Genomic DNA, 288,358 nt, shown 5'->3' with positions numbered 1-288,358 from the left:
CTGATTAAGGGGTTTTATATATCTGCTTTCACAAAATACTGATTGAGGGGTGCGATAAACCTGCTTCCACCAAATATTTATTCAGGTGTTCTATATACCTGTTTCCACAAAATACTGATTGAGGGGTGCGATATACCTGCTTCTACAAAATACTGATTAAGGGGTTCTATATACCTGCTTCCATAAAATACTGATTGAGGGGTGCGATATACCTGCTTATACAAAATACTAATTAAGGGGTTCTATATACCTGCGTTCACAAAATACTGATTGAGGGGTGCGATTTACCTGCTTCTACAAAATTCTAATTAAGGGGTTCTATATACCTGCTTCCACAAAATACTGATTGAGGGGTGCGATATACCTGCTTCTACAAAATTCTGATTAAGGGGTTCTATATACCTGCTTCCACAAAATACTGATTGAGGGGTGCGATATACCTGCTTATACAAAATACTAATTAAGGGGTTCTATATACCTGCTTCCACAAAATACTGATTGAGGGGTGCGATAAACCGGCTTCCACCAAATACTGATTGAGGCCTGCGATATATCTGCTTCCACAAATACTGCTCTTCTGTAGGAACTTTGGCACAGGGTCATTTTGAAAATGACAGGCAGTGGATGAGGCAGGCCATTCCTGCAGGGGTGGTAGGGGTCAAGCAGGTGCAGCAGGCCAGCGCCTAAGTGGGAAGTTGGAGAAGGTGCGTGTGATTACGTTAAAGGACGCACCAGAGTTGGTTGAGTGGCTCACTCAGCCTTCTGCTTCTGCGCCCTCCTCATCCTCTGTATCTGCGCCCTCCTTACACTCTGCTGTGTGCACCCCAAAAGACACCACCACCACCATAGCCCCTCCACTCGGTCAGAGGAATTATTTTACCATCAATTCCCAGACCTTACTGATGTGCAGCCATTCTTGGCATCGGATGAGTAAGAGGAGGTAGCAACGGCCGCCACCCAGCGGTCTGACGACAGTACCCATATCAGCCCAAGGAGGGTGGTCCCCGCTGTTGCTGCCTACTCCAAGATCTCCAATGTCAGTGGTGGTGAAGGTGACGATGAAGACATGCGATGGATGTCACGTGGGTGCCCACAAGAGAGGAAGAGGAGGGGAGTTCAGAGGGAGAGACGGAGCAGCAGATAGGGAGGAGAAGGAGGAGAAGCAGTCAGAATTCGCAGTGCACAGGAGGCAAAAAGCAGACTGCAAATATATCTGGAGCGAGCCATCCAGCATGCATGGTCACATCTTGCGCTCCCAGAACGTCGGCACATGGCTCCGCACTGTGGGCTTTTTTTAACATGTCAGCTGCTGACAATAGTGTTACCATCTGCAGCCTGTGCTGTTAACGCATAAGTCGCGGTAAGCTACACACTCACCTAGGGACAACCGCCTTAAGAAGGCACCTGGCCTCCCTTCACCGAGCCCAGTGGGAGCAATGTCATCAGAATCCACAAAGCCACACTCCTGGCTCTCCACATCTTGCCTCTTCTCCTTCACCTCTCTCCTCCCATTTGTCCTCTACTCCACCTTCCACCGTCTCGACGTCGCGTTCATCTGGCAGAAGGCAGGCTTCCGTGGCCCAAATGTTCGAGCATAAAAAGTTGATGACGCCGGATAACCCTCTTGCCCAACGGCTGACCGCTAGCTGGTCGGAATTGCTAGCCTGCCAACTACTGCCATACAAAACTGGTGGACTCGTATTTCTACCAGAAGGGCATCCCAGAGCTATATGGTCACTATCAGCGGCAATTGAATATATCTCTGGCACACAGTGTCGGTGCCAAGATACATCTGACCACAGACACGTGGTCTAGCAAACATGGGCAGGGAAGGTACATAACTTTTACTGCCCACTGGGTGAACCTTCTGACTGCCATCAAGCATGTAACCCGTGGCACCCGTGTGGATTTTTGTTACCGCCACGAATTGCATGCAGGCCTACCTCTTCTTCTCCTCCTACTCCATCCTCCGTCTCCTCCCCGGCTGACTTCTCCTTTTCCACTGCTACTGCCTTTTCCGCTGCACCCCCCAAACTCCCCAGAACCTATTCGACGTGCCAGGTGAGACGTTGCCATGCTGTGCTGTGGCTGTTGTGCCTGGAAGCCAAGAGCCACACCGGTCCTGCACTGCTTTCAGCTCTGCGGTCACAGGCCAATCAGTGGCTAACCCCGCTCAATTTGAGAGTTGGTAAGGTGATGTGCGACAACGGTGACAATCTGCTGAGCGCACTGGAACAGGGCAAAATAACACATGTGCCGTGCATGGCACACGTCCTAAACTTAGTCATGCAGCGATTCATTGCCAAATACCCCAGGGTCCATGATGTCTTGTGGCAGGCTAGGAAAATCTCTGGCCATTTTAGAAGATCTTCCACAGCCATGGCTCGCCTTGTTGATGTTCAGCAGCGACACCACCAGCCCGTCAGACGTCTGATTTGTGACAGCCCGAAGTGCTGGAACTCTATCTTGTATATGCTTGATAGGCTGCTCCAGCAGCAACTTGCCGTTAACGACTACCTGTACGAACTCTGCAGGACAAGTTTTTGGGAGCTTGGTTTCTTTTCACCTCGCCAGTGGCTGCTCATGCACGACGCATGCAGGGCACCATCAGTGACATCGTACCATACACTTTCTTTTTGAAGCGTGCATTGCATCGTGTCATTGATCAAGCCATCGAGGAGCAGGAGCTGGAAGATGAGGAAGTCACAATGCTACATGAATTCCCAGGGGGAGCTACTCCATCTGAGACAAGTCAGCAGGAGTCTGAAGAGGAGTCAGAGGAGGATGGTGGCTGGGGGGAGGAGGAGGAGGAGCAAGGTGGCAGGTAAGTGTGTTATTAGTTTTGCTTACCTGCCATCTCCTTATGCTGTATGTGTTCCCCTCTCCTTGCAGCCTGGCCTCAGATAGAGACTCCTGTTCCTCCATTACTGGGATGAACAGGTCGTCTCTTCCCTGCTTCTTGGTGAGGGATTACTATGACAACTTAGGCTCTCTAGGTACGGTGAGGAGTCAGGGAGAGGATTAGGGATGCTGTAGGAGGTGACCTGCTCCCTTATTACTCCTTTTGACCGGGCTGATCCCTTTTACCCTTTGACACCGCACGGTCGGGGGTTTCCCTCACTCCCCGCCGTGACAACTACCTCACATTTCTAAAAATGAATGAGGCATGGATATCAGAGCAAATTCAACACCTGTGACAACCACGTGTAAATGAATTTCCTCATGCCAGCCCACACATATCTGCCACCACCCAGAACAAAGAATGGTTCTTGCTTATGTATATACAGCGGCATAAAAGGCCTTTTCTGTCAGGTGAATGCCTAATTTTTGGGGCCTCTACTCTAGTGGCCTACAGTAAAATTGTTATCCAGTCACCGCCTAATGTACCTCCAGCCACATCATCACAAGTTCTTTTCTGTCAGGTAAATGCCTAATTTTTGAGGCCTGCACTGACCTACAGTAAAATTGTTATCCACTGACCATCTAATATACCTCCAGCTATATAATCACTTGATCTTTTCTGTCCGGTGAATGCCTAATTTTTGGGGCCTGTACTCCACTGGCCTGCAGTAAAATTGTTATTCACTGACCGCCTAATGTACCTCCAGCCATATAATCACTTGTTCTTTTCTGTCCGGTGACTGCCTAATGTTTGGGGTCTCTACTCCACTGGCCTGCAGTAATATTGTTATCCACTGACCACCTAATATACCTCCAGCCACATAATCACTTTTGTTTTTCTGTCAGGTGAATGCCTTATTTTGGGGGCCTGTACTCCCATGGCCTAAAATAATTCTTTTCTGGGCTCCAGCAGGACACATTTTTGAGAGTTTTCCTTTAAGATGCATAAAAATGGCCCCTGATTAAAATACATATTTTTTGTGGAAATTTTTGCCATTGATCCCCCTCTGGTATGTCACTGTCCATGTTGTGGGACTATTTGTGCACTTCTAGTAAGTATTTGGTGGCTGCAAATATGACCTGAAAGTTTGTCAGGTTCGCCTGCCATTAAAGTGAATGGGGCCCGCCGCGAACACGCTGTTCGCAAAACGTCCCGGCCGATGTTCGTCCATCACTAATTCCCACTGCTGCAGCGCAGATACCAGGTGGCCTGGACAGAAGCTCGTACAAATGCGTGCCTATGTTATGCCATCATATTATGCCACCGCTGCTGGGTTGTAGGGTGGTCGTCAGCCAAAAAAGGAGGCAATATGGACAATCACAATACATACATAGTAAGTGACTTGTAATAACTTTGTGTCTATGATAAATGCCATCTTTTGAAGTGAGACAACCTTCCGATGCACTCTGTATGTTTCCACTCCATTTTTAAGTGATTTTAAGTGAGGATCTATTGTATTATTGCATGTGTGGAGCCTCGTTATTGGTTTGTGTGCATCAATGGCATAAAAGAAGATTTTCTTCCCAATATAAATTAAAGACTAATATATATGTATCTCTATTTATTGTATCTCTATACACAGTGGAATTGAAGATCTGTATCAGAAACAAAGCTTCCCTTCACTTTCCTCTCTCAGGCCTCTATCGGAATTATTTTATGTGTTCATTACAATTAGATCTGTTAAGACACCAGACTGTTTATGATTACTGGATAGAAAATGACATAATTCTATTGACAGATGAGCATCCCACAGGAAAATGCCTACAGTCACTTTTAGTGTTGAGTGAATCAAAGTTAAGGAAGTGGACTTCGTTACGAATTTCAGGAAAAATTAGATTCGCCGCGAATCCCAATTTCCTTGTGCTTCGTAGTTACAAATCTATTTTCCCTTTAATGGCGGTAAAAATAAAAACAAATCATACTTACCCTCATCCATTTGAGCGCCAAGAGGCCCCCGCGGTTATCTTGCTTGAAGACCCCTAGCGAAATCTTGTGCATTATGATGTTTGACGTCAACGCGCCGTCTGACGTGATAATGTCATCACTCGCCACATGAGATTTCACACTGGATCTTCAAGCAAGATGGCCGTAGAGGTAAGTACAATTTATTTTTTAGCACTCAACTAAATATTGATCTCAGATGCCGTGATCAGCGATGAAGGGGTTCAATGAAAGGGGAGTGGCACAAACACTGTTCCCTGTCATTGCATCTGCTACCTACAAAAATATGCAATTTGTGATAAAGTAATTCGTCACAAAGCAAATTTTCTTGTAAAATTTGGCAAAGCAGCCAAATCTAATTTTTACGAATTTCGCCCATCTCTAGTCGCTATATTCACATCTCCATAATGGATTCCATCATTTTTTATGGAAAAAATGTTCTGCACAAAGCACTGTTTTACCAAACGATGGACTCTCGGAGAACACCCCAAAAATTAAATAGAACCAGCATCCATATCAAAGAACTCCTTTTATGGAAGCCAAAAAATACAGAAAAATCGACAATGTTCCAACACTAATAAAGGGTTGGGCCTTTGTCTAGCTTGTTTCATTCTGCTGTCATTAAGGCCTCTTGCACACGAACGTATTTTCATTCTGTTCCCGTTCCGGGTTTTTTTGCCATTTATTTCAATGGGTCCGCAAAAAGACCAGAAGGTACTCTGTGTGTATTCCGTTTCCATATTTCCGTATATCCGTTCCACTACGAGATAAAACATAGAACTTGTCCTATTATTGTCCGCATTATGGACAAGGATAGTACTGTTCTATTAGGGGTCAGTTATTCCATTCGGCAAAATACAGAATGCTCATGGATGTCATCTGTATTTTTTGCGGTCATATGCAAGAGGCTTAACTTTTATTGTTAAAAAATGGGATTCATCTGGATTCATCTAGATCCTATTCTTTTAAAGGAAAGGAAAATGGAGCCTTGGGTTACAGATTACCTTCTTCCAGGGGGCAGACACTGTTGGAAAAAAACATTTCTTTTTCACAGCAGGAAACAGAACCAAGAACAGCCCAGTCCGGAAAACCCTTTAGTAATGAATATTTCATCTGTTTCAGTCGAGGATGATGAAAGTAACATCTTAATAAAGGTCAGCCCCTTTGCCCTGCAAACTGCTGTGATACCTTCATTCTTGACATTGATTTGCAAATATATTTTACAGGAATCTTATAATACTTATTGTCATGTAACACAGCTAATGCCTTTAATCTCTTCCCCCACTGTGTATACCACTAATCCATTTATTTTAAAATTGTACTCAACCTAATAACAGCTGTAACACTGTGTTCTATGACCTCATGCACATAAAATTCCATGGCCTTTACCAAAAAAAATCAATTTTATTTTTTGTCTTTAGAAGGTATTCTAAATTTTGTGAAATAAATTAACAATTTACTAAAAGTCACCCAAATAATTGCATATTTTATATATAAATGTGCATTATTTTAGAATTAGTTAGATAAAAGAAATTATACAATGTAATGTTCTCATTCATAAGATCAGTGATGTTTAGTGGGCTAAAGCATTTCAAATCCACTATGATGAGAAAACTGTAACGAACCCCAAAAAAATACATAGAATTTTTATTTTTTTTAAGTACTAGGTTGCTAAAGAGTAACTGTCGTTTCAGGTGGCTTCTCAGAATCAGCACTTGTGTGTATGTGAGGAATAGTACCTCTGCCTCAACGGATCTTACCAGTGAACTGAAAGTGATTGATCAGTGCAGGAGGCAGTGACTTTTTTTATTATAAGATATATTACAAGTTTCTTATGTACATATGCGCTATTGGTTTACGAGGTGAGATTGAAACAGCAATTACTCTTTAATGCATTAATTTCCATAAAAGTAAAATACATTTTAAATTTTAGTCCTCAAAATTTGGAAATTATCACAATGTTTATGTGGCACAATATAGGTCTGCTTTATAAAAAAATTAATGAAGTTAGGCCATTGCTGAAGTCAGTGGTGCTTCAGTCTGCATTGATGTAATTTGCAGCAAATTTATCAAATGCCACACATTGATAAATTAGCAGTGTTTTTAAAAATAATGTCTAGAGCTGTTTGTCTAGTTGTATGCCTCCCCCTACTTGAGTGAGACTGCAACACTTTTTTTTACTTTGGACTAAGCCATTGTGTGCATCGTTGCTCCTCCTGCTAGCCCCTCCCTCTCCTTTTTGATTGACAAGGTCAGGTGAAATGACTATGTAGGAGCCTGGCCCTGTCAATCAAGAAGGAGAGGGAGGGGCTTAAAGGTACTTTTTCTCCAGAATTATGCAACAGATGAAAGGTATCATTACATCCTGAGCTAGCCCAATGCAGGGGCGGGCTGGGCCGGGGGGCAGGCAGGCAATTGCCCCCCAGGCCGCCTAAAAAAATGGCCGCCCATCTTTAACAAAAATTATTTATATTTTTAATTCTTCAGGGCCGCACCGCCGATCACCACAGGCGGCGCGGCCCTGGATATAATTGCGGCGGAGGGGTGGTGCTGTGTGCAAGGGGAGGGACTCAGGGAGAGGCGTGTCCCTCCCCTGTTTTTCTGATAGGCCGCAGGCACTAATGCCTGCAGCCTATCAGAGGCCGGCTCAGGCAGCTCGATGACGTCATTATCATCGCGCTGCCTGAGTCGGGCGGCACACAGCAGGGACACAGTCTGGAAGAGGCCTGCATAGCTGCTGATGGAGGTAAGTATTAGTGTTTTTTTTTTTTTCTTTGCGGGGGGAGCTGCCACTATGTGGGGGGGATCTGGCACTATAGGGGGATCTGGCACTATATGGGGGGCTTGCACTATAGGGGGGGCTGGCACTATTGGGGGGATCTGGCACTATTGGGGGGATCTGGAACTATTGGGGGATCTGACACTATTGGGGGGATCTGGCACTATTGGGGGGGATCTGGCACTATGGGGGGCTTGCACTATAGGGGGGCTGGCACTATAGGGGGGCTGGCACTATGGGGGGCTGGCACTATAAGGGGGCTGACACTATGAGGGGGATCTGGCACTATTGGGGGGGATCTGGCACTATTGGGGGGATCTGGCACTATGGGGGGCTGGCACTATAGGGGGGCTGGCACTATGGGGAGCTAGCACTATAGGGGGGCTGGTACTATAGGGGGGCTGGCTCTATGGGGGAGCTGGCACTATTGGGGGGAGCTGGCACTATTGGGGGGATCTCGCACTATGGGGGGCTTGCACTATAGGGGGGCTGGCACTATGGAGGAGCTAGCACTATGGGGGGGCAGGGCACTATGGGGGGAGCTGGCACTATGGGGGGGGGAGCTGGCACTATGGGGGGGCCTTACACTATGAGGGGAGCTGGCACTATTGGAGGAGCTGGCACTATGGGGGCATTTCTTACTGGCATATTATGGGGGGGCACCATGGGGGAGAGGAGCACTATGGGGGTATCTTGGGGCTCTAAAGTGGCTTTTTTTTTTATTATTGGCACATTCTGGGGGGCACTATAAGGGAGAGCAGCACTATGGGGCATCTGGTGTTACTATAGGGGCATTATTTGGGGGCACTCTGGGGAAGTGGGGGCTCTAAAGGGGCCTTTTGTATTGGAACATTATGGGGGGCACTATGGCATTTGGTGGCACTAAGGGGGCATTTTTTACTGGCACATTATGGGAGGCACTATAGGTTGAGAGCGGCACTATGGGGCATTATTTTGGGGCGCTATGGGGGAGTGGATCACTATTGGGGCATATGGTGGCACTAAGAAGGGGCATTTTTTTAATGGCACATTATGGGGGACACTATGGGGAAGGGGGAGAGGAACACTATGAGGGCATTTACTGGGGCACTATATAGGGGTATTTTATACTGGCATACATTATGGAGACATTAGCTCAACTGCGGGCACTAAGCGGGGATATTTCATGTACTGTCATATTATTGGGAGAATTAGTAGTACTAGGGGGTATTATGGGGAGCTTTACTACTACTGGGGGGCTATGAGGAACATGATTACTAGGGCACTAAAGGGGCATTATTACTACTAAGTGTGCTCTAGCAGATAATTATTTCTATTGGTGGGATTTTGGGGAGCACTGTTACTTTGGGGGGCACCCTGGCATAGTATTAGCTTAGCACAATTATTTTTGGGGGACATTATCTTTATACTATTAGTGTCTGGGCGCAGTTATTTTTTAGAGCACTGTGTGCCAATAATTGTTTAAGGGGGCACTATCTGTGTAGTAGTAGTATTCCCAGGGGTACTGTTTCTGCAGTATAGTATTGGGGGCACAGCGGGCACAGTATTGGGGGCACTATCTGTGTGGTATTAGTATTTCCAGGGGGACTGTTTCTGCAGTATAGTATTGGGGGTGGCAGGAAAGGGTGTTCAGAAGATGATGGAAATGTGGGAAACTAATGTCTGTTTGTCAATCTCTGCAGAGACGGGAGATGGCAGAAAAATCATCATGGCGGTCTGGTCTGAATGGAGAAGATAAAGAAAGAGAACGTCTACAACAAAGGTGACATCACTGGATGTAAGAGGTATGAGGTGCTATGTAGGAGAGGAGATGATCCGGCTCCTTCCCCTGCCATTTGCAGAAGGAGGATTCAGAGCTGGGTGAGGACGGCCAAAGGGGGCAGCAGGCCACGGGCGGGTGGCAGATGGTGGGGGGAACCACAGGCCTTGAGCAGGATCTGGGGAGGGAGGAGAGCGGAGGAGCTTCCTGGCTGTAGCCTGCTGTTTATTGTATAATGTGAAGCAGGCAGTGCAGCCAGGACAGGTCTCCCCTCTCCGTATGATTTGTAGAGACAGGCCTCAACTATAGAATGTCAGTGGTACAGTGTTTGTTGGGAGTGGCCTATTATATGTAGGAGGGGCTTTAACCCCTTAAGGACACATGACATACCGGTACGGCATGTTTCCCGAGTCCTTAAGGACACATGACGTACCGGTACGTCATGGCTTTAAATAGCGATGCCGGCGCCGCGGGGGTTAATCGGAACGGGATGCCGGCTGAAATCATATAAAATAAAAACGGTGCCAAAAGACCCATTTTTGGGCAAAATTTCCATTTGAATCCTTTTTTTCCAGTAATAAAGCAAGGGTTAACAGCCAAAAAAAACTCAATATTTATGGCCCTGATTCTGTAGTTTGCAGAAACACCCCATATGTGGTCGTAAATGGCTATATAGCCGCACGGCAGGGCATAGAACGAAGGGAACTCCATATGGTTTCTGGAAGGCAGATTTTGATGGACAGTTTTTTTTTTGGACACCATGTCCCATTAGAAGCCCCCCCTGATGTAGCCTAGACTAGAAACTCCAAAAAAGTGACCCCATCTAAGAAACTACACCCCTCAAGGTATTCAAAAGTTACTTTATAAACTTTGTTAACCCTTTAGGTGTTCCACAAAACTAAATAGCAAATGTAGAAAAATTTTAGAATTTTATTTTTTTGTTACCTTGCCTCAAAAAAGTGTAATATAGAGCAACCAAAAATCATATTTACCCCTAAAATAGTACCAAAACAACAACCACCTTATCCCATAGTTTCCTAGATGGGGTCACTTTTATGGAGTTTCTACTCTAGGGGTGCATCAGGGGGCTTGAAAGGGTACATGGTGTAAATAAACCAGTCCAGCAAAATCTGCCTTCCAAAAACCGTATGGCGTTCCCCTTCTTCTATGTCCTGCCGTTTAGCCAAATAGTAGTTTACGACCACATTTGGGGTGTTTCTGCAAACTACAGAATCAGGGCAACCCATTTTGAGTTTTGTTTTTCAGTAATAAAGTAAGGGTTAAAATGGAAAATTTTCCAAAAAATAGAAATTTCTAAATTGTTTCTCCATCTGCCATTAACTCTTGTGGAACACCTAAAGGGTTAACAAAGTTTGTAAACCCAGTTTTGAATACCTTGAGGGGTGTACTTTCTTAGATGGAGTCACTTTTTTGACATTTTTATTCTAGGGGTACAACAGGGGGCTTCAAATGGGACATGGTATAAACAAAACCAGTCCTGCCAAATCTGCCTTCCAAAACCCATATGGTGTTCCCCTCCTTCTATATCCTCCCGTTCGGCCAAACAGTAGTTTACAACCACATATGGGGTGTTTTTGCAAACTACAGAATCAGGGCAACCCATTTTGAGTTTTGTTTGGCAGTTAACCCTTGTTTTACTCCTGGAAAAAATTGATTATATTGGAAAATTTTCCAAAAAATAGAAATTTCTAAATTGTTTCTCCATCTGCCAATAACTCTTGTGGAACACCTAAAGGGTTAACAAAGTTTGTAAACCCAGTTTTGAATACCTTGAGGGGTGTACTTTCTTAGATGGAGTCACTTTTTTGAAATTTCTATTCTAGGGGTGCAACAGGGGGCTTCAAATGGGACATGGTATAAACAAAACCAGTCCTGCAAAATCTGCCTTCCAAAACCCATATGGCGTTCCCCTCTTTCTACGTGCTCCCGTTTGGCCAAACAGTAGTTTACGACCACATATGGGGTGTTTCTGCAAACTACAGAATCAGGGCAACCCATTTTGAGTTTTGTTTGGCAGTTAACCCTTGTTTTTTTCCTGGGAAAAATTGATTATATTGGAAAATTTTCCAAAAAATCTAAATTCTAAAAATGTATGTCCATTTGCCATGAAGTGTTGTGGAAGACCTAAAGGGTTAACAAAGTTTGTAAAAACAGTTTTGAATACCTTGAGGGGTGTAGTTTCTAGAATGGGGTCATTTTTGGGTGGTTTCTATTATGTAAGCCTCACAAAGTGACTTCAAACCTGAACTGGTCCATAAAAAGTGTGATTTTGAAGATTTCTGAAAATTTCAAAATTTGCTTCTAAACTTCTAAGCCTTGTAACATCCCCAAAATGATAAAATATCATTCCCAAAATGCTACAAACATGAAGTAGACATATGGGGAATGTAAAGTCATCACAATTTTTGGGGGTATTACTATGTATTACAGAAGTAGAGAAACTGAAACTTTGAAATTTGCAAATTTTTCAAAATTTTTGGTAAATATGGTATTTTTTTATGCAAAAAAATTAACTTTTTTGACCCAATTTTAGCAGTGTCATGAAGTACAATATGTGACGAAAAAACAATCTCAGAACGGCCTGGGTAAGTCAAAGCGTTTTAAAGTTATCAGCACTTAAAGTGACAGTGGTCAGATTTGCAAAAAATGGCCTGGTCCTTAAGGTGAAATAGGGCTGTGTCCTCAAGGGGTTAATAATGGGCGGGGCTAAAATGGGCCATTTGACTGGATTTGCCCCCCAGGACTAAGGCTGCCAGCCCTCCCCTGGCCCAATGCCTGGTTTAACAGTAAATTTCCTGGTGACAGGCTCTGAAATTAGTGTTAATACAGTCAGTTTTATCATAGTTTTTTTTAACCAACATTAATGCCTTCTCATTCATCCCACATAAAATATCAGGCCAATGCCACACTCTTCATGCCAGATGCCCATTAGTGTACATGCTGCAGTAGGTGACACTGCATAATATTTTTTTTTGCAGGTATGGTATTAAAGGGTGATGACCAGCAGCGTACATGTGCGGCGTGCTGATCGGTCAGTACAGAAGCTGCGCTCGATCAGCAACAGGGCCCGCTGGAAACACTGATGATGGCAGATAAACCCCTTAGAGGCTGCAGTCAATGCTGACCTCCACATCTACAGGGTTTGCAGAGGGATGGAACTCTCTCTCCGACCCCATAGGCTCCCTGCGCTGCAATGGTGGGTTTTCGATTACACAGGCCTCAGAGCCAGCTACAGAAGTTTATGGGGCCCAGTGTAATAAAGACAGATTCAAAGCATTAAATACACTATTGGGGTCATTTATCAAACTGGTGTAAAGAAAAACTGCCTTAGTTGCCAATAGCAACCAATTAGATTCAACCTTTAATTTTTGACATCTCCTTTGGAAATTGAAAGGTGGCATATCATTAGTTGCTATGGGCAACTAAGCCAGTTCTACTTTACACCAGTTTAATAAATGACCTCATATGTGTTGTAATGCATTGTAAAAGGGATCAGACTCCTAAAAGTTGAAGTCCTATATTGGGAAAAAAAAGAAAAGAAAAAGTGTTATATATAATATAATAGTTTCAAGTGTAAAATAAAAACATCCCTTTTCCCTCATCAAGTAATTTAAAAAATAGACATATTAGGTATTACCATGTTCATAATGACCAGTGCTATAAAAATATCGCATGATGTAGCCCATCAGGTAAATGCCAGAAAAAAAAAAAAATCAGTGCCAGAACAGACATTTTTTTGGTAATCCCGCCTCACAAAAAGCATTATATCAAACAATCAAAAAGTCGTATGTACCCCAAAATAGTACCAATGAAAACGTCACCTCATTCCAGAAAAAAAGGGACCCCCACAGAAAAAAATTTGGCGCTCAGAAAATGGCGACACAAAAACGATCTTTTTATTTTTAAAAATGCTTTATTGTGCAAAACTAAACAAAAAAAATAGATGTATTTGGTATCGCCACGTCCGTAACAACCTGCTCTATAATAATATGACATTATCTACTATGTCACGTGAAAGCTGTACAAAAATTATGCCAGGACAGCCATTTTTTGGTTAACTCTCCCCCAAAAAATATAAAATGATCAAAAAGTCTTGTATGTAGTTCAAAATGATACCAATGAAAACATAAACTAACCCTGCAAAAAACAAGCATCTTTTCCAGTATGGTGTACACTGCAAGAACAAAACCCATAAAACAACAGCAGTCCCAAAAAAAACTAAATAAAAAGTGATCAAAAAATTGTATGTATCCCAAAAAAGAACCAATGATAATGGCAAGTCATCCCACAATAAATATATAACCTCCAGAAAAATGTACATCATATGTGGGGGCACTAGATGGCAGAGATCTGTGGGGGATGAAGGGTCACATAACTTCTTAGGAGCTCTGTGTAAGGTAAAGTTGAGTAGTAGGTGGGCGGGGGTCTGTGTGGACAGGGGCAACAGGGGGACATAAGATGTGTAGAACCTTCCTAACTTTCCTCCCACAGTAACTCACCCCACTGCCGCTGTAAGGAGTAGGAGGACCAGCGAGGGGACTTAACTTTATACTTCTGGCACGGTAGTTTAGGCACAGGTCAGAAGGTGCAGCGTGTTCATTATCTCCTGCTGCTGCCTCGGCTCCTCTGGCAGAAGTCTCTGCCCTCTTCACACACATGGACTGTCACACTGCAGAGAGTAGGCTGTATTCTCATTTGGGGGCCGTAAAGTTTACTTTTGAGAAAGGAACAAGCCGTGAAAGGTATTGTGCTGTCCCTTCCACCAAAGTAAAATTATATGGGTGCCAGTGCTGCATTCCAGCTCCTGATAACAGGTGGTGGCAGCTGTTAGCGGGCCATTACTTTCTTGTAATCAGGCTTCTGACAGCATAGTAACTGCTCTGATGGTGGCCCTAGCTGCGCTGACACTTTTTGCTGTATGATGAGCGTATGGGCTGGTGGTGTGAGAAGTGTGTGACAACCCAAGCCACCTGTGCTCTCTCACTATTATAGTGCAGCAGGGCTGGCAGTTTGCAATGTGGCAACGGGCACACACCACTTAGGCTACATTCACACGTCAGTATTTTTCTATATCCCGAATTTCGGTCAGTTTTTTGCGGATCCGTTGTTCCTGAAAATGTTTCCGTATGTCATCCGTTTTTTGCGGATCCGCAAAAAACGGAAACATGTATAAATTTCACAAAGCATATAAAGTTGTTTGGATTTCTTTGAAAAAAAAGTGAAAAAAAAAAGTGAATAAGTGATTTCTGTGGGCAGGATTTAATTTCCAGGAACGGATTCCGCATAAAACGGATGACATACGTAATGACATACGAATGTCATCCGTTTTTTGCGGAACCATTGACTTTGTATTGTACCAGGATCCGATTTTTGCGGAAAAGAATAGGACAAGTTTTATATTTAATCGGACATGCGGAACGGAACAACGGAAACGGACAGCACACATTGTGTTGTCCGATTTTTTCCAGGACCCATTGAAAATGAATGGGTCCAGAACTGGTCCTGATCTGTTCCGCAAAAAACGGAACAGATCAGGAAAGAAACAACGGACGTGTGAATGGACCCTTACTGGTCTTCTCATTACCATACAGGACAAAGTGTAAGGCAGCACAGCCAGCCCGAAGCCCTTTGATGTGTATAGGCAGTGGGCTGCCAAAGACAACTAATGTGTGAATAGTGAGGTTGTGTTCTGCCAGCCCACTGCATAGTAAAAGGCAAGCGGCCTACTGGGGATTTTCTTGGTGGGGTGAATAGCTAATTGGCCCCTGTATCAAACTGCTCACTCTACCACTTAATACCTTCATGAGTCGCTATGCATTAATATTTGCAAACCACCTGTTCGGTCAAAATGCTCATTACACCGCTTAATAAATAACTTGAGGGATGTAGTTTCCAAGATGGGGGTTAATTCCCTGGGTTCCATTTATTATTTCACCCTTGAGCCTCTACAGTTGTCAGCACAAGATGAGTAAAGCACAACAATGGGTTTCAAATTTGCATGGTCTGCTTTTACTGGAGTCCTGTTGTATGTCCAGTCAAAAGATAAGGCCCACATGTAGGGTGTTTCCAAAACCAGGAAGCACAGCATAATAATAAGAGGGCTTACTTTTCAAACTGGCATTTGCCGGGCACAACATATTGGGCATTGAAATATCTGTGTAAAAATAGCAATTTTCACTTGCACAATCTGCTGTAAATTAGTTTTTGCAAAACACCTCTGGGGTCAAAATGCTCACTACACCGCTTATTATATTCATTTGAATGGGTCCGCAAATCCAGAGATGCGGAACGGTGCAAAGCGGAACACTACGGAAGCACTACAGAGTGCTTTCTGGGGTTCCGTTCCATGCCTCCGCACCACAAAAAGATAGAACATGCTCTTTCTTTTTGCAGAACGGAGGGCTCGCGGACCCATTCAAGTGAATGGGTCTGCAATCCCCATGCGCCTGCCCCACGGAAGGTGCCCGTGCATTGCGGACCGCAATTTGCGGTCCACAGCCCTGGAACGGGCTTCACACGGTTGTGTGAACGAACCCCTTCGGCTGCTTTCACATCATCGCTTGCATTTATGTTCTGCTCCTTTATAGGAGCAGAAGAACGAAAATAACATAAGTGTCGTATTCGGCACATAACTGACACAAATGGAACAGATCCCATTGACTATAATGGAATTTGTTCCGTAGAAAATTTTTAGTGGAGAAAAAGTCCTGCATGCAGGACTTTTCTCTCTGCTATTTTTGACATTTTCTGCGACAGAAGCCTCGGACGGACCCTCTGACATGGATGTGAAAGGAGCCTTAGTGAGCTGCACTTTTTTTTATTACATTGAGGTGATAATGTTAGGGTTAATGCATTTTGAATTGTTGAAAAGAAAAATCATTTAATACTGATTTGGCTTCCTTGTTATGAGCAAGATGGAAACATCAAATTCAATATTTTGCTAAAAATTATTGCGCCTTTATATTCCATTAAAGTGACTCCTTGGTTCAAGAAAAAAATATTCACACTAACTGGGCGACAAACAGAACATTTACATGGAGACCTCCTTTCCATCTTTTTAGTTTCTAATCCGTTAATTCTCAGGCTCCTCTTCTGTCATCCAAAATGGCCACATCACTTCTTGGACTGTGCACTGTTCAAGGGAATTTATCCAGTTGGAACAGAGTCAAGCTAAAGCTGTTGTATATATTATTACGGACAGGGCAAAATGAAAATTAAATATATGCATTATATACACAGTGGGGAAAATAAGTATTTGATACACTGGTGAATTTTTCCCACCTACAAAGAATGGAGAGGTCTGTACTCTTCATCGTAAGTACACTTCAACTGTGAGAGGCAGAATCTAAAAAAAAAATAAAAAAAATCACATTGCATGATATTTTAATAATTAATTAGCTTTGTATTGCATAAAACAAGTATTTGATACAACAGAAAAACACAACTTAATATTTGGTACAGAAACTTTTGTTTCCATTTACAGAGGTTAGACATTTCCTGTAGTGCTTGATCAAGTTTGCACACACTGCAGCAGGGATTTTGGTCCACTCCTCCATACAGATCTGCTAGGTTTCGAGTCTGTCGCTGGGCTACATTGAGTTTCAGCTCCCTCCAAAGATTTTTTATTGGATTCAGATCTGAAGACTGGCTAGGCTACGCCAGGACCTTGAAATGCTTCTTACACAGCAACTCCTTAGTTGCCCTGGCTGTGTGTTTTGGGTCATTGTCATGCTGGAAAACTCAGCCACGACCCATCTTCAATACTTTTACTGAGAGAAGGAGGTTGTTGGCCAAAATCTAGAGATACATGGCCCCATCCATCCTTTATTCAATACAGTGCAGTCATCCTGTTCCCTTTGCAGAAAAGCACCCCCAAAGTATGATGTTTACACCCCAAAGCATCATGGTTGGGATGGTGTTCTTGGGGTTGTACTCATCCTTCTTCTTCCTCCAAATACGGCGAATGAAGTTGATACCAAAAAGTTCTATTTTGGTCTCATCTGACTACATGACCTTCTCCCATGCCTCCTCTGGATCATCCAGATGGTCACTGTCAAACTTTAAAAGGACCTGGACATGTGCTGGCATTATCAGGGTGATCTTGAGTGCCCTGCAGGATTTTAATCCATGAAGCTGTAGTGTGTTGCTAATGGTAATATTTGAGACTGTGGTCCCAGCTCTCTTCAGGTCATTGACCAGGTGCCCCTTGTAGTTCTGGGCTGATTCCTGACCTTTCTCAGAATCATCCTTACCCCACAAGGCGGGATCTTGAATTTAGCCCCAGACCAAGGAAGATTGACAGTCATCTTGTGTTTCTTCCATTTTCTAATCATTCCACCATCAGTTGTTGCCTTCTCACCAAGTTGCTTGCCTATTGTCCTGTAGCCCATCCCAGCCTTGTGCAGGTCTGCAATTTTGCCCCTGGTGTCCTTAGACAGCTCTTTGGTCTTGGCCATGGTGGAGAGGTTGGAGTGTGATTGATTTAGTGTGTGGACAGGTGTGTTTTATACAGGTAACAAGTTCAAACAGGTGCAATTAATACAGGTAATGAGTAGGAAGGCCTCTTTAAGAAAAACTAACAGGTCTGTGAGAGACATAATTCTTGCTGGTTGGAAGGTGATCAAATAATTATGTAATGCAATAAAATGAAAATGTATTACTTAAAAAGCATACAATGTTATTTTCTGGATTTTTTTTTGATTCTGACAGTTGAAGTGTACCTACGATAAAAATTACAGACCTCTCCATTCCTTTTAGGTGGGAAAACCTGCAAAATCGCTAGTGTATCAAATACTTATTTTCCCCACTGTATGTATAAAATATAACTACAGAGGGATCTTTGTTGTAATACAGGAAAACTTTCTATCCAGGAGCAGAAACCAATATAGCAAACAGAAAAAATATACTACAGCCACATATCTCAGTATCAATGTAGGTCATCACATAAAAGTATATTGTGGTTATGTCTAATGTGTGTTACGCCCATAAAAACATAACATACACACACCTAAAGAATTATTAGGAACACCTGTTCTATTTCTCATTAATGCAATTATCTAGTCAACCAATCACATGGCAGTTGCTTCAATGCATGTAGGGTTGTGGTCCTGGTCAAGACAATCTCCTGAACTCCAAACTGAATGTCAGAATGGGAATGAAAGGTGATTTAAGCATTTTTGAGCGTGGCATGGTTGCTGGTGCCAGACGGGCCAGTCTGAGTATTTCACAATCTGCTCAGTTACTGTGATTTTCACGCACAACCATTTCTAGGGTTTACAAAGAATGGTGTGAAAAGGGAAAAACATCCAGTATGCGGCAGTCCTGTGGGCGAAAATGCCTTGTTGAAGCTAGAGGTCAGAGGAGAATGGGCCGACTGATTCAAGCTGATAGAAGAGCAACGTTGACTGAAATAACCACTCGTTACAACCGAGGTATGCAGCAAAGCATTTGTGAAGCCACAACATGCACAACCTTGAGGCAGATGGGCTACAACAGCAGAAGACCCCACAGGGTACCACTCATCTCCACTACAAATAGGAAAAAAAGAGGCTACAATTTGCACGAGCTCACCAAAATTGGACTGATGAAGACTGGAAAAATGTTGCCTGGTCTGATGAGTCTCGATTTCTGTTGAGACATTCAAATGGTAGAGTCCGAATTTGACGTAAACAGAATGAGAACATGTATCCATCATGCCTTGTTACCACTGTGCAGGCTGGTGGTGGTGGTGTAATGTTGTGGGGGATGTTTTCTGGGCACACTTTAGGCCCCTTAGTGCCAATTGGCCATCGTTTAAATGCCACAGGCTACCTGAGCATTGTTTCTGACCATGTCCATCCCTTCATGACCACCATGTACCCATCCTCTGATGGCTACTTCCAGCAGGATAATGCACCATGTCACAAAGCTCGAATCATTTCAAATTGGTTTCTTGAACATGACAACGAGTTCACTGTACTAAAATGGCCCCCACAGTCACCAGATCTCAACCTAATAGAGCATCTTTGGGATGCGGTGGAACGGGAGCTTTGTGCCCTGGATGTGCATCCCTCAAATCTCCATCAACTGCAAGATGCTATCCTATCAATATGGGCCAACATTTCTAAAGAATGCTATCAACACCTTGTTAAATCAATGCCATGTAGAATTAAGGCAGTTCTGAAGGCAAAAGCGGGTCCAACACCGTATTAGTATGGTGTTCCTAATAATTCTTTAGGTGAGTGTATATCTACAAGAAAGGAGCCAAACTACACAGAGCACATAACAAAAATATATACCGTAATCTCAGGAAGATACCAAATACACAAATACATCTTATCATAAACAAGTAGGTATAACCTACCACTAATTAGAGGTATAAAACCAGTGCATTAAAAAAGTATTCATACCCCTTGAACTTTTTCACAGTACACCCACAAACTTAAATGTATTTTATTGGGATTTTATGTGATAGACCAACACAAAGTAGCAAGTATGTGTGAAGTGAAAAAAATGATACATGGTTTTAAAAAAAAAAAATTGAAATTAAAATCTGAAAAGTGTGGTGTGCATTTTTATACCTCCCCCAGTATTCTGATACATTTCAGATGTCACCTAATTAGAAAATAGAGTCCACCTGTGTCATTTATTCTCAGTATAACTACAACTGTTATGTGAAGGCCTCAAAAGTTTGTTAGAGAACATTAGTGATCAAACAGCATCATGAAAAACAAGTAACATACCAGACAGGTCAAGAATAAAGTTGTAGAGAAGTGTAAAGCAGGGTTAGGTTTTAAAAAAATATCCCAAGCTCTGAACATCTCACGGAGGACTGTCGAATCCATCATCTGCAAATGGAAAGTATATGGCAAAACTACAAACCTACCAAAACATGGTCAACATAAACTGACAGCCCAGGCAAGGAGATCACTAATTAGAGAAGCAGCCAAGAGTCCCATGGTCACTCTGGGGGAGCTGCAGAGATCCACAGCTCAGGGTGGAGAATCTGTCCAAAGGACAACTATTAGTTGTGTACTCCACAAATTTGGCCTTTACGGACGATTTTGAAAGCAAGCCATAAGAAGTTCCTTTTGCAGTTTGCCACAAGCCATGTAGGAGACGCAGCAAACAAGTGGAAGAAGGTGCTCTGGTCAAGTGAGACCAAAGTTGAACTTTTTGGCCTGAATGCAAAACACTATGTGTGGTGAAAAACAAACACTGCACATCGCCCTGAACACACCATCCCCACTGTGAACAGAATCATGCTGTGGGGATGCTATTCTTCAGCAGGGAAAGGGAAGCTGGTCAGAGTTGATGGGAAGATGGATGGAGCTAAATACAGGGCAATCCTGGAGGAAAACCTGTTAAAGGCTGCAAAAGACTTGAGACTGGGGCAGAGGTTCACCATTCAGCAGGACAACAACCCTAAACATACAGCTAGACCTACAATGGAATGGCTTAGTTCAAAGCAGATTCATATGTTAGAATGGCCCAGTCAAACTACAGACCCAAATCCCATTGAGAATCTGTGGCAAGACTTGAAAATTGCTGTTCGCAGACGTCCTCCATCCAATCTGACTGAGCGTCAGCTATTTTGAAAAGCAGAATGAGCAAAAATTTCAGCCTCTAGATGTGCAAAGCTAGTAGAGACATACCCCAAAAGACTTGTAGCTGTAATTGCAGCAACTCAGGCAGGCTGAATACAAATGCACGCCACACTTTCCAGATTTTTATTTATTAAAAACTTTGAAAACCTTGTATCATTTTCTTTTCACTTCACACATACTTGCTGCCTTGGGTTGCTCTATCACATACAATCCCATTACATTTAAGTTTGTGAGTGTAACATAAAAAAAATGTGAAAAAGTTCAATGGGTATGAATACTTTTTCAAGGCACTGTATGTGGCAGTGATTCAATTGCTCTTATTTGACATGATTATAGACATGCCTCAAAATGGAGAATAGATATATAAAAACAGGTTTAAAGGTTACAGCTGCACATTATGTATGTATGCATTTGTGCCTGAAAAAACAAGTGTGGATCCTTGCTACTGGTTGCTGATTAAGTAGCTAGAACAAGCCAATGTGAACTCCCTACAGTATTACAAAGTCCAGAATGAGCAACTAGGATAGTGATATACAAACTAGTTTTTAGAAGTACTAAATCCCTATGCCTCTTAAAAAAATTAGACGCTTTCTGCGCTGACGGACTTGATACTAAGAAAATAATTAAAGCGGTTGTCCCAGGAAAAATTATTCTGCTATTTTTCAGACCAGCACCTGAATCTGAATACTTTTGTAATTGCATGTATTTAAAAATGTATTATAGTCACTGAACTGTTTAACCCCTTACAGACCCTGCCATTTTTCACTTTAAGGACCAGGCCATTTTTTGCAAATCTGACCAGTGTCACTTTATGTGGTGATAACGTTAAAACGCTTTTACTTATCCAAGCCATTCTGAGATTGTTTTCTCGTCACATATTGTACTTCATGACACTGGTAAATTTGAGTCAAATATTTCTTTTAAAGAAAACCACCAAATTTACCTTTACATTTCCCATATGTCTACTTCATGTTTGGATCATTTTGTAAAATACATTTTCTTTTTTTTGAGATGTTAGAAGGCTTAGAAGTTTAGAAGCAAATCTTGAAATTTGACCGCGGAACATCAAGGGTTAATGCACGGCATCAGTGTTTTCACTGATGCCGGCACATACAGCAGGGGTCCAGCTATCAGTGACTGCACCCGCCCAATTACCACGAAGTACATGTATGTCACGGGTATTTAAGTCCCAGACAGATATGACGTACATGTTGTTTATTTCAGTTTTTATGACCGCATACAAAACTGCAGCTTGCAACGGTTTTGTGTCCGGTCACAAAGGGGGACGCTGCCAGAAGGGAAGACATCCTGATGCATCCTGGAAGAAACTTTTTTCGGCATTGATATCCTCTGCCGGACCTCAATACCGGAAAACACCACCGCAAGAGTGAAAGTAGCCTTAGAAAGAGATTGTCATGAACTATATGATATCTAATTTTAATTTTTACATTAATCATGGGATAAATTCCTTAATAGCTTGAGCCCAGGATATGGGGAAACTCACATTATTTGAAGTTTCCTGGCCTGGTAGAAGTTATCAGACCAGGGTGATCCTGGAGTTACTAAAGACAAATACATAGTTTTTCCCAGCTGTGACTTGAAGTAGCCAATTGCTGAAACAGTGATGGTAGATATATCCTATGTGACAGCCACATAGAAACCATAGAAAAAACATGCAGTTTTATGTGGTAATTAGAGATGAGAAAATTTTTCTAAAATTTGATTCGCCCAATTTATTTGCGGCGAATCGCGCTAAAAACTGCTACTTCCTGTCTGCAGAGAGCCTTTATAGTGGTGTAGAACCCTGTGCTTTGCAGTAACACGCATAGGGAGTCTGCTGTGGTAGTGAAATAATACTGTGAGTCAGTATGACATGCAAATGACAGGCATCGCTCTTAGAACCACTGCACACTTCACTTATTAGGGCAGTCACGGGGCCAAAACTGACAAAATAACTCAAGTGTGAACTCAGACCTTACAGGTCAATGTTAGCGTCAAGAAGAAGCGCACTCCTTTCCGTCAGCTGATTTCACATAGATGTCTACAGAACCTGTTCTATTAAACGCTTATAAAAGTAGAGCCCCCCTGACAGAGTGGCGAGGGTGTCAGCAGTAAGTTTGTGTTGACGTCTGATCCGTCACAACAATAACCCCTCAAATGCCTTCGTCATCTGGGAGATAACAAATATGGGAGCACGACATCTTCCGCTAGCTGGAAATGGGGGAGCTGGATACTGTGTCCAGGCTGATGCAGATATTTTCCTGTGGAGACCCTGCTGAGGCTGATGCAGATATGTTCCTGTGGAGACCCTGCCTGTGGCAGGGCTCCGTAGGAACATAGTGAAATTCCCATAGACTCCATTGCTAATGCATTGTTCATGTTCCCTATGGGATCTTTTATAAAGTTAAAAAAAAAGTTTTCAAAAATATCAAAAAATATAAAAATATATGAAAATTACTCCCTTTCCTCACAATAAAAGTAAAAATATAGAAACAATAATAAAACATCATAGTCATCACCATGTGCAAAAATGCCTGTACTATTAAAATATAAAAATATCGCATACGGCAAATGGCAAAACTGAAAAAGATCAAAATGGAATTTTTTTGGTTGTGTCACCTCCTACAAAAAGTCATTCACACCTCAAAATGGTATTAATGAAAAGCACAGACTGCTCCACAAAAAATGAGCCATCACTTATTTCTGTACACATAACTGCAAATAAGTTATAAGGGTCAGAATATGGCAACAAAAAGCAAAAAAACTAAAAAAAATTCAAAGTTTTGTTACTTTGCGGTATATCACATAAAATCCCAATAATTTAAGTTTGTGGGTGTAACGTGAAAAAATCGGAATGTGAAAAAAAGTTCTAAGGGTATGAATACTTTTTCAAGGCACTGTACATATTAGGTTTATTTGAAAAAAAAAAAATCAATAGCAAAAAAAAGCTTTTTGTAAGAGCGAACCTGGATTTATTTTACACCTTTATGGATTGTTTACCCTTTTTTCAGACCTACTAAAGCGCTTAAAATGAATATCTCTAATTTACCATGACAGCACTTAACTGAATTCTATAAAGCATGCCATTTATTAATGAAATACAACCTTGTGTAAAACCTTAGCAACCACTATCACTCACTCAAGTTGGATCTACATATTTAATGTGTTATGAAGTCTCAAGACCTTCAAAAATCATTGCAATTACTAAATTCTACAAAATTACTTTTTTTGCTAAATGTTCAATTTAGAGTTTGCTATAGCCGTGAATGTTGCCATTGTAGAGGCTTTCTCCACCCAATCCCACACATCACATTGCTTAAACTTATATGTCATGTTTGGCCTTGAATTAATTAGTTTTGGCAATTGGATTAGGTGATTCAGAGTCCCGACAGCCTCTTTACTAACAGATGCACCATTTCCTGTTTTAACGGTGACTACAAAAATTTGCCATTTTTGTAGAATGATTAGAAGTAAAGTACTTCTAAAACAATTAATGTGCTATGAGAAAGTAATTGAAGTGCTAAATAAAACAAGCATTGTGCAAATGAGGCAGTCACAATACAGATGTATGGATTTTGCTATATGAAATGGTCTGTCTACATGTCTGAGAGATGACTTGACTGATTTCATCTTGATCCAATGAAAAAGTTGTAATAACCGTATGTTAAAGAGGTTATCTCATGATTATACATATTGTAAGAAATGTAAATTAGACATCATATAGTGCAGGGATGGCAAACCTGCGGCTCTCCAGCTGTTGCAGCATGCCCAGACTACCTACAGGTATCAGCCTACAGCAGGGCATGGTGGGGTTGTAGTTTTACAACAGCTGGAGAGCCGCAGGTTGGCCATGCCTGATATAGTGCATGACAATCTCTTCCTAACAAAGCCTGCTGCTACTCTCTCCCTGTCACAACTCAGGAGGCATATCCTTTCTGTTAAAGATCTCCTTGTAACTGTCACAGCTTCTAGCAGTATATAAGGTTGGTGGCTGATGAAAGATGGAACGGAGCACGTGTGTCCACCTCAGCAATATTACTGAGGTGGACAGCGAAATAAGGAAAAGAACAAACAGCAGGTGGTGCTTTACAGATATATCTAATTGAATAACTCAGTGGTTATGAATGAAATTGAACTAACCTCGCGAGATGTAATAAGTATGAGCGATTAAACGATGAGCGAGTAATTGCTAGTTTCTCGCCAATCGGGATCGGGATTATTGTTCCTCATTCACAGATCCATTCATATAATATGGAGTTGTCTACTTGCTTACAGATCACAGAGGTGTTGTACTTTGTAGCGAACGAGTAACAAGCAAAAGTACGAACGAACATCGTTCTATGTAATTGGCAAACTTTTGGTCACTAACGAGTCGTAAAATCTTCAATCTATAATTGTTATCTGCAAAACATCTTCTGGTCTAATACAAGCCTTACACAACTTCAATATAAGTCAATATATACTGCTATTGTTAGCTAGTAACAATGTTATCAGGATGATGTCCTGTATCTCTGACTTTTTTCCTTTAATTTAGGGTGAACTTACACTACATAGTTCTTTAGGTTAACACTATAACTATCTAGGAAATGAACAAAGCTACTGAATTTTCAGGAACTGACTGATTAAAAACTGCGCCATAAATGTATAGTGCATGTGACTAGGCCAATGAAAATTTCTAATCCAAGTTTAAAATTTCCGCTCCTGCAATCAATAATAAAAAGAAGGATCTGATGGGTGCAGTCCATATCCTCTGATATCAATCGAAAACATAAGTAGATGTAATCAAACTGCTTATTAGGCTCTAAAAGGAATGCATTTCGGCACTGAAACAACAAATATCCAAACAGTATTATTTGTGCGGCTTTTAACAAAGTAAAAGTGGTTGCCTTCAAAAAATTAGGGCTAGGAGGATGAAAAAAATAAGAATGATAACGTTAAACACACAGTACTCTGTTTATGCTTCCAGCAGAACTTATTACTGATGGCTGCTCCTCCTTTGCTGCCTGTAGGGCATAAATTCTCCCCCTGGGTCCTAAAGGGTGAGCATGTGTGCAACTTAGTCCTCTCCAGCCAATGACTCACCACCTTAGGCAATTTAGGGCACCTTTCTCTACGGGAGGGTGTTTGAGTAATAGTTTTAGTTGTCTAGTGTTGTCACCGCCAGACATCTGAGAAGCTCTGACAGACGTTCTTCAGAACCTCCTGCTTGAGGTTCTTTTGTTTTGCTTTTGTTTTGTCATCGTTTCCCTCTCTCAGCTGTCACCTAGTTGCACTGATTGCATCCCTTTAGATCCCCTCCCATACTGCATCACTTTGCGATTTATACAACTTCCTGGATTGTGTACATGCTGGATGCTACAACTTATGCTTCTACAGATAAGTCTGTTCATTAATTTGTGTTTTCCTGTTTGCTTGATCCTAGGTGACCCTGACTCCCTCCGTATTAAGTGTAGGGAGCCGATGGTCGTGTCCCCTCACTATTATAGGGTGTTCAGGTGTCATACAATCGAGGCACGAGGGCATGCAATTTTCTATCATAGAGATCTTTGCATGGGCTGAGAAGACAGGGAGAGTTTCAGGGCTTAAATAGGGGTCTCCCTTTTGTTCCTTAGTTTCGGATCAAGCCAGTTGGATCCTTATTTGTAACTTCTTGTTTTCTGTTACACCATCCGTGACATTTGTCCTGTGACACTGCACCATAGTCTTATTGGCCTGCCTGTGTACTGGCCTCTGCCTGTTTCTGGATTTTGCTCTTTTTTTTACTGATCTCTGCCTGTTCCTCTTATTGTCCCTGAGCTTCCTGCTCTGACCCTTAGACTGATCTACGATTTTGCCTGATACACTGGAATGTGTCTTGGCCCCCATAGTTCTGCAGTCATTGAGCAGAGACTCCTCCATGAGGTAGCGGCCTGGTGGTTCCCCCAAAGCAGAGGCCAGATCCCTATATAGGGTTAAAGATAGAAGACCAGGGGGCTTCCAGGATAATGCTCTTAGGAGTACTCCCAAGTCAAAACTGAAAAAGAGGATTCACAGGCTACTAACGTGGGAAATATTCTATAACCTTCACAAAATCCACAATCATATGCCTGCTCCAAGAATACTGCTATTTCCATCTGTAGCAGGTAATTTTAAATGTGAACAAAACTTGATATTTCTGCTGTAATAATACTATTAAATAAAACTAATTCCAAACACAAAATTAAAATTAAGAAAAATCACATAAAATCCTTTTTCAATACTTCTTTGGAATAGTTATTTACTTTTCAAGTCAATTCAATTATTATTATATTTAACCTCTCAGAATGCTGTAAACTCCCTTACCGATCCATGTTTCAAGAGGAACCAGGAAGTAGAGACAGGAAAGCTGGGGAATCGTTAAGTATTACTTTACTATTTTACAACATATTGATTTATGACACTTTTCTAACAAAAGAGTGCATCTAAAATTAGGTAAAACAGCACTGTGGAATAAACATCAAAATGCACGGTGCTCGTAAGCAGGACCTTGGCTACACAGTCCCATCAAATATTTAAAGAACTGAAGAAAGGCAGAACTTCAGAGTAGGAAAGCGCTCCTTTATTCACCCATTATTGCAAAATTATTTCACAGAACATCATCACACACAAGTGTTTCTGGGTCCCTGATGAACCTGTAACAGAAGAGTACACCACAACATGACAAGGTTAAGAGAAACAATAATTCCCTGCCGAGCCACTCTCAAGCATCCCGTCAAATCAGCACACAAGTTACTGGATGGAGAGGTGGGATTATGCATAGGGAAATTTGACGTTACTGGGAGTGTTTCCTCGTTGATGGCTTTTGGAGAATGGGGGATATAATTTCCAACATCAGGAGAAGCGTTAATGTCTGGAACCAGCAGGTAGGGCATGGGTAGGGGTCAGTGAAAACTGATGAGGAGAGTGTACACTACATACCTCTCTCTTGTCCCTCACATGAAACAAATGGACTTTTGGAGAAAATGACTAATTTGTTTATGGAAATCTTGTGCCCTTCCCCAAGCCCCAGCCCGACCTGCCTCCTGATGTTGATGATTTATCCTTAGATAGGTCATTAATATCCTATCGGTGAGGGTCCAACATCCAGCACTCCCACTGATCATCTTTTGCCTGCTGCCCCTTTGAATGGAGCAGGAAGCACAGCTCCATTCAAAGTGTAGGGCCGTGCTGGGTTACTGCAGCTCAGCTGCCATTCACTTCAGTGTAAAACGAGCCACTACACTACGAATAGAGCTGCCCTTCCTTATCCATTCAAAGTATTACCGTACTTACAGCACGAGAGGCTACAGGAAACTGCTGATCTGTGGGGGTGCTGGACCCACATCAATCTGACATTAATGAGCTACTTGAGGATAAGTCATCAATATCAGGAGCCTGGAAAAACTCTTTAAGGTTGGCCAAACCCAGTCCTAGTTATATGCCACCTATCATTACTATCACACCTTGCTCTGTGACCCATATTTTGTTTAATGAACATCTATATATATTTTTAAATGATTTTTGGGATAAAATTACCACTATTTTTACTTACTGCATGAGCTGCCTCAGCCAGTGAATTGCTGAGCAGGCATTTCCTGCTTGTCAAGAGACACCAGGAAGTAGACTAGCCTGAACCCTGTAAGTATTGGAACAGCTGTGGTGGGGGAAGGGTGGAGGTGATTATTGTTAGTTTAATTTCATTTTAACCCACTCTGCTGCGCCCACCCGATCAGCAGCAGGTGTCCGGCAGTGAAAATACTGATGCTGGCGCATTAACCCTCGCGCTGCCGCAGTCATGCCGGGTGCTGGGTGGCCATCGGGTCCCCGCGCTGTTGTGAAGGGGACCCAATGGCAGGGAAGGCAGCCTGATGCCTTTCTTAGGCATCGTGGCTGCCTTCTGTGACAGCCTGTGAGATTCAGCTCCCCCGCACGGTGAACACAATAAAAAAAAAAAAAAGAAAAACTATGATCGAATTGAAATTTTGCTCACCGCATTTCCCACAAAATGGTATAAAAAGTGATCAAAAGAGTCATATATACCCCAAAATAGTACCATCAAACCATCATCTTATCCCACAAAAATTAGCCCCTACTAATCGCCCAAAAAATAAAAAGATATGGCTCTCAGAAAATGGATACACTAAAACATGATTTTTTTGTTTTAAAAATGCTCTTGTGTAAAACCTAAATATATATAAAAAAAACAGACATATGTCATTTATCATACTGGTGTAAAGTAGAAGTGGCTTAGTTGTCCATAGCAACCAATCAGATTCCACCTTTAATTTTTCACAGCTTCATTGGAAAATGAAGGGAGGAATATGATTGGTTGCTATGGGCAACTACGCCAGTGCTACTTTACACCAGTTTTGATAAATCCCCCCCCCCCTGTGTACTTCTATGTGTACATAGCATTGTGTTGTCACACTGTACCAATCTGTGTGGGAGAAGTGACCGCTCACTGTGCGGACTGCACATAATACTGTATTCAGAAGAGAGCGCATGTAGTGAGAGCGTCAGTAATGAGATCTATTTCCTGCTTATAACGCCATGGTTCTGACTGTAGATCGCTGCACTAACGTTACCAGCAGAAATATCTATTGGGTCTACAAATAATGGACTTTCTACAGAATGGAAAGAGAGGAATAGATCTGATTACAGGCAGTCTGTATGTAAGTGGCTGCTAGCTGTGCTGTGTAACAGAATGTGGGGGCGGGGCTGTGCTGTGTAACAGGATGTGGGGGCGGGGCTGTGCTGTGTAACAGGATGTGGGGACGGGGCTGTGCAACAGTATGTGGGGGCGGGGCTGTGCTGTGTAACAGAATGTGGGGGCGGGGCTGTGCTGTGTAACAGAATGTGGGGGGTGGGGAAGCAGAGCTTGGGCATGTGAAATCAACAGGAACGCCCACAGAGCTGAGGAGACATGAGAAGAGTGAGTGAATCTCATATAAGAGCATTTCTGAGAGCATGTGAAGCAAAGCTGATACCAGTAAACAAACAAGTGCCATTTTATTATGTGCTGCATTACGGTAAGATATGGGGTTATTGATTTTTAGTGCTCAAAGGTGTCCATAGCCTTTAAATAAGTGTTTACAACCTCTCAGTAGTTTAGAGATAAGGTTTATTAGATGAGGACACAAAGTGAAAGTACAGGTCACACAGTTAGGGTTAACCCTTTGTGACAGAGCAGCTCAGTATTTTTAATAAAGGCCAATTGAAAAAATGCTTTTTAGTCAAAAATGCGCAACATGCAATTATAAAAATGCATCCAAAGGTGTCCATAGCCTTTAAAGAAACAACTGTTGGATAACATGAAATGTCTTTGCATCTGATTTAAAATGTGAGGCACTATTCACATGGCGGAGGCATACGTTGGGAAAACTAACAGGCCTTTTCACCTGATAGAAGGCAGACACATACCAGTCCACAGTATACCAATGGGACACCCTTTTGTCAGTTGTTGCGAAAAGCTAACACAGCTAAAGGAAATAGAACAAAATAATTTTGTTGAAAAGGATGGAAAATATGAATTTAGCCATTATTTTGTAAATTGGGGCACATTTAAATACAAGGAAAATATGCTATACCTCAAGACGAGCGAGTAATCTCCAATAAATGTGTCTTTTAATCTTTTATTGAATGATCAAAAACACACACCTCTAAAATGTTATCCTATTAAAAGTCCATATCACTGAAAACAGATGCTGTAAATCCTCAATCAGGTCAATATGTTTACCTGGGAGATTTATGAGCAAAGTTATGAAATGTGTCTTCAGCAAATTAATTCATTGGTTCAGTGAGAACTCTGATCATAAATTCTGCAGCACAGAACTAAAACATCTGGTTCACATGGCAGAGCTTTCCTTGCACCTAATATGGAAGTAGATACTAGGGGGAAAAGCCCTGTACCAAATACACCTTCACTAAGCTAATCAAATCATAACCCATATATGTAAGACAACAAATCTCAAGGTGACAAAACTGATCTTCTCATGTCACAACATTCATCGATAAATTCCACCATGTGGTAAATTATAGTTTGCATGGTCTGCATAAGCATACATTGGGGGACATTTACAGGTGCAAAGCCATTGATAAAACGTCCCCTTTTATGCTGATTAGAGATGAGCGAATAGAAGTTGACAAAGTGGAATTTGATCTGAATTTCAGGAAAAATTTGATTTGCACCGAATCTGAATTTCCTCACGCTTCGTGGTAACGAATCACATTTTTTCCTAACATGGCTTCTGCACGTGTGAGGACATGGAGCAAAGAACTCTGGGAACGAGGGATCACCCACAATGCCATGCATGCAGCCAATCAGCAGCCAGCCCTGTGATGTCACAGCCCTATAAATAGCCTCAGCCATCTTGGATTCATCCATTTTCCAGTGTACTTAGTGCAGGGAGAGATGTCAGCAGGTGCTAGAGACAGTGCTAGGAAAGACTTTAAAACTTTTATTTTGCTGAATAGAAGTTCAGGGAAAGATCATTGGAAGTGTAAGGAAAGGATAGGGAGGAATTATTCCACACTATAAAGGAGAACAGGGTCCAAAAGGGGGGAGTACAGCCTGGGTAATAGGAGCGATTCTATTACACCTTGCTGCACTAATTGGGGATCCAAATTGCCATTATACTGCTGCTTTTAGGTTGTTTGCACTATATGATACATCACTAATTCCAGAAAACCTTGCTTGTTATAAGAGTGCAAGTTCTGCGCGATACAGCCATTAACAGGGTTTATTAATAGGAAAGATACCATTAGCCGTTCTGCGTTGATTTTACATTGTTTTATACAATTTTGGGGGTGTATTAATAGGGGGGGAAAAAACGTCAATTGCTGTTCAGCGGTGAAGTTAAAAACCGGATTCCAAAAAAGTTGGGACACTAAACAAATTGTGAATAAAAACTGAATGCAATGATGTGGAGATGGCAAATGTCAATATTTTATTTGTAATAGAACGTAGATGACAGATCAAACGTTTAATCCGAGTAAATGTATCATTTTAAAGGAAAAATACGTTGATTCAAATTTTCACGGTGTCAACAAATCCCCAAAAAGTTGGGACAAGTAGCAATAAGAGGCTGGAAAAAGTAAATTTGAGCATAACGAAGAGCTGGAAGACCAATTAACACTAATTAGGTCAATTGGCAACATGATTGGGTATAAAAGAGCTTCTCAGAGTGGCAGTGTCTCACAGAAGCCAAGATGGGTAGAGGATCACCAATTCCCACAATGTTGTGCAGAAAGATAGTGGAGCAATATCAGAAAGGTGTTACCCAGCGAAAAAATTGCAAAGACTTTGCATCTATCATCATCAACTGTGCATAACATCATCCGAAGATTCAGAGAATCTGGAACAATCTCTGTGCATAAGGGTCAAGGCCGTAAAACCATACTGGATGCCCGTGATCTCCGGGCCCTTAAAGGACACTGCACCACAAACAGGAATGCTACTGTAAAGGAAATCACAGAATGGGCTCAGGAATACTTCCAGAAACCATTGTCGGTGAACACAATCCACCGTGCCATCCGCCGTTGCCAGCTGAAACTCTACAGTGCAAAGAAGAAGCCATTTCTAAGCAAGATCCACAAGCTCAGGCGTTTTCACTGGGCCAGGGATCATTTAAAATGGAGTGTGGCAAAATGGAAGACTGTTCTGTGGTCAGACGAGTCACGATTCGAAGTTCTTTTTGGAAATCTGGGACGCCATGTCATCCGGACCAAAGAGGACAAGGACAACCCAAGTTGTTATCAACGCTCAGTTCAGAAGCCTGCATCTCTGATGGTATGGGGTTGCATGAGTGCGTGTGGCATGGGCAGCTTGCATGTCTGGAAAGGCACCATCAATGCAGAAAAATATATTCAGGTTCTAGAACAACATATGCTCCCATCCAGACGTCATCTCTTTCAGGGAAGACCCTGCATTTTTCAACAAGATAATGCCAGACCACATTCTGCATCAATCACAACATCATGGCTGCGTAGGAGAAGGATCCGGGTACTGAAATGGCCAGTCTGCAGTCCAGATCTTTCACCTATAGAGAACATTTGGCGCATCATAAAGAGGAAGGTGCAACAAAGAAGGCCCAAGACGATTGAACAGTTAGAGGCCTGTATTAGACAAGAATGGGAGAGCATTCATATTTCTAAACTTGAGAAACTGGTCTCCTTGGTCCCCAGACGTCTGTTGAGTGTTGTAAGAAGAAGGGGAGATGCCACACAGTGGTGAAAATGGCCTTGTCCCAACTTTTTGGGGATTTGTTGACACCATGAAATTCTGATTCAACATATTTTTCCCTTAACCACCTCCCGACCGCCTAACGCACGGATGCGTCCGGAAGGTGGTTGATTCATTCCTCCTGGACGCATCCGTGCGTCATCTCGCGATAGCAGAGATTTCCTGCGAACGCGCGCACACAGGCGCGCACGCTCACAGGAACGGAAGGTAAGCGAGTGGATCTCCAGCCTGCCAGCGGCGATCGCTCGCTGGCAGGCTGGAGATGTGAATTTTTTTAACCCCCTAACAGGTATATTAGACGCTGTTTTGATAACAGCGTCTAATATACCTGCTACCTGGTCCTCTGGTGTCCCTTTTGTTTGGATCGACCACCAGAGGACACAGGCAGCTCTGTAAAGTACCACAAAACACTACACTACACTACACCCCCCGTCACTTATTAACCGTTTATGAACCACTGATCACCCCTGATCACCCCATATAGACTCCCTGATCACCCCCCTGTCATTGATCACCCCCCTGTCATTGATCACCCCCCTGTAAGGCTCCATTCAGACGTCCGTATGATTTTTACGGATCCACCGATACATGGATCGGATCCGCAAAACACATGCGGACCTCTGAATGGAGCCTTACAGGGGGGTGATCAATGACAGAGGGGTGATCACCCATATAGACTCCCTGATCACCTCCGTCATTGATCACCCCCCTGTAAGGCTCCATTCAGACGTCCGTATGATTTTTACGGATCCACTGATACATGGATCGGATCCGCAAAACACATGCGGACCTCTGAATGGAGCCTTACAGGGGGGTGATCAATGACAGGGGGGTGATCACCCATATAGACTCCCTGATAACCTCCGTCATTGATCACCCCCCTGTAAGGCTCCATTCAGACGTCCGTATGATTTTTACGGATCCACTGATACATGGATCGGATCCGCAAAACACATGCGGACGTCTGAATGGAGCCTTACAGGGGGGTGATCAATGACAAGGGGGTGATCACGCATATAGACTTCCTGATCACTTCCCTGTCATTGATCACCCCCCTGTAAGGCTCCATTCAGACGTCCGTATGATTTTTACGGATCCACCGATACATGGATCGGATCCGCAAAACACATGCGGACGTCTGAATGGAGCCTTACAGGGGGGTGATCAATGACAAGGGGGTGATCACGTATATAGACTTCCTGATCACTTCCCTGTCATTGATCACCCCCCTGTAAGGCTCCATTCAGACGTCCGTATGCGTTTTGCGGATCCGATCCATGTATCCGAGGATCCGTAAAAAATCATACGGATGTCTGAATGGAGCCTTACAGGGGGGTGATCACCCATTTAAACTCCCTGATCACCCCCCGTCATTGATCACTTCCCTGTAAGGCTCCATTCAGACGTCCGTATGCGTTTTGCGGATCCGATCCATGTGTCCGTGGATCCATAAAAAATCATACGGACGTCTGAATGGAGCCTTACAGGGGGGTGATCACCCATATAGACTCCCTGATCACCCCCCTGTCATTGATCACCCCACCTGTAAGGCTCCATTCAGACGTACGTATGCGTTTTGCGGATCCGATCCATGTATCCATGGATCCGTAAAAAATCATATGGACGTCTGAATGGAGCTTTACAGGGGGGGTGATCAATGACAGGGGGGTGATCACCCCATATAGACTCCCTGATCACCCCCCCTGTCATTGATCACCCCCTGTAAGGCTCCATTCAGACGTCCGTATGCGTTTTGCGGATCCGATCCATGTATCCGTGGATCCGTAAAAAATCATACGGACGTCTGAATGGAGCCTTACAGGGGGGTGATCAATGACAGGGGGGTGATCACCCCATATAGACTCCCTGATCACCCCCCTGTCATTGATTACCCCCTGTAAGGCTCCATTCAGACATTTTTTTGGGCCCAAGTTAGCGGAAATTTTTTGTTTGTTTTTGTTTTTTATTACTAAGTCTCATATTCCACTAACTTGTGTCAAAAAATAAAATCTCACATGAACTCACCATACCCCTCACGGAATCCAAATGCGTAACATTTTTTAGACATTTATATTCTAGACTTCTTCTCACGCTTTAGGGCCCTAAAATGCCAGGGCAGTATAAATACCCCACATAGTGACCCCATTTCGGAAAGAAGACACCCCAAGGTATTCCGTGAGGGGCATATTGAGTCCATGAAAGATTGAAATTTTTGTCCCAAGTTAGCGGAAAGGGAGACTTTGTGAGAAAATACAAAAAAAAAATCAATTTCCGCTAACTTGTGCCAAAAAAAAAAAAAAAAATTCTAGGAACTCGCCATGCCCCTCACGGAATACCTTGGGGTGTCTTCTTTCCAAAATGGGGTCACATGTGGGGTATTTATACTGCCCTGGCATGTTAGGGGCCCGAAAGCGTGAGAAGAAGTCTGGGATCCAAATGTCTAAAAATGCCCTCCTAAAAGGAATTTGGGCCGCTTTGCGCATCTAGGCTGCAAAAAAGTGTCACACATGTGGTATCGCCGTACTCAGGAGAAGCTGGGGAATGTGTTTTGGGGTGTCATTTTAGATATACCCATGCTGGGTGAGATAAATATCTTGGTCAAATGCCAACTTTGTATAAAAAAATTGGAAAAGTTGTCTTTTGCCAAGATATTTCTCTCACCCAGCATGGGTATATGTAAAATGACACCCCAAAACACATTCTTCTCCTGAGTACGGCGATACCAGATGTGTGAAACTTTATTGCAGCCTAGGTGGGCAAAGGGGCACACATTCCAAAGAGCACCTTTTGGATTTTGCAGGCCATTTTTTACACATTTTGATTGCAAAGTACTTTTCACACATATGGGCCCCTAAATTGCCAGGGCAGTATAACTACGCCACAAGTGACCCCATTTTGGAAAGAAGACACCCCAAGGTATTCCGTGAGGGGTATGGCGAGTTCCTAGAATTTTTTTATTTTTTGTCGCAAGTTAGTGGAATATGAGACTTTGTAAGAAAAAAAAAAAAAAAATCATAATTTTCCGCTAACTTGTGACAAAAAATAAAAAGTTCTATGAACTCACTATGCCCATCAGCGAATACCTTAGGGTGTCTACTTTCCGAAATGGGGTAATTTGTGGGGTTTTTCTACTGTCTGGGCATTGAAGAACCTCAGGAAACATGACAGGTGCTCAGAAAGTCAGAGCTGCTTCAAAAAGCGGAAATTCACATTTTTGTACCATAGTTTGTAAACGCTATAACTTTTACCCAAACCATTTTTTTTTTGCCCAAACATTTTTTTTTTTAATCAAAGACATGTAGAACAATAAATTTAGCGAAAAATGTATATATGGATGTTGTTTTTTTTGCAAAATTTTTGAGCTGAAAGTGAAAAATGTCATTTTTTTGCAAAAAAATGGTTAAATTTCGATTAATAACAAAAAAAAGTAAAAATGTCAGCAGCAATAAAATACCACCAAATGAAAGCTCTATTAGTGAGAAGAAAAGGAGGTAAAATTCATTTGGGTGGTAAGTTGCATGACCGAGCGATAAACGGTGAAAGTAGTGTAGTGCAGAAGTGTAAAAAGTGGCCTGGTCATTAAGGGGGTTTTAGCTAGCGGGGTTAAAGTGGTTAAAATTGTACATTTTCTCAGTTTAAACTTTTGTTCCGTGATTTATGTTCTATTCTGAATAAAATATTAGAAGTTGGCACCTCCACATCATTGCATTCAGTTTTTATTCACGATTTGTATAGTGTCCCAACTTTTTGGGAATCCGGTTTGTACATTGTACTACAGTCATTTACGGGGTGTATTAATAGGAAAGATACGTATGTCCCATTAGCCGTTCTGCTTTGATTTTACATTGTTTTATTCATTTTTTTGGGGGTGTATTAATAGGGAAAAATATATGTCATAATTGCCGTTTAGCGGTGAAGTTACATTGTAATGCAGCCATTTACGTGGTGTATTAAAAAGAAATATACGTATGTTCCATTAGCTGTTCTGCGGTGAATTGTGATTGTTATATTTCTTTTTTTAGGGTGTAGAAATAGTAAAAAGAATACGTCTTAATAGCCGTTCTGCGGTGAAGTTACATTGTACTACAGCAATTTATGTGGTGTATTAAAGGGATAATAAACCTACTTCCTATTATCTGAACTACAGTGAATTGTGATTGTTATTATTATTATTATTTTTTTTGGGGGGGTTATTAATCAGAAAAAAATATATATGTCTACAGGTTCTGTAGACATCCATGTGGAATCAGCTGACGACGGTGTAAAAGGACTGCGCTCTTTCAGGCTACATTAGGATCTTGGGCCTTTGCACGGTTCTTTATACCTGGAGCTAACATAGACTTGTAAGGCCGAGTTCACACTTCACTTATTTGGGCAGTTACGGGGCCAAAACTGACCAAATAACTGAAGTGTGCAGTGATTCTAAGTGCGACACCTGTCATCTGAATGTCATACTGACTTACAGTATTATTTCACTACCACAGCAGACTCCCTATGCGTGTTACTGCAAGGCACAGTGTTCTACACCACTATACAGGCTCTCTGCAGCCAGGAAATAGCTGTTTAACGCGGATTGAATCTTTTCGGAAAATTAGGCGAACTGACCGTATTGAATTTTTGATAAATTAGCTTATCTCTAATGCTGATAATACAGTATTTGTTACTTAGGGTTTATTCACATGTCTGTATCCATGCTGCATTGGTCTCTTGTTACTAAGGGTATGTTTACATGCGACAGACTTTTTGCAGATATTTTGACGACTACCCTATACATCTGAATTAGGCTTGCAGAAATCCAAACACATGCCATATTCATTACTAAGGCCTCTTGCACACGAACATTGTCCATCCGTTCCGTGCATTGGGGACCGCAATTTGTGGTCCCCAATGCACGGGCAACGTCCGTGCGGCGGCCAGGACGGAACAAGACCCATTCAACTTTAATGGGTCCGTGATCCGTCCGCACTGCAAAAAAATAGAAGTTCTATTTTCTTGCAGTGCGGAGGCATGGACAGAAACACCACGGAAGCACTCTGTAGTGCCTCCGTTCCGCATCTCCGTGATTGCAGACCCATTGAAGTGAATGGGCACCGCATCCGTGATGCAGACTGCACAAGGGCCGGTGACCGTGTATTGCGGACCCGCTGTATGCAGGCCGAAATATGGCCACGGGCACACAACGTTCGTGACCAGGAGGCCTAAAAGTGACTTTCAGTTTTCAGAGTTACAGCCTCTATACCCAATATGCCCTAGTAGGAGGAGGGAAGATTGGGGTTATTGGGAATGTCATCAGAAAACCTATTAGTTAAAGTAAACTTTTACGTTAAACATATATTTTTTTAATTTTCTATGTCACTATATCTGAAAAAAATCCTTTAATCATGCATTTCTGCCACAATACCTAAAATACCAAAACTTGCTGTTATTTTAGAGCACCTAAATGGGCCACGGACAGGAGGGCACCTACAGGTGAAACTCGAAAATTAGAATATCGTGCAAAAGTTCATTTATTTCAGTAATGCAACTTAAAAGGTGAAACTACCGTAATATATGAGATGGACTCATTACATGCAAGGCGAGATATTTCAAGCCTTTATTTGTTCTAATTTGGATGATTATGGCTTACAGCTTATGAAAACCCCAAAGTCACAATCTCAGAAAATTAGATTACACAAAATCAATAAAAAAAAAGGATGTTAAATGTAGGACCTCTGAAAAGTATAATCATGCATATGGACTTGGTACTTGGTTTGGGCCCCTTTTGCATCAATTACTGCCTCAATGCGGCGTGGCATGGATGCTATCAGCCTATGGCACTGCTGAGGTGTTATGGAAGACCAGGATGCTTCAATAGCAGCCTTCAGCTCTTCTGCATTGTTCGGTCTCATGTCTCTCACCTTTCTCTTGGTAATGCCCTATAGATTCTCTATGGGGTTCAGGTCAGGCGAGTTTACTAGCCAATCAAGCACAGTAATCCCATGGTCATTGAACTGGGTTTTGGTACTTTTGGCAGTGTGGGCAGGTGCCAAGTCCTACTGGAAAAGGAAGTCACCATCTCCTCAAAGCTTGTCTGTGGAAGGAAGCATGAAGTGCTCCAAAATCTCCTGGTAGACGGCTTCATTGACTCAGGACCTAATGAAGCACAGTGAACCAACACCAGCAGATGACATGACTCCCCAAATCAACACAGACTGTGGAAAGTTTACACTGGACTTCAAGCATCTTGCATTGTGTGCCTCTCCATTCTTCCTCCAGACTCTGGGTCCTTGGTTTCCAAATGAGATGCAAAAGTTACTCTCATCAGAAAAGAGGACTTTGGACCACCGAGCAACAGACCAGTTCTTTTTTTCTTTAGCCCAGGTAAGACCCTTCTGACGTTGTTTGTTGCTCAGGAGAGGCTTGACAAGAGGAATATGACATTTGAAGCCCATGTCCAGGATCTGTCTGTGTGTGGTGGCTCTTGATGCACTAACTCCAGCCTCAGTCCACTCCTTGTGAAAGTCCCCAACCCTTTTGAATGGCCCTTTCCTGACAATACTCTCCAGGCTGTGGTCATCCCTGCTGCTTGGGCATCTTTTTCTTCCACACTTGTCCCTTCCACATAACTTTCTATTAATGTGCTTTGATACAGCACTTTGGGAACATCTAACGTCTTTTGCAATTACCTTTTGAGGCTTTCCCTCCTTATGGAAAATGTCAATGATGGTTTTCTGCACAACTGCCAGGTCAGCAGTCTTTCCTATGATTGTGATTCCTACTGAATCAGACAGACAATTTAATGGCTCAGAAACCCTTTGCTCAGGGGGTATGGATTAATTACCTGACACTTTGAGCCTAGAATATTGAACCTTTTCACAATATTCTAATTTTCTGAGATTGTGACTTTGGGGTTTTCATAAGCTGTAAAACATAATCATCCAAATTAGAACAAATAAAGGCTTGAAATATCTCGCTTTGCATGTAATGAGTCTCTCATATATATTAGTTTCACCTTTTAAATTACTGAAATAAATTTACAATTCTGCACTACACTACTTTCACGGTTTATTGCTCGGTCATACAACTTACCACCCAAATGAATTTTGCCTCCGTTTCTTCTCACTAATAGAGCTTTCATTTGGTGGTATTTCATTGCTGCTGACATTTTAACTTTCCACCTCATCACCACGACGGCTACGAGGAGATTGACCCCTGACCTCTGTAGGGGCAGGAACAGAGAGAGGGTTTAAATCCCCCCTCCCACCAACACCAGTGTTTCCTGTCCCTACAGAGGAAAGGGGCAGAGAGAGTCTCCCTGTGGGGAGATGAAGATGGATCCTTTTCCTGACACCTACCGGTGTTCCCTCTGCCCTCCTGCGGTCGGCGTACTAATGCTGGGCAGGGGTGAAAGAGGGAGGCCTTGCTCCATTATTATATGAGAGCCTGCTCCCGGTCGCGATCTCCCGCCGAGCCTCCGGGGCGTTCGCCGGGTGCGCACCGAAGCGCTTCTGAAGGCGGCTGACGTCACTTCCGTTGGACGAGGGAAGTGACGTCATCCAGGAAGCGTCTCCAGTTTTAAATTTCGGCGCCAGCAAGCGCCGAATGTCTCCTGTGCTGGCATACTTCGGAGTCTGTGTGTGGTCAAGTCAGCTGAACCCCGCTCCCCTGGAGACCCTTATGTGCCGTCTACCATAAGTCCCCTGTGGGGAAGCGCTTACTGCTCTGTTACTTGTTCCCTAAATCACTGTACCAGGTTGCCTACTCCTCCTCCTCCATTCTCAGGCTTGGGGCTGTTATCTCCATGCATTTATTCATGGCTGATAGGGATTATTTTCCCCAGGTTCCTAAGGAGGCCCAGAAAAAAAATCAGGAAACAGGCTAAGTGCGTGTCCTTCCTCAAACGGCTCCCGGACGACTACCACAAGAAACTTTGCAAGGACTGCATTTCTAGCGTCGCTGCGGAAGAACAGCCTTCCTTCCTTGATGAATTGAGGTCTATGATCCATGACGAAGTAAAGACCTCCTTATCCCAAATTTCCCCCTCTCTCAGGGACCTGCCTCCACCTAAAAAGCGAAGGGAACCCTCTCCTTCCTTATCAGACCTGGAGGTAATGGGGGAAGATTCTTCTTCATCTAAAGCCTGGGAGGACGAGGAGGCTTCCTCTGATATTGACACTACTGAGTCAGAGAGGAAATTTTGTTTTTCGCTAGATGAGATGCCAGACCTCCTAAGGGCTGTCCGAGCCACGATGGGGATAGAAGACACCCCAAGAGCCCACTCAATTCAAGACGAAAGGTTTGGGAGACTTCAGGTTAAGAAAACCTGTGTGTTTCCGATTAACGAAAATATTCGAGACATGGTACTCGACGAATGGTCCAACCCTGAGAAACGGTTGGGGGTGTCCAAATCCTTTAAGAACAATGACGCCAGCGTGGGGGGAAGATTGAGGAATTTTCTGACTCCCTGGGAGTCCATTACCTCGAACCCTTGGGTCCGGGACATCATAAAATTCGGTTACCGAATCGAACTTTCCTCATCTCCCCCAAACCGCTTTATCGTTACAAATAAAAGCTCCTCCAGTATACACATAAAAATTCTGCAAGGAATTCAGAGCCTTCTGGCAATGGACGTGATAGTACGGGTCCCATCTTCACAACTAGGACAGGGCTTCTATTCAAATCTTTTTCTGGTAGAGAAGAAAGAAGGGTCTTTCCGTACAATTATAAACCTAAAAGCCTTGAACAGATGGAATCCCTAAAGTCCCTGATCCCCTTAATAGGGAAGAATGCCCTGATGTGCTCAGTGGATCTTCAGGACGCCTACTACCACGTCCCAATTCATCCAGAATCCCAGAGGTTCCTAAGATTTGCTATCCAGGACCACAGGGGGGTAACCAGCCACTTCCAGTTTACGGCCCTCCCCTTGGGATATCATCTGCGCCCAGAGTCTTTACGAAACTGGTAGTCGAGATGGTAGCCTTCCTGAGACACAAGGGATTAGTGATTATTCCATACCTGGACGACTTCCTCTTGATTGGGAATTCAGAGGACAAACTCAGATCAGACTTACTAACCTTCCTATCTCTCATCCAGGATCTAGGGTGGTTGGTGAACCAGAAAAAGTCAAATCTTGTACCTTCCAGCACTATCCAGTTTTTAGGTGTCATCCTGGACTCCCGGGCTCAACGTACCTTTCTTCCACCAGACAAGATCAAAAGCCTCCAATTGAAGATTCGTCGGTTTCAGAACAGGAGGTCTTGTCCCATAAGGGAAGCCATGAGCCTCCTGGGCCTTCTCTCGTCCTGCATCCCGTCCATTCCCTGGAGCCAGTCCCATTTCCCATCTCTTCAGTCATGGATCCTCAGATCTTGGGACAAACAACAGTCCTCACTGAATCACAAGGTTCTGATCCCTCCTGCGGTGAAGGCCTCCCTGGACTGGTGGAAAAGCACAGCCAACCTGTCCTTGGGAGTCGCCTGGGGGAAGACTCCCTACATCCAAGTGCTTACGGACGCAAGCGAAAAAGGATGGGGAGCGAAAGTGGGAGACCATTTCTTTCAGGGTTCCTGGATTCCGATAACCCGCTCTCAATCTTCCAACTTCAGGGAGCTGGAAGCGGTCCGAAAAGCTCTGAAAGCTGCAGAAGTCTTCCTTGTGGGTCACCACATAAAAATACTTCCAGACAATACAACGACGGTAGCATACCTCTCTCACCAGGGAGGCGCGAGATCGCAGAAGCTGATGTCCATCGCAAGAAAAATCTTCGCTTGGGCAGAGTCCCGCGTGAGGTCCATCTCCGCAATTCATTTGAAAGGGATACTGAACGTGGAGGCAGACTATCTCAGTCGCCAGTTGATAGACCATACCGAATGGTCTTTAAATCAGGACGTGTTTCAGACTCTGGTGGAAAGGTGGGGCACTCCACAGGTGGACCTGTTCGCCTCCAAGAAGAACGCAAAAGTACCGACATTTTGTTCATTGAACCCACGAGACAATCCTTGGGCTCTAGATGCACTCACGATTCCTTGGGACTGGGATCTCTGTAATGCGTTTCCACCCTTGCCTCTGCTTCCCAGGATAATTCAAAAGCTCAACCTAGAGGACTCGACTCTGATCCTAATAGCTCCCTATTGGCCGAAATGGAGCTGGTTCCCTTCCTTAAAGAACCTATCGATAGAGGACCCATGGCCTCTTCCCTCCAGGAGGGACCTTCTTCATCAAGGGCCGATCCTTCACCCAAACTCGAGTTTCCTCAAGTTATTTGCTTGGATCCTGAAGTCCAGAGGTTGAAATCTCAAGGGCTTTCTGACCAGGTGAGATCTACCCTGAAAGCAAGTAGGAAGAAAGTTACCTTCTCGGTATATTTGAAGATCTGGAAGCGATTCTGTTTCTGGATTGGTAATCCTGCCCCAAATCTAGAGCCGCCCAATTTTCAGAAGATCTTGGATTTCCTCCAGCAGGGACTTGAATTGGGTCTTAGACCTTCCACCTTGAAGGTACAAGTCTCGGCCCTAGCTTGTTTTTTTGATCAGGATCTAGCCAATCATCGCTGGATCAGAAGAATTATGAGAGCTGCGACTACGCCCCTCTCTAAAATCCAGGATCCCCAACTGGGACCTCAATACGGTGCTCACAGGCTTGACCCTTGCCCCGTTCAAGCCCCTAGCTAGTTGTTCCACCAAACATCTTTTTCTAAAAACAGCTTTTTTGGTGGCCATCACGTCCGCAAGAAGGCTAGGCGAGAATCAAGCTCTATCGATTCAAGAACCTTATCTCCGTATCACCGATGATCGAATTGTCCTTAAATTAGATCCAGGGTTTTTACCTAAAGTAGTATAGGATTTCCACCGTAACCAGGAGATAGTATTACCCTCATTTTGCAGTAATCCCTCTAATGATAGGGAGTCTAGCTTCCATTCACTTGATGTAAGACGCGCAGTCCTGCGATATCTCGAGGTGTCTAAAGATTTTCATAGATCCAATAACCTATTTGTCCTATTCTCAGGTAAGAATAAGGGCTGTTTCACACGAGCGGATGCCGTGCGTGGCATCCGCTCCGTGAAAGAGTGCCAAGACCCGATGCAGACTGCAGAGGCACGGAGCATTAACATTACTGATAATGGCTCCGTGCCTGTGACCTCTTTACTACGAAATCACAATGACAACTTTATCTCACTGTGATTTCGTAGTAAAGAGGTCACAGAGAGGCACGGAGCATTATCAGTCATGTGACTGCTCCGTGCCTCTGCAGTCTGCATCGGGTCTTGGCACTCTTTCACGGAGTGGATGCCACGCACGGCATCCGCTCGTGTAAAACAGCCCTAAGGGTCTAAAAGCCTCCAGGTCTTCCTTAGCTCGGTGGATTAGGGATTCCATTTCCTACGAGTCTCAAGGACTTCCTTGCCCCTCAAATCTGAGAGCCCACTCTACCCGAGCTATGTCCTCCTCCCAAGCCGAGCGGGCCGGAGCTTCCCTTGAAGATATCTGTCAAGCTGCTACTTGGTCTAACATTCACACCTTCACTAAGCACTATAGGTTAGACCTATCTAGTTCAGACTTGTCTTTTGGACGTAAGGTCCTTCAGGCGGTCCCCCCCCCCTAAGCTATAATTTTTTATATCTCCTCGTAGCCGTCGTGGTGATGAGGTGGAAAGCAGGAATTAGACTTACCGGTAATTCAGTTTCCACGAGATCACCACGATGGCACGTATTTTCCCTACCCTTTATTAGGTTCCTTGGGAGGTTATGAAGTAATACCCTCTCGACTTGTTATGTTTTTGTTCTCACCACCTTTTTCTGTCTCTGTAATTTTGGACACACTGGTGTTGGTGGTGGGGATTTAAACCTCTCTCTCTGTTCCTGCCCATACAGAGGTCAGGGGGTCAATCTCCTCGTAGCCGCCGTGGTGATCTCGTGGAAACTGAATTACCGGTAAGTCCAATTCCGGCTTTTTTTTTATATTAATCGAAATTGACTTTCTGTTGTAAAATTTTTCAATTAAAACTACATTCTATATAAATTTTTCTCAAAATTTATTGTTCTACATGTCTTTGATAAAAAAAAAATGCAATAAGTGTATATTTATTGGTTTGGGTAAAAGTTATAGCGTTTACAAACTTTAGTGCAAAAATTTAAATTTACGCACTTTGACTTTCTGAGCACCTGTCATGTTTCCTGAGGTTCTACAATGCCCAGACAGAAACACCCCACAAATGACCCCATTTCGGAAAGTAGACACCCTTAGGTATTCGCTGATGGACATAGTGAGTTCATGGAAGTTTTTATTTTTTGTCACAAGTTAGCGGAAAATGATTATTATTATTTTTCTTCTTACAAAGTCTCATATTCCACTAACGTGTGACAAAAAATAAAATTTAACATGAACTCACCATACCCCTCACGGAATGGGGTATTTATACTGCCCTGGCATTTTAGGGGCCCTAAAGCATGAGAAGAAGTCTGGAATATAAATGTCTAAAAATGTTTACGCATTTTGGTTCCTGTGTGCGCGCGTTCACAGGAAATCTCGCCTCTCGTGAGATGACACACTGGCGCGTCTAGGAGGAACAACAGGGCCGCCGCCAGGACGCAATCCTGCGTGCGGCGGTCCTGAGAAGGTTAAAGGGGTATGTAGGAATTTAATACTGATGACATATCCTCAGGACTCCCAGCACCCCCGCCGATTAGCTGTTTGAAGAAACCACTGCACTCACAGGAGTTCTGGCGAGTGCCGCGGTGTGTGCAGCTTACCAAGCACAGCACTGTACTTGGTATAGTGGGCGTACTTGGTATTGCCATAGATGTCCAGATGGGCCATTAATGTAATTTTCTATTAGATAAGCACCTAACCTTTTTTTTTTATTTTTATAATGACATAATATCTGGTATTAAAGGAGTTGTCCGGGTTCACAGCTGATATTAGCATCAGAGCATTTCATGCTCCGATGCTCTGCCTTGCCGAGATCACGCAGGACAAGGGCTGTTTGTTCATTTTTTTTAACACTACTAGTCACCAGCTCTGATGGGCGGGCTTTAGCACTGCCCTAGCAGATGCTTTAACCCTTTGTATGCAGTGGTCAGCGCTGACTGCGGCATGTACGGGGTTTGTGGAGCGAAGGGGCTCCCTCCTAGTCCCCATCGGGTCCCCGCACTGGGAAGGCCTGTGAGTCTCAGGGGGCTGGTAATACACTGACAGCCAATGCATTACAATACACATGTATTGTAACGCATTGTAGAGGGGATCGGACACCCAAAAGTTAATTTACCACAGTAGGACAAAAAGTAAAAAAAGTGTTTATCATAATAAATAAAATTCTGTAAGACACTCTCCTGTTTCGCGGTCCACTGGGGCCCCAGGAATTCTCGTGGGGGACCCCATTGGAGTAGCGGGACAGGTCACGCATTTGCCTGCGGAATCTTCGGTTCCGACTCCTTTGCGGGTGGACACTTGAGCGTCCGCGTGCACGCTTGAGAGGAGGTTCGCAAAGGGTTACGCGGCCGAACGCAAGCGCATCTTATATGCCGGCCGCTGACTGGGAATATACCTGTACATAAGCTCTAGTAGATTAGAGGGCAGGCATGGGTTAAGTGAAAAATGACCAGCCAAGGCCGCACAAGTGTCAGGGATTAGGATAATCATATGGCCTATAAGGAATAGACACATGTCACTCTGTGATTGGCTAGCAGGTGTTTAAGAGGTGATCATAGTCATATTAGGTATCGCCCAGCTCTATAAAAATATCACATGATCTACCCTGTCAGATGAACGTTGTAAAAAAGAAATAAATCTGCAGCCATTTTTCGTGCACTTTTTGTTACAAAAAGTGTAGTAGCAAGCGATCAAAAAGTACAATGTACCTCATAATGGTACAACTAAAAATGACACCTCATCCCACAAAAAAAATGACCCCTACACAAGACGATTGGCAGAAAAATAAAAAAAAAGTATGGCTCTTCGAAAATGGCACCACAAAAACTGGTTTTCCGATTGCAAACAAAAATAAAAAAAATTGACATATTAGGTATCGTTGCGTCCGTAATGATCTGCTCTTAAAAAATATCTACTGGTCTACCACTTTAGGTGGATGCTGTAAAAAAAACAAAAAAAAAAAAAAAAAACACTGTCAAAACAGCCTTTTTTTTTGTCACCTTGCCTTATAAAAAGCACAATTGCAAGCGATCAAAAGTACTATGACCCCAAAATGGTACCAATGAAAATGTCAACTTACCCCACAAAAAAGGAGTCCCCACACAAGATGATCGGCAGAAAATAGTGCCTTGTGCAAAAGTGGTAAAACCGAAAAAAACATACAGTCGTGGCCAAAAGTTTTGAGAATTACATAAATATTGGAAATTGGAAAAGTTGCTGCTTAAGTTTTTATAATAGCAATTTGCATATACTCCAGAATGATATGAAGAGTGATCAGATGAATTGCATAGTCCTTCTTTGCCATGAAAATTAACTTAATCCCAAAAAAACCTTTCCACTGCATTTCATTGCTGTCATTGAAGGACCTGCTGAGATCATTTCAGTAATAGTCTTATTAACTCAGGTGAGAATGTTGACGACCACAAGGCTGGAGATCATTATGTCTTATTATGGCTGATTGGGTTAAAATGGCAGACTTGACCTGTTAAAAGGAGGGTAATGCTTGAAATCATTGTTCTTCCATTGTTAACCATGGTGACCTGCAAAGAAACGTGTGCAGCCATCATTGCGTTGCATAAAAATGGCTTCACAGGCAAGGATATTGTGGCTACTAAGATTGCACCTCAATCAACAATTTATAGGATCATCAAGAACTTCAAGGAAAGAGGTTCAATTCTTGTTAAAGGGATTCTGTCACCTCCCCTCAGCCAAAAAACGATTTAAAAGCAGCCATGCAGCACAGCTTACCTGGATTAAGCTGTGCTGTTTAATCTTGAAATCCGTCCAGCAGTTACTTTAAAAAACGACTTTGATCAATAAGGAAATGCGTCCTGAAGGTGCCCAGAGGGGCGCTTTTTTCTTCCTAGTGAGCCCAGTACCGCCCCTCTTTCAGTGCCCAGCCCGCCTTCCTTGTATTTTCTAACTGCCGCCCCCAGCCTGCCACAGCCTCTCCTGCCTCTCCTCCCCCTCCCTCACGCCGAACGAAGTCTCGCACAGGCGCAGTACCCACTGAGGGCTGCGCCTGTGCGATCATCAGGAGACTGAGGGCGGCAGCTTCATCTTCGTCACTGGGCATGCGCAGAGCCCAGTGACGTCCGATGCTCGCTCTTCCCTCAGTCAGCAGGGAAGAGCGAGCATCGGACGTCACTGGGCTCTGCGCATGCCCAGTGACGAAGATGAAGCTGCCGCCCTCAGTCTCCTGATGATCGCACAGGCGCAGCCCTCAGTGGGTACTGCGCCTGTGCGAGACTTCGTTCGGCGTGAGGGAGGGGGAGGAGAGGCAGGAGAGGCTGTGGCAGGCTGGGGGCGGCAGTTAGAAAATACAAGGAAGGCGGGCTGGGCACTGAAAGAGGGGCGGTACTGGGCTCACTAGGAAGAAAAAAACGCCCCTCTGGGCACCTTCAGGACGCATTTCCTTATTGATCAAAGTCGTTTTTTAAAGTAACTGCTGGACGGATTTCAAGATTAAACAGCACAGCTTAATCCAGGTAAGCTGTGCTGCATGGCTGCTTTTAAATCGTTTTTTGGCTGAGGGGAGGTGACAGAATCCCTTTAAGAAGGCTTCAGGGCGTCCAAGAAAGTTCAGCAAGCACCAGGATAGTCTCCTAAAGAGGATTCAGCTGTGGGATCGGAGTGCCACCAGTGCAGAGCTTGCTCAGGAATGGCAGCAGGCAGGTGTGAGCGCATCTGCACGCACAGTGAGGCGAAGACTTTTGGAAGATGGCCTGGTGTCAGGAAGGGCAGCAAAGAAGCCACTTCTCTCCCAAAAAAACATCAGGGACAGATTGATCTTCTGCAGAAAATATGGTGAATGGACTGCTGAGGACTGGGGCAAAGTCATATTCTCCGATGAAGCCTCTTTCCGATTGTTTGGGGCATCAGGAAAAAGGCTTGTCCGGAGAAGAAAAGGTGAGCGCTACCATCAGTCCTGTGTCATGCCAACAGTAAAGCATCCTGAGTCCATTCATGTGTGGGGTTGCTTCTCATCCAAGGGAGTGTGCTCACTCACAATTTTGCCCAAAAACACAGCCATGAATAAAGAATGGTACCAAAACCCCCCCCAACAGCAACTTCTTCCAACAATCCAACAACAGTTTGGTGAAGAACAATGCATTTTCCAGCACGATGGAACATCATGCCATAAGGCAAAAGTGATAACTAAGTGGATCGGAGACCAAAACGTTGACATTTTGGGTCCATGGCCTGGAAACTCCCCAGATCTTAATCCCATTGAGAACTTGTGGTCAATCCTCAAGAGGCGGGTGGACAAACAAAAACCCACTAATTCTGACAAACTCCAAGAAGTGATTATGAAAGAATGGGTTGCTATCAGTCAGGAATTGGCCCAGAAGTTGATTGAGAGCATGCCCAGTCGTCCTGATCAGTGAAAATGACTGAACTGAAGACATCCTGAACGGATTGCTTTCCATTCAGAATGCATGGGGATATGCCTGATCAGTTCTTTTCCAGTATTGAGCCCCTGTGACGGAACTCTATGCCGGAAAAGAAAAACGCTAGCGTGAAAGTACCCTAAACCCCACAAAGTGACTTTAAAACTTAATTGGTCCTTAAAAAGGTGGATTTTGGAAATTTCCTTAAAAATATGCTTCTAAAAATCAAAGCCTTCTAACGTTATAAAAAATAAAATGACATTTACAAAATAATGCCAACATAAAGCAGACATATGGGAAATGTTAATTAACTATTTTATGAGGTATCACTCTGCATTTTAAAAGCAGATAAATTCAAATGAAAAACCATCGACTCATTTCTGCTAACAGGAAGCAGAGCAGTGCTTCTAAGGCCTAGTTCACACGTCCGTATGGCTTTTATAGCTTTTTTAGGTCCGTTTTTCACGGATCTGTTGTTACGTTTTTTGTTTCCGTTGCGTTTCCATTTCTGTTTCGTTTTTCCGTATGGCATATACAGTATACAGTAATTACATAGAAAAAATTGGTCTGGGCATAACATTTTCAATAGATGGTTCAGCAAAAACGGAACAGATTCGGAAGACATACGGATGCATTTCCGTACCGTTTTTTTTTTAGGGACCCACTGACTTTAATGGAGCCACGGAACGTGATTTGCGGCCAAATATAGGACATGTTCTATCTTTCAAAAGAAAGGAAAAATGGAAATACGGAAACGGAATGCATACGGAACACATTCCGTTTTTTTTGTGGAACCATTGAAATGAATGGTTCCGTATACGGAACACAAAAACACGTTTGTGTGAACTAGGCCTAAGGGAGAACATCTCCGTACATACAGTGTCCAATGGATGACAGGGAGCCTCGTTGCCTCAACGCCTGTGTGGGTGAGCCATAATACCAAGTCATAGTACAATGCAAGCAGATACTCCGATACACCTTCAGCAGCGACACCGACTATCCTGGAGCCACTGAAATTATTTATAATAATAACAGAGTATAAAAAAAGCTAAATCTTATTGGGTTGCAGCACTTGCCTGTTTAGCTATGTGCGCTGGTCAGCAGCACATCTCCCTGGCCAAATAGCGGATACATTGTCAATAGGCAAAATTAATAAGTCACATTTTATTGATCTCTAAAAATAGGGAAATTGCAATGTTGTAGCAGCAGCAGTGATACATGACATAAAACATACCAATACAGCAATAATATAATAAACATGTCTAACAGAAAATATTACACCTACTACTACAGAATGTGGACAAGCGCTCGTACTAGTGACTTCATCTGCCTACTCTGTGATTCTAACATGGACACTTTTGGGGTCATTTATCAAACTAGTGTAAAGTAGAACTGGACCAATCAGCTTCCATCTTTCATTTTTGACAGCTCCTTTGGGAAATGAAAGGTGGAATCTGGTTGTTATGGGCAACTGAGCCAGTTCTACTTTACACCAGTTTGATAAATGACTCCACTTCTGTCTAGATCTGATCAGGAACTCCTCTTAAGGCGTCTCCACCAGAAAACACACCACATACAGATTTCCCCCATGTTATCCCTGCCCTGTGTTCTGCTATGGAAAAAGGGCCCATTCACATGACCGTATTTTTCTGTCCTCATCCATTCCTTAATTTTGAAGATCAGATACGGACCCATTCATTTTAATGGGGCTGCAGAAGATGTGGACAGGACACTGTGCTGTCTGCATCCATACTTCTGTACCGTAGCCCCGCAAAAGAGATAACTTCTGGTCCGTGGTAGCAAAATCCATAATTGTTTTCTTAGATAACCTGAACCTCGTACGCTGAACTTGAAACCACAAGTTCGCACAACACTAAACTTGTCCCATTCTTGTCCGTTTTTGCGGACAAGAATAGGCATTTCTATCATAGAGAAGGACACTCGTATCCACAAAACGCACACAGTAGGTATACGTTTTTTTGTGGGTCCGCAAAAACAGATAGGGTCGTGTGAATGAGCCCAAATGATGAATTGCTGCTTTTCTGAAGCAGAACGTCTCCATTCATTTCCATGGGGGTTGTAAGCCACACAGAAATCTATACAGTCACATGTGAAGGCACCCCTATGGGGGTCACAGGTTTGTGCCATGGTTGACAAGTTGATTATTTTTTATTTTTTTTCCCTGGACAACTTACCCAGCAATCACAGCCAGCCAGTCGCGTTCAGCGACCTGACTGTAAAGTGTTGCAGGGTATGGTGGCACTATATTATTACTAATATCAAACACAGGGGCAGCAGGTTCTATGGGGGTCATTTATCAAACTGGTGTAAAGCAGAACTGGCTTAGTTGCCCATAGCCACCAATCAGATTCCATCTTTCATTTTCCAAAGGAGCTGTCAAAAATGAAAGGTGGAATCTTATTGGTTGCTATGGGCAGTTCTACTTTACACCAGTTTAATAAATGCCCCCCATATGACAATCACCTGTACAAGCTCCTGCAGCCCTAAGAATCCTGTTCTTCTTATGGACAATGAAAACAGTCCAGGAATATACAGAGGGCTGGTTTTGCACACCCAACTGCACCATGGCCACGGCATACACGTGCCTGCAGCAAACACAGGCATGCTGCACCTAACACACACACACAGGCAGGCATGCTGCACCTAACACACACACAGGCAAGCTGCACCTAACACACACACACAGGCATGCTGCACCTAACACACACACACACACACAGGCATGCTGCACCTAACACACACACACACACACAGGCATGCTGCACCTACACACCACACACACAGCAGCACCTAACACACACACACAGGCACTGCACCTAACCACACAGGCATGCTGCACCTAACACACACACACACACACACAGGCATGCTGCACCTAACACACACACAGGCAAGCTGCACCTAACACACACACACACACACCACACACAGGCATGCTGCACCTAACACACACACACACACACACACACAGGCATGCTGCACCTAACACACACACACACACACACAGGCATGCTGCACCTAACACACACCCACACACACAGGCATGCTGCACCTAACACACACACGCATGCTGCACCTAACACACACACACACACACACAGGCAAGCTGCACCTAACACACACACAGGCATGCTGCACCTAACACACACAGGCATGCTGCACCTAACACACACACACACACACACACAGGCATGCTGCACCTAACACACACACACACACAGGCATGCTGCACCTAACACACACACGCATGCTGCACCTAACACACACAGGCATGCTGCACCTAACACACACACACACAGGCATGCTGCACCTAACACACACACAGCATGCTGCACCTAACACACACAGGCATGCTGCACCTAACACACACACACACACACAGGCATGCTGCACCTAACACACACACACACACACACACACACACACACACACACACACACACACACACACACACACACACACACACACACACACACACACACACACACACACACACAGGCATGCTGCACGCAAAGCACAAAAACCCGAACTTCTCCGCTTCTGACATTGGCTGACCACGCCCCATCATGTGACTGATCACATGACCCTGACGTCACCAAAGGTCCTTTCGCTCAGTAATGTACTCTTCCTGCAGGAGCTATGCCAGGGAAGCAGGACTGTGTATAATGGAGGTGACAGTGACTGCAGTGCTGTGTATGAGATGAAGGTGACAGTGGGGCCAGTGACTGCAGTGCTGTGGACCAGTGCAGTGCTGTGTATAAGATGAAGGTGACAGTGGGGCCAGTGACTGCAGTGCAGGGCTGGGACACAGTGAAGTAAAGGCACTTTCTCTCTGGTACTATGGTCATGCTGCTCCTGTCTATGTCTTTATTTGTAGATATCTGGGATGACAAGTGGTGATCCAAGCACAAAACCTGCAAACATGGAGGCACAAGGCAAGTAAATAGTGTGTGTCCTGTTTTCTATTACATGTATGCACCATTGTCAAGGAGGGGGGCGTCCTTATCCAAACAGTGGTGTCACCCATGGTGAATCGGGATCAAAACTGCCCGCTGGCGGCACCAGGATCACAGCGGGTCCTCAGATGCTTTCAACCTTTGTATTGGTAAATCCCGCAACGTAAGTTGTTATGACGCAGATCAAAAACCTGCAGTGCAGCTAAGCGAACTCTGTGGGTTTTCCCTGCAGTGCGTGGATGACTATTCTGAAATGTTAAACACTTTGCTGCTACCATACAACACGGATTTGCTGCACACAAATTGGTGGTGACAATGTTTGCGCCATGGGTGGATGCGTTCTAAGACCATCTGCAGACTTTGCAGAATACATGTGTTTTTTTGTGTGTGGATTTCTGTTGGGAAAAACAGTAGCGTATTACAGTACCAGCAAAGTGCCTGAGATTACACAAATCTCATGCACACTTTGCGGATTGTTTCTGTGTGGAAATTGACCTACATGTCAATTATGTTCGCGGTTTTAGCTGCGTATTTCACCCATTTCAATGGAAGGGTGATATCTGCGGCAAAACTGCATTTAATCCGCACCAAAATCCGCATTTAGAAATTGCAGATTTTGGCGCGGATATGCTGCAGAAACACGCATAAATCCACACTGAAATCCTTTTGGATCTTATGTGCGTTCACCTGCACTTGCACTTGGGAATGTGCAATAAATACAGTCCAACGGTACATAAAGTGTACCGGTTGGACTGTACGTCCATCAGAATCCACTGTGCGCCACATATACTTGTGTACATTGTAAAGCAGGTTCACAGCTATATCTAATACTTTCCTTGTTAGGAGGGTCCCTGAAGATAAGCTGATCACAGAGTGCACCAGTGCTGGGACTCCTAAGGCAGTGTTTCCCAACCAGCGTGCCTCCAGCTGTTGCAAAACTACAACTCCCAGCATGCTCGGACAGCCTTTTGCCTGTGCGGGCATGCTGGGAGTTGTAGTTTTGCAACAGCTGGAGGCACGCTGGTTGGGAAACACTGTCCTAAGGTACGGCCACACACTACATGTCAATTATGTTCGCGGTTTTAGCTGCGTATTTCACCCATTTCAATGGAAGGGTGATATCTGCGGCAAAACTGCATTTAATCCGCACCAAAATCCGCATTTAGAAATTGCAGATTTTGGCGCGGATATGCTGCAGAAACACGCATAAATCCACACTGAAATCCTTTTGGATCTTATGTGCGTTCACCTGCACCCATGTTCAGGTGGCCTAAAAGTAAGATCACACCCTGCCGATATCTTGCAGACATTTTGGCAGCATTCCTTGGGGTTGCAGAAATCCTTGCACATTTCACATGAACAGATTTTCAGATGTGGTAGTTCATGTGTGTGAATATAACCCAATTCCAGTTGACATTATTGGAGTTAATGTTAGAAAAATGAATTATGTAAGTAACCTGCATTGTCTCCTCCTACAGAAGAACATTAGGGATACATTCACACTGGTTTCCTGGTGCAGTTTCGGAGGCCAAAATCAGGTATGGATTATAAAAGGAAAGAAAGTATTAAGGACAGACACAACTTGTCCACTTTTTTGAATGCACTCCTGGTTTTGGCTTCCTAAACTGCATCAGGAAACCAGTGTGAATGTATCCCTAATGTTCTTCTGTAATCTATGGGGGAATATAGCAGTAAAAGTACATTTTCCCAGCAGCGACACCACAGAGCAAATCAAATATTACAGAATTTATTAAAGAAGTACTCCCACAAAGATTTTTATTCTCTGACCTGTTACAAAGGTACATGATGTAATCTGTAGTGAAGGTAATCTTCTTCCCAGTGACTGTTGTTTGTGATTTATAACAATCTGATTTCTGAGATAGGACATGAGGTCAGTTACTTCTCTACATAGAGAAACTGGTTTCCTGTCCACACATAAGATGCTTGTGCATGGATGTGCTGCATATTCAGGGTGAATATCCACACCAATTATTTATAGTCTATTTATAGTCTATTAAAAAATTTGATTTCTAAACCGGATTATGCCTTTAAATCCCAATCCAAGTGAGCCTCAAAAACTAGAGAGGAGACAATGCAGGTTACTTACATAATTCATTTTTCTAACATTAACTCCAATAATGTCAACTGGAATTGGGTTATTTTCCTATCGCCCATGACAGCACCACCAGAGAGAGGAGGATCCGCCCCCCGAGACAGGAAACCTGCAGAATAAAAAGGGCGGACACTCTCCTCCCCTTCAGTGTGGTTTCCTGTCTCGGTGGGAAGCCTGCAGCATGGATGCTTCGGATCCCTCTCCCTGGTGGCGCTCCGTTACTGACCTGCGGTCCCTGTAAGATTGGCGGCATCGTTATGCGCAGGGGTCCGTTCAGAGGCACAGCTGAGCTCCGGAGGGAGTAGTCAGTGTGCTGGAGCTGGAAGCCGGCGCCTCTGTGGAGGTGCCGTGAAGACTGACGCGGGCTGCCTGGGGGAGGAAGAGGAGGGGCTTCGGCAGTGAGTGCCGGATAGCGCTCCTGCCGTCAGGTGACCGGCGCAGGCGTCGGGCGGTGACGTCATCAGTATGCGCCCTATGAGAGGAGCGCGATTTTCCAGGGGCCGGCGTCCTTTTGCGACTTGGCTGAAGCCTGCATCATGGAGGAAGACAAGCCATCTGAAGAGCTTGCGGTCCCTCCTGCTCCGGTACCTCTGAAGGGGTGAGTGGGGTCTCTTATGACCTAGATTCCCTTTATACTAATTGGCGTTACTGTTTGTTTTCAGGTTAAGCCTAAAAAAGTGGTGACCAAAAAGAAAAACAGAGAATGTGCTCTGTGCAAAGTGGGTTTGCCCTCTGAGTGGGATAAAAAGTTATGCCAGGCCTGTATAGACAGAACGGTTGCAGAGGAATCCCCTTCCTTTTATAAATGTCTGCAGGCGTTAGTTCGGTCAGAGGTTAACTCCTCGTTAACTGCCAAGAAGGATCAGAGGCCGGTCCGTAAAGAGACCCGGCGTAATCCCAGTGTTTCAGAGGGAGAGGAAGAGTTGCCTTCTTCAATGATTGAATTTTCGGACATCTCAGAACAGTCCTCTCCGGATGAGGAAGAAGGTCAGGGGCGGAGACCATGTTTTCCTGTAGAAGATACGGAAAAGCTGTTAAAAGCGGTTCGTTCTACGATGGGCATAGAAGAGACCCGAGAGCCCCGTTCCTTTCAGGACATTATGTTTGAGGGTTTAGAGGCCAGACAACATGGTACTTTTCCGGTACACAAAAATGTAGCCGCATTGATTAGAGGCGAGTGGAAGAAACCAAATAAAAGGGTATTTATCTCCAAAAACCTCAAACGCAAGTACCCCTTCAAAGAAGAGGACTCTGCCTCCTGGGATAGGGCTCCTCGCATTGACGTAGCCATCTCCAAGGTCTCTAGGAAGACGGCCTTGCCCTTTGAGGATATGGGTATATTAAAAGACCCTCTGGATAAAAAAGCAGACGCCTTTCTTAAGGGGGCTTGGGAGGCATCTACCTCATCATTTAGGCCCAGTATAGCCTCCACCTGTACGGCCCGTTCTTTAATAGTTTGGCTTTCCGAATTAGAAGTTCAGCTAAAAAACAGAAGTCCCCGTGAGGAGATACTGGCCTCCCTCCCTACTATTAAAAAAGCAGCCGATTTTTTAGCGGACGCTTCTGCTGACTCTGTCAGACTAGCCGCTAAGTCAGCAGCCTTATCCAACTCTGCTCGGAGAGCTCTATGGATAAAGAATTGGAGTGGCGATACGGCCTCCAAGACAAAGCTTTGCGGAGTTCCATGTGAGGGGGAGTATCTTTTTGGTCCTAGTTTGGACGACCTCCTGGATAAGGCGGCTGATAGGAAGAGAAAGTTTCCCGGTTTTCAGAGCTCCTTCCCCAGTAAAAACAGGTTTAGCCGTTCCTTTCGTCCCCTTAAAGGTAACCAGGAACAGGATAGAAGACCTAGGGAACACCGGTTTAGGGGTCAGAGAAGGAGCAGAAACTTTTTCTTTAGTCAGTCCTCCTCAGACAAAAAGAAGCCTGATCAGCAATGACGCCAGCATTCCAGTAGGGGGCAGACTGAAGGCTTTCGCTTTGGAGTGGAGGAGAATTTCCTCGAGCCCTTGGGTTCTCGATACCATTTCCAGAGGCCTAAACCTAGAATTCCTTCAGTCTCCTCCTGCCAGATTCCTACCCACCATAGTTCCGGGTTCCGTGCAGGGCAGATCCATCATGGAAAAGGAGGTGGTGAAACTAGTAGGAAAGTCCGTTTTAATCCCGGTATCAGAAGAGGAAAGGGGGAAAGGATTCTATTCCCCGCTTTTTCTGGTCAAGAAACCAGACGGTTCCTGGAGAACCATCATAAATCTAAAGAGACTAAATCTTTTTCTTCAGCCGAAGAAATTCAGGATGGAGACGATAAAATCAGCAATCAATCTCTTATACCCTCAGTGTTTTATGGCGGTTCTCGACTTAAAGGACGCGTATTACCACGTTCCCATTGCTGTAGAACATCAAAAGTTCCTAAGAGTAGCAGTGTTTCTGGATGGTCATCTGGAACATTTTCAGTACCAGGCGCTCCCCTTCGGGCTTTCCATGGCTCCGAGAGTCTTTACAAAATTGGTAGCAGAGATGGCGGCCCACATAAGGGAAAGAGACATCCTTTTCATCCCTTACTTAGACGACTTTTTAATCGTTGCCCAGTCAGAAGAAGCTTGCAATCTTGCAGTTCTAGAGGTCCGTTCCATCCTAGGCAAACTGGGCTGGGTGATAAACGAGGAAAAGTCAAGACCCCATCCGCTAAGAAAGCAGGTGTTCCTGGGCCTAATTTTGGACTCCTCTCTCCAGAGATGTTTTTTACCCGTGGAAAAAATACAGACAGTTCAGAACAAGGTTGCGAGTCTATCCCACAGGCCAGTGACTTCCATAAGGAAAGCCATGTCAGTCCTGGGGTCCCTCACATCTTGTATCCCTGCAGTGAGGTGGGCACAGCTTCATTCCAGGACCTTACAATGGGAGATTCTGGCCAGTTGGGGGAAGAACAGGTCACTGGATGCCAGTCTAGAAGTCTCCTCCCAGACTGTCCAGGAACTAGCCTGGTGGTTAGTAGAAAGAAATCTAACACAGGGGTCCCCCTGGAAGATCGAGAATTTGGTCTGTCTAACTACAGATACAGATGCAAGCCCTTGGGGGTGGGGAGCTCACATTCAAGGTTCTTACTATCAGGGCCGTTGGAATTCCCTTCAGAAAATGCATTCCTCAAATCTAAAGGAACTGATGGCAGTGGGCTTAGCTATGAAGAGTTCACTTCCAGAGATAAAAGGAAGGAATTTGAGAGTTTTGTCAGACAACAGGACAGTAGTGTCCTATTTAAACAGGCAGGGAGGAACAAGATGCAAAACCCTCATGAAAGAAGCCTTCTCTATTCTGCAGTTAGCAGAGAGAACATGTCCCTCGATCTCAGCCGTTCACATAAAGGGAGTGGAGAACAAACAAGCCGATTTCCTGAGCCGTCATACCCTGTCTCAGGGGGAGTGGTCTTTGGACCCGGTAGTCTTCCAGAAGATTGTACATCTTTGGGGTCTTCCGGAAATCGACTTGTTTGCTACCCATTCGAACAAAAAAGTTCCCAAGTTCTTTTCTCTAGACCGGTCGGGGTCCCCTTGTGGGATGGATGCTCTGTCCCAAAAGTGGAATTTTCAGCTAGCTTACGCCTTCCCCCCCTTTCCCCTCATTCCCCGGGTTCTGAGGAAGATTCGGGAAGAAAAGGCCAGGGTTATCCTGATAGCCCCCTTTTGGCCCAGGAGAGCCTGGTTCACGGGACTCAGAACCATGTCAGTGTCCGATCCTTGGGTTCTCCCTTCAGTCAAGGGGCTTCTAAGCCAGGGGCCGGTGTTACATCCGACCGTAGAGAACCTACACTTAACGGCCTGGAATTTGAGAGGTGGTTGCTGAACAAGGAAGGGTTTTCTGACGCCCTAGTCTCTACCCTGTTAAAAAGTAAAAAAGAGGTCACGGTTGGAATTTATAGCAGGATTTGGCATAAGTTTCTTGGCTTCGCTCAGATCCAGTTAGGGAACCTCCCGGCGGTAGCCCCGGTACAGACTATCCTGGAGTTTCTCCAGAAGGGGTTAGAGCTGGGCCTAGCAGCCAGCACTCTAAGAGTTCAGGTCTCTGCCCTGTCTGCCTTGTTCAATCTAAACCTAGCTGGGAATCCGTGGGTTTCCAGGTTTTTTAGGGCCGTGGATAGAGCCTCCCTTGTGTCAGTACCTAAGCCTCCTCCGTGGAGTTTAGAGGTAGTACTAAAAGCCTTGGCAGTACCCCCCTTTGAGCCTATTGAGTCCTCCTCTATCAAATTTCTGACCTTAAAATTGGCCCTGTTAATAGCCTTAACTTCCGCCCGCAGGATTAGTGAAATTCAGGCCATCTCCATAAATCCTCCGTATACTCTGATTCTAGATGACAAAGTTATCATTCGCCCTGACCCGGCTTTTGTCTCTAGATTTCACCGCTCTCAGGAGATCGTTCTTCCTACCCTTTTCCAGAATCCTTCTACTAGGGAGGAAGAGTCTCTCCATTGTCTTGATGTCAGAAGAGCTCTCTTAGCTTATCTATCGGCCACATCTACCTGGCGGAAGTCTTCTTCACTGTTTCTGCAATATCAGGGAGTGAATAAGGGTTCGGCAGCCTCTAAAAATTCCATCGCCCGATGGATTGTTGCTGCTATTTCCTTATCCTATCTTTCCTCTGGTTTGTCCCCTCCTGTTGGCTTAAGGGCTCACTCAACCAGAGCAGTGGCGGCATCTTGGGCAGAGAGGTCTGTGGTTCCAATTGAGAGAATTTGCAAGGCTGCCACTTGGTCTTCACCCTCTACCTTCTTTAAACACTATAGGTTGGACTTGAACCTTTCGGGGGATACTTCCTTTGGTGAGGGGGTCCTTCTTTCTACATCCCACCCTTAGAGCTCCTCTGGTAAGTCTCTGGTGGTGCTCTCATGGGCGATAGGAAAAAATGGTATTACTTACCGGTAATTTTATTTTACGGAGCCCATGACAGCACCACGGCTTTCCCTCCCTATGTGTCCTTTTTTTGCACGGGTGATATATATAAAAAAAAAAAAAAAAAAAAAAAAAAAGGAGGTGATATGAAAAAAAAATAATGTTCATTTACATGTCTAAAATATATTGGCGGCCTTCCTCCGGTACTTGAAAAACTCACTGAAGGGGAGGAGAGTGTCCGCCCTTTTTATTCTGCAGGTTTCCTGTCTCGGGGGGCGGATCCTCCTCTCTCTGGTGGTGCTGTCATGGGCTCCGTAAAATAAAATTACCGGTAAGTAATACCATTTATTCACACACATGAACTACCACATCTGAAAATCCGTTCATGTGAAATGTGCTCGTTTCTGCAGCACGCGCAAGGATTTCTGCAACCCCAAGGAATGCTGCCAAAATGTCTGCAAGATATCAGCAGGGTGTGATCTTACTTTTAGGCCACCTGAACATGGGTGCAGGTGAACGCACATAAGATCCAAAAGGATTTCAGTGTGGATTTATGCGTGTTTCTGCAGCATATCTGCGCCAAAATCCGCAGTTTTTAAATGCGGATTTTGGTGCGGATTAAATGCAGTTTCGCCGCAGATATCACCCTTCCATTGAAATGGGTGAAATGCGCAGCTAAAACCGCGAACATAATTGACATGTAGTGTGTGGCCGTACCTTAGGACAGTGTTTCCCAACCAGCGTGCCTCCAGCTGTTGCAAAACTACAACTCCCAGCATGCCCGCACAGGCAAAAGGCTGTCCGAGCATGCTGGGAGTTGTAGTTTTGCAACAGCTGGAGGCACGCTGGTTGGGAAACACTGCCTTAGGAGTCCCAGCACTGGTGCACTCTGTGATCAGCTTATCTTCAGGGACCCTCCTAACAAGGAAAGTATTAGATATAGCTGTGAACCTGCTTTACAATGTACACAAGTATATGTGGCGCACAGTGGATTCTGATGGACGTACAGTCCAACCGGTACACTTTATGTACCGTTGGACTGTATTTATTGCACATTCCCAAGTGCATGCAATATACATGACACTTAGGGGTTATTCCGACATGTAAATTACAGATTTGTGTGGGAGTCAAATATTTATCTATTAAAACAGGATCTTTTCTTGACATATGAATGAAGGCAAACATTTCCAAAATCTTCCTTTACTAGTCCCCCTTTCAGACGAGTCACATCACTGATTGTCTCCTAGCAAACAGTGAAAAATGGACCAGACACAGATGGGTTAGGCTACTTTCACTCAAGAGAGATTCCCCTCCGGGTGCTGCCCAAAGATAGAAAACACCCGGCCCAAAAAAAAAAACCACTAGCGATTCAAGTCTGTATGACTTAATGAAAAAAAAATCTAAAGTTAATACATGGAGCTCCCACAATTTGCCGCAGCAAAACTTCACTCTGCTTCAGTCCAATTCCATATGTTTATGTAAGGTAATGATATCCATTAAAGCGCATAGAATCTTGAACATAAGTGCAGCTTTCTCCAGCCCTATAGTCCTGGCTGTAACCAGCTTCTGTGGGGATTGTGGCCCAGTAGTCCTCCTGACTCCGGCCTCATGACCCTTAGTCCCAGGCGTCACGGCGTCACCGAAAGTTTCGGCTAGCACCTAGCCCAGTGGCCCCTTAGCTAACCCGGTTGAGACCACTTATACAGAGCCTCTACAAGACTCTGTTTCACCACTCTCCCCTGACTGACAGTCTGGACTGGGCTCTTACCCTAGACTGATTGTGGCACCTGGTGGTGCCTTAGACCTGATGATTGCTGGGGAAGACATGGAAATTCCTGCCATAAATCTCCCCTAGCAGCCATGAGGCCTGTTACTGCCTCACAGGCCTATAATCCACATGAGGACACTCCGCTTTTCCTATCCTATTTCACTTTGCGCTTCGTTTTGTCACGTGGAATGGGTTAGGAAAAGCTCTGCGTCCTCATGGGGATTATAGGCCTCTGAGGCATTTTTGGTATCTGAAGATTACAATAAGGGCTCATGCACACGAACGTATTTTCTTTCCGTGCCTGTTGAGGTTTTTTTTGTGGCCTGTATGCGGAACGATTCACTTTAATGGGTCCGCAAAAAAAACGGAAGTTACTCCGTGTGCATTCCGTTTCCGTATGTCCGTATTTCCGTTCCGCAAAAAAATAGAACATGTCCTATTATTGTCCGCATTACAGACAAGGATAGTACTGTTCTGTTCCGCAAAATACAGAATGCACATGGATGTCATTTGTATTTTTTGAGGACCGCAAAATGCATACGGTTGTGTGCATGAGCCCTAAAAAGAACTAAGGTACTTTATTTATTGTACACCAGCGATTCTATGCACTTCAATGGATATCTCTGCCTCGCATAAACATATGGGAGCCTATGAAAAAAATCTTATAGCACATGGACGTCATCCACGTGTGGTTTGTTTTTTGATGATTGTTGCAAGGAGATGCTGGGTCTTCATTAAAACTGATTACATACAGAATGTAAAAACTGACAAAAGATCTTGATTAAGCATGATGGAAAATCGTCAGTTTTTTGCGGATGTCATCAATAATCTGAAAGGAGCCTTAAAGGCACCAGTGCTAACCACTGCGCCACCGTGCTTATTACAAATAGGGAACCCTTTTTTTTTTTTTTTTTTGTACAAGGCTGAGACGTCCTAATTGAGGGATCTGAATCTTCTTTCGGCCCCCCGTCAGCCAGCTGATGGTCTCCCTATCTCTATGGGAGATGTAAACACTCATTATAGCTCATTTCTTATCTTACTGATACGAATGTAGCTTAAATAAGTCTCTATGACCTCTTAGTAAATTAGAAATAAGGGTTATTAGATGAAAGTACGATTCACACAGCAAGACAAACGGTTAACCCTTTGTAAAAGAATAGCTCAATATTTTTAATAAAGACCAACTGGAAAATTATTTTTAGCTCAAAATAAGTAAAATGCATTAAATTCATAAAAAAATAAATAAATTGCCTCCGAAGGTGTACAAAGCCTATAAATAATCACTAATGTTTCACACAGCTTTTCAGAAATCAATACTACAAGTGACCACAAGAAACTTTGTAGTATGTTTTATTAGTGTGAAATGTCTTATTCTCCTGTTATCAGCTACCCCCCCCCTTTTTTTCCCGGATCAGTACAGATCGTCTCTGCAAGAGGATCATGTTACACATGTCAATGGAAATCTAGATAGTACATGGGCAGACGAGCAAAGGCAGCACACCTAGAAGGATATCAGTGGACTAAAAACCTATTGCTCAGGCACCTTAAAGGTGCCCTAAGTTCTTTAAGGCGGCCGGAGGGAGAGTGTGCATGCGCCCTACAGGTTGCAGCCAGTGTGGAGTGACGAAGCAAATCTGGCAACCAGACCCACCGGGAAGAAGGAATGGACGAGAAGCGTGTCTGTGCTGCCGGGACACAGGATGAGGCAGATGAGCAGAGCAAACAGGAAAATGCATCTGAGATAAGGAACTACAGGAACATATCTGTGAAAAACCATAGTAGTCCAGGAAAACACGTCAAGTAGGACTGCATAAGCCCATCACTGTACCTCCATATGTTTCTGAGTGTTATACAGCATGCTCCATCAGGCTTCACATGTGCTAAGGTATTCTTTCCTAGGTTCTGCATGGAGGCTGGATGGTTTTGTACTAAGGAGCTGGGTCCATGCACTATGTACAGGGTCCATGCACTGTGCTCTTCCATCTACATGAGCTCTTAGACCATGTTCACACTTTTCAGAAATGGCTACCATCTGCATATGTTTCAGAGCTCTCTTGTAACAGGACTTGAGCACTTTGTGCTCTCATTTATGTTCGTGCTGAAGTATTGTTTCTGTATGTGCTTTGTGCTTCTCTATCATGAAATGTACAGCCCTAATATCAAGAATTATGTTGCTCCACATTACACAATGTTCAAATCCTGTACAATGTTTAAAGGGGTTGTCCCATCTGTACTTTTCCACAGCGAGATGTGGTTCCTGGTGGCCTGGTGTACGCGAGCAGCCAATTGGGATGATGCTCCACGGTTTCAGTGAATCCTGTTAAAGTGAATGGAGGCTACACAAACGCTGCCTCCATAATTCTTGGACCGTTCTGCTAGGCTGTTTGCGTAAATCTCTCATTTACTACAGTGGAAGTTGCAGAAACAGGAATGCTTGGCTGCTTCCATAAGCTATGTCTATATGTAACCCCTGACCACTTGACATAAGCTTTCTTTTTTTTCAGCTGCTTTCTTTTAACTGGTTTTCATATTTTTATTATATTCAATGATTTTTTTTTTTTTTTTTTGTGGTGTTGTGCACAGTTTTTTGTAGAAGGTATGCTTTCGATGATATATAACAGTACCTATATTTACATATTGTGTTTCACATGCTATTCTAGACATATGGGACATCAACGATCAGTGCCTAGCTCCTTACTCTGAACACGGTGAGCTTAAGGAAGCCGTTATTAAATCCATTGACTATAAAGAATCAGACCAACCATATGCAGCAGTTTCATTTTTGGATGCCAAAGAAAGGAAGGTCCCTTTATCACAGCTCTGTTCAGTCTCAGGCCCCGGCAGCCCTTGGAACAAATCCATGTTTGATGATGAAGATCTGGAGAAGCCTCATTTCCCAGGCAAGAAACCTACAGCTCCTGCAGATAATTTTCCATTATCAAACACTGGAATTTGTGTGCCTTACACCATCAATCGATATTTACGTGACTACCAAAGAGAAGGTGTCCAGTTCCTGTATGAACACTATGATCGCTCAACAGGATGCATACTTGGAGATGACATGGGACTCGGAAAGACAATACAGGTGTGTATTCCCTTGTCGTTCATGTACTTTGTTTCAAATGTACATTATTGTGTCATTTATTTGAAGTAGGTAATTGTTGGTGTTTACCTACTGTAATGGAGGTAAGTGATTGTATAATATACCACTTCCAGTTCTAAAGCTTTGTAGTATATTAAATCCCTAAGAGCTAATATCAGGGGACTGTAACTGGTGGGACAACCCAGAAGCTTGTGGTCCCAATTCCAAATATGTAACAGTCTATACTTTTCATGTTTTATTTCTAATGATCAATTATGTGACATGGGGTCTTTTGAAACCCTTAGGCTCTAGGTGTGCCTGCTACCTCTGCAGCCCCTGTGGCTTTGTCTGTGTTCCTTCCATGAACTTTGCTGTACCAGATCGGCCAACCATGCACATATACTGTAGAGCAGCGGTGCACAACCTTTTTTGGTCTGGGGGCTGCATTGTCTCATTGCTCTGTTTTAAGGGTTCGCAAAATAAAATGTCGATTGGTGCTCGTTTGCATCGGCCTATTACAGAGACCATCCAGTGTGACACAGGTGCAGTAGTAGTATCAAAAAATGTAAAGACTTATCTTAAAGAGGTTGGCCACTTGCTGGCTACTTGTGACCAATGTGTTTTATTGTGGAAATTTTATTAGGATGTGTATTTAATATATTGTGTATTGTCACCATGTCTCCCTGTGTATGTCCTGTCACAGCTGCTAGGCGCAGAGGTGTCCGTCGGCTAATGGTCCATGTGCTATGCACTGGGCTGTGGGCCGGGGGAGACTGATGTGTTCAGCAGAGCAGTGTTTTGTTGGCTGATGTATGGACGCCGGCTAGGGCCCCTGCGCAAGACGTGGATTTATTGGCTTGGCATGGATGCGTTTGTTAAGAGAACAATATATAAAAGGAACGTGCGATTGTTGTCTCTAGTGCGCCTGATCAGCCGCTGGAGATAATGGCGTTGTTCTGTAAATAAACATGCATGAGGATCATAGTAACTTTATCTGGCATTGATCACTGAGCACGGCTGGATAAAATTAACTCCAGTGGTAATGGTAGATTATTGTATACATGTGTTTGTTAGCTAGGTTATTCTAAATCAGTGATGCCCAACCTACGGCCCGAGGGCCAAATGCCCAGATATGTGCCCCCTCACAGTAGTTATGCCCAGATATGTGCCCTCTTCACAGTAGTAATGCTCACACATGCCCCCTCACAGCATTTGCATTTCTTTCTGGCAAAGCTACCAGGTTCCGGCCCACAAAATTTATACCAAGTCTAGTGCGGCCCTCAGACTTAAAATGGTTGGGCACCACTGTTCTAAATGATGGTGTCTTGTCTTCCTATGTCATCACTTCCTGTATCCTTGTTATGGGCCAGCCCCTTTTACACCTTTTGTTAGTAAATAAAAGAGAGACTGGGCAGGAGAAGGGCAGTTGCTCAGCAGAACTTAACATGAAAACACCTTTGGCTGTCTGGGGTTGAGATTTTTACCTTTCCTTACACAAAGCCTGATGAGAGCGGATATCTAATATTAATATTTCTACAACAGATTGTAAGCTATGCCCCATTGTTAGGCAGATTTTCTGTACTGTCCGCATTGAGGACTTGTCCATAAGATGGCCACTGATGGAGGGTCATGTGACCACACAGATCTCCTCCGTGGCGATGTCTCCTCTATTCAAACACACTGAACTCTCAACAATACAAGTGTACATGGCAGGTGCTGTGTATTTTGAATTGAGAAGACATCACGTGGAGGTGATCTGCCTGGTCACATGTCCCTCCATCAGCGGCCATTTTATGGACAGGACCTCTGTGTGAACAGTATAAAAGACTTGGCAAACAAAAGGGCATGCCGTATGAAATGTAGAAAATGATGCAGAATTTCAACAAAGGCTATATTAGTGTCATATAATCATATTACAAACACTTTAGTCAACAGTTACCAGAAAGTGGACATTGCCTTTAACATAAACTATTTCAAGTTGTGTAAGGGCCTATGTACAATCACTAATTTCCAATAGTTGGCCTGGATAAATGTGCTGACAGCCCCAAAACAAGCAATCGTCTTTGCAGTACAGAAAATTAATTGTGTAAACAGGGATGTGCTGCCAGCAAACATTAAAGAGGACCCATCACCACTCCTGACACGCCTGTATTAATAGCTTCATGCATTTCCCATGTAATAACAATTCTGGAGCATCTATTTGTATGTCTGTATGTTCCTTTATTATTTCTACTAGAAGTTATGAAGGTATTACTAGCAGTCTGTAGTAAGGGTACAGAGGAGGTAACAAGGTGGGGAGGGGGGTACCTGCACAGTCTGAAAGTGGCAGCATTGATTGGATAGAGAGAGTCTGTGCAGGTACCCCTCCCCAACTGGTTACCTCCTCTCTGTACCCTTACTGCAGACTGCTGGCAATTCATTCATAACTTCTAGTAGAAATAATAAAGGAATGGCACAACATATTGCCATTGAGACATTATGAGTTTACCTGAACTTTGCCAGGAGGTGGCTCAATGGCATCAGTGTCAAATCTTGTGAAGGAGGCCCCGAACAGAGCCTTCAACGCAGATGTGCACATACCCTTAATTGATATGTGTTTAAATGACCAATTGATCTGATTTGAAATCTCTCTTCTGCCCAAAAACTGATTTGACGTGTAAAAATCTGTCTGCCAATCACAATGATTGTAGTGGGTGAACATCATCTTTAAAATTTCCAGCTGTTTGTGTTTTTTCTTATTTTTTTTGTTTTTATAATGTAAAATGTGTATGTAAATAACTCAGTAAAAAATTTTATCTCATGAATCCAGGTTATTTAAACACCCAATTTTGCACCCTCCTATAGAATACGTATTTTAATTATATTCTCTAGATTATGTTCCAGTCATATAACTTTTTATATTTCACATTTGCTTTGTGAAAAATGTAAAAGTACCCTCTTTGGAGACTCCCTGATCCCCACCATATAGAGTCAGTAGAGGGGGTTTCTCCAATTGGGATTACCCTCTGTTAGACAGATTGGAAAGAGCGTCTCTGGAGGACCTGGCACATCATAATTGTATAAAGGTGGACCATAGATTTTATTTGTTGCTCATCTTCCCTGTAGCATTGATATGCGAGTGTCCAAATTCTTTGGCAACAACATTCCCAAAGGTGATATCCTAGTGTTACACCTTTCCTTTTTCCATCCATCATGTGATTATTTTCTTATATGTGTGTGAATGGTAAAGTTATTGAAAAATGAAATACACATCTGGGCTCTTGGTAAAATGTGACCTCTTGATTTTAGGTCATATCGTTCCTAGCTGCAGTGTTACACAAGAAGGGTACACGAGAAGACATCGAAAATAACATGCCTGAATTTCTTCTGCGAAGGATGAGAAAGGAGCACATAACATCATCCACTAAAAGGGTATGGATATTAAACATATGGTTTTCATTGTGGTGTCCTGCTGATTTGTGCAAAAAGTTAGATGAAGCTGTACTTGACTCCTGCCAATCAGCTGAATTTGTCAGCTTGGCTGGCACTCTTCTGTATGTGCACTCGTGTTTCTCTGCAGATCGTCACTGGCACTGCCTAATGATAAGAAGCACTAACGGACAGAGCTCTCCTCATGTTTACTGTCTAGCTTATCTTTTACTTGTGTTTAATGTATAGCCCCCTAAAAAACTTTAGGCAATGTAGTGGATGGTCAAAGTGCCCTCTTAGCTAAAGGGGTTTTCCAACAATTTTTTAACTAATCTCCTATCCTCAGGATACTGTAGGTCATCAGTATCTGATCAGTTAAAGTTCGACACTGGGGACCCTCATGATCAGCTGTTTGAGGAAGCCGCTGCATACACCAGAGCACTTGTCAGGGCCACAGCCTCTTTGCAGCTTATCAAGCACAGCGCCGTACATTGTATAACGGATGTGCTTGGTTTTGCAGCTCAGGCTTATTCACTTGAATGGGACTGAGCTGCATCTAGGTCACGTGACCAATGAATGTGCCGTCAAAGGCCCTGGACCCCACCAATCAGATACTGATGATCTATCCAGTTGATAGGTCATCAGTTAAAAAATGTCAGAAAATCCCTTTAAAGAGGTTGTTTGGGTCTAGAAAAAAAAAAACATGAAAAGTAGGTGCAAATGTTCTAAAATAACAAACACCCCCACTAATTACCTGCTCAGTCTCCCAGTGCAGATGCCCTACAGCAAATCAGTGGCCTCAGCAATCATCCCGCCCGCCCCCTCTCATTTCCAGGATGGCCGAGCCGTTAGCAAGCAGAGTGTCAGCACATTGCTGACACTCTGCTTGAAACGGCTGACATCTATGCTGTGATCTCAGCCGTTTAACCCCTTCCATGCCGCGGTCCGTTGGGACCGCTGTATGGAAGGAGTTAACAGGGAGGGAGCTCTTGACTGGATCACAGTGGGAGGGGGCCCCCTCCCACTGAGCTCCCACCGATTCTTGACTGGATCACAGTGGGAGGGGGCCCCCCCTCACTCCCCATCCCCCGCTGCTCTGTTGTGGCAGCGAGTGATGGTTACCATGGCAACTGGGCGCTTTCACAGGCTTCCGGCTGTCCATGGTGCTGATCAGACTTCTGCTAAAGGCAGAAGTCTGATCAGACTTTGTAAAGTGAAAATACAGTACAGTACACTAGTGTACTGTACTGTATTATACAGACTTCAGACCCACTGGATCTTCGAGAATCCAGTGATTAAAAATTAAAAGAATAAAATGCACTACACATATTAGGTTAGAGTTGTTGCGATACCAATTTTTTGATTCGGTTTCGATACCATGAAAAAGTATTGCGATACTCGATACCATTCGATACCACGCGAAAAAAATAAACAAAAAAAGCCACGTGCATTCCTCATTTTTAAAAATGGCGAATCGCGCAGTTTTTATTTTATTTTTTCTGTTCCGGCATTCACCACCTAGATTTTTTTTTATATATTTTAATAGTTTGGACTTTTCTGACGTGGCGATGTAATATGTTTATTATTTAAATATTTTATATGTGAAATTGGGAAAAGGGGGTGATTTATACTTCATATTTTAGTGTTTTTTGTTTGTTTTTTTTACACTTTTTATTTAATGACTATTTTCCCCTTAGGGGCTAGAACCTGGGATCTTTCATCCCTTTTCCTATTCAGCCTGATAGATCTCTATTAGGGTGAATAGGACTCCACACTGTCCCTGCTGCTCTGTGCACACAGCATCAGGGATGTTACCATGGCAACCAGGGCTTCTGTAGCGTCCTGGCTGCCATGGTAACCGATCGGAGCCCCAGGCTTACACAGCTGGGGCTCCGATCAGAAGCTGCCACTGCACCACCAATGAGGGGGGGGGGGGGGAAGAGGTCCCTGTGGCCACTGCCACCAATGATTTTAATACTGGGGGGTTGAGAGGGGCCGGCACACTGTGCCACCAATGATTTTAATGGGATGGGTGGGTTGAGGGGGGGGGGGGGGCAATGATAACTACCTCTTTATACAGGAGGCGGGTACTGGCAGATCAGCGGCAGTTAACTGCCGCTGATCGCAGCTCCCTGTCAGGGGCAGGGTGCCGGCAATGCGATTCTGCTGCCGGCACCCGCCTCCTGTATGTGTTAAAGACTGACTACTGTATATGAGTCCAGACTTTCACTATCAGGCCACACAGAGCGGCGCCCAGCAATGTCCCAGCACTCACCATTAGTCCTGGGCGCCGCTCCGTTCGCCTGCAGTGCTCCATTACTGTCTCCTGTCCTGCTCCACATGCTGCTGATTACTATCGGAGCGATGGGAGGAGACATCAGATTCACTAGTGGGCGTTCCTTCTCCCTGGCTGTAGCGCTGTCCAATCGCAGCGCAGGGAGAAGGAACGCCTACTAGTGAAGCTGATGTCTCCTCCCATCGCTCCGATAGTAATCAGCAGCATGTGGAGCAGGAGAGGAGACAGTAATGGGGCACTGCAGGCGAACGGAGCGGCGCCCAGGACTAATGGTGAGTGCTGGGGCATCGCTGGGCGCAGCTCTGTGTTGAAATAATCCTATCATTGGTGGCGCAGTGCGCCCGCCCCTCCTCCGCCCCTCTCTTCTCATTGCCGGCGCCGCCCCTCCTCCGCCCCTCGCTTCTCATTGCCGGCGCTGCCCCTCCTCCGCCCCTCGCTTCTCATTGCCGGCGCTGCCCCTCCTCCGCCCCTCGCTTCTCATTGCCGGCGCTGCCCCTCCTCCGCCCCTCTCTTCTCATTGCCGGCGCTGCCCCTCCTCCGCCCCTCGCTTCTCATTGCCGGCGCTGCCCCTCCTCCGCCCCTCGCTTCTCATTGCCGGCGCTGCCCCTCCTCCGCCCCTCGCTTCTCATTGCCGCCCCTCCTCCGCCCCTCGCTTCTCATTGGTGGCAGCGGCAGCAGCAGCACAGGGGGAGGGAGGACAGCTTCCTTCTCCCCGTGCTGCTGAGAGAGAACATGAGCGCGCCGATAGCAGCGCGCTCATGTTCAGAGATACTAGACTGCGCAGAAGCGCAGCCCAGTATCGAAAAAACGGAAATCCCGGTATCGTATCGATACCGGGACAAAAGTATCGATTGGGTATCGAAATTTCGATACCCGCAACAACCCTATATTAGGTATCGCCGCGTCCATAATAACCTGCTCTATAAAAATATCACATGACCTAACCCCTCAGGTGAATACCAGAGAGAGAGAGAGAGAGAGAGAGAGAGAAAAAAAAAAGAGTAAAAAAAGCTATTTTTTTGGTCACCTTACATCACAAAAAGTGTAATAGCAAGCGATCAAAAGGTCATACGCACCCCAAAATAGTGCCTATCAAACCGTCACCTCATCCCGCAAAAATCATATCCTACCCAAGATAATCACCCAAAAACTGTAAAAACTATGGCTCTCGGACTATGGAAACACTAAAACATGATTTATTTTTTTTGTTTCAAAAATGAAATAATTCTGTAAAATGTACATAAATAAAAAAAAAGGCATATTAGCTATCGCCACATCCGTAATAACCTGCTCTATAAAAATACCACATGATCTACCTGTCAGATGAATGTTGTAAATAACAAAAATTTAAAACTGTGCCAAAATAGCGCTTTCTTGTTACCTTGCCTCACAAAAAGTATAATATAGAGCAACCAAAAATCATATGTACCCTAAAATAGTACCAACAAAACTGCCACCCTATCCCGTAGTTTCCAAAATGGGGTCACATTTTTGGAGTTTCTACTCTAGGGGTGCATCGGGGGGCTTCAAATGGGACATGGTGTCAAAAAACCATCTAGCAAAACCTGCCTTCCAAAAACCGTATGTCATTCCTTTCCTTCTGCGCCCTGCCGTGTGCCCGTACAGCAGATTTCGACAACATATAGGGGGTTTATGGCCCTGATCTGTAGTTTTCAGAAATATTGACTTTTGTTTGGCTGTTAACCCTTGCTTTGTTACTGGAAAAAATGGATTAAAATTTAAAATTTGCCAATTTTCGCCCAAAATGATCCAAACATGAAGTAGACATATGGTGAATGTAAAGTAATAACTATTTTTGGAGGTATCAAAATCTTTGGTAAATTTTGGTATTTTTTTTTGAAAAAATAAATAAATTTTGACTCCATTTTACCAGTGTCATGAAGTACAATATGTGACAAAAAAACTATCTCAGAATGGCCTGAATAAGTAAAAGCATTTTAAAGATATTCACACATATGATTTGTTTGGGACCATTTTACTGTAAATATTGGCGGGGAAAACCATGAGGGAGGAAGAATATTTAAGATCTCATGACGCTGGGAGGAATTTGGGAAGGGGGTGCAGCCCTCATTGAGTCTGAGGGTGATTGGCTGATCCAGGTTGTCTATGTCATAGAATGACATTCTGTGATCAGAGTAAAGAAAGAGAATAATAAAATATAATTGGGTAGATTTTAGGTAATTTGATTAAAGAAAGCTTTGAGGGAGTGAGGGGCTGTCACCCAGTTGTGTGCTGGCAGATAGTTTTGCATTACAAACTCCTCTAAGAAACACATTTTCCCTGTATATGAACAGACAGCTCAAAAAAAATCCCTTAGTTCATAGGCCTTATGGCCAGCTGCACCCTAATGGCATTCTCTTGCAAATGCTTACGTGTGCATTGTTCTTTCTTCTAAAACCACTTCAGTGCATTATAACCGTGTTATTAAACGTATTGCATATTACAGCAAGATAACTGGTAGTTAGAGCAAAAGGCCAACAGTCACAGATGTGGCGAAAAAGTCCCCTATGCGGTGGGACATGCCGGATTTTCAGTTCCATCCCACAGTCCCAAAATGGCCCGCTCTGTCCCGCTCTGAGCTGTCCGTAGAAGGAAGAGACAATTTCATGTAATGGTGAAGCAGGGAGCTGTCCGCTCCTCACTTCACCAATCAGCTCGGCTGCCAGTGCTCCACAGCAGCAGCCGGATGTGGTCAGATAACCCTCTGCTGAGCTGTGTAGGAGGAGCGGTGCAGGCCCAGGAATCAGCCAGTGCACTCCTCCCACACAGCCCAGCAGTTCAATGTCTAACAGTATCCTGCCTACTCTGCAGTGTAGGGTGAGCTCTTATGATCATTGAAAGAAGTAGAGGAGGATTTACTGTTTTGTTTTTTGTTTTTTTACCTGTGAATCGGGGCACAGTGTGGGCACTGCTCCTGTGAATCTGGGCACAGTGTGGGCACTGCTCCTGTGAATCGGGGCACAGTGTGGGCACTGCTCCTGTGAATCGGGGCACAGTGTGGGCACTGCTCCTGTGAATCGGGGCACAGTGTGGGCACTGCTCCTGTGAATTGGGGCACAGTGTGGGCACTGCTCCTGTGTGGTGGCATAAAGGTAAAATAATTATTATGTGGGGGCATTAAGGGAACTGGGTGGGATTGGGTGTGTATAGTTATGTTTTGGGTGGAGTTAGAGGCATGGCCCAGATATAGACTGGGAAACTGAAACCTGTACACAGGTTAAGGGGCACCTGGGAAATAGTTACTATAAAGTAAGAACCTTCCAATTGTCCTTCAAAAGAGTATTTCTTCAGGGAGGAACAAAAATACCAAACTTCCAAATTTAGCCAACTAAGAGAGGCCATAGGCCCAACTAACTGGGACAAAGTCCTCAAAAATAAAAATACAGCCACAAAATGGGATATTTTTAAAATCGTGTCTCAATAGCCTGACAGATATAAAAGGATAATGGGGTGAGAACCCACTTGAGTCTTACACAAAGTCACTAGAGAGGCATATATAAGACTAAAGCGGTGGAACTCTCATCCAGAGCCACCATCAGTCACAGCAATGGTCATGCCACTGTGCCAGTAGTAAGCTGGCAAACAGCAGAATATATGCCTTCATAACTGTCCCTGATTATAAGCATTAACAATGCTACTAACGTGTAATCAGGGACAGAAAATGTGGATCCCAGATCTACCAGCCAATATAAAATATATACCAGCAGATAATGGGTAACCACAAAAACACAGGTGTCAATTCAGGTCACAGCCTAGCATTATCCAGCCTGGTAATAGTAATATCCAGCTGGTTATAGTAAATGGCTTTGACTGACGTAACCGAGCCTGGTACTCGTAATGACCAGCTGGTCAACACAGGTGGCTAATGTTATCCAGCCTGGTAATATTGATAACCAGCTGGTTATAACAAATGGCCTGACGTAACACAGCCTGGTACTAGTGATGAACAGCTGGTTAATCTATGCGGCTCGACGCGTTTCTTTAGAACCAGAAAAATATCCCACTTCATCAGGAGAATACAGATCTCAGAACATCTGCCTAGCAATTACAACTAAAGTTCAGACACTAACGTGTACCAATTGCTCTGGTGTGAGCATCGGCATATATACAGGACACCTACTTTACATTTACATCTAAGGTATAGATGCAGTCATGTGTGATGACTGCTCTGATGTGAGCATCGGCGCTGTAAAGGGTAGTTAAAGCAAGAGCAATAATGCAATAACACTATTTTTATAATAATTGATATTGAGCACATAGTTCAGATATTTTACCGCAGACATTGCATTTCGTATCCATTTTAGCGGCAGCATTACAGACTGTGTGGTTCAAAGAAGTTTTACTACATAAATGCATTGTTATACCTGTGATATTTAATGCATAGTTCAAAGACCTTTTACCTCAAAGTTTGCATTGTTATATTTTTTGCAGCCAACGCATTACTGCATCAGACTGTGTAGTTCAAAGACATTTTACTACAAAAATGTAATTGTTATACCTGTGATATTGAAGGCATAGTTCAGACATTTTACCGCACACAGACTATATTGTTATAGTCGTGTTATTGAACGCATCACTGCATCAGACTGTTTAGTTTAAAGACATTTTACTACTAAATTGCACTATTACCAAAGTAAATTATCAATACCAATGTGCAGTGTGTTTGTAGAATGGGCGGTACATTTAATTGCAACTCTGCAAAACACTTTGTGCTATGGAAGATACTCAAGATAGTCTCCCTGTTGATGACTTGTTTCATAATAGTCATTGTTTAGATTGCCTTGAGGAGGAGGTTCAGGTGGAGGTGGGCAACCCCATGCAGAGTTGTGTTGGTGGTAGTGGCACCTGTAGCCACGATTGTGGCGGTAAGGGCAGTGGTAGCGACCGTGGCACTCAGGGCAAATACAGATCAGGGAATCGGGAGAGGGCCAAGGAGCCCACTATCACATATCACAGTCTGAGTAAAGTGATGTGGAGGGTGAGAATGACGATGATTGCATGTTGCGCAGGACCTGGGAGCCGGATGCTGAAGAGGACGGTGGTGACTGATCACAGGCAAAGTACAACCAGAACCTCACAAAATCTACCAAGGCCAGATCTGCTTCAATTATTTATTTATGGTCAGCTTGGGAACTGGTGATGCCGCCAATACTGTGTGCGCAGTCTCAAAATATGTCACATCTAAGCCAAGCTCGGCTGGCGCTAGCTTTGTGCTGTGTGCGAGAATCTCCCATCTGACAGTTTTGTTTTCTGTATGGTTTTGGAAGACAGACGCATTGCCATGTGCAGGATCTACAGGATTAAAATTAACCATGGTTGTTTAAACACCAAAAACAATGGCTCTATTGCAGGACATGAAGCGGCATCACCAGATCCAATGGGAAAATAGAAGTAGCTGCCACCTAGCGTGTCTAGAGTGTCCTTCTCCTGGTTTCCTTTGTGGCAGCCAGGCCACATCCACATAGAGTACAGAGTCTTAGTGTGAGAAGCAGTAACTAATGATGACGATAAAGACTGCACGTGTATGTGGCCTGGATGCTGCAAGGGGGAATGGGAAAAGGATACTCTTGTTGTGCTAGGTGGCGACCACTCCTTCTTTTACTTCACTCTGTTGTCAGCCATCGATAACAGAATGTATGGCCAGGAAACAACTCTACACACCCAGCAATCTGTTGGTGTGCAAGCTTATCTCCCATCATGCCAACTTACTGGCAGTGCAGTCGCTGCTGTGCCACTTAGTGGATTCTGCTGCCTTTAGGGAGCTGATGGCATGTGCTCAGCCTCACTGGAAGATACCAAAATGGCATTTGTTTTTCTAAAAAAAAGCCATCTGTCTTGGGGTTGAAAAAGTGGTCCGATCCTTGCAATTGTCACTGTCCAGCAAGGTGCACTCCACCGTGGACACTTGGAGCAGCTGTTAAGGACAGGGAGGGTACATGTCTTTCATGGCCCATTGGGTCAATGTTTTTTTGCGTCAAGTCAGCACTGCAGTAAGAAGGCCAGGTCCTATTGACACCTCAACATTATATCCGTCTGGTTCCCATACCAGGTGATTATGTTCCTCATCCACCTCCATGAACATCCTCCGATCCCCAGCAGCAACAGGGCAGAGTGTTGCTCCCACTCCCCCTCCTTCCTATCATATGTATAAAGTAAAGCGTTTCCATGCCGTGTTAGAGCTGATTGGCCTGGGCAAGGGTAGCCACACAGCCGATCACTTGCTAAAGTTCATCAAGCAGCAAACATCCCGATGTCTGTCTCCACCCCCCCCCCCCCCTTCCCCCTTAACTCCAAATTGGCAAGGTGGTCAGTGACAATGGTATGAACATTTTGGCTGTGCTGCATTTGGGGGAAACAACGCATGCTGCTTGCATAGTGCATGCGATAAATCTAGTCATGCAATGCTTTTTGAAAAAGTACAGTGGCGTGCTGGCCACACTTTTGAAATCGGGGACTCGCATATAGAGAGTCCAGTGGAGGATGAGGAGTCACTTATGCAGGGAGGACTGGACTGATGATGATCACAGTACTGGCCACAGTAACCAATCATGTTTTTGGTGGGGCAGAGCCAGAAAGAGCTGGGTCGCTGGTAAGAATGGCAAGCTGTATGTTTTCTTGCTTATATAATGACAGACGTATAATTACCATCAAGCAATCTGATACTGAATAGCCTTGATTTTAGTTCCTTGCCATTAAAACAAAAAGGGAATGTTTTCCTGTTGCCGAATAGGAAGGCCAAATTGCTTTGATACCAGGTGACACAGTGTGGGCAGCATGCAGCAGCTTTCAGTGAGCTCCTGCTGCCTGCGTGTCTGAGGCCCCTTTCCAATCCTTGCCGAGTCACCTACCTCCTTCTGTCTCTGATACCATAAGCAGCAGAAGCCACAGCAGCCATTTTAGTTTCATGAAAAAGATAGAGCAGTTTTTCATGTGCCTCGCCAGTCTGACAAATCGACAAACAGAGACGTACCACGTCAACACTCAGGTTCAGTCCTACCTTTATTCTGGTCATTCCCCTGCACATAATGTGTTCCCTGACCTCATGGACTTCTGGGCTGGCAGATTACAACAGTGGCAGAACTGGCTGAATATGCTTTCTCTGTTTTGTCTTGTCCAGCCTCCAGTGTCCTCTGAGACGGATTTCAGCACAGCAGGTGTCTGCTCACTTTTGACACCTAAACCAACAAAGTTATCCTCTGCCGGTGTACAACAACACTCCTCCGGCTGAGGCCAGTGAATAGATCTATCGTTGCTGATAATGCCGCTTCATGTCACTGCCGATGTAACCGGTGCAGTGCAACCATCAGTGAAAATGCATTGCATGGGAGTTTTATAAGCAAGCCCCATTCACTTCTATGGACCAGAGCTGCTTGGAAAACGCAGAGTATAGAACATGCTGCGATTCTTCCTGAACACAGTAATGATGCGTTAAAAATAACGCATACGTGCACAGACTAATTGAAATGAATGGGTCAGGACCCAGTCCGGATGTGTCACGGATGGTGTTGCAGAAAGCTGGAACTTATAAATAAACATCCGACTGGCTTGATCCCAAACTAAGGAGCATATGGGTGAGCCCTATAAAACCCCTAGAGCTCTCCCTGACTGCTATGCCCATGCAAAGGTCTTTATGGTAGGCGATTGCATGTCCACGTACCTAATACTATGTGACACCTGAAAACCCTATAATAGTGAGGGGACACGACCACCGGCTCCCTGCACTTAATACGGACGGAGTCAGGGTCACCTAGAATCAAGCCAGCAAGGAAACACAAATAAAGGAAACAGACTTATCTGAGGAATCAGCAGAAGCAGCCTCCAGCAGTGAACACAATCCAGGAAGAAGTATAAACCGCAAAGTGAGGCAGTATGGGAGGGAATATAAATGGAGACAATTAGTGTAAATAGGTGACAGCTGGGAGAAGGAAAGGAGATGATAAAGTGAAAACAAAACAAAGAACGTCATGCAGGTAGAGAAGAACATCTAACAGACCTTCTCACAGAAGTGGCGGTGACAGGATGCTATGCGTTTGCTTCACGCATTGCACTCGGACGGAAAACTCGCTGGTGTGAAAAAGGCCTAATACCGTCGTGTGTTTACCTATATGTGTCAGTGTCACTCTTCCATTATTTGCCATTTCTGTGGTTGCGTTCAGTAGCTTAAAGGGGGGAGGAGAGAGCAATAATTTTGTAAAAATTTTAAAAAATAAATATAAACATCAAAAAGATTTAGGCTAATTGTAGAAACTTTGATTTGTGTAGAGATTAATATTTTGAAAAATCTGACGAATCGGACACTAAACTAATTTCAGTAAGTGTCTCTAGAGTTGATAATTGTGGCCTGGGGTCTTCTGATTTTATGTCATGTGTATTAATTGAAGTAGTATTTCATACTGTTCTTTACTCCCCATGCAGCGATGTATTGACCTTGTGTGACCCACAGTGGTCTCTATCTCTTAACAATCAGCATCTCTTTGGTGAATGAGATCTGCCCCATAGCAGATTGTGTGCCAGCTTCTGTGGCCTGTTTCTTCTGGTCACCCAGTGTCTCTCTGTGTGCTTTCTCTGAAGCTGTGCCAGTGTTTTCTTACGGTTCACTGCACATTGTACCATTGTTGAAGCATTCTCTTTAGTTTACTTTGTCTACATAACGTCGATAGCATCTATCTCAGCAGCTAAGGATTCAGATGAACCTGGAACAAATAATTACCCAGCATGTACCATGTTATTATTCACAAGCATGTGGACTTGGCAGTATAGTTAGGGGCCTCTTTTTAAGGCTTTGAATCAGCTGGACATACAGGTTTTCATCTTCAGCCATGCTTGAGGTCTGCTTCCCGCTGATGCCTGGCTGATATGTGCCAGCTTTACTGGGGAAAACAATATTGGAAGGATTGCCCTGATTGTGTTCAGATTCATTTGACCATATCAATTTTAATAAAAATTGAGTTAGATGATTTTTTCCTTCCATTTTTACTAGTGAATTTATATAGAGCATAGTTGATGTATATGTATATGTCTAATGTTTTTACTGTTACACATTTTTCAATGGAACAATACTACAGTGTAGGTTAAGACCTTTTTAGTTTGTACCCCAAAATACTTCAATAGCTGTCAGCTGATGTGCTGTGCCTCCTGACCCAGTCATACACATACAGTACATGCTTGAATCAGCGGAGTGTGTTTGTGTTTTCACTCTGGAGAAAGTGGAGTGCTGTCTCCATATGCCTCTGTGGGCAACTTGTTTCCCAGCAGAATAAAATGATTGGGTGTTGAGTTCAACATGCGCAATCAATTTTCCCATGACATTATGTGTCATAGTAGTGTCATGTGAACCTCAAACTGGAAAGCACCATCATTGTCGAATCATGATAATACATAGACAATAAAAACACATCAATATTTTTGGTGTTCAGGTATTTTTCAGATTGGGAAATGCTTATACATTTCACCAAGAAGCAATGCCTGTAAGACTCCCTACCACCAATGGTAGTCCTTAGCTTTTTGGGAAACTATAGAAAAGTGAAACTCTGGGATCGAGTGGGATCTTTGTCCCCCGTGTGCTGGATAACTGTCCCTAGACGTCTTGCCAATACTTCTATACATTAGGGTATGTCTAGATACAATGCATCAAGCCTACATATATAGCCACATGTAATAGACAAAAGTGCACTTTTCTCCATCTTTCATAAATTGCTGCCCGGCAAACTCTGTCCCAGCCTCTCAAGAGGTTCTCTGAGAGGTTTGTTTTTTCTAGACCCTTCTCTTACGTTTGATGAGGTTCCCTTAAATATAACCCTTAAGACAGTATTTAGGACATACTATACCTAGATCCCTCCAGGTTTTAAAGAGTTTATGAATACTCTGGGTGACCTCCTTAGTAGCATTATTTAGAGGTCACAAATGGCAAGCCAAATATCTTTGCCACATATCTCGCCTCCTTCCATGAAACCATGGTGTCATGCAGGACCAAAGATGATTTAACATGGGAAGGGATGCTAGGGAGGCTTGTCCCCATCCCCACCTGCCATTGGCTGAGCCTTCCCCCCCACCCTACATTGGATGTTTTCATCCGTGTGCAGGGAGAGGCAGCAGCGGCGATGCAGAGACCGGGAGCGGGATAAGTATATTACCGATGAGGGGCCCGGCACATGTGGGTAGGAGGGGTTCTTGAAATTGAATAACCCCAGTAATGTCAGAGTTGTAACTTCTCCATGTAAGATCTTAAAAACATACTTGACAGTATACCTTTTGGGGCCGGGTGCTGTGTTCCCCTTTAGCTCTGGGTACTTCTTCGGTAATGAATGCATTTAAAAGGGTTGTTCAGCCTGTTTGTATTGATGACCTATCCTCAAGATAGGTCATTAATATCTGATCTGAAGGGTCCAACGCCCTACAGCCCTGACGATCAGCTGTTTGCCGCTCTCCATGCGATCACTACTTCCTCTTCATTACACTGCCCGTTGTCTCTGAAGTGTAGTGTAATCACAAGTACTCGTTCGATTCACTTGAATAGAGTCAGTACTTGTAATTACACTACACCACCGCCACAGGGGAGACAACCCATAGTGTAATAAAGAAGCGCTTGCATGGAATGCCGCCTCCTCCATCCTGAGGATGTGTCATCACTGTTACTCTCCTATAGTCTTTTACAAATATACCTTTTATGTGCTAATCAATCTTTTCCCACCCCTAAAAACATGTTTTTATAAATATGCCAGTTAGGTGAAAGCCTGGGGCTGTACTTACCGATGCTGGTTCCGAGGCTCGCCCATCAAAACGGAGCCCTGTTCCTCCACTACTCATTTTCTATTTTTACCTAACAGCCTTGGTGACATCATCCCGAGTCGATCTCCTTTATGTGTGCGCCTGCGCCATATGTTACCTGCTTTGGGCAGTGGCTTCAATAACTGAACTGGATACCCCTGGTGCAGTATTCATGTCTCTAAATAGTGTAGGCCAGTTGTTTGCTAACCAGAATCATGACCTCTGCCTTTTGTTCCACTGCAGGGGAGCCCAACACCTTCCTAACCCACATTTTCTCCATACGGAAAAAGTCTGATGGATGGAGGTGTGTGTCTTGCAATAAAACAATGTCCTGTTTCAAATCAGCTTTTTAAAGGGGTTGTCCAAGTTATATTTATTGATGACCTATCCTCAGGATTGGTCATCAATATCAGATCGGAGGGAGTCCGACACCCGGCACCCCCTCCGATCACCTGTTTGAAGAGAAGGCGTGCTTGGTGTCAGCGCTGCCTCCTCTTCACTGTTTACCTTCTAGCCGTTGCATCTGCAGTGGTGAGCAGGTGTTATTACACCTAACCGTCCCATTCATTTCAATAGGAAGGCTTGGGTGTAATTACATTACACCTGCTCACCACTGCAGATGCAACGGCTAGAAGGTAAACAGTGAAGAGGAGGCAGCGCTGCTGACACCGTGCGAGCTCTATTAGGGTGAATAAGACAAGGGATGAAAAGATCCCAGGTTCTAGCCCCTAAGGGTCTAATAGTTAGTAAATAAAAAGTAAAAAAAAAAAAAAAAAAAAAAAACGAACACCAAAATATTAAGTTTAACTCACCCCTAGAGTTGAGCGAACACCTGGATGTTCGGGTTCGAGAAGTTCGGCCGAACATCCCGGAAATGTTCGGGTTCGGGATCCGAACCCGATCCGAACTTCGTCCCGAACCCGAACCCCATTGAAGTCAATGGGGACCCGAACTTTTCGGCACTAAAAAGGCTGTAAAACAGCCCAGGAAAGAGCTAGAGGGCTGCAAAAGGCAGCAACATGTAGGTAAATCCCCTGCAAACAAATGTGGATAGGGAAATGAATTAAAATAAAAATTAAATAAATAAAAATTAACCAAAATCAATTGGAGAGAGGTTCCATAGCAGAGAATCTGGCTTCCCGTCACCCACCACTGGAACAGTCCATTCTCAGATATTTAGGCCCCGGCACCCAGGCAGAGGAGAGAGGTCCCGTAACAGAGAATCTGTCTTCATGTCAGCAGAGAATTAGTCTGCATGTCATAGCAGAGAATGAGGCTTCACGTCAGCCACCACTGCAACAGTCCATTGGCATATATTTAGGCCCAGCACACACACAGGCAGAGGAGAGAGGTCCCGTAACAGACAATCTGGCTTCATGTCAGCAGAGAATCAGTCTGCATGTCATAGCAGAGAATCAGGCTTCACGTCAGCCACCACTGCAACAGTCCATTGGCATATATTTAGGCCCAGCACACACACAGGCAGAGGAGAGAGGTCCCGTAACAGAGAATCTGGCTTCATGTCAGCAGAGAATCAGTCTGCATGTCATAGCAGAGAATGAGGCTTCACGTCACCCACCACTGCAACAGTCCATTGGCATATATTTAGGCCTAGCACACAGGCAGAGCAGAGAGGTCCCGTAACAGACAATCTGGCTTCATGTCAGCAGAGAATCAGTCTGCATGTCATAGCAGAGAATGAGGCTTCACGTCAGCCACCACTGCAACAGTCCATTGGCATATATTTAGGCCTAGCACACAGGCAGAGCAGAGAGGTCCCGTAACAGACAATCTGGCTTCATGTCAGCAGAGAATCAGTCTGCATGTCATAGCAGAGAATCAGGCTTCACGTCAGCCACCACTGCAACAGTCCATTGTCATAAATTTAGGCCCAGCACCCAGGCAGAGGAGAGAGGTCCCGTAACAGACAATCTGGCTTCATGTCAGCAGAGAATTAGTCTGCATGTCATAGCAGAGAATCAGGCTTCATGTCAGCCACCACTGCAACAGTCCATTGGCATATATTTAGGCCCAGCACCCAGGCAGAGGAGGGAGGTCCCGTAACAGAGAATCTGTCTTCATGTCAGCAGAGAATCAGTCTGCATGTCATAGCAGAGAATGAGGCTTCACGTCACCCACCACTGCAACAGTCCATTGGCATATATTTAGGCCTAGCACACAGGCAGAGCAGAGAGGTCCCGTAACAGACAATCTGGCTTCATGTCAGCAGAGAATCAGTCTGCATGTCATAGCAGAGAATCAGGCTTCACGTCAGCCACCACTGCAACAGTCCATTGGCATATATTTAGGCCTAGCACACAGGCAGAGCAGAGAGGTCCCGTAACAGACAATCTGGCTTCATGTCAGCAGAGAATCAGTCTGCATGTCATAGCAGAGAATCAGGCTTCACGTCAGCCACCACTGCAACAGTCCATTGTCATAAATTTAGGCCCAGCACCCAGGCAGAGGAGAGAGGTCCCGTAACAGACAATCTGGCTTCATGTCAGCAGAGAATTAGTCTGCATGTCATAGCAGAGAATCAGGCTTCATGTCAGCCACCACTGCAACAGTCCATTGGCATATATTTAGGCCCAGCACCCAGGCAGAGGAGGGAGGTCCCGTAACAGAGAATCTGTCTTCATGTCAGCAGAGAATCAGTCTGCATGTCATAGCAGAGAATGAGGCTTCACGTCAGCCACCACTGCAACAGTCCATTGGCATATATTTAGGCCTAGCACACAGGCAGAGGAGAGGTTCATTCAACTTTGGGTAGCCTCGCAATATAATGGTAAAATGAAAATAAAAATAGGATTGAATGAGGAAGTGCCCTGGAGTCCAATAATATATGGTTATGGGGAGGTAGTTAATGTCTAATCTGGACAAGGGACGGACAGGTCCTGTGGGATCCATGCCTGGTTCATTTTTATGAACGTCAGCTTGTCCACATTGGCTGTAGACAGGCGGCTGCGTTTGTCTGTAATGACGCCCCCTGCCGTGCTGAATACACGTTCAGACAAAACGCTGGCTGCCGGGCAGGCCAGCACCTCCAAGGCATAAAAGGCTAGCTCTGGCCACGTGGACAATTTAGAGACCCAGAAGTTGAATGGGGCCGAACCATCAGTCAGTACGTGGAGGGGTGTGCACACGTACTGTTCCACCATGTTAGTGAAATGTTGCCTCCTGCTAACACGTTGCGTATCAGGTGGTGGTGCAGTTAGCTGTGGCGTGTTGACAAAAGTTTTCCACATCTCTGCCATGCTAACCCTGCCCTCAGAGGAGCTGGCCGTGACACAGCTGCCTTGGCGACCTCTTGCTCCTCCTCTGCCTTGGCCTTGGGCTTCCACTTGTTCCCCTGTGACATTTGGGAATGCTCTCAGTAGCGCGTCTACCAACGTGCGCTTGTACTCGCGCATCTTCCTATCACGCTCCAGTGCAGGAAGTAAGGTGGGCACATTGTCTTTGTAGCGTGGATCCAGCAGGGTGGCAACCCAGTAGTCCGCACAGGTTAAAATGTGGGCAACTCTGCTGTCGTTGCGCAGGCACTGCAGCATGTAGTCGCTCATGTGTGCCAGGCTGCCCAGGGGTAAGGACAAGCTGTCCTCTGTGGGAGGCGTATCGTCATCGTCCTGCCTTTCCCCCCAGCCACGCACCAGTGATGGACCCGAGCAGCTCATCATCCCCTGCATCGTCTTCCACCCAGTCTTGATCCCTGACCTCCTGTTCAGTCTGCACACTGCAGAAAGACGCAGCAGTTGGCACCTGTGTTTCGTCATCATCAGAGACATGCTGAGGTGGTATTCCCATGTCCTCATCATCAGGAAACATAAGTGGTTGTGCGTCAGTGCATTCTATGTCTTTCACCGCTGGGGAAGGGCTAGGTGGATGCCCTTGGGAAACCCTGCCAGCGGAGTCTTCAAACAGCATAAGAGACTGCTGCATAACTTGAGGCTGAGACAGTTTCCCTGGTATGCATGGGGGTGATGTGACAGACTGATGGGGTTGGTTTTCAGGCGCCATCTGTGCGCTTTCTGCAGAAGACTGGGTGGGAGATAATGTGAACGTGCTGGATCCACTGTCGGCCACCCAATTGACTAATGCCTGTACCTGCTCAGGCCTTACCATCCTTAGAACGGCATTGGGCCCCACCATATATCGCTGTAAATTCTGGCGGCTACTGGGACCTGAGGTAGTTGGTACACTAGGACGTGTGGATGTGGCAGAACGGCCACGTCCTCTCCCAGCACCAGAGGGTCCACTAACACCACCACGACCATGTCCACGTCCGCGTCCCTTACTAGATGTTTTTCTCATTGTTATGGTTCACCACAACAACAAATATATTATTTGGCCCAATGTATTGTATTCAAGTTCAGCGGGATATAAATTTGAGGCCTAGTATTTAGGCGCTGGGTGACCGGTATGGATTTAGTGACAGAATTAGACTTGGAAATGCACAGAAGCGTGTGTGTGAAGTTATTCTGAATGACCCTATGTGCACCTTCAATATGATCTACCCTTTTAGGGATAGATTTCAAATAGCTCTGATATAGCAGAAACGACTAAATTATGAAATTGCTAAATTGGGAATTGTATTTCAACCCAGAACAAAAAATGTGCTTTGACGGACACTAAATAACTTTCCCAGCCACAACAGGACAGCGGTAACGAGAGATTTAGCGGGATATAAATTTGAGGCCTAGTATTTAGGCGCTGGGTGACAGGTATGGGTTTAGTGACAGAATTAGATTTGGAAATGCACAGTAGCGGGTGTGTGAAGTTATTCTGAATGACCCTATGTGCACCTTGAATATTATATACCCTTTTAGGGATAGATTTCAAATAGCTCTGATATAGCAGAAACCACTAAATTATGAAATTGCTAAATTGGGAATTGTATTTCAACCCAGAACAAGAAATGTGCTTGAACGGACACTAAATAACTCGCCCAGCTACAGCACTAGGGACAGATTTAGCGGGATATAAATTTGAGGCCTAGTATTTAGGCGCTGGGTGACAGGTATGGGTTTAGTGCCAGAATTAGACTTGGAAATACACAGTAGCGGGTGTGTGTGAAGTTATTCTGAATGACCCAATGTGCACCTTGAATATTATATACCCTTTTAGGGATAGATTTCAAATAGCTCTGATATAGCAGAAACCACTAAATTATGAAATTGCTAAATTGGGAATTGTATTTCAACCCAGAACAAGAAATGTGCTTGAACGGACACTAAATAACTCGCCCAGCTACAGCACTAAGGACAGATTTAGCGGGATATAAATTTGAGGCCTAGTATTTAGGCGCTGGGTGACCGGTATGGATTTAGTGACAGAATTAGACTGGGATATGGCCAAAAAATAAACAGACTATTGCTGGTTAAATGCACTTGGTGTGACAGCTTCACCCTGATGTAGGCTTTAGCCAAAAAACAACCACACCATTGAGGGTTAAATGCACTTGGTGACAGGCGCAGCTTGCCCCTGATTTAGTATATGGCCAAAAAATGAACAGACTATTGCTGGTTAAATGCACTTGGTGTGACAGCTTCACCCTGATGTAGGCTTTAGCCAAAAAACAACCACACCATTGAGGGTTAAATGCACTTGGTGACAGGCGCAGCTTGCCCCTGATTTTGTATATGGCCAAAAAATGAACAGACTATTGCTGGTTAAATGCACTTGGTGTGACAGCTTCACCCTGATGTAGGCTTTAGCCAAAAAACAACCACACCATTGAGGGTTAAATGCACTTGGTCGCAGCTTGTGCTGGCGCACCACAAGACACAAAATGGCCGCCGATCACCCCAGAAAAATGTGACTGACAAACGGTCTGGGCAGCCTAAAAACAGTGAGCAATTGAGGATCAGCAGCTCAATGATCCACAGCTGCAGATCGATCAGTTAATCAAGTCCTTTGGAGGAGTTAATCTGCCTAATCTCGCCCTACTGTCGCAGCCGCAACCTCTCCCTACGCTAATCAGAGCAGAGTGACGGGCGGCGCTATGTGACTCCAGCTTAAATAGAGGCTGGGTCACATGGTGCTCTGGCCAATCACAGCCATGCCAATAGTAGGCATGGCTGTGATGGCCTCTTGGGGCAAGTAGTATGACGCTTGTTGATTGGCTGCTTTGCAGCCTTTCAAAAAGCGCCAAGAAAGCGTCACAAAAGCGCGAAGAAAGCGACGAACACCGAACCCGAACCCGGACTTTTACGAAAATGTCCGGGTTCGGGTCCGTGTCACGGACACCCCAAAATTCGGTACGAACCCGAACTATACAGTTCGAGTTCGCTCATCCCTACTCACCCCCTTTCCCAATTTGACATATAAAATATATAAACAATAAATAAATAAACATATTACATATTGCCACGCCCCAAAAAGTGGGAACTTTTAAAATATCCAAAAAATCTACTATGCTGTGAACGCGTAACAAAATTTAAAAAAAATGTCGAATCGTGTGGTTTTTGTCACCTTGTTCCCCCAAAAAATAGGATTGAACTGTTTGATTATGAGCCGGACGTTCCATAATATGCGGAATGCACGCGGCTTTTTTGGTGTTTTTTATTTTTGTCTCGTGATATCGAGTATCTCAATACTTTTTTATGGTATCGAAATCGAATCAGAATTTTGGTATCGCAACAACCCTACTTCACAAGCTGGCGCTAAAACTGGATATCCCATGTCAAATTTCAAGGCTTTTATAAGGGGTTGTCCCATTATAACCACTGAATAGGACATTCTCCATTCTATCATGAAAGTAGGGCATTTAAGTAGAAGCATGCAATGGTGATTACCTCAAACTTTTTATTGAAACAAAAGCCAAAAAATGTCAGTATCTCCATAACTTGTCATGTGGCCTTGAGCATCAATTACAGCTTCACAATGACGTCTCATGTTGTTCACAAGTCGACTTATTGTCTGCTAAGGCATTTATTTATTATACTCTCTTACCGTATTTTTCGCCGTATAAGACGCACTTTTTCTTCCCCCAAAATGGGGGAGAAATGCCCCTGCGTCTTATACGGCGAATGCAGTCAGTTTTACATCGCTGGCAGCGATGTAAAGAGAGCGAGGACTCGGGGAGGGACTGGGAGGAGGAGCTGGGGCCGGCAATAGCGGCGGGGCGGTGCAGTCACTGTACTAAAGGCCCGCCCCGCCGCTCCGGTGTACTAATAAAATATGTCATATTCAATGAATGGTTATTAAATATGCCCCTTTATGCCTAATAGTACCTTAAATCCTTAGCGCTTCAGTAGTATGCAGGCTGGGCGGGCGGCAGCGTAACTCCCTGATGTCACGTGCCTGCGCCGCCTACTTTATGAATGAAGCAGGCGGCGCAGGCAAGTGACGTCAGTGAGTGACGCGCCGCGCCGGCTGCCCGGCCTGCCGGCATTGTACTGAAGCGCTTCGGATTTAAGGTACTTTTAGGAATAAAGAGGCATATTTAATAACTATTAATTGAATAAGACATATTATATTAGTATACAGGAGCGGCGGGGGATCTGTGGATGACACAGTTATGGGCTGGGAGGGTCTGTGGATGACACATGTATAACAGTGCTATCCACAGATCCCCCCCTGTAACAGTGCCAGCCACAGATCCCCCTGTAACAGTGAAAGCCACAGATCCCCCCATAACAGTGTCTGTCATCCACAGTTCCCCCCCTAACAGTGGCCGTCATCCACAGTTCCCCCCATAACAGTGTCCGTCATCCACAGATCCCCCCATAACAGTGTCAGTCATCCACAGATCCCCCCATAACAGTGTCCGTCATCTACAGATCCCCCCATAACAGTGTCCGTCATCTACAGATCCCCCCATAACAGTGTCCGTCATCCACAGATCCCCCCATAACAGTGTCAGTCATCCACAGATCCCCAGTAATAGTGCCATCCACAGACCACCTAGTTCCAAACCCACAGCACACCTTTTGGTTAAAAATATTTTTTTTCTTATTTTCCTCCCCAAAAACCTAGGTGCGTCTTATACGCCGGTGCGTCTTATACGGCGAAAAATACGGTATATAGCGCTGACATATTCCGCAGTGCTTTACAGACATTAGTATCACACTGTCCCCAATGGGACCCACAATCTAAGGTCCCTATCATCAGTATGTCTTTGGGGTGTGCAAGGAAACCGGAGTACCTGGACAAAACCCACGCAAACACGGGGAGAACATACAAACTTCATGCAAATGTTGTCCTTGGTTGGATTTATGGAGATTTGAATCCAGGACCCCAGTGCTGCAAGGCACCATGCTGCCTGTAATAGCATGGCATCTCGCTCTTCTTAAAAGACGGCCCTCAGGTCATTGAGTTTCTAGGTCACAAAGTTACGAGCCTCTACACGGCGACTTAGCTGATTTTATAGGTTTCCAATGGGATTTAGGTCTGGAGAAAGTGCAGGCCACTCCATTTGAGGTCCCCCAGTCTCTAGCAGCCATTCTCTACTGATGCGACCTCGATGAGCTGGCGCATTGTTGTCCATGAAGATGCAATTAGGCCTGTGTTGTTTATGCAGAGGCACAATGACTGGATTAATGATGTTATTCAAGTAGTATAAGCTTGTCACGGTACGAAGTGTAGGGCTGTTCTGCATTGACTAGACACACCTGCCTACACTGTAACACTACCAAAGGCTCATCTTGTGACAACAGTGGCTGATGCATAGTGCTCTCCTTGACGTCTCCAACATCATTGGCAGCCATAATTTCTGCTCAGCGTGAATCGACTTTTATCAGTGAAGAGCTCGTCCAGCATAGATGCGCCCTGACCCATGCAAGACCATGACGCCTGTGGTCAGGTACCCTTGCAGGTCATCTAGCACGCAGACCAACCGGATATAAATGTTTCGAATGGTCTGACGTGATACTTGGGTGCCTCTCGCCTCCCTTACACGCGCCTGGAGTTGTGACATTAATCATCCGGTTCCGCAGGGCATTGTTCACAATGAAGAGGTTATTAGTGCGGGATGTGGCCAAAGGACGTCTACTTCTTTGCCTTTCTGTGACTCTTCCAGTCTGTTGCAACCTGTGGATGACACTCTAAGCTCATTGGCCACTTCCGTCTGAGAACATCCTGCTTGAAGCCTCGCAATGACGAAGTATTGTTGATCAATTGTTGGGTGTCGTCTTGGTCTCATGATGTAAAATGTGAATGGGTAGGGATTAGTGTTTGTAATGTGACAGCTCCTCTAATAGGTTGGACATAGACTAGGTAGCTATCTATATGTGACACTAAACACTTTTTTTTTCTTTTGGCGGAGAGTTTATTGGCATACACACCAACAGATGTGATGTTTAATGGAGTATTCCCATCTGGGATGGTGATGGCATATCACTAGAACTTGCCATCAATGTCAGATAGGTGCGAGTAGCAGGTCCCAGATGTTGGACTATCTCCAGAAATGGACCTCCAATTTGAAATGAATGGAGAGGTGGCCGTGGTGCACTGTCCGTTCACAGCGATGAGTCTTCTAAAAATAGCCGCTTGGCTATTTTTGGAATTTCTATAGAGGTAAATGGAGAGCACTCTGTGCATGCTTAATGTGCCCTCCTTCACTACCGGGGCTCCTTTCTCTAAATAGAAGTGGGTCCCTGTGGTGGGACCCGCACCTTACTGGCATTGATGGCATATCAATGTCCCAGACAGGCAAACCCATTTAAGAGCACAGGTTAGAAGTGTTGGGAAAAGTTTTGAAATATCTCCCCCTTTTTTTTCCCTCTGTAAAAAATATTAGCCCCCCCTCCATGACTTCTCAACACAAGTGTGAACATATCGTTGCTTGCTAAGTCATATATTTGCCAGGCACTGCTTTCTTGTGGGTTTAGTGTCAACATTTTGAGAAGATCATTACTCTAATCTTAGAATTTCAGCAGATTTCATTTATGTCTTGTCCACAGAATTAGCGTCTTAATATTGATGTAGACTTTGTCAATACCTTCTTTTACAATATATATAGTTTTTAAAGTTTTGTCTGTAGAGGATAAAAATGTCATCTATTGTCCTGTGCGATTTGCAACACACGCAGTATGTACTGTAGAGATTATAGGTGTTATTCAGTGATGGATTCAGGAGGTTCAGGACAGGATTGAATTTGTCTGCCAAAGCCTTGCTTTGTTTGAAGAAATCTCAGTAAAAAAGCATAGTTATGTGTTTTGCCTTCATTTTGTGCTTAAAGCTGTGCTAGAATATTTGAGGTGCATGAAATGGAGATGAATGCTTCACCACCCTTCTATTTGAATTGCATGGAAGCTTAAGGGAGTTGAGTACAAGCACTTTCCATTTGTAAGGGGCTGGGGGGCCTCGTGCCTTTGTGTTTGCTTTGTGGTGTGTGAATGAAAGATTTGTAAAATGTCATGGTTTTCTATTCTGCTCCCTTCTGAATGAAGACCAGAACACACTGTCCTAACCCTGTGTGATTATCTTTAATGTTTTAGTAAGTTGGAGGGCTCTACTCCATTTAAAGGGAAGGACTTAAATTGTTTTCCTTTCTTCTTTTGCTAGTTTTTGTTGTCATTTACGTTGTAATCCCTTATTTAAGCACTGTGTGGGAGCGGTAAATTTTGGATATTTAATGCAAAGATTGAAGTGGGTGGTCGGAAGTTCGTTTTTGACTAGCAGCATTTTATCATTAAATGTATGTACTGTTTAGTGTTGAAGACCTTCAATGGTTATTTTTAAAAATTATATTTTCATATGCTTATGTCTGAGCATGCATGTTTTATAGGGAAATCAGGATAGATAACTGTCAGTCAAAAACTAATGTGTATGGTCAACATGATCAAAATTCCAGCAGAAGCAGTAAATTTCATAAAATAACAAAAAAATTTAGTTTTACCCCTTTTGTCTCCTGCATTTTCCAGCATTGTGTACAAGTCCTGCAGGAGGGACATCCTCTTCCTGATTGCAGCTGTCTAGTACACAACAGGTCACCATGTCGCCAGTCACCAGCCTCAGCAGTATACAGGATGTGATTGTTGAGGTCTGTGATTGGTTGCAGCAGTGACGTTGTGTGCACAGAACATAACTGCTGCAGCCAGGAAGATGGCAGGGAGGACTTAAAGGGGTTGCCTTACTTCAGCAAGTGGCATCAATCATGTAGAGAAAGTTAATACGAGTCACTTACTTTGGTATTGTTATTATCCATGTTGCCTTCTTTGCTGGCTGAATTTATTTTTCCATCACATTATACTCGGCACATTTCCATGATTACGACCACCCTGCAATCCATCAGTGGTGGTCGTGCTTGTACATTATAGGAAAAAGCATCGGACTCTCTGGCGGCTGGGACCATGGGAGCACACATAGACTGGTGCTTTTTCCTATAGTGTGCAAGCAACGCCACCGCTGCTGGATTGCAGGGTGGTCGTAACCATGGAAATGAGCAGTGTATAATTTGATAGAAAAATGAATCCAGCCAGCAAATGAAGCAATATGGACAATCGCAATACATTAGCAAGTGCATTGCATTTACTTCCACTACATAAAAAATGCTATTTGCTGAAATGAGACAACCCTTTTGAAGGGAACCTGTCACCAGTTTTATGGTGTCCTAACTAAGGGCAACATAAATAAGTGACTGATTCTTTTAGCAAAATGCTGGGTCACTTTCTTTAATTGACCCAGTCAATCTGCCAACATCTTGTATTGAAAAGCTCCAGCTGATAATGATGAGTCCTGAATATCCATGAGCTCCTGACTCTCCCTGCCTACCTGCTGCTGAATGACAGTTATTTTCCATATGACTCAGCAGCAGGTGGGCAGGGGAGTGGCTATAGCTGTTAATTAAATAAACGCTGGACTCATTGGCATCACGCTGGACTCAAATCCGCTCATTAGCATGCGGCATCTTTGTGTGTATATTATGAGGTAACCATCTGTCACACCAGTAAGTGAATACATCTAAGGTACTTTTTAGTAGTTAATGATTGATTATAATCTAACCAATTATATACAAATATCCACATGACAGGTTCCCTTTAAGTACAACTTTGGAAGTGGCAGAGGAGAAAAGAGGTGAGTATCTCTTCTTTTCTTATTTTGTGACATTTAATGCTGCTGTCTAAGTTTGTATTTATCTTGGACAACTGCCTTATTTTTAAGTGTTTAATATATTGTTATTGTATTCCAGTGCTTTACTGCCTGTGCCTCCTGTATCTGTGTGTCATAAAACCGTTAGCCCTGACAATCAGATACAGTAAAGACTGCTCTTCTCTGTAATCCTTTGCATTCACTACTGATCGTGGCATCACAACAATAAATGGCTAGGATCTAAGTTCACGCTTTTAACCTCCATTGCCTCATTGTGGTCACGGGCTTCACAGATGCCCCCAGCAGTGATCACATAGTAACAAATGCTGTGCCCCCGTGATCACAGTGCCATCTAAAAATTAGTGCCAGTGGGGTTGATTTAAGGCACGTGCTGCAGAGGGGTTAACAGAGTGGTTAATTGAATAAGAATGAAGGGTTAAGACATCTCAACATAGTGGGGCAGATTTACTATTGAAAAAATTAAATAAAATAAAAAATAAAAATAAAAAATATATATATATATATATATTGATTCTTTTAAAAATAATTATTTCTCAAACTACTATTTTTCTTGAATATCCCAGAAATTGTGTTTTATTCTCACAGTTTTGTAAAGTCAGCTTTCCAGTGTAGCAGATTATCTCACCACTGAAATTAGATGTTTGCAATATTTTTGTATGAAAAGTGAGGCCTTTTCATACCTGTCTTAAGCTTGATGTCTCTTTCTGATGTCATTCTGTAACCCCTTGTAGAAACTTCCCATGAATGAACCCTGTTCCCTCCACGGTGTGAAACTGGAATACAAAACAAATACTTGGGCGCTGACCTGCAGATTTGGACCAGCACATATGAGATAAAACCAGTCTCCACTTAACTCATAAAACGTGTAAAGGGCATATTTTGGAATAAGTTCTTGGCCACAGGAAGGACTGTGAAGGCTTAAGGCTGATGAATGAACTCTCCCTAGAGTAGACCTCTTGTATTGTTGCTGTAGTTGAAGAGGAAATGAATGTGTATTTGTCCTTGATATGACAAGGTGATTGGATCGGGTTTAGCTGATATTAGACCTTGGAACATATGTAATAGAATTAATAAAATATGCTTTGAATGAGCTGGGGAAATCCCTTTTGTGTGTTTTTGACCTTTTACATTGATTTTCGCAATGAAACATTACATCTTTAAATTCAAAGCCGGAATGCTGAGTTGTATGGTAATAATGATATTTGACAGGTTATGGGCAATAATAATTATTGCACGATATGTCTGTTGAAGTGTAGACATGTATTTGGGCCAGCAGTTATTTGAGACTTAATATTTATTATTTTGATTTATTAAGGGGCTTTTCCAGTAAAAAAGAAAAGATGTTGAATAGCCATTAAATGGTTAAAATAAATACAGTAACTTCTCTGATCCCTTTCTTGCTGATCACCTGCTGCTGTCATTCTGCCGTTGCCAGAGTCCCTGCTGCGCTACATTTCCTGCTCCTGTTTCGACACCGCAGGAAATGGTTGGGAACTCCACTCAGCCAATCACTAGCTGCAACAATGACCCGCCTCAATCAGTGATTAGCTGAGCGGCCTTCCCAGCCATTTCCTGCCATGTCGAAATGTAGGCAGAGAGTGCAGCAGGGATTCGGGTGCCTTCTCAATGGCAGCGGCAGTTGGATCGGCGAATTGTGAATACGTTTGTTTAGATCACTAGCTCTCTCTATTGTGTTTAATTTAGTAGGTATTATTCTACCCGCCATACAACTCCAAATGGAGGTGGGATGAAAAGTAAGCACTTTTGGTTCTCTGGAGTCACCTAGTGTATCATATCAGCCTGGAGGCAGCTTTGAAAGTGAAGGGATCATATACCATTTGACTTCTTAGAAATAGAAAGTGTCTACTATTCAGCTCTCAGTTTGGAACTTTGGGGGGAAGTTTAGTGGAGACGGTTTTCTTCACTTGTATAACTCTATTAAAATATACAACTGATGATCTTATTTAATCCATTTTTGGTTTTTACTCCCGGCCTTCCGGAGCCATCATTTTTGTATTTTTCAGCTCACACAGCTGTATAAGGGCTTGTTTTTTACAGGACAAGTTGTGCCTTCAAATGGCACAATTTACCGTTGCATACAATCCAGAGTTTTCTGGATTTAGTTTTTACAGCATTCCTTGTGCAGTAAAACTGACCCGCGTCCTTCATTCTCTGGGTTGGTTTATTACGGTGATGCCACATTTGTACAGTTTTTCTTGTGTTTTATTATTTAAAAATAAAAATATTGGAATTTATTTTTTCCTTTCATCTCCATATTTTGGCCCCTTCACCGGTCCAAAGCAGGCGCCATCTTTAAAGAAACATGTTCCGTACATGTTAGGCACATGTCTTCAAAGGGTTAACCATGGGCTGAAAAAAAATCCATACTTTTTATGGATGAAGTACGATATGCCATTGTAACACATCCTATTTGGAGAAAACCACTAAACCTCAAGCATGGTTCTGGAAGCGTAATAATATATTTCTTCATTGCCACATCGAGCCTGAGTTTCAAGATGTTTGCCTGTAAACTAAAACAAAAAACAGATTGGGAAATAGAACAGACAGTTATCTAGTAGAAGAAAGCTCATATTTAGTTCGCAGAAATCGTCAGATTAATCTGAAGCAGGCTGATCAGGTACAAATGTTTAAAAAAAATCTCTTCAAGCTGATTTGTATGGCGGACTGTTCTAAAGATATACATGTCTAAAGAATGGTCCTTCTACACAGTTGAGTCACAATATTTTGACCACATGGTAATATCCAGAGAAACTGTGGTGTGCAGCATGGACAGCAGTGAGACGGGCTGGGAGTGACTCGGTAAGGTCTTGGTAGGTTGTCCAAGGTATCTGGAGCCATGATTACTGCAGTGCATCCCACAGCTGCTGGAGGGTGCATAGGGGAGGATCTATAGAGCAAACTCAATGATTGAGGTGGTCCCCCAGATGCTCAGTTGGGTTCAAGTCTGGAGAATTAGGGGGCAGGGTAGTGCTTGGAAGTCTTGGTCATGCTCTTTCAAACAATGTTAGACATTTCTAGCCATGTGACATGTCACATTCTCTTGCTGGAAGAGCCCTTCCTCCCCAAGGAAGACAATCTGCATGTATGCGTGTGATCTGCAAGGATCGATTCATACCCAAATTGTTTAAGAGTTCCTTCCACATGGATAAGTGGACCCAGAGATTGCCACGTAAACATTCCCCAGACTATAACGCTGCCACCACCAGCTTGTGTTCTTCCAGCAATGGTTGTAGAGTGCCTGTTCTCCAATGTTTCTCACCTGGCACACCAAAGTCCATTGGATTGATGAAGCCAAAAACATGACAAACCTTTGCCAATCAGCAGAGGTCTAATTCCTATACTGCCGCAAAAATGGAAGCCTTTTCTGCTAATGTAACTTTGTTAGCAGAGGTGCAGTGACCATCCATATGCTTCGGAGCTCCATGTTGTAACTCCATATAAATATATAATTATTTTAAAAATAAATGTATGCTCTTAAGAACTTTCAGTGCAGCAGACTTTTTTTTTTTGCCCGTTCTCCAGATCTGCGCCTCCAGACAGTCCTGTCTCTGGGCAGTTCTTTCCTCCTCATGGCTTGGTTTTTGCTCTGATATGTATTGTCAGCTGTGAGACCTTATATAGACAGAGGTGTATCTTTCCAAATCATGTCCAATAAACTGAATTTACCAAAGATGGACTCCTGTCGAGGTATAGAAACATCTTAAAGATGGTCAAGTGAAATGGGAGGCCTCTAGATCTAAATTTCAAGTGTCATAGCAAAGTATCTGAATACTTATGTCCATGCCAAGTTTTAGTTTTTCCTTTTTTCATAAATTTGCTTTCACTTTCTCATTACGGCTACATTCACACATGAAAAATGTACGTGTGACAGCCACATCACGGTCACGTTCATTAAATGGTAGTCTATTGGGTTATTAAAATTATTATTGTTATTTTTTTATTTTTTTGGGTGGCCAGTGGATAACCGACATAAAAAAATAGAATGTTCTATTTTGTCTTCTTTTACGAACCAACATCCCCCATACAACTGAAGGGGACTGTTTTTAACGTTCATTTAGCCTAAGGGGGATTGAGCGCAGATTGATGGGGGAAAACTTAAATTTAATTTAGCACCAGGTTGCAAAATGTAAATAAATGTGAGTCTGAATACTAAACAATGGTTTAGGGTACTTTTGCATTAGCGGCAGAACGGATCCGACAGGCTGTTCACACGTTGGAACAGCCTGCCGGACTCCCCTGCCGCTAGTGTGAAACTGGCCTTAGAAGGTATTTTAAAGCTTTGTTCACACTGTTCTGGATCCATTCCATAGGACGTCAATGGGATTCATTATACAACAGAATTATCTGAACTGTTTCTGGTAATAATAGAAGCCTTGTCACTGCTGTGAACAGACCCTTAAAGACTATCAGCAGTATCTCTATTATATGAGGGCCATACTGTTTTCGATATTTGTGATATGTCCTTGTGGCTTTAACGTTTGCGTTTTAAAGTTTCCCTATATAGTTATATACACAGTACCACATGTAGTTTATTCTGTTACCCATCAGCTCTAATCCTTGTAGTCAGTCAAACTATTTATATTGAATTGCATTAAACCACTTATGTTCTTTCCAACTCTTCAGATGTAATAAACAGACATTTTTCATCCTGTACAAAATTATGATATGCATGTGATATATACTATAATTGAGCAGGTGCCATATTGCTGCCATGGGACTGCAGTGCTGCTACCAGTGTAATATAAAAATAAATCTTTTATAATCTGTAGGTCACAGCTATAAATCTTATGTATGCAGTAAAGTGTCCATAGTCATTAACATATATGTGCAGCATATTAATTCAGAATGCTAAATAAGACCGTGAATAGATAATGTACTAATTATGAGGCTCTAGTGGTCTCCTTTTTGTGAGTTAGTGCTAGGAAGCATTCAGTGTGGAGAGCCCAGGGCACTGAACATAAAGGGACCACCCCTTTGGCCTTTGCAGTTATGGTCCTAGGAGGATTTTTATGCTGCTTTACAGTAATTACTACAAGGACCTACTACTTTCTGAGTTAAGTGGATTCTGTCAGCAGTTTTGTCCATGAAAAACTACTGACAGGACTAGATAGGGGCTCCTAAGAGAAAAACAAATATACCTTTCATGGAGCTTTTATTATTAGGAGTAGTCTGAATGTGAACTTTTATTCTGCCAGATTCTGCTTCTGTAAGTGAACATTTAAAGGTAACCTGTCATCAACTTTGTGCTGACTGTACTGAGGGCAGTATAAAGTACTGACAGAAATGCTGATCTCAGCGGTGTGTCACTGATCAGCTAAAAGTAAGTGGTTGCCAAGAACCAGCATCATAATCGTTGCAGCCCGAGCCTTAAAAAGAGTTAAAAATCTACCTGAGAAGAGTCCTGGTTATTCATGGATTCCTGCTCTCCTGCCCACCTGCTGATGAGTGACAGTCTTCTACCTAGTTTTCTCCCTTTCTCTCTAGGACACAACTGACAATCATCAGCAGATGGGTGAGAGAGCAGGAGATTAGGAATAACCAGGACTCTTCTCAGGTAGATTTTTAACTCTTTTTAAGGCTCGGGCTGCAATGATTATGATGCTGGTTCTCGGCAACCACTTACTTTTAGCTGATGTGTGACACACCGCTGAAATCAGCATTTCTGTCACTAAGTTATGCTGCCCTCAGTACAGTGAGCCTAAAGTTGATAACAGGTTCCCTTTAAGTTATAGTTACAGCTATAGTGGTCTCCTGATTGGATACCACAGCTGTCAGTCTGAGCAGAGGGGAACGGCTGTTAAGTACCTCAATGCACAGAGTGCTTAACAATGAAACTCCATCTCCTGAGCACTTGCAGGAGCAGAACATGGCAGAAAAAGTCCTATTCACACTACTCATAATAAATGCTCCACCAAAGTTATGGTTTGCCCTGCTCTCCCTGGCTTCCACTTTCAGCAGTTTTTCATAGCCAAAACTGCTGACAAAGTTTCAACCACTGAAGACACTTGTGCTTGTAGGGATCCGAATGCAGTAGTAAGTCTACTTTTTGACCGGTACTTTGGAAAATGAAAGGTGGAATCTGATTGGTTGCTATGGGCAAATAAGACAGTTCTCCTGTACACAAGTTTGATAAATCTCCCCCAATGTCCGTACTGGAAGTCTGCAGCACAAGTGTCTATCTCTGCTTTTGGGGCTGAGAAAGGTGGAGGACTTAGCTGCTGTTAAAGATGTATATGCATCTTAGACATTTATGGTATAGTGACAGGGTATACCCTAAATGTCAGAAATTTCCAAGTCCCTTTCCCACCCTGCCTGATGAGGTTTGCCACCTCCAGGGGGGAGAATTACTGACTGGGTAGGTATGCGATGTGTGTGTGACTTTCACCATTTATTTCTACGAGAGTTACATAAGTAGCTGAGCAAGTCTTACGAAATGGCGGTCTGGAGCCCAGTACTTAAGATTCAGGTGTGTACACCCTTATTTTTTCTATCATTTCATTTAAGACTCCCAAGACAATATACTATAGACTTGACTTACTGAAATTCACGTCATAACCACTTGGTCACAGATATAAAGCATAGACATCTCCCGGCAGAGTTATGAAAGAAAAATAAAATTGGAAAGAGTAAAAGAGAAAGTGTCTGCATGGAATTGAATATAACTAATAAGTGCTTGACGAGAGTGGGGGCAGGTTTGTCATTACACATCTAATAGTTCCAACTGATCACATGTAGCTATTTCATTACAGAGGATGTGACGGGCTGTACAAGCCAGAACTTTATACTCCATACATAGTGCTGTCTGGAAAGAGGATAGGGGTACCAAAATGTTCTGAACCTGTTGACCGCTTACTAATGATGCTCCGTGGTTGTTTTTTTATTCTATTTCAGGTTTTTCTGATTGTTTCTCCTTTATCTGTGCTTTTCAATTGGAGAGATGAGCTAGAGACCTGGGGATATTTCAAGATTTCAGTCATTCATGGAAATCGGAAAGATTTTGAACTATTACGATTAAGACAAGGGAAATCTGAAATTGCTTTAACCACTTATGAGACACTTCGTCTTTGTTTAGATGATCTGAACAGGTAAGTGGGACTTTTTATGTGAAAATTGAAACAGAATGAAAATATGCTTTCCATAAAACAGTAACTTATAATCCTTATTGTCCTATTCTTCAAGAATTGGCAGGTGCCAATATTGCCAGTGGACCCACTGTCCTTTTTCATGTCCTTGCTTTGCTGTTATTGCAGTAGATTTCAAAACCGCAAATACGGCCTCTTTCACACTACAGTATGTCCATTTCAGTGTTTTGCGGTCCGTTTTTCACGGATCCGTTGTTCTGTTTTTTTGCTTCCGTTGTGGTTCCGTTTCCGTTCCGTTGTTCCGTTTTTCCGTATGGCATATACAGTATACAGTAATTACATTGAAAAAATTGGGCTGGGCATAACATTTTCAATAGATGGTTCCGCAAAAAAACGGAACGGATACGGAAGACATACGGATGCATTTCCGTATGTGTTCCGTTTTTTTTGCGGACCCATTGACTTGAATGGAGCCACGGACCGTGATTTGCGGCCAAATATAGGACATGTTCTATCTTTCAACGGAAAAACGGAATGCATACGGAACACATTCCGTTTTTTTTGCGGAACCATTGAAATGAATGGTTCCGTATACGGACCGTATACGGAACGCAAAAAACGGACCGCAAAACGGAAAAAAAAAACGGTAGTGTGAAAAAGGCCTACAACTGAGATCAGATGATTGGTCAAGTTAACATAAACCCCTTCCCAAATGCTCTGTTTGGCATTTTGAGGTAATGGAGGGTGGTGTCCCAGTCTGGACGATCTTCTGCCTACCAGAGCTGGAAGGTCTTTAGGGTGCAGCTCTATTTCTTGGCAGACCGGTGAAATGGTAATTGCCAAAGAAAAGTAAAGATGGTTTTAAGGCAGACGTACTGTACAGTACCTCATCAAAATAATGATGTATTTCCTATGATGTTTTACAGAAGAATTGGGAATCATAATAGTTTGGTTAACTTGCAGAGCTACTATTTTGTTAGCCGGGGAAAGTAATCCACTGGTGGCCACCAGCTCCCTAATTTGAAGATATTGTTAAACAGCTACCCAGATCTTCGCTTCCACTGCAGTGAGACCGATTTTATTTTTTATATTTTTTTAATGGAGGCCAGGAATGTTGCTAGGGTCTCAAAAGATTCAGGGGCCAAGCCCCAATGAATATGGCCCAATTATCTAAGTTAACCCCCTACACCCCCCCCCCCCCAGCCCACCGCATTTTATTGTACTTGTGATACAGCAGCACATACCTCTCACATCCAGAGGTGACGTCTCCTCTGATGTAGATCTTCTGTCATCAATCTTCTCCATTCAGTCCGGACAACTTCTTTTAGCAGAGCCTCGTCTCTGCAGAGTATGACACAAAGACATCTTAGCTTGCTCACTTTTCTATCATTCTCTTCATACAAGTCCCAACAGTGTTATTCTGCTGCCCGCTGTGCTCCCTAGTACCCCCAAATGCTATCCTGAAGAAATATTAGTGCCATACAGATGGTACCCTCCATAGTGATAGTGCTCCTCAAAGTTTCCCCTATAGTAATTCCCTTCTAGAATTCCCTTATTAGTAATACTGCCCTCTACAGTGCTCAACGAGGGCTGTGTATACAGATCAGGAAGCGCTATGCGCTTTCTGTCCCGGCCCGGTGGTCATGTGACTGCAGGGGCCGGGAGAGTGCAGGAGCTGTCGGGTTTTCTATAGTCCTCGATCAGCCCTGTGCTGAGGCTGTACAGCGTTGTATTCTGCTGTACAGCCTTTCTGGGGGCTGTATTTTTACCCTGTAACTGGGGCTACTATGTCAGCCCAAGTTACAGGAGAAATGAATAGTGGGGAAAAAAAAAAAAGCAAAGTAAAATGTCCCCCAGAGGTCTTGTATGAGCTTTATGGAGGATGCAAAGTGTAAAAAAAAAGAAGGTTCCACATGTAAAAATAAAAATCCCCCAATTAAGTAATAAAAAAAAGTTAAAAATAGAAAAAATAATAAAAAAATGACATATTTGGTATTGCCGCATCTGTAACGACCACCCTGTCTGATTAACACCATGAAAAAAATAAAACTGTGTAAAAAAAAAAATGCTATTTTAGTCACGTTACATCACAAAAAGTGCAACTCCAACCGATCAAAAAGGCATATTCCCCCCAAAATAGTACTAATCAAACCGTACCCTCATCCTGCAAAAAATTGGATCCTAACTAAGATAATCGGTCAAGAAATAAAAAAGCTATGGCTCTTAGACTATGGAGACACTAAAACATTATTTTTTTTGGTTACAAAAATGCTATTATTGTGTAAAACTTAAGTCAATAAGAAAAAGTATACATATTGGGTATTTCCACGTCTGTAACGATCTGCTCTATAAAAATGGCACATGACCTAACCCCTCAGGTGAACACTGTAAAAATTAATAAATAAAAACTGTGCTAAAACAACCAATTTTTGATCACCCTGCCCCATAAAGTGTAATAATAAATGATCAAAAAATCATATGTACTCAAAAATTGTACTAATAAAAACGTCAACTTTCTTCAAAAAACAAGCCCCTGCACAAGACGATCGGCAGAAAAAATAAATAAAATGGCGTTCAGAAAATGGAGACACAAAAACATAATTTTTTCCCCCAAAAAAATGCTTCATTATGTATAAATAAAACAAACAAAGTAGACATATTTGATATCATTGCATCCTAACAACCTGCTCTATAAAAATAGCACATGATCTACCCTGTCAGATTTTACCCTGAACAGCCATTTTTTGGTTACCTTGCCTCCCAAAAAACGTAATCTAGAGCAATTAAAAATCATATGTACCCCAAAATAGTACCAATAAAATTGGCACCTTATCTGCTAGTTTTCAAAATGGGGTCACTTTTTGGGAGTTTCTACTGTAAGGGTGCATCAGGGGGGCTTCAAATGGGACATGGCATCTAAAAACCAGTTCGGCAAAATCTGCCTTTCAAAAACCATACAGCGCTCCTTTTCTTCTGCCCCCTGCCGTGTGCACTTACATCAGTTTACGACCACATGTGGTGTGTTTCTGTAAACCACAGAATCAGGGTAATAAATATTGAGTTTTGTTTGGCTTTTAACCCTCGATGTGTTAAAGAAAAAAAAAAGGATTAAAATGGAAAATCTGCCAAAAATTTAGACATGTAATCCATTTTCCTTTAATTCTTGTGGAACACCTAAAGGGTTAACAAAGTTAGTAAAATCAGTTTTAAGTAACTTGAGGGGTGTAGTTTCTACAATGGAGTCATTTATGGGAGGTTTCCACTATGTAAGCCCCACAAAGTGACTTCACACCTGAACTGGTTCTTAAAAGTTTTAAGAATTGCTTCTAAAATTCTAAGCCTTCTAGCATCCTAAAAAAATAAAATGACATTTACAAATGATGCCAACATAAAGTAGACATATGGGGAATGTTAAGTAATAAATATTTTATGAGGTATCGCTTTCTGTTTTAAAAGCAGAGAAATAGAAATTTTAAAAAATTGCTAATTTTTCTAAATTTTTGGTCAATTTTGGATTATTTTATTAATAAAAGTGAAATATATCGAATCAAATTTACCACTGTCATGAAGTACAATGTGTCACGAGAAAACAGGCTCAGAGTGGCTTGGATAAGCAAAAGCGTTCCAAAGTTATTACCACATAAAGTGACACATGTCAGATTTGCAAAATTAGGCTGTCAGGAAGGGGATAAATGGCCTGGATGTGAAGTGGTTAAATAACCACAACTCCCATTTCTCTGCCTCTCAGGCCTCATGCACACGACCGTTGTGTGCATCCGTGGCCGTTGTGCCGTTTTCCGTTTTTTTTCGCGGACCCATTGACTTTCAATGGGTCCGTGGAAAAATCGGAAAATGCACCGTTTTGCAGCCGAGGCCGTGATCCGTGTATCCTGTCCGTCAAAAAAATATGACCTGTCCTATTTTTTTGACGGACAACGGTTCACGGACCCATTCAAGTCAATGGGTCCGTGAAAGAACATGGATGCACACAAGATTGGCATCCGTGTCTGTGATCCGTGGCCGTAGGTTGCTTTCATACAAACGGATCCGAAGATCCGTCTGCATAAAAGCTTTTTCTGATCTAAGTTTTCACTTCGTGAAAACTCATTTCCGACAGTATATTCTAACACAGAAGCGTTCCCATGGTGATGGGGACGCTTCTAGTTAGAATACACTGCAAACTTTGTACAAGACTGCCCCCTGCTGCCTGGCAGTACCCGATCTCTTACAGGGGGATATGATAGCACAATTAACCCCTTCAGGTGCGGCACCTAAAGGGGTTAATTGTACTATCATATTCCCCTGTAAGAGATCAGGGCTGCCAGTCAGCAGGGGGCAGACCCCCCCCCCCTCCCCAGTTTGAATATCGTTGGTGGCACAGTGTGCGCCCACCATCGCCCCCCCTCCCTCCCTCTATAGTTAAAAATCGTTGGTGGCACAGTGTGCGCCCACCATCGGCCCCCCTCTCTCTATAGTAGTAACAACCATTGGTGGCAGTGTGCGGCCTCCCATTCCCCCCCCCCCCCCATCATTGGTGGCAGCGGAGTTCCGATCGGAGTCCCAGTTTAATCGCTGGGGCTCCGATCGGTAACCATGGCTACCAGGAAGCTACTGCAGCCCTGGTTGCCATGGTTACTTAGCAATAGTACAACAGTAGAAGATTCATACTTACCTGCTTGCTGCTGCGATGTCTGTGACCGGCCGGGAGCTCCTCCGATTAAACTGGGACTCCGATCGGAACTCCGCTGCCACCAATGATGGGGGGGGGGGGGGATGGGGGGGGGAATGGGAGGCCGCACACTGCCACCAATGGTTGTTACTACTATAGAGAGAGGGGGGGCCGATGGTGGGTGCACACTGTGCCACCAACGATTTTTAACTATAGAGGGAGGAAGGGGGGGGGGCGATGGTGGGCGCACACTGTGCCACCAACGATTTATTACAATAGAGGGAGGGAGGGGGGGTGATGTGGGGCGCACACTGTGCCACCAACGATTTATAACAATAGAGGGAGGAAGGGGGGGGGGCCCAATGGTGGGCGCACACTGTGCCACCAACGATATTCAAACTGGGGAGGGGGGGGGTCTGCCCCCTGCTGCCTGGCAGCCCTGATCTCTTACAGGGGGATATGATAGTACAATTAACCCCTTCAGGTGAGGCACCTGAGGAGTTAATTGTGCTGATCACGGCCCCCTGTAAGAGATCCGGTGCTGCCAGGCAGCAGGGGGCAGTCATGTACACAGTTTTTCAGTATATTCTAACCTGAAGCGTCCCCATCACCATGGGAACGCCTCTGTGTTAGAATATACTGTCGGAAATGAGTTTCACGATGTAGCTCATATCCGACAGTATATTCTAACGTAGAGGCGTTCCCATGGTGATGGGGACACTTCAAGTTATGTTCGGGTGTCCGCCTGGCCGTGCGGAGGCAAGCGGATCCGTCCAGACTTATAATGTAAGTCAATGGGGACGGATCCGTTTGAAGATGACACACTGTGGCTCAATTTTCAAACGGATCCGTCCCCCATTGACTTTCAATGTAAAGTCTGGACGGATCCATCTGAGGCTATTTTCACACTTAGAAATGTTTTAACAATATAATGCAGACGGATCCGCTCTGAACGGAGCCACCGTCTGCATTATGAACACAAGTGTGAAAGTAAAGGGACTCCTGACTTTACATTGAAAGTCAATGGGGACGGATCCGTTTGCAATTGCACCATATTGTGTCAACGTCAAACGGATCCGTCCCCATTGACTTGCATTGTAATTCAGGACGGATCCGTTTGGCTCCGCACGGCCAGGCGGACGCCAAAACGACTTTTTTTTCATGTCCGTGGATCCTCCAAAAATCAAGGAAGACCCACGGACGAAAAAACGGTCACGGATCACGGACCCCGTTTTTGCGGACCGTGAAAAAAAACTGTCGTGTGCATGAGGCCTCACAGTGAGAATATATCCCTTCACTTACCTGTGCTCATGTAGCAGACCTCACCTCAGCTCCTTCCCCACGACTTCTCCTCTTCAATGCTGAGCACCATCCTTTGCTGCTCTAGTCATATGATGGTCCTCAACCACTGCCTTCAGCACTGATCACATGGACTGGGATGTCATCACAGGCCCTTAAGCTCTTCCAGTGCATTAGATTCAAATGTATTGCCGTCCTGAGGACGGAAATACAGTTGTATATATCTGGCAGGCAGTATATTCGGGGACTGGGGCAAAACATCAGTGGCCCAGGCCCGAGTGTTTTAGCCTAGCAATGCACCTGATGGTGGCATTAAATAGATAATATAATCAGATATTGACCTATTGTTTAAATTAAAGGACTTGTCTAACTTCGGTAAATGGCATTTATAATGTAGAGATAGTTAATACAAGGTACTTACTGATGTATTGTGATTGCCTCCTTTTCTTGCTGGATTAATTTTTCCTGATAAATTTTGTAAACTGGATTAATTAAAACATAACCTTTACTAGGTCGCTTAAAATATATTTCATACTGGGTGAGGGACAGAAATACCAACTAACATAACAACCTCCACTGTATCTCATATACCACTGAATATATGAAAAAATGGTTGGATCTCACCTCATCCGAGTCGGATCCACAATCGCAGAGGGTGGTCCTGGCAGTTGGTGGTGCCTAAGACCGGTGTGACCGGGGTGCTGCGTAGGTGATGGCAGTGTTGACCTCCTATTAAACCCTATTCTGGCTTTCCTGCCTGCCTAGGGATGGGGGGCTATTATCTGCACCTGCCTACCACAATGGAGCACCCGCCCCGACAGGGGCGACCCCACACCGAACCTTACCCTCGGTATGGGTCTGGTATTACTATGTAACCCTATAACATTGCCCTACATGCCATGTTTCCATCTTCTATCACAGACATCATCAGGGGACTTCACATGTATTCAAGGGTATTCAAAGATCAGGGTGGTTTTAACCTCCAATCAACTACAAATAAAATTACAGACATACACTCAGTATGGGTCACTTGTATTAGTGAGCAATGCAGTCAATTCCATTCAGTGCACTTACTCAGAGATCAGGGTGGTTTTCGCCTCCAATCAGTAGGACAGTTGGTGACTCTTATCCTCACTGGAACATGGGAAGTGTCCCATGTCAGTAACTGTCTCACCCAAACTAACGATGGTCCGGGTGAGCATTAGGTAGTATTACTTGCCTCCTCTTATCCCCCCTCTTCCGTTCGGTATCCGCCCTCCCTGATTAGTTAACTCACCTGTCCGAGTCGCATGTTGCTCCACGTGGAACGCACGCCGCTCGCGTGCGTTCCACCGGACCGGAAGTTCAGGTCACATGGTGCGGGCCGAGCGGAAGTGAGGTAAAGGTCTGCGCCTGAGCGTTGCTCGTTACATAGCAACACCTAGGCTCAGAGCGCACGACCCAAATACAAAGCAATTGATAACTTGCCTCTTGATTATCTACATGCACAATCGCATTATACGGATTTAAATTAGCAGGATCGCCCAGCTCACGCCACTATACTCTCAATATCTGACGTCTGCTAAGTCAAGAGAATTAATTTATTTTAATTTTAAAGTATATTTAATGATTTATAGATTCCATGTTTTTAACCTCAATGCTTCTTATGGCGAGGTTCTATATTGGATCCCGCACACTCGTTTATAAGGGCAACCAGGATCCGAGGGCAGACCCGCCTCATGTTTTTAGATGACGAAATTCTTTCAAGTGACCCGACCCTCGTCTATAAAAAAGAATTAAAAAGCATATTGGACAGGGCTAAACTTGCAAAACTAATTAGTCAAGAGGAATTTGACTTCCTGTACCCAGAACATCCCCAAATCGCCACATTCTACAGTCTCCCAAAAGTACATAAAGGCTATGAACCTCTGAAAGGGCGTCCGATCGTATCTGGTATCGACAGTCTTAGTCAAAATCTGGGAGTGTATATAGATAAAATCTTGGCACCCTTCGTTCTCTCCCTGTCATCCCATGTAAAGGATACTGGGGACCTACTCAGACAGATAGATGGTATACAATTAGATGATGATTGTATACTGGGGAGCGTAGACGTTGAAGCTTTATACTCGTCCATACCACACAAGTGGGGCCTACATGCAGTGTCATACTTCCTGTCATCAAGGGGGAGACACTTCCAGGGACACAATGCCTTTGTACTGGAACTGTTAGAATTCTCATTGACTAAGAATTATTTCTTATTCAATGGGCGTTTTTTCCACCAGCTCAGGGGCACCGCGATGGGGAGCCCCTGTGCCCCATCGTATGCTAATTTGTTCCTGGGCTGGTGGGAAAACACCATAGTGTTTGGAGATGAGTCTACAATGGAGCTGCAGTGCGTCCAAAAATGGGCACGCTTCATTGATGATGTCTTTGTCATCTGGAGAGGAAGTATGGAGACCTTCTCGTCCTGGGTTCGACATTTGAACCAGAACGAGATAGGCCTCCATTTTACATCCGAGTGTCACGCCTCAAAACTCCCCTTTTTAGACATCGAAATAAACATTAACAATCGCGGTTGCCTTGAAACATCCATATTTCGCAAACCCACCTCAACAAATTCCCTCCTGCGATGGGAAAGTAGCCATCCATATCCCCTCAGGAAGGGAATACCGAGAGGCCAATACTTGCGACTTAGGAGAAATTGCTCGAAACACTCAGAATTCATCAAACAAGCGAGTGATCTAAAAAATCGTTTCATGGATCGCGGATATCCAGTAGGTGTACTAACACCGGCATTTCAGATGGCCCGGAATAAAGATAGAATGTCTCTTTTATCCCCACCAGCAGACACCCCCATCCATGGTAGCTCTAGTGAAAGTAGGGAGATCCGCCTTATCAGCACGTATAACGGTTGCTCTTCGGCTATCAGAGAGATTATATCGAAACACTGGCATGTGCTCTTAATGGATCCTGATATTTGTAAGGTGGTAAAAACGCGCCCCAGTATTACGTATAGACGCGGAAGAAGTATCCGTGACATGATGGTGCATAGCCACTACACACCAGTACCCCAGAAAAAAACATGGTTAGAGAGGGGGATTAGTGGTAATTTTAAATGTGGAAAATGTGTAGCGTGCCCCTTCATGACGAAAGCAAGGTCATTTAGAAGCAATAATACAGGCAAAATATATCCCATCAAGGATATCATCAACTGTAGAAGCACAGGTCTAGTATATAAAATCACATGTGAATGTGGAAAAGAGTACGTGGGAAAGACAGGCAGAGAACTAAGGAGAAGAGTTGGAGAGCATTTGGGTGATGTAAGAAATGCGAGAGACACATCAGTGGCACGTCATGTGAACACTGAACACAATGGCAGACTTGACTGCCTATCTTTTATGGGAATCGAATTAATTAAACCAGGAATCAGACGAGGGGACTTTGATAAGAGAATTCTACAGTGCGAAGCGAAATGGATTTTTTATCTTAAAACAGTTTATCCGGCAGGCCTAAATGAACAACAAAATTTTTGTTGCTTTTTATAATATTTCTATGAATGGTTTTGTCATAGGTATCTTATCTGTGCCTTCCTCGGACTTCATGCGCTCCCCTAGACATATGCGAGCTTATGTGGTCTGACTGAGGACGCAGACGGGGTGGAGACGATGAGGTTTTAGTCCGGGGGATGACTCCCTAATTTCCTCATGCACCTAGCATGCCCTCTATACAGGGACAGGCAGGAGCTAACGGCAAACCCGTCATCTAAAAACATGAGGCGGGTCTGCCCTCGGATCCTGGTTGCCCTTATAAACGAGTGTGCGGGATCCAATATAGAACCTCGCCATAAGAAGCATTGAGGTTAAAAACATGGAATCTATAAATCATTAAATATACTTTAAAATTAAAATAAATTAATTCTCTTGACTTAGCAGACGTCAGATATTGAGAGTATAGTGGCGTGAGCTGGGCGATCCTGCTAATTTAAATCCGTATAATGCGATTGTGCATGTAGATAATCAAGAGGCAAGTTATCAATTGCTTTGTATTTGGGTCGTGCGCTCTGAGCCTAGGTGTTGCTATGTAACGAGCAACGCTCAGGCGCAGACCTTTACCTCACTTCCGCTCGGCCCGCACCATGTGACCTGAACTTCCGGTCCGGTGGAACGCACGCGAGCGGCGTGCGTTCCACGTGGAGCAACATGCGACTCGGACAGGTGAGTTAACTAATCAGGGAGGGCGGATACCGAACGGAAGAGGGGGGATAAGAGGAGGCAAGTAATACTACCTAATGCTCACCCGGACCATCGTTAGTTTGGGTGAGACAGTTACTGACATGGGACACTTCCCATGTTCCAGTGAGGATAAGAGTCACCAACTGTCCTACTGATTGGAGGCGAAAACCACCCTGATCTCTGAGTAAGTGCACTGAATGGAATTGACTGCATTGCTCACTAATACAAGTGACCCATACTGAGTGTATGTCTGTAATTTTATTTGTAGTTGATTGGAGGTTAAAACCACCCTGATCTTTGAATACCCTTGAATACATGTGAAGTCCCCTGATGATGTCTGTGATAGAAGATGGAAACATGGCATGTAGGGCAATGTTATAGGGTTACATAGTAATACCAGACCCATACCGAGGGTAAGGTTCGGTGTGGGGTCGCCCCTGTCGGGGCGGGTGCTCCATTGTGGTAGGCAGGTGCAGATAATAGCCCCCCATCCCTAGGCAGGCAGGAAAGCCAGAATAGGGTTTAATAGGAGGTCAACACTGCCATCACCTACGCAGCACCCCGGTCACACCGGTCTTAGGCACCACCAACTGCCAGGACCACCCTCTGCGATTGTGGATCCGACTCGGATGAGGTGAGATCCAACCATTTTTTCATATATTCAGTGGTATATGAGATACAGTGGAGGTTGTTATGTTAGTTGGTATTTCTGTCCCTCACCCAGTATGAAATATATTTTAAGCGACCTAGTAAAGGTTATGTTTTAATTAATCCAGTTTACAAAATTTATCAGTATATTGTGGGTGTAAACCGATACCGCCACACCTATTATAAGTGACTGTACAATATAATTTTCGTTACCATTTGATTAATTTTTCCACCACATTATACACTGCTCGTTTCCATGGTTATGACCACCCTGTAATTTAGCATCTGTGATGTGCTTGAACACTGTAGCAAAAAAGCGATTTACCTTTTTGGTCACTGCTTTTACAGTAAAGAATGTCCTTCTTTGCGCACAAACCGTCTTACGGTGCTTGATTGATATCAAGCTGACAGATGAAGGGGAGTGTCTTTTCTGCTGCAGCTAAGGGGGCGTGTCTCAGCTCTCCCTATCGCAGCTCAGCAAGCAGTTAAAGGATGAAACTGAGCATGTGCGACCTTCTCAGTGAGCAGGTCAAAGAAATATGGGAAAAAAAAGAGAATTATTATTATTGAGTGACTCAGTGCCTATACAAAATATAAAATTACATGCATTTACAAAAGTATTTCAGATTGAGCCGCTGGTTTTAAAAAGTTTTTTTTCGTGGGACAACCTCTAAGTTTACTGTCAACTAAAAGTCCTTTTCCAGATCACTGTTACCCAGTGTTTTACCATTATATAAAGCTGCTTTTGCGAATCGGCTAAAAAACTCTACAGATTTTTTTCCTCTGGAATGCGTTCATGAAAATACCAACACATTGCTTCGTCCTTAAGAGGTTAAACATATACTTTGCTATACAACTTATTTTAAAGAAAATAAAGGTATTAAATATTTGCTTAATTATTTTTTTCTTTAGACATGATTGCATTATTTGTGATTTATGCAAAATTTTATTAATTAAAAAAATGCAGACGGCTTTTTCTTGATTTCAGTATGTTCTTTTCTTTCCGTCTGCAGTGTAGAATGGTCAGCAGTCATTGTGGATGAAGTGCATAAAATAAAAAATCCAAAGGCAAGAGTGACTGGGGCCATGAAAGCTTTAAGGTGCAAAATTCGGATTGGACTTACAGGGACTATACTACAGAACAACATGGAGGAGCTGTGGTGTGTTGTGGACTGGTAAGTGTCTTTCCTTTTCCTACCACTAATTCTACAGCTGTGTAAGCCATAGGTTTAACCTTTTCAGGGATCATCACGTACATATACATCACAGGAGGGCAAAGATCGTATAAGCAGGCTCAGGAGCTGAGCCTGCTGCACTCATGGTGGGTGATGGCTGAAATCCATGTCTGCAGTACCCCAAAATGGTGTCAATAAAAATAACAGCTCTCGTGGCAAAAAATAAAAAAATCAATCCCTCACACAGCTCTGTAGATGGATATATTATAAGCTAAGGATGTCAGCATATGGTGACACAAAACAAAAGTTTTCAACATTTTTTATTTATTTTTCCATATTTTCCATTCATCTGAATCAGACTTGCAGAAATCCACATTCTTCCTGCCAAGACTCCCAGTTAAATGAACATACCTGATTTTCAGTCAACAAAATCCACTGCTTTTGAAGGCATCCTAAGTGGTTTACCGCATTCAGTTTGAGTTGCTGTGTAGAGGAGACCAAAATCCTACCTACCTGTCAAGTCAAGGTGTACTCTGCAAACGTATTAGGCAGGTGTAGAAAAAATGCTGCAAAAATAATGTTTTTAAAAAATAGAAGTATTAATAGTTTACTTTTATCAATTAACTAATTGCAAAGTTAATGAACAAATCAATATTTGAGCTGACAACCCTTTGCATTCAAATCAGCAGCAGTTTTTCTAGGTACACTTGCACAATTCTTGAGGGAACTCGGAAGGGAGGTTGTTTCAAACTACTTGGAGATCTAATTATTGTATAAGATGAGAGATATAAATATAGAACTTACAAGTTTTACTGAGTCTTTACCCACAAAACTATATATCAATCTGCTCAGCTCCTCCTGCTCTAGAACATACTGGCATCAGGCATCCGAAGTACATATAGGGAGATCATATACCTGGAACATATGCTCTAAATATTATATGAACAGAGCCTGACTTATAGAACAGTTATTATCAGCCTTTACCAACCCCTTCTCATTGCCCAGGCATATGGATCATAGGGCAGTCATATTATTTCAATTGTAGGTTATTAAAGGGTTGATACTTTGCTCTGTTGGTTGATTTTATATTACCACTGTTGCAGACTGTTCAGACATGAATGACAAACTGCCAACTGTAGCCTGTAGTCCACTATTGAGCCTTTGAGTTGCAGGCTGCTTAGGTCTGAACATTGTACCTCAATTACCATTAATAAACAACTATTTCAAATTATTATAATTTTTTTTTGTCCTCTTAGTTCACTGTCAACACAGACAGGTGTACATATGCTCAGGTGTCAAATACGAGGTGATGTGTGTGAGGGAATAGGGTGGGTAGGTGAAGGGAGAGGAACCCAGTGTCATTCAGAGAGCTTACATAGTCAGGTCCATAAATATTGGGACATTGACACAATTCTAAGATTTTTGGCTCTATACACCACCACAATGGATTTGAAATGAAATGAACAAGATGTGCTTTAACTGCAGACTGTCAGCTTTACTTTGAGGGTATTTACATCCAAATCAGGTGAACGGTGTAGGAATTACAACAGTTTGCATATGTGCCTCCCTCTTGTTAAGGGACCAAAAGTAATGGGACAATTGGCTTCTCAGCTGTTCCATGGTCAGGTTTGTGTTATTCCCTCATTATCCGAAATACAATGAGCAGATAAAAGGTCCAGAGTTCATTGCAAGTGTGCTATTTGCATTTGGAATCTGTTGCTGTCAACTCTCAAGATGAGATTCAAAGCGCTGTCACTATCAGTGAAGCAAGCTATCATTAGGCTGAAAAAACAAAACAAAGAGAGATGGCAAAAACATTAGGCGTGGCCAAAACAACTGTTTGGGACATTCTTAAAAAGAAGGAAAGCATCGGTGAGCTCAGCAACACCAGAAGACCACGGAAAACAACTGTGGTGGATGACCAAAGAAGTCTTTTCCTGGTGAAGACCACACCCTTCATAACAGTTGGCCAGATCAAGAACACTCCCCAGGAGGTAGGTGTATGTGTGTCAAAGTCAACAATCAAGTGAATACAGAGGGTTCACCACAAGATGTAAACCATTGGTGAGCTTCAAAAACAGGAAGGCCAGATTAGAGTTTGCCAAATGACATCTAAAAAAGCCTTCACAGTTCTGTAATAACATCATATGGACAGATAAAACCAAGATCAACTTGTACCAGAGTGATGGGAAGAGAAGAGTATGGAGAAGGAAAAGAACTGCTCATGATCCTAAGCATACCACCTCATCAGTGAAGCATGGTGGTGGTAGTGTCCTGGCGTTGGCATGTATGGCTGCCAATGGAACTGGTTCTCTTGTATTTATTGATGATGTGACTGCTGACAAAAGCAGCAGGATGAATTCTTAAGTGTTTCGGGCAATATTATTTGCTCATATTTAGCTAAATGCTTCAGAACTCATTGGACGGTGCTTCACAGTGCAGATGGACAATGACCCAAAGCATACTGCAAAAGCAACCAAATAGTTTTTTTTAAGGGAAATAAGTGGAATGTTATGCAATGGCCAAGTCAATCACCTGAACCTGAATCCGATTGAGCATGCATTTCACTTGCTGAAGACAAAACTGAAGGGAAAATGCCCCAAGAACAAGCAGGAACTGAAGACAGTTGCAGTAGAGAGCTGGCAGAGCATCACCAGGGATGAAACCCAGCGTCTGGTGATGTCTATGCGTTCCAGACTTCAGGTTGTAATTGACTGCAAAGGATTTGCAACCAAGTATTAAAAAGTGAAGTTTGATTTATTATTATTATTATTCTGTCCCATTACTTTTGGTCCCTTAACAAGTGGGAGGCACATATGCAAACTGTTGTGATTCCTACACCGTTCACCTGCTTTGGGTGTAAATACCCTCACATTAAAGCTGACCGTCTGCAGTTAAAGCACATCTAGTCCGTTTCATTTCAAATCCATTGTGGTGGTGTATAGAGCCAAAAATATTAGAATTGTGTCGATGTCCCAATATTTATGGACCTGACTGTAGATACCGCTGTGCACGGAGCTATATACACATTAACATTCCAGTACGGACGTCATTATACTCGACTGAGGAGAATACCTAGCCCTCCACACAACACACAGAACAGACCCGACCTTCCAGAAAGCAGCTTTCCACTCTGGTTTGACCAGTGAAAGGACAAGAGATGGGGAAAGAACGGGGGAAACACAAGCACAGAGAGGCCGGGGTGGAATGTCAGACAGGTCTCAGTCTCAAAAAGATAGTGGATCGCAATTGGAGCAATAAGAGGAGGTGAACACGGTTGGAGCTGTGGGAGGAGGCGACCGAAATCGGAGCGGTGGGAGGAGGCCGCCGCGGTTGGACTGGTGGGCGGAAGCACCCGTGGTTAGAGCAGTCGGAGGAGGTGGCCGCAGTTGAAGTGATTGGAGGATTCTTACACAAACATCTAAAGAGCAGGGAAGGATAGACTCTAAAGAGAGCAGTGGCAGCTGTCACTGGAATAATCAAAATAACCGACATGGGCAATATAATGTCAGTTTATGTAGGTCCTACTTATGGTTTTGGGGTAACAATCACTGATTCAGAACACTGACCAAACACTGAACGTGTAAATAAGGTCTTGGTCTGCAGTTGGTAGACAGCAAAAATACAAACCGGATTCCAAAAAAGTTGGGACACTATATAAATCGTGAATAAAAACTGAATGCAATGATGTGGAGGTGCCAACTTCTAATATTTTATTCAGAATAGAACATAAATCACGGAACAAAAGTTTAAACTGAGAAAATGGACCATTTTAAGGGAAAAATATGTTGAATCAGAATTTCATGGTGTCAACAAATCCCCAAAAAGTTGGGACAAGGCCATTTTCACCACTGTGTGGCATCTTCCCTTCTTCTTACAACACTCAACAGACGTCTGGGGACCGAGGAGACCAGTTTCTCAAGTTTAGAAATAGGAATGCTCTCCCATTCTTGTCTAATACAGGCCTCTAACTGTTCAATCGTCTTGGGCCTTCTTTGTTGCACCTTCCTCTTTATAATGCGCCAAATGTTCTCTATAGGTGAAAGATCTGGACTGCAGACTGGCCATTTCAGTACCCGGATCCTTCTCCTACGCAGCCATGATGTTGTGATTGATGCAGAATGTGGTCTGGCATTATATTGTTAAAAAATGCAGGGTCTTCCCTGAAAGAGATGACGTCTGGATTGGAGTATATGTTGTTCTAGAACCTGAATATATTTTTCTGCATTGATGGTGCCTTTCCAGACATGCAAGCTGCCCATGCCACACGCACTCATGCAACCCCATACCATCAGAGATGCAGGCTTCTGAACTGAGCGTTGATAACAACTTGGGTTGTCCTTGTCCTCTTTGGTCCGGATGACATGGCGTTCCAGATTCCCAAAAAGAACTTTGAATCGTGACTCGTCTGACCACAGAACAGTCTTCCATTTTGCCACACTCCATTTTAAATGATCCCTGGCCCAGTGAAAACGCCTGAGCTTGTGGATCTTGCTTAGAAATCGCTTCTTCTTTGCACTGTAGAGTTTCAGCTGGCAACGGCGGATGGCACGGTGGATTGTGTTCACTGACAATGGTTTCTGGAAGTATTCCTGAGCCCATTCTGTGATTTCCTTTACAGTAGCATTCCTGTTTGTGGTGCAGTGTCGTTTAAGGGCCCGGAGATCACGGGCATCCAGTATGGTTTTACGGCCTTGACCCTTACGCACAGAGATTGTTCCAGATTCTCTGAATCTTCGGATGATGTTATGCACAGTTGATGATGATAGATGCAAAGTCTTTGCAATTTTTCACTGGGTAACACCTTTCTGATATTGCTCCACTATCTTTCTGCACAACATTGTGGGAATTGGTGATCCTCTACCCATCTTGGCTTCTGAGAAGCTCTTGTTACACCCAATCATGTTGCCAATTGACCTAATTAGTGTTAATTGGTCTTCCAGCTCTTCGTTATGCTCAAATTTACTTTTTCCAGCCTCTTATTGCTACTTGTCCCAACTTTTTTGGGATTTGTTGACACCGTGAAATTTTGAATCAACGTATTTTTCCTTTAAAATGATACATTTACTCGGATAAAACGTTTGATCTGTCATCTACGTTCTATTACAAATAAAATATTGACATTTGCCATCTCCACATCATCGCATTCAGTTTTTATTCACGATTTGTATAGTGTCCCAACTTTTCTGGAATCCGGTTTGTAATAGCATAAATAGCTGCCCAATAAAAGTGTATATACATTTCATATATCTCTTGCTTTTATTTTTATGTATGTGTATTGCTACTGCATTGTACATATCACTGTATCTACTTACATTAGTCCTTGTAGCTATAGCTCACAACCAGTTTTCCATATCTCAGGCATACATACATATTGGTTGAGTTCAAGCTGTGGCCACAAGCACTGTAAGACAACAGTACTAGAGGATGTTATTTAATGGATCATTCATTTATTGCTGCAAAATATTATATTATTGTGTTTTATTGTAATTTAGGGCAGTGCCTGGATGTTTAGGCGGTAAAAAACAGTTTATCGAAGAATACTCACATCCAATAGAACTTGGCCAAAGGCATAATGCCACAAAACGAGAACTAGCTACAGGAAGAAAAGTGATGCAGAAGCTGGCTTCGAAAATGTCTTCATTGTTTCTAAGACGTACCAAGGCCCTTATAAGTAGCCAGTTACCAAAAAAGGAAGATCGGGTTAGTAAGCCACTGTTATAAATTCTTTAATGTATGATGGAGAAACATCGGAAGAACCTGGTTTGGTCAGCATTTTTTTTTAACTAAATTAGCTTGGTGACTCCCTGAAACTTCTTTTGGAAGTGTCTGTGGTAGGCAATTGGGAGTTTGATTTATTTATCTAGAACACAGCTATGCAGACTGCACTGTAGACAGGATACAATGCATACATCCACAGAACAGTTTTATATGAGGTCTATAATGGGAATGTATAGCACTATAGTGTTCTGTCATTCTAGCAATATTTGCAACTTAAAATAGAACCCATCTATGATACTGTTCATTTCTAAACAACCTTTTACTTTTTTATTTTCTTCTGTTTGTGTTTTCAAAATCCACTTTACTACATGCTGAAGTATATGTTGTATTAAGTAATTGGGGAAATTTAGAATGCAAACTGGAGAATCTAGCAGGCTGCTAATTGGTAAAATAATAATTATTGATTATCATTAGGATGAGCGCACCTGTTGCGCTCTTATTGCTAACAAAAATGTGTTGACACGCGCATAAGCGCAGTTTTCAAATTGATTGCAGCTAGCGTTTTAACTAAGGTCCTGGGAACAACATACAGATAACTAGTATAAGGGGAGAACAGAGGAGAGGTGGAAACTGGTTATCTATCACCACTAGAACACCCTGCTTATAACTGTTTTATAGTATAAGGACAGGAGAGGTGAGAACTGATTATCTATCACCACTAGAACACCCTGCTTATCACTGTTTATAGTATAAGAACAGGAGAGAACACAGGAGAGATGAGAACTGATTTTCTATCACCACTCGAACACCCTGCTTATCATTCTTTATAGTATAAGGACAGGAGAGGTGAGAAGTGATGATCTATCACCACTCGAACACCCTGCTTATTACTTTATTGGATACATCGGGCCTACCATCCTAATGCTCCTATTATATCCTGCTTGAGGTAACACCGCAGGTACCATACACCTTCAAAATCTTTAGGGGGACCAAAAAATGTACTAAAAATGTCAAATACATTTCTTAAAATATACAACATAAATATTAAAAAGGAAAGAGGTTTTGTAGACCAGGAACCCCCTTTTCAGATGAGCAGGCAGGGTGCAGGGTTTAAAAAACACTGACCTGTCACTGGCACCCCAATTACAGTGCCACCCTCCCTTCTCTTCCCGTCCTCGCAGGACCAGCAGTGTAACTTCTCATCTATTCTATTTTATTAATTCAATAGTGTCAGTGGCAAGCAAACATTGATGCCTGCAATTTTATTAGCTGTTTATTGAATGTGGAAATGCTAAGTTCCCCTTTTGAATCAGTTCCTAGGTGAATTAGTCAACAAAATTTTGACGCCATATTGTGCTCGTGTCACTATGAGATATATCTAAGCACAGTTATACAATGTTTCTCCTCTATATAAGGCAGTGGTATTTTCTTTCCCATTAATGGAAAAGCGCTGGGCACTGAAGTCTAGAGCAGTGTTTCCCAACCAGCGTGCCTCCAGCTGTTGCAAAACTACAACTCCCAGCATGCCCGCACAGCCTCTTAGTAGTAGTTTTTAAGAGCTGCAACGCTGGAATCCTGCTGTGAGAATGGTCTCCTGCTGCTGAGATAGTCCTGTCCCTTCCAGCTGATTGACACAATTTTTCTTATTACTGTGCATAAGGTGACAGGAGGGTGGGTGAAGTTATCCCCACAGCTCAAGAATATTCTTCATATTCCTCATTAGAAAAACAGGAAAACTAAGTTGTATCTATCCATTGTATTTTTATTTATTTACAGATAGTCTACTGTTCCTTGACTGAGTTTCAAAAGGCAGTCTACCAAACAGTCCTGGAGACTCCAGACGTCAGCTTGGTTCTTCGAGGAAGTGAACGGTGTAGTTGTAATAGTGGCAAGAAAAGGAGAAATTGTTGTTACAGAGTAAGGAAATTATATTGTGTTAACTTTTTGTCCATATCTGTATTTAAAAAGATATAATGTTTTTGTGTGCTAAATTATTTTGCGCATAATTATTCTTAATTCTTTGCTTAAAGGCTATAGATACCTTTGGGGGGGCAATTTTTTATCATTGCATTTTACTCATTTTGGGCTAAAAATCTTTTTTTTTTTTTCAATTGGTCTTTCTTAACCGCTTGCCGTCACGGTAACGCCGATAGGCGTCCGGACGGCAGCGCTCTCAGGTCTCAGTGACGCCTATTGGCGTCATCTCGTGAGACCTGAGATTTCCTGTGAACGCGCGCTCACAGGATTGCGCAGTATTCAAGTTTAACTACAGCATGCCAGCGCTGATCATTGGCTGGCAGGCTGTAGATTTTTTAAAGAACCAATCAAATAGGTATATCAGACGCTATTTTGTAAATAGCGTCTGATATACCTGCTACCTGCTCCTCTGGTGGTCCCTTTTGCTTAGATCGACCACCAGAGGACACAGGCAGCTCTGTAAGTAGCACCAAGCACCACACACACATTACCCCCCCCCCGTCACTTATTAACCCCTGATCACCCCATATAGACTCCCTGATCACCCCCCTGTCATTGATCACCCCCCTGTGAGGGTCCCTTATCACCGCCAGTTAGTTACTTGTTAGATAGTTAGCGCCCAGCCCACCGCACCGCAGTCACTGATTAGTCGCTGATTAGCGTCATCACTGTCGCTAATCAGCATTAGTACTATATAGTATCTGTAAGTGATCAAGACTGATCGCAATCAGATCATATCAGTACATTAGGGTCACCTTAGGCTCTACAAAAAACGCAGTGTTCGCCCGATCAGACCTGATCTTGTGCGCACACTTCCGTTCAGTCCGCCCCACCGCAGTGACAGAATATATATTTTTTCTGATCACTGCATAAACACCGTAAAATCGCTGCAGCGCTATAAAGATCACTTTTGAGGGGCATGGCGAGTTCATAGAAGATTCTTCTTTTTTTGGCACAAGTTAGCGGAATTTTTATATATTTTTTTGTTTAGTTTTTTTGTTTCCAAAAAATAAAATCTTACATGAACTCGCCATACCCCTCACGGAATCCAAATGCGTAAAAATGCCCTGTGAAATCCTAAAGGTACTCATTGGAATTCGGGCCCCTTTGTGCACCTAGGCTGCAAAAAAGTGTCACACATGTGGTATCGCCGTACTCAGAAGAAGTTGGGCAATGTGTTTTGGGGTGTATTTTACATATACCCATGCTGGGTGAGATAAATATCTCTGTAAAATGACAACTTTTTAATTTTTTTTTATACAAAGTTGTCAATTTACTGAGATATTTCTCTTACCCAGCATGGGCATGTGTAAAAAGACACCCCAAAACACATTGCCCTACTTCTTCTGAGTACGGCGATACCACATATGTGACACTTTTTTGCAGCCTAGGTGGGCAAAGGGGCCGAATGTCGAACGAGTACCTTTAGGCTTTACAGGGTTGCTCACAATTTAGCCCCGCCCAAAATGCCAGAACAGTAAACACACCTCACAAATGACCCCATTTTGGAAAGTAGACACCCCAAGGTATTCACTGAGGGGCATAGTGAGTCCGTGGGAGATTTTTATTTATTTTTGCCAGAAGTTAGCAGAAATGGAAACTTTATTATTAGTTTTTTTTTCCTCAGAAAGTGTCATTTTCCACTAACTTGTGAAAAAAAATTAAATCATATATGAACTCGCCCTGCCCCTCCGCGAATACTTTGGGGTGTCTTATTTCTAAAATGGGGTCATTTGAGGGGTATTTATACTATCCTGGCATTCTAGCACCTCAAGAAACATGACAGGTGCTCAGAAAGTTAGAGCTGTTTCAAAATGCAGAAATTCACATTTTTGTACCATAGTGTGTAAACGCTATAACTTTTGCGCAAACCAATAAATATACACTTATTGGATTTTTTTTTATCAAAGACATGTAGCACAATAAATTCTGACACAAACTGGTATAGAAATGTAATTATATTTGAACAATTTTACCAGAAAAAGTTAAAAATACACTTTTTTTTGGAGAAAATTGCGGTCTTTTTTGATTAATATCAGAAAAACGAAAAATCTCAGCAGCAATCAAATACCACCAAAAGAAAGCTGTATTTGTTAGAAGAAAATGAGGTAAAAATAATTTGGGTGCCAAGTTGCATGACTGAGCAATAAACTGTTAAAGTTGTGAAGTGCCGATTTGTAAAAAAGGGCCTGGTCACTAGGGGGGTATAAACCTGTGGTCCTTAAGTGGTTAAACATCAGTTTGATAAGGGCTACACATTAGAGCAGCAACCGGACAGATACAGTGTAAAACAAAAAGCATTATTTTGCAGATACACTGAAAGTAAAGGCTGTAGAGCAAAACCTGTAAACATTTTACTAAAGACCAAATGAAAAAATAATTTTTAGCCTAAAAGGAGTAAAATGCTTTGCTAAAACAATGTCTCAAAGATGTTCATAGCTTTTAATTTCTCATGCAAGCAATGATTGGACTAGGATCTACAGGCTTGTGGATATACAGTATTGTTCACAAGTTTTAGGCAGGTGTGGAAAAATGCTGCAAAGTAAGAATGCTTTCAAAAATAGAAGAGTTAAAGGGTTATTCAACCCCTATAATGCCCCTCACATTGGTCATACTTACTGCACTCCCCGGCACCCATGTCGCTTCTGATGCCCACAAGGCCGTCTCCGCATCTCCCCGTTGTGCGGATCAAAACATCCGGCGATGGGGGAAAGTCACCCAATACCAGGCAGTGACTGGAACGAGCCTCCCTAGCATCACTATTAGCTAACCACTAAAGTGTTTTGATCCGAGCGACGGGGAGATGCAGTGGTGGCAGTGCAGGCATCAGAAGTGACGCGGGTGTCGGGGAGCCGGGTAAGTATGACTAGTATGAGAGTCCCGGGCATTTTGGTGGGCATTATAGGGGTTGGATAACCCCTTTTAATAATTTCTTTTTAGCTATTGACGAAATGCTAAGTGACTGAACAAAAGAGAAATCTAAATCAAATGAATATTTGGCGTGACCACCCTCTGCCTTCAAAACAGCATCAGTTCTTCTAGGTACACTGCACACAGTTTTTGAAGGAACTCTGCAGGGAGGTTGCTCCAAACATTTTGGACGGCTAAGTAGGCTTGCTCAAATCCTTCTCTCTCTTCATGTAATCCCAGGCAGGCTCAATAATGTTGAGCTCAGCTCTCTGTGGAGTCCATATATCATCACTTCCAGGACTTGTTGTTCTACTTTACACTAAAGATTAATGACCTTAGCTGTATATTTGGGCTCGTTGTCTTGTTTTGTTAGTTGATAAAATTAAACTATTAACACTTCTATCTTTTAAAGCATTCTTAGGCTACTTTCACACTAGCGTTCGATCGGATCCGTTCTGAACGGATCCGATCATATTAATGCAGACGGAGGCTCCGTTCAGAACGGATCCGTCTGCATTATATTGGCAAAAAAAAGCTAAGTGTGAAAGTAGCCTGAGCGGATCCGTCCAGACTTTTACATTGAAAGTCAATGGAGACGGATCCGTTTGAAGATTGAGCCATATTGTGGCATCTTCAAACGGATCCGTCCCCATTGACTTACATTGTAAGTCTGGACGGATCCGCACTCCTCCGCACGGCCAGGCGGACACCCGAACGCTGCAAGCAGCGTTCAGGTGTCCGCCTGCTGAGCGGAGCGGAGGCTGAACGCCGCCAGACTGATGCAGTCTGAGCGGATCCGCATCCATTCAGACTGCATCAGGGCTGGACGGAAGCGTTCGGGTCCGCTCGTGAGCCCCTTCAAACGGAGCTCACGAGCGGACAGCCGAACGCTAGTGTGAAACTAGCCTTACTTCCCTTGCACATTTTTCTACACCTGCCTGAAACATTTGCGCAGTACCGGAAGTCTAAAGATAAGATTATCCCTTTAATTCTATAGTGTCAGTGACAAGCTGCACACAAGGTCCCTTGATTGGCTAATGGCGGTGCAGTTTGTGATGAGATGTAAAGGAAGCCTGTGCTTTACCAGTTTTGTAATAAAAGGATGCAAACGATGCCTGCGATTTTACTAGCTGTATATTGAAGTAGAAATGCTAGGTTCCATTTTAGAATCAGGTCCTAGGTGACTTTTTAAACACATTTTGACACCATATTATGCTCTTTTCACTATGATATATATAAGCAATGTAAGTTATACAATATTTCCGCTCGATATTCCATATCTTGGTATTTTCTTTCCCATTAATGGACTACTCTAGAGCACCGGGCACTGAAGTCTACAGTTGACACATCTGTGACCTTATAGTCTATGTCTGCTTGCTGAAGTAGAGACAAATAAAGCATACCCTCCAGTCCACTGGAAACATTATAAAGTCATGTCTTGGGATAGACCGTTACAGAGTCTGTTCCTATGATTTGTCTATTGCTCTAATGACTTTGTGATATATGGGGGCCTGTTGTTTTTGGCAGGGTGGAATATTACACTCATTCAGGCTTAACTAAGGAAACATGCAATTATCTGATGTCATTATGGCCATTTGAACAGCTTACAAGAAACGTGCAAAACAGTGTGGCACTGTGTAGATTTATTTAAAAAAAATGTGCAACCAGAGCTTGAAAAGAGCTGCATGGTTTATATTATGTCTTTTAACACTATAGGTAGATTATAACACTTATTATGGACTTGTAATTGTTTAAAATATGTAAAATAAAACCCCTGTATTACAATTAGGGTGTGAATAAAGACTAACGTACCAGAATTTCCCCATTGTAATCAGCCCGCAGGCAGCGCACAAGTTTGGGTGGCTGGCTAGCAACAGTCACAGATAGCCATGCCAAATGTCAATGCTCTTGTAGGAGAGCCAGCTCCAGCAGAAGTCAGAGTAGTGTGTAGCACTGCCAGCATTTCTGTCCTTCCCCAAATTTTAGGTTACAACCCCTCCTGGTAAACCACTTTTAAACTTTTTGGGATTGCAGCACAAAAAGCTAAATATTGAACAATTTGCAACTTTTTGGGGCTCCACTTATGCCAAACGCAGGAATAAATGTGATGTGGCCACAGCGCATCCCTGACCAAAGTTTTCTCTTTATGTAATACAATTTCTCGGTTTAAATCTGAGCAAATTAAAAATGCTTTCTAACTCAAAGAAGCTACAAGGTGAATGAAGCAAAGTATTTGCCTTTATATTCGGAGATATTTATATATATTTTTTTTTTTTTGGGCAAAGTCTCAGAATAACTTGTGCTTTATAAATTTTATATATTTTTTTAGGCTTAGGAGTCCAGTGGGTGGTCCTATACAAGGACAGTCACTGACTAGGACGTCACACTGGACTCCTAAGCATAGAAAGAGATTTAAATGAATGAAATACAAGTTATACTTAGGCTACTTTCACACTAGCGTTCGATCGGATCCGTTCTGAACGGATCCGATCATATTAATGCAGACGGAGGCTCCGTTCAGTACGGATCCGTCTGCATTAATAACTTAGAAAAAATTCTAAGTGTGAAAGTAGCCTGAGCGGATCCGTTCAGACTTTCAATGTAAAGTCAATGGGGGACGGATCCGCTTGAAGATATATGGTGACATATGGTGACATCTTCAAGCGGATCCGTTCCCATTGACTTACATTGTAAGTCTGAACGGATCCGCTCGCCTCCGCACGGCCAGGTGGACAGCTGAACGCTGCAAGCAGCGTTCAGCTGTCCGCCTGTCCGTGCGGAGGCGAGCGGAGCGGAGGCTGAACGCCGCCAGACTGATGCAGTCTGAGCGGATCCGCTCCATTCAGACTGCATCAGGGCTGGACGGAGGCGTTCGGGTCCGCTCGTGAGCTCCTTCAAACGGAGCTCACGAGCGGACCGACGAACGCTAGTGTGAAACTAGCCTTAATCTTTTCCCATAAAACTATTTATGAGACTGCTTAGCTCCTCCTGCTCTATAACATGCTGCCTGCAGATTGCACTGCACATACATGACAGATTCCCTTAAAAAGTAGAATTGCCTGCTCTTTGTGGATGTGTCTTATGGGTGGCTACATACACAGAACAAAAATATGAACGCAACACTTTTGGTTTTGCTTCCATTTTGCATGAGCTGTACTCAAAGATCTGAAACATTTTCTACATACAAAAAAGACCCATTACTCTCAAATATTGTTCACAAATCTGTCAAAATTTCTGTTAGTGAGGATTTCTTTTCCGAGATAATCCATCCCACCTTACAGGTGTTGCATATCAAGGTGCTGATTAGACAGCATGAATATTGCACAGGTGTGACTTAGACTGCCCACAATAAAAGCCACTCTGAAATGTGCACAGTTTTGCCTCACTGGGGGATGGGGGGGCTCATAAAACCAGGCAGTTTCTGGTGTGGCCACATCTCCGTCGCATAAAGTTGATCAGGTTGCTGATTGTGGCCTGTGGAATGTTGGTCCACTCCTCTTCAATAGCTGTGCGAAGTTGCAGAATATTGGCAGGAACTGGAACATGCTGTTGTATACGCCAATCCAGAGCATCCCAAACGCTCAATGGGTGACCTGTCCGGTGAGTATGCTGGCCATGCAAGAACTGGGATGTTTTCAGCTTCCAGGAATTGTGTACAGATCCTTGCAATATGGGGCCATGCATTATCATGCTGGAACACGAGGTGATGGTCGTGGATGAATGGCACAACAATGGGCCTCAGGATCTCGTCATGGTATCTCTGTGCATTCAAAATGCCATCAATAAAATGTACCTGTGTTCGTTGTCCATAACATACGTCTGCCCATATCATAACCCCACCGCCACCATGGGCCACTTGATCTACAATGTTGAGGTCAGCAAACCGCTCACCCACATGACGCCACACACGCTGTCTGCCATCTGCCCTGAAAAGTGAAAACCGGGACTCATCCATGAACAGAACGCCTCTCCAACGTGCCAGACGCCATCGAATGTGAGCATTTGAACACTCATGTCGGTTACGATGACGAACTGCAGTCAGGTCCAGACCCCGATGAGAATGACGAGCATGCAGATGAGCTTCCCTGAGACGGTTTCTGACAGTTTGTGCAGAATTTCTTTAGTTATGCAAACCGATTGTTGCTGCAGCTGTCTGGGTGGCTGGTCTCAGACAATCATGGAGGTGAACATGCTGGATGTGGAGGTCCTGGTGTGGTTACACGTGGTCTGCAGCTGTGAAGCTGGTTGAATATACTGCCAAATTCTCTGAAACGCTTTTGGAGACAGCTTATGGTAGAGAAATGAGCATTCATTGCACGGACAACAACTTTGGTAGACATTCCTGCAGTCAGCATGCCATTTACACGCATCCTCAAACATTGTGACATCTGTGGCATTGTGCTGTGTGATCAAACTGCACATTTCAGAGTGGACTTTTATTGTGGGCAGTCTAAGGCACACCTGTGCAATATTCATGCGGTCTAATCAGCACCTTGATATGCCACACCTGTGAGGTGGGATGGATTATCTCGGCAAAGGAGAAGTGCTCACTAACACAGATTTAGACAGATTCGTGAACAATATTTGAGAGTAATGGGTCTTTTGTGTATGTAGAAAATGTTTCAGCTACAAGCAAAATGGGAGCAAAACTGAAAGTGTTGTGTTTTATATTTTTGTTCAGTGTAGATTCTACATAGATACAGTAACATGTAGTCCTTGTAAATTCAACAACAATTTTCACTGATACCCATCACTAATGAGGATTCCATCTTTTCAAAAAACTTATGTAGCACTGACATACCTATATGACATCATTGTTGTTATTATAGGTAAATCAATATGGTGAAAGTGTGAAGACGCAATATTTCAGTTACTTAGCTATCCTTCGAAAGGTTGCGAACCATGCAGCTCTTCTACAGTCAGACTCCAATACCAGCAAAAAGCAGGTGAGCTTGTATCCAGGTAATGCAATATGATATACAACTATATGATGGCATGCTTTCTCTAAATGTACTAAAGGGGAGATTTATCAAAACTGGTGTAAAAGAAAATTGGTTTAGTTGCCCATAGCAACCATTCGGAAGTGGAATCTGCATGGTTGCTATTTGCAGCAAAGCCAGTTTTCCTTTACACCAGTTTTGGTAAATTTCTCTATATGTGTGGATTATATTTAAAAAGTGCAAATGTAAAGAAAAGTACTTTTTTGGTGCCGACACAATAGTAATGACTTGTAAAATAGACTTATTACACCCACTGACAACAAACTAAAGCACCAAGGAGTTGTTGGAATGGAATGAAACTTTCTATGTGTGAATGTATTGATGATATACTGCATGTATGTGATTACAATATGAGAGAGAAAAAATAAGTTTATTGTGGAAAACCGTAGAATTGAAAGGAGGCTCTAGTACCCTGTTGGGCTGCCTGTAGCCTGGATACAAGATGAGATATGGTTTGGCATAGAGGCATACAGGTTCCATATAGTATCTTGGGGCACATTTGCCCGCAGATGTTACAGCTCGGCCTGTAGATCCTGCACACTCATAGGTTGCTAAAGCTGGTGTCCTAACTGGTCCCATAAATGCTTGATTGGGGATAAATCTGGTGACTGAGCAGGGCAAATAAAGTTGAGACATGCCTGGGAATTCCTTGCTGTGTGTGGGCAAGCAATAAAGGGGTATTCTGGTTATAACAAGTTATCCCCTATCCACAGGATAGGAGATAACTATCAGATTGGCGGGGGTTCTACGGTTGAGACCCCCACCAATTACAATAACAGGCTCCCTGTAGAAATAAATGGGGCAGCAGCTCACTTTTCCTTCCAGCCACTCCATCCATTTCAGTTCGGCTCCATGGGGTTCTTGTGATCAATGGGGGTCCTAGCTGTAGGACCCCCACCTATTTGATAGTTATCCCCTATCCTTTGGATAGGGAATTACTTGTTATAACGGGAATACCCCTTTAACCTGCCGGAAAATGCCTGTTGGAAGCCCTGCCATGAGAGGCAACATATGTGGCCAGAGGATGTCCTGCACATATCACTGAACTGTTGTTGTCCATTGTATCACTACTAGGGGTGACCGACTGTCTTATGTGATGGCTCCCAGATCCCACCAGCAGTTGGGGCAGTGTGTCATTCTACAGTAAAGGCAGGATTGAAGTGCTCACAACGAAGCATCCACATTTGAACCCGACTATAGTCAGATTTCAGAAAGACAATTCATTGCTAAAGATGACACAATTCCATCTCCTAGCAGTCCGTGTTTCTTGCTCAAGACACCACTGCATAATGCACCACATAATGCATCACGTAATGGGCTACATGATACCAAATTTCCTCGACTAAGTGCCTGGCAATTGTCCAGGCAGAGACAGGGGCGTGTAATGAAGGTGCCATCTGTGTCTGGATGGTGGACAACAAAATTAAATGAGCTGCTTGTACTTGTTGTCTAACTAGACAGTCCTCACTACTGGTAGTCTGTGTGGGATGTCTGGAGCATGTTCGCTGTGTATGTGTTCCTTCATGTAACTATTACTCCTAACACCTAAATGCAGGCAATTCATCAAAACGACCATCCTGCTTCTCTCAATCCGGTGATGCACCCCCTCTCAAAATCTGTCAACTTGTCAAAATGTCTTCCAGTGCGTCATAGAGGCATGTCTAGCAGTCGGTGATCTCTCACCAAGAGGTATACTACCCACAAGTAGCCACTGAGAGCCTTTTATAGGGCAACAGGTGTTAGCACTTTTACTCTTTCTTGTGATAAGACCCAGTCTCTAATCAGATCACACCGATTCTAATTTACATATTTGCCTGAGACATAACCGCATGCTGAGTTTTGCTGCTATCCGACATTTTTCTCTGAGTGCGTTTTTTTTTTGTCAGTGAGTACATCTATCACACACTGCACATGGCTTTTTTTATTTTTATTTTATTTTTATTTATTTTTTCTTTGCAATTTTTTCCTATTCTTCCTAAAACAATATGTGTAAAACATAGTAAGTAAACTATATGTACCCCGCAATGGTACATAATCTGAATCCGTCTCTAATCATACAGTACAGTGTACGTGTATGGGCAAAAGATGGACAGAATTAAGTATCGTACATGGTTCTAATATATTGGTCGCTAAGGTGGAAATCTATCATCTCCTTTGGACCTGAAAAGTGGAGTTTGCAACTGAAGAAGTGTGTTTGCAACTGTTTTAAAAAATGGTGGCATGTCCAGGGTTTTACGCCACCCTTGCTTATCTACCTAAAGGGGCGTGTCAAGTGTGAGAAGGGGGCTTGGTCAGCAGCAGCGACAAATTTGTCTTCATTTACTCCAGTTTTCTGGTGCAAATTAAGCCAGAAATCGATGGCAGTGTTCACATTACGTTTTATGCCTATGTTTGATGTATACGTTACAATACAAAAACGCGGCACACCACGTTCTTGTATCCTGCACAATCATGTAAAAAAAAAATGTATATATTTTTTTTACAATGGAACTCTTGGGTAAATGGATGCCACTGTATGGCATCAGTCTGAGGCATTGTCAACGTGAAAACAGGACCACTTGTTAATCGATTTCAGTCCAAAAATGTTGGCGGTGCTCGCAGTGTCAGGCCCCGACTTGAGGGCCCCCTTGGTAACCAGAGAAGATATGGAAAAATCACTGCACTCCCAGTCTTGAATCCAATCTTGTGTTTATTAACACCGAAAAAGATAGCAACGTTTCAACACAAAGGTCTTTTTCAAGCTACAGATCTGTAGCTATGAAAAAGACCTTGGTGTCGAAACGTTGCTATCTTTTTCAGTGTTAATAAACACAAGATTGGATTCAAGACTGGGAGTGCAGTGGTTTTTCATATCTTCTCTGATCAGTCTGAGGCATCCATTTAACTTATAGATTTCTGTTTAGGAGCACGGACTGCTGGAGAATGTGCCTAATTAATGATGAAGTCCTGCACCTTGTCATAAATTAGGCGCATCCTCCGGCAGTGCAGGGGATATCAAGACCAGTGCAGAATGCTTGATATATCTCCCCCTTAGTCTATTTTTGACTTTGGTACATATGTTCTGGATTTGTATAAGCTATAGGTAACAGTTACAGTATGCAGGCATGCTCAACCTGCGGCCCTCTAGCTGTTGCAAAACTACAACTCCCACAATGCCCTGCTGATAGCTGTAGGCTGTTCGGACATGCTGGGAGTTGTAGTTTTGCAACAGCTGGAGGGCCGCAGGTTGAGCATGCCTGCTATATAGTATGACTACTGTTGTGTGCTGCCTATATAGTGTCATTTTAATAAATAACATAAGATATCAACATATGCTGTTAGCAGGAGCAGGTGAAAAGAACCTTCATGTATGGAATGTAATATGTTCCATTTTGTAGCGCTGTTCACCAAAGCCGTGCTTGTTCTGGTTTTACTCATGGTTAGAGAGTGACTATTTTTACAGGAGGACCATATTCAAAGAATCTGTGGTGAAGTGTTTTCCAAGTTTCCAGAGTTTATTCAGCAAAGTAAAGAAGCTGCATTTGAAACCATCTCAGACCCGAAGTACAGTGGAAAAATGAAGGTACATTTGTGATTTTTATTTTTACGTTGAATTTTGAAATATTGTAGCCGACTTTGCATTACATGCTTACTTTCCATTAGTAGTTAGCTAAGGCTATGTCCACATCTGCTTCCTGGAATTCTGGTATTCTGTTCTGGCAAAGGAATTTAAAGTCGGAATTGCAGAATTCTGCATAGATACCGCTGGCACCCTATGGATCCCATTTACCTATAGTAGGGGCCAACCGATTTTCCGGCATGAATACTGGCATTCTGCCGGATAAAATGCCATTGCATGCTATGAATTGTCAGCTGCATTTTATCTTATACACGTGTGTTAAAAGTACACTTCTACTTAATGTACACCTTTTAATGGAGCCGGATTAAAAGTGTTGCCTCACTTCAGCAAATTGCATTTATCATGTAGAAGAAGTTAATACAAGCCACTTACTAATGTATTGTGATTGTCCATATTGCTTCCTTTGCTGGCTGGATTCATTTTTCGATCACATTTTACACTGCTCATTTGCATGGTTACGGCCACCCTGCAATACAACAGTGGTGGACGTGCTTGCACAGTAAAGAAAAAAGCACTAGCCTGTTGCATTCCCACGGTCCCGGCCACCAAAAAGGCCAGCGCTTTTTCTTATTGTGTACACAACCACCGCTGCTGGATTGCGGGGTCCTCGTAACCATGGAATCAAGCAGTGTATATTGTGATGGAAAAATTTATCCAGCCAGCAAAGGAAGCAATATGGATAATAACAATACATTTATAAGTGCCATGTATTAACTTCCTCTACATGATAAATACAATTTTCTGAAGTGAGACAACTCCTTTAAGGTGGGTGGAGGGCCTTAAAGTAGTACTCCTACAAAAATGTTTATTCTCTGATCTGTTAGAAAAGTACATGATGTAAACTGTAATGAAGGTAATTTTCTCACCAGTGACTGTATTTGTGAGTTATCCCCTCCCTTCTGATCCTCAGCTTTGTCATCACAGGCCATCACTCTGATCTCCAATTGACACAGGACAGGATGTCAGTAACTTCTGTATTCATTCCTATAAGACTGACATTGATTCTTCCATAGGCATGGCATTATTCCTCCATAGGCATGCATACATACAGAAACTGGCTTCCTGTCCACACACAAATACATGCTGTGTTCGTCAGAGTAAAAGCCAGAGTGTTAGTCACATGACACAGCTGAGGATCAGAAGGGAGGGGATAACTCACAAATGCAGTCTGTGGTAAGATGATTACCTTCACGGATGATTACCTTCACGCCAGTTTGCATTAGGTACCTTTCTAAAAGGTCAGAGAATAACTTTTTTTTTTTTGGGGGGGGGGGGGGGGGGAGTCAAATGTGACGACAGCATCTGGGAGTGCTAAAACTGGGAGCTGTGCACTTCCTAAACTCGGATGTCTCTTTCTGGCTGAGATTGGGCATGACGTCTCATGTTACTTGTACAAGGCTCCTAGGCCGATTACTAGTATATTCCAGTGCAGGCCTGTAAGTGGCAGCCCTGCTTAAGAATATACTGAATCTTGTATACTGTTATAGTCACCTAGGGTAAACAGACATAAAAAAAAAAAAAAAAAAAGGGAAATAAGTAAAAGCTTTTAAAAAATTTTTTTTTATAAAAATTCTAATCATCCCCTTTCTCTAGAATAAAAAAAACATAAAAAACATGGGTATCTCTGCATCCAAAAATACCTGTCCTGTTAAAATGTAAAAATATTTATCCCATACGGTTAATGGCATAACGGAAACAAATAAAATAGCCAATTAGCCATTTTTTTTGTCACTTCACCTCCCAATTGTCATTTCACCTCCCCAAAAATATGAAATAAAAACTGACAGTCATACACACTCCAAAATGGCTTGTGTTTCATCCCACAAAAAATTAGCCCTCACAGAGCTCTGTAGACATCTCTATAAGAAAAATGATGGGACAGAATATGGCTATGAAAAAGAAAATAATTGTTTTTTCAGCATTAAAACACAAGAAATTTCGCATCACCGTAATCTTATGAAGTTTTACCGCATAGGGAACATTGTAAAAACAAAACCCAAAAAACAGTGGCAGAATTGCATTTTTTTTTCCACTTTCACCCCATTTGGAATTTTATCCCACTACATTTTAGAAAATTTAAATGGTGGCATTAAATAGTAGAACTTGTCCAACAAAAACAAGTCCTCATACAGCTGTGTGGACCGAAAAATAAAAAAGTTATGGCCCCAGAAAGTCAAAGAGTGAAAAACGAAAAAGAAAAAAAGGAAAATCGCAGGCCCTGAAGGGCCTAAAGGACAGATCTTAAGAAGATAACCACAACAAATGTTAAATATGCTTTTCTCACTCAAGCGGTTCAAAGCACAAGGGTGGTTGGGGAGGGGGAAGGGAAGGAGGAGGGGTCAGGTGCTTATCCCAAACACCAACAATTTTTATATGAAGCCAATTTGCATGTAGTATATTTTGGGAATTGCTCATTTTTCACATGCCAAAATTAATGATGAGCAAACTTTAGCTTTCAGATAAGTTTGTTTTATTTGCCTACCATGATCTGCAGAATTAATATGTCCGTTTACTGACTTCATGTGATTTTTCTTCTCTTTCTGACTGAAGTAGTAACTGAGCTGTTTAACTGTGTATTTTCCTTCCCACCTGCGGGCATCATTGAAGCTGTATTCTTAAAGTGCAGATTGTAGCTCTGCCACTGGGTCTTCTTGATGTAAATATTTAGAACAGAATAAATCTAATGGCTTAAATATTTATTACCCACTGAGCCGCCCGCGTAACTAGTGTAGAAGAATGTCTCTTTCCCATCAAGCATTGCATCAGCAAAGTCACATGAAACTCACATTGCCAGATGTGGACATGCTCTTCTTAAAAACTACACTATTCACATTGTACACTTCCCCAGATTGCTTACCTACTCACCAGAGGAACATCTTGTGAGAGCGGGCAATTGGCATCTCAGAATATGAGTATGAGAAAGCAACATCTTCTCTAAACATCTCACAGATTGTTTCAACATGCTTTGCTCCATGAAGCCTATATTTAAAAGCCTTCTAGTCTGTGTGTAAAGCCTTCACATGAGTGGAAATCACTAGAGATTCCGCAATGACTACCGTATGTACCCTCAACTGTGTTTTTTTTCAACACTTTCCGATCTTTAGAGACTGCATCCCCCACAATGAATGCTCCAGATCTGCCCACAACAACTCCTTAGCAATGATCAGGCCTGCCCACTGCACCCCCCAGCTCCATCCTTGTCCCCCCGTCCCCCGTCCCCTGTACTGTGTAAGGGCCAAGCCGTGCAGGTGCAATGTAAGCTTTTGGTTGAGCGTGCATTGTGCAATCCTCATGGGTTTGAACCACACATACTTTGCGGATGTGTGAGCATATCCACCTCGCCCCCCAATGTACGCGACATCAATCAAAGCTCCCTTGTTTGTGTACTGGAGCTGGTGACTGCAGCACAGTTACCAATGAAGTCAATGGGAGCAGTGCTGGAGTTACCAACTGTGTCCACTGCGGGCGTAGGAGCCAGTGCTGATTGGCCGGAGTGCAGTGTGTTAGATAAGCTTGTGAAATGCTGGACAAGCCCTTTAAACCATATGACCTCATTGGTTTTTACTAATGCCGTATGTAACAAAATAGATGTCTACTTGCTCATGCATGTACAACTGGTCAGACTATAGTATGCAAACATGTGGGCAGGGTAAACTCCCAAACAATTGTTCTTTTTTTCTGGTAGATATTGATATAAAGTTAAAATCTTGAGAAAACTTTGTCATTTTTAAAATATTTTACATATCTTGTTCTGATTGTGACATAGTGGGGAATTTATCATGGGGGTAATATTTGAAGTCATATTTGAAGTTTTGCTTGAGTCTGCGCTGGAGTACTTTTTGCCAAAGTTATTAAATGCCATGTGTCTTCTGTTAAATTTGGTGCACCTTTCATCTAGAAATGCTACTCCAGTCTTTTTACGCCACCCCCTCCATGCAACCCAGCATTCAAAACTGTAGCGATTGGTGTAAAAACGCAGAAAGCCATTTTTCGAGTTTTTAAATTCCCTCCATAATGTCTAGGATTCATCTGGTGTTACCAGTGTTCAGTGATTTAGGTGACCTCAGAGGACCGTTACATGTCATATGTCTGACAAAAGAATGGAGCTAACCTGCTGTCTTTTTCCAAGGATAAATTATGAAATATTCAGTGACGCGATAAAAGACATGAATACATCATATTGCCACGAATAAATAACTGCAGTAACGTTCAGAATGAGACGAAATTGAATATATTGATGTAAACTGTTGAGAAAATAGGAAGATTAAATATCCGTATTCCAAAAACATGTTTTCTTCCTATTGATTTTTGCTTATGAATTAGACTAAGTAGAATAACTGTCCCTTTAATAACATTTTATTACCACATTCCAACATCTGAGTAATAACTTATTTTCTTTACATTTCTCCATCATTAATGTCGCTGTAGAATTTATTTCAGTATTCGCAGTAACTTTAGGATCACTTGGTTCATTGCTGTCCTGTGGTTCATTTACAGGTCCTTCAGCAGCTCCTAAATCACTGCAGAAAAAATAAGGACAAGGTTCTTCTTTTCTCTTTCTCCACGAAGGTGAGCACCTATATGATGCTGGGCATGGTTGGTTGCCTGGACCATAATTTCTGATTGATAAAGCAAATGATGATCTTGTGACAGCTGTCTGCCACATTTGTAAAGAAGCATTCCGTAGCAGAATGAAATCTTTGTTTTAGCACTTGGTAAAAGTAGTTCTTTTTAGAACAATTTATTTGAAATAGTTACGTAGCTTGAATAAAGACACCGGTTCATCAAGTTCAGCCGCTCTCAGACCACTTATACAACAGTAATTGTTAGATTACTTATTACTGTTAAAGGGATTGTACAGTAATTTGCAATGATGACCATCTATGTGACCGATGTACGGTTACGTCACATGGCCTAGGAAGAGGACACTGTGCTCACGTTGTCGGACTCCACCACTTTGATATTGATGATCTATCCTGGGGATAGGTCATCAATATTTATTACTGGATAACCCCTTTAATGCCATCTGCTGTTGCATAAATATCTAACCCTTTTTGCTACCTCTTTTGGTAGCAATGACAGATACTGTCATTTGATTACTCTTAACTGTAAATAATCCATTCCTATAATGAGTCTAAGGTGCCTTGAAATTCCCTTTAAAGGGAACCTGTCATCACCTTTATGCTGCCCATACTAATGGCAGTATAAAGTAGAGACAGGCGAGTTGATTTCAGCGGTCTGTCATTTATAAGTGGTTGCCGAGAACCAACATCACAATCCTTGCAGACTGGGCCTGGAGAAGAGTCACAGCCACCTGAGAAGAGTCCTGGTTATTCATGAATTCATGCTCTCCCTGCCACCTGCTGATGAGTGACCGTCTTCTACCTAGTTTTCTCCCTTGCTCTCTCACCCACCTGCTGATGATTGGCAGTTCTCTCCTAGAGAGAAAGAGATTATGTATAACCATGACTCTTCTCAGGGAGATTTGACTATTCTCAAGGCCTGAGCTGCAATGATTATGATGCTGGTTCTCGGGAAGCAGTTACATTTAGCTCATGTGTGACACACCGCTGACATCAGCATTTCTGTCACTACTGTATGCTGCCCTCAGTGAGGTCAGCATAAAGCTGATGACAGGTTCCTTTTAAGGTGGCTTTTATCCTAAGCTAAACAAGCCTGATTTTTCAAGCCTCTCTTTATTACAGAGACCTTTCATGCCCTTAAATAATCTGATTAACCTTCTAGCTCTCCCATGTCCTTTATAGTATGTGGAGCCAAAAACTGAAGCAAATATTTAAGCTGTGGCCTTACAAGGGGTTATAAAGGGGTAATATTAAATTGGGGTAAAAAGTTTTTATTACTCAAATTACAACATTTCATTTGCTTTTGCAGCTGCTGTCTGACATTAAGTACTGCTGCTTAGCTTACTTTGTAACCAGAATACCAAAGTTATTGTATATGGGGTAGTATGATTACTGTGGCCTAGGAGCCTTGCTTTACTTTAAGCAACATTAATATTTGTCTGCCAGAGTTTTGCCCAAGCTTATCTAGGTCTTTCTATAATGGGGAGGTCCCATGACAAACATTTATACCTATCTACACAATAGGGGATATGTGTCTAGTCGGCGGGTGTCTGACTGGGATACCCACCAAGCCAAGAACTTGGTACCTGTCTTCCTCTCTCCCATTTGGAGCAGCCGGTTAAAAGGTTTTTCCAGGATTTTTATAACTGATGACCTATCTTCTGGATGCCCACCAAAGTATAACTTTTTGGTTTAAATGCACTGTATGAAAACCTCATCCTCTCTATAAAACACAGTGGTGGTAGTATCATGGTTTGGGCCTGTTTTGCTCCATCTGGGCCAGGACAGCCTGTTATCAGAAAAGTTATTTCTGAATTACACTAGAAAATTCTAAAGGAATATATGTTGGGACATCTGTCCATTCACTAAATCTCAAGAGAACATGGGTCATGCAGCACGATGATCTTAAGCACACAAGTTCTTATACCAAAGAATGATTAAAGAAGAAAAAACTTTAAGTTTTGAAAAGGCTAAGTCAAAGTTGTAGATGGACCCAACAAGCTGTTTTGTACCGAGATATGGGCTAAAATTCCTCCAAGCTGATGTTTAGGACTATTCAACAATTACTGGAAATGTTTAGTTGCAATTATTGCTGCACAAGGGGTCACACGAGATACTGAATGGAAAGGTTCATATACTTTTTCAACTCACAGTCGTGATATCATTGTCATCAATAAATGACCAAATCTAATATTTTTGACTTATTTGTTTGATTTGGTTAGCTTTATTTGCTTTTAGAACTTGTGTGAAAATCTGATGTAGTTTTAGGCAAATTTATGTAGAAATACAGAAAATTTGGAAGGGTTCATAAACTTACGAGCACCACAGCATATTGTTGCCTGCATATGTAGCTTCAGTACAAGGCTGTTGCATGATGCAGTTTTAAATGCTGTTGCAAAATCTATATATATATATCAGAAGTTCAGAGCAGCCACATGACTAACATGCAGATTAGCACTTGCTTCCTCATAGAAACCAAGCATGGAACCAGGGAATTAAAGGGGCTTCAACATGTAGTTCCCAATAACAGATACAGTTAAAAGAAAAAGTACACCCTATATAAATCCCTATGGTTTTTACGTATCAGGGCATAATAAAAAATCATCTGGTCCTTAGAAGGTCTTAAATAAAGTAAATTCAACCTCAGGTGAACAGCACACAACAGATTCCATTGTGTCATGATTTATTCAACAAAAACAAAGCCAAAGTGGAAAAGCCATGTGTTAAAAAAAAACAAGTACATCTCAAGAATCAAGAACTTGTAGACCTACTGTACCTTTAGCAGCAATATCTTGAAGTAATAGTTTTCTGTATGATGATCAGTTTCTCACATCACCCAGGAGGAATTTTCTCCCACTCTTCTTTACAATGTTGCTTCACTTCATTGAGGTTCCTTGGCATTTATTTATATACAGTATTCTTAAGGTCTCATCACAACATTTCAATTGTGTTGAGGTCTTGACTTGTGTGAATGAAAATAGAAATCTACGGCAGCTAGGAGACTGCCGTAGAATATAGTCTGTCACGAGCACTGAGTGAGGATATGCTAAATCTATGCCGAGACCTGCACCACAGCATAACTTAGGCTCATCCTTTGGCTGCTCAGGGGGAATCAAGACCGGTGATGAAGATGCAGATCTTGATACATGTCCCCCTTTGTTCTTATTATCCAGAGTGTAAGAGATCATTACAGATGTTATTCTTCATGCAATGTGACTTTGTTCTCAGTCTTTCTTACCAATTTCACAAGGTTCATACTTATATTTCAGCTGCTTGATGTCTTGGAGCGATATTGCATGGCATCAGGGCTAGAGTATCGGAGACTTGATGGTGGCACAAAGGCAGAAGACAGAGTTAAAATAGTGAAGGAATTCAATAGTATGCAAGATGTGAATATCTGTTTAGTTTCCACTATGTAAGTAGATCTAGTTTGAAGATTACAAACCTGTAAATTGGCTTGCAAGTTATGATTTATCTTTTTTTCTTGTTAAAGGGCTGGTGGACTTGGGCTTAATTTTGTTGGAGCAAATGTAGTTGTAGTCTTTGACCCAACTTGGAATCCAGCCAATGACCTCCAGGCAATTGACAGGTAATTTTTTATTAATTTTTTAAGTCTAAGATTATTATTTTTTATCTCAAGGCATGCCATCTTTGGAATGTTCAGCTCTCATGTGAACTGTAATATAGATTTCATATGATTTCATTTTTTTACAGAGCTTATCGAATTGGACAGTGTAGAGATGTGAAAGTCTTAAGGCTAATATCATTGGGGACAGTGGAGGAGATTATATATTTAAGACAGGTTTACAAACAGGTTAGTAGCCACCGATTTCAAAGTTATTGCACATAGAAAACAGATAAAGTATATCCATGTGATTTATATCTGCTGTCTGCTGCCAATCATTTTGTCTGTTGTCGGGTATTATTTGTCAAAAATGTTAAGTGTTTATTTCTTGAGTATTCAGCTTCAGTTTTGCATCTAAGGCCCTATTCACATGTGCATTGGAATTTCATTGGTAATTCTTTTGCCGCTTTCCTCTGCAATTCCATCAGATTTTTGCTATTCTTGCTATCAAAATGACGGAAACCATGACAAGACGACATAATAAGTCATGGAGGTCCATCGTCATGTCACATCTGACCCTGGCTTTCCTAAAGAGCAGAAACAAATGTGTTCATAGACTACTAATGATTCACTGTATATTATTATAGCATAATTCTTTGATTAAGTAACAACCAACTCAGGGATACTGGCAGCTATAGGGGCTTCTAGTTCATTTTAGAAAGCAAATCTATCAGAAAAATAATTGTGACATGCTCCATCAGATTCATTTCTTCTAGGAGGATATTGTAGTTTGATATGACAAAGCACAACTGAGATACTACTATAGTAATACTACTGTAGCCATGCAGTGGCATACGTCACCCATAGTCTGCTATATATATATACATATATATATATATATATATATATATATACACACACACACACACACACAGCTGTTTCCACCCTATAGGATGCACTGGCCCATAAGACACACCTAGGTTTTAGAGGAGGACAATAAGAAAAATACATTTTTATTAGACCTCAGGTCAGACCACCATAGTTAATTAGACCTCAGCTGACAGCCCCAATCAGATGCCCAATGTTAATAAGACCTCAGATCAGACCTCCGCTCAGACCCCAATGTGAATGACCTACAATCAGACTTCAGATAAGAGCCCCATGCCTCTAATCAGCCCCCATATGCCTGTCATCAGCCCCCATTACTTCATATCAGCCCCCATTGTCTCTCATCAGCCCCCATGCCGCAGAGCACATAAAAAACCCACTTCCCTCTCCTGCTCCGGACGCTGCCGCTCCTCACCTCCAGCGACAGCACAGCCGAGGACAAGGAAGTGGTGAGTACAGAGCCTTCACCGCTTCCCAGTCCTCTGGCACTGATGAGTGAATGAAGCGCTCATTAGTATTCACCCCATAAGATGCGGGGCCATTTTCCCCCCACTTTTGGGGGGGGGGAGGAATGCATCTTATGGGGCGAAAAATACGGTAACAAAAATGTACTTGCAGATTGCACTATTCCATGCTGCTGAAAAAATATGCTGACATATACCAATCCGATAGAGGCCATATAGGACACTCTTGGCATTCATCTGTTGAATAGGGAGATATAGATATGGTTTAAATATGTCCCGTGAGCTTTCCTGGTGCATACAGCAAGCTAACAAATACAACCATCGTGTGAATTCAGCCGCAGAACTTCTAATTTATTGTATTGCTGAAAATACCTTCATACTTACATATACTACGTCTAACAGATCTGCTTGGGCGCTTACTGGCTCTCATTGAAGAGACTCAGTGATGTACTGGGACTTATTTTAGGGCAATGCTCCATGAGAAAAATGTATGCAAATTAGCTCATATCAGCCAAATCCAATGAGTCTTTGCGTCGGCTGATGGAGGTCATTTGCATCGTAATAGTTTAAGATTTTAGGTTTAGTCTGTCAGTTAATCCTTCCTGTGATGTGCACCTGGCAGATTGCACATCACTGATTACTGGAAGATGACATTTTTTTCTGTTTCCTGTCTTTTGCAACTGCGTGTCTACAGTATTAGATACTTATATTGAAGTCACATTTACATTGTTGTGTTTCACAGCAACTTCACTGTGTGGCAATTGGGAGCGAGAATGCCAAACGTTATTTTAAAGCTGTACAAGGATCGAAGGAGCATAAAGGAGAATTGTTTGGTATTCACAACCTGTTCAAACTTAGAACCCAAGGAACCTGTCTGACGAGGGATATTTTAGAGGTAATTTTAAGCTTTTTCCCTGATATTTTAGCTATGGTCTGTAATTTTCTGGATTTTTCCCTTACAAATGCCCTCATTAATTTAAAGATAAAGGGGGACACGCTGGCCTTAGTCCCTCTACATAAGTTTGGCGCTTCCTCCATCAGACCGTGAGATTTAAGCCATTTTCCACGCCAAAAACCTGCATAGAAAATGATGAATGAGCCGCGCCTGCCCGCTCCATGCCCCTTTTTATCACCACTTCGGAAAAGTTCCAGATTTTGCTGCAGAATGTCATGCATCAAAATTTGCGACTTTAATACACCAAAATTGTGGCAAATATCTCTTAATAAATGTCGCCCATAATCGATAAATAAAAGTTAAGTAACTTAGCAATTTTCATTTTACTTTTCTTACGCTGACCTTGAAGTCCAGCACTAGTGACAGCCCGTTTTCACAATTCTTCAGGCTGTTGAGTGGAAATATCATTTTTTCTCATACTTGCTCAGTATTTGCTTAGCTCTGTTGATTTTTAGATTTTCGTAAGGTTAAAGCTCTGTACTGTACTGCAGTTTCCAGAAACGCAGACATCAGACACTGAACAGGTAGAGATTACTGGGAGATTTGAACTCAGCAGCATTGTGAATGCAGCTGTGAAGGAGAATGGGATGTAATGTATGCTGTAGGTCTTAATCAGGAAGTATAGCTGAGCTGTTTGTGTAGATTAAGCTCTGTTCATGCCACGCTTGCGATGCACAATCAGCATTTACAGAAAGGAAATCTGCGGAAGTTTGTCTGACATGTGCATAGGATATCACCACATAATATGGTTCTTTTACCATGCAGGCCATATGGAGCTGTGTGGCATCCTGCTGTATGGTCCAAGGCTATTTCTAGCATAAATAATTGAATCTAAAAATATAAATGCAGATTTACTACTTTTTGCTTTAGTTATCCATTGCTGAGATTACCGATCTTGGATTACACTATGTTCACATCCGCATTGGAGGCTTTTCTAGGGGCCTTTATCAAAGATCCCATTAAAAATCCTGAAAAAATAGTGCAACATGATGCGCTTTTATGTTTGGTAAAATATATTGTGCTTTCTGATAGAAATCCAGTGGACCCCTTTATAATCAATGGGGTCCGTCGGTTGCTACTCATTTCCAGCATATGACTGATCCGACAGTGACATTTTTATTAATTTTTTCTGCTTCTAGACTAGGACAGAAAAATGGAAATACTACCACAGATGTGAACCCAGCCTTACAAAGACACCTGTCCAGGCTATAATACTGTATTTTGTATTGCTCTCTATGGATATGGCTGTTGAACTTTCAAGAGGACTTGTCACAATGAAAGACAACATGTCATAGAGCAGGAGGAGTTGAGCAGATTGATATATATATTTTTGTGGGAAAGGATTCAGTAAAACTTGTAAATTATACATTAACCCCTTCATGACTGCCATACGGTTATATTCGTGCTCTCTGCACATACGCCGTGCAGATAGCACGTATATAAACATTATGGCAGCGCTGTAAAAATCCCGGTTTCAGGCTCTGATTTGTGCCTCAATCTGTGCCCCCTTCTGTGTCCGGCTGTGCCCCTTCTGTGTCCGGCCGTGCCCCTTCTGTGTCCGGCCGTGCCCCCTCCATGCTACCCTCTCCTTTCTGGCCCTGCCACCATTTGTACCCCTGATGCGGTCCCCCTGCTGTATGTGATGCCGGCGGCTCTGTTGCTGAGCCGCCGCCATCAGCAGCGAGTGTCAACTGTATGCTGTCACACTGCTGCATGGATGCCCCTTGGATGCTGCTGACTGCTCCCTCTTTTAACCATCGGGCTGCTGACGCTCATTTATAAGAGATAAAAAAATGGAAAAAAAGTACACATAATTGAAATCGCCGTGTCCTTGATGACGTGATCTATAAAATTATAATGGTACTAATCCCGCCTGGTGGGCGCCATTACAAAAACAATTGAATAAAAAGACATGCACCCCAAAAATGATACCAATAAAAACTACAGCCCATCACGCAAAAATTAAGCCCTCATACAACTATGTTGACAGAAAGATAAATAAGTTATGGGTCTTAGACAAAAATTGATTTTATGATATAAAAGTCATAGAACATGAAAAAAACCAATGCAAATTTGGTGTCGCCATAACCGTATTAACCCATAGAATAAAATTATCATATGAAATATACCGCACGGAGAACCCCATAAAAAATAGAGATAAAAAACACTGACAGAAATGTCATTTTTGCCCACTTCACCTCCTAAAAAATGGAATAAAAAGCGCTCAAAAAGTCATATAGACCCCAAAATTGTACCGGTAAAAATTACAGCCCACCCTGCAAAAAAACAAAACTCTCACACAGCTACATTGATGTATAAATCTAAAAGTTAGGTGTCTGATTCGGTGATGCAAAAAATAAATAAAAAAAGTTGAATAAAGTTTAATAAAAAGTGATTTTATGATATAAAAGTGGTATACCGTTAATAAAACAATATACTGATAATGATCCCTTGACTTACAATGTACTCAACATGCGATGGTTTCAACTTACGATGGCCTCTCCTAGGGCAGTAGTGTGACTGAGCAGCAACGCTTGAACGCCTGTGGAAAATGGTGCGCAACAATAGAGAACACTTGTACATGCTGATTGGCTGTAATAGTCAGCCAATCGGTGTTTCAGCTTAAAGGGTTTCTGTCATCACAAAATTCGTTATGTAGCTGGCTGACATTAGCGATGTGCTAATGTCAGCAGTACATAACTGTGTAACTTTTATCTGCCTACATGGCGCCGTTCGCCCAGAAAACGAACTTTTCAAATATGCAAATGAGCCTCTAAGTGCTATTGGGGCGTTGCTGCAGCACCTAGAGGCTCCGTCTCCTCACCGTTCACTTCCGGGGAGCTCTGTGACGTATTCAACGCAGTGAGGAAGCCGGCAGCAGGCAAGCGTCCTTCACTCACTGCGATAGTACTGTGCTATAGGACTGCGTTGTGAGCATTGTGTGGAGAGTGACACAGAAGTTGCTGGCTGAACAGTTAATCTACAGTAAAACGGTGAGCATCTATGCATACTGTAGAGTACTGTACAGTACAAAAGCACACTGCACATATATTTTAATAAAATACCCCAGAATCAGGCTGAACAGTGGCAAATATTTTTTTTCTATAGAGCACCTAAAGTGTGAAGAGACATTATGCCTCCCAAACAGGCAAAAAATAAAATTCCTATAACAAAACAGGAAATTATAAAAGAAACACTACAATGGCATGAAGATATGCGAGTTAGTGCAACAGTATGGTTTCTCACAATCAACCACTTACCAGCATTAAAGTGACTGACAAATCAGCCACAGTGCACAAAGGTAGATATCTTATTGTTGAGATGGAGAGGTTGCTGTATTTATGGATTAAGGAAAAGCAATTGTCCAGGAAACTTTATCTGTGAACGTGCAAAATGCATTTTTGAAGAACTGAAAGCAATAGCAGAGTCAAGTGGTGAATGCCGCTGGTACAAGTCGTTATGAAGAGTTTAGAGCCAGCAAAGGTTGGTTTGAAAGTTTCAAGACAAGATGTGAGGTGAAGAGTGTGATACGACATGGAGAGGCAGCTAGCTCAAACCGCGAAGCAGCTGATTCTTTTAAGCTGGAATTTCAGTGTCTTATACATGATGACGGCTACCTTCCACAACAAGTTTTCAATTGCAATGAAACTGGCTTATTCTGGAAGAAAATGCCCAAGCGAACATACATCACCAGAGAAGAAGCTAGTCTTCCTTGGACACAAGCCTATGAAAGACCGACTAACCCTCCTGCTGGGTGCTAATGCATGAGGGGATTTTAGGTTAAAACCAATGTTGGTTTATCATTCTGATACCCCTAGAGTTTTCAAACAGAAGAAAGTCATTAAAGCCAATTTAGGAGTGTTGTGGCGCTGCAATAGGAAGGCCTTGGTGACCAGACATGCCTTTAATGAATGGGCAATAGAAGACTTTTGTCCTTCAGTGAAATCATACCTGGAGAAAACAGACTGCCGCTAAAAGCACTGCTGCTGTTAGGCTAGGTCTACACGACGACATTTGTCGCGCGACATTTTGTTGCACTAATGTTGTGCGACAATTTTTATAATGGCAGTCTATGGTGTCGCACTGCAACATGCGACATACTGCGACGCGACAGTCGCAGAAAAATCCATCTGTAGACCTCGCCTTAGACAACGCTCCTGGTCATGACTCAGCATTGGCAGAATCATTGGAGGCCCAATTAAATTTCATCACAATTAAATTTCTACCTCCAAACATCACTCCTCTTCTTCAACCTATGGATCAACAGGTCATCTCAAACTTTAAGAAACTATACACCAAGAAGATGTTTGCAAAATGCTTTGACGCGACTGAGGCAGACAAAAACTTGACATTGAAAGAGTTTTGGAAAACAAGGTTTATCATCTTGGACTGTGTGAGGCTAATTGTGAGTGCATGGAATTACGTTTCTATTCGTGTCCAAGCAGAATTAAGGAGACCTTTGTGGCCTTCTGTTGTGCATGAAGCCACTGTGTCTGTGGTTCATACAGAAAATGAGATTGAGCAGGAGATTGGGCTAAATTGACAATCTATGTCTGGAAGTTGATAAAGATGATGTAGAATAGCTCATTCAAGACCATGAGAGCGAACTGACTACAGAAGAGTTACTTGAGCTTGACAGGTCAGCAGAGCATGACAGTGGAGAAGAGGAGTGTTGTGAAGATGACCATGTTATCACAGCTCAAGAGATGAAGAATCTGTTTTCTTCCTGGGAAGTTGTGAAGAGTGTTGTCCGAAAACACCCAGACATCGCTCTTGCTGAGCTTAAAACCTGTGATTATAAAGACAAGGTGCTGAGCTACTTCAAGAATCTTCCAAAAAAATGCAAGAAACGAGTTACGTTGGATGTTTTTTTTTTCCAGCAGTACCAAAAGGCCAAAAAAAGATCTTGAAGATGCTCCCATACATGTAGAGAGTGATCCAGAAGCTTCTTCTGACTGCTAAAGGTAAGAACCTTCTTTATTTCTATTAGTTTTGTGCTTAATGTGCCTCAATCCTCCTTTTTTTCTTATTCCGGGTTGACATTTTTGAGGTTTGGAACCAATTGCCCATTTTCCATAGACCTTATGGTTTTTAACATACAATGGTTGTCGCAGAACCAATTAATATTGTATGTTGAGGGATCATTGTAAATTTGGTATCGCTATAACTGTGTCAGCCCACAAACGAAAAGTATCTTATCGAATATACCACGTGGAGAAACCCATAAAAATTAATTTAAAAAAACACTGGCAGAATTGCACTTCACCTCCTAAAAAAATTAAATAAAGTGATCAAAAAGTCATATGTACCCAACAATGGTTTTATTAAAAACTACAGCCCATCCCGCGAAAAGGAGCCCCCACACAGCTCAGTAAACAACAAAATAAAGCTATGGCTCTTAAAATCTATTTTAGCAGATTCCATGTTAGAAAATGCAAATGCCACTCCTTTCCTTTAGAATTCTGCCGTCTGCTTATACAACAGTTTACGACCATGTGAGGAATGTGGATTATAATTTACTGGCAGCCCTGATTTTCATTTGATTCACCTTTTTCATGTACACAGTCAGTGTACATGCAAAATATGTTCTTACCCCCCAGCCATCTGCTGTCAGATAGCAAAGGAGAAAACCCACCAGGGGTCCAGGCTTCAAGGAGGCCCCAGGTGAATAAAGTCACACCTCTTCCAGCTGACAGGCACCAGGAGGATTTAGCAGGAAAACTTCCGACAGGAGGTCTCAGCCCTGGACCAGATCTATCACTTTCCCACAGACATGTTGGCACTGACATTTCATAAGGAATTATGAATCATCCGTCCATCCCAGGCATACTTTGGTTATCTTTTTGCGATCCTGGGGCAAAGCCAAACATCCATGTGGTCCTGGCTTGATGCTAAGATGCCCTGGAGGGCAGACATACATAACTCCCCACAGAAACCATATAGCGGCACCATGTTTAGACTCTAGTTGTAGCCGGAACCCAGGTGGATCAATTGGGCCCAGAAGCACCTACCTGTGACCTTCTGGCCTGGAGCTATAAACCCTAAAGGGTTTTGTGGGTCATTTGCTTCCAGCCCAGCAGAGGGGGAGGGGGGGGGGGTGGACCGGCTAAAGGTTAAAAGGCTTGTACCAGAAAGCGGGCGGGTCTTTTCTCTGAAGGAGGGTCACATTGTGCCATGTGTTTAGAGGGACCTGCAATCAGCTGACATCACTGCCTTCCATGTGAATACAGCAAAGGAACATTCATCTACCCGGTAACTAACTTGTGCTCTGTGTAATACTGTTTGTACCATATTACCTGTATTTGTAACCTCAGACCACTGTATATATACTTTGTGTATATCGTGTTATCTAGTGTGCCCTTAAGGCGATTAAATATATAATTTAATCTTGTGCTGTCTTGTATCTCGATCACGAATCCCCACGTCAGTGTTTCGGCCTAGTTATAAGCTACTGCGGGTTGGTTTCTCACCCTATATAATCCCGTTAGCGGATCAGGCTTATATCAAATGAGAAGCTGGTGGCAGATCACCCAGGCTAAGAAAGCACTGTTTCACAGTGGCAGTGAAAAGGCTCTCTCAGATTGGTTCCTCTCTGTGCCCGCGTGGACAGGAGGTGTCTGTGTAAACTGTACCAAGCTGACCTTACATGCTCCTCTGGGATGGCGTAACGTCGCGCCTTGGTAACCAGGGACCATATCGCATCTCGTGTGCTCGATGTAGTTGATGTCGAGCGGGCACGAGGTGTGGTATCCCTCACAGACCACTTATGAAGTGTTGCCATATTTAGAAGAAAATGCGTAACAAATTAAGGGGTGCATTTGCACCTGTTCCTTGTTAAAATGAAAAATTTGGCCTTAAGGGACTTTTTCTTTAAAAAAAATATATAATTTTTCATTTTCACAGCCAAGTGTTTCTAAATATTATGAAACGTGAGGTCAAAGTGGTCAGTGAACCCCTCAATTAGTTATTTGAGGGGTGTAGTTTCCAAAGTGGGGTCACTTTTTGGGGGTTTCTGCTGTAGGGGTGCCCAAGTCTGCCTTCAAATATGACACGACACCCAAAGGCCATTCCAGCAAAATATGCCCTCTAAAAACCATATGTTGCGTCTTTCCTTCTGAACCCTGCTGTGTGCCCATACAGCTTTTTGCGAACATAAATGGGGTGTTTTTTTAAACTGCAGAATCGGAGTGATAAATATTGAGGTTCGTTTTGCTGTTAACCCTTGCTGTGTTATAGGAAAAATTAGATTAAAATTTAAAGTCTGCACAAAAACTGAAAATTGAAAATTTCACCTCAATTTTCCTTTAATTCTTGTGGAACATCTAAAGGGTTAACATACCATATTTTTCGCCCCATAAGACGCACCTAGGTTTTTGAGGAGGAAAATAAAAGAAAAAAAATTTTTGAACCAAAAGGTGGGCTTTTGGTGGGTTTTGAACTAATGGTGGTCTGTGGATGACACTGTTATGGGGAATCTGTGGATGACACTGTTATGGGGAATCTGTGGATGACACTGTTATGGAGGGGATCTGTGGATGGCACTATTATGGGGGATCTGTCGATGACACTGTTATGGAGAGGATCTGTGGATGGCACTATTATTGGGGATCTGTGGTTGGCACTATTATGGGGGATCTGTGGATGGCACTAATCCTATTATGGGGGATCTGTGGATGGCACATAGCCCCCCATAACAGTGTCCCCCAATACACCGAGCCCCTCCTCTCAAAGCAGTATTCATATGTAAACTGTAATCCTTAACCTCTTCTTAACTTTAGTTAAAGTAGCGCTATCCCGTGTACTTCTACTTACTATCAAGCTCCCATAGCAGGCAGAGCGGCCGGCAGCGTAACGTCACTCACATCACACGCCTTCTCCACCTGTTTCATTCATAAAGTGGGAGGAGCATGTGCGGGACGTGAGTGAGTGACGTTACAGCTGCCGGCCGCTCTGCCTGCTACGGTACGGGAGCTTGATAGTAAGTAGTAGTACATGGGATAGCGCTACTTTAACTAAAGTTAAGAAGAGGTTAAGGATTACAGTTTACATATGAATACTGCTGTGAGCGGCAGGATCCATTGTAAGAGTACAGTGACTGCACCGCCCCGCCGCGATTCTAGCAGTTGCCGGCCTCCAGCCCCTCCTCCCTCCCCCTGATACATCGCCACGCTGTGCAGCATCACAGCTAGCGATGTATCGGTGTTAGCGATGTAAAAATGGCAGCATTAGCCCCCATAAGACGGGGGAAAAAGTGCGTCTTATGGGGCAAAAAATACGGTAGTTTGTAAAAAACAGTTTTGAATAATTTCAGGGGTGTAGTTTGTAAAATGGCGTCACTTTTGAGTGGTTTCTATTATATAAGGACCTCAAAGTGACTTCAGAACTGAAATAGTCCTTGAAAAAGTCGGTTTTGAAAATTTTATAGAAAATTTTCAAATTGTTTCTTACATTTTTAAGCCTTCTAACGTCCTAAAAAATGTAAATGTAATTTTCAAAATGATGCCAACATAAAGTAGACATATAGGGAATCTTAAGTAAAAACTATCTGCTTTTAAGGCGTAGAAAATGTATATTTTGGATTTTTTATAATATAAAGGTAAAACATATCGACCCAAATTTGCCCCTAACATCAAGTACGAGATGTCACAAGAAAACAATCTCAGAATGGTTTGAATAAATAAAAGCATTCCAAAGTTAATAGCACATAAAGTGACACATGTCAGATTTGCAAAATTAGACGTGGCCACGAAGGTGAAAAATGGCTTGGTCTTGAAGGGGTTAAAATATCTGCTCTTTATGAGCTCATTTGTACTCTGGGAGGGGGGCTGCCAGATCAGTGATTGACCACTGTCTCTGTATACACTTCTATACACTAAATGCTCTCCGTCATTGATAAGATGGCCCATTCTTCTATTGAGCTCAGAAAGATCAGAAATTTAATTGGATAAAATTACAAGTTTTATTGACTCTTTTCCCACAAAACTATATATAAATCTGTTGTATAACATGCTGCCAGCAGATTGCACTACATTTTGCACTGACAAGTTCAAGAAAATCAGAACATTCACTTGTAAGCCCAAGGATATGAGCTTATTATGCAAAAAAAGAGAGCGAGGATGTATCAAGATAAAAAATCTCATTTTATTCAATCAAATGACATAATACAGGTAAGAGTAAAAAGGGACAGGACAAGAAGACTGAGCCACTGTAGGGCTCTACAATGTGGAGAATCACATTTGGGGGTGAGTGCAACCATAAATTGTTATGTCACCTGCTGTACATGGTTACACTCACCCCCAAATGTGATTCTCCACATTGTAGAGCCCTACAGTGGCTCAGTCTTCTTGTCCTGTCCCTTTTTACTCTTACCTGTATTATGTCATTTGATTGAATAAAATGAGATTTTTTATCTTGATACATCCTTGCTCTCTTTTTTTGTATAGTTTGTGGCAGGTTGAGGAGTGAGGTATTGCATTTGGGTTGTTGTAGGTTATGTATGAGGTTATTATGGACATACTGTAAAATGTTTGCCAAAAGTCTCAATCAACTTAAAGGACATCTGTCAGGAGATTTGTACCTATGAAACTGGCTGACCTGTTACATGTGCGCTTGGCAGCTGAAGGTATCTGAGGAAATTAAGTGTACCGAGGGCATTGCAGTTACACCTAGAGGCCCTGCTCTCTCTGCAACTGCCACACCCTCTCTTGATTGACAGGACCAGGTATTTTCACTGCCTGGCCCTGTCAATGAAAGTACAGAGGGTTGCAGAGAGAGCAGAGCCTCTAGGTGAACAGGCAACACCCCCATTGCTCCTAGAGGCTCATTTGCATATATTAAAACATTATTTTTCTCAGCACTGTGGGCACATATGAACATAGGACCAACACAGATGCCTTTTGCTGCCAAGTGCACATGCAACAGGTCAGCCAGTTTCATGCGTACAAATCTGCTGACAGATGCACTTTAAGTTGATTGAGACCTACTTTTGGTAAACCTTTTGCAAAAAATTCTGTTTTTAAATCTACATAAATGTACAAAAAATGATCTTCAAATAATACCAAGGTGACAATTTATAAGTAAGTTAGTTTACGTGCCACTATCTATTTGGTCTAAAATACCTTTCTTCGTAATATTGTATATGCTGCCTGCATACATACAAATAGGAGTATACTCAGTATTTCATAATGATTTATTGATATATGCACTTATATAGCGCTACTATATTCCACAGCGCTTTACAGACATTAGCATCACACTGTCCCCAATGGGTCTCACAATCTAAGTTCCCTATCAGTATCTCTTTTGAAATGTGAGAGTAAACCGGAGAACCCCCACACAACACGAGGAGAACTAACAAACTCCATGCAGATGTTGTCCTTGGTCGGATTCGAACCTAGGGAGGTTCACCAGTGCTAACCACTGAGCCACCGTGCTGTGTTTGTATTGTGTTTTAAATATACAACATGGTATGTATCATGTGCATTAAGAGTACATGTTGTTTTAATCATATGATCCTATATCTATAGTACAGGGAAAAATATAAAACATTGTAATATACCAATTTGTCAGCTCCTCCACTCCTCCTCTCCTTCTCCTTACTGCCTCAATCACTGGGGTGATCACTGACTCTCAATTCAATGGTAAAATTTGGCTTTCAGCTTCCTGAGGAATAAGATTACATCTGCTGCCTGAAGAAGTCTATGGGGAGGGGAGGAGAAAGAAGAAGCTGCCACAAAAAGAGGCAAAAAAAAGGGGGGGGGGGGCACACAGCATCTAGTCAGTGTTATATTTCCTCATCCCAGTCCTGGATTCATGGCTGCACTACTCTGCACTGCTGTATAATATGCTTGCTGCTCTTGTTTCTGAATGTATATGGGAGATGGGGAGCAGGATCTCCTCTTCTCTGTGTACAGTGTATAGGTGACGTCATAGCCTACTCTAGAGCGGAGTTCAGGGAAAACTGACAATTAGAAAGAGAGCCTGGAGAGGGAAACTGGTGAACAATGCAGAATACAACTCATATGTTGGCCAGGTATAGTGTGATTTCTCATGTACACACACTGGCTTCTTTTGGAAAGTCAACTGAATTGACACTTTGTATTGCGTTGCCAAAAGAGAGAAGGCCTCAGTTTTCCAACGCTCCCTCAAGCCGTGTGCTAGATACAGCACAGCATGGCCAATTGACAGGACAGACTTTAGCTTGACATTGGTGCTGGTGTGTCTGTACATCACTGTGTAAAATAACGATGAAATGGAGGTGATACAAATTATATTGTGAATTTTTTTTACATGTGCTGAATCAGCGTGAAGGTCAAGTGGAAGCTGGACTAAAAAGTGCCACAATGTATCTAGGTCAGCAGTCAAGTTCTGATGATACTAAGATGGTAAGCATTTATCTTTGTATGTGTGTATGAACTAAAGGCAACATTCGACCTCAGCATTCTTTAAAATTCAACATTACAGACTGTGCAAGTAAACTCTCCCATAAAGCAACACAGAGCAATACATTATATAAGATCAGCCAAGTTAGTTCTTCATATACCATACTTTATCTTGCTGACTGCTATAATTTAAGGCTATCATTCAGTAGAATATGCAACGTTAAAGGGGTGTTTCCATCTGACACATTCATGGTCCCCACCCCAGTAGCTACTTTTTGATCAGTTTTATTGGTGAAGTAGCTCTCTGTTATTATCAATGAGAGGTACAGAAAGAACTGAGGAACCATTCTGATGCAGCGAAAATTGGGACCCCAGCCACTCGACTCCTAAGCCCATAGTAAAGCGAAATCTAAATGAATAAAATAAATCATCTTTTAGTCATAACCACCAGAATACAACTGGTATTTACATGTATAAATACCATAACTCGAAAAAAATGAATGGTGGTTAAACACCGGAGAAACATCTTCTGCCCAGGGGTACAATGGTAGCAGTTGTACCTGGACCTGGTGCCTTTGTCACATAAGAAGACTCTGCCCTTATTATAAATTGCTCATGGTAGGTGATGGGCCCAATACCTATGGGGTCTTTAATTACGGCCATGACTTTTATCCAGGTTTCCTATGATGAAGTATAACTAACAGCTTGAAGCAAGCCTGCTCATCCTGTATACTTTTGTATTATCATGTGAAAAGGCATTGTCCTTTGTGTATTTTTTCCTTTAAAACACTGTTAAACCATGATCTAAAAGGTAGGAACTTTGTTTTTTGTATTATGCACCATTTCCAATTCTTTGGATATTTTCACTGATTGTCCTGATTTTGTCTGTGCATGTATACTGCAATTGTGATTGTTTGTTTTATATTTATTCATAGTTTTCTAAGGAAAAAAAATGCAGGTTAAAATTCACACCAAGTCTATGGCTCTTGTTTCAGTATAATATGCTTATTTGAACATCAACTTTAATGGCTTTTTTAATTACTTCCCCAATAAACTGCAAAGTAGTCCTGATAATATTGCACTGGGATATAGCCACAGCAGACTGAATTGTATACATTGCCTTATTACATTTCTTGATCTGAATGCTGTTAGATGGTTACAGTTTTTATAAACCGTTTTATTTATAAAAATTTCAAGATTCTCTTTTCTTCGAATCCTAGTGCTTTTCGATTATGCAGCTGTTGATGGCATTATTAGCTCTTTTAAATATGGCAAGTTGCATTTTTGGTTCAGAGTTTCTTTCATGTGTTCTGTTCACAGCATCTCTTCCATTTTACCACCCGCTGATCATTACGATGTGTCTGTGCCACAAGCTAAATACACACATTTATATAGCTCACTAGAAATCAAAACAGATGACAATATTGCCATTGCCTTCGACCAATGTAACTTTCTGCCAGATTTCCAGATGTGTGAGGATATTTAGTCTAGTTTTGATATATGGACAGATCAAGTTTTACCACCTCACCCTAGTGAGTCACTGGCATAGAATAAATCCTGTAAGTCCCAAGCTGTGATCATGTAGATGTAGTAAAGAACACATTGTGACTATGCGTTTGTCATCTTCTGCAGAAACACAATGGTAGATTTGTTTTCTTTATTGATGTATAAACTTCTTCACATCTCTGTCCAAACACATATCATGGTTTTACGGGAAGTATAGTCTAGTCTTTATTCCCTTTTCAGGATAAAAAAAGAGCTGTTCTGACTTTTATGGTCATCTAATTGTTAAGGGTCAAATAAAAATGGCTATGCTAGTGACCTGAAAATAAACCAATAGATAATAAGGGAATATCATCGAGTTGAAATTGCTTTAACTGTTTTAAAGGCAAGAACATCATTGTTCATTCCTTTCCTAAACACAAAATGAAGCAGCTTTTGAAATAATCTTCATTGAAAACTTCCTACCAAAGGCTACCAAGTCAGTCCCCTAGCTGGAGATCCTGAAGAATCTGAAATCATTCAGAGCTCTGCTTTGGTATCTAATGGGTCTCTCTGTTTTCCCTTCTCTCAGAGATAATAGCAGGGAGGTTGTACACAGTGGAGAGGTTCCAAGGAGGACGGCTCAGACAAGTTGTAGATATGGAGGAGAGCACACTCAAGGAAGTTAGTAGGGTGAAGACAGCAGCAGCCTGGACACACAAATCCCATCATGTTTTACTGGGAAGGACACCACCACATGACAAACGTCTGAAGCTAGGAGCAGTTTGTAAAATGATTGTCAATGGATCTGATGATGAATGAAGGAAGGTTACAGACTGAAACTTAGTGATTACAAAGTAGAGGAAGAAGTAAACAGCAGCACTCACCAGTGTGTTGAAATAATGCGGTTTATTCCAGTGTGTTGAAATAATGCAAAATAATGCGGTTTATTCCATAGATAAGGTATAACAGGGGGCGGACAATTCTGATGCACGCATCAAACAGCGACTGTCGTTTCACGCTAGATGCGCTTCCTCGGGCTGTGTGTCACTGCGTGCTTTCGCGTCACCCTTTTAAATGCCGGCGTGGTCCGTTGTCATGGTGATAGACAACAAGATTGCGTCTGCATCAAAGGGTTGAATAAAATACAAAAATGTGTACATGTAATAATACAATTATAAGCACTGAGCAACATACTTATGCATGACAATAAATATGTGCTTACAAAAAGGGGCTTAGATCGTTCCTGTCATTCAATCCAAGCCCCCTTGTCCGCCGGCTTTACCACCACATCGTCTTGAGAGCGGAGCCACTGCAAGGCTTTCTGCTCTTCTATGCTGATGTTGGGCAGTGGAGTATATAACCGCCCAAATATCTCTCATTACCTGATGTTGGAATATGTCGATGCTACTGCCGGCGGGCATGGGGGGGCAAAAGGTGGATTTAACTCCACCCTTAAATGAATCTGCAGGAGGATCACCTGAGGATTCCTCAGTGGTATCCATCCCAGTGAGAAATTCCAGACAAGCTAAGGCTACTTTCACACTAGCGTTCGGGCGGATCCGTTCTGAACGGATCCGCTCATAATAATGCAGACGGAGGCTCCGTTCAGAACGGATCCGTCTGCATTATTTTTAGCATAGAACAGCTAAGTGTGAAAATAGCCTAGTACGGATCCGTCCAGACTTTCAATGTAAAGTCAATGGGGGACGGATCCGCTTGAAGATTGAGCCACATTGTGGCATCTTCAAACGGATCCGTCCCCATTGACTTACATTGAAAGTCTGGACGGATCCGCACGGATCCGCACGCCTCCGCACGGCCAGGCGGACACCCGAACGCTGCAAGCAGCGTTCAGCTGTCCGCCTGTCCGTGCGGAGGCGAGCGGAGCGGAGGCTGAACGCCGCCAGACTGATGCAGTCTGAGCGGATCCGCCTCCATTCAGACTGCATCAGGGCTGGACGGCTGCGTTCGGGTCCGCTCGTGAGCTCCTTCAAACGGAGCTCACGAGCGGACCAGCGAACGCTAGTGTGAAAGCAGCCTAACTCCTCTTTGTTAAATTTAGTAGATATCTGAAAGCCTGCAGGGTCAGGACACAGTGGTAGCTCCCCCTGTGTGCGGACCACTTTCTGTGGGACATCTCTAAATACCTTCATTAACTGCCGGAGCACGTATGTGGTATATTTACTGCTGTGCACCTGCAGGCGATTTTATATTGGAAAGACCATCAGGTGTATGTTCGAAAGAGGGAGGGAGAATTTCAACTGTATTAAAACAGGTAAGGGTTGCCCGAGATTGATAGATCATATAAGAAACGCTCATGGAGGTAACATTGACTGTATCTCTTTCACCGGGTTGGAGACTGTATCTGTCCCTCTGCAGGGAGGGGATAGACACCGCCTCCTCCTGCAGAGGGAAGCCAGGTGAAACCTGCGGACGCAAGCCCTGGATGAGCTTGGATTGAATGACAGGAACGATCTAAGCCCCTTTTTGTAAGCACATATTTATTGTCATGCATAAGTATGTTGCTCATTGCTTATAATTGTATTGTTACATTTACACATTTTTGTATTTTATTCAACCCTTTGATGCAGACGCAATCTTGTTGTCTATCACCATGACAACGGACCGGACCGGCATTTAATAGGGTGACGCGAAAGCACGCAGTGACGCACAGCCCGAGGAAGCGCATGTAGCGCGAAACGGCCGTCGCTGTTTGATGCGTGCATGAGAATTGTCCGCCCCCTGCTTATCTATGAAATAAACCGCATTATTTCAACACACTGGTGAGTGCCGCTGTTTACTTCTTCCTCTACTTTGTGATTATATGCACTCTACCTGCTACGTTCAGCTGTGCACCACCGCTACTGTGTGTCCTCATCAGCAATGGGAGTCGTGTTGGCTAGCAGTGCGATTTGTTTGTGTGGCTGTGCCGCCCCCTACCTCACTTATGTGTATGACACTTAGTGATTACCTTGAGTAAAAAGTTGCACTAACAGATGTAAACATCATTTTTTTCCATGTCAAAGATGCCCATAGCATTTAATCCTTTCAGCCACTGCAAAATTTTGTTGCAAATTGCATTTGTACGCCACCCTCACCACTTTCCGAAAAGGGGCATGGCATGGGAGGGGCATGCCGGCCCGATACATTTTTTCTGGTGAAAATAAAGACAGAAGTCTACAGCTGCTCAGGTTATGGGCCTAATGTGTGGTTGATGTTTGGTAGATCTGGAAAGAACGAGGCATATCTAGCAGTCCGATATGAATAGTTCTGCAAACAGCCTTTTACTCTAAACCCTTGCAATTTATGACATTGTTTAGTTATTTGTTAACATATTCCGCATACAATTTTGAATTCCATTAAATGGCTTATTCAGTCTTCACAAACATTCATAAGGGGAATGACATAGGCTTCCAGAAAATGTAATAAACAGATGTGTTGGAGTCAGTAGTGATGAGCATTGACATGTACAACATAAACTCATTTTTGAGATGACAATTCAACCCATTGTTGAGTGGACAGAAAATCTATTGCTGACCTTGTAGGCAAATTATGTAAATGTCATTTATGGAAAACACAGTTTAAATTGCTTAAGCCCTTACTATAAGCAAAGGACAAGAGGTTCATTGGATATTGCTAAATCTCCAACACAACTTTCTAAGTAAAGTGGCATTAAAATGGACTCTAGTTTGCCGCAGTGGGAGTGTTCCTTCCTGACCATTTACTGGCAGTTGAAGAGATCCTTGAATCAACATTCATCATCACTTCCAGCAACTCCAAGCGGATTCGTTCATAATGGATGCAGCTGGTTGTATTATCAAAAACAAAAGTGTTTTTGCTGATCCCTACCTGATTAGGCAAAAACGCATATGTGAAAGTAGCCTAACACGGGCCGAGAACAATTACTGAAGACGAATGTTTGTTTGTACAAATGCTTTTCTGCAATAATTGTCCTGTGTAAAGGTAACGCAAAACACCCCAAAGAATGAGCAAAGGCTTGTTTCATTCGGTAACTGCATCTTTCATGGGGCATCAAACATCGTTATTTGTTTGTTGGCAGCACCCCCCTGTGTAAATGTTTGTGCACAAACATAGAAGAGGATTCGTTTCGGTAAGAGCAGTGAGACTATGGAACTCTCTGCCTGAGGAGGTAATGATGGTGAGTACAATAAAGGAATTCAAGAGGGGCCTGGATGTACAGTTTAAACCAGAAGTTTACATACACTATATAAAAAGACACATATGCATGTTTTTCTCAATATCTGACATGAAATCAGAACAAACCTTTCCTGTTTTTGGTCTATTAGGAATACCATAATTAATAGTTATACCATAATACCATAATTATAGTTACTAGAGATGGGTTGTTGGTCCAGGGAGTTATTCTGATTGCCTTATTGGAGTCGGGAAGGATTTTTTTTCCTGTAAAGTGAAGAAAATTGACTTCTACCTCACAGGGGGTTTATTGCCTTCCTCTGGATCAACTTGCAGGATAACAGACTGAACTACAGGTGAAACTCGAAAAATTTGAATATCGTGCAAAGTTCATGTATTTCAGTAATGCAACTTAAAAGGTGGAACTAACATATGAGATAGGCTCATTACATGCAAAGCGAGATATTTCAAGCCTTTATTTGTTATTATTTGGATGATTATGGCTAACAGCTTATGAAACCCCAAAGTCACAATCTCAGGTCCCCTTTGCTCAGGGGATATGGATTAATTAGCTGACTAGAGTGTCACACTCTGAGCCTAGAATATTGAACCTTATCACAATATTATAATTTTAAGTTGCATTAATGCCACTCCATTTAAGTTGCATTACTGAAATAAATGAACTTTTGAGCGATATTATTATTTTTCGAGTGTAGATGGACAGACGTCTTTTTTTAAGCCTTATAAACTATGTTACTATATTATGTTAGGTCATGTACACAACAGTCTTCCATAGAAGTCAGATATTAATTTTCTGACTGGTAGTTCAGGGGCCAGCTGGAACGCAGACTAGCAGCATTGTGTCCAGCAAAGAGAGACTCGCGGGTGACGGTAGGGAGCCTCGTCTCTGTTGTGCCCTGCTATTGGCTGCTCCCCCGTGTCGCCGGATGTTTTGATCCGCGTGTTAGGGAGATGCAGCGGCGGCCATGCAGGGATCAGGAGCGATGCAATTTCCAGGGAGCGGGGTAAGTATAATCTATTTGAGAGACCCAGGTATTGGGGGGCATGTTTTAGACATTAAATAAACTGTGACTCTATTTTGTAATTAATTCAGTTTCGCTTTGTGTTTGTCTTTTCCTGGAAGAAAATGCACCATAAACACAGTATGTTGTTGCAAAAACAATATGCATTTTTTGGTGCATTTTTTTCGTTGTTTGGCAGCACCCTAAGGGGGAATTCACTCAACCTTATTTTCGGTCCACTTATTTTACGGATCGGATGCAGACCCATTCATTTCAATGGTGCTGCCAAAGATGTGGGCAGCTCAACGTGTGCCGTCCATATTCATTTATCTGTTCCGGAGCCCTGTAAAAAATAGAACATGCCCTTTTCTTGTCCCCTTTGCAAGCAAGACTGGGCATTTCTAACAAAGGGCAGGACTTGCTAATCTGTCAATTGCAGAATACACGTGGCCAGTATCCGTGTTTTTCAGATCCACAAAATATATAAGGTCGTGTGAATGCCCCCTAAGAGTACATTCAGCATAATTCTAGTACCTTGGCACTTCTCCTTATTTACTCTTAACTTTAAAAGTAGTTTTCTTTAGATGAAAGCATTATTTTTAGAACACAAAAGGTGAAAGTATAAGACTAGGGAGGCATTACATCATTAAAACCATTTTTCCGGTAGCAGCGTGAGCACAGTCACTGGTCCTGAAGCCGAATTTGAGCTTCGGTGTCTGCTCCGCTACTTTGAGCAATGCTGCAGACTTCAGATTGTCAGGGCCAGGCTATATGTACGGACATGTGAGTCTTCTTCATTTGTGGGGACAGCCCCTTACAGGTGAAGAGTTCCTGCTAATGAGACAAATTGATTTGCTTTTCCCCAAAACCATTGTAACATATTGGTATTCTTAGATTGTGAAATATAGCAAGGTTTTAATGATGTAATGCCTCATGGGACATTACACACTGTGCTAAAATTATTTAAACTTTGGTTATTACATTCTGCTTTGGGGAATATATTTCATATACAGTACACGTCTCACATTTTAAAATAATGGAAGGTTGTTTTAATATCAAACTAGCCTGCAACATACTGATGAAATATTATGCCCTTTGCCACAATTGCTTCAGTTGCATGAAGTCATGAAAGAGTTTACTGGCAAAAGCATTATAGAACATGCCTATTACTTATCACCATCATTTTTGGCCTCTAGATCGCTGACCCTTTGGTCCACCCTTGTTGTATGTTTTCCTTGCATATAGCTTGGTTATGTAGTGTTCTGGCCCTGTATTTCTTTAGTTTAAAAAGTCATATAACTTAAGAAGTTGGAGGAGTGCATTGAATATGAATTTATTCCATGCGGTAAATCATACTACATGCCAGGACACATCACTGAATAAAAAGCACTTGGATGTAAAGACTTTTATGCTTTCTTGTTCTCAGGACTACTGAGGTACTGATGCTGTTACCAGTTCACTTATGCTGCTAAATATCTTAATTATTTTTCAATATGCTGTCATGCTAAATAGTATGACAAGGGAAGCATGTTGCAATAAATAAAATAGTATATGCTTTTTTCTTTTTCTTTTTTTAAGTTTAATATTTTTTTTGTATTTTATGTTTATTGGGGTTGCTAAAAATCTTTACTAAGGGCTAAACCCTGTTGGGTTACTCCTTTATCTCCATATCTATAACTGGGAATATGTTCTAAATATAACAAATATAGATTTTGTATACTCCCATATTTTTGGCATTTGTAGACTCTGGGCTTTTGGCTTTGTAGAATATGTTTGCTTACACACTGTAATCTATTTGCAGGAGGCAGTTGCTGATGGTGGTGAGAAAACCATGAATGTGAATTCAAATGAACAGATTCAGAAAGAGGCTTTTGATTTTAGTAGTGATAGCGATGATGATATTAGGGAAAATAAAAAAGGCCATAAAATCTCTATAAAAGCTGAAAATGGAAAGCAACTTACACTGCAGCAATGTGGACTTTCAGCACTTCTCCAAAAAAGCCCCAAGAAGCAGGATGAACTTTCCAAAAGTTCCACCAGTAATTTAAGTGACACCAAAGCATTGACTATTCAGAACTGTGTGTTGAGTTCTGATAAAGACCATGAAGACAACAAAATTTACTGGAGCATATCACCTGATTCTGGGGAAGACTCAGACTCCTCAGTCCAAAGTAAGACAAAGTTTACTAAAGCCAAACGTACAGCAGTGGAACCCAGGTTTAGTTCAGAGGAAAGTGATGACATTGTCTTTCCTACACAAGTCCGTAGTAGAAGAAGAAGAATGCTTCCAAAGTCTGAAAAATCCAGTATCCACCAAGCAACAGACTCTAGTAATGACAGTGATGAGTCTGATGATATTCCAATACCAAATAAAAAAAATTCAGATAAATCACATTTTTCAAACCTAAAATATGAACAGTGTCATGAAAATAGAGATGCAGAAAGAAATTCTCAAACAATAGAAGCATTTTCTTCATCCGATGATGATCAGGTTCTGACCAAGAAGATGTATATTAATAACCAAGAGCAAACACTTAAAGCAAGAACCTTTAGAAAACCGAACCCAAGTTTTAAATGGAAATCTTTAAGGAAGAATCAAGATCATTGTGCCCATGAAAACAAAATTAAAATGGAGAATATGGGGACTTTCGACCAAATGTTAGGTAATTATTCTACAATTTTACTAAACTTAATTGCCGCCATTTATAAAGATCACTGTTTTATACACCAATCTTGACCCCTTAAATGGAACCTGCCATCAATGTTATGCTACCCTCAATGAGGTTAGTATAAAGCAGCGACAGAAAGCTGATTTCAGTGGTGATTCAATCATGGGTGAGTGGTTTTCTCAACCCGGTATTATAATCATCGCAGCACAGGCCTGTAAAAGAGTCACAACTGCCTGAGGAGAGTCACGTTTGTTTATGATCATCTGCTCTCCCCACCTACCTGCTGAAGATTGGCAGGTCTCTCCTACGGAGAAAACGAAGGAGAAGACTGCGAATCATCAGCAGGTGGAAGGGGAGAGAGGGTTCTCAAGAATAACCATGCATCTGTTACTCTTTTTTTCATGCCCAAAGGCCCATGATTTCTACAGCCACTTAGTATTAACCCATGTGTGAGTGACAGACCACTGAAATAAGTGTGTTTGTTTCTACTTTTTGTTGCCCTCAATGAGGGCAGCATAAAGTTTTTGACAGGTTCCCATTAACATGTACACCATAAGTGTTAAGTTGTTTCATGAAGAGGACTGATGCTGAACTCAATTCATACATGGCGGGGGCTGACGTTGTAATACATCTGACACCAGCTGACGGTTAACGGGATTGGAGATTATACAGATCTTGGTCATTTAAGTCCTCAGATACCACTGTTAATAGCTACTGATCGGAGCCCTGTGTGAAGGTTCCCAGTCCTATCATAGAAAACTGCCTGGAAAGCTATGTCAGAGGCACAGCTTCACAGGCAGTGGTCAGGATCCTGTAGACTGCAATAGTATTCCTTTGCTGTCTGTGGTAAAAGCAATCTAAGGGGACTAAAAAGTTCAGGCAAAAAAAAATTTAAGGTTAAAAAATAAACACAAAAATAAAATAAAAATCTAATTTTACACAAAATCCCAATTTTACACATACAAATAACTAAAATCTAAACATAACGGGCATCACCACTTCTGAAAATTATTTACTGGTGCAGTATGTGCAATATGCTATTTTTGTTCACCTTGTCTCCCACAGCGAATTGAAAAATTGAATGAGTGAATGTGCCTTTTGGAAGGTAGAAAGGAAAATTGGTCTGGTCCTTAAGGGGTTGACAGGCCTTGCAATGACATGAGATCCAGCACATTAATTAAGAGGTGCTCGTATACTTTACGTTTTAGCAATATTTGCATATTTCTAGCTATATGAAAAATATGATTGAGTAGTTAATACAGCTTCCAAATCTGAGCCATGAGTTTACCCTTGCATGATATATACAACTAGACATTAAAGAGGACCTTTCACTTGTATAAACTATGTGAACTGAGTATGCTGCCATATAGAGCGGCGCCCGGGGATCTCACTGCACTTACTATTATCCCCGGTTTTTTTCTCCCAGGCTGTGAGCTGTGCGCTGCGATTGGCCAGCGCTGCAGCCTAGGAGAAGGAGACGCCCACAGGACAAGGGAAGACCCGCCTACTATAACTTAAGGAGCAAAGGTACCGGAGCCTATAACGGAAGAACGGAGCGGTGCCCGGGGATAATAGTAAGTGCAGTGAGATCCCCGGGCGCCGCTCTATATGGCAGCATACTCAGTTCACATAGCTTATACAAGTGAAAGGTCCTCTTTAAGCCCGTTTTAAAAATGGGCGCTAGAACAGTAGTGCTGACACTGTGATAGGGGATCTGTGGATGGCACTGTTATGGGGGGGATCTGTGGATGGCACTGTTATGGGGGCATCTGTGAATGGTACTGTTATGGGGGGATCTGTGGATGGTACTGTTATGGGGGTATCTGTGGATGGCACTGTTATGGAGGGTATCTGTGGATGGCACTGTTATGGAGGGTATCTGAGAATGGTACTGTTATGGGGGATCTGTGGATGACACTGTTATGGGGGGATCTGTGGATGGCACTGTTATGGGGGTATCTGTGAATGGTACTGTTATGGGGGAATCTGTGGATGGCACTGTTATGGAGGAGATCTGTGAATGGTACTGTTATGGGGGATCTGTGGATGGCACTGTTATGGAAGGGATCTGTGGATGGCACTGTTATGGAGGGTATCTGAGAATGGTACTGTTATGGGGGATCTGTAGATGACACTGTTATGGGGGGATCTGTGGATGACACTGTTATGGGGGATCTGTGGATGGCACTGTTATGGGGGGATCTGTGGATGGCACTGTTATGGGGGCATCTGTGGATGGCACTGTTATGGGGGCATCTGTGGATGGTACTGTTATGGGGGGATCTGTGGATGGTACTGTTATGGGGGGATCTGTGGATGGTACTGTTATGGGGGATATGTGGATGGCACTGTTATGGGGGGATCTGTGGATGGCACTGTTTTGGGGGGATCTGTGGATGGCACTGTTATGGGGGGATCTGTGGATGGCACTGTTATGGGGGGATCTGTGGATGGCACTGTTATAGAGGGTATCTGAGAATGGTACTGTTATGGGGGATCTGTGGATAACACTGTTATAGGGGGATCTGTGGATGGCACTGTTATGGGGGCATCTGTGGATGGTACTGTTATGGGGGGATCTGTGGATGGTACTGTTATGGGGGGATCTGTGGATGGTACTGTTATGGGGGATATGTGGATGGCACTGTTATGGGGGGATCTGTGAATGGCACTGTTATGGGGGGATCTGTGGATGGCACTGTTATGAGGGGATCTGTGGATGGCACTGTTATGGGGGGGGCGGGATCTGTGGATGGCACTGTTATGGGGGATCTGTGGATGACGCACTGTTATGCAATTGTAAACGGATCCATCCCCCATTGACTTTCAATGTAAAGTCAGGAGTCCCTATTTTAGGCTACTTTCACACCTGCGCTAGGTGCGGATCCGTCTGGTATCTGCACAGACGGATCCGCACCTATAAATGCAAACGATGGTATCCGTTCAGTGCGGATCCGTCTGCATAACAGCTTTTTCAGATCTGAGTTTTCACTCAAGGCGTTCCCATGGTGATGGTGATAGCTTCAATCTAGAATATACTTAGAACTGTGTACATAACTGCCCCCTGCTGCCTGGCAGCACCCAATCTCTTACGGGGGACTGTGATCCGCACAATTAACCCCTAAGGTGCTGCACCTGCATGGTTAATTGTGCGGATCTCAGCCCCCTGATCGGGTGCTGCCAGGCAGCAGGGGGCCAGACCCCCCTCCCTCCCCCCCCCAGTATTAAAAGCATTGGTGGCCAGTGCGGCCCCCCCTCCCTCCCCAGTATTAAAAGCATTGGTGGCCAGTGCGGCCCCCCCCTCCCTCCTTCCCTCCCCAGTATTAAAAGCATTGGTGGCCAGTGCGCCCCTCCCTCCCCAGTATTAAAAGCATTGGGGGCCAGTGCGCCCCTCCCTCCCTCCCCAGTATTAAAAGCATTGGTGGCCAGTGCGGCCCCCCCTCCCTCCCTCCCCAGTATTAAAAGCATTGGTGGCCAGTGCGCCCCCCCTCCCTCCCCAGGATTAAAAGCATTGGTGGCCAGTGCGGCCCCCTCCCTCCCTCCCAAGTATTAAAAGCATTGGTGGCCAGTGCGGCTCCCCCCTCCCTCTCCAGTATTAAAAGCATTGGTGGCCAGTGCGCCCCCCTCCCTCCCCAGTATTAAAAGCATTGGTGGCCAGTGCGGCCCCCCTCCCTCCCTCCCCAGTATTAAAAGCATTGGTGGCCAGTGCGGCTCCCCCCTCCCTCCCCAGTATTGAAAGCATTGGTGGCCAGTGCGGCCACCCCCCTCCCTCCCTCCCCAGTATTAAAAGCATTGGTGGCCAGTGCGGCCCACCCCCTCCCTCCCCAGTATTAAAAGCATTGGTGGCCAGTGCGCCCCCCCTCCTTCCCTCTCTCCCCAGTATTAAAGCATTGGTGGCCAGTGCGGCCGCCCCCCTCCCTCCCCTCCCCACTATTAAATTCATTGGTGGCCAGTGCGGCCGCCCCCCTCCCTCCCCTCCCCACTATTAAATTCATTGGTGGCCAGTGCGGACCCCCCCCCCCCCCAGTATTAAATTCATTGGTGGCCAGTGCAGCCCCCCCCCCCTCCCCTCCCCAGTATTCAATTCATTGGTGGCCAGTGCGGCCCTCCCCTCCCCAGTATTAAATTCATTGGTGGCCACCAATGAATTTAATACTGGGGAGGGGGGGGCCGCACTGGCCACCAATGAATTTAATACTGGGGAGGGAGGGGGGCCGCACTGGCCACCAATGAATTTAATACTGGGGAGGGAGGGGGGCCGCACTGGCCACCAATGAATTTAATACTGGGGAGGGAGGGGGGCCGCACTGGCCACCAATTAATTTAATACAGGGAAGGGAGGGGAGGGGGGCCGCACTGGCCACCAATTAATTTAATACAGGGAAGGGAGGGAGGGGGGACCGCACTGGCCACCAATGAATTTAATACTGGGGAGGGGGGGGGGGGCGCACTGGCCACCAATGAATTTAAAACTGGGTAGGGAGGGGGTCTGGCCCCCTACTGCTTGGCAGCACCTGATCAGGGGGCTGAGATCCACACAATTAACCCCTTAAGTGCGGCGGGGTTATTTGTGCGGATCACAGCCCCCTGTAAGAGATCGGGTGCTGCCAGGCAGCAGGGGGCAGTCATGTACACAGTTCTTAATATATTCTAACTTGAAGTGTCTCCATCACCATGGGAATGCCTCTGTGTTAGAATATACTGTCGGATCTGAGTTTTCACATCTCACTCAAATCCGATGGTATATTCTAACATAGAGGCGTTCCCATGGTGATGGGGACGCTTCAAGTTAAAATATACCATCGGATTGGAGAAAACTCTGATCAGATGGTATATAATCGGCACCCTGCTGTGTGTGTGCTGATTGGTTTGTGCGCTGCGTATGTGCTGATTGGTTTGTGCGCTGCACATGCGCACTTAACAAATCGGCACACACGCACGGACGCGCACGTACACAGGGCTTTTATTAGTATACATGGGTGATGCCATTTTGAATAACGCAGTGAAGACAGAATGAACAATTAACTTACCAAGCCTTTTCCCTATTGCACTTCCAGCCAGTACAGGCAGGGAAATAATCTCAATAATATTGTGAGAATGCTTAGAGAAGTATGGTGGCCTGCAGGCCAGGTCTCAAAAAATACAATGGTTCATTTTTAAATAAGTTACAAATTTGGATTAAGAGAAATTCATTACCTGACATTTTCTACAGCTGGAAGTGCAGAAAACTTTTTTCAAATACATAATAAATAAAAAGTAGATCCAAGGTCTAGGAGATCCAAAGGTCTTGAAGTCAAAAAACAAAGTTACATGCTCAGTAACATGCAATCCCTTCATTTTAGCAACTGGTGGGGTGAGAGGACAGTGATTAGACTCCCACCAATAACATCTTCCAACATCTCAGTGACATATCAGAAGATATTTTCAGGTGAACTGTCAAGCACATTTTCCTGAATGTGTCAAATATGATCCTTCTAAAAGCTCAAATAAATCTAAAAGGTTCTTGATATTTTTATTCAAATTCAGATGGGGTTGCTGAAGTTGCCTATATGCATTCAAATCAAAATGTGGTTGGATCAAGTAAAGCAGAGAATCACATGAGTCATTGGGCAGTACGAGATGTTTTTGAGCTAAATCAGTTTTCTCAGCTTCCCGCCAATGTGACAGCGCATGTAGTAGAGGTAAGTGAATCTACTTCATATACAGTGGTGCTTTAAAGTTTGTGAACCCTTCAGAATTTTTATATTTCTGTATAAATTTGACCTAAAACTATATCATATTTTCATACAAGTCATAAAAGCAGATAAAGATAATAAAATGAGTAAAAAAAATTTGACTTCGTAATTTATTTACTGCGGAAAATGGTCCAATGGCATGTCTGTAAGTAGAAAAGTTTGTGAACCTTTGCTTTCAATGTCTGGTGAGACCCCCCCCTTGTGCAGCAATAGCTGCAACTAAACATTTCTCGTAATTGTTGATTAGTCCTGCACATCAGCTTGAAGAAATTTTAGCCCATTCCTCTGTACAAAACAGCTTCAACTCTGTTATGTTGGTGGGTTTCCTCCTATGAACTTCTCGCTTCAAGTCCTTCCACAACATTTCTATTGGATTAAGGTCAGGACTTTGATATTCCAAAACTTTAACTTAATTCTTCTTTAACTGTTCTTTAGAAGAATGACTTGGTTACTTTGGGTCGTTGTATGACCCACATTCTCTTGAGATTCAGGTGATTGAGAAGGAACATGGGTCTCCTTGGCACTGGATTCTAAAGTAGAAAAAAAACTTAAAAAAACAAACAAGATCAGCACTCCAAAATATCTTCACTAAAAAGTAGTTTATCAACCCAGTGTTCAGACACCTTTCAATCCCTCTATGGAACCATTCTCATTGAGTGAATAAACTACTTGAAGGTTTTGGTCCAACCTTTTGGACTTGCACCCAATTTTGAGGGTTTTGGCTGTGCTGCTCTATCTCGTGTTTGTATTGTTGGATTCTAAAGTTAATTTACTGATCACTATCTTCACGTCTTTTTCATTGGATATTTTACCCAGTGTTTTACCATTTATTGCATAATTGTACATTTTGTTTACTCGGCACAAGTGAATAACTTTACATTTATCGACACCAAACTTAATTTGCCATTTCTTCCACCATGTCTCCAACTTTCCCAAATCCTTCTGCTGTATTATATTCTCCTCCTCTGTATTGATGGTCTTATAGAACTTAGGATAGGTCATCAGTATGTGAAGTGGATGTCAAAGTCCCCACACCGCCATGATCAGTTGTTTGAAGAGGCCACTGTACTCCAGTGAGTTCTGCGGCCTTCTCACAGCGTACTAAGCTCAGGGCTGTACGTTATATAGTGGCTGTGCTTGGTATTGCAGTTAAGATCCATTTACTTAAATCGGTCTAAGCTGCAAATAAACCATGAAACCAATGACCGTGATGTCACTGGCCTTGGAAGAGGCCACAGGAATCACTGGAGCGTAGTGGCCTCTTCAAACAGCTGATTGGTTGGGGGTCCAAGTCCTTGCAGCCCCACCAATCGTATATATTGATTACCTATCCTGAGTATAGGACATTCATATCGAACTCCCAGAAAGCCTTTTTGAAAAGTATGGGGCCCAATACTGATACCTCTGGTATCTGACTGGTGACTGAGTTTGACAAAAGAACAGCAGAAAAGTGTCAGGAAGTTCATTTTCTTCACAATACTTTCTCTATACTTTTAAGACGTCTGTTGGTGAACAATATTGGTTGGATACAGTGATTGAGTTAGTGTGTGCTTTGTGTATCACTGAGTAAGTAATATGAGAGTTTGAGATTTGTTGTTCATGTTACTAGTTTGCTACCAAAATTTGGACTGGGAATGTTTTCATCATTTTCTGCATAGAAACTCCAGAAATAATATATCAATGTATAAAATATCGTTGCGATCATAGGTACAGTACAGAAGAGAATTTCACTCTTAAAGTAACAAGTGAAAGATTATTTTTAAATGCCTGAAATTATAATTTTACCGGAGTACTTTCCCCTGTCTTTTTATTTACCTAATCCAGAAAAGATGAGAATGTCTAGAATAATTAACTATGAGCCAGAGAGGCATTATGGAAAAAGAGTTTAACTTGAGTTAGCATTACATTACTTCTTAACTATACAAGGTCTATTGGTCACAACCTCAGTACTGTACCTGACAGTACAAGTTTTTTCAATCAGTTGCTTGATTTTCATTTAAGTTTACATAAAGTTTTGCTGAATGAAATGTACAAAGACATCCATTCAATTCAGGATTAATCACTATGGCAACTGAAATGTGGTGGCTGAATTGGGGGAAGGTTGCAGTCCTCTGTTTTTTACCAGCTGTTGGTAAGCGCTCAAGCCAAAGTATAGAGGGATCTCGGCACGAAGAAACCAGATCTGTATTTTTTTTTTTATTGGTACAAGTGTCACTATAAGAGAATACCTTAAAGGGGTATTCCGGTGGATGCAAGTTATCTCCTATCCATAGGATAGGGGATAACTATCAGATCAATGGGGGTCCTACCGCTGGGACCCCTAGCGATCATGAGAACGGGGGCCCCCATACTCCCAGCAGGCCCCTTGCTGCCCCCCCTAAGTTGTGAAACTATGACTACCAGCATGCCCACTTGATCCGCTCTTCTCAGAATTCCCACAGAAGTGAATTGAGACTGCTGGGAATTGTAGTTTCACAACCACTGTAAATTGCTGATCCCTGCCATATCCTGTGGATAGGGGGTAACTTGTACCTACCAAAATACCTCTTTGATCCTTTAACCTGGATGACAAACAGTTGGCTCTTTTTCTGGGTCTGACAGACATTTAACAGGATCATTTGTAGTAAATCAGGATTATTAGTAAACCCTTCTTTATGTTTTTGCAGTGTGGTGTAAATGAGCACACAGCTCTCTGTCATCATTTTATATGTAGGCCACTACTAAGTACCGTATATACAAAGGTTATGTTATTCTTCATTATTTTCCTGTAAATAATTATTTTTCATTGATATTTAGGGACCCATCCCCCTGCTGTTTTTCAGAGCAAAAAGTTAGTTTCTGCAGTGCTTGAATTTATCCGCACTGCCCTTGACGTTAAATTTCTGACGCTTGCCTTTATTCTTGTCCGCCTGGGTTATCATATTGCTTGAACTCTGCCAGCCATGACTATGAATTAGATCTTCTGAGTTTGCTACTTCAAACTAATTTCTGCTCACTTCAACCATTGCCAATCAATTGTACACCAGATTTGCTGACCACTGTGGCAACCCAGACGATCCACTATACAGGTAGGCCTCATGTTAGTTTTCTCAGGGCTTTAGGTCTTTGACATTGCTCTAAAACTGTCTACCAGTTAAGCCACCAAGACCATCTACTGGTCTCATTTGGATGAACGGACAACTCCTACTTCAGCTGCTACTGTAGCTCATCTTTCATCCGCTGGCTCAGTGGCACTGCTATCTTCCTTCAGTTCTGGGCTACACTTGCCTTTACCTCTTCACTATGATCACAACACAAAGAGGATTTATTAACCAATGTAACATCGATTTTGAATTCTTGGCATATCACTTTTCATCTGATAGAGCAAAGTTGGAGTTTATCTAGTCTTTGCTGCCCAGAGAAGCACTGACCTGCTTCTCCACTTTAGAGGGGAGCAATCCTGTTTTGTCCAGTGTGCCTCACATTCATGAAACCTTCATAAAAGTCTTTGGAGAACCTGATTGCGCTTTGTCTACACATTCTCTTTGCTTAAACTCCGTCAAGATACTTCTACTTTGGGACAGTACACCATTTATTTTCGTACTTTGGCTACAGAATAGAACTGGAATAATGAGGCGCTGGTAGCTTCTTTCTGGGAAGTATGGTCTCCTCACATTTAAACATGAACTAGCTGGACCAGATTTGCCTACTTCTCTGGATGATCTAATATTTTTATCCAACCTTATTGACATAAGGTTCCAGGAAAGACAATAGCAAACTGATTGTACAGTATCTCTAGTGTGCCTTGGCTAGCTTAAAATTTTCAAAGACCACTTCAATTTCTAGCACTTGCCTCTCAAGAAGAACCTATGCAAACAAAAAGGCTCAGGCTGTCCAAAGAAGAGTACCAACGTAGGCTTAACAATAATTTGTGCTTGCACTATGGAGATCTCGGTACCAACCTACAGAGGCATGTTCCTGTAAAAAACTGAAACTCCGGTCAGATTACCTTCTGGTAAGAACATTGTCACTCTCACTGCTTACCAGTAACTTGTCTACTCGAGCAAGTAGTAAAAAAAAATGTGTATGTTAACTATGCAGTCTTTAGTAAACAAAAAGCGGAGACTTTATCTCTGCATTGACCTTAAAACTGTCCTGTTGATCTTCTTCATGGCACAGTACCGTATTATGACAGGGTTTACCCATTATTTCTCCCCATTTGGCCTCATGCACACGACAGTATTTTTTCACGTCCGCAAAACGGGGTTCCGTTGTTCCGTGATCCGTTTCCTTTTTGGTTTCCATGTGTCTTCCTTGATTTTTGGAGGATCTAAGTCAAGTTTGCCTTGCAAATTATATGAAAAAAAACGGACACGGATCACGGACGCGGATGACAATCTTGTGTGCATCCGTGTTTTTTCACGGACCCATTGACTTGAATGGGTCCTCGAACTGTTGTCCGTGAAAAAAATAGGACTGAAAACGCGGATCACGGACGCGGATGACAAACGGTGGATTTTCCAAATTTTCCACGGACCCATTGAAAGTCAATGGGTCCACAGAAAATCACGGAAAACAGAACAACGGACACGGGACACAACAACGGTTTTTGGAGACCTTGAAAAGAGCTTTTCATAAATCTTCATCACTTTCAGGAGCTGTTATTTCTTTGTTGATAAAAAGGGCAGGCTACTGCATCCATGTATTAGCTACCAGGGGTTAAGCAAGATCACTGCTGTGAACAAGTACCAACTTGACTGGATGAATGGATGACATCCTTCAATACTCACACAGGCGCGCGCGTTCACAGGATCGGAAGGTAAGCGAGTGGATCTCTAGCCTGCCAGCGGCGATCGTTCGCTGGCAGGCTGGAGATGCGATTTTTTTAACCCCTAACAGGTATATTAGACGCTGTTTTGATAACAGCGTCTAATGTACCTGCTACCTGGTCCTCTGGTGGTCCCTTTTGCTTGGATCAACTACCAGAGGACACAGGCAGCTCAGTAATAATTAGCACTAAAACACCACTACACTACACCCCCCCCCCTGTCACTTATTAACCCCTTATTCACCCCTGATCGCCCCATATAGACTTACAGGGGGGTGATCACCTCATATACACTCCCTGATCACCCCCTTGTCATTGATCACCCCCCTGTAAGGCTCCATTCAGACGTCCGTATGATTTTTACGGATACATGGATCGAATCCGCAAAACACATACGGAAGTCTGAATGGAGCCTTACAGGGGGGTGATCAATGACAGGGGGGTGATCACCTCATATACACTCCCTGATCACCCCCTGTCATTGATCACCCCCCTGTCATTGATCACCCCCCTGTAAGGCTCCATTCAGACGTCCGTATGATTTTTACGGATCCACGAATACATGGATCGGATCCGCAAAACACATACGGACGTCTGAATGGAGCCTTACAGGGGGGTGATCAATGACAGGGGGGTGATCAGGGAGTCTATATGGGTGATCACCCCCCTGTCATTGATCACCCCCCTGTAAGGCTCCATTCAGACATTTTTTTGGCCCAAGTTAGCGGAAATTGTTTTTTTTTCTTACAAAGTTTCATATTCCACTAACTTGTGTCAAAAAATAAAATCTCACATGAACTCACCATACCCCTCACGGAATCCAAATGCGTAACATTTTTTAGACATTTATATTCCAGACTTCTTCTCACGCTTTAGGGCCCCTAAAATGCCAGGGCAGTATAAATACCCCACATGTGATCCCATTTCGGAAAGAAGACTCCCCAAGGTATTCCGTGAGGGGCATATTGAGTCCATGAAAGATTGAAATTTGTGTCCCAAGTTAGCGGAAAGGGAGACTTTGTGAGAAAAAAAAAAAATATATCAATTTCCGCTAACTTGTGCCCCCAAAAAAAAATTTGAACTCGCCATGCCCCTCATTGAATACCTTGGGGTGTCTTCTTTCCAAAATGGGGTCACATGTGGGGTATTTATACTGCCCTGGCATTTTAGGGGCCCGAAAGCGTGAGAAGAAGTCTGGGATCCAAAAGTCTAAAAATGCCCTCCTAAAAGGAATTTGGGCCGCTTTGCGCATCTTGGCTGCAAAAAAGTGTCACACATGTGGTATCGCCGTACTCAGGAGAAGTTGGGGAATGTGTTTTGGGGTGTCATTTTACATATACCCATGCTGGGTGAGATAAATATCTTGGTCAAATGCCAACTTTGTATAAAAATATGGGAAAAGTTGTCTTTTGCCAAGATATTTCTCTCACCCAGCATGGGTATATGTAAAATTACACCCCAAAACACATTCCCCAACTTCTCCTGAGTACGGCGATACCACATGTGTGACACTTTTTTCCCGCCTAGGTGGGCAAAGGGGCACACATTCCAAAGAGCACCTTTAGGATTTCACAGGTCATTTTTTACACATTTTGATTTCAAACTACTTACCACACATTAGGGCCCCTAGAATGCCAGGGCAGTATAACTACCCCACAAGTGACCCCATTTTGGAAAGAAGACACCCCAAGGTATTCTGTGAGGTGCATGGCGAGTTCCTAGAATTTTTTATTTTTTGTCACAAGTTAGCGGAAAATGATGATTTTTTTTATTTTATTTTATTTTTTTCTAACAAAGTCTCATATTCCACTAACTTGTGACAAAAAATAAATTCTAGGAACTCGCCATGCCCCTCATGAAATACCTTGGGGTATCTTCTTTCCAAAATGGGGTCACTTGTGGGATAGTTATACTGCCCTGGCAATTTAGGGGCCCTAATGTGTGCGAAGTAGTTTGAAATCAAAATCTGTAAAAAATGGCCGGTGAAATCCTAAAGGTGCTCTTTGGAATGTGGGCCCCTTTGCCCACCTAGGCTGCAAAAAACTGTCACACATCTGGTATTGCCGTACTCAGGAGAAGTTGGGGAATGTGTTTTGGGGTGTCATTTTACATATACCCATGCTGGGTGAGATAAATATCTTGGTCAAATGCCAACTTTGTATAAAAATATGGGAAAAGTTGTATTTTGCCAAGATATTTCTCTCACCCAGCATGGGTATATGTAAAATGACACCCCAAAACACATTCCCCAACTTCTCCTGAGTATGGCGATACCAGATGTGTGACACTTTTTTGCAGCCTAGGTGGGCAAAGGGGCACACATGCCAAAGAGCACCTTTCGGATTTCACCGGTCATTTTTTACACATTTTGATTTCAAACTACTTCTCACGCATCTGGGCCCCTAAAATGCCACGGCAGTATAACTACCCCACAAGTGACCCCATTTTGGAAAGAAGACACCCCAAGGTATTTTGTGATGGGCATAGTGAGTTCATGGAAGTTTTTATTTTTTGTCACAAGTTAGTGGAATATGAGACTTTGTAAGAAAAAAAAATATAAAAATCATCATTTTCCGCTAACTTGTGACAAAAAATAAAAAGTTCTATGAACTCACTATGCCCATCAGTGAATACCTTAGGGCAGGCATGTCCAAACTGCGGCCCTCCAGCTGCGGCTAAACTACAACTCCCAGCATGCCTGGATAGCTTACCGCTATAAGGGCATGCTGGGAGTTGTAGTTTAGCAACAGCTGGAGGGCCGCAGTTTGGACATGCCTGCCTTAGGGTGTCTACTTTCCTAAATGAGTTCATTTGTGGGGTGTTTGTACTGTCTGGGCATTGTAGAACCCCAGGAAACATGACAGGTGCTCAGAAAGTCAGAGCTGCTTCAAAAAGCGGAAATTCACATTTTTGTACCATAGTTTGTAAACGCTATAACTTTTACCCAAACCATTTTTTTTTACCCAAACATTTTTTTTTTTATCAAAGACATGTGGAACAAAAAATTTAGCGAAAAATTTATATATGGATGTCGTTTTTTTTGCAAAATTTTACAACTGAAAGTGAAAAAATGTCATTTTTTTGCAAAACTTTCGTTAAATTTCGATTAATAACAAAAAAAGTAAAAATGTCAGCAGCAACGAAATACCACCAAATAAAAGCTCTATTAGTGAGAAGAAAAGGAGGTAAAATTCATTTTGGTGGTAAGTTGCATGACCGAGCAATAAACGGTGAAATTAGTGTAGTGCAGAAGTGTAAAAAGTGGTTAAGAGGTGGTTAATAGCATATTTCAAGCTCTTCTTTGTTTTTGTGTGGTAATATACTTGGATGATATTCTGATATTTCTCCTGATTTAGATTCCCACCAAGTACTTCCATTCTGTTTGGCAGTGTCAATGAAAAAATCACCTCTTTGAGAATGCTTGACTGCTTTTCTAGCATACTTGATCTCTCACCAGGACCTGCAAATTAATGCAAAGAAACCCCACTCCATTGTTCATATGGTCTTGTGGACAATCCAACATTTCTTGAGATTTGGTAATTATTATCCCTAGTTTAATCGCCACTTGTTTTTTTTTTTTTTTGTTCACACCTATTACTGCTCTAACCAAGAAAGGGGTTAACTCCATGAACTGGACTCCTAAAGCTGAAGCAGCCTTTCTAGAGTTACAAAAGCCTTCTCATCTGCTGCAGATAAGAATGTTATGGTGGCTTATCTGTCATGATCCGTTGACTTATCTGATATTCCTGCTCAATCTGAATACATCATTGATCCAAGTTATATTTTGCCTGTCACTCTGGTCCAATTTCATGAATCGCTCCCCCAGGAGTGTGCAAGACCATAGTTTTTGTGTCTCCCCATTATTGGTGGCCCTGCTTGGCTTGTGACATTAAAGGCAAGCTCTATTTGTGCACAAAACAGGAGTTCAAGTCAAAAACCTGCTGGACCATTGCATCCTCAACCCGTTCGAAATTCCCCTTGGGCTTATCTTTGGCTCATATATCACTATGGACTTACCAAATTCTTCCAACAATGCTGCTATATGGGTAGTAGAAGACCACTTCTCTAAAATGGCACATTTTCTTTCCTTCCAGGGCTCAATTCTGAAGTCCAGTTGTCCTCTTTGTTTATAAAGCATATACTCTCAGACAGGGTAGGCCAGTTTACATCCAATTCTTAGCTTTTTATTGGAAGTCAAGCAGATTTTCTCTTCGTCCTATCATCTACAGTCAAATTGTTAAGGTGAACGAGTCAATCAGGTTTTGGAGAAATGTAGGCTCTTTACCAGGACTATTGAACGAGTTTATTATCCTACAACAATCACACAGGAGAGTTCAGTAAAGCTTCACCATTTTAATTGTGTGTACTTTTTACGCTCTCTCAAATTCCAGCAGCCATCTCTGTCTCTGACATTTTGAAGATCTAGTAAGTATATAGGGGGAAATTCATTATTCGCTCAACTCCAGTTTTTTACTTTGAAAAGTTGTAAATTCACCTGATTAGTGATTGTTCAGTACTATGGCGACTTTTCTATTTGCAACTGGCATCTTATTCTACCTTCGCCAGTTTTCTGAAAAGGGGGCATAGCAAGGGCAGAGTGTGGGCAGGTCCATCAGTCCCGGCTCATTCATGATTATTTACTCCAGAAACTGTTCATCATAAATTAAATACCTCCTCCGGTAGTGCAGGTCCCATCAAGACCGATGCAGCATTTTCTTGATGAGTCCGGGTCTAATTTATGTAAAAGCATCTTAAACTTAAAAAGTTACACTGATAGTAAATGCATATCTCCTTAGTTTTTACCTAGAGACAAAAGTCTGAGATAAAGTATGGCTCTCGTCAAAGATTATTCTAAAAACACCCTGCTACAAACAGGCCCACCGATTCTTGAGGCCAAATACTATTCTCAGCCAAATTGATCCTGTATGTTGCAAACGTTGCATTCCTACATCCTTGCAGATATCAAATGTTTTTTCACTCATCCCTTCTTTACAAGCCCCTCATCATCAATTGTTATTCTAAAACCCAACTGCAGACACTGAGCTCTTTTAGTCCAGAACTTGAATTATCACTCTACTATCTGTGCTCACTAACTTTACTGTGTTACCTGACTACACCCAGTTCAGTGACTAAACAGTTCTTAACTCTTTCAGTACTTACCTATATTGCTTTTTAAGGAAACCTCTACTCCTTGCTTGCGCAACAGTTTTTGTTCCATTTTTGTGGTGCTTGGATTTGACTTAAATTGCCTCTCATTTTGTACTACTGCTACTTACCATTGATCTTGCCTGTTTGGATTGTGATAATGCATGAGCTCTGCCAGAGCTGATCTTTTGCTTGATCGACTATAAATTCCATCTCCTGATTTTGGTACTGCAAACAGGTTTCTACTCATGTCAGCCACTGCTCATGGATTCCACCTCATAGGTGCTGACTTCCATCCATTGCATCCCAGAGGATCCACTATCCAAGTAGGACTTATGTTAATTTCATAATATAAATTATATTTGTAGATATAGATCACCAATTACCCTGCTTTGCTTAAAGGGGTTGTCCTATGGTAAACATCACCTCTCCTGTGGATAGACTGTAACTGTGTGATCACTGGGGGTCTGACTGCTGGGACCCCCCCAGCGCTCCAAATGACGACTGAAACGGTCACCAATGCGCCTTCAAATTTGCAGATGACGGCAAGACTTTTTAGTCTTGTCGCTATTTGCGAGTGGACCGCAGCGCTGCAGCTGAAGAGATACTTTTAGACCCGGATCGTATCTGTTTGAGAACATGGCAAGCGCTGCTTCAGCGTGCGCCATGTTCTCTTCAGCAGCACAGTAAAGAAGGAGGCAGTCCCTAGCCAGCCACTGCGCCACCAATGAATATAATTAACACATTAATTTAAGTGCAGGGCTTAATTGCCGGGGATCGCAGCGCCATATCGTAGAGGTCGGGTGCCAGGTATGTGATACCGCTGCCGGCATCTGCTGCCTACACTTAAATTAATGTGTTAATTATATTAATTGGTGGCGCAGTGCTCCCCAACCCGCCCCCCCAGTATTATAATAATGATTATAATCATTGGTGGTCCAGTGGCCACAGGCACCCCCTCCATTGTTATATTCATTGGTGGCAGTGGCCACAGGGTCCCCTCCCCTCCTCTTCATTGGTGGCAGCGGCAGCTTCTGATCGGAGCCCCAGCAGTGTAATTCTGGGGCTCCGATCAGTTACCATGGCGGCCAGGACACTACTGAAGCCTTCGCTGCCATGGTAATCTCCCTGCTACTGTGTGTACTATGCATTGGGCAGCAGGGATAATGTGAAGTCCTCTTCACCCTAATAGAGCTCTATATGGGTGAATAGGACAAGGGATGAAAAGATCCCAGGTTCTAGCCCCTAAGGGGGCTGATAGTTATTAAATAAAAAGTAAAAAAAATAAACACCATAATATTAAGTTTAAATAATTTCCCAACTTTATATATAAACAACAATATAAACAATAAATAAACATATTACATATCGCCACGCCCAAAAAAGTGTGAACTATTAAAATATTAAAAAAATCCCCTATGAGGTGAACGCAGTAACAGTAATTTTTTTGTCCCCTTGTCCCCCCAAAAAATAGGTTTGGACTGTTCGATTATGGACCGGACATTCCATAAAATGCGGAATGCACAGTGCTTTTTTTGGTGTTTTATTTTTTTCGCGTGGTATCGAATAGTATCTAATATCGCAATACTCTTTTATGGTATCGAAATCGAATCCAAATTTTGGTATTGCAACAACCCTAGTGGGGATAGTTTATTTTAACCCATTCTGTGTCACATATAGAAGAATATCGGTCTGAAACATCCTTAAAAAAATTAACTCCTTAAAGGGTTTGTATACACTTATTTCTGAAACTGGCAGAATCTTTGTTGGTGATCTTATTTACCTCATCCCCAGTGCTGGGTCCTGGCTCGTTTGCTCCCCAGCTTCCGTTGCTTGTCTTGAGTCCCTTCATGAAAACGTCCTGTTTGACGCTGTTACAGCCAATAACTGATCACCGCTTCCCTTGCATTGTGTTAAATGGTCATGTGATGCAAGGGGAGCAGATTTCCACTGTGGCCAGTGATTAGCTGCAGCGGCATCAAGATAAAAGTTTTCATGGAGAAACCCAAGACAAGCAGCGGAGGCCTGGAAGCGAATGAGCCAAGGCCCAGCACCTAGGGATCAAGGAAGCATCATCAGGAATGCGAATCTGGCTAGTCTGAGAGTTCATAGAAATTAGTGCACAACCCCTCAAGAGCCTTCAAAAGGAGAGACAAATTGGCAACTACACAACTTTTTTTTTATTTTTTATTATACCATATTTATATGCATTTTAAATTTGGCGACTAAAAATTTCATTTTGCTCCTAAATTTTTCAGGTTAGGAGCCAATGGCTCCTTGATATTTTTTTTAGTCTGGAGCACTGCCCCAACTGATCACTAGAACAGGGATCCCAAGCCTCCATTCCAGAAGACTTTGATTTGACTCTTATTCTAGTAATCGGTAAATATTTTTTCTGGGCCAAACCTTTTTATGCAGCAATAGGCTGAAATGATAAAATTCTGACTGTCTGCAATCACCCCCAGGAGAAAGAATATTACTGCACACAACTTGTGTATTGAACTTAATAATAAATGTTTGACATAAGCTCCACAGCTTAGCTGTAGACTGCCAAAATGTTATAATTTAAAGAGACTCTGTCAGTGTGATTAACCCTGTTAAGCCAGACACAATGCCTGGTAGGGCTCATCTTGCTGATTAAAGTTATATATTTCTTTTGTCTGTATGGTAAACAGCTGCAGATATATCTGCATTTTTATTAATATGCAAATCATCAGTTGGAGCACTAGGGGAAAGGGGCTAAATCCTTTGAGCACTGCTTTTGTAACACCCCCTGTGCTCTGTACACTCTTCCCTTCCCTTGATTGACAGGGCTAGACATCAGTATGCTGAGGGCAGAGCTGTCTCCTAGCGCTATATACTAGCATGTACATATCATATAGACCTTATTGTAGCCTTAGCACATTGAGATATGCTCAGAAAGCTAATGCATATTTCTGCTTTATTCATAAGCACAATATATGATTATAATGAAAGCCAGAAAATGTGTTTGCTTCTAAGCATAGAAAAAACTGTGTTTTCTATGTGAAAAGGGTATAGCTTAGTTGTAGATGCTCAGCCTTGCATTTAGAGATCCCAGGTATATATCTTGGGAGAGACTGTTATTATTATTTATTTTATTCAGATATTTTTTTTTTCTTCCACTTGTAACCCATAATAAAAGTTTATATCCTTATCATATTGAGAACAATGTTTTTTTATGCCTAAAAAGCTGATAGATATTGCTGGTTTCTTTATAATCATATATTGTGCCTGTGAATAAACCAGTAATAGGTTTTAGGATTCTAAGCAAAAAAAAAAAAAACAGTATTCTCAATATAGTAAGGACTTTTATTATTATTATATTATTGTATAATATTTAATATAGTATAGCCTGTTATTACAGGTTAAATGAGATTGAAAAAAAATAACAGAAAAAAAACATCTATATAATCTCTCCTGGGACTTGAATTTAGGATTTCTATGCATTTATCACTAAACTATAGCCTTTCCATATAGAGAAAACTGGAAAAGTGTGCAGAGCACAGGGAGTGTTGCAAAGCAGTGCTCGAGGGATTCAGCCTTGCCCCTTGCTGCTCCAGCTTGCTCATTTGCGTATGAATTAAAACGCAGATATCTCTGCAGCTGTTTAGCTTACAGACAAAAGAAAGGTATTGTTTTAATCAGGCTGATTAGTCCTACCAGGCGGTATGCCTGGTTTAATAGGGTTCATCATGCTGAAAGAGTTTTTTCCATTACGCCCCATGACAGCACCTGTGAGAGATCCTCCTCCCTCCGGACAGGAAACAGGAACTTCCCAGATCTTTAAATTGGTCCCGTGCCTTCTACCTTCAGTTCTTTCCTGTTTCCTGTCCAGGGACAGGAGGATTTCTTTCCAGGTCTATTTCTTGGCTGCAGGACCTCTAGGGTTAAAAACGAAACCTAGTGGAGGTACCTGTCGGTGTAAGTCTCCACTAGGAGCCGCTGAGAAGCCCGGCGTCTGCATTTTATTCCCTTCTTCGGAGCCATGGGGGGATGCCTGGGCTGCCTCGTGTCCCTGCCTGCCGGCGAAGTCGCAGCATGAGGGGGGAGGTGCGTCTTCCCCTCTCATTGAGGCTGGCTGTGCTGGACGTGCGCGTCGCACCGGAAGTGACGCGTGCGTTCCATCGGCCGGAAGGGGAGGAGCTTAACATGGGGGCGCTGCGCGGCCCATTTGAAAAAGGGAACGCCGGCCAGCCAGCGTGGTGGGAGTAGCAGCAGGAGATCGATCAGGACACAAGCGGCATCTACAGCCCTCAATTGGCCCCCTTTACGCAGCATTATGATGCAAGAAGTAGGGGATGTACAACAGCGCACCGACAGACAGGAGCAGCTTTTGGAACCAAGCATGGTACTCCTGGGGGTAAGAGGGGTTAACCCCCACCATCTCCCTTTGGGGAGTTGTTTTTTTATGGTCAGGTTAACCACTTCAGCCCCGCTAGGTGAAACCCCCTTCATGACCAGAGCACTTTTTACACTTCGGCACTACACTCCTTTCACCGTTTATCGCTCGGTCATGCAACTTACCACCCAAATGAATTTTACCTCCTTTTCTTCTCACTAATGGAGCTTTCATTTGGTGGTATTTTATTGCTGCTGACATTTTTACTTTTTTTGTTATTAATCAAAATGTAATGATTTTTTTGCCAAAAAATGACATTTTTCACTTTCAGCTGTAAAATTTTGCAAACAAAACGACATCCATATATAAATTTTTCGCCAAATTTATTGTTCTACACGTCTTTGATAAAAAAAAAATGTTTGGGCAAAAAAAAAAAATGGTTTGGGTAAAAGTTATAGCGTTTACAAACTATGGTACAAAAATGTGAATTTCCGCTTTTTGAAACAGCTCTGATTTTCTGAGCACCTGTCATGATTCCTGAGGTTCTACAATGCCCAAACAGTAGAAAAACCCCACAAATGACCCCATTTCGGAAAGTAGACACCCTAAGGTATTCGCTGATGGGCATAGTGAGTTCATAGAACTTTTTATTTTTTGTCACAAGTTAGCGGAAAATGATGATGATTTTTTATTTTTTTTTCTTACAAAGTCTCATATTCCGCTAACTTGTGACAAAAAATAAAAAATTCTAGGAACTCACCATGCCCCTCACAGAATACCTTGGGGTGTCTTCTTTCCAAAATGGGGTCACTTGTGGCGTAGTTATACTGCCCTGGCAATTTAGGGGCCCTAATGTGTGAGAAGAACTTTGCAATCAAAATCTGTAAAAAATGACCGGTGAAATCCGAAAGGTGCACTTTGGAATATGTGCCCCTTTGCCCACCTTGGCATCAAAAAAGTGTCACACATCTGGTATCGCCGTACTCAGGAGAAGTTGGGGAATGTGTTTTGGGGTGTCATTTTACATATACCCATGCTGGGTGAGAGAAATATCTTGGCAAAAGACAACTTTTCCCATTTTTTTATACAAAGTTGGCATTTGACCAAGATATTTCTCTCACCCAGCATGGGTATATGTAAAATGACACCCCAAAACACATTCCCCAACTTCTCCTGAGTACGGTGATACCAGATGTGTCACACTTTTTTGCTGCCAAGGTGGTCAAAGGGGCACATATTCCAAAGTGCACCTTTCGGGTTTCGCAGGCCATTTTTTACACATTTTGATTGCAAGGTACTTCTCACACATTTGGGCCCCTAAATTGCCAGGGCAGTATAACTACGCCACAAGTGACCCCATTTTGGAAAGAAGACACCCCAAGGTATTCCGTGAGGGGCATGGCGAGTTCCTAGAATTTTTATTTTTTTTGTCACAAGTTAGCGGAAAATGATGATTTTTTTTTTCTTCTCTTTTTTCCTTACAAAGTCTCATATTCCACTAACTTGCGACAAAAAATAAAAAATTCTAGGAACTCGCCATGCCCCTCACGGAATACCTTGGGGTGTCTTCTTTCCAAAATGGGGTCACTTGTGGCGTAGTTATACTGCCCCTGGCAATTTAGGGGCCCATATGTGTGAGAAGTACTTTGCGATCAAAATCTGGAAAAAATAACCGGTGAAATCCGAAAGGTGCACTTTGGAATATACGCCCCTTTGCCCACCTTGGCATAAAAAAAGTGTCACACATCTGGTATCGCCGTACTCAGGAGAAGTTGGGGAATGTGTTTTGGGGTGTCATTTTACATATACCCATGCTGGGTGAGAGAAATATCTTGGCAAAAGACAACTTTTCCCATTTTTTTATACAAAGTTGGCATTTGACCAAGATATTTATCTCACCCAGCATGGGTATATGTAAAATGACACCCCAAAACACATTCCCCAACTTCTCCTGAGTACGGCGATACCAGATGTGTGACACTTTTTTGCAGCCTAGATGCGCAAAGGTGCCCACATTCCTTTTAGGAGGGCATTTTTAGACATTTGGATCCCAGACTTCTTCTCACGCTTTAGGGCCCCTAAAAAGCCAGGGCAGTATAAATACCCCACATGTGACCCCACTTTGGAAAGAAGACACCCCAAGGTATCCAATGAGGGGCCTGGCAAGTTCATAGAATTTTTTTTTTTTTCGCATAAGTTAGCGGAAATAGATTTTTTTTTTGTTTTTTCTCACAAAGTCTCACTTTCCGCTAACTTAGGACAAAAATTTAAATCTTTCATGGACTCAATATGCCCCTCAGCAAATACCTTGGGGTGTCTTCTTTCCAAAATGGGGTCAGTTGTGGGGTGTTTGTACTGCCCTGGCATTTGAGGGTCTCCGCAATCATTACATGTATGGCCAGCATTAGGAGTTTCTGCTATTCTCCTTATATTGAGCATACAGGTAATGAGATTTTTTTTTCCGTTCAGCCTCTGGGCTGAAAGAAAAAAATGAACGGCACAGATTTCTTCATTCGCATCGATCAATGTGGATGAAAAAATCTCTGCCCCAAAAAAAAAAATGGAGGGGAAAGGCGTCTGCCAGGACATAGGAGCTCCGCCCTACATCCATACCCACTTAGCTCGTATGCCCTGGCAAACGAGATTTCTCCATTCGCATCAATCGATGTGGATGAATAAATCATTGCCGGGATTTTTTTTTTTTTTTTTTATATATATACAAAGTGTTTGCCAAAGCATAGGAACGCCGCCTCCTCCTCAGCTCGTATGCCTTGGCAAACTTATCTGTCACTGCAGAGGAGAAAATCCCGTCTTGCAGCGCCGCATACACCGACTTGCGTGTAATCTGACAGCAGCACAATGCTTCTGTCAGAATGCACATCGGTGCTGCAGCTAGTAGATCGGTTGGTCCACCTGGAAGGTAAAAAGACAAAAAAAAAAAAAAAAAAAAGAAAAAACCAGGCCACAACGCAATAATTTTATTAACTTTGGAACAGAACATGTAACTTTAACTTTTTGAACTAAACATTAACGTGTTTGCTTACTGGTGTTTTTTTTTTTTTTTGTTTTTTTACCTTTATAGAACAAACCTCTCCTTCCCCATGGGTCAATGTGCAAAGCGCAAATCGCCCAAAGATGTGGCGAAGTGCGTTATGCACTTTGTCCCATGTGAAAGGAGACGTTTGCAGCAGCTGTGAGTGAATGGGCCCTAATAGCCCTGTGTGCCTATCCTGGTGAGTTGATCCCTATGCTAATAGTGTACCTGTGAGTGGTACTTCCGGAAACACTCTCCAAAGCATAGGGCAGGGTGGTCCGGACAGTCAGGACAGAAATAGCGGGTGTCACGCCTTATTCCACTCCTGCTACAGACACGACATTTTTTTCGGGGTGGCGGTCGGTTTGAGGTACCAGGAACGGCACTGGGGAAGTGTCGCTCGTGTAGACGGCTAACTACACTGGTGGATGGGGCCACGGAACCTCCTGGATACAGGAGGTTCGCGATGATCTCTTCCTGAAATTTGAGGAAGGATCCAGTTCTCCCAGCCTTACTGTAGAGAACAAAACTATTGTACAGAGCCAATTGAATTAAATATACAGACACCTTCTTATACCAGCGTCTGGTGCGTCGGGAAACTAAATACGGAGCCAACATCTGGTCATTGAAGTCGACCCCTCCCATGTGGAGGTTATAGTCGTGGACTGAGAGGGGCTTTTCAATGACACGGGTTGCTCGCTCAATTTGGATTGTCGTGTCTGCGTGAATGGAGGAGAGCATGTAAACGTCACGCTTGTCTCTCCATTTCACCGCGAGCAGTTCTTCGTTACACAGTGCGGCCCTCTGCCCCCTTGCAAGACGGGTGGTAACGAGCCGTTGGGGGAAGCCCGCGCGACTAGTTCGCGCGGTACCACAGGCGCCAATCCGTTCTAGAAACAAATGCCTAAAGAGGGCCACACTTGTGTAAAAATTGTCCACATAAAGATGGTACCCCTTGCCGAATAAGGGTGACACCAAGTCCCAAACTGTCTTCCCACTGCTCCCCAGGTAGTCAGGGCAACCGACCGGCTCCAGGGTCTGATCTTTTCCCTCATAGATCCGAAATTTGTGGGTATAGCCTGTGGCCCTTTCACAGAGCTTATACAATTTGACCCCATACCGGGCGCGCTTGCTTGGGATGTATTGTTTGAAGCCAAGGCGCCCGGTAAAATGTATAAGGGACTCGTCTACGCAGATGTTTTGCTCTGGGGTATAAATATCTGCAAATTTCAGGTTGAAATGGTCTATGAGGGGCCGAATTTTGTGGAGCCGGTCAAAAGCAGGGTGGCCTCTGGGACGGGAGGTGCTGTTATCACTAAAGTGCAGGAAACGCAGGATGGTCTCAAATCGTGTCCTGGACATAGCAGCAGAGAACATGGGCATGTGATGAATTGGGTTCGTGGACCAATATGACCGCAATTCATGCTTTTTTGTCAGGCCCATGTTGAGGAGGAGGCCCAGAAAAGTTTTAATTTCGGAAACTTGGACTGGTTTCCACCGGAAAGATTGGGCATAAGAGCTTCCCGGGTTAGCGGTTATAAATTGTGTGGCATATCTGTTTGTTTCGGCCACAACTAAGTCTAAAAGCTCCGCAGTCAAGAACAGCTCAAAAAATCCCAGGGCCGAACCGATCTGAGCTGTCTCAACCCGAACTCCAGACTGGGCAGTGAAAGGGAAAACTACGGGTGTGGCGGAAGTTGGGGACTGCCAATCAGGGTTTGCCAGCACCTCTGGGATTCTAGGGGCTCTACGGGCACGTCTTTGCGGTGGCTGCGACGGGGTCACTACTGCACGTGCCACCGTACCAGCTTCAACTGCCCTTCTGGTGCTCGCTACTTCACCAGGTTGTACGGCAGTGCTGGTACTAGGTCCAGGAAGGGCTGGGCTGCTGGTGTATGCCTCACCACGTAATCCGACAGCACCAGCCCCACTCTGCTGCTCTTGAAGCGGATCCTGCGCAACCTGCGGTCTAGCGACATGGGGCCGGGTACGCCTGCTGCTATCAGGGACCTCAACCTCCTTGTCCGAACTTTGGGTCAGAGAGCCACTGCTTTCTACAGGTTCGTATTCTGACCCGCTGGATTCATCAGATGAGGGTTCCCACTCCTCATCCGACTGAGTCAGAAGCCTGTAGGCCTCTTCAGAAGAATACCCCCTGTTAGACACGTGGGCAACTAAATTTAGGGGTATTCCCTGAGACTACCCAAGAAAAAAAAAGCAAGCCTGTCTTACAAAGGGGAGGCTAGCGAAGTACCGGAGGCCGCTGCGGTTGATAAAAAATATCAAAACTGATTTTTTTATCGCTGCAGTGCGTGTAAAGTGAATGTGCAGTGATCAAAAAAAATAATTTTTTTGTCACTGCGGGCGTGGGCGAACGCACGTGTGGGCGACTGATCAGGCCTGATCGGGCAAACACTGCGTTTTGGGTGGAGGGCGAACTAAAGTGACACTAATATTATTATAGATCTGACCGTGATCAGTTTTGATCACTTTCAGATACTATAAAAGTACAAATGCTGATTAGCGATACACTAATCAGCGAATAACGGACTGCGGTGCGGTGGGCTGGGCGCTAACTGATCGCTAACTACCTAACCAAGGGACCTAAACTATACCTAAAACCTAACGGTCAATACCAGTGGAAAAAAAAAAAGTGACAGTTTGCACTGATCACTTTTTTTCCTTTTCACTAGTGATTGACAGGGGCAAGAAGGGGTGATCAAAGGGTTAATTGGGTGCTGGGAGGTGATCTGGGGGCTAAGTGTACTGTAGTGGGTACTCACAGTGATGATGTGCTCCTCTGCTCCTCTCCTGGAACCAACCGACCAAAAGAAGGAGCAGAGGAGCACAGCAGCCATATAACCCCATCATATTTACTAATATGTGGGGTTAAATGGCTGCTGATTGGATTTTTTGAAAATCATCAACCTGCCAGCCAATGATCGTGGCCGGCAGGTTGATGACGAACTTCTTCTTTGAATTTTGCCGGCCCGCGATGCGCATGCGCGGGCCGGCATACCCGGAAATCTCGCGTCTCGCGAGAGGACGCACCGGTGCGTCCACCCAGAGCAGCACGACCGCCGCAAAGACGCAATCCTGCGTACGGCGGTCGTGAGGAGGTTAAGCTGATGGGTTGTTTTATTAAATGCAGGCTAAAGAGGCCCCAAAGAAAGCTTCCCACAAAAGAGCTAAGGAGTGTGGAATTTGCAAGAGGAAGCTGGATCCATCTTACTCCAAGACATGTTGTCAACCATGTCTGGATAAGTTAGTGGCCGAGGAGTCGCCATCTTTATTACAGAGTATCCAGAATTTAGTAAAAAATGAAGTCCGTTCGTCCGTAGAGGAGCTTAAAAAATCCCTGCCTAGCTCATCCAGACATAAGAGGCCCCAGGCGGTAGCGGAGGATGCTATGGACTCTGGGTCTGAGGAAGGCGCTATTGCAGACTCGGATTCCTCTTCTGAGGATTTGACAGGGAAGCCGTTGTTTAGAGCAGAAGATACGGACCTGTTATTGAAGGCGGTTAGATCCACGAAGGAGCTTGTGGAGGAAAAGGAGTCCAGGTCTAGACCAGAGCTAATGTTTGAGAGCCTAAAGCCTAAAAAGTCTAGGGTTTTCCCCATTCAGGACTGTATCAAGGATCTGATTAAACGTGAATGGGAGAAGCCCGATAAAAAATTCTTTATCCCTAGAGCGGTCAAGAGAAAGTACCCCTTTGATGATCAGGAAGTGTCAGCTTGGCAGGAAGTACCGAGGGTAGACGCTCCCGTAGCCAAGATAAATAAGAAGTCAGCTCTCCCATTTGAGGATCTAGGGTCCCTTAAAGATCCCATGGACAAAAGGGCTGATGCATACTTAAGGAAGAATTGGGAAGCTTCCACTTCTGCCTTTAAGCCAAATATAGCAACTACCTCGGTGGCTAGGTCATTAAAGCTCTGGTTGGAGGAATTAGAGTCTCATATAGAGAATAAGACTCCTAGGGATCAGCTGCTGGAGGCGATACCAACTATGTCCAGTGCAGTGGACTTTATCTCTGATGCCTCCGCTGACGCATTGAGGCTTTCCGCTAGGGCGGCTGCACTCTCCAATTCAGCCAGAAGGTCGTTATGGTTGAAAGGGTGGAAGGGCGATGTAGCTTCAAAATCTAAGCTTTGTGCCTTACCTTGCCAAGGGGGCTTTCTATTTGGATCAGCCTTAGATGACATTCTAGATAAGGCATCCGATAAGAAAAAAGGTTTTCCAGCACCGTCCTTTCCTAAACAGGGGAAGCCATTTCGGAGTAATGAAAGAAGGAAGGCTTTTGGGGATCAAAAGAAAAGGAGGGAGTGGAGATCTGATAAATCAAAAAGTGTGCTGTTTAAATCCAGACCTCAAACATCAAGTTCCACTCAACAATGACGCCAGACCCCAAGTGGGCGGTCGTCTTTCTTTATTTTTTCCAGCCTGGCGAAATATTACTGCAAGCGCCTGGGTAAAGGATATTATAAAGGAAGGCTATCGCCTAGACTTCAAGAGACTACCGCCCAGGACTTTCAAAGTTACTTCATTAAACCAAAATTCTCCAAAACAGGTGGCACTTTTGGAGGAAATAAACAGCCTCCTGGAAAAGGCAGTCCTTGTTCCAGTCCCAAAGGACGAACAAGGAGAGGGTTTTTATTCAACCCTATTTCTGGTCCCCAAGCCCAACGGTACGTTCAGACTGATTATAAATTTGAAGGGTCTCAACCAGTATCTGTCCTATCAGAAATTCAGGATGGAGTCCATCTCCTCCACGGTCCTCCATCTGTTCCCCAACTGTGTGATGGCCTCAATAGACATAAAAGATGCCTACTACCACGTGCCCATCCATCCCTTGTCCCAAAGATACCTGAGGGTGGCAGTGAAGATGGGGGAATCAATTGTTCATTTACAGTTCAGAGCTCTTCCTTTTGGGGTATCACAGGCGCCGAGGCTCTTCACAAAGCTGATGGCGGAGGTAATGGCAGAAGTAAGGAGGTCGGACATCATTATAGTCTCATACCTGGACGACCTTCTCTTGGTAGGGCTGTCCCCAGAGCAGTTGAAATCTCACATACAGAAGGTCCTGGGGATCCTGACGAGCCTGGGCTGGCTAATAAATTGGGACAAATCATCCCTGATTCCAACATCCAGATGTGTTTTCCTAGGCATCCTGTTAGACTCTCAGACTCAGAAATCTTATCTTCCAGCAGACAAGAAAGAGGGGATTCAGCAAAAGATCAGGTCTTTCAGCAAGATCAAGGAAGTCCCCTTAAGAAAAGCGATGTCTATTCTGGGTCTGATGATGGCCTGTATTCCAGCGGTGGGGTGGGCCCAATTCAGGTCCAGAATACTGCAATGGCTCATTCTGTCCAAATGGGATGGGAGGTCGCTATCCCTGGATCACAAGATTGTGGTCCCGGGGTCAGTAACCCGATCCCTAGCTTGGTGGCTAAAGGCTTCGAACCTCGATCAGGGGGTAGAGTGGGTGAGACACGACCCATTAATAATAACCACCGATGCAAGCCCTTGGGGATGGGGGGCCCATTCAGCTTTGGGGTTTTTCCAAGGTCCTTGGTCAAAAGACCAGAGTGCTCAGTCCCAAAATGCCAGGGAGTTAAGAGCGGTCCTGTGCGCACTAGAGAAGAGTCTCCCCTTTTTGTCTCAAAAACATGTCAGGATCCTATCAGACAACGCCTCGGTGGTGGCTTATATAAACAAACAAGGGGGGACAAGATCCTATCAACTAATGGAGCTGGCATCCAGGATTTTCTTGTTAATGCAGGGGAAAGCTCTGTCTCTCTCAGCGGTTCATCTGAAAGGCTCAGAGAATCCCCAGGCGGACTTTCTCAGCAGACACAGATTCAGTCAGGTGAATTGGTGTCTGAATCAGGAAGTGTTTCACCAAATACAGGCCCTATGGGGATCTCCTACGATAGATCTATTCGCCTCGGTGGAAAACAAAAAGTGCAAAAAGTTATTTTCTCTCAGCAGGGAGGATCAGTCGATAGGCACAGATGCGCTCTCACAGACGTGGGGGAAGGGCTTAGTCTATGCGTTTCCTCCCATTAGCCTATTGCCCAGAGTGATCCAGAAGATCAGGGGGGAGCAGGCGACTGTGATTCTAATAGCACCTTTTTGGCCAAGAAGAGTCTGGTTTGCTTGGTTGAGGAGACTATCAATAGCAGATCCCTGGGTGCTTCCAGAAAGACAGGACCTATTATATCAGGGCCCTCTACATCATCCGGAAGTCAAGAATCTCCACCTGACAGCTTGGATTTTGAGAGGTCTTTCTTCAGGTCTAGGGGCCTATCAGAACAGGTCATCGGGACTCTCCTAGCTAGTAGGAAAAAAGTCACCTCCGATATCTATCTGAGGGTATGGAAAGCCTTCCTTCGGTTGGCAGGTCCAGGCTTAGACTTGAACTCGCCCAACATCCCGTTAATTTTGAACTTTTTGCAGGAAGGCCTGAACAAAAAGCTTAAACCCAGCACTCTCAAGGTGCAGGTCTCGGCACTGAGTGTCCTGTTTGACTTTCGATTGGCTACTCATCCTTGGGTCAAAAGGTTCATTAGGGGATCCTCTAGACTTTGTCCTATAGTTAGATCTAAGTCAGCCCCATGGGATCTTAACCTGGTTCTTTCTGCTCTAACCAAGGCTCCGTTTGAGCCTCTGGGGGACATCCCCTTAAAGATGCTGTCCTATAAGACTGTATTTTTAGTGGCCATTACATCTGCCAGACGTGTTGGAGAGCTGTCCTCTTTGTCCTCTTCCCCTCCATATACCCAGATTCTGGAGGATAGGATTGTTTTCAAACCAGACCCTGCGTTCTTGCCCAAAGTAGTGTCAGTGTTTCATAGGTCTCAGGAGATAGTTCTCCCTTCCTTTTGTCAGGACCTAAAGAATGAAGGAGAGAAATCCTTTCATACTTTAGATGTTAGAAGGTGTGTCTGTGAGTATTTAGAATCTACGAAGGACTTTAGAAAGACCCCGCAACTCTTTGTTCAATTTCAGGGTCAGAACAGGGGCTCCAAGGTTACAAGCCGTACCTTAGCCAGATGGATCAAGAGAGCGATAGGTTTGGCATATTCACTATCAGATTGTCAGGTCCCTTCAGATTATTCAGCCCATTCCACCAGGGCAGTAGCCTCTTCCTGGGCAGAAAAAGGGTGCGCTACCATAGAACAGATCTGTAGGGCTGCAACGTGGAGTTCCCCCTCTACGTTTTACAAACACTACAGGTTGGACCTTTCATCTGTGCAGGATATGTCCTTTGGGAGAAAGGTGCTGCAGGCTGCAGTCCCTCCCTAATAGTTATCTAGTCTAGTCTCTCACAGGTGCTGTCATGGGGCGTAATGGAAATACTTAAATTACTCTTACCGGTAATATGTTTTCCATGAGCCCATGACAGCACCTACATAATTCCCTCCCTTAAAAAAAAAAAAAAAAAAAAAATTTTTTTATTTATATATAAAGAATAATGGAAAAAAGAGAAGTCTACTCTTTAGTATGGTGCCAAAGAAGAGATATGCCTGGCATATATTTGGCGCAGAGTTTTTTTCTATTATGTTTTCTCGCCTATGTTGTTAGTTCTCACTATATATAGGTGCGTTGCTGGTCCCAGGAATCTTGTCAAATACTGAAGGTAGAAGGCACGGGACCAATTTAAAGATCTGGGAAGTTCCTGTTTCCTGTCCGGAGGGAGGAGGATCTCTCACAGGTGCTGTCATGGGCTCATGGAAAACATATTACCGGTAAGAGTAATTGAAGTATTTTAAGCCCTCATGCAACAGCCGTGTCCAATTTTTGGGCCACAAAAAAAATTGATCCTTAAAAATCGGATAGCTTTCAAACGCATTTCATCTTTTTCTCACCCTCATCAACATAAAGGACTTTTTTGTCTGAATCTGCGAACAAGAATAGGATCAGTGGTGAGATTCTCGGATTTGCCACTCTGATCCATGAAAAAAAAAAAAAGGATGTGTGCATGACTCCATTGACATGTGAGGGAAATTAGGAAATACGTATGAGAGAAACATGGTTCCAAACCCTTAGGGCGTGATCACATACATCAATTCTGTCCAGCATGTTCTTTTTTTGCTTGAGATTCTACAAGTAGAACAGTTTTGTCATCAGTTTCTCTAAAAAGTTTTTGTACTACACCTCAAAAAAAAAAGGAGACTGAACATATGTAAACGACTCTTATTAATCTGTAATAAATAATTTTAGACCTAAAAATAAATTTGGTTTAAAAGTTGGACCAGTGCTTATGTCATAGTAATTACTATTCAACTTCCAATATGTTTAAAGAAATTGACATATTCCACTGCATAAAATTTTTGTTACAACAGAACAGGTTTGATGGTTAACACCCATTTTTAAGTTTACTTTTCCATTAAAAGTAATTATGGAATTGCAAATCTTATTTAGAGTCATTCAAGTTTATTTTAATGTAGCCAACAATATGAGTGATACACCAGTGTTTCACCATATATAAAGTAATACAAATTAATGTATATTTATGTTAACCAGCTCATAGCTGTATAAGGGTTTAATTTTTGTGTTAGAAGTTTCTGTTGTTTTAAATTGTTTCTATTTTGAGGTAAATATAACTTAATGTTTAATCTTATATTCCTGTGTTTTGTTTTGTTTTTATAAAAAAAGATTTTTTTTTTTTTTTTGCAATAGTTTTCCCTGTTGATGTCCACCGTAGGTCCTCACGTAAGTTGCCAAGCATGCAAACATCTCAGGGCATCCTACTCTGCGTTCCACCTTGCACTACGCATTGATCTGACTTTATTTATAGCTCCAGGGGTATTCTGTCATTAGTACATAGGTTTCAAGAGAACATAGTAGCGATCTCTCTCCTGCTCCTATGTAAACTGATGCCCCGTCTATGGATCAAGAGGCTTTTGGCATCTGCACGTATAAACGGTTTAGCTCCTCTCCCATGCCCTATAAGCCTGTGTTTCTTCTCACCTTTTAAGTTCTCTCATTTTTCTGTGTAAAGGAAAAAAGCTTGGCAAAATGTCATTAATTTCCTCTAGTTACAGTGCAACTCAGTTTTTGTCCAAGTCTTGCATTATCTTTTTGCAAAACTGTTACAAGCTGAATGTGTTTATGGGTATATTTACATGAGGTTTTTTTCAGTTTCTCTTTTTTTTTTTTTTTTTTTTTTTTTCTCAGTTTTTTTTAACTGTGACAAAACAGCAATATTTTTTCTGCAGTTTAATGACTGAAAAATTGATGTAGTAAGAGAGAGACAGACTAACTGACTTCTGAGGGAGTAATTAAGAGGCATAGGGGAGCAAGATCTCTTCTTTATCTTGTCTCTGTGTATGGTAGACTTCAAAGCAGCTAGTCTCCTGATTGTGCTCCCTTCTACCCCTCCCCTCTGCATAGACTCCTGTGGGTGATATAATCTCTCAGTAAAGCTGACTATCCATATCATCTATGCCTCTCTAAAGACGTGCATATAGGATAGCTGCCTTACATCTGGTGGCATTAAAAGCAGAGGTGTTAAGAGCTCATTTGCATCCCTTTCTTCCCAGAATTCCAGAGGAGCATGAATAGGTCTCCTCACGCCGATTAAGGTGCTCTCTCCCCAAGGAGAGATAGTACCCCCCCCCCCCAAATCCTGAGGGCTTCTCACCCAGTTAAGCCAGTATTCTTTGCTCTGCACTGATGAGGGGCAGTCACCCCGAACAGCTGTCTGCAGATGAGGTGCTGGCTTATTTAATATCAGAGTCATGTTTCAAGGCTTATTTAAAGAGCTGAACATTGACTTATAGGATAGCAGCCTTACATCTGGTGGCGTTAGAGGCAGTGCTTGTTAAGAGCTTATTTGCATCCCTTTCTTCCCAGAATTCCAGAGGAGCATAAATAACCTATAAGTCTCCTCATGCCCATTAAGGCGCTCTCTCCCCAAGGAGAGATATTATCCCCCAAATCTCTATACATGGATTTTACCAGTGAACTGCGAGTGAACAATCAGTGCAGGAGGGATAGAAATAATGTGGCTCATAAGTGCATAAATACGCCGTTTTCTGTAGTAATATAGGGGTCGTCTCCCTTCAGAAAATGTCATTTATCATGTAGACAAAGTTAATACAAGGCCAGTAAGTTTAACATCTGTAGTGGGTTTTCTAAGAGATGATATTCTGGAACGAGAGGCACAGATCCAACTTGGCGCTGGCGTGGAGGAGGAGGAGGGCCCACAGGATGTGGTGAGCATAGCGGCGCAGCTCAGCAAATATGCCCATGTGCCGGAGGGGCTAGAGACTGGCCGAAAGAAGTGGCGGCTACAGCATCATCTCCAGATGCGGGGGAGAGGTCCTCAGACGAGGAGTGCCGAGGGGATGAAGCCTGGGCTCCTGTGACACCACGGAGCACACAGAGTACCCACCAGACCACTTTCTCCTGGCAGACCTCAGCGCCCGATCCTTGCTAAAATTTTGCATTACAAAGAGCGCTATTCTGCTACAATCTCGCGATCATCCTGATTTGACCATAAACGGAGTGAAAATCTCATTCTTTCCAGACTACTACACAGAAGCCTAGAAGAAAAGGGTTCGCTTCCTAGATGTCAAGAGGAGACTATGGAATCTGAAAATCCAATACTCCATGATATTCCCGGCGAAACTGAGGGTAGTGGCCATGGGCACTATGCACTTCTTCGAAGATCCGGAAAAAGCACTGCACTTTTTGGACTGCCACGAGAGTCAACTAAAGACACAGGACACAATCGCTTGAATGACAGGAGTTCTGGCGGAGCCGCTACTACATTGTTTGATATCTGCTCTTTTTCTTCACTTTTTGTTTTTTCTTCTTTTCGGTTCTATTTATAACCGATTACAAACTGCCTCAACAGGAGTGTGACAGACCGCTTCGCCTCCTGACTGGGTGCCTCCGCCAATCGATTCTTCCCAGTGCTCACCGAGTACTTCTAAGCACTCCACCGGACACCATCAGCACTGTAGTCCCCACTTCCAGCGTTACAGCTTGGCTGGGGTCTCGCTGTCCTCCACCCACCATGGGCCCAAGACTAGGATCCAGCTTCCAGTGGGTAGAACTGTGTTGTAATAGCAGGGGAGTATAATACTGATAGCAATCCCCAGAGTAAATATAGCTGTCCCGTCCCCCGTCCCCCCACACACATGAGATGAGACTCTATGTTGATGGTGAAACAAATCAAGAACTCCCTTTTATTGAAGACCAACTCAGTATATATACAGTTCAAGAAGTCTAATGACATAACTCAATCACACATGAACCGCATGCAAACAGACATCCCTTCCCCAGTGTCTTAATGGAAGAATAGGGAGAGAGGAGACACATGTGATGGGATTATCTCCTGAGTGTATCATAGGGTGATCTACTCCTCGAACCCGGTGTCGGCTACTCCTAGAGTCAGCTATCTTAATCCTATCACTAACACAATAGAACAAAGGGACAAATAAACTAACGCATTCATTGGGAGTCTCAGTGCAGTTAACCCTTTTTGTGTTGCGGGATTCACACCTTGCCCTTTTAATGGGCAATAGGAAAGATGTGGCCTAGAACTCCACACATAAATCAGGGTTAATAGTTCCTTGTAACCCCAAGAGATCTGAGGGGGGTCTCCATAGTTCTGGGTCCATAGTCCATAGGAAGGAGGCTAGCCCTCAGGCTTTTCCAGCAGCCCCATTGACGGTTCAGTCCGTCGCAAGGAGGTCTGGACCGCATGGTGTTCTAGCAGTATGCTCGAGCTATACTTACAGATCCCTTGACGCAGGAGTATGAGTTACATGTGGGACTCTGTTATCAGACTCTAGTCCATGCATTTTGAGGCATAGGGCTAGGCCTTTATTAGAAAATGTTTGATTTGGGTTTGCCAAGGGAGGAGATTTGGTTTGAGATATAACTGGTTTAACTGTTTGTACCTTTTCATTTGGGGGCTTGCAAGGGGTGGGGGGATTGGTCACATTCCTACATTGATCAGGGGTTCTGTTTTTTTCATGGGGTGTGGGGGAAGTTACCCCATACAAGTAAGAGGCCTAGTTATAAATTAATACATTGGTATGACATATATGACTAAAATCTTGAGTTGGAATGTGAGGGGAATGGCTGCTGCGACGAAGCGCCATAGTATTTTTCATTATCTATCATGCTTTCAACGGCAACTTAATTTTGATTTCTTGGCAGATTATGCAGCGGTCCCTTGGCTCCTAGTGGGTGACTACAACAGGGTACCTGATGAAACTATGGATAGATGAAGAGTAGCGGGGGGGCATATGGGTATCCGGGGGCTGATGGACGTTTGGAGACTGCTTGACCCGGCGAAGCAGAGTTACTTGTGTAGCTCCTCTACTTATACTACTCTATCTCATATTGACCTGGCTCTGACTAATTATATGTTTCCATTGGTGCACTTATCTGAATACTTACCCAGGTCCCTGTCGAACCATTCCCTTATGAAGGTGGAGTTGAACTTGTCCGGAGGTGCCAGACCGGGGGGAGATGTAATGTATTCTGGTTACAACTCCTGGGGGATATGTTGGATATTAATATAGCGTTGCAGGAGTATTTTACCTTCAACGCAGTCACAGCATCTGTCCACTCAGTCTGGGAAGCCATGAAGGCCTTTCTAAGGGGGGAGTTAATCAAATCCATATGCAGACATAAATCTAAATCCAAGGAGGTTGATGTTAACATGCACGAGATAGGGGTGCAGAGGAGGCCTTTACATCCGTACCATCTGAAATGTCCAGTATACAGTTAAAGGAGGCACAGGAAAATTGGAGGTGTCATTTGCTGCAGGTTGTGGATAGTAAGCATCTAATTTTTAAACAACGTCTATTTGCGGAGAGAGAGAGTAGGGCACTTGTTATCGGTTATCTCTAAGGCCCAGCAAGGGTCATCATGCATTACTGAACTTGTAGACAGCCAGGGACAGACGAGAAACGATACGGGTCTCTTGCTTTGAGGAGGAGATATTTTACTTTTTGGGAGATGAGGCACTGGAGTTTATGGCTAATGATAAAGCTCCATGGACTAATTGTCTCGCTGTAGAGATATATAAGAAATTTCAGGGGGTGTTGCTGCTGGAACTGCTGAAGGTTTTCAATTACTCATTAGGAGTGGGTACCCTCCCCGAATCTATACAGGAAGCACTCATAGATCTTTTCCGGGTTTAGGTATTACTACTAACATTACCAGACTCCTACAGGCCCATCTCGTTGCTTGCAGCCGAGGTCAAAATCTTGGCCAAAGTTTTAGCAATAAGGTTGCACAAAGTGATAATGACAATATTTCACCCAGATCAGACGGGCTTCATGCCTCAAAAGTCCACTTCCATCAACATTCGGAGGATTTTCACTAGTCTGCAGGCTGCGGCGGATAATGGGGGAGATAGAGCTGTGCTCGCACTCAATGCTGCCAAGGCCTTTTACAGCGTGGAGTGGAGGTATTTGTGGTGCACAATGCAGTTCATAGGCTTTTGACAGCAATTTATAAAGTGGGTAAAGGTACTATACTCATGTCCGAAAGCGCGCATTCGGGCAATTGGGGTAGTGTCCTTGTTATTTTAATTACCTAGGGGTACCAGGCAGGGATGTCCGTTGTCTCCTCTGCTGTTCGCAATAGCAATAGAGCAACTGGTGGCAGCAGTACGCAGCTCCTCTATTATACGTGGTTTCCAGTATGGACAGGTGCATAATAAAGTAGCTATGTATGCAAATGATACACTGCTTTTACTTGGGGACACATCGACTTCCTTGTCAGCAGCCATGACACTCATTGATTGTTTTGGGAAAGTATAGGGACTGACCATAAACTGGCAAAAATCGTCTCTGATGTTTTGGGATAAACAGACCTCCTCTGCAACTGCAGTAGCTAATAATATCCCGTGTGTGTGACGAATATTAAATATTTTGAGATTCATATCTCACCCCCACTGCTGGACTTTGAAGAGCTTAACTTAATGCCAATACTTAAAAAATTTAGTATAAAGGTTAAGGCATGGTGTAAACTTTTCTTGTCCGTGGTAGGCAGAGTCAACAGCTTAAAAATGGTTATGATGCCACAACTTTTATATGTATTCCATAATGCCCGGGTCTGGTTGCTGCTATATAGATTCCACAGAATCAACGCATGACGAAGGGGACAATCTACAATAAAACTAGAGACACTACAATATGCAAAAACAGCAGGGGGGGGGGGGACTGGCGTTACCTAACCCGTGGATATACTACTTAGCGGCTCAATGCCAACACTTTAGAGGTTGTTTGGATTCAAACACAGGAGATATGACGGGTCAGATACTAAGGCAAAAATTGGGGGAGAGATCTAATGTGGATTTTGGAGGGATCAGGATTTCCTATAGTGGATGAGCACAACCCGCTAATAGGGCTCATGAGGAAGGTTTGGGGGAAGTTAAGCAACTGAGAGGGGTCACAGGCATCACAGAGTATGTTCCCTTATGGAACAACCCCCTACTCCGAGTTTCTCCCCCTATCAGGGTTTAATGTGTGGAAGGACAATGGTGTGAATAGGATATGCAATCTGTTAGATAACGGGGGGCGTCAGAGCATTTACTAGCTTACAGGAGAATTATAATTTACCACACGTGGTAGTTTGTACCAATACTTGCAGATACGACACGCATACAACTCTATGGATAAAAAAGTGGAAAGATGGCCTCTAAGGATAATACTCTACAGCTAACAGTATTATGGGGAGATAAGAAGGGGTTAATATCCACAATTTATTAGATGTTGCTAGATAAATTTCTAGACTCACACCCGCTATCTTGTATGAGAGCACGGGAAAGGAACCTACGGGAGATATCTCAAGAGCAATGGGGAGACATTCTCGAGGCGGTACCGCAGTTATCGCTGAGTGAACATGGGAAATTGTTTTGTATATGGAAAAGTGATTATATTTAATAAGTAAAAATTATCTGATAAAAAAAAATTAAGTAATAGATTTATTGCATAAATAGTGTAAAATTGTGGCATATAGTATCTAAAACGAATATCAATGTGTTTTATGCAGTTACAGTTATAACCATTTTTTTGCTTCAATGGTCTTGTTTGAAAGAGAACTTCAATCAAAAAATAAAAATAAATTATAATCTCGTTGTCCTACCGCAAGAAACAGAAAATTCTAGGGGCATGAATGTTAATGTTTCAGGACTATCTACCGTGTATGTGAGCCGTTTATACGCCAGCATAATAGGATCTCTTTATCAAGCAACAGATTGTCAAATGGGCCGCTGAAAATAAAGATATTAGAAAGATCTCTTTTCACTGGGAACACAACAGACAGTTAAATGAACTCTTTCAGTGTGAGTTTGTGGTAGGTCTTGTAACTGATTGGCATGGATCCCAGAATGCTGATTTAAGACAATTCAAGGATAATTCATGGTTGCCTGCGGCTTACATCAGAGTTACATCTTACAATATTATGTTTACTGTAACATTTTGTATCCTTAGGCAAAAATCCTTGACCAGGTGAATTGTAAAGAGTGAGAGTTTCTTAACATGTTTTCACAATTGCAATTAAAAGATTTTTTTTTTTTTTTATTCTTTTAAGTTCCATATGCCATCTGTGTTGACTTATTTACAGTACATGTTTTTACAGTCTTTGGACTTTCTTTTTTCCTTGCAGAGACAATTGAGTGACATTCTAATTTTATAGGATTTGGATGTTATTCCAATAAATGTGTTTGAACAGATGTGTAAATAAAACGCATTCTTGCTTCTTCTACTATACTTTCAAAAGGGAATGAGGTTAGGGCCTATTAAAGGCATAAGGATTGTTGGCAAGATGAGACTGGTACTGTATCAAGAAGTTACAATTCCTAATAGTTAAACATACCTATTGGATTACATTTTAACCACTATACAGAGCAGTAGTCACCAGAAAATTGCTGGGGGCATTCAATTTTGTTTTTGCTGTCGGAAACAATGGAGCCATTTAGAAAGATTAACGTTATATTACTTTTAAAGAGGATCTGTTTTATTTTATTTTTTTCAGTTCAACAGAGATCTCCAACCTTTTTGTACTTTCTGACATTTGACACTAGTATTATCACTCTTTGGTAGTTAAAATATGCCTGCAATAATGTACTCGGGACTCTTAAGGTGAGCCACACAGCAAGGGATTGCAAGACACATGTGGCTCCTGATTTACTAATTGAGGACCACTGCATTACACTATAGAAATATTTAATAAAATGTACCTCTTACTTTTTTGTTTCTTTGAGCCATTTTTCAAGAAATGTTTATCTGCAAATGAGCGTAAACTCCAAGAGGTTACCTGTGTCTGTCTCTAAAGGCTGGGAATTCTGCGTAGACCAATCCCTGTTTATGCAGGGTCACATAATAGGCCACTTGTCATGTAGAGGAAGCTGCTAAATTATGTTTTCTGAACTGGAGAGGCAATAAAGCACTTTTTAGTTATATTAAAAAAATTTTCCTGTTCTAGAATAACTTGTCAGCAAAATCACACTGTGTTAACCACAGATTCTATTAAACTGTGTAAAGTGCTGCATCATCAATCCATTGCGAAGATGGAATAAGTTTGACGAGATCACAGCACTCCAACCGCAATACTGGAAAACCATTGATTTATTTTCAAGAGTCCATAAACATGTGACGTTTCAGCTCTCATCTGGAGCTGAAAAGTTGCATGTTTACGGACACTTGAAAATAAATCAACAGTTATATATAAATTTTAGGAAAAAGGATAGTTGACATAATTTGAAAATGAACAGGATTACGTTGCAGCAAGAGTGTTTTCAGGTGGATTCAAGTATTGTCTTATAGGTGGGACCCGCAGCTATATCGAGAACGGAGCCCTGCAAGTGAAGGAGGGCGCACTGCGCATGCGCAGCCGCCCTCCATTCATTTTCTATGGGGCCAGGCTGGGCCGTTGCAAGGATTTTTGTCAACACAAAAGCAAATCTACATTTTGTCCATTTCTTGCCTTCCCCCCATCATTTCACATTTCTGCCCCTCATGATTCATGTCCCTTTCTTGCCCCCCCATATGCTAATATAGTGCCATCCTCTCCCCCTGCCCCCTAATGTGCCAGTATCATGGCGCCAATAGCCCCCCCCCCCCCCCATGTCAGTGTTATCCAATACATTACAGAACTCTAAGGGTTACATAGCATCATAAATCAATATAATGCTATGCGACACCTTCAGTTCTGGAAGTTCAGGACAGGAGCTACTCTGCTAGTCCGGAGTGTGACACTCGCTCGTCTGAAAGCGGCCTTACTAACTTTTTTTATTATTATTGGGTAATTAACTGAACTGTAGTAAACAAAAGATTAATGAGGGAATAGTAAAACATAACTCTTATTGTGTTTAATTAAAAGAGCAAGTGACACTTGTGGCTGAGATGAATACGTTTAAAATGGGTCTGGCAAAGTAGGTAATAAGTTAGTTTATTTATTGCCCTTTTTCTATTTTGTGCAAGATTGCTTCGTGCTAGAATCTGCCCCAACACCGACTCAATTGGGGTTTCACCATAATTGTCTAATCAGGGAGTGCATATTAGCGTGGTTCGTTCGTAAGGAATTACATGAAGGCAGTGGTGAGTTGCCCCGTTCTGCCTTCTTTTTTAGGTATGACATTCCACCCCACTTGGGAGCTTGACTCCTGGGCTGGCCAGTAGTACTAGAATGGGAGCATCTCAGCTCCCCACTTAAGACATCGTCCCAGCATGTTTTCCCATAGTGAGAGCAAAAACATTCTGCCTCAGTAGGGTGCATCCACTCAGCAGACAAAAGGAGGAATAAAAGGAGAGGGGAGGCGCAGATTCCATCAGCCAGGGCCAGCCTTGTGTCCCCCTCTAGAGCAGTAGCATCCTGTCACCTTGGAGACCTCCTGTATATCCGGCATCTTTCAGCCCTCTTGACAGTAACCTGTCTCTAGAGTAATGCAGTATCAATTCAGATATTATTGATTTAAAGGGAACCTGTAATGTTGAACATGGTGTCTGAGCTGCAGGCAGCATGTTATAGAGCCGGAGGAGCTGAGCAGTTTGATTATATTGTTTTGTGGGAAACAATTCAGCATAACCTGCATTTTATTCAATTAAATTCCCCGTTCATTCTGGGCTTTGAAGTGATTGACAGCTATCTGTGTATTCACAGTTATAGAGGGAAGGCTGTCGATCACTGATGGGACCACCTCCTGGACTTCAAAGCCCAGAATAAAAAGTATTTAAATGAATGAAATAAAAGTTTTACTGAATCTTTTCCGTATACATCAATCTGCTCAGCTCTTCCTGCTCTATAACATGCTGCCAATTACTTTTCATTTTCATGGTGACAGGTTCCCCATTAATAGTAAATATGGGAATGGTAAATGAAGCTTGCCCACAAATTGTTGCTATTAATACACTCTCTTCAGTGCCTGAAATCATTCAATACATTTTAATGCAAAAAGAATAGAGAATACTACCTTACCCCCCCCCCCCCCCCCAAATACTATCTTATCATACACAGGTTCAGGTAACTATAGAATGAGTCGCTGTTTTTTCAAGATAAGTGCATCAATTCTTCTTGCCTACTTCTTTATACAAACTCCGGTCAGACATCTTTAAAATCAGTATAACATCCTCTAATTTTCCATCCTCATCACTTACTAGTGTTTGAAAAAAATGCCCTTATAATAGTGGGTTTCATAGTCCTACAAGCAAAATTAATTTCCTGCCCTTGTCCACGAGTCATCATTATTGGTTCATTGGAAAATAAAATGTCAATGTCTGGTATTAACACACAGTAAAACTTTGCTTTCTCAGTACTTGAAGAAAAGTTGTCATATAATTTATGATGCTCAAGTTGATGGATGTGTTCCTCCTGCCATCGTTGTCGCAAAATGTGAAATACAGCAGCTTAATGTGAAATCCAAAGATAATTTTACAACTGTTTTTTACATCAAGACCTCCATGCTCAACCGAGCTGCCCAGGGATGTTTTGTTAGGTGACACTGACTTGCTATTAACAAGCTGTATAAGGAAATATGCCTTGAGATGTTACTGGAAGAGTGTGACTGAAAAAGGACTGTTGCAGTGATGTAAAAGCAAACGGCATACCGTAATAGTGGCCTAATGAGGTTAACCATTGCCCTTCTACTACTGGTATATTTTATGTTTCTGCTTCTTTTGCCAGACTGCCACCTGGCACTGGATTTAGATTAGACAATTTGTCTTTATTTTAAAACCATAAAATAGAATGAAATAGTATCACAGCAAGAAATTAGGCCACAGTATAACTTGTGTATCTGTTTTGTCTTTGAGTATAGAAATCTAACTTGGTCAACGAAGATGGATTTTCGCAGCAAAGCACCTGGGTTAAAGCACCTGAGGACAACATTAGTATGATGAATCCAGTGGTCCAAAAAGAGAAAAAAGTCCTTCAGGCCGGTAACGCAACATTTTTGGTTGGTAGTACGCCTAAAGTGATAAGAAAGTAAGTGACTCTTATCTAGTATTGTACGCAGACTATAATGTATAACTTGACTTATTTGTAACAGTGTATGAAGTTACTAATGGACGTGAAAAATTCATATAATATACCTACTGTAGCATCTATCACAGTATATTTTACCGAAAACGTGTCGTTCTGCTATTTTTTAAGAACTGTTATTATGTAAGGCTGAATTCACACTGTGTTAGTAGAACCCCAGCGCATCATCACATGTGTACATAAGCCCTGGTTCACTAAATGGAGGCCAAATAGTGTCTGTTTTTTGCTGGTACTGTATGGGTCGAAATACTTTTTGGGGGAATAGAGTAGTCTGCAAAATATTTCTTGCAGAGGCACCTCATTTATTATTGGGAGCCTGTAAGTGACCACTGTATGGCAATGCAGTATCATACATCCAAGGTATCCTTCTGTTAAGGCCTCATGCACACGGCCGTGTTCCATGGCCGAGAGCGGTCCGTGGTAACCCGGCCGGGATTCCTGCTGACAGCAGGAGCGCACGGCATCATTGGTTGCTATGACGCCTTGCACTTCATGCCGCCGCTGCACTACAGTAATACACTCGTATGATCTATACGGGTGTATTACTGTAGTGCAGCGGCAGCATGAAGCGCACGGCGTCATAGCAACCAATGACGCCGTGCGCTCCTGCTGTCAGCAGGAAACCCGGCCGGGTTACCACGGACCGCTCTTGGCCATGTGCATGATGCCTTAGTCTAACCACTGAAATATACTTTAATAGGCAGAGTCATAGGGGCTTTCCTGTTGACATGGCCTCTGCAGTACAGTAGTAAAATGGTTTTATGGCTAGGCTCACACCATCTTTTTTCCATACAGTTGAGGCATACTTTTTACTGTAAAAATTGTTACAAAAGGATGCAACTTTTTTGCATTAGCAATTGGCTTTTTTGCCGTTGACTTTTTACCATTGGCTTTTATAAAAAAAGAAATTAAAAAAAGTAGACATCTGAAGACTGCACTTCAGTCCTGTCAAAAAACTATATCCGGACACGCAAATGCTAGCAGTTCATCAGCTACTACTTTTTTTGACATTAAAGGGGTTGTCCAAGTTAATTGGAAAAAAGGCAGGGACGCTAGTGCAATAAAAAATAAAAAGTATACTGAGTGTACCAAACTGGCCCCAGTCCAGTGCTACTGCTCCATACTTGCCACCTGCCATGGTTTGCCGACTACAGCACTGACATGCCCATCTACCAGACATGACCACTGCAGCCAGTCACTAGCCTCAGCAGTTTGTGCCGTTTAACCCTGAGGCTTCAGTGCATCTTGGCTTTAGTGGCAGGAAGAAAAGGATTGGCAACTTTGGTACGCAGAGGATCCTAGATGCAACTATATTTTTTATTATTATTCTTCTAAGGTATTTTCACACTAGCGTTAAAGTTTTCCGGTATTTGAGTTCCGTCAATAATCCGTTTTATTATGCATCAGGATGTCTTCAGTTCAGTCCCTTTTACGGTATTTGGCCGGAAAAAATACCGCAGCATGCTGCGGTATTTTCCCCAGCCAAAATTCCGGAACACTTTGAAATGTATTAATGCTGTATCCGGTACCAAGTGTTCTGGAAAAACGGATCCGGGGTACCGGTCTGCGCATGTGCATACCTTTAAATATGTGAAAAAGATAAATACCGGATCTGTTTTTCCGGATGACACCGGAGAGACAGATCCAGTATTGCAATGCATTTGTCAGACGGATACGCATCAGGATCTGGAAACAAATTATATCCGTTTGCACATGGATTTCTGGATCCGGCAGGCAGTTTTGGCAACGGAACTGCTTGCCGGATTCTTCTAACGCTAGTGTGAAAGTACCCTAATAATGTCGCTGCTGTTTTTTTTGTTTTTTTTTGTTAACTTGAACAACCCATTTAATGTGTACTTGTTTTTAAAGTAGAAAAGGTATTATAATGTTGTTGTTGTTATTATTATTAATATTATTATTATAAATTCAGCCACTTTGTCTCATGATGTCACATGCTCCTTTCTGCTGTAGCTGAAGACCCAATTTAGAAAGATAAAAATTAAATAAAACGTAGTCAAACTCTAACATTTCTCAGACTTTTAATTCAACATGCTAAACTATAGATTTTATAAGGGGGAAAGCAGTTTCTCCTTTCTGAGACGGTCATGCTGTCAGGTTAAGATTGAGGTCATGTTCTTGGCAACTGAAAGGTAAAGTTTTCTTGGCAGCTGCATACCAAAAACCAAAGTGGAAATTGGCTTAGTAAGGCTACAGTCTTTCACATTTGCAATTCCTTAATCTCCAAAATAACAAATATTTATTTGCTAATCCTCCAGAATGTACTCTGGACAGATTGTATAAACTGTATAGTATGGTGTGACCTTGTATAAAGTCAGTGCAGTGGGCCTGGAGATTGGAAAATATTTATTAGTGCTTAGATAAGCCATGATATTACATCAAATAACTTAATGAATATTCTTTCTGCAAATCTGTCCTTCTAATTAAAAAAGGAAATGATGCCATTAAATGAATTATATTGATAATCTTGTCTACCATCAGACTATAATAGTAGTCTTTACTACTTAAAATTACTACAAAAAATACAAATCCCCTTTTCTAGTACTATCTATGAGGTTCATTTGGGAAAATTTGTAATGATATATATATATATATATATATATATATATACAGTACAGACCAAAAGTTTGGACACACCTTCTCATTTAAAGAGTTTTCTTTATTTTCATGACTATGAAAATTGTAGATTCACACTGAAGGCATCAAAAGTATGAATTAACACATGTGGAATTATATACATAACAAAAAAGTGTGAAACAACTGAAAATATGTCATATTTTAGGTTCTTCAAAGTAGCCACCTTTTGCTTTCATTACTACTTTGCACACTCTTGGCATTCTCTTGATGAGCTTTAAGAGGTAGTCACCTGAAATGGTCTTCCAACAGTCTTGAAGGAGTTCCCAGAGATGCTTAGCACTTGTTGGCCCTTTTGCCTTCACTCTGCGGTCCAGCTCACCCCAAACAATCTTGATTGGGTTCAGGTCCGGTGATTGTGGAGGCCAGGTCATCTGGCGCAGCACCCCACCACTCTCCTTCATGGTCAAATAGCCCTTACACAGCCTGGAGGTGTGTTTGGGGTCATTGTCCTGTTGAAAAATAAATGATGGTCCAACTAAACGCAAACCGGATGGATTAGCATGCCACTGCAAGATGCTGTGGTAGCCATGCTGGTTCAGTATGCCTTCAATTTTGAATAAATCCCCAACAGTGTCACCAGCAAAGCACCCCCACACCATCACACCTCTTCCTCCATGCTTCACGGTGGGAACCAGGCATGTAGAGTCCATCCGTTCACCTTTTCTGCGTCGCACAAAGACACGGTGGTTGGAACCAAAGATCTCAAATTTTGACTCATCAGACCAAAGCACAGATTTTCACTGGTCTAATGTCTATTCCTTGTGTTCTTTAGCCCAAACAAGTCTCTTCTGCTTGTTGCCTGTCCTTAGCAGTGGTTTCCTAGCAGATATTCTACCATGAAGGCCTGATTCACACAGTCTCCTCTTAACAGTTGTTCTAGAGATGTGTCTGCTGCTAGAGCTCTGTGTGGCATTGACCTGGTCTCTAATCTGAGCTGCTGTTAACCTGCGATTTCAAAGGCTGGTGACTCGGATGAACTTATCCTCCGCAGCAGAGGTGACTCTTGGTCTTCCTTTCCTGGGGCAGTCCGCATGTGAGCTAGTTTCTTTGTAGTGCTTGATGCTTTTTGTGACTGCACTTGGGGACACTTTCAAAGTTTTCCCAATTTTTCGCACTGACTGACCTTTATTTCTTAAAGTAATGATTGCCACTAGTTTTTATTTTACTTAGCTGCTTTTTTCTTGCCATAATACAAATTCTAACAGTCTATTCAGTAGGACTATCAGCTGTGTATCCACCTGACTTCTCCACAACGCAACTGATGGTCCCAACCCCATTTATAAGGCACGAAATCCCACTTATTAAACCTGACAGGGCACACCTGTGAAGTGAAAACCATTTCAGGTGACTACCTCTTGAAGCTCATCAAGAGAATGCCAAGAGTGTGCAAAGCAGTAATGAAAGCAAAAGGTGGCTACTTCGAAGAACCTAGAATATAACATATTTTCAGTTGTTTCACACTTTTTTGTTATGTATATAATTCCACATGTGTCAATTCATAGTTTTGATGCCTTCAGTGTGAATCTACAATTTTCATAGTCATGAAAATAAAGAAAACTCTTTGAATGAGAAGGTGTGTCCAAACTTTTGGTCTGTACTGTGTGTGTGTATATATATATATATATATATATATATATATATAGATATATATATATATTAGCACAATTGCCTAAAAAAAGAGGAAGAACATTTTTCTAGATGGTGTTCCCATACACAAGTCTTGATCCCTCTGCATTGGAGTTGAGATGCTCCTAATTTATTAAGAGGCAGATGCCTTTTAATAAATGAGTCACATTTCTGGCAGTCCATGGATCAGAATGCAGTCTATGCCAGCTAGGGGTTGGTGGAGACTTCAACTATAACTTGCAACAATTTCTGGCTTAAGTTATAGTAAATCTGACAGGCCGTGCAAAGCCTTGCCCCCTTCGACTAAACCTCTCCTCATTTTCTCGAAAAGTCACAAATATGGGATGGCCACTTTTGTGGTGTAAATGCTCACCAATGTCTATAATTTCTTGACAATGCATGTCTACAGATGTATCACAGTTTTGGCTGGTATGAAGAAATTTGTATTCTTTTTCCCATTTTGCATTACCGGAGATATAAGTCTCCATACACTGCTAAGTCTCTTCAATGGAAACTGTACCCACATTCCCCTGAGCTGTATCTAAGACATTTTCTCCAACAAACGAATACTTTCCTCCTTACTTATTAGGGTCAACAACCCCAAAACGGCTTTCTACAGATGGAGCATTGCCTGGAAAAATGTCTCTATACGCTACTTTGTCTCTTCATTGAGAAACCGTAATTCCCCACACACCAGCATAACAAAAAAGCCAAATACATTTAACAAAAAAAATATACATAATTGTAATTTTTTGGTATTTGTATGTCCATTTTTTTTTTTTTTTTTTTTTTTTTATAATAAAAGCTTCCATTAATTTATAGGAGACCTTACTTTTTCTTTGTTCTTACCTGCAATTTGCGTACGTTTGAGAACCTCCTTGTGTGAACAAGAGTTTCTTGAAAGCTGACATGTTAAAGGAAATGTGTTTTGTTGGGAGGACATAGCTGTCTGTTTTTTAAGATTGGAAATGTAAGGCTAATCGCAAATACACTAATGTGGTCTGGGAAAAATGGCCAATGTGATGACTGCACTTTCCGAACCAACCGTGGTTCATTAAACCCAAAGTCACTGCAGCAGAGTGATTTATTGTCCTGTACTCTCAGCATCATTTGAGTATGAGACAATAGACTCATGGTTGGGTTGGAACTCGCAGCATCATAAATCTCTATGATGCAGCGAGTTTGGGTCAGTCTGGGAAATACAGCCGTCCTACTGACAGTTTTTCACAGATCAGATTTGGCTGTGTGAAATTTGCCTAAAAGTGGTAAAGTGGACAAATAATATTCTTTCAGATTTATACATGTGGGGAGATTTATCAAGACCAGTGCTTTCTGCGCTGTTCTTAATATCCTCTGCACTGCTGGAGGATGTGCCTAATTTATGAATAGGCACACACCTTGTCATAAATTAAGTGCATCCTACAGCAGTTTGTGCACCTAAGCAGAAACCTATGACAGCTCAGAGCTGCCGTAGATGTCTGGCTTCATTTCATAAATTTGTTGGAGCCGAGAGATGCGACAATTTCTTAAAAAGTCTCCAACTTTTTAGCGCCACTTTTCCGACACAAGGGATAAATATCCCCCATACTGTTTGAGACATTTCTTTAATTTTCTGATGGACATGTTTGCTTTTTTTTTTTCTAACACCTAAAAATGAATGGCAGTTTAGACTGGAGCTGCCTGTCAATTAGTTTTATATAAATGTGGATGAATTAAAACGTTTAAACTTTGTGTTATTGTGTTAAAATAGTGGAGTGGTTAAGTTTGTTCATATAAACCCACTATGGTCCCTTTATGAATATAGGATCTATGTTTGAATGAAATGTTGGGTGGAAGATTTGTCGCTGTGGACTTTTATGGAATGTAGAAGAAAAGGAGAAAAAAATATGGAGGTTGATGTCCCCTTGTCAGCACTGGCTGTTCTCACACTCAACATAATCAAAACTTTGCACATGTGTGTTCAGGAAAAAGTTTGCATGTCATAAGAGAAATATGGTCTAGATTAGCATTGAGAAGCACTTTGAGTAATTACCTCTTACAAGAAAAATACAGCTTGCATCACAACAAAGTATAGCAAGAAGTTTACAAATGTGTTTTTCAAAAGTTTAGATTATATTTGTTGACAGACATCTTGATCACAAAATATTTTCAAGTGTTCTTCTGTTTTACTTAAGTGGCCAACACAAGTTTTATTAGACTGATGTGGCAGTGATTTGCCAGTTTACAAGCATAGACATACTGATCTGCAGTATTTGTAAGAACTTCATGTGCCTGTATTATTCCTTTTCACATTGAGACTCTTGATTTGTAATGGAAAGTGGGCAGTCCATGCACACAGATAGTTAACTATGATGCTTGTATGTATGTCCCAAGTGGAGAAAGGTTAATTGGGATCAAAGAATAGCAGAAGTAAAAAAAAATCCACACATTCATAAAACACCACCTCATGTGTAAAAGTTCACAGCTTGTCTTACTTCAGTTTTGGCTTTTTTGACACGTTTTTTTTCATTCTTCATCCTTCTTGCATGATATAATTAAAATGCATAGATAAATGTTACTAAAAGGGGGGAGAAAGACACTTTGGTCAATGCCTTTTTGAAGGCTGGTGTGACTGTACCCCAACATTGCACCAACATTTTGGGCTTGGCACAAAAAAGCTGACAAGTGGTGTCTGCTTTAACTAGACCATACAAAGATGTATCAGATGTATAATCTTACATCAGCCACTGGGATAAATCTGAGGCATCTTTAAAATGTCTAGTCTAAGTTTATTCTGTCTAAATCTTACACAGGATTAGTAAATCCTGCCCCATTGACTGTTTGGCTGTTAGAATCAGTGACCCAATTGCATCTCATTGTAATTGTGCTGAAGGAGCGTTTTCATGGCGGTTGTAACTTGTATATCTGTAACTAAGTTGTATAATGCAAACTGAATATATTTTCCTGCATTTAGAGGGCAATGAAAACATTAACATTTCGATTTCTTTTTTATTTTGTAGGAGACATTTTGAGCAAATGGTGACATATTTCAAAATGGCTTCTGGGGAAGAGCTTGCTCGTTATCTAGTCAGTGTGAAGTCACATGTGAGACAAGCAATGCTTAGAGAATTTTATACCAAAAGATATTCTGAGGTGGAAGATCTTTACCCAATTCAGGTTCCTTTAACTGAAAATGAAATGAGAGAAAGTAAATCTAAGGACAAAAAGAACATAATCAAAATGAAAAGAAGAAAGACATGTGTAACTACATCCCTAGAATACACAAATAAGACTACCATATCTGTAGATTTAAAGAATAGTGATAACTCTGGACGGATAAATAAAATGAATGTGACAAAAACGGATAGTTTCAAGGACAGGAGGAATACTGAATCATCTCTAACTGTGCCTGTGGAAAAGAGTAGTAACAACTATGAAAGTAAACTAACTCTACATAATACAGACTTGAAAGTGACTGAGCCTGGTACAAGTTCTTCCAAGGAAATCAAGTATGTCAAAGAAGACCACTTGTTCAAACAAGAAAATCTGCCGGGGAAAGTGAAGAGAGACTCTGTTGCCGATTTACTTGGTGACACATCTATTCTGGATGATCTTTTTACTTCCCAGAGTAATCAGCGGTCTGCTGTCCTGCCAATGCCTTCTCAGTGTGAACCTGCAAAAATCAAACTAGCGCATCGTTCTAAAGACTTCTGGGATATTCTTAATGAACAAAATGATGAAAGTATCAACAGACTTACCGACTTGTCTGTAATTAAAAAAGTGTCTGAGACTTCATCTTTGCCTTCTGTGTCTAAAAAGGACAGCTGGAATGATTCTCTCTGGGTAAAGAATGAAAAGTTCTTGTGGAGGAAGAAGGAAAATACAAAAGAATGACCTCAGGATTGACCACAAAAATAAAATCATATTAACTGGGGAACGAGCAAAACACTTACCCTCCTTTTTATCTTTTTAGGTGCAGATATGTCAATTCCGGGAATGCTGTTCTGACATCAGAGATGGTCACATTGCTTCTCAGACTGGCTGATGTATACTTTGCATTTGATAGTCCAAGACTCTTCCTGCTGATCTTGGATTGGCCAGCACTGCTCACATGAACAGTGCTGGCCAATCAAAGAGCAGGGCTGGACAAAGTAGGAAGTGTCTTGGGCTACCGATTCACAATATGTATCAGTCTGAGAAGTTGTGTGGCCATATTGGATGGCAGAAGAGGACCCTGGGAATTAGTGGCTGTACAACAAAAAAAATGAAAAGGAGGGCAACAGGTAAGTTTTCTGTTTATTCCCCAGTAAATGTGATTTATTTATTTTTTTTATAATATTTTTTTTATTGCCTTAAAAATTAAATGTGATACACTTAAAGAGGACAATGATTTGAAAATAGTTTCTTCATTTTGAAGAAAATGTGCCACTTTTGTCCATGGTCTTTTTCTGGTATTGCAGTATGGCACACATCAATTAAATTGGGCAGAGCTGCAATACCGCCTAGGAATAAGAGTGTCATGGTTTCTAAAAAAAAAAAGGCAGATTTTATTTTTTTATAAACTTTTGCAGTTCCTTCAAATTTTGCCCAGGACTCAAAGTATCCTATAAACATTTTATTGTTTTTACTTATTAATATTTTAGTTTTGTGAAGAGTCCCACATAGTTGGCTTTTTATTTTTATTTTTTAGGAATGAGACTGTGTTCATACTGTTTTTATTTTACTTATTTATTTTTCACCTTTCTAGTTTTCCAAATTTCTTTATTTTAAATTACTGTACACAAGCGCCAGGTATATGCATAGATAGTGTAGATTCAATCTGTCACCGGGTTTATTCTGCCCTATCTGCTGTAGAGACCCTTGTTCCATCACTGGGTAATTTACTTTTGTTAGTGTCAGTAAATTTTCACAAAATCTGAATCAGACTATTAGCTGCAGCTGGAGCCAAGACTAGTCCTCGATATTCCTCGATATTCAACTGGTTGCAGAAACTTCTCGATATTCATGAGCAGCAGGCTCCCCCAGCCCACCTGTCAGTGATTGACAGCTTTCTCCTTATGTACAATAATGGAAGAAAGCTATCATTGACAAGTGGGCAGGGGAGTCCATTGCTCATGAATATCGAGAATAGCAGAGGGCATACAGCATTGAGAAGACTACAACCTCTGTTTCCACTACAAGTGATAAACACTGATTTTATTAAACCTACTGCACCAACAAAAGTAAGTGGCCCAGTAAAGGAATCATGGTATCTGTCATTACTTTAGGTTGCCCTCAGATAGGGCAGCATTTCCATACTAAGCATAGGCGCTTTATTGTGATATATTTAGTTAATAAGCAAATAAGTTTCCAGTTTCTCCAAGGCATTACACATGTTATGTTATTTAGGCACAGAACAGAGGTTATATCGGAGATAGAGTGCTAAATGAGAGAGCATGACCATTGTACAGCTTCTTTTATATAATTCTGCTGACCAGAACTATATATGCAGCTCCAAAACAAAAATGTTGACTATCTATCAAGCTGTACAATCTGCTACTTTTATATCTTAATTTGAACAATAATTGCTCCACCTATGTAGTCGGCCTACAATTCTACAGAAATGGCACTACATAGTTATATGAAAACATGGACGTACTCCAGAATCATTATTACATGGGATATGCGAGCAATTACTAATACAGGAGAGGTGACAGGTCCTCTTTAACCTATTAAAGCAAGGTAATATGTAAACCTTGTTGAGTTTGGATCCACGCAAGGTCTTGATGAAGACACTACACCTGCAGTGAATCTGAAGGGGACATGTCATCCGTATTTCTCAACAGGTTTCAAGCTTGTAACATCAATAGACTGCCGGAGGATGCGCCTAATTTACAACAAGGCCTGCACCTCATCATAAATTAGGTGCATCCTCCGGTAGCACAAGACCGATGCAGAAAATGCCAGTCTTGATAAATCCCCCCTTCTAAGAGGTCTCTTTTATTAAATATGATTATAAATCACCATGTCTCTGGAGCTCATGCTTCTGTACATTTAGGCTTGCTGTACGGAAGCATGATAATCATTGCATCCAGCACCATTGTAATTGTGCTATCACTTGGATAAAGCCCATGATGATGTACAGTAGCTTTTTTTTTTTGTACTCAAGAGATCAAGATTTCTTGATACATATGTTTCTGTGTGATATTGTCACAATTGTATTTCAAATTGTCAATTTGGATAGTAGCATCTTGTTAAAAACTGCTATTATTTATTAAAAAATTGCAACTTATGAGTCTTGTAGCACTTCATTATTTTTAGCCCGTTCATGCACCTTGACGTGACTGTACATCCAGGTGAGGCCCTACTTTGTGCACCTCGAAATATTATTACATTGCAGGGATGATGCAGGCACAGTGGTTTGCAAGCGCCATATCCAGCAGGAGACTAGCTGTAATATACAGCTGGGCTCCAGCTGCAATGGTGGAAATTGGAGCAGGCTCTGATCCTGGCATGAACAATAATGACCGCAGCATCTAAGCAGTTAGACAGAGGGAGAGAGCTCCCTTTGTCACTACATCTCACATCCACCACCCCACTGTGTTTGCTGTTTGTCGATAGTTGCAGTGACTGCAGAATGGAAGGCTTAAGAATATCACCCAGGTTTGCCATGTACAAATGCCAATTGGACTCTGAATGAGGCATATTCTAATAGAATACCTGTCAGTAGTATACCAACTAGCATACATAATGCACTGTACTACGTAAGTAGCGCAGTGTAATATGTATGTGGCCAAAGGATTGCTTGTTGAAGCATCCTTGAGAGACAAATATATAAAGTAGAAAAATGTTTTTAAAAAAATCTATGCAAGTTTGGTATTGCTGTGTCCAAAAGGGCCTGTTCTTGAAAAAAAAAAAAAAAGCTCCAGGTGGGAACTAAAGCATTAATATGGACACAAGTGAATAAAGACACCTATTATTCTACATCTCAGTTGTCATGTTGTGATCTCTTCTATACTTTCCTGATGGGATCTGAGATTGAAGTCTGGATTGCGTGCACCCACCATGTTTGTTTCATTTTTATCCAACTGCTGCTTTATTCTGAAGAGTTTCTTCCTACAAATATATCAAGTCATTTAACTCACACAGTGAATTCAGTAAAATTAAAATTAAAGACAATGCCAAAATTGCTATTTTGTATATTGTAAAATTATAAATTTGTATGTGCCGCAAAATGGTACCAATGAAAAGTACAAATTGTCCTGCAAAAAAAAAAACTGCACACAGCGCCATCAGTTGAAAAATAAAAAAGTTATAGGTTTTAGAATATGGAGACACAAACATGTTTATGTGATATATTGGATTCAAAAAATGGTAAAACATAAAAGAAATGTGGTATTACCATAATCATATTAACACATAGAATAAGCTAGGCAAACATACTTTACATTACATACTTTATATTTACAACACCTACAACAATGGCTGATTTTCAGTGTTTTTTAAATTCCACTAGAAAGTTAATGAGTAAATCAATGAGTTATGTGTACCCCAAAATGTAGCCATTGAAGCATACAAGCTCTCGTAGGGCCATATTGATGGAAAAATAAATTTTTTATTGCTCTTGGAATGGAAAACCTGAAAAAATGCCTTTTTCTAAATGCCCGAAATAGACTGGTCCTAAAGGGGTTAAAAGTTCAGCTAAAACTAAGATGATATTATTATTATTTATTATTAAAGGGCTAATAATTCCATAGCGCTGTACATATTTCAAAGGAGGTGAAACTACTTTCAAAATGGGGGAGTTATGCCCTTGAAAGGGGTTTTCTGTAACTTAAATATTGATGATCCATGGGCTTGGTCTTAAAGGGGTTTTCCAGGATTTTCATACTGTTGGCAATTTCTCAGGATAGGTAATCAATATGAGATTGGTGGAGTGCCGAATCCCAGCATCAGTTGTTCGAAGAGGCCACTGTGCTCTTTGAACAGGAACCTAAGCTAAATGCTACCTCTTTTGGTGCGAACCAACCTCCAATGAATTTAGGGAAGGCAGGGTCCACGAATGCACTGGACCAACTCTGTAAGCCCAATCTCTGTGCCAGCTGGCCTCAAATGAATACAGGGAAAGCAGGCTTCAGCTTTATACTACACTAAATGAAATCAGTCTGTGGGAAAGATGGGTTAGTCAGAATGCGTGACCAAAATGAAGGCAGCCACTCCTTCAAATGCAGACCTGAAAAAAAAAAAAAAAAAAAAGATAGTCACTTCATGCTAATGCACACTGACTAACCCGTCCCATCCATAAGAGGACACCTTGCTGTGGTGGATAGTCACTAATGATTTTGATCAAATATATTTGCTTAGTACCTCACGTTTATTCATATAGTCAGTATAGCATTAGTTGATATATTCTGTGATTGCAGAGTGCTGTTGCATTGTTTGAGTTCAGCCATGGCGATGTGTATCTGGGCATTAGGATGTGCAGATTATCCTGAGGATAGGCCATCAATTTGAAAATCCCAGAAAACCCCTTTAAGTTAAGAAAAAGCTGAGATTTAAATGTTTAAAATTGCAAGTTTTTTTTATTCTTCTCTCTTCCCACAAAACTATATATCAATCTGCTCATCTCTTCCTTATCTATAACATGATGCCTGCAGACTGTACTGCATGTTACGGTAACAGGTTCTCTTTTCTTACTGATGATCTATCCTCTGGATACGTCATCAGCATCTGATTGGCAGGGGTTCAACACCCGGGACCACCGCCAATCAGCTGTTTGAGGCAGCGGCGCTCTCTGTAGCCTCGTGGCCTTCTTGCTTACTTCAGTGGGGATGAGCTGCGCCCAGACCACATGAAATAGTTGTGACGTCACTGGCCTGAGGGAAGCAGAAGGCTGCAGCACTACTGTGAGCACCGCTGCCTTCTCCAACAGCGGATCAGCGGGGATTCCGGGTGTCGAACCTCCGCCAATCAGATGCTGATTACCTATGCAAAAGATAGATTATCAGTAAGAAAAAGGTATAGAACCCTTTTAAGGGTTTAACATTTTGAATGCATGTCAGTGATTTCAGTTAGACCGGGGGTCATGGTCGGTTGTTCAATCCATCTTTATGTTTGTGTGTGCCAGTTTTATGGAATATAGGATAATATGGAATTATATGTTTGGGCATATATCTGGTGAACTGTGCTGGGTTCCCTACACAGCTGAAATCTGTAAAGCGATTCTCTGTATAGCTTCAAATTTTGCAAGAAATTACTTTGTACGATATAATTTGCTATAATTTCCAGTACACGCTTATTATTCTGGTGTTGCAGTTCCCAGACGCCAGACAGACTGTTTATAACAACAACCTTTATGGGTAGCTTGGAGGTTTAGTGCTACTGGTGCATTGCAGCACTGGAGTCCTAGGTTCAAATCTGACCAAGGACAACATCTGCATGGAGTTTGTATGTTCTCCCCGTGTTTGCGTGAGTTTCCTCCATGTTCTCCGGTTTCCTCCCACACTCCAAAGACATACTGATAGGGAAAACTTATATTGTGAGTCCCTATGGGGACAGCAAGTGATAATGTCTGTAAAGCTCTGTGGAATATGTCAGTGCTATAAAAGTGAATTTAAAAAATTGTTCACGCAGATATAGAGCTATGTTAAAAGACTCCTATTCATGGTGGGCTGGGTACAGGATGTTTAACTGTGGGGTTAACTTCATACTAGGAGGAGGCATTTGTATAATTTGCTGTTAAAACTGTTCCGTGAAAACACACCAATCTTTCTGATGTTCTGACATGTCTGAACTTTGGACAGAGGAGACCTACAGCATTTGTTTATGTGAAGTGGTGCTAGATTTTGTGGTCTGGACTGAAGCCCAGAATAAAATGTATATTTTAAATTAAGGATAGCAAGTTTACTCAAGCTTCACTTTGTCTATCTGGAAAAATGACATACATCTGTTGCAACAAAACATCTCTACTTTAATGTATCCATGAAAAAATCATTTATCAACTTGTACCTGCTGCTAGGAGTACTTATTAAGTAGAATAGATAAACTGTACCCAATTTTAATTCAAGTACTAGGACTTTTTTATTCACGAGATATCAACAAATGCCTAATGTCTCAACTTAAATCGGCAATGTATAGCTCAACAGTGTTCTCACATACGCAATAAAGGTAGATGTGCAGTATTGCTTTCCCATATGGAATGAAATCTGTCACTTCACATGAAAGTATTGATTGTTATTTTTTTTTTATTGTAAAGCCCTATGGATTATAAAGTAGAGCATGCAAAAAAGTGATGTCATATTATTAGTAATGTGACTTGAAATGAATACATTTTAGTTCATCGTGGAATTTGACTTATAAATACAATAAAAAATGAAATTATTATGAATTTACAATGAAATTAATATGAAATTAGAATTCATGAAATGCTCAAAAAATACACACCTATATTTCCCTAAACTAAAGGTGCATGCTTTTCATAGTTTTTAGTATGGTATTCTGAGCACATTCCTTAATAATAATAACTGTCCAGCCTGCCAAAGGCGCTCTCATGCGTCCAACTGAGGTATTACAAGCAATGCTCCATGGGTATACAGTATGCAAATTAAATTTCTTCCCGAAGGAAGAAAGCTTTCTTGTTAGGGCCAACTAGATGCACTGAAAGTCTAAGTCTGACCTATGTCTTGAAACATGACTAGGGATATTAACCAAATCAGACACCCATCTGTAGACAGCTGTTTGGGATTCTTGCCTTTTGTCAGTGCTGGGCAAGGCACTAGAGGACAGCTAATTTGCATACTATTTATCCATGAAGTATTGTCTGTAATACTCCATACCTCAGCTTGATCTCTTCAATGAGAATCCCTACCCCCAAAGCTTCATCCAAGGCATATCATGTAGCCAACCAGTACCTTACACTATACTGATAAGGGGCAATAACCCCGAAACCCATCTTCAGCTGGGTGTCTGGTTTCACTTATATCCCTAATCATGTTTTTAAGTCTCTTTTTATGGGTAGGAAGTTGACTTACGCGGTAGCTACCTATAGGTTTCTTCCTCCGGCAGGGTTGCTCATTTGAATGTATGGTTATCATTTTTTTTTTTTTTTTTTTTTTTTTTTTTTTTTACACAATCAGAATGGGGGAGAAAAGGGGAGCCACTAATTCTTTATACTGGAGGCCTTGCACTAGATTTTAGGTGATGATATCCCTTAAAGGCTATGTACGCCTTCGGAGACATTTTACTAATTTTTCAACTGGCCTTTATTAAAAATATTCAGCCATTCTGTCACAAAAGGTTAACTGTTTTTCTAACTGTGTGGTACTTTCACTTTCACTTTGTGCCAGTCATCTAATAAACCTCATCTCTAAACTACTAAGAGGTCTTAAACACTTATTTAAGCCAAATTCTTATCGGTAAGATAAGAACTGAGCTATAATGAGTGTTTATAATGTCACAGAGTAGAGATAAGGAGCCGTCAGCTCCCCAACTGACTGAAAAGCCACAGGCTGCTATTAGAGCATACCAAGAGATAAGACCGGTATGCGTATGGGAAGTCGACCCCTGACACGTGCACCACGCCACTGAGAACAATCTGTGTTTGTTTTAGACTTGCTATTAGAGGATGTCAGCTCTGTACAGAGAAAAGAACTCCATATTTTTAATAAAGACCAATTGAAAAAAAAATTGCTCAAAATGCGTACAATGCAATAATTAAAAAAAATTCCCCCAAAAGTGTACATAGCCTTTAAGTATTAATATACCATTACACGTCAGGACTTGATGTGACATAATATACTGTGATGGTAGTAATAAGCATGTAGATGTAATGGATGCCTGCTAAACAGCAGCATGTGTAAGCAGTGACTAGAATAAAATGGTAACGGGGAAATTATTCTCATTTGTGTAGATAGAGCCAATCTAAATTATATTCATGTGTTTAAGCTGTCCATTTACTACTGTCCTAAAATTTCATAATTTTTTTTATCAAAAGGGTCTCTGCCATCTATTACATGTCATTTTTACCCACTAGATAGAATCAGAAACATCACTACCATTGGTAGAGGGATGCAGGGTTATTTTTATTAATAATATAGGACGGATCAAGAGTGGAATTCTTTGAATGTTCACAAAAGCTCTTTTAAATCCCAGCATGGCAACATGTATAAATCAGTTTGTTTCTGTCTTGAATATTCATTGACATATACTGTTTTATCAGCATGTCTTGGTTTAATGCTGAATAAATATCTATTTTCCTTGGGTGAGTGAAGAAGTATAATTACTGCATTCATTCCCAGCCAACAACCTTGGGAGTAAACCATACTTTAAACCGCCACAGACAGATCCAAACCACAGAGAGGCTGGAATTTTTGGGGGCTTAGTGGTAGACGGGAGACAGGGTCACAGCTAATTGTGTCAGGAATTATATCATGGTTACATTATGAGCAGAACACACAAATCACCACTATATTATCATAACAAATTAAGCTACAGATACAGGTTCTAATCCATGTTAATTTATTATTTTGGGTTGAACTTTCTCTTTGTTTGACAGTCATAATCGTAAAGCAGGTAAATCATTACTCAATTCTCTACATTTTTCCAACACTTTATATATCATCCATATTGTATTTTATTCTTGTTCAGTGTAAGTAATGATAATTTATCATGGGGATGAAGGTTAGGAAATTACCAATTATGGTGAGTGACTGATTCATAGAGGTTGCTTCCTACCACAAAACTCCTTATTTCATATGGTTAAGTCAGGAGCATTAGTTGTTGATTATCTATATTTTTATGATCCTAATTCAAGATAATTAATATGATTATTAAGACGGGGGGAATTTATTCCCATCTACAATAACAAATGTGGTAGTAAAATACCTCAAGTAAGACAAAGTACCGAAAGCATGATGTATTTTATGCGTGAAGTTATACATTTGTTTATTAAATGGATTTTCCAGGTGAAATTTTTTATTTTTTTTTCAAACTGCTAAGAATGCTGTGTAAAAACAAACCCTACTCCTTTAAAGGATCCTCTGCTGTTCCAGTTCTCACACTGCCTGTTCTCTGACTACTCTCTAATATCTGGTCCATTGATAATGTGTCATCCCAGGGGTGTATGAACACTGCATCATTGCTGTAGCAGATCACCAATGGAGGACTGAACAGTGTCAGAATGGGAGTGGAGAGGTGGGTGGATCCATGAGCTATGGCTTTTGTTTATTTCTTTCAACATTCTTAGCAGGTTTTTTTGTTTTTGTTTTTTTAGCTGTAAAACCCCTTTAAGCCAATAAAGGTTATATGCTGTATTTGTGTGTGTGTATGTGTGTATTTACATAATTATTAGTTACTAAGTGGTCATAAACAACATTCTCACATGATTTACATCAAAACGCTGGCAAAAATTCATAATACATGATATACGTAATAAAGTGCTCTGTGCTTTCGTGCCATTGTATAGTAGTGAAAATTCATATATATATAAAACCTACATTCTCTATAATTGATAATTAGTGCATATAATCATTAGGTGTCGAGGGTAGCGACCTGTGGGGAACATAGACTGCTAACCTGAAAAAACACAATCAGCCGGCATAATTACATAGCGTACTTGAGAATACAATGCGCATTTCCGCGCTTGATCACCACGTGATAGATCACATGGTCGGACATAGCATCATATGACAAGTATATGGTTCCTATGCGCATGTCTGCGCGTCACTATCACATGGTGCCTCACGTGACACCAGCAGGTATAACAGCAGGAGGAGTGGGAGGTGCTGCAGTAAAGAGCACCTAACCCAATCCTATATCAAGAGGCACATGCGCTGGATAACTGGTCATTACCCAGAACATACAGGCCAATTGATCCTCCCTGCCTCCCACATACAGTGACCAATTACGTAGTCTAATAAATTAGTCATATATCTTGTATGTATCCACTGGAATATACAGAGTGCCTCATCTAAAGTACTGCCACAAGGTAATATCACCTAGGTCACCCAGCGCAAGCATAAAAATTATCAGGATCCATCATACATGTCATACCTAACAAGTAAGAAACGTAATCAAATAACTGAGAAAAATAAAAAAATACAAAAAGATATGCAACAAAAAAATTAAAAAATTCAGCCGACTGTGTTTCTTTCTATTGGGCAAACCAGTCATATGTTCACCATCCGGGGCAACCCTGTAAGATAAATAAAAAAGGTATTATAAATCTAAAAACATCAAAAACATCCATAAAGGAAGTAACCTAGTTTGAACATTAAAAGGATTCTCCACTTTGGGCAATCCTTACTTGTAAGAAGGGCCTGTTGACAATGAGCAGACAAAATAAGTGTCCCCCTACTGGGTTTTGCCAGTTAAAACCAGATAAAAAGATATTAGAAAACGTGTTACTATTTTCTGAGTGTTTTATTGTATTTCTCAGTGCTAGATTATAGAGACAGACATCTTGCCTGGGCTGTTGTTAAGAACATTTAGAGCTATGCTTCACAACGACTACATGGTCCATAGACACAATGGACAGAAGGGGGCCTCATTGACTTATATGGGAGAGTTTTGTATACAAGCTCGTGCAGAGGTCATTGTGCAGGGAAGTTCAGTGTATAAGCTGTGACCATTACCTATTGTAAATGGTGGAGTTTGTGTTAACTACAGTGTGTGTGTGTATGTGTGTGTGTGTATATATATATATATATATGTGTATATATAATCTGTCACTGTATTCCTGCCTGCAATGATTATGAGCTGACAAAACAGGAAGTCTCAACATTTAGGCTTGGGGGCAATCATGAAAATGGCAGGGTTTTAGTATTTTTTTTTATATAGATTGTGATATGGGGAATTTAAAAAAAACGCACAATATTCTAAAAAACGTGTAAATATAGCATAAACTCGTGATTTAAACAATGGTATTTTATCAGTACTAATAAGTCAGAGCAACTGGACTTGTTGTATTTTCTCTTGAAGACGGTTCTTTAGTCATCCGACTGGCTTTCTTGATTGAGAAAGCCAGTCATTAACTAGCTAGAGGTCTTCAAGAGAGAATACAACAAGTTCAATTGCTTTCACTTATTAGTACTGATATACCACGACCTGGATGAATGAGAACCTTCACAGAAATATGTTCTTTTCTGATCCTTTGCAGCAGGCAATTCAATGTGAGACTTTATACTTAGAAATATTGGTGGGGTAACTCCATAAAACAAATTTAGAAAATTCTAAAATGTGTTAGGCATATGACGTGATGCAAGAAATTAGTGGTGATGTAGACTGACGTGTGCGATAGAATATTGATGACTCTGGTTTTGGGTGTGCATCCAGTAGACATACTTCTAGAAAGCTGTAATATTCAGTACTTGTTACTATAGGCTTATAGGGTTAACCAGTATCTGTCATCATGTACGTTTTTAGGGAGGTGACCAATACGCTATAAGTGTGAGAAAAGGGGAAGCTGCAGCTATGATGTGGCTCTGTGTGTGGTCCGAGGTTCCAGTCCTGAGGAGAGAATGCATTTTCCTGGCTACAACATGACTTTTTTTCATCATTGAAAGAGCTCCTTATCCACTGTCTATAGCACTGCAGGAAAGGATCCAGCTTTCTGTGGGCAGACTGCTACTATCAGCAGAAAACAGCTTATTTAGTTAGGCAGTTTTAATAGTTAAACCAAATAATCTCATGAACATTTTTCAGCAGTTGTGGCTAGCAAGGAAAGAGAAATATGCAATATTAATATCCTGTGTCTAACCTCTGAGGTGGACAAGTACTGCAGGGTGAGTCTTCCAGGGCACATAGAGGTACCAGTCAGTAATGTACGCTCAGTGGAACATCTATTTGTAAATGCTAATATCATGGAAAAGGGAACTGTGTCTATGGTTTTTGTGTATTGCCATCAATGGAAGGTCATTTATAACCACATAAAGACATAGCTGTATCTGCAGACTATGGAAATAGTAGTTCGAAGTTCCATAGTGTTGTTTCTGTCCTCTTTATATTTACTTTACCTCACGATAAAGTTTGTAATGCTAACTTTTTTCTTCCTTGTTTTATTCATCTGTATCACTATTAATATGTTATGTTAGAATTACAATTTTAAACAAATTTCTAATTGGTCAGTAACTTTAGGTATAATGCCGGGATTGAATAGCTATTTTCTACCTAGACGTTCTTTGTTCTTTAGAATCCTGCCAGCGCTTTTAAGCTTCTTCCCAGTGGCAACATGGACTAAGACTTAACCCATATGCCACCATCACTGATTTCAGTGATCTGTCCCTGCTGTGACAACACAGAACTGATTCACTAAAAACTCTGGACTATGACTGACAGCTTTTTTTTTCCTGTTGTGCAATGCCAGTCAGCATCCGGAGGCAGGGGAGGGCGTCGATAGCATCAAACTCATCTCTCTTTGATGAGTCTGATAAGTCAGCTCTGTAAAACTTTGTCACAGTAGTGACGAACCACTGAAATCAGAGGGTCTGTCACTATACTATGCCGCCCGCAATGACGGCAGCGTATTGGAACCGACAAGTTCCCTAATTAGCTGATGTCTGTACAGGGAATCAAAACAAAGATGGCACGATTGTGGATGTCACTCATCAGTATCCATTCTGACACGTGACAAGCTAGGTGACTAGACAGAATATCTGGTCAAGAGAGTGGACAATAATTTAAAAATGTATTATTCTTGGTAACCTGTTTTCCAGTCTTAATAATTACAGAAATACTCTGCACAGTTCAGATACAGGTCCTTCTAAACCAGTGATACTCATTGTGAGGTGGGCCCAACCGATGAGGCATCACCTACAGTGCTGCCCATAATTATTCATACCCCTGGCAAATTTTGACTTAAAGTTACTTTTATTCAACCAGCAAGTAATTTTTTGATGGGAAATGACATAAGTGTCTCCCAAAAGATAATAAAACGATGTGCAAGAAGCATTATTGTGGAAAAAAACATTTCTCAGCTTTTATTTACATTTGAGCAAAAATACAAGATGTTCCGCACTGTGGAAAATCTCAGAGGACGTGGTCGGAAGCCAAAAGTGACACCTGTGCTGGCCAGGAGGATAGTTAGAGAGCTGAAAAAGAATCCAAGGACCACCACCAAGGCCATCCTGGTGAATCTGGGCTCTGCTGGTGGCAATGTCTCAAGGCAGACAATCCAATGAACACTGCACACTGCTGGGTTCCACTTCTCCAGATAAGGCACACAAAAGCTTGCTTGGCCTTTGCAAAAGCTCATCTGGACAAAGAAGACTTCTGGTCTTCTGTGTTATAGTCAGATGAAACAAAAATTGAATTGTTTGGTCACAATGATGTTTCCTTCATTTGGCGTAAATAAGGAGAAGCCTTCAACCCAAAGAATACCATCCCCACTGTCAAACATGGTGGTGGGAACTTAATGCTTTGGTGGGGTTTTTCTGCCAATGGAGCAGGGAACCTAATGACAGTAAACGGCATCATAAAAAAAGAGCAATACATGAGGCTTCTCAACGACAACATCAGGCAGTCTGCAGAGAAACTTGGCCTTGGGCACCAGTGGACATTTCAGCATGACAATGACCCAAAACACACAGCAAAAGTGGTGAAGAAATGGTTAGCAGACAACAACATTAACGTTTTGGAGTGGCCCAGCCAGAGTCCAGACTTGAATCCAATTGAGAAACTGTGGAGGGAGCTAAAGATCATGGTGATGGCAAGAAGACCCTCCAACCTGAAAAAAGATTTGGAGCTCATTGCTAAAGATGAATGGGCAGAAATACCTGTGGAGACATGCAAAAAGCTGATCTGCATTTATAGGAAGCGTTTGATTGCTGTAATAGCCAATAAATGCTTTTCTATTGATTATTGAGAAGGGTATGAATAATTTTGGACTGGACACTTTTGGCTCAAATGTAAATAAAAGCTGAGAAATGTTTTTTTTTTTTTCCACAATAATGCCTCTTGTACATCGTCTTATTATCTTTTGGAAGACACCTATGTCATTTACCGTCAAAAAATTACTTGCTGGTTGAATAAAAGTAACTGTAAGTCATAATTTGCCAGGGGTATGAATAATTATGGGCAGCACTGTAGTTGTTAGTGGGATGCAGCTGGGGAGGAAGTTTTAACATATGATTATATGCTATAAAGGCTGTTCTTGAGCAGCTTCCGTGTCTAGTTAAACAACATAACTGGCTCCTATTGTGCTAATTTTAATGTTCTACTGGGTTTAGGAGACAAATTGCAATATACGTTAAGGAATTTTTAAAAAACGTTTCAAATAGTCTTTGACCAGTGGTGGGGCCTTTGCAACTGATCTTTCTGGCTGGTGACGTCCCTGTAGAAAGATTGAAAAGCTGTGTTCTAGACTATATAAGCTATAAAGAAGGTATCCGTATAGAAGCTCGCATTTAAGCAAGGGTGCAATTTTAGACCGACCATATTGGGCAGGATCTGTAGTGTAGTACAAGGATTTTGGCTAAAATTTTAAAATTTGTTGTTATGGGCCTGGCATCTTTAAGGCCATCTGTCAGCAGATTTTTACCTATTAAACTAGCTGGTAGGTCATCAGTGCAGCAAAGTAAATAAAGACCTGTGGACGATTTATTAGGTGCAAAATAGTTCTTCTGTTTTATTGCGTTATTATCCCCCTTCAGGCAATTTTTTTCCAATGTTGGAGAACCCCTTTAAGATTTTTTTCCCCACAGATGTTTAAGTAAACAGTAGGCCGTAAGATAATAAATCTGTACATTTTCCACAAAAATCAATGCAAATGATTTCTACATCTTCCCTCCAGGTTTTTGTGACGCATTGTAATAAGCCTATTAAAAGCAAAACGTACCTTCAAAATGAGATCTTTGTGTAGGTTTCAGCTTGTAGTGCAGTCTGTGAAATACAATGTGCAAATAACATTGTAACTCACTTCCTTAAACAAATGCAATCATAAAGCAAACATTTGGCAATTTAGTAAGTTAAGAAAATGTGCATTCTTTTCAACAGATACTCTAAGTTAGAGAGTTCATATTAATCAACTATTTTCATAGTCTGCCTTGGGGAAAATGCAGGCGTTTACATTCTGTGAGACTCCATTCATCACTCACTCATATTACATCACCTAAATATGTCATTGCCTGTATTATGTAGCTTTATTGTACTGAACATTTAGCGCCACTACATTTTGCAACAGTTGTTTTGCTTTTTATAGCAATGTACCTTCATTATGTAAAATGGGCCAGGACAGTGTAGTGACACTCAACCTTAGAGATGTCAAACTTCCATTTGATTACCTCAAAAAAAGAGAAAAACATGGATCGCACATCCTCATGCTATGCGTAGATCTATTACTGTATTCTCCCCACAATTAACATTGCATAATAAAGTGTAATAAATAGTATACAGCCCCCTGATGTACATACTGTACATGAGGCATTAGTATGCATTTTGATCAAAATGTATAATCCCACTCACCACGCCAAGGTAGCCTCCTCGAGTGGGACCTACTCTAATTTGGCCCGGTACCACGTGTGACCACCACGCTTCAGCACCACATCAGAAGGCAGCTGGACCCAGCAGTCAAAAAGCACCCCTGCTGTTGGACAAAGCCACCCTGGCACTGGGTTCCACTAGCCTGCCACCACAGCAAATAAGACAACCACACAGTACTGCACCATATGAACAGATGTCAAAAGCTCACCTTTCCATGTGCTCTCAGGAACTCCTAACTGAAAATTTCTAGTCGGAATTTATTAACTACTGCAAATTAAAATCACTAAATTCCTACTACTGTAGTTCTCAGTTGGAGTTCCTGAGATCACATGGAAAGGTGAGCTTTTGACATTTGTTCACATTGTGCGGTACTGCGTGGTCACTATTGTTGCTGTGCTGGCAGGTTGCTGGGACCCAGTGCCAGGGTGACTTTGTCTAGTAGTAGGGGTGCTGTTTGACTGCTGGGTCCCGCTGGTGCAGTGCAGCAGCATCGGTGGTGCCGCGCTAAATTAGAGTAGATCCCATTTGAGGAGGCAATCTTGGCATGGTGAGTGGGCTTATGCATTTTGATCAAAACGTATACCAATCCCTCATGTACAGTATGTATATCTGGGGGCTGTATACTATTTATTTATTATGCTGAGAGGCAATTATAGATCAATGCATAGCATGGGGATGTGCGATCTATGATTCTCTTTTTTTGGATATTCCATTTGATTACACTTGTCCATGGTTATTGGATACAAATATGCATTTACATGATGTAATCTGTTCATTGGCCAATATGAGACCCACGCTCCACTGTAACAAGATTGTTGGGGGGGCCCCCCCCCCCCCCCCCCTAAAGCATTTCAATGGATACTTTGATCAGTTTTAATCTGTTAAAGAGGATTTATGAATTTTCTTGGCAGCATTGTTCACCAAAGCTAATGACCCCAATAATTGAGTTGATGATGGTAAAGTAATCTTTCATATAAACCTTTATAAAGATATACACTCTGAAATATAGTCCATGCCCCAATCATTTATTGTCAGCCACTACCCGCTGCATGATAGCCATTTACTTGTTTCATACTATTCAGAATAATTGAATTCACAATGGCTGTAGCGTTTTTATTAGCAGAAATTCATTCATTTATTTTATGTCTGATGGGGAATGGGGGTCTGATCTGAGTCTAATCATGAATGGGGGTCTGATCTAAGCCCTGATGGAGGTCTAATAATTAATAGGGTTTTTATTTGGGAGTCCGATCTGAGATCTGATGGGGGTCTGATCTGAGGTTTAATAATGAATGGGGGTCTCATCTGAGGTCTAATGAAGAATGGGTGTCTGATTTGGGTGTCTGATGGGGGTCTGATCTGTGGTTTGATTTGGAGGTTTGATAAGGATTCAGAGTCTGATCTGAGGTCTGATGAAAATTTTATTTTATTTTTTCTTATTTTCCTCCTCTAAATCCTAGTTCATCTTATGGTCTGAAAAATGTATTCCATTGTAATTTATAATTATGCCAACAAAAGTTAGATTTTATTGAGGGTTGTAGGGGAGATGTTGTAGCTTTCAGCAATTGTGAATATCATCAATATTTTAGGAATGCCTCTATTCAAGAAATCTTAGTTCCACTGTTTACAAACTGGACATCCTTTCAAAAACATTGGGGGAGATTATTCAAAATGTGTTCAAAGGAAAATTGGCAGAATTGCCCATAGAATCCAACCAGACTCCAAGTGTAAAAATGAGAGCTTGAATCTAATTGGTTGCTATGGCCAATACCACGGCTGTTCCCTTGCAATAGTTTTTATAGTGCCTCAATGAGGTTTTTAGCTGATAAGTTATCATTATAGTTTTTTGTTTTTGTAAAAGCCCAATTGGGTATGTGAGCTCACACCAAAGATGTGCACAACACAGGGTGCATGGTTGAATGACTTTATAATTATGGGGACAAAGTTAACAACTTTATGTCCCTAAAAAATCAATATTGAACTAGAAGTCATCTACTCATCTTATGTCTTTTGATTAAATGGAGGATCGGACCTCAGCACAAGGGACTATCTAAATCTTTTCTAATATTAATTTAGTGTTGGGATCAAATTTTACTTTAATGTAATAAAGCATATGTTAGAGCAGATCTCCTGAATGTGATATACAAAGTGTCTTAAAGAGTCAAAAGTGTTGTGCAAACAATACTTCAGAAACTGGACTTCCATGGTCTGTAGCACTTATATTGCTGACAATGGTACTTACAAGTGTGTTCTGTTTATATGCCATTTACGGTAGTAAGTCAAATATTTCCACACATAAATAGCATTGTTTGACCACTAGGGGCACTATTCTTTTGCTGTCACCAATTAACTTTATCTTGTTCAATTATAATGGGGAAAAAACACCATTATTATTGCATTTAATATTTAATGGAATTAATAAAAAATAAAAATAAAAACTTTTGGCAAAGTAAATAAACTGCAAATGTCATGGCATGGAACAATCGTTTTTAAGAAGCATTTTTGTAATTAGATTTCAGAGTAAACTATATCATGCCTGTATTACTTTTCCTAGCATGTTTATTTATGCAGTCATGATTAATGGAGCGTGAAACAGACAACAGGTTCTGTCCACATGGAGGAATCTCCTCATTGCAAGACAAAAACTAAATAACGCTACTTTCACACTACAGTTAATATTTTCTGGTATTGAGATCCGTCATAGGTTCTCAATACGGGAAAAAAAAAAAGCTTCAGTTTTGTCCCCATTCATTGTCAATGGGGACAAAACGTAACTGAACAGAACGGAATGCTCCAAAATACATTCCGTTCTGTTCTAATACTGGAGAGCAAACCGCAGCATGCAGAGCTAGACGGATCCGTCATGAATCACAATGCAATGGGGACGGATCCATTTTCTCTGACACAATCGAAAACTGATCCGTCCCCCATTGACTTTCAATGGAGTTCATGACGAATCCGTCTTGGCTATGTTAAAGGTAATACAACTGGATCCGTTCATAATGGATGCAGATGGTTGTATTATCAGTAATGTAAGCGTTTTTGCTGAACCCTGACGGATCCAGCAACAACTCTAGTGTGAAAGTAGCCTTAAGGACACAAAGATTTAATAAAAAATGCATTAAAAGAGAACCTGTTGCCGTGAAATGCAGTGCAGTCTGCAGGCAGCATGGTATAGAGCAGGAGTAGCTGAGCAGATTGATAACTTGTAACTTAATCCTTTAAACCTCTTTCTATGTTTAGGAGTCATCTGGATGGTCCTACTTATTGACTGACAGCTAATTTGCTATGCTTAGTCATGAAGTTAGCTGTCAGTTACTGATCGGACCACCCACATGACACCAAAGCATAGACATCTGCACAGCTCTTCCTGCTCTATAACATGCTGCCTGCAGATAGCATTGCATTTTCATGGTAATAGGTTTCCTTAGTTGCAGAACAAAATACAGTCAGTATCAGAGGGTATGCGGTTCTGCTGCACTGAATATCGATCATCTTAGAAACACTTTGTTATGTACAGTCTGATTTAGTATTTCCACTAGTGTTGAGCAAATCGAAGTGAAATGAATTGAATTTGATCCGAATTACAGGAAAACGTTGCTTTGCCACGAATTCGAATTCCCTCTCACTTCGTTGTAAGAAATAGATTTTTACCTAAAATAGCGTTTACACTTCTTGCAAAGTGAAACTAAGAAGCTTGGGAAGGAGATATACCCAATAATACCGTGCAGCCAGACAATCAGCAGATAGCTATCCCCTGTGATGTCACAGCCCTATAAAAAGCCAAATCCCGCCCAGTTTCCTCCATTTTCTGTGAGTTGTGCATAGGGACAGACGTGGCAAATGTTAGGGACAGTGTTTTTGCCAATCTTTTAATTGTAGAATATTGGATAGGTACAGCGTAGGGAGAGCATAGGGAGACTGCAGGGAGAGTGCAGGCTCTGTGTAATCACCCTGTGCACCTTGTTCCACTGCTGTGCCATTCATTCTTAATCTGCTCTGTTATACATAGACTGACTGTGCATCAGATTTAATCTCAATAGGTGGTCTAATATATAGGTACGTGTACCTAGTCATCTGCTGCGCCATTAATAATAAATCTGTTCAGTTATACATAGACGTACGGTGCATCAGACTCATTGTCAACAGGCAGTGTAATACAGTGAGGAACAGAAGTATTTGAACACCCTGCGATTTTGCAAGTTCTCCCACTTAGAAATCATGGAGGGGTCTGAAATTCACATTGTAGGTGCATTCCCACTCTGAGAGACAAAATACAAATAAAAAAAAACAGGAAATTACATTGTATGATTTTTAAAGAATGTATTTGTCCTGCACTGCTGAACATAAGTATTTGAACACCTGAGAAAATCAGTGTTAATATTTGGTATAGAAGCCTTTGTTTGCAATTACAGAGGTCAAACGTTTCCTGTAGTTCTTGACCAGGTTTTCACACACTGCAACAGGGATTTGGGCCCACTCGTCCACACAGATCTGTCAGGTTTCGGGGCTGTCGCTGAGCAACACAGAGTTTCAGCTCCCTCTAAAGATGTTCTATTTGATTGAGGTCTGGAGACTGGCTAGGCCACTCCAGAACCTTGATTTGCTACTTACTGAGCCACTACTTGGTTATCTTGGCTGTGTGCTTCGGGTCATTGTCATGTTGGAAGACCCAGCCACGACCTATCTTCAATGCTCTGACTAAGGGAAGGAGGTTGTTGCTCAAAATCTGACAATAAATGGCCCCATTCATCCTCTCCTTAATACGGTGCAGTCGTCCTGTCCCCTTTGCAGAAAAGCACCCCCAAAGCATGATGTTACCACCCCCATGCTTCACAGTAGGGATGGTGTTCTTGGGATGCAACTTATCCTTCTTTTTCCTCCAAACATAATGAGTGAAGTTTAGACCAAAAAGTTCTACTTTGGTCTCATCTGACCACATGACTTTCTCCCATGTCTCCTCTGAATCATCCAGATGGTCATTGGCAAACTTCAGACGGGCCTGGACATGTGATGACTCGAGCAGGTGAACCTTCTGTGCAATGCATGATTTGAAACAATGACGGCGTAGTGTTCTACCAACAGTGACCTTTGAAACTGTGGTCCCAGCTCTTTTCATGTCATTGACCAGCTCCTCCCTTGTAGTTCTGGGCTGATTCCTCACCTTTCTTTATCAGTGATACCCCACGAGGTAAGATCTTGCATGGAGCCCCAGTCCGAGGGAGACTGACAGTTGTCTTTAGCCTCCAACAGTTGATCTATTTTCACCAAGCTGATTGCCCCGTAGCCCTTTCCAGCCTTGTGGAGGTCCACAATTTTGTCTCTGGTGTCTTTTGACAGCTCTTTGGTCATGCCCATGGTAGTAGTTGGCATCTGACTGACTGTGGGGTGGACAGGTTTGTTTAAAGAGCTCAGACAGGTGCTACTAGGTTAGATTAATAAGTGGAGTAGAGGTAAACTTTTTAAAGGCACAGTAACAGGTCTTTAAATGACAGAATTCTTGCTGTTTCTCAGGTGTTCAAATACTTATGTTCAGCATTGCAAGACAAATAAATTCTTTTAAAATCATACAATGTGATTTCCTGATTTTTTTTTTATTTTTATTCTGTCTCTCAGAGTGGGAATGCACCTACAATGTGAATTTCAGACCCCTCCATGATTTCTAAGTGGGAAAACTTGCAAAATCGCAGGGTGTTCAAATACTTCTATTCCTTACTGTATATAAGCACATTTATATAGTTCCTCTGCTGGGCCATTTATACTTAATCTGTTATGCTATACATTGACTGTGCATCAGACTTAGTCTGAACAACTGGTATAATATATAGGTGCATGTACCTAGTTAATCTGCTGCACCGAAATAATTAATCTATTCAGTAATACATAGACATACGATGCATCAGACTCATTGTCAACAGGCGGTGTGATATATAGGCACGTTTATATAGTTCATCTTCTGGGCTATTCATACTTAATCTGTTCTGTTATACATAGACTGACTGTGCATCAGACCTAGTCTCAACAGCCAGTCTAATATATAGGCACGTGTACCTAGTTAATCTGCTGGGCCATTAATAATTAATATGTTCAGTGAGGAAAGAAGGTTTGTACACAAACATAGAAGAGGATTCCTTACGGTAAGAGCAGAGAGACTATGGAACTCTCTGCCTGAGGAGGTGGTGATGGTGAGTACAATAAAGGAATTCAAGAGGGACCTGGATGTATTTCTGGAGCGTAATAATATTACAGGCTATAGCTACTAGAGAGGGGTCGTTAATCCAGGGAGTTATTCTGATTGCCTTATTGGAGTCGGGAAGGAATTTTTCCCCCCTTAAGTGGGGAAAATTGGCTTGTACCTCACAGTTTTTTTTGCCATCCTCTGGATCAACTTACAGGATAACAGGCTGAACTGGATGGACAAATGTATTTTTTCGGTCTTATATACTATGTTACTATGTTTTACATAAATGTATGGTGCAGACTCATTGTCAACAGGTGCTATAGTAGATAGGCAATTTTTTTATTCTATCTGCTGTGTCATTCATACTGTAATATTACTGATTAAGTTACTGTATGCTATGGCCAACAGACAGACTGGGACCTTCAAAGGAATGGGCAGTGGAATTTTTTTTGCTGTAGCCGACACAAGTAGCAGCAGAAGGGTGGGGGGAAGGGGTGGTATCAGCTGCAGCAACAGGCCAGAGCTGTCACTGTCATCCAACGGTCGTGGTTTGACCAACAATCCAACTGTACTGGTATGGTTAACTCACTCTTCAACATGATCTCAGGTGACAACACATATACCATACACAGCCAGGAATCGGTGGGTTCCTCTGACACCACACAGTTGGCGTGGCCCAGGAACAACCTCTGTGCCGTCACCTGCAACTACCTCTTTCTTTTGCTGCTCCTTCCACTCAGGAAGTAATCCATGCTGCCGGCTCCGCTTTTCACTGAGGACGAGCTTAGTGAGGACAGTCAGCAGCTACAGGCCAGCACAGATTTGGAGGAGAGGTCCATTGCCTATGCAGTGGGGGTGGAGGCAGGGAGTCCATCAGAGTCCCTTCTGCAAATGGCCAGATGCATGCTGAGTTGTTTACATAGTGACAGCCGCATTATCACTGTTCGGCAGAGGGATGACTACTGGCTCTCCACAATGTTAGACCCTCTCTACTGGTCCAGAACGGGGGCCTTTTTTACACCTTCTGAGAGGTATGAAAAACTCAACTACTATCAATACATTCTTTGTAGTCGGTTGGTCGCTGCCTTTGTGTCCCATTACCCATCCTCATGAATGTCTAAGCAGGGGGACCCTCTGAGCTCACACTCCACTGCTATGACTGCTGGAGGGGGGTGGGGTTCAGGAGTAGCACCAGATCCATCAGCAGCAACTTAAGTCTTGAGTCTCTGACTATCACTTTTCTTCACCCGCCAACTGAAGTAACCACGCAACAGTAGCAGCAGGAGATGGAGCAGGGCCTGAACCAGCAGGTGGTGGCATAGTAAGATGGCACCCTGTCACCCCAGATCCAAGATCCCCTGAACTACATGGCAGCCAAACCTGAATTGTGGCTGATTTCCTGCCCGGCCAGTACTGTGGCATCAGAGCGGGTGTCTAGTGACATAGTTACCCCAAAGAGAACTCTCCTTTCAACACAAAATATTGAGAGACTAACCTTTATAAAGATTAATCAGGCCTGGATCAACCAGGATTTCCAGACACCAGTGCCTAATGCAACAGACTAGATCATTCTGGCAGTAATGATCTGACTGTAGTGTGCTGCCACACCAGAACATTGTGACAAATGGACCGTCACTTCTGCCCATGTCCTGCTGCCACTATACTGATTCTGTGACCCGCCTGATGCCACACACCTTCTGCCTCTACTGCCATCTGACTCTACTATGGTCTGCCACTATCTTGTGCTGTTACTGCCACTGCTGTTGCCCCCCGCATCCCCATTCTGTTACAAGGCCACTATTGTGACTCATAATGCTGTTGCCACCCTCCCCTCTATTTGCCACTAGTGTCCCTGTTTGGCATGTTTACTTCCCCATTTATTTTTCCATTCTTCTGATCCGTCATTGAGCATTCTCAAAGGCCTCTGCATCAGGCTTTGATCATGATTTGTAAATCAAAAGCAGGCATGGGTCTAAAACACAGAAGACATGCAAATATTTCCGTCACATGTTATCTCTGTTTTGGACCCACTCCCATTTTTGGATTTTATCTGAATTATATATGTGACAATCCATTCTTGGTATATGTTTAAAGGGATATATCCTGGCCGGATTTTCCAACGATCTGAAAGTCTGGGTTTTAATCACAACCACAGACACTATATATAGGTAGAAAAATAGTTTGGTTTCCATTCTTAAGCCACTGAGGAAGAGGTGAGGTCACCTCGAAACGCGTCTGGCGGACTAAAGGAACCAAACTACAGACCGAATTATCCTGCAGGATTAAAGATTAAAGACTTCAAAAAGTAAGGACCATACAAGATCCACAACAATCTTGTCTTTTCTCGTCCAATACTATGTCAGACACTGACAGCTGAAACTGATTTACTACACATGCTCTAGGTCTGGGTGAGAAGCTTAACTGTGAGAGGGACGCCTCTACAGCAAGCATAATTGAATTCTACAAGTGACTACATATACTGAACAATTTACTCAAAATCACCCATAGACCTATACAGCCTCAGTGTTCCATTGTAAACACCAACTACTTTATGGTATAAATTAAGGCAATATACGAAAATTTGGGCGATTATAATACCAATATTCTGCAATTAACTCAGTACTGGATTGTGTTGGATTACCCATAAGAACAAAGAGACAAGTATACTTGGCAAATTTTCGGAACTACATTTGCATAATATCCGAAAACTATATACGAAAGATTCCTAGGATACTTTTCTGCTAATCTGATTTTTTTATCCGATTTTTTTTTTTTACTGGATTTTTTACCTGAATATATAATTGATCTTTTATAAATTGACTCTAATATAACATTTGTTGTCCACTGATATATGGTTATATACTTTTTATACTGTGTGTTAAATAAGATATATTGTTATCTATATTGTTATCCATTTTTTATCTACAATATTTTATTCATTTTTTAATCTAAATAATAAATGTGTTATATATGTATGAAACCTGCTGATTATTTTATATTTATTGATTTTGACTAAGAGATTAGGTGAATCACTTGCAGCAGAGCACCATTACCGTGGTGACAAACAGAGTGAGCCACTATAATTTACAAATTAAAGGGAGTCTGTCACCACATTTTAGCATGTTAGACCGTTAAAATAGGGTTATGTTATCCACCCAGAACATAAAAACGGTACCTTTGTTGTAGAAAATGGACTTTTCTTTTTGCCGAAAATGAACTTATAAGATTATGTTCTGAGCCCTCTCAAGTGCCCAGGCGGTCTCTCAATCCTCGGAGCCCCAGGCAGGCACCTCCTAAACGGCTCATAACCCCGCCCTCCGTGCGCCTCTGCCCGCCCGTTTACTCCCCTCCCCTGTCCTTTTCCACTGCGGCTGTGCGGTCCAAATCGTAGCGGGCGCATGCGCAATGCGATGCCCGCTCCTGGCAGGGCATCGCAATACCTACTGCGCATGCGCCCGCTACGATTTGGACCGCACAGCAGCAGTGGAAAAGGACAGGGGAGGGGAGTAAACGGGCGGGCAGAGGCGCACGGAGGGCGGGGTTATGAGCCGTTTAGGAGGTGCCTGCCTGGGGCTCCGAGGATTGAGAGACCTCCCTGGGCACTTGAGAGGGCTCAGAACATAATCTTATAAGTTCATTTTCGGCAAAAAGAAAAGTCCGTTTTCTACAACAAAGGTACCGTTTTTATGTTCTGGGTAGATCACATAACCCTATTTTAGCGGTCTAACATGCTAAAATGTGGTGACAGACTCCCTTTAAGTATACATTTTTTTCACCTATTTATAGTTGAGCTCCTCTTAATTTGTCACTATGGACATCTGGAATTTCATTGATAAACAGAAATCAAGGGTTGAACTATATATTTTTGATGAACCAAATCAAACAAATATTGAGACTAGATCTATTACTGAGACCTTTAGGGAACTAGAGACACTTTCAATTAAAAAATTGAAACAGAGGTGGGAAATTAAATCCCTCAAAATGGTAACATACCAAAGGGTCTCCGGTTAACTAAGGTCCCAGCATATGATTTATATGATGAAGAGTTCAAACAAGAGTGGGACAATCTATTGATGATACAATCAATAGCATTAGTCCAACTAATTATTAAGAGAAGAATACAAATGTTGGAAACGATTACAGAGCAAATTAATATAATTAAAGAAACAGTTAATCAATTTCCAAACAATGAGGAAACAAAAAAATGGCATGAAAGGATTTGCAAAAGCTTAAGCACAATGGAAGAAGAGATTATCTTGAAAAAAAGTAGGAAAATTAGAAACTATACTGTAGATAATATTAAAAATCAGGAAAACCATAAAGAAAATCCTCCCAAAAAAACACAATAGCACTTTGAATATACAAAAAAATAAGGAGCATAATATACAGATTAATGTACCTACCACTAACAGATATGAATCTTTGGCACATCCACCATTTTTAGACAGAACACCACCCCACCATATCAAGAGAAACATCAATGACCAGAACAAAGACACCCAATATCACCAATGAGGCACAATTACAATCTGAGACACAGAGATCACAATTGGGATCCACACAAATATCCACAGAATGCGTATCACAAAAGGAACTCTCCCCCCCACACAGAACAGGGAAACGATGCATCAATCCTACCATCACTATCACCAGGAACACACAGACACAAGAAAAAGAGAATACGAAGAGGAAAGGGGACAGAGAGGAAAAATAAAAAACTACAGGAATTAACTTCTAATGATGATAATGCCATTGTTAACCTAAGCTCTATTGAATTAACAATATCACAATCTAATTTAATTAATAAAGGATTAAAATTTGCACCAACAGCAAAATTAAATAAATTCGATACCTTCATCGGAATTGAAAAATTCATCAGAAAATTATGTCTTAAAAAATATTTCATCAAGAACCCAGTGATTATTAATTCCACACAAAATGATAATTACACACATACAGATCTAAAATTGAAATCTAAGTTGTACCCTAGACAGGAAATAAGTCATGAACTGGCAGCATTTAAGAAAAATGTAGAAGCGGATATCAGAACATTGAAAGTACAGCAGAATTGAATGCAATAAAACAACTTCAGGAACAAAAGAATATTGTTATTAGACCCGCCGATAAAGGGGGAGCAGTTGTTATATTAGATTTAGAACAATACGATATGGAATGTCAAAAACAATTATATGACAATTCAACGTATCAAAAATTAAGTTCAAACCCTACTAAAGAATATAATACTGCATTAATAAATTTTGCTAAAAAAGGGATGGATACCAATATCCTACAAGAAACTGAATACAAGTACATTACAGGCACACAACAACGTTTGCCTGTATTTTACTGTATTCCAAAGATACATAAAGATTTGAAAAATCCTCCAGGGAGACCTATCATCTCAGGAATTGGGTCTTTGACCTTGAATCTATCGCAATACATAGACAAAATATTACAACCGGTGGTCAAAAAAGTTTTTTCATATGTTAAAGATAGTACCCAGATCATTGAGATGATAGAGAAAACAAAATATCAGCCTAATTGGATATTGGCCACATTAGATGTAAATTAATTGTATACTGTGATACAACATGAAGCAGGTATTCGATCAATTGTTGCACAGTTAGAGAAAAAAAAGCAATCTCCTGAAAGAACAAATAGATTTTATAGCCCAAAGTGTACAATTTATTTTAACTCATAATTATTTTTATTATAATACAGATTTTTATTTACAAACAACCGGAACTGCCATGGGTACTAGGTTTGCCCCCAGTTATGCAAATCTTTTTATGACTGAGTGGGAGGAGGAATATATCCTTCCATTTTTAGGGGGCGACCTGGTACTCCTGCTTCGTTATATTGACAATATTTTATTAATATGGAATAACACAGACACAGAATTAATACATTTTATAAATACTATTAACCATAACCAATTAAATCTAAAGTTCAGTCTAAATTTTAGTACAAAACAGATAGAATTTTTAGACTTATTAATATCAATAGAAATGGACCATATGACTTGCCAAACGTATCAAAAACCTGTGTCAAGAAACAGTCACATTTTGTTTTCAAGTTGTCATCTGCCACGTTGGCTTATAAATATTTTAACAAGCCAATTTCAGAGATTAAAACGTAATTGTACAAAACCAGAAGATTTTGAAAAAGAGGCTGAGGAAATGAAAAAACAATTTACTATTAAACAATATCCAATAAAGTTATTGGATAAGTCATTAAAGAAAGTACAAAACATGACAAGAGATACTTTTTTTCCAAGCCAAAATAAAAGGTGCAAGTATAATGCAGGATAAAGACGTAATCAGAATGATATTACCATATAATACTCAACATAAACAAATAGAAAAAATGATTAACAAACATTGGCATCACATACTTAAAGACAAAATAATAGGATCATCATTAACAGAAAAACCAAAAATAACTTATACTAAAGCATCCAACTTATCATTGAAAATTGCCCCAACTGTACAAAACAATAAAAAACAATCTATGATACAGAATTGGCACAACTTGAAAGGTTTTTTTCGCTGTGGACGGTGCAACAACTGCAAAATAACTAAGTTCCCCCAAAAAACTATTAAAGTTCAATCATATAATAGTTCATTCACACGGGAAATTAAAGATCTTCTAACGTGTAACACAATTAGTGTAATTTATATAGTAGAATGCCCGTGTAAAAAACAATATGTGGGTAGAACAAAAAGAAGTTTAAAAATAAGGATTTCTGAACACATAGCAAACATAAAAAAAGGATACGAGAAACCCTTATCAATGCATTTCAAACGAATACACAATAAAGATCCAAGTGGAATTATATTTACAGCTTTAGAAAAAATTGAAATCAATTGGAGAGGGGGTGATCATATCTCGAAAATGTCCCGGATAGAGTCACGATATATTTATGATTTTAATTCAATAAGACCAGGAGGTCTGAATTCAGAATTTGAAATATGGGGTTTTATATAGGAGGTGGGCCTCTCCCTGATGAGGAGTCGTGTGTCAGGCTGTTTACCAGCACCACGACTCTCCCTCGGGGGAAGGCACACACCCGTTAACAACACAATACAGAATAGAAGCAGTGAATAATATATTTTCTTCGTGGGTGTTTTTTTACAACATACTATAATCTTCGCGGAGTTATGTTTTCGAAAAATTATTCTTAACATGTTCTTAACATTGTTCTTAAAAGACATTATAAACACATTAAAATCATAGTTTAATACTATTTTATCCAATAAATAATTTATCTTTTTCCATTTTAAGCTTGATTTTAAAACAAATAAGGGATGACAGTATTATGTTGATGAGTGACCATATTTAATAAACAAGAATCTAATTTAGGAAGTTATATATGTATTGGAACACATGGAATAGAGACAACATGTGTTTGTGGACATAAAAAAACACAAAGAAACACAAAAACGGAAAAACGCAACAAAAACGCATGAGAAACGCATGTGCATTTTTTAGCTGTCTCTACTCCATTCTTTGAAATAAATGTGAAATAATAGTCAAATGGTTGTATAATGCATATTTATGAATATTCTACATATTAAATAATGTAAGATAGATGCAATAGGACTATATATTCTTCAGAGTGATATAAAACCCAAAAACGCAAGTTGCCGAAAAAAACGCATCATAAACGCATGTGCGTTTTTTGGTTGTCTCTACTCCATTTTCTGAAATAATTGTGAAACAATAGTTAAATGGTTGTATAATGCATATTTATGAATATTCTACATATTAAATAATGTAAGATAGATGCAATAGGACTATATACTCTTCAAAGTGATATAAAACCAAAAAACGCAAGTTGCCGAAAAAAACGTATCAAAAACGCATGTGCGTTTTTTGGTTGCCTCTACTCCATTCTCTGAAATAATTGTGAAACAATAGTTGAATGGTTGTATAATGCATATTTATGAATATTCTACATATTAAATAATGTAAGATAGATACAATAGGACTATATACTCTTTGGAAATATATAAAACCAAAAAACGCAAGTTGCAGAAAAAACGCATCATAAACGCATGTGCGTTTTTTCGTTTTAGGTATACCTTTTATATAATATATATTTCCTGTGATAAAATTTTTGGTGTGAAATATACTTTTTGTGAAATATTTATTGTATGTACTATTGAATGAGATTCCACTTATGTCCAATACAAAAGATACATATGGGGGAAAAAAAAAAAAAAAGATATCCTACAATTAGGATTTTAATAAGTGGAACAACTGCAATTGTACGAAAAATTGTAGGAAAAATAAGAGATAAACGCATATGCGTTTTTTCGCTATTTGCAATTCTTTTCTATTGGACAATGTACAACTATAAAGTTGGATTTTATCTGAATAATATATGTGACAATCCATTCTTGGTATATGTATAAAGGGATATATCCTGGCCGGATTTTCCAACGATCTGAAAGTCCGGGTTTTAATCACAACCACAGACACTATATATAGGTAGAAAAATAGTTTGGTTTCCATTCTTAAGCCACTGAGGAAGAGGTGAGGTCACCTCGAAACGCGTCTGGCGGACTAAAGGAACCAAACTACAGACCGAATTATACTGCAGGATTAAAGATTAAAGACTTCAAAAAGTAAGGACCATACAAGATCCACAACATTCTTGTCTTTTCTTGTCCAATACTATGTCAGACACTGACAGCTGAAACTGATATACTACACATGCTCTAGGTCTGGGTGAGAAGCTTAACTGTGAGAGGGACGCCTCTACAGCAAGCATAATTTAATTCTACAAGTGACTACATATACTGAACAATTTACTCAAAATCACCCATAGACCTATACAGCCTCAGTGTTCCATTGTAAACACCAACTACTTTATGGTATAAATTAAGGCAATATACGAAAATTTGGGCGATTATAATACCAATATTCTGCAATTAACTCAGTACTGGATTGTGTTGGATTACCCATAAGAACAAAGAGACAAGTATACTTGGCAAATTTTCGGAACTACATTTGCATAATATCCGAAAACTATATACGAAAGATTCCTAGGATACTTTTCTGCTAATCTGATTTTTTTATCCGATTTTTTTTTTTTTACTGGATTTTTTACCTGAATATATAATTAATCTTTTATAAATTGACTCTAATATAACATTTGTTGTCCACTGATATATGGTTATATACTTTTTATACTGTGTGTGAAATAAGATATATTGTTATCTATATTGTTATCCATTTTTTATCTACAATATTTTATTCATTTTTTAATCTGTTTTAATCTAAATAATAAATGTGTTATATATGTATGAAACCCAGATGGGTAGTGCCTGCTGATTATTTTATATCCACTCCCATTTTTCTCTTACCAATCAAATACTGACAATGTGATAGAGGCCATTAAAGTCCTGCATACAGGACTTCTTTTTCATCTAAATAAAGCCGATTTCAGAGGCAAATGGACAAAACTCACACAAATTGAGAATGAAGCCTCTAGAACACGGTTGGTATTTTGCATCAGGATTTGATCATGATTTGGAAGCCATAAGCAGAATGGGGTACAAAACACAGAAGACATGCAAATATTTCTGTCACACGTTATCTCTGTTTTGGACCCACTCATGTGTTTGCCTTACCAATACTGATTAAATGCTGACCAAATACTGTTCCTTTGATGGATCAGAAGAACGGAAAAATAAATAATGATGTGAACTCAGCATTACTGCTGACACACTCCACACTGTCATGGGCCACTCCTTGAATTTTGGACCACTGCACAGTTACATCTACGCCGATTTGAAATTTGAGCTGATGCTAACATTGACCTGTAAGGCAGAGTTTACACTTCTGTTATTTGGTCAGTTATTTCCATCACTTATTGTGAGGCAAATTCAGGAGCCAAGCTTACTCTCGGTTTAGGTATCATAAATAGATCTGCACCTGTTCTGTGGTTTTTACCAGCAGCTGCTTTGGGCTGACAATTACTGACAAAATAAGTGAAATGTGAATTAAAGGGGTTGGCCAATTTCTGGTTATTGTCGACCAATGTGTATAAAAGATTATTATATGACACTTACTAATATAGTCTTAGTGGAAATTCTGCACCATTTTCTTTATTTCATAAGGTACATATAAGTCTTTTGTGCTGTCCACACAGAGGTCTTGTCCATAAAATGGCTGCTGATGGAGGGAAATGTGACCAGGCAGATCACCTACATGTGATGTCCTCTCCATTCAGACACACTGCACCTGCACTAAACGAGAAACAGAACAAGTGCAGATGGCAGGTGCAGTGTATCTGAATGGAGGAGACATCACATGGAGGCGTTTTGCCTGCTCATATGTCCCTCTATCGGCAGCCATTTATGGACAAGACTTCTGTGTGGACAGCACAAAAGACTTTGTGTACCCTATGAAATATAGAAAATGATGCAGAATTTCCACAAAAGCTATATTAGTAAGTGTGATATAATCATCTTATATACACATTGGTCAACAATAACCAGAAAGTGGCCAACCCCTTTAAGCCTAATAGTTATGCACAGTCATTCTACATCTAACAGAAGGGATTTAAATGCATGTGTTTGCACTGCTATAACACGGATTAAAAGAACCTTGTTTTTCTGCACTTTTTGGGCGCTGCCTCAGTGTCCTTATTTTGTTCCACTAATGAGTCATTGGGACAGCGTTTTTAATTTTTGCTTTACTGAAGGCTGCTGTATGCTTTTTTTTTTGTTTGTTTAGCTAGGGGTTAGCTAAGAATGTTGGTGGCTTGCATGATGATGTGCACGGCCATATACAGGTGAAACTCGAAAAATTAGAATATCGTGCAAAGTTCAATTATTTCAGTAATGCAACTTAAAAGGTGAAACTAACATATGAGATAGACTCATTACATGCAAAGCGAGATATGTCAAGCCTTTATTTGTTATAATTTGGATGATTATGGCTTACAGCTTATGCAACCTTAAAGTCTTAATTTTGAGGTACCCTATGCTCAGGCGGTATGGATTAATTAGCTGACTAGAGTGTGACACTCTGAGCCTAGAATATTGAACCTTTTCACAAAATTCGAATTTCAAGCTGCATTAATGCGATTCCTTTTAATTTGCATTACTGAAATAAATGGACTTTTGCACAATATTAAAATTTTTCGAGTTTCACCTGTATGTGACCTGCCTGTCATTCAGACGCACAGTAACTGTTTCTCTACCAGAAAGGACTAGCTATGCATGTTGTTGCACTGTAAAGTGAAGTACACCAGAATACATTCTCCCTAAACTTTAACTGCAGCCCAGGATAGACTTGATATAAAGTTCTTCTTGATGAATTAGTTTGGATCAAAGCTAATTTTTGGGAAACATTTGGCAAAGTGAACGAATTGAGTTTTTAAAATGCTCATCTCTAATTACCACACTGAGTATAACTATTAATAATAATATGTTACCTTATAGCCACTTGAAACCAACCTTAATTAATAAATATTGAAGTAGCTTTGCTGAGTTTGTCATATGGCATAATCGGTAGTTATGTGTTGGTGTATCTTTTTTTTTTTCCATATGATTTCTAGGTAAACTTAAACTGTTATACTTATTCAAAGTTACTACAGTGCAAACAGGTCAATGACAAATTGAGCAGTGCTATATCTGTATCTTTTATTGTAGTTAGAGTATTTAATCTTTACAGAAATCCAGTGTGAAATACAGGTACAGATCAATTTACTGATGCTCTGCTGGCCTCTGCAGGGCTTTAAGTAAAATAGTAAACTGCTTTAAAATTAGTAAGAATAGCTCTATTACCTAAATTTGTGATCAGTATTAATTACACAGAGCTAGAATCTCCTCATTCCACTGTACAAAATGAAATTATAATCTTAGAGCAAACTTCTGTTTTGGGTCTGATTCGCCAAAAGTGCTCTAACTGACACTCTGATATCTCCTAGGACTGATTTGTGTAGAGGTATTGATGGCATGTAGAGATGGCCTTGTGGTTCGTCCGGTGGTCATTTTGCGGCAAACTTTGCTTGAACAGACGAATATATGGCCATGTCCGCTGGCACCATATTCTTTGCATTGTGCAGAAATTTGACCCATGACACATCCATCAGGTGGGACAGGACAGTCAATTTAGACGTTTCAGCATCATGGAAACACCTCCTACCCTATAAATCAGGCATCCTCAAACTGCAGCCCTCCAGCTGTTGTAAAACTACAACTCCCACAATGCCCTGCTGTAGGCTGATACCTGTAGGCTGTTCGGGCATGCTGGGAGTTGTAGTTTTGCAACAGCTGGAGGGCCGCAGTTTGAGGATGCCTGTTTTTTTGCCAGTGTAGGAAGAGGTTGCTGTGTGGAGCAGGGACAGACTGTTAGCGAGTATAGAGACACCAAATGCTAGCTAATAGGGCCACAAAAGTCCTTTTACTGGTAGGCGTGCTATAGTTAGGTGTGACATACTGAGGGGTGTAATATACTTATAATATACTTTCTAACATAGAAAGTATATTATAGTGCATTTGTATTGTGCAGCAGTTGTGTGCGGTTCTGCTGCGATACCGCAGCTATACAGAGGGACAAACGCTATTGGAACAACTAATTGCAACTGGTGTGATATAACAGTTGCCCCCAAAAAATCAGATTGAGGCAGGGGTGCGATATACCTAGAATATAATTTCTATATACAGTATATACAGTCCCTGACAAAAGTCTTGTCGCTTCTCTATTTTGTAGAAACTCCTGCTATTAACCTGACTTTTAATTAATCAATTGGTGTTAGAAATAGCTCATATGAAAAGCTAAAGCCCTCCCAAATTATGTTTAATGCACTTAAATAAATTAGTTTCACTGAAAAAAGATTTATCATTTAATCAAGACAGAAAGGTCAAATTTTGGCAAGACAAAAGTTTTGCCGCCTATACAGAAATTGAACAACTTTACTGAATCCCAAAATATGTCAGCAAATTAAGTAGTGGTGCTGTGAGATCCAAATTTAATATCTTGTATGACTTCCATGAGCTTGAAGGACAGCATCCATGCGGTTTGGCAAGGATTCATACAATTTATTGATGAAGTCATCAGGAATAGCAAAAAAAACATGCCTCCCAGAGTTCATCAATATTCTTTGGTTTCGTCTTCCATGCTTCCTCTTTCATCCTACACCACATATGCTCAATGATATTCATGTCTGGTGACTGGGCTGGCCAAACCTAGAGCATCTTGATCTTCTTCGCCTTAAGGAACTTTGATGTGGAGATGGAAGTATGCGATGGAGCACCATCCTGCTGCAGAATTTGGCCTTTTTTATGGTTGGGAATATAAGTTATAAGGTAGCTAAGATTTCTTGGTATTTTAGACTATTGATGTTACCTTCCACCCTGCAGATCCCTCGCACACCCCCATATTGGATGTAACCCCAGACCATGATTTTGCCTCCACCAAACTTCACTGTTTTCTGGGCAAATCTCGGCTCCATGCGGGTTCCAGTAGATCTCCTGCAATATTTGCGGCGACTGTGGTGTAATTCAACAGAAGATTCATCTGAAAAATCCACCTTCTGCCACTTTTCCAGCGTCCATCCTTTTAGCAGGCTGTGGCCCTTGGCAAATGCCAAACGTTTTTTCAATTGTCTTTTGTTTAGTGCTGGCTTATGGGCACTGATTCAACCATGGAGGCCATTTCGAGACAGAATTCGACAAACTGTTTTTGGTTGACACAGGGACTTCAGGTGACCTGGTCTCGTGGAGCTCTGCTGCAGTGGAAATTGGCTGGCCTTGGATTTTTGAGCCAACAAACGGTCCTCTCGAGCAGTTGTCTTGCGGGGTTGGCCTGACCTGGCCTTGTCCAAAACGTCTCCAGTCTCTTTAAATCTTTTTTTTATCCTCTGAACTTGACGCTGAGACACATTGAAGGTGTCTGCCACATCAGCCTCTTGATAATCAACACTTTAGTCTCCCAGTGAATCTTAGGCATGTTTGCAGAGGTCTAGTTGCAGTTGATGTGAAGGTCTAGTGTACTGAGGTTCTTTTTATACACACCTGAGACCTAATTGATCCATTATTAGTCACAGGTGAAGTTCATATGACAAGGCGACAACACTTATGTCTTGGCAAAAATTGACTCAATGGGCTCTACCAAGCTGTAAATATTAGAATACTTTTTGTCAGTTTCGTTTTGCACTGAAACATTATTACAAAAGCTGTTGGGATTAAAATGACCCATTTCTTGTAACAAAATCTTGATTAGAAATATATTTTAGCGGCACTTCAGGTCAATTTGTACACAAGCGACAAGACTTTTGTCAGGGACTGTAGTGTATTTGTATAGTGCAGCATTTGTGTGCGGTTCTGCTGAGATACCGCAGCTATACAGACAGACAAATGCCACATTGGAACAACTAGTTGCAACTGGTGTGATATACCAGTTGCCCCCCAAATTCTGATTGAGGCAGAGGTGCGATATACCTATAGTATAATTTCTATATAGTGCATTTGTATTGTGTAGCATTTGTGCACGGTTCTGCAGCTATACAGAGGGACAAACGCAATTGGAATAACTAATTGCAACTGGTGTGATAGAACAGTTGACCCCCAAAAAATCTGATTGAGTCAGGGGTGTGATATACCTAGAATATAATTTCTATATACTGCATTTGTATTGTGCAGCATGTTTGTATAATTTCTATATAGTGCATTTGTATAGTGCAGCATTTGTGTGCGATTCTGCTGAGATACCGCAGCTATACAGAAGAAGAGGCAGGCCGTTCCGCAGGGGTGGTAGGGGTCGGGCAGGTGCACAAGGCTGGAGCCTAGATGGGAAGTTGGAGAAGGTGCGTGCGATTACGTCAAAGGACGCACCAGAATTGGTTGAGTGGCTCACTCAGCCTTCTGCTTCTTCACCCTTCTCATCCTCTATATCAGCACCCTCCTCACTCTCTGCTGTGTGCACCCCCAAAGACTCCACCATAGCTCCTCCACTCGAGTCAGAGGAATTATTTTCCTATCAATTTCCAGACCTTACCGATGAGCAGCCATGCTTGGCATCGAATGAGGAAGAAGAAGTAGCAACGGCCGCCACCCAGCGGTCTGACGAAAGTACCCAGATCAGCCCAAGGAGGGTGGTCCCAGCTGTTGCTGCCTACACCGAGATCTTTAATGTCAGTGTTGGTGAAGGTCATGATTAAGACGTGTCGATGGATGTCCCGTGGGTGCCCACAAGAGAGAAAGAGGAGGGGAGTTCATAGAGAGAAACGGAGCAGCGGATAAGGGGGAGAAGCAGGCAGAACACGCAGTGCACAGGAGGCAAAAAGCAGACTGCAAATGTATCTGGAGCGAGCCATCCACCATGCACGGTCACATCTTGCGCTCCCAGGACGCCGACACATGGCGTTAAATTTTTTTTTTAAGTGTGTCAGCTGCTGATAATAGTGTTGCCATCTGCAGCCTGTGCTGTCAACGCATAAGTCGCGGTAAGTCCAACACTCACCTAGGGATGACCGCCTTAAAAAGGCACCTGGCCTCCCATCACCAAGCCCAGTGGGAGCAACGCCGTCAGAAACCACAAAGCCACACTCCCGGTGCGCCACGTTCTGCCTCTCCTCCTCCTCTCTCCTCCCATTTGTACTCCACCTTCCACTGTGCCGTCGTCACATTCATCTGGCAAAAGGCAGGCTTCCGTGGCCCAAATGTTCGAGTGTAGAAAAATTATGACGCCGGACAATCCTCTTGCCCAACGGCTGACCGCTGGCTTGTCGGAACTACTAGCCCGCCAACTACTGCCATATAAACTGGTGGACTCGGAGACTTTTAAAAAAAATTGTGGCCATTGGCACACCGCAATGGAAGGTCCCTGGAAGGAAATATTTGTCAGGACTCGAACCCGTGGCCAGTCATGTCCCAGGCGGTAGCTCTACCCACTAGGCTTCCGTCTCTCCTTGGACTATTCTCTTGCTAACTTCTAACTACCTCTCTTGTCCTTGCCTTGACCTGCTGATTATTCCAATCTCTTGCACCTGCTACTTCCCTATAAAACCCAGCCCTTGAACCCAGCCCTTTGCTGGTTATTGTGCCTCCAAGCCTGTAGCAAGCTTCCTCTCTGCTCCTCCACCACTATTGCTGTTTTACCCTCGTTGCCAACCCGGACCGTTTTGACCTCGCTGATTTGCCGCCTGCATTGACTCACTGCTTACCACCGACCACGCCTCCGTCTACTCCTGCTGTTACCTCGCTGCCCTCTCTGCTGCCGACCCGGACTGATCGACCACGCTACCTGCCTCCTGCCTCTGCGGGCCTTTGCCACTGGACTCCATACTTCCAGCTCGGGTGTCCTCTGACTCAGGACACCCGAGCCTCAATTGACACTACCATCCTAACAATATTTCTCTGAGAAGGGCATCCCTGAACTATATGGCCACGTTCAGCAGCAGGTTAATATATCTCTGGCACACAGTGTCGGTGCCAAGATACATCTGACCACAGACACGTAGTCTAGCAAACACGGGCAGGGAAGGTACATAACTTTTACTGCCCACTGGGTGAACCTTCTGACGGCTGTCAAGCATGTAACCTGTGGCACCCGTGTGGATTTGGTGTTACCGCCACAGATTGCATGCAGGCTTGCCTCTTTTTCTTCTTCTCCTCCTACTCCATCCTCTGTCTCCTCCTTGGCTGACTCCTCCTTTTCAACTGCTACCGCTTCTTCCACTCCACCCCCCAAGCTCCCCAAAACCTATTTGATGTGCCAGGTGAGACGTTGCCATGCTGTGCTGCGGCTGTTGTGCCTGGAAGTCAAGAGCCACACCGGTCCTGCACTCCTTTCAGCTCTGCTGTCACAGGCCGATCAGGGACTAACCCTGCTCAATTTGACAGTTGGTAAAGTGGTGTGCGACAACAGTGACAATCTGTTGAGCATGCTGAAACAGGGCAAAATGACACACGTGCCGTGCATGGCACACCTCTGAAACAGGGCAAAATGACACACGTGCCGTGCATGGCACATGTCCTGAACTTAGTCGTGCAGCGATTTGTTGCCAAATACCCCTGGGTACAGGACATCTTGCGGCAGGCCAGGAAAATCTCTGGCCATTTTAGAAGATCTTACACATCCATGGCTCGCCTTGCTGACTTTCAGCGGTGACACTACTTGCCCGTCAGACGTTTGATTTGTGACTGCCCGATGCGCTGGAACTCCACCTTGTGCTTGATAGGCTTCTCCAGCAGAAACGTGCTGTTAACGACTACCTGTACGAACTCTGCGTCAGGAAAGGTTCTGGGAGCTTGTTTTTTTTTCACTGCCCCAGTGGCTGCTCATGCGCGACGCATGCAGACTTCTGTGGCCATTTGATGAGATCACCAAACTGCTCAGTCGCAGCTAGGGTGCCATCAGTGACATCATACCTTACACTTTTTTCTGGAGCGTGCATTGCATTGTGTCATTGATCAAGCCGTCGAGGAGCAGGAAGATGAGGAAGTCGCAATGCTGAATGAATTCCCAGGGGGAGCTACTCCATCTGAGACAAGTCAACAGGAGTCTGTAGAGTAGTCAAAGGAGGATGGTGCTTGGGGGGAGGAGGAGAAGGAGCAAGAAGAGCAGGCTTTAAACTTTTCTGGGATCCCTGGTGTTGTCCGTGGATGGGGGAGGAGACCGAGGACGACTTTCTCCTGGGCAATGAGCAGGAGTCAGGCTGCTCCACCGCTTCCAATTTAGTGTAAATTGGGGCCTTCATGCTCAGAGGGACCCCCGTATAAAAATAATAAAGGGCAAGGACCAGTTCTGGGTGGCAACGTACTTAGACCCCAAAATGGCTGACATGTTACCAGCATCACAGAGGGCTGTCAGAATGCAGCATTTCCAGGCCTTGCTGCGAGAGATGCTGCATTCTGCTGTTTTGAGCGCTGGCAGAGGAATTTCCACCCACAGAGAAACAGTTGCGAGTACCAATCCTACAGTGCATGCAAAAAGAGAGCAGTTTGAAGATGTGTTGGTCACTTCAGATATGAGATCATTCTTGCAGCCAACCCTTCGACAGCCACCCTCTGGATCCAGCCTCAGGGAACACCTAGACTGACAGGTGTCCGACTAAATCGGTTTAACGGCTGATGTGGACGCTCTGAGAAGCGAGGAACCCCTTGACTACTAGGTGTGCAGGCTTGACCTGTGGCCAGAGCTGGCACAATTTGCCATGGAACTCTTGGCTTGCCCCTTGTTCAGTGTCCTGTCCGAAAGGATGTTCAGCGCAGCAGAGGGGATAGTTACCAATAAGCGCACTCGTCTAGCTCGCAACAGTGTAGACTACCTCACATTTCTACCAACACATGTGACGACCATTTTTAATTGAATTTCCTCATGAGAGCCCACAAATATCCGCTACCACAAATAATGGTCCCTGTCTTAGGTAAATACAGTGGCATAAAAGGCCTTTTCTGTCAGGTGAATGCCTAATGTTTGAGACCTCGGCAAATTTACATAGTAAAATGGCGTGGGTGTTGTTTTGCACAATTCATCCAAAGCGAATCAACAAAACTTTGGATTAATTTGATTTATTACAAGAATTTTTGTGTAATTCGTAACAAATTCAATCACTCATCTCTAATCGAAAATTACACTTTTAAAATTAAAATACAGAAAGGGAAACTAGAGTGAAAAAAATTACTGTACTGTTGGTAAGTATCAAATTTAACATTTCATGGACAGGTTATTCAGAAATATTTTCTGGCAGTCAGATTCAAACCACAAACACAAGAGCTGAGACTTAAAGTGAATACTGTTAATTACATTGTATTTCTACTAGCATAAGCGTTGCTGGAAGGTATGTCTGTCAGCAGACGGATTATAGGTTTACATTTCAAAACAACTAAATTGTTCCTGTGTGCATGGGAGGTAAATATGACATTTCAACTAATTGTCTCATGCTAAATTCAATTCATAGACAAATTATTATATATCTAGTATATAGCGTTTCATAACGCAATGAATTTTAGCAAAGGTCCATCTCTAAAAAACTGCCATAATCAATAATCAGATGATAATTAGTACGTTCCACTAATTTTATTAAAAAAAAACCCTGATGAACTTTTTCTCTTATTGGACAACCCCTTTAACCGCTTGCCGCCACGCTAACGCCGAAAGGCGTCATCGCGGCGGCTCTCCCAGGTCACACTAACGTCAATAGGCGTCATCTCGCGAGACGCGAGATTTCCTGTGAACGTGTGCACACAGGCGCGCGCGCTCACAGGAACGGAAGGTAAGAGAGTGGATCTCCAGCCTGCCAGCGGCGATCACTCGCTGGCAGGCTGGAGATGTGATTTTTTTAACCCCTAACAGGTATATTAGACGCTGCTTTGATAACAGCGTCTAATATACCTGCTACCTGGTCCTCTGGTGGTCCCTTTTGTTTGGATCGACCACCAGAGGACTCAGGCAGCTCACTAAAGTAGCACCAAACACCACTACACTACACTACACCCCCCCTGTCACTTATTAACCCTTTATGAACCACTGATCACCCCATATAGACTCCCTGATCACCCCCCTGTCATTGATCACCCCCCCTGTAAGGCTCCATTCAGAGGTCCGTATGATTTTTACGGATCCACATATACATGGATCGGATCCGCAAAACGCATACGGACGTCTGAATGGAGCCTTACAGGGGGGTGATCAATGACAAGAGGGTGATCACGCATAGAGACTTCCTGATCACTTCCCTGTCATTGATCACCCCCCTGTCATTGATCACCCCCCTGTAAGGCTCCATTCAGACGCCCGTATGTGTTTTACGGATCCACGCATCCATGGATCGGATCCGTAAAACGCATACGGACGTCTGAATGGAGCCTTACAGGGGGGTGATCAGGGAGTCTATATGGGATGATCACCCCCCTGTAAGGCTCCATTCAGACGTCTGCATGTGTTTTACGGATCCACGCATCTATGGATCGGATCCGCAAAACGCATACGGATGTCTGAATGGAGCCTTACAGGGGGGTGATCAGGGAGTCTATATGGGATGATCACCCCCCTATAAGGCTCCATTCAGACGTCTGCATGTGTTTTACGGATCCACGCATCCATGGATCGGATCCGCAAAATGCATACGGACGTCTGAATGGAGCCTTACAGGGGGGTGATCAATGACAGGGGGGTGAACACCCCATATACACTCCCTGATCACCCCCCTGTCATTGATCACCCCCCTGTCATTGATCACCCCCATGTAAGGCTCCATTCAGACGTCCGCATGTGTTTTGCGGATCCGATCCATGTATCCGTGGATCCGTAAAAAACATATGGACGTCTGAATGGAGCCTTTCAGAGGGGTGATCAATGACAGAGGGGTGATCAGTGACAGGGAGGTGATCACCCCATATACACTCCCTGATCACCCCCCTGTCATTGATCGCCTCCCTGTCATTGATCACCCCCTGTAAGTCTCCATTCAGAATTTTTTTTGGCCCAAGTTATATTTTTTATTTTATTTTTTCTTACAAAGTCTCATATTCTACTAACTTGTGTCAAAAAATAAAATCTCACATGAACTCACCATACCCCTCACGGAATCCAAATGCGTAACATTTTTTAGACATTTATATTCCAGACTTCTTCTCACGCTTTAGGGCCCCTAAAAAGCCAGGGCAGTATAAATACCCCACATGTGACCCCATTTCGGAAAGAAGACACCCCAAGGTATTCCGTGAGGGGCATATTGAGTCCATGAAAGATTGACATTTTTGTCCCAAGTTAGCGGAAAGGGAGACTTTGTGAGAAAAAAAATAAAATAAAAAATTTCCGCTAACTTGTGCCCAAAAATTTCTATGAACTCGCCATGCCCCTCATTGAATACCTTGGGGTGTCTTCTTTCTAAAATGGGGTCACATGTGGGGTATTTATACTGCCCTGGCTTTTTAGGGGCCCGAAATCGTGAGACGAAGTCTGGGATCCAAATGTCTAAAAATGCCCCCCTAAAAGGAATTTGGGCCCCTTTGCGCATCTAGGCTGCAAAAAAGTGTCACACATCTGGTTATCGCCGTACTCAGGAGAAGTTGGGCAATGTGTTTTGGGGTGTCATTTTACATATACCCATGCTGGGTGATATAAATATCTTGGTCAAATGCCAACTTTGTATAAAAAAATGGGAAAAGTTGTCTTTTGCCAAGATATTTCTCTCACCCAGCATGGGTATATGTAAAATGACACCCCAAAACACATTCCCCAACTTCTCCCGAGTACGGCGATACCAGATGTGTGTCACTTTTTTGCCGCCTAGGTGGGCAAAGGGGCACACATTCCAAAGAGCAGCTTTCGGATTTCACAGGCCATTTTTTACACATTTTGATTTCAAACTACTAACCACACATTAGGGCCCCTAGAATGCCAGGGCAGTATAACTACCCCACAAGTGACACCATTTTGGAAAGAAGACACCCCAAGGTATTTCTTGATGGGCATAGTGAGTTCATGGAAGTTTTTATTTTTTGTCACAAGTTAGTGGAATATGAGACTTTGTAAGAAAAAAAAAAAAAAAAAAAAATCATCATTTTCCGCTAACTTGTGACAAAAAATAAAAAGTTCTATGAACTCACTATGCCCATCAGTGAATACCTTAGAGTGTCTACTTTCCGAAATGGGGTCATTTATGGGGTGTTTGTACTGTCTGGGCATTGTAGAACCTCAGGAAACATGACAGGTGCTCAGAATGTCAGAGCTGCTTCAAAAAGCGGAAATTCACATTTTTGTACCATAGTTTGTAAACGCTATAACTTTTACCCAAACCATTTTTTTTTTTACCCAAACATTTTTTTTTAATCAGACATGTAGAACAATAAATTTAGCGAAAAATTTATATATGGATGTCGTTTTTTTTGCAACATTTTACAACTGAAAGTGAAAAATGACATTTTTTGGCAAAAAAATCGTTAAATTTCGATTAATAACAAAAAAAGTAAAAATGTCAGCAGCAATGAAATACCACCAAATGAAAGCTCTATTAGTGAGAAGAAAAGGAGGTAAAATTAATTTGGGTGGTAAGTTGCATGACCGAGCAATAAACCGCTAAAGTTGTGGAGTGCCGATTTGTAAAAAAGGGCCTGGTCACTAGGGGGGTATAAACCTGTGGTCCTTAAGTGGTTAAGGACCACAGGAATATTATTGTTTTTGTCTTCGATCAGTCAAAATCTTTTAACATTTTTTCATCTACATAGTTTAGGTTCAGCCTGTAGATTTGTTTCTAACCTTGCAGGACAATATGTAGATATTTCTAGCAATCATTTTATTGACATATATATTAACCCCTTACGGACCCATGATGTACATGTACGTCATTTTTGTCTGGGACTTAAAGACCCGTAGCGTACATGTACTTCATGGTGATCGGGCGGGTGCAGGAGCTGCGCCTGCCTGATCAGCGGCAGGGGTCCGGCAGTCACAGATAGCCGGACCCCTGCTGCATGCGCCAGCATCAGTCAAATCACTGATGCCGGCACATTAACCCTTGATGTGCCGCGGTCAGTGCTGACAGCAGCACGTGCGATGTCGGGCGGGGATCATAGCTCCCTGCCGGGGGAGAGCCTGTGAGATCCAGCCACCTGGATCTCACAGGCAGGATGCTGTATGTGTAATACACACTGTATTGCCCTTACAGCCAATGCATTCCAATACAGAAGTATTGGAATGCATTGTAAAGGGGATCAAACCCCCAAAAGTTGAAGTTCCAAAGTGGGACAAAAAGAAAGTGAAAAAATATAGTTTTCCCCCCAAAAAATTTTAGTTTCAAGTAAAAAAACAAAACAAAACATAATTTCCCCCAAATAAAGGGAAAAAAAAGAAAGAAAAGTAGACATATTAGGTATCCACGCATCCGTATCGACCAGCTCTATAAACATATCACATGACCGAACCCCTCAGATGAACACCATAAAAAAGAAAAAAACTGTCCTAAATAAATCATTTTTTTGTCACCTTACATCACTTAAAGTACAACACCAAGCTATCAAAAAAGCATATGCTCGCCAAAATAGTACCAATCTAACCGTCACCTTATCCCGCAAAATCTCGCCCAAAAAATATAAAAACTATGGCTCAAAATATGGAGACACAAACACATTTTTTTTGTTTTAAAAATGATGCTATTGTGTAAAACTTAAGTAAATAAAAAATAGTATACCTATTAGGTATTGCCGCATCCGTAAGAACCTGCTCTATATAAATATCACATGATCTAATCCCTCGGGTGAACACCGTAAAAAAAGCTATAAAAACGGTGTAAAAAAGCCATTTTTTGTCGCCTTACATCACAAAAAGGGTAATAGCAAGCGATCAAAAAGTCATACGCACCCTAAAATAGTGCCAATCAAACCGTCATCTAATCCCGCAAAAATCATACCCTACCTAGATAATCGCCCAAAAACTGAAAAAACGATGGCTCTCAGACTATGGAGACACTAAAACATGATTTTTTTTTTGTTTAAAAAATGAAATCATTGTGTAAAACGTACACAAAAATAAAGTAGACATTAGGTATCGCCGCGTCCGTAATAACCTGCTCTATGAAAATATCACATGAACTAACCCCTCAGGTGAATACCAGAAAAATAAAAATAAACGGTGTAAAAAAGCCATTTTTTGTCACCTTACATCACAAAAAGTGTAATAGCAAGCGATCAAAATATGCACCCAATAATAGTACCAATCAAACCGTCATCTCATCCCAAAAAAAATTAACCCCTACACAAGACAGTCGCCCTAAAAATAAATAAAACTACGGCTTTCAGAATTTGGAGACACAAATTTTTTATTTTTTTTCTAAAGTGCTTTGTTATGTAAAACTGAAACAAACAACCAAAAATTGGTATTTTCGTGTCCGTAACAACCTGCTCTATAAAAATACCACATGATCTAACCTGTCAGATGAATGTTGTAAATAAAAAATGTAAACAGTGCCAAAACAACTATTTCTTGTTACCTTGCCTCACAAAAAGTGTAATATAGAGCAACCAAAAATCATATGTACCTTAAAATAGTACCAACAAAACTGCCACCTTATCCTGTAGTTGCCAAAATCCAAAATGGGGTCACTTTTTTGGAGTTTCGACTCTAGGGGTGCATCAGGGGGGCTTCAAATGGGACATGGTGTCAAAAAACCAGTCCAGCAAAATCTGCCTTCCAAAAAACGTATGGCGTTCTTTTCTTTCTGCGCAATGCCTTATGCCCGTACAGCAGTTTACGACCACATATGGGGTGTTTCTGTAAACTACAGAATCAGTGCGATAAATATTGGTTTTGTTTGGCTGTTAACCCTTGCTTTGTAACTGGAAAAATTTATTAAAATGGAAAATCTGCCAAAAAAGTGAAATTCTGAAATTTCATCTCTATTTTCAATTAATTCTTGTGGAACACCTAAAGGGTAATCAACGTTTGTAAAATCAGTTTTGTATACCTTGCGGGGTGTAATTTCTAAAATGTGGCCACTTTTTTGAAGTTTCTACTCTAGGGGTGCATCAGGGGGGCTTCAAATGGGACATGGTGTCAAAAAAACAGTCCAGCAAAATCTTCCTTCCAAAAACCGCATGGTGTTCCTTTCCTTCTGCGCAATGCCGTGTGCCCGTACAGCAATTTACAACCACATATGGGGTATTTCTGTAAACTACAGAATCAGGGCCATAAATATTGAGTTTTGTTTGGCTGTTAACCCTTGCTTTGTAACTGAAAAAAAATTGATTCAAATGGAAAATCTGCCAAAAAAGTGAAATTTTGAAATGTTCTCTCTATTTTCCATTAATTCTTTTGGAACACCTAAACGGTTAACAAAGTTTGTAAAAATCAGTTTTGAATACCTTGAGGGGTTTCATTTGTAAAATGGGGTCATTTTTTGGTGGTTTCTATTATGTAAGCCTCACAAAGTGACTTCAGACCTGAACTGGTCCTGAAAAAGTGGGTTTTAGGTTTTCTGAAAGATTTCAAGATTTGCTTCTAAACTTCTAAGCCTTCTAACGTCCCCAAAAATTAAAATGGCATTTACAAAATGATCCAAACATGAAGTAGACATATGGGGAATGTAAAGTAATAACTATTTTTGGAGCTATTACTATCTATTATAAAATTTGAAAAAATTGACATTTGGAAATTTGCTCATTTTAAAAAAAATAAAATATTATTGTTTTTTTACTAAATTTTACCAGTGTCATGAAGTATAATATGTGACGAGAAAACAATCTCAGAATGACCTGGATAAGTAAAAGCATTTTAAAATTATCACCACATAAAGTGACACATGTCAGATTAGCAAGAAAATGGCCTGGTCCTTAAGATGAAAAATGGCTTGAAGGGGTTAATATTTAGTTTATGTTGTTTTTTAGCATGTCTACATTGAATAGCAAAATATTTACTGTACATGTCATTACAAATTCAGGGATACCTACATGTGTATTTTTTTACTATTTAGATTTACTATTAATATTTATCAATAAACATAGTATTTATTTTATTTTTCTCTTTTATTTAATCATACTACTTTATTTTTAACATTTTTTTTCTAGGAGACTGGCGATCACAGTTTTGGGCTGGCGGTGAAGTAAGAGAGGGGAAACTCTCCCTTTGCCAGCACAATGATTTGCAATTATTGCAGTGCAGAAAGGGTTAAAAGGCCAGCATTCCTTTCATTTTTCCTATATGTGATTCCAGGAAACCCCTTTCAAAGGTACCCTTATTCTTCCTGTCCGGTAAACTTCCGAATGGACAAGGTAACGTGCACCTCTGCAGCCAATGATTGGCCTCAGCATGGACATGTCCCCAAACTGCTTGTGACACTGCATTAATGTGCTGCTTGGAGACATGTGACCATATCTGTCCAGAACGTTACAGGATGGCGGCCAGATGACCGCTGAAGGGAGCAGGAGAGTATGATTTTTTAACAGGTACAAAATGCTTTGGGTTTGAAATGTGTGCAAAGCTGGAAAACATTTTTTAGCCTTCAGAAATTTTAATATAGTTCTAGGCTTTTATACAGACAGCACAGCTTATAGTCAGTGCAAAATAAGTCATACAATGTATTCATAAATTTGCTATTTTTTTAAAATATAAATTCCTTTTGTATGGTGTTCAACAGTGGATATATGCTTTAAGATAATGGGAGTGCTGTATCCCACTGCAAGTGTTAATGAGACTTTATGTCAAGCACTGTATGTCCAATAGTCTCTATATGGAGAGTGTGAGTCCCTGGTTACTTTTGCCAGGCATGGGCTGGCACCACCCCTTCCTCTGCAGGAAGTGAGATCAGTCTTATGTATATAGAGTTAGGAGCGGTGCTGATGGGGAATTTTCTTGGCCTGTGGATTACAAAGTAGCAACAAATGTGCCAGCCCTTGAGGGAAAGAGTTATTGAAAGCAGCAGAAAGCTCAACGGCCATACAAAGGGGATTGCTGTGTATCTGTCAGAGAAGGTAAATGCCTAAATCCCGGCTACATGTGGTGGGAGAAAATAAGCTTTAACATTCCTATCAAAGAAAAAGAACAGACTGGACTATAATGCAGAGATGCTAATATAATGAGAGACACAAGTTGCACCTCTTCGTCGATTTGGGAAGATTGTGGTGAGAAATTGCATATGCTATCTGTAAAGACTAGTAAAGTATAGTAAACTTGTGATACTACAATCTGGACTCATCATTGCCTGCATCCACTCCTGCATGGCTGCCGTGTCTCTTTGACTACTGCCTTGCACTCCAAAAATGTACACCAGGATCTACATCAGGAGTACCCCAATCCATAACAGGTAGGAGACCCAAAGTTAGGAAAGCCCCAAATAGAAAATGATGGGCTCCCACCACTGCATGGCCTGGGAGCAGCAGATCTAGAGCCGCTGCTATGAGCACTACAACTCCCAATCTCTACACTGCCTCTACGGCTTGCTATTATAGCTAGTTTTCTAGTGTAGAAAAGTCACCAATTTTATCAGAAATGTCACACAGTCTGTACAAATCACTGTGCAGAGAGCCTATTATAAAGCTGTTATCTACCTTGATTCTGGAAATTGTTTAGACATCAGTGGAGGATATCTTGAAAGCACGAGCTGGTGCTGAAAGTCCTTCTCACATCAGTCGCAATTTTAAAGCCCCTCTTAATTTTCAAGGGGTTTCCCTTGAAGTAACAGTTGAGTCCCTGAGCTTTGCCCCAAACACTCTCCATAGGTTGCCCTGAGTCCCTTGAGAATAGGGTCCTCTCCTACATTCAGCCACATTCCTGTTCTTTTCCAGTCTTACTTATACTTTTGTGATGACTAAAGAGATGCAGTCACTAATTAAGACGACAGCTGCAACACATCCTTATTGCTTATGCTGGTGTGGATTTCATTGTGCTGTTTGCATGTGCATATGTTTTACTGTATATTTATAGTGTGTGCCATGGTTTCCATTGTCCTTGAATACTGTATGATAGGTTTGGATCATGTGTTTACACTGCAGGCAATATCATATAACGTCACAATCGGAATGCAATGTGATACTATGTGCCAAATGTATTCTCCATCATCATAATGTGTTCTAAAGTGCTAAATTTATAAACGGGAGATGTGTGCAGGCGAAAATATTTTGCGTGTTTTCCATATCCTTAAGAAATCAATAGTTGGAGTTTACCAATGAAGAAAAAAAAAAGTTTATTCTGTCCAAACATTTCATAGTCACTAAACATCGGTATCATATGTGCATGCATCTGCCATCCTAAGCAATAAAATATGTTCATTCTGAAAGAGTATATACCGTACATTGCTGAGTCTAAGAATCACATGGATTTCTTAGACTCTTACAGAATTTATGACGCTTGAACAGGGGCACACACCATACATGCAACTATTGTAGCTTCACAGGGGCCCTCCTCAGGGGGCCCACTGCTACCTTAAAGGGGTTTCCAAGATTTGAGAGGAGGCCACGGTGCTCACAGAGGGCTTCAGCCTCCTCAAAACAGCAGATCGGCAGGGGTCCCAGGCTCCCAATGATCAGATATTGATGACCTATCCTGATGATCGGAAAACCCCTTAAAAAGAACAATAGTGCTCAATGCACTCTATGAGTACATGTAAGAGGCTACATTTATTCTCATTCATGTGTGGCAATTACTGGCGGATTGGTACAGAGCCCTGAAGGGTTATGACTAGCATACCACTGTCTTCACTTTAGCAGATGGAAATCAAGGAGCCGATATAGTGTTAGTGTCAACCCCTGGCCTGACTGCAATATGGTTGCATAGCTTATTTCATGCATTCATTAATGAAGAACAGTAGATCAGTCAAAAGGGTACATTCACATGACCCATTCATGTAGACCCATTAATTTCTATAGGGCCACAAAAAAGTGGACAGCACATGGATGTCATCCATAAGCCATCCACATCCATGCGGCCAAGAGGCAAATTATACACATGTCTGTTTTGTGGACAAGAATAGGCATTTTTTCAATGGTGCCGACAAAAAGTGCAAAATGCACACGGACCATCTCTGTATTTTGTGGATCCGTAATTTGCGGATCACAAAACGGATACAGTTGTGTGAATTCACCCTAACTTTGCAAGTGTCAAATAATGGTACACATTATTCTGTGTATTACAGTTGTTACTACCTACTATATCAGACAGATCGAGCCATGCTGGCTAGTATACTGTAAAAGGAGAGATCTGTTCATTATATGAGTACATTATAATATGGAGTGGGTCTTGTGGAGCACTAAGCAGAGCTGTGGCTCAGGTGGTTCTATTCTGTGCACCCATTTAGAAAGCCCTCCACATGGATTGGTGGGCAAAGAGAATGCGCCAAAAACTAAAACTAGAGACTGCCACGAAAACTAGCTTGTGTTCTTACAGCAGTCGTTGCAGGTTGTTTCTCTGATGTTCCTCTTCTGAAAACGTGACTGATCGGAGAAGGCAATCAGCGAAGGTCCAATTCCGATATTGTCAAGAAAATGTAAGCTTTTTCTTCTGATGCAACTCCGATAGTAGAGGTGCAGTGAAGAGTGGCTAAGAATTCCAGAACCAAGATCATTGTTCATCCTTAGGCAGACCCATACTGTATTACATACTTTTCCTGTAAGTTTCAGAAAGTAGAATTGTAGAGTGCTTGCTTATATGCCTTCTTCCCTCCTCTTCCATTTGTAAGGTCAGCAAATTTCGGAAGGGGATCCCCATTACAATTGATGAGGGTTTTGTTTTTTTAAACCCTCATGATTAAACACATATGGCATATCTAGTCACAATTAGCAACATGTGTTTGTTTTCTTAAAGTAAATATACGATTGTGAGCACCTTTGGTAGTACTTACCTGCCTCTTATTTACTTCAGGACTGGCTGTTAAGCTGCTTGGTAACTCACATCTGAGCCTTCATCAGAAATATGACATATGTATCCATAGGCATCCACCTCTGCAGTTGGGTACTTCCTCAATGGTGACAATGGCCCCAATTAGATTTTTCTATTTAGGGATCCTCTTTCTGTACCTCTGTGTGTATCTAAATGTCATATTGTCACTTCACATATAAGGTAGAATATTGACTAAATTATTTCTCATAGGGATCTATAGTACTTAGCACAATTAGAGTCTCACTAGCTGTACAGGAAATACACTGCTGAATATGTGACATTACATACAGACTTTTTAAGTTGTTTTTTTTTTTGGGGGGGGGGGGGGGGGTTGCTGCATTTTTTTTTTTTGCCACACTTGTAGACAAAAAACACCAGTTCCAGATGATGCATGGTAGTGATATGGCTCTGATTCTGGATCTGACCCAATTAGTCAGGGAAGGTTGATGTACTGCTCCGAATGGTATGAAATGATAGGCATACGTACGCCACGAGAGATCACACACAGACTGTCACAGAGAAGTCAATGCTAGATGTTCCGTTTATTATTCAGATTACATGATTTTTTTATAGCAGAAAAAGGGGAACTTTATGACTCGGCTAATTTGATGATCTAATTGTCACATTACTAAGTCCCATGATAACGTATCACATTATCACTCCATACTTTAGCAAGAGTCAGCATTATGTCAGCAATATGTCAGCAATTTCAATATCATAAAGTGATTAGTAAGGGATTATTAAGGGAGCTGGCTGCTGCTTCAGGGGCCATTTTGTTAAGCAAACTGTTAGATATAATACAAGCAAGTATACATTTGATACTAGATATATGATTCCACAACAGTCCCCCCTTGTAGACTTGATTGTAGACTTTCCCTAAACCTAGCGAATCCCCTGGCATACCATTCGTATCCTCTTCACCCACAGTGGCGACAACTTATCCCTTGTGAATAAGTTCCCGATTGAGCGGACTTCTGGTAATACCCTGGGATTCATTTGTCCCTAATTCTCATCATCTCTTGGATCTTCAGGCCTGGGTAGAGGAGCTTCATCAGCGGGAGTTGGAGAAGGCGGGGGTGTCGGGAATGCAGGGATCACATCCACATCTATTGCGGTGCTAGCCATTTGTTCATAGAGAAGTAGTATGGTTTCCTCAGCAGGCTTCTTTCTGTTGGTGATGCGGTTAATGCAGGAAACAACAACTTTGATAAATATGTAGATTACCATCAATATTAGGGCTATCTGTAATATTCCCTGAATTATTCCCATCGTCCATCCACTAATTCCCTTGAACCAGTTACTGGGATTAAGGAATGAGAAAGTGTCAGACCACCATGTTGACTCATCTGCACTGTGAGCCTCTAGCCATTCATCACGTATCTCACTCATCTTTTCCAAACCAGCTTTTACTTGTAGATTACCTTGTGGATCGATATAATGGCAGCATGCAGTACCTACTACCTGACACATACCTCCATCCTTTGCAGTCAAATAGTCTAATACTAAAGTGTGTTGATTAGTGACTATGATGAGCTGATTCTGGACAACATTAGATGTATTCATCAGTTTCATAATTTCCCAAATCTGATCATCCAAGTAGTCGGTAGCCATTACTAGTTTGTCATATGTTTGTGTAAGCATAGGATAGATTAATAGAGTACTAAAGAACTTGTTGGCACCACTCATTTCTACAAGATGGGGTTTTCCATTTGGTCTAGGAATGTTATCTGCGGCTCTTTTATATAAGGTGTGTTTGGGGATAGTATTGACATTTAATTTTCCATGAGGCAGTGTAAAAGTGGCTGGTGTGAGCCTAGCAATTGTACATAAACCTTTGAAATCCGAAGGGAGCCATTTATATGCCCTGTGTCCACATACTAGGTATATATTTTTTGGGACCGAAACCACTGTACTATTGAACAAACGAGTGATTAAGTGGGCTAATATGATACCTTCTGCTAGTTTTTGACCCTTTTCTTGACCCTCTGTGGTTTTACTAGTTATCCCTATTGTCAAGTCCCTTACACTGCGCCGGGCGCAGGCCAGATCACCACTTGCTTCAGCATATATACCAATGCACTGTACTGGACTGTCTGGGTTGGAATCATTACAGCCTGATCTGTTATGGGAACTGAAAACCATACCATGGGTTTGTACCTGTAGGCAGTAACAGTGGGTCCAATTTGGGAAGCAGGATACATTGCTCCACATATAGTCATTCCAGGGCATATTGCTATTCTGAGCTGAGGGTCCTGTTCTGTTTATCATTAGCCATGGGGACCCATCCCATGCTACTACTATTAGGGAAGCTTTTCTGTTGCCATTTTTGGTATTAACCTCATTTATGCTAGAAAGGAAAACAGCTGATCCTGCCAAATCTTTTATCTCTTGGAAGGTTAGGGGCACAGCTAAATAAGGCATAGCTCTAGCATTTACTGGGCCATGTGTACATATCCAACAATCTTTTAGTGAAGAGGTGGTGGTGTCAGAATCACCTTCCTTCAGGCTTTTATACAACACTTGATGATGTTTGACAAACTTATTGTCCCACCCGTCATCATCCATTTCTGCCGGGGGAGGAATGTATGCACTGGTGAGTGTCACCAGTGCTAGCAGATAAAAGAAAATCATTTTGTTATTTCTGAATCTGGCGGGTTCCTTATCCTTTTGCAGTGAGAGGCGTGGATCCAGGTGGATCTCCCTTCGAGCTTTACAGAAGTTGGAGTGGTCAGTAGTACTTGGTAAGGCCCCTCGAAGCGTGGTTCTAGGGTACTTCTGACGTGTTTCTTGACCACTACCCACTCTCCTGGTTTCAGAGTGTGGCTGCCTTCTAGGGAGTCAGGATCTGGAATGGAAGAAAAGACTTGTACATGGATGTTAGACAACTGTTTGCTCAAAGCTATCACATACTTTGCAACAGATTCATAATGCATTTGCAACTGTTGAGGGAAGTACAGCCCCATCCGGGGTCCCGACCCAAACAATATCTCATGTGGAGTCAGCTTATGGGGAGGTTTGGGAGTGTGTCTGACTGCAAAGAGTGCTATTGGTAAACACTGAACCCAATTGAGCCCTGTCTCCCTAGTCATTTTCAGCATTTTTGACTTTAATACCCCATTCAGTCTCTCGACTTTGCCGCTACTTTGGGGTCTGTAAGGGGTGTGGAATGCCAGGTGTGACCCTACCATCTTCCAGACCTCTTGGGTTAGGTTAGCAGTGAATGCTGGGCCCTGATCACTCTCAATGACCTCAGGTACCCCGTACCTACAGACAGTTTCCTGTATCAATTTTTTAGCAGTAGTTGTTGCTGTCTGATTCCTGACGGGGTAGGCTTCTGGCCACCCAGAGAACATGTCTACCACTACTAACACGTATTGAAACCCTTGGCACATTGGCATCTGGATATGATCAATCTGGATCCTCTGGAAGGGGTATAAGGCTTTTGGGAGACATTTTTTGGGCGTGGGCTCAGTCCTACCTGGATTGCATTGGGCACAGATTAAACATGACTGGACATATTTCACTAGTACAGGAGTGATTCCTGGGGCTACCCATATTTTATCGATGAGTTCTTTCATTATTGTCTTAGATTGATGAGTGGGCCCATGGGCCACAGAGGCTATTACAGGATAGAGTGCTCTAGGCAAGCACACTTTCTTCCCTTGTGTCCAAAGTCCGGATTCTTCTTCCAGGGCTGACTCCTTTAGCCAGGTTTCCTTTTCTGAGCGGGTGGCTTGCTTCTGCATCTGTTTCAGTAGATCCCATGATACTTCTTGTTGCTTGACATCCGGTTGTGCTAACATGATTTTATCTGGCTGTGCTCTTTCCTCTTCCATTGCTGCCTGTTTGGCTGCTTGGTCAGCCAATGCATTTCCTTTGGCTTCTGGTGTGTCAGCACGGGTATGTGCCTTTACTTTGATTACTGCTACTTTGGTGGGCAGGAGTACTGCAGTCATCAAAGCCTCCACTGCTAAAGCATGTTTAATTGGGGTTCCTGCTGCTGTAATGTAATCTCTGGCCTTCCATATTATTCCGAAATCATGAACTACTCCAAAAGCATATCTGGAGTCTGTGTAGATGTTAGCAGTGGAGTCTTTTGCTATGAGGCAGGCCTCAGTAAGGGCTATGAGTTCAGCCTCTTGTGCTGACTGGTCTGGGCGCAATTGCCTTGCACACAGTACTTCATACTCACTAGTAACTGCCATGCCTGTATGGAATTTCCCTTTGTCATCGGCATACCTTGAACCGTCTACAAAGAGTGTCCAGTGTGGGTTTTGCAAAGGAGTATCCTGTATTGATGGTGGAGTTCCTACTTCAGCTTCCATCATTGTAATGCAATCATGTTCTTGTTCTTTGTAAAGAGAGTCGGTTGAGGCCCATAGTTCTTCTTCCTGAAGATCTTCTTCAGCACGTAGATCAATAAAATCTTCAGAATCTCCATCTGCAGTATACTCCCCCCTTGGGAGAGGAAGGAGTGCAGCAGGATTGAGGATGTGGCATCTCTGGATGGTGACATTATCTGGCAGAAGCAGACTACACTGGAGCCTGAGGTGGCGTTGTGCAGTGAGGTGTTTAGGTTGTGTTTGTTGCAGGATAGCTGAGATGTCATGGGGAGCCATGATGGTGAGTGGGTGTCCCAGGACGATGTCAGCGGTAGCGTTCAGGAGAGAACTAGCAGCATGAACGGCCCTGACACAGGAAGGGGTGGCTCTGGCTACAGGGTCTAGACGTTTTGAGAAGTAGCCTAGAGGTCTACTACGACCCCCATGGCTCTGGGTGAGAACTCCAGTGGCATGACCCTGACGTTCCATGACATAAAGGCGAAAGGGAAGCTGATAGTTAGGGATGCCAAGAGCTGGGGCAGTGACAATGATTTGTTTGAGAGATTGGAATGCTTTTATGGCTTCTGCAGTCATTTGGAAAGGGACAGTAGCAATACGGGGTATGCAATCAAACAGTGGCTGCATCAGAACGGATGCATCAGGGATCCATGGTCTACAGTATGAAATTAGTCCCAGAAAGGTTTGCAGTTGGTGAGGGGTATCTGGCAGTGGGATGTCTGAGACTGCTATCTTTCTGGCATCCGTAAGATGCTTACTGCCTTGTGAGATGCAGTGACCTAGGAAAACAACTTTTGGAAGACACAACTTGTAATTTAGAACGTGAGACTCTGCACCCAGCATCCGCCAGGTAGGCAAGAAGTGAGGCAGATGAGTTCAGGCAGACGGGGTGTGAGTCAGCACAGAGGAGTAAATCATCGACATATTGTAAGAGTTCCACCTCTGGGTGATCTGCTTGCCATGGTTGTAAGATGGATGCCATTGCTTTGCTAAAGCAGGAAGGACTATTATGAGCTCCTTGAGGCAACACCGTCCAGGTGTATTGTTTTCCATCATGTGTAAAAGCAAAGAGAAATTGGGAGTCTTCATGTAATGGGACAGAGAAAAAGGCATTTGCTAGATCAATGACAGTAAAGATAGCAGCCACAGGAGGAATGCTAGCAAGCAAAGTGTGGGGATTTGGTACAATGGGGGTTTCAAAGACCGTAGCCTCATTAATTGCTCTGAGGTCTTGTACCATGCGATATACAGGAGGCTGTCCCTTCACACTCTTCTTTTTAATTGGGTATAAGGGAGTGTTACATGGTGAGGTGGTAATTTTAATAGCTCCATTTGCAAGGAAGAGCCTGTATCTGGAGGGTGATAGCATCTCTCTGGGAAATGGAGAGAGGGTATTGTGCTTTATATGGCAGTAAGTTAGGATTCTTCAAGGTTACAGTGACTGGCGGGACTTTGAGACGCCCAATGTCTTGGGGACCTTTGGTCCAAAGGGTATCAGGGATGAGGTGCAAAATGCTTTGCAGCGAATCCCCTTGTTCATGTGATTCAAGTGACTGGGATTTTAATGCCATTAGGAGGCAGGTTTCTTCAGGACTCAATGCCGTACCTAAAACAACTGTACCATTTTCCTTGAACTGGATGTTGGCCCGTATTTTCTGAAGAAAATCTGAGCCTAATAGGTTATAAGGACATGTCTGGCTTACAACAAATTGTGACATTACTCCAGTGGGCAGATGTAACTGTGGAGATTGGCTTTGGGACTTAGTGGAGGGAGTAATCAAGAGAGGCTTAGTAACAGGGTTGTGCTGGGTGACCCCTTCTAAACCAGAGCAGGGTAAATGCATATCTGTGAGCCAGGAAGGGAGTATGGCGGTCTCACATAACACACTGCGGGCTGCACCAGTGTCTACAAGGAATGAGAGTTCCTTCCCTGCCACATCGAGGGTGATTCGAGGGGCGGGGCCTGCAGGAGGGGCAGAGACTGCCATACACGGGGTGTCCCCTCCCAGCAACACTGGTTTGCCAACGTCCTAGTGGGATGGAGCTGGCCATGGAGGAGGAGTTCCTCTTTGGCTCTGATCTGCTGGCCACAGATGTTTGGAGCGACAGTTTCTCTTAATGTGCCCTGGTTTGCCGCACCCATAACAGACACGGGGCGGGGGTCTTTCCTCTCTTCCTTCTCCCGTCATGACTGCCATGACTGATATACGGGATTTCTTTGTACTACTCTCCAGCCCTTTTGCAACTTGTTCTAAGATTTCCAATGTTAATGATTTCCATTCTGGGCGACAGGTTACAAGAGCTTTGTTCAGATCTGGCCTAAGGCCATCTACAAATGACCGTGCTAGGAGTCTTAGGTGCACAGGTTCATTTGGACTGAATCCCATATCTTTATAGTTTTGTTTAACTCTTTGTACAAACTTTTCTACTGACTCTGCTTTATCCTGTACCATGTCCTGCAGGGTTGTGGACTGCTCTGCTAGTCTGTCTTTCGCCCACTTATATAATTGCTGAATGAAATCACGGCCAGATTCTGAATCACGAGTGTCATAATTTTCTCCAGGGAGTTCTGGTTGGCGTATGTGATCCATTATAAGTGAAGAAAATTCACCAGTTTTATTTTGTACAATACTTTGCAAGTCTGACCAAGTACACCCGTAGGTTTGATATACTTGTGCCAATTTTCTGTAAAAGGGCATAGGGTGAGTATCTGGGTCAGGCATGAGGTTCACTATGGTGAACAACTGCTGGGGGGTAAAGGACACATACTTAGGTGGCCCGACTGGGCGAGTGTTCAAGTATATTTCCCTTAAGGCTTCAAGATTTCCTTGTCCTATGTTATGGATCTCTCTTTGCAGCTCTGTAATTTGGTTTTGAAAAGACTCATTCACTGCTCTTGCTGCACCCTGCTGGCTACTTAGGGTAATATCAGAAAATCATCCAAGGTGCGGTGGGGGGCTGCGATATCCCGGGGTTTGTGCTGCAGCACCAGGTGCATAGTCCACTGTCTGCTGTGAGTCTTCCCCTGCATCTTCCTTTTGTTTCTCCCCATCCTCATCTTCCTGATCTACAGCACCACTACCTCCTACCATTATATGAGCTGGAGCTATGGGCTGACTGGGTAGCATGTAGGTGCCGTCAGGATTTACAAGTGGGTATATAGTAGTGACTTGTGGCATGACAGAAAGAGCAGGGTTTGGGGAGATTACAAGTCCAGCCTTGGGCGTTGGCTGAGGACAAGATGGCGTCATTGCTGGGACTGGTGAGACGTGCTGGGGGGCTAAAAGAGCATGATTATGTGGGCGTGGAGCACCACAGGCTAAGCACGTATCACGGGGGGCAGGGTTCTGCTGACCACAATGTGTACAAGTCCAACTTCCCCTTTTTCTTTCAGCTGCGCCATTATAGGGCGGTGGCTGTTCCTGTACTAAGACTGGGCCAGGCCGATAGTAATGGAGTCCTGATTTTTCATCAAACATTGCTTCTCCTTTTGTCTGTTCAAATTCTTTGCTACAGTCCAGCCATACCCTAACTGTATCTATCAACTTATCATCATTCAATTTGCCTCTCTTCTCAGTCAACAATGTCTGCCATATAGCAGAACACAATACACCTCCTTTTGCAATATCATAACTCTTTTCTAACTTGCTTAGTCCTTTAACATAACCTTTTCCTCTCCGGTCCGCCACGTACTGTTCAGGTGAACAATAGCCCTTCGGGACACTATTTCGGTTACCCATTTTTTTTCAAAACACTACGTTCTGGAGCCTTCAACACGTTCTGGAGCCTTCACTTACTGTCTCTGATAGTTGGATTAGCACAGACACTGACAAACAAACACCTTGAGCTTGAGATTAACACACCACTGGGTTATCAGCAAGCTGTCTCCTTCCCTTCTACTATTTCTTGGGGTCACACACCGGGGTTACCCCTCAATGTAGGCACTTTAGGAGACTTCTATTGTTCTGTCAGTCTATGCCTCTCCTTTCTCCCAGAGAAACCAACCATACACAAAAAAATAATAAAACACAATACATCAAGCTTATCAATACAATGGGGTTCTTACTTTCATGCCCCTGAGGATGCCTCACTGTCGGTGCACCCCTCCCTAGAACAAATATGGATAGACTAAGCCAAGGGACACAGAATAGGTAAGATGAATATATTTTCTCACCTCTTATTACGGGCCGCGGTCCCGGTGTCCGTTGGCTTGTCTCTCTGGGTCCAGTCTCTGGGGGTACGCCAGCAGGAGGTCCAATCCTCAGGCCCCACGTCGTTTGGGCGCCAACTGATATGGCTCTGATTCTGGATCTGACCCAATTAGTCAGGGAAGGTTGATGTACTGCTCCGAATGGTATGAAATGATAGGCATACGTACGCCACGAGAGAGATCACACACAGACTGTCACAGAGAAGTCAATGCTAGATGTTCCGTTTATTATTCAGATTACATGATTTTTTTATAGCAGAAAAAGGGGAACTTTATGACTCTGCTAATTTGATGATCTAATTGTCACATTACTAAGTCCCATGATAACGTATCACATTATCACTCCATACTTTAGCAAGAGTCAGCATTATGTCAGCAATATGTCAGCAATTTCAATATCATAAAGTGATTAGTAAGGGATTATTAAGGGAGCTGGCTGCTGCTTCAGGGGCCATTTTGTTAAGCAAACTGTTAGATATAATACAAGCAAGTATACATTTGATACTAGATATATGATTCCACAACAGTAGTCTATGGGAAATATGAAACAAATTACTTCCTCCTTTGCTGTCTTCCTGTCTATTCCTTGCACAGTTGTCTACAGGAATTCTCAAGTGCATTACCCATACTCACTACCCCAGCACACTGGAGCTCACTACCCCAGCACATCAAAATCTCTCCTAACATCCAAACCTTCAAAAGCAACCTAAAAACCCACCTCCTCAGGAAAGCCTCCCACCTACAATAAGCATGCTGTCAGCACGCAGACAGATAAGCAGCTTCTTACTCACCCACTGTCTCCTTCCCCCATTTCTTATAGAATGTAAGCCCTTGTGGGCAGGGTCCTCACCCCCTCTGTACCGGTCTGTAAATAATTTCACACTCATTGTACTTGTTTTATACATAGTCGGGTCATATTATTATGACCATACTGGTAGGTTGTTACAGGTATCTGGAGCTACACTGGCTGCAGTGCTTCCCACAGCTGCTTGAGTGTGCGTGGGGGAGGATTTATAGAGCGAACACAATGATTGAGGCACTTCCACCGATGTACAATTGGGTTCAAGTCTGGGAAATTAGGGGGCCAGGGTAATACTTGGAAGTCTTGATCATGTTCTTCTGACCAATGACGGACATTCTGAACTGTGTGATATGTCGCATTGTTTTGCTCGAAGATCCCATCTGCCCCAGGGAAGACAATCAGCATGTGTAGTGCCCTGGAGCAGGGAGTACTTTGACATTTAGACATTTGTGGACATTTGCCTATATCCCCTATGCAAAGTTAAAACTTCTTACTTTATTTCTCTTGAAAGGGTTAACTTATATTGTTTATTACTGTGTTACTGCATTTTATATACAGTACAGACCAAAAGTTTGGACACACCTTCTCATTCAAAGAGTTTTCTTTATTTTCATGACTATGAAAATTGTAGATTTACACTGAAGGCATCAAAACTATGAATTAACACATGTGGAATTATATACATAACAAAAAAGTGTGAAACAACTGAAAATATGTCATATTCTAGGTTCTTCAAAGTAGCCACCTTTTGCTTTGATTACTGCACCATTTCACCTGAAATGGTCTTCCAACAGTCTTGAGATGCTTAGCACTTGTTGGCCCTTTTGCCTTCACTCTGCGGTCCAGCTCACCCCAAACCATCTCGATTGGGTTCAGGTCTCGTGACTGTGGAGGCCAGGTCATTTGGCGCAGCACCCCATCACTCTCCTTCATGGTCAAATAGCCCTTACACAGCCTGGAGGTGTGTTTGGGGTCATTGTCCTGCTGAAAAATAAATGATGGTCCAACTAAACGCAAACCGGATGGAATAGCATGCCGCTGCAAGATGCTGTGGTAGCCATGCTGGTTCAGTATGCCTTCAATTTTGAATAAATCCCCAACAGTGTCACCAGCAAAGCACCCCCACACCATCACACCTCCTCCTCCATTCTTCACGGTGGGAACCAGGCATCCGTTCACCTTTTCTGCGTCGCACAAAGACACGGTGGTTGGAACCAAAGATCTCAAATTTGGACTCATCAGACCAAAGCACAGATTTCCACTGGTCTAATGTCCATTCCTTGTGTTCTTTAGCCCAAACAAGTCTCTTCTGCTTGTTGCCTATCCTTAGCAGTGGTTTCCTAGCAGATATTCTACCATGAAGACCTGATTCACACAGTCTCCTCTTAACAGTTGTTCTAGAGATGTGTCTACTGCTAGAACTCTGTGTGGCATTGACCTGGTTTCTAATCTAAGCTGCTGTTAACCAGTGATTTCTGAGGCTGGTGACTCGGATGAACTTATCCTCCTCAGCAGAGGTGACTCTCGGTCTTCCTTTCCTGGGGCGGTCCACATGTGAGCCAGTTTCTTTGTAGAGCTTGATGGTTTTTGTGACTGCACTTGGGGACACTTTCAAGGCTTTCCCAATTTTTCGGACTGACTGACCTTCATTTCTTAAAGTAATGATGGCCACTCGTTTTTCTTTACTTAGCTGCTTTTTTCTTGCCATAATACAAATTCTAACAGTCTATTCAGTAGGACTATCAGCTGTGTATCCACCTGACTTCTCCACAACGCAACTGATGGTCCCAACCCCATTTATAAGGCAAGGAATCCCACTTATTAAACCTGACAGGGCACACCTGTGAAGTGAAAACCATTTCAGGTGACTGCCTCTTGAAGCTCAACAAGAGAATGCCAAGAGTGTGCAAAGCAGTAATCAAAGCAAAAAGGTGGCTACTTTGAAGAACCTAGAATATGACATATTTTCAGTTGTTTCACACTTTTTTGTTATGTATATAATTCCATATGTGTTAATTCATAGTTTTGATGCCTTCAGTGTGAATCTACAATTTTCATAGTCATGAAAATAAAGAAAACTCTTTGAATTAGAAGGTGTGTCCAAACCTTTGGTCTGTACTGTATATGTTGTGATTTATATCCTGTTCCTTATCACTACATTTACATGGCTATGTGGAAAGGTTTAATAAATACTGAGAAACTGTTTGGACTTTGATTGAGAAGCTGGTATTTTTCACAGCTGCCATAGGGTTGAAGGAAAAACCCAGACTTGTTTACTAGTGATGAGCGGCAGGGGCAATTTTCGAATTCGCAATATTTCACAAATATTTGGTAGAATATTCGTCATAAATTCGAGAATTCGCAAATTCGAGATTATTTTCGTGTAATGCACTCGAAATACAGGCGTGGGTCACTATAGCTACATTTTTTAAGCTGCTAGAAGTTTCCTGAGACTGGAGAAAATAACAGCACGGCAGAACATTACAATAGCTTTATATGCAGATCGAGTGCTCCAATATATTCCCGATTGCGAAATTGACACCAATGATGCGAATATTTTGGCGTAATATGTGCAACTTCACATTTTAACAGGTCTGACTACTTATTAGTGATTGGTGCACTAAGTATTGTCATGAACTTGTGACATCACAGCACTATGTATGTATGTATGTAGCATACATTCATACATACATACAGCACTATGTATGTAGCATTTATGTATGGACAGCAGAACCTATCAGCTACACTATATCACTATCTAACCTACACTGACTATCTCCGACTAACTATCTGTATATATATATATATATATATATATATATATATATATAATCAGCTAACTAAATATCTAATGACACAGGAAAGCTGTCTCTCTCAGATCTGAAAAATACTGCATACAAGGGCTGCTTGGGAGGTTCTCATATAGTAAGGGGTAGGCAACTTTCCTATTGGTTGCTAGGGATGTTGCTAAGCTCAGACAAAGACATTGTAGCCTTCTTATTGACCCACAAGCAAGAAGAGAGGTTACTGTTAAAGAAAAAAATCTAGAATATTCAAAATTACGAATATATATCACTATATTCTAAATATTCACAAATTCTCGAAGTGCCGATATTCGCAAACAATATTCGCTATTCGAATATTCGAGCCCAACACTATTGTTTACCACCCTGTTTTGGAGGAAAAACACAGACTTGTTTACCACTAAAAGCAGACAGCCTGAACTTTTCAATGTCTGGTTTTAGCTCTGTTATGTCTGGAAACTTGTTTTTGTCTGGAAAAACTGCTCTGTCATTGCCATTGAGTATTACTGAAGCTTTAATGTAAGTCTATACCAGACGGGAGTTGAAACAATGTATGTGTTTGTGCTGAACTTCTCCACTACACCCCTCCCACTAGAAGGTTTTAGTCTAGCTAGAAACTGTATATAAAGAGAGCAGTCAGAGCCCCTAGGGCAGGGTTTCTCAACTCCGGTCCTCGGGACCCACCTACCAGTCTGGATTTGAGACTATCCCACAGAATGAATACCTGTGGTAAGTCCTGATGCATTGACACTAATTATATCACCTGCTCAATACTAAGGAAATCCTAAAAACATGACTGGTAGGTGGGTCCCGAGGACCGGAGTTGAGAAACCCTGCCCTAGGGTGCTGCAGTTAGGGACCAGTGCTTGGAAGAGGAGACTGCCAGACTACTGAGTGACCAGAAGAAGACGCTGAGACAGAGATATTACACAACAAGGTCAACTGCTAATGTGGTCACACGTGACCGGAATACTCAATAATTAAACAAAACAACAACCCAAATAGTATGTATAATTCCGTATAAATATATTTTAATAGAGGTTAAAAAAGTGTACAAAACACTATCTTAATTAATAGTACAAGTATCCAATGTTAAAATATGACATCTATGACATCCAGTAAACTATGTGATCAATCCACATGAGTTATGATCAATGTATGGAAGGAACACAAACAGCCTAACTATATCATCAGCAGGATATGAGACTTCCTACTAGTAACACTTGCGTATGTGTCTCTTTACCTAACACCTGATATATAAAAAGTGACTAGTGCACAATGAAGGACAAAGTGTGGAATAGGTAACTACCTGTGTGATTGTGGTATGGACGTAAGATGCTGCTCCTTGACGCGCATTTCGTCTTGAATGACTTCCTCAGGAAGAGTGAGCAATGGGGTCAATAGTAATGCATTTAACTAAAGTGTTGTCCTATTGCAGGCCTGAATCTAGGTCATGTGTTGGGTCATGTATTATAGTTGATCACCTTCTGCTGATCGGGTCATGTATGCGGCGCATGACCCGCCTTATCCATCTACATATAGCAACTTCCGCCCTCACCCTGAGTCCGGTCCCGGAGAGGGCAATCACTGACGTCACCTGTGACGTGGATTGACCTCGCCGACACCCGATCCCCGTGGACGACGGCGCAAGTGCACGCAGAGTGAGGCTGTCATGCGCACAAAGAACCACAGCATAGTGGAAGACAACTATTTTGTATGGATATAGCAACAATTCGACCTTAAAATAATGTTATAAATGCTTGAATATATGTGAAATCCTCAAGTGTGTGATTCATATATGTGTGTGTAATCTATAAACTAAAGTGAAAAAAGGTGAGTGTGATGTATTACTCTACTATCAATGGGACAGTGATCTGGTGAAATGTCTATTACTATTTCACTATTCATAATAAATGATATCTTGCTTGTAGTTGTCGTCCACTTTTATTTTGATAATGTTCTTAATTAATGCAGTAGATCAACTGATGAAGGTCGGCCCATTTTATGCAATACTAGACAACACCCTATATTACTAGAAAGAAAAGAATTTAATTAGTTTCAATAATAATCAACAATAAACATAAAATCTATTTAATATCACAATTAAAATGATGGATTCCCCAAAAATTAATAAATAACTACCCAAAAAATTAATAAATTTCAAAGAGATGTGGTGGACTATAATAACAATAAAGTCTACAAATGGCAGCAAAGGATTGAAGGGATCGGATCCAGATCCAGAACGTCATCTATCTCCTTAGTAGGTGCAATCTCGGAAGCCGGCTCCAGAAATGGAGATGACTATGCCCTGAGATCAGGGAGGTCCAAAAATAATTGGACGGTAAACAACAAGGCAATAAACGCAAAATTCAAAACAGAAACAGAAAATAAAATAAGACTAAAAAAGGGAAAGAAGACACACCCAAGGTAATTAATTTGTCAGACATACAATTAAGTTCGGATCAAATTAGTGTATTGGAAAGATGATTAAGCTTTTGTCCTGCCACTAATATGAACTTGTTTACAGTAACAAAGGACGTACATCTATTTGCCAGAAAATTACTTTTAAAAAGACTACATCATCGTGGCGGTGATAAAGACAGCCTTAACACTAGAGAAGAAAGGGAAGCAGTAGAAATATTGGAAGATTTGGCCAAAGAGAATGAACAAGAACAACAGGTAAGCATACTGCCCAAAGATATGACTAAAAAATCGCAAACGTTTCCCCCTTTCAGTATCTGTCCAGCCATTGACATTTTTGTCAAACTGGTGTGCGAAGACATAAAAAAATTGGGTAGAGCTCAAGGCATGCATAACCTTAGTATAGCTGAAAACAAAGCCTTAGAAGATCTAAAGTAGATAAAAGGAATAGTCATTAAGCAGGCGGATAAGGGGGGTAATGTAGTTATCTGGCCATCAGAGATGTACGAAAGACAGGCTTTTAAACTATTAAAAGACAAGATTTGTTACAAGCCTCTTTCCAATAACGCACTTCCCATTTTTCAGAGGGCACTGAATGATATTTTGGATTTTGCTGAAGAGGATAATGTGATCACAAAAAAAACTAAGGAGATGTTACAGGTGAGTCATCCGAGAGTTGCGACCTTTTACATAATCCCTAAGATACATAAAAACAATAAAGATCCACCGGGCAGATCGATAGTGGCCAGAAATGAGGGATTATGTGAAAATATAAGCAAGCTCATTGACCATCATCTACAGCAGTTGGTGTCCTTTGTGCAGGACACTACAGCAGTCCTTATTAGATTAGAAAACATAGAAATGGTGGAAAATATGTTTTTGGTCACTGCTGACGTAGAATCCTTATATACCAGTATTAGGCATGAAGATGGTCTGAAGGCAGTAGCCAAATTTCTGAGAGGTAATAATCAGGAGCAACCATTCAATAACCTTATCCTGGACCTCTTGGAATTTGTTCTTCGACACAATTTCTTTGTGTTTAAGGACAAATATTATCTTCAAATGCAGGGTGTGGCGATGGGGGCCACATGTGCCCCCGCCTATGTGAATTTATTCTTAGGGGCATGGGAATGGAACATCTTCCAGGACAGCTGCGTCGTCAAGTGGGGCGGGTCCACAATTGGATGCGCTACATCGACGACGTACTGTTCATATGGGAAAGATCTCTGGAAGAACTGAACCAATTTATGCGTGATCCAAATCAAAATGATATCAATATCAAATTGACTTTCCAGGCAGCAAGAACTATAAACTTCTTGGATTTGAAGGTTCAGGTTAGTGAGGGTGGCCGTTTGATTACAGATGTACATAGAAAGAACAGCCGTAAATACCATGTTGCATGCTGATTCGGCCCATCCAAGGGCGACCATCGGTGGAATTCCCACTGGACAATTCCTCCGTTTAAAAAGAATCTGTTCAGATAAAAACACCTTTGATACTCAGGCAATAGATTTAAAAAACAGATTCAAGGACAGGGGTTACAGTAATCGACAAATACGCAGGGGGTTACAAATAACCAGAAAAAGGTTGAGAGAAAAATTACTGTGCCCTAATACCATCAAAATGAATAGAAACAGTAATGAACTGAGGTTCATTACAAATTATAATAAACAGTGGGCGCAGCTCAATGTTATTTTAACAAAACATTGGGAGGTGCTGCACACTGATACCAAAATGAGGGAATGCATCACTGATAGACCACTGATGACGGCCAGAAGGTCTAAAAATTTGAAGGATATGCTGGTCCATAGCCACTATGTTCCGTCGGATGACGAAGACGGCAGAGTGGGAAGACTGGGATCATATCCATGTGGTTCGTGCAAAGCATGCAAAAACATGGATCAAAGAAATGACTTCACAGACTCACTACAACAGAGCAACTATAAAATCCGAGAGTATATCTCATGTTCCTCTACAGGGGTAATTTATTATGCCACGTGTACCTGTGAAAAGATATATATAGGGCTCACTACTGGGGAACTGAGAAAAAGAGTTAGGGAACATGCCAGAGATATAGAAAAAGCCAAAGATTAGACTGATATTGTCTAAAAACCATTCCCAAACACTTTAAACTTTTCCATGACAATAACCCCAATCTATTGAGAGTCAGGGGAATTGACATGATCCATCCAGGAATTAGAGGTGGTAACAAAGGGAAAAAATTGGCTCAATTGGAAAGTAGATGGATCTTTAGACTGAACACCCTGGCACCGAAAGGGTTAAATGAAAATTTGGGATTCAGCTTTTTCCTGTGACCGTAGTATCTATTAATTGGATGGGGATCCATCATTTTAATTGTGATATTAAATAGATTTTATGTTTATTGTTGATTATTATTAAAACTAAATAAATTCCTTTCTTTTTAGTAATATAGGGTGTTGTCTAGTATTGCATAAAATGGGCCGACCTTCATCAGTTGATCTACTGCATTAATTAAGAACATTATCAAAATAAAAGTGGAAGACAACTACAAGCAAGATATAATTTATTATGATAAATAGTGAAATAGTAATGGACATTTCACCAGATCACTGTCACATTGATAAGTATTGTCTTCTCTCTCATTATAGGAAGATTTGAACGTGTTGTTTTTTGTAATCATGTGATTTTATTGAGAATTTTTGGATGGGATGTATCTATTTATTTATTGTTGTACAGTATCATGTACATCATTTAACAATTGGAATTTAGTATTGATTGTTCATTAATTAACTTTAATATAATATTGATTATCATGTTATATATTAGCACTTCATAAGTCACAGAATAATATATTGAGATCATGAGGTATTACAGTTAGTATTTAGGAAGTATAATGAGTGTATTAATGAATTCTTAAATATCACATACATGTATCATGGTTTGTTGCACACAGGGTGTCATCTTTGTTATCATCCATTGATTCATTGTAATGAGTCACATAATTAATAAGAATGGTAATATGGATATTGTGTATCCATAAAATAGATAGGAATATATAGATAGTAGAGTAATACATCACACTCACCTTTTTTCACTTTAGTTTATAGATTCCACACACATATATGAATCACACACTTGAGGATTTTACATATATTCAAGCATTTATAACCTTATTTTAAGGTCGAATTGTTGCTATATCTATACAAAATAGTTGTCTTCCACTATGCTGCGGTTCTTTGTGCGCATGACAGCCTCACTCTGCGTGCACTTGCGCCGTCGTCCACCGGGATCTGGTGTCGGCGAGGTCAATCCACGTCACAAGTGACGTCAGTGATTGCTCTCTGCGGGACCGGACTCAACACATGACCTAGATTCAGGCCTGCAATAGGACAACACTTTATTTAAATGCATTACCATTGACCCCATTGCTCACTCCTCCTGAGGAAGTCATTCACGACGAAACGCGCGTCGAGGAGCAGCATCTTATGTCCATACCGCAATCACACAGGTAGTTACCTATTCCACACTTTGTCCTTCATTGTGCACTAGTCACTTTTTATATATCAGGTGTTAGGTAAAGAGACACATACGCAAGTGTTACTAGTAGGAAGTCTCATATCCTGCTGATGATATAGTTAGGCTGTTTGTGTTCCTTCCATACATTGATCATGACTCATGTGGATTGATCACATAGTTTACTGGACATCATAGATGCCATATTTTAACATTGGATACTTGTACTATTAATTAAGATAGTGTTTTGTACACTTTTTTAACCTCTAATAAAATATATTTATACGGAATTATACATACTCTTTGGGTTGTTGTTTTGAGACGGAGATATGCTGCCACAGACCCTGGATCACCAGCCTTGGACCAGGGTACCAGCCTTCTTAAGAGAGAGAGGGACAGCTAGCTCAGGCCTTTCCTCAGCATCAAACCCTTCTCCTGCCAGGGAGGAGACTGGAGAAGCCAGCCCTATGCCTCGCCTGTATTGTTTTGTACCTGAATTCCTTCAGTAAAGAAGCACCCTGGTTGACTGCATACCCTTACTCTCTGGACTTATTTCCCATTAGGGTGCTCCACACCTTGCCATCCCTTCCAGAGAACAGCAATACGTGGTGACACCTCGACTGTGTCTGGGGGACCCAGCGTAGCGTTGAGACCACCCCAAACCCGGCCACTGCACATGTATGGGTGTATGTGATCTGAAAGAATAGATTCATACCCAAATTGGTTGAAGGTGCCCTTCACGTGGATTGGTGAGCAAAGAGAATGCCACGAAAACTAGCTTGTGTTCTTCCAGCAGCGGTTGCAGGTTGTTTGTTCTCTGATGTTTCTCTTCTGAAAACGTGACTGATTGGAGAAGGCAATTAGTGAAGGTCCAATTCTGATATTGTCAAGAAAATTTAAGCTTTTTTCTAATGGTGCAACTTTGTTAGCAGAGGTGCAGTGATCATCCATATGCTTTGGAGCCCCATATGCAGTAGGGTTCACTGAACTGTTGTTTTAGACACATGTTTGGTATCACCTGGGTCATTTTTGTGGTAAGCTGCTCCACTGTAACGTGTCGGTCTGCCCTTGCGTACCTTCTTAGCTGACGTTCACCAATTACATCAATGTCACGTGGTTCTTTGCACCATGTCGCTTATTCGCAATGGTGCCATTTGTCCGCTCACAATATACTTTCACCACACCTGAAAAAGTCACAAACTGCACGGTTTCAGAGCTCGTGGCAACCTTGGCTCGAAAGCCAATAATCATTCCTTTTTGCAATTGATAAATCACCCCTTTTACCCATGACATCAACGAGGAATATGTGTGTAGACAGCCTATCACACATCTTATGTACTCACCAAGCCAGCTCACAACTGCCAATGTCGAAAGTAGGAAGTGGTCATAATAGTTGTACAGTGCATTGGAATTACTGGCACTTTAAAAAATAAAATATTATAATATTTTATTTTGTTGCTTCAACAAAATTCGTGCAATGCTTTTTTTATACATCTTTCCAGAGAAAGTGACATCACAGAAGGAAGGAATGGTGATGGGGAAGCACATACTTTCCTCTATTAAAAAAAAAAGAAAAAAAGCTAGGCATGCAAAAAAATCATGTGCTAAAACACACTATATAGGCCAAAATGCATTAAAAAAAAGGCTACAAAAATTGCTGATGAAGTCAGGCATTTGTTAAGGCTTTTTTTTCTTTTGGTCAAAAAAATTGCTATAGCTGAGCTCCTGTAGCAAACAAGGCCAAGTACATGGGAACACAGGGGAAACAGAATCATGGCTGTGGGCAGCCAGTAATTTCCATAAGTGATGAGTAGCTTGAGGAGTAATTAGCGATAATGTCAGAATTAGATACAGATGTGTCAGACCGCTGAATGCTATGTGTTCATATTCTGTGCATGTTCCTCTACTGACTAGTTCACATTTATCTTAACTAATGAGAATGTCATTAGTGTTTTCTGATGAGGTTATGAATGATATCACAGCTTTAGAATTACTGGAATGGCGTCAACGCTTTGGACCACTTTCCTTATTTTTTTAGGATGTGCATTATTTATGGCATGAGGAAGAATTCCAGATCCAGGTCCTGTCTGCAGTAACTGGTTAGTCAGCCATTCTGATGGAAAGCAGGCCTACTTAATTGCATCTAATACTTGTACTATTTCATCTTTTATTTTTATCGTGGTTTGTATCTTTTGATTCCTCTATTTCTCTCAGGTATAGACTAAAGATTTATTAAGAGCTAACAAACGTTTGGACATAACCTTGTGAAATGGAATATCCAAATATATATTGTGCAAATTTATCTTGTACTTCAGGACAGCAACATGCTTTTCATCTAATGCTTACCTGAAAATTATATTTCAATAGGATATTCATTTTTACAGCCTTGCCAAATTATATTTCTCTATATATTGGGGGGAATTTATCATGAGGGTAATATATAAAGTCAGTTTTCCTTGAGTCTGCGTTGGTGGACTTTGCTCCAAATTTATGAAATGATGCACATTGTTGAATTTGTTCTTTGTATTTGGCCCTTGACCCTATCATAGACACATGGCAATGAGCTTAAGAGCAACTTTACTTCAATAGGTAGCACAATCTCCGAGCTAGCCCTACAAGGCATTTAACGGTGAATTTCCTGCTGACAGACTCCCTTTGAGCTTGGAGCATATTCTCAGTCAGTGTCTGCCCCGATAGCTTTCCTGTTTGCAGGACATTTCTGTCACAAATAATGATGGAACAGAGTTTTTCTTTAACATTACAGTTAGTGATGAGCGAAGTTTTCAAAAATTAGTTTCGGCTGCTTCACCGGACTTAGACAAGATATTCAATTTGTTACAAATTACTTCGTAATGAATCGCATTCCATTCTATGGAGCAGGCACACTGACAGGGAAGGGCGATCGCGCCGCCCCCGTCATTTAACCCCTCAGATGCCACGTTCAACGCTGAACAAGGAATCTGAGAGTCATATTCAGCTTATCAGGGGGTTAATCAGGGGTTAAAATAAAAAAATACATACTTACCTCATCCATTTGATCATGGACTAGCAGGGGCGAATTAAGTGGCCCAAAGACCTGGGGCTGTTCTTCTACATTGGGCCCCATGAGAAAAATAACACTATACTGCACAGGATACCCCTCCCCCCAGCCATAGTGCTAAAGACATATTTAGATGGATATTAAATTCTGCACTGTCACACACACAAGATAATACAGCAGCACATATCTATTACATCTGATGTTCTCTTTCCTCATCTCCTGCACTGGTAGCAGACCGCCATGTTATTTCAGCCAGGTCTCGTCTCTGCAGAGTTTACCACAAAGACATCTTACTTATTACACCCAGTAGAGCCTATTAGTCCCAGTAGAGCCAACAGAAGAGAAGACCAGAAGAGCCTTTTCTCCCTTCGACCATGCTGTTTCTTGAACGGTCACTAAATTCTGTGATTATGTAACTACAGATACAAACATGGAAGATTGGCATTCAAAAAGTCCAAATGATTTGTTGATGGCTACAGTGCCAGTCATTCATGGTGCTGTTTTTCCTCCCAGTCACAGAGTCAACTCCCAGTTCCTCATTGCTCCTCACTTAACTCATCCTTCCAGCTGCAGTCCGCAGGCAGCACTAATGACAGCGCCTCACTGCTGACCTTGCCCAGTGCAGTGTTCTGTGCACCATGCTCACAATCACAGATAGCGCTGCCGCAGCCTCCTTCTCTTCTTGCTGCTCTGCTCCTGCTCTTTCCGCTGGCAAGGAGGCGGCGCTGGCATTAAGTCCTGCACAATTATCACTCTAAGCCTCGCTTTAAAGCGATATGCCCCCATTATATGTGATTGGAATACCCCTTTAAGTTGTTACCATGGCACTGCACTTTTACACTTTGAGCGTGAATGCAAAACCATATTGGGCATTTGGGGCGGCAATTGGCCCCACAGAGACGTCAGGCTCAGGGCTGCCGACCCAAACGTCCCTATTATAATCCGCCACTGCTGACTGGGGATTGTCAGAGTGTGTAGGGACACAACTCTTTGCCAAGGGATATGGTAACATGGAGATGGCAATTTAGTTCTACATTTCCAGAAAGAATAACAGAGGAACAACATAATAGAGGTCTAAGAAAAGATGCTCCAGAATTATCATTTTAAAGAGGACCTGACATGTTTAGTAAATACTACTCCACAAAATATCAAGATTTGAGTGTCAAGAAAACAGTCATGTTACTGAAGCAGGGCCGCAGGCATATACCCCAGACAAGCTGCATACAACATTATTGCTGGCAGTTTTTCTGGTGAAATACATGAATAAAAGTGGTGTTCAGAATGAACTCCCCATACTTATAAAGCATCCTTTGCATTTTTTCTAACATAGAAGTTGGGGAAGGTGAGTGAAAGTGTGACACTATTTTATTAAAAGGTTTGTCCACGAATAAAAAAAAAAAAATCATCAAATATATATCACTGGAATGGGGGAGATGTTAACTTTGGCTATAGCGTTATATGATATCTGTACACGCCCCTGCTCCAGACTCCAATAAAGATAATGGCAGGCACAAAAGTTTGTGAAATGTTAAATTGAAATCCTTTGAATTTGAGGCTGCTATCCTCCATTCCAAGAAGAAGGGTACTATAATCTTAACATGACATTAAAAAGACGAGTAGTATAAACTGGTGCAGACAGCTTAGCCACTTTCTAGGACCAAGGACACAGAGTTCTTGGACAGGTGGGTGATATTGGCAATGAAAAGGTTAAACAGAATAATAAATATACAGTTAATGGAATATATTAGTATTTGTATTATATGAATTTATGAATGCAAAAAGATATCTTCTCCTTCACCTCTTCTATTGATGAAA

General features: G+C 42.2%; 1 protein-coding gene across 4 annotated transcripts; it reads left to right on the top strand.

The window, feature by feature from the left end:
* Positions 1-53,377: 53,377 nt before the first annotated feature.
* ERCC6L2 (ERCC excision repair 6 like 2) lies at positions 53,378-216,732 on the top strand. 4 transcript variants are annotated; one of them, XM_044286635.1, is made up of 20 exons: positions 53,378-53,531; positions 53,641-53,698; positions 65,144-65,568; positions 68,854-68,976; positions 101,024-101,217; positions 113,055-113,216; positions 118,712-118,919; positions 120,714-120,854; positions 128,654-128,770; positions 132,267-132,386; positions 136,941-137,012; positions 140,296-140,441; positions 140,520-140,615; positions 140,741-140,840; positions 142,686-142,838; positions 154,202-154,282; positions 162,743-163,604; positions 169,137-169,291; positions 205,984-206,150; positions 213,488-216,732. In XM_044286635.1, the coding sequence occupies exons 1-20, from the start codon at positions 53,526-53,528 to the stop codon at positions 214,359-214,361; spliced, it is 4,260 nt and encodes a 1,419-aa protein (XP_044142570.1). In that variant the 5' UTR covers positions 53,378-53,525; the 3' UTR covers positions 214,362-216,732. The 4 variants fall into 4 exon arrangements, with proteins under 4 accessions (XP_044142570.1, XP_044142573.1, XP_044142572.1 ...); XM_044286637.1 differs by having other exon boundaries at positions 53,410-53,434; XM_044286636.1 differs by having other exon boundaries at positions 53,441-53,469.
* The last annotated feature ends 71,626 nt before the right edge of the window (positions 216,733-288,358 follow it).

Source organism: Bufo gargarizans, chromosome 3 (assembly GCF_014858855.1).
Source record: "Bufo gargarizans isolate SCDJY-AF-19 chromosome 3, ASM1485885v1, whole genome shotgun sequence".
NCBI lineage: Eukaryota > Metazoa > Chordata > Amphibia > Anura > Bufonidae > Bufo > Bufo gargarizans.
Note: the sequence above shows the minus strand (reverse complement) of the source record. Positions and strands in the feature narration are given on the sequence as shown.

Excerpts from the sequence above, each read along its gene's own strand:
- ERCC6L2 (XM_044286635.1), top strand. Across the intron at positions 53,699-65,143 it reads TGCAAACATGGAGGCACAAG|ACATATGGGACATCAACGAT; the intron begins GCAAGTAAATAG and ends ATGCTATTCTAG. Across the intron at positions 137,013-140,295 it reads TTTTCTCTTTCTCCACGAAG|CTGCTTGATGTCTTGGAGCG; the intron begins GTGAGCACCTAT and ends CTTATATTTCAG.